The 270276-nt window shown below is 33.9% G+C and overlaps 34 protein-coding genes, 2 long non-coding RNA genes and 1 other non-coding gene across 59 annotated transcripts; 16 read left to right on the forward strand and 21 right to left on the reverse strand.

The window, feature by feature from the left end:
• Positions 1–672: 672 nt before the first annotated feature.
• LOC105171337 (Haloacid dehalogenase-like hydrolase (HAD) superfamily protein) lies at positions 673–2788 on the reverse strand. The gene is made up of 8 exons (XM_011092409.3): positions 2642–2788; positions 2452–2517; positions 2244–2341; positions 2121–2158; positions 1936–2023; positions 1638–1847; positions 1475–1540; positions 673–1019 (listed from the first exon to the last, which is right to left on the reverse strand). Exons 1-8 carry the CDS (start codon positions 2688–2690, stop codon positions 843–845), a joined length of 792 nt encoding a protein of 263 aa, XP_011090711.1. The 5' UTR covers positions 2691–2788; the 3' UTR covers positions 673–842.
• A 2881-nt stretch (positions 2789–5669) lies between these two features.
• LOC105171338 (thermospermine synthase ACL5) lies at positions 5670–8580 on the reverse strand. Its single transcript, XM_011092411.3, has 10 exons — positions 8373–8580; positions 8018–8084; positions 7660–7754; positions 7392–7494; positions 7178–7266; positions 6759–6915; positions 6589–6664; positions 6429–6487; positions 6117–6253; positions 5670–5956 (listed from the first exon to the last, which is right to left on the reverse strand). Exons 1-10 carry the CDS (start codon positions 8492–8494, stop codon positions 5872–5874), a joined length of 990 nt encoding a protein of 329 aa, XP_011090713.2. The 5' UTR covers positions 8495–8580; the 3' UTR covers positions 5670–5871.
• Positions 8581–12498: 3918 nt separating this feature from the next.
• LOC105171578 (primary amine oxidase 1) lies at positions 12499–14911 on the reverse strand. Its single transcript, XM_011092739.3, has 4 exons — positions 13757–14911; positions 13572–13685; positions 12943–13487; positions 12499–12736 (listed from the first exon to the last, which is right to left on the reverse strand). The coding sequence occupies exons 1-4, from the start codon at positions 14876–14878 to the stop codon at positions 12577–12579; spliced, it is 1941 nt and encodes a 646-aa protein (XP_011091041.1). The 5' UTR covers positions 14879–14911; the 3' UTR covers positions 12499–12576.
• A 638-nt stretch (positions 14912–15549) lies between these two features.
• On the reverse strand, positions 15550–18281 carry LOC105171579 (homospermidine oxidase). Its single transcript, XM_011092740.3, has 5 exons — positions 17391–18281; positions 16882–17266; positions 16699–16812; positions 15990–16528; positions 15550–15892 (listed from the first exon to the last, which is right to left on the reverse strand). The coding sequence occupies exons 1-5, from the start codon at positions 18206–18208 to the stop codon at positions 15682–15684; spliced, it is 2067 nt and encodes a 688-aa protein (XP_011091042.2). The 5' UTR covers positions 18209–18281; the 3' UTR covers positions 15550–15681.
• Positions 18282–20127: 1846 nt separating this feature from the next.
• Positions 20128–22580, reverse strand: LOC105171339 (Mitochondrial import inner membrane translocase subunit Tim17/Tim22/Tim23 family protein). The gene is made up of 5 exons (XM_011092412.3): positions 22434–22580; positions 21549–21719; positions 21275–21465; positions 21105–21177; positions 20128–20504 (listed from the first exon to the last, which is right to left on the reverse strand). Exons 2-5 carry the CDS (start codon positions 21709–21711, stop codon positions 20419–20421), a joined length of 513 nt encoding a protein of 170 aa, XP_011090714.1. The 5' UTR covers positions 21712–21719; positions 22434–22580; the 3' UTR covers positions 20128–20418.
• A 7004-nt stretch (positions 22581–29584) lies between these two features.
• Positions 29585–33133, reverse strand: LOC105171340 (homospermidine oxidase). Its single transcript, XM_011092414.3, has 5 exons — positions 32278–33133; positions 31738–32125; positions 30581–30688; positions 29948–30486; positions 29585–29860 (listed from the first exon to the last, which is right to left on the reverse strand). The coding sequence occupies exons 1-5, from the start codon at positions 33051–33053 to the stop codon at positions 29662–29664; spliced, it is 2010 nt and encodes a 669-aa protein (XP_011090716.1). The 5' UTR covers positions 33054–33133; the 3' UTR covers positions 29585–29661.
• Positions 33134–38220: 5087 nt separating this feature from the next.
• On the forward strand, positions 38221–41314 carry HSP70T-2 (heat-shock protein 70T-2). The gene is made up of 2 exons (XM_011092415.3): positions 38221–38446; positions 39349–41314. Exon 2 carries the CDS (start codon positions 39368–39370, stop codon positions 41087–41089), a length of 1722 nt encoding a protein of 573 aa, XP_011090717.1. The 5' UTR covers positions 38221–38446; positions 39349–39367; the 3' UTR covers positions 41090–41314.
• An 821-nt stretch (positions 41315–42135) lies between these two features.
• LOC105171343 (uncharacterized) lies at positions 42136–43334 on the reverse strand. The gene has a single exon (XM_020697260.2). The coding sequence runs from the start codon at positions 43055–43057 to the stop codon at positions 42167–42169; it is 891 nt and encodes a 296-aa protein (XP_020552919.2). The 5' UTR covers positions 43058–43334; the 3' UTR covers positions 42136–42166.
• A 5123-nt stretch (positions 43335–48457) lies between these two features.
• LOC105171344 (Sec14p-like phosphatidylinositol transfer family protein) lies at positions 48458–52118 on the reverse strand. Its single transcript, XM_011092418.3, has 7 exons — positions 51792–52118; positions 51368–51485; positions 50925–51013; positions 50759–50805; positions 50535–50623; positions 49760–49893; positions 48458–49641 (listed from the first exon to the last, which is right to left on the reverse strand). The coding sequence occupies exons 1-7, from the start codon at positions 51885–51887 to the stop codon at positions 48949–48951; spliced, it is 1266 nt and encodes a 421-aa protein (XP_011090720.1). The 5' UTR covers positions 51888–52118; the 3' UTR covers positions 48458–48948.
• A 9495-nt stretch (positions 52119–61613) lies between these two features.
• LOC105171346 (uncharacterized) lies at positions 61614–63356 on the forward strand. The gene is made up of 2 exons (XR_848572.3): positions 61614–62186; positions 62854–63356. It is a non-coding gene; the product is annotated as an uncharacterized LOC105171346 (long non-coding RNA).
• Positions 63357–63753: 397 nt separating this feature from the next.
• On the reverse strand, positions 63754–69625 carry LOC105171345 (Survival protein SurE-like phosphatase/nucleotidase). Its single transcript, XM_011092419.3, has 10 exons — positions 69386–69625; positions 68256–68350; positions 66936–67000; positions 66503–66546; positions 66041–66118; positions 65718–65871; positions 65229–65405; positions 64557–64616; positions 64346–64487; positions 63754–63975 (listed from the first exon to the last, which is right to left on the reverse strand). Exons 1-9 carry the CDS (start codon positions 69529–69531, stop codon positions 64377–64379), a joined length of 930 nt encoding a protein of 309 aa, XP_011090721.1. The 5' UTR covers positions 69532–69625; the 3' UTR covers positions 63754–63975; positions 64346–64376.
• A 9404-nt stretch (positions 69626–79029) lies between these two features.
• On the forward strand, positions 79030–82382 carry LOC105171347 (putative serine/threonine-protein kinase WNK9). The gene is made up of 7 exons (XM_088885563.1): positions 79030–79469; positions 79632–79669; positions 79772–79999; positions 80117–80337; positions 80448–80605; positions 80694–81135; positions 81226–82382. The coding sequence occupies exons 1-7, from the start codon at positions 79395–79397 to the stop codon at positions 82131–82133; spliced, it is 2070 nt and encodes a 689-aa protein (XP_088741689.1). The 5' UTR covers positions 79030–79394; the 3' UTR covers positions 82134–82382.
• A 4103-nt stretch (positions 82383–86485) lies between these two features.
• LOC105171348 (uncharacterized) lies at positions 86486–94731 on the forward strand. Of its 2 annotated transcripts, XR_848573.3 has the most exons (9): positions 86486–89202; positions 89799–89931; positions 90035–90114; positions 90427–90662; positions 91318–91404; positions 92206–92305; positions 92540–92732; positions 92877–94328; positions 94440–94731. XR_848573.3 is itself a non-coding variant. In XM_011092422.3 (8 exons), exons 1-8 carry the CDS (start codon positions 86971–86973, stop codon positions 94124–94126), a joined length of 4311 nt encoding a protein of 1436 aa, XP_011090724.1. In that variant the 5' UTR covers positions 86486–86970; the 3' UTR covers positions 94127–94731. The 2 variants fall into 2 exon arrangements, 1 of the variants encoding a protein (XP_011090724.1); XM_011092422.3 differs by having other exon boundaries at positions 92877–94731.
• Positions 94732–95516: 785 nt separating this feature from the next.
• On the forward strand, positions 95517–98893 carry LOC105171349 (uncharacterized). 4 transcript variants are annotated; one of them, XR_848574.3, is made up of 10 exons: positions 95518–95894; positions 95965–96089; positions 96718–96822; positions 97277–97369; positions 97582–97656; positions 97763–97825; positions 98165–98274; positions 98379–98437; positions 98524–98649; positions 98720–98893. XR_848574.3 is itself a non-coding variant. In XM_011092424.3 (9 exons), exons 1-8 carry the CDS (start codon positions 95669–95671, stop codon positions 98404–98406), a joined length of 825 nt encoding a protein of 274 aa, XP_011090726.1. In that variant the 5' UTR covers positions 95517–95668; the 3' UTR covers positions 98407–98437; positions 98720–98893. The 4 variants fall into 4 exon arrangements, 2 of the variants coding, with proteins under 2 accessions (XP_011090726.1, XP_011090725.1); XM_011092424.3 differs by lacking the exon at positions 98524–98649 and having other exon boundaries at positions 95517–95894; XR_016067740.1 differs by having other exon boundaries at positions 98379–98649.
• Positions 98894–99251: 358 nt separating this feature from the next.
• Positions 99252–101106, reverse strand: LPA19 (photosystem II 11 kDa protein-like protein). 2 transcript variants are annotated; one of them, XM_011092426.3, is made up of 4 exons: positions 100949–101106; positions 100647–100803; positions 99936–100351; positions 99252–99588 (listed from the first exon to the last, which is right to left on the reverse strand). In XM_011092426.3, the coding sequence occupies exons 2-4, from the start codon at positions 100711–100713 to the stop codon at positions 99451–99453; spliced, it is 621 nt and encodes a 206-aa protein (XP_011090728.1). In that variant the 5' UTR covers positions 100714–100803; positions 100949–101106; the 3' UTR covers positions 99252–99450. The 2 variants fall into 2 exon arrangements, with proteins under 2 accessions (XP_011090728.1, XP_088741750.1); XM_088885624.1 differs by lacking the exon at positions 99252–99588 and adding an exon at positions 99595–99731.
• A 1356-nt stretch (positions 101107–102462) lies between these two features.
• On the forward strand, positions 102463–111736 carry LOC105171350 (uncharacterized). The gene is made up of 3 exons (XM_020697505.2): positions 102463–103419; positions 108525–108832; positions 111106–111736. Exons 1-3 carry the CDS (start codon positions 102554–102556, stop codon positions 111462–111464), a joined length of 1533 nt encoding a protein of 510 aa, XP_020553164.1. The 5' UTR covers positions 102463–102553; the 3' UTR covers positions 111465–111736.
• A 1275-nt stretch (positions 111737–113011) lies between these two features.
• Positions 113012–116867, forward strand: LOC105171352 (cysteine synthase). 4 transcript variants are annotated; one of them, NM_001304408.1, is given in 11 exon segments: positions 113012–113104; positions 113611–113667; positions 113795–113904; positions 113985–114042; positions 114175–114438; positions 114522–114659; positions 114809–114860; positions 115513–115592; positions 115721–115780; positions 115928–116008; positions 116466–116831. In NM_001304408.1, coding segments are annotated over 10 exon segments (978 nt in total). In that variant the 5' UTR covers positions 113012–113104; positions 113611–113625; the 3' UTR covers positions 116559–116831.
• A 139-nt stretch (positions 116868–117006) lies between these two features.
• On the reverse strand, positions 117007–121476 carry LOC105171581 (putative disease resistance protein RGA3). 3 transcript variants are annotated; one of them, XM_088885750.1, is made up of 4 exons: positions 121035–121165; positions 117697–120909; positions 117515–117585; positions 117007–117359 (listed from the first exon to the last, which is right to left on the reverse strand). In XM_088885750.1, the coding sequence occupies exons 2-3, from the start codon at positions 120855–120857 to the stop codon at positions 117579–117581; spliced, it is 3168 nt and encodes a 1055-aa protein (XP_088741876.1). In that variant the 5' UTR covers positions 120858–120909; positions 121035–121165; the 3' UTR covers positions 117007–117359; positions 117515–117578. The 3 variants fall into 3 exon arrangements, with proteins under 3 accessions (XP_088741876.1, XP_088741877.1, XP_011091043.1); XM_088885751.1 differs by having other exon boundaries at positions 117697–120898; positions 121035–121147; XM_011092741.3 differs by having other exon boundaries at positions 117697–121476.
• Positions 121477–123803: 2327 nt separating this feature from the next.
• LOC105171354 (photosystem I reaction center subunit II, chloroplastic-like) lies at positions 123804–124653 on the reverse strand. The gene has a single exon (XM_011092430.3). The coding sequence runs from the start codon at positions 124562–124564 to the stop codon at positions 123926–123928; it is 639 nt and encodes a 212-aa protein (XP_011090732.2). The 5' UTR covers positions 124565–124653; the 3' UTR covers positions 123804–123925.
• A 1705-nt stretch (positions 124654–126358) lies between these two features.
• Positions 126359–130399, reverse strand: LOC105171355 (putative linoleate 9S-lipoxygenase 5). 2 transcript variants are annotated; one of them, XM_011092433.3, is made up of 10 exons: positions 130265–130399; positions 129902–130111; positions 129263–129555; positions 128932–129172; positions 128500–128838; positions 128330–128415; positions 128136–128243; positions 127733–128037; positions 127374–127637; positions 126359–127280 (listed from the first exon to the last, which is right to left on the reverse strand). In XM_011092433.3, the coding sequence occupies exons 2-10, from the start codon at positions 130107–130109 to the stop codon at positions 126512–126514; spliced, it is 2613 nt and encodes an 870-aa protein (XP_011090735.1). In that variant the 5' UTR covers positions 130110–130111; positions 130265–130399; the 3' UTR covers positions 126359–126511. The 2 variants fall into 2 exon arrangements, with proteins under 2 accessions (XP_011090735.1, XP_011090733.1); XM_011092431.3 differs by lacking the exon at positions 130265–130399 and having other exon boundaries at positions 129902–130209.
• Positions 130400–141650: 11251 nt separating this feature from the next.
• Positions 141651–146892, forward strand: LOC105171356 (vacuole membrane protein KMS1). The gene is made up of 8 exons (XM_011092434.3): positions 141651–142066; positions 143706–143917; positions 144209–144287; positions 144708–145007; positions 145393–145544; positions 145891–146007; positions 146149–146328; positions 146403–146892. The coding sequence occupies exons 1-8, from the start codon at positions 142003–142005 to the stop codon at positions 146592–146594; spliced, it is 1296 nt and encodes a 431-aa protein (XP_011090736.1). The 5' UTR covers positions 141651–142002; the 3' UTR covers positions 146595–146892.
• Positions 146893–150166: 3274 nt separating this feature from the next.
• TIC (time for coffee) lies at positions 150167–157483 on the reverse strand. 2 transcript variants are annotated; one of them, XM_088885754.1, is made up of 13 exons: positions 156998–157483; positions 156306–156872; positions 155981–156177; positions 155612–155888; positions 155099–155513; positions 154924–154984; positions 154740–154841; positions 154337–154640; positions 154145–154214; positions 153978–154044; positions 153487–153846; positions 151006–153376; positions 150167–150836 (listed from the first exon to the last, which is right to left on the reverse strand). In XM_088885754.1, exons 1-13 carry the CDS (start codon positions 157092–157094, stop codon positions 150832–150834), a joined length of 4893 nt encoding a protein of 1630 aa, XP_088741880.1. In that variant the 5' UTR covers positions 157095–157483; the 3' UTR covers positions 150167–150831. The 2 variants fall into 2 exon arrangements, with proteins under 2 accessions (XP_088741880.1, XP_011090737.2); XM_011092435.3 differs by having other exon boundaries at positions 150167–150862; positions 156998–157482.
• A 13740-nt stretch (positions 157484–171223) lies between these two features.
• MSS1 (Major facilitator superfamily protein) lies at positions 171224–175123 on the forward strand. The gene is made up of 5 exons (XM_011092436.3): positions 171224–171505; positions 171881–172203; positions 173319–173443; positions 173699–173990; positions 174093–175123. Exons 1-5 carry the CDS (start codon positions 171370–171372, stop codon positions 174807–174809), a joined length of 1593 nt encoding a protein of 530 aa, XP_011090738.1. The 5' UTR covers positions 171224–171369; the 3' UTR covers positions 174810–175123.
• Positions 175124–176039: 916 nt separating this feature from the next.
• On the forward strand, positions 176040–179854 carry LOC105171359 (mavicyanin). The gene is made up of 2 exons (XM_011092437.3): positions 176040–176559; positions 179219–179854. The coding sequence occupies exons 1-2, from the start codon at positions 176373–176375 to the stop codon at positions 179584–179586; spliced, it is 555 nt and encodes a 184-aa protein (XP_011090739.1). The 5' UTR covers positions 176040–176372; the 3' UTR covers positions 179587–179854.
• On the reverse strand, positions 176246–176809 carry LOC110012676 (uncharacterized). Its single transcript, XR_002287868.2, has 2 exons — positions 176668–176809; positions 176246–176601 (listed from the first exon to the last, which is right to left on the reverse strand). It is a non-coding gene; the product is annotated as an uncharacterized LOC110012676 (long non-coding RNA).
• A 2110-nt stretch (positions 179855–181964) lies between the features above and the next one.
• LOC105171361 (sugar transport protein 8) lies at positions 181965–184118 on the forward strand. The gene is made up of 4 exons (XM_011092439.3): positions 181965–182321; positions 182412–182731; positions 182825–183448; positions 183529–184118. The coding sequence occupies exons 1-4, from the start codon at positions 182207–182209 to the stop codon at positions 183961–183963; spliced, it is 1494 nt and encodes a 497-aa protein (XP_011090741.1). The 5' UTR covers positions 181965–182206; the 3' UTR covers positions 183964–184118.
• Positions 184119–188439: 4321 nt separating this feature from the next.
• Positions 188440–190579, forward strand: LOC148786767 (sugar transport protein 8-like). The gene is made up of 4 exons (XM_088885655.1): positions 188440–188776; positions 188868–189187; positions 189281–189904; positions 189987–190579. Exons 1-4 carry the CDS (start codon positions 188662–188664, stop codon positions 190419–190421), a joined length of 1494 nt encoding a protein of 497 aa, XP_088741781.1. The 5' UTR covers positions 188440–188661; the 3' UTR covers positions 190422–190579.
• Positions 190580–193389: 2810 nt separating this feature from the next.
• Positions 193390–195446, reverse strand: LOC105171362 (sugar transport protein 8). Its single transcript, XM_011092441.3, has 4 exons — positions 195121–195446; positions 194705–195024; positions 193980–194606; positions 193390–193891 (listed from the first exon to the last, which is right to left on the reverse strand). The coding sequence occupies exons 1-4, from the start codon at positions 195233–195235 to the stop codon at positions 193457–193459; spliced, it is 1497 nt and encodes a 498-aa protein (XP_011090743.2). The 5' UTR covers positions 195236–195446; the 3' UTR covers positions 193390–193456.
• A 3774-nt stretch (positions 195447–199220) lies between these two features.
• LOC105171363 (sugar transport protein 8) lies at positions 199221–201360 on the reverse strand. Its single transcript, XM_011092442.3, has 4 exons — positions 201024–201360; positions 200613–200932; positions 199896–200519; positions 199221–199813 (listed from the first exon to the last, which is right to left on the reverse strand). The coding sequence occupies exons 1-4, from the start codon at positions 201136–201138 to the stop codon at positions 199379–199381; spliced, it is 1494 nt and encodes a 497-aa protein (XP_011090744.2). The 5' UTR covers positions 201139–201360; the 3' UTR covers positions 199221–199378.
• Positions 201361–203004: 1644 nt separating this feature from the next.
• Positions 203005–211038, reverse strand: LOC105171364 (long chain acyl-CoA synthetase 6, peroxisomal). 4 transcript variants are annotated; one of them, XM_011092444.3, is made up of 24 exons: positions 210928–211038; positions 210670–210802; positions 209755–209818; positions 209599–209676; positions 209416–209487; positions 209261–209342; positions 208966–209071; positions 208805–208881; positions 208361–208405; positions 208165–208251; positions 207905–207994; positions 207727–207806; positions 207508–207601; positions 206231–206319; positions 206065–206153; positions 205687–205816; positions 205426–205544; positions 205217–205340; positions 205033–205119; positions 203984–204087; positions 203773–203858; positions 203573–203659; positions 203398–203484; positions 203005–203311 (listed from the first exon to the last, which is right to left on the reverse strand). In XM_011092444.3, exons 2-24 carry the CDS (start codon positions 210785–210787, stop codon positions 203213–203215), a joined length of 2094 nt encoding a protein of 697 aa, XP_011090746.1. In that variant the 5' UTR covers positions 210788–210802; positions 210928–211038; the 3' UTR covers positions 203005–203212. The 4 variants fall into 4 exon arrangements, with proteins under 4 accessions (XP_011090746.1, XP_011090747.1, XP_011090745.1 ...); XM_011092445.3 differs by lacking the exon at positions 210928–211038 and having other exon boundaries at positions 209755–209815; positions 210670–210921; XM_011092443.3 differs by lacking the exon at positions 210928–211038 and having other exon boundaries at positions 210670–210921.
• Positions 211039–212164: 1126 nt separating this feature from the next.
• Positions 212165–219820, reverse strand: LOC105171365 (cyclin-T1-3). Of its 5 annotated transcripts, none has more exons than XM_011092446.3 (7): positions 219543–219816; positions 218236–218863; positions 217986–218067; positions 217670–217804; positions 216812–216987; positions 212915–213060; positions 212165–212493 (listed from the first exon to the last, which is right to left on the reverse strand). In XM_011092446.3, the coding sequence occupies exons 2-7, from the start codon at positions 218853–218855 to the stop codon at positions 212462–212464; spliced, it is 1191 nt and encodes a 396-aa protein (XP_011090748.1). In that variant the 5' UTR covers positions 218856–218863; positions 219543–219816; the 3' UTR covers positions 212165–212461. The 5 variants fall into 5 exon arrangements, 3 of the variants coding, with proteins under 3 accessions (XP_011090748.1, XP_020552808.1, XP_011090749.1); XR_016067827.1 differs by lacking the exon at positions 212165–212493 and adding an exon at positions 213295–213571 and having other exon boundaries at positions 212921–213060; positions 219543–219820; XR_848576.3 differs by lacking the exons at positions 212165–212493; positions 212915–213060 and adding exons at positions 215233–216458; positions 216540–216654 and having other exon boundaries at positions 219543–219819.
• A 3097-nt stretch (positions 219821–222917) lies between these two features.
• Positions 222918–224263, forward strand: LOC105171366 (putative membrane-associated kinase regulator 1). The gene has a single exon (XM_011092449.3). The coding sequence runs from the start codon at positions 223011–223013 to the stop codon at positions 224061–224063; it is 1053 nt and encodes a 350-aa protein (XP_011090751.1). The 5' UTR covers positions 222918–223010; the 3' UTR covers positions 224064–224263.
• A 7902-nt stretch (positions 224264–232165) lies between these two features.
• LOC105171367 (uncharacterized) lies at positions 232166–233114 on the forward strand. Its single transcript, XM_011092450.3, has one exon. It carries the CDS (start codon positions 232294–232296, stop codon positions 233023–233025), a length of 732 nt encoding a protein of 243 aa, XP_011090752.1. The 5' UTR covers positions 232166–232293; the 3' UTR covers positions 233026–233114.
• A 1535-nt stretch (positions 233115–234649) lies between these two features.
• TRNAN-GUU (transfer RNA asparagine (anticodon GUU)) lies at positions 234650–234723 on the reverse strand. The gene has a single exon. It is a non-coding gene; the product is annotated as a tRNA-Asn (tRNA).
• An 870-nt stretch (positions 234724–235593) lies between these two features.
• On the forward strand, positions 235594–239507 carry LOC105171368 (RAN GTPase-activating protein 2). 4 transcript variants are annotated; one of them, XM_011092452.3, is made up of 2 exons: positions 235594–235741; positions 237427–239507. In XM_011092452.3, the coding sequence occupies exon 2, from the start codon at positions 237437–237439 to the stop codon at positions 239060–239062; it is 1626 nt and encodes a 541-aa protein (XP_011090754.1). In that variant the 5' UTR covers positions 235594–235741; positions 237427–237436; the 3' UTR covers positions 239063–239507. The 4 variants fall into 4 exon arrangements, with proteins under 4 accessions (XP_011090754.1, XP_011090757.1, XP_088742241.1 ...); XM_011092455.3 differs by lacking the exon at positions 235594–235741 and adding an exon at positions 235765–235875; XM_088886115.1 differs by lacking the exon at positions 235594–235741 and adding an exon at positions 235992–236099.
• Positions 239508–239964: 457 nt separating this feature from the next.
• Positions 239965–250219, reverse strand: LOC105171369 (putative ATP-dependent DNA helicase CHR12). Its single transcript, XM_011092456.3, has 12 exons — positions 249782–250219; positions 248408–248564; positions 246704–246768; positions 245982–246170; positions 245632–245781; positions 244743–245138; positions 243769–244028; positions 243468–243686; positions 242941–243148; positions 242697–242850; positions 241163–241765; positions 239965–240834 (listed from the first exon to the last, which is right to left on the reverse strand). Exons 1-12 carry the CDS (start codon positions 250064–250066, stop codon positions 240176–240178), a joined length of 3345 nt encoding a protein of 1114 aa, XP_011090758.1. The 5' UTR covers positions 250067–250219; the 3' UTR covers positions 239965–240175.
• A 10907-nt stretch (positions 250220–261126) lies between these two features.
• Positions 261127–262415, forward strand: FAF3 (FANTASTIC four-like protein (DUF3049)). The gene has a single exon (XM_011092457.3). The coding sequence runs from the start codon at positions 261361–261363 to the stop codon at positions 262288–262290; it is 930 nt and encodes a 309-aa protein (XP_011090759.1). The 5' UTR covers positions 261127–261360; the 3' UTR covers positions 262291–262415.
• The last annotated feature ends 7861 nt before the right edge of the window (positions 262416–270276 follow it).

Here is a 270276-nt window from a genome sequence, read left to right on the forward strand (position 1 = left end):
TAATTTATACATGTGTGTTGATATGTGACAGCCAAGATGATAATGTAATAATGTATTATTCTAAGCCAGATGTTAATATTAAATTGCCAGATTGATCGTTCCTATCTCAATCTGATCCCCACTCCCACAACATACTTGACATGACAATTCCGCACCCCACATGCTTTCGCCTAAACCCCTAATTCAAATCAAATCATTTCTTTACTAAAATTGTCCATTATCAAGAAATTACGCAAAATTATTAAAACTTTTATATTCCATTTTAGTATATATTAAAATAAATGAATCCATCCATAACTCAGCAGTCAAAATTCTTAAATTTTTTTATATATGTAACTTCGTTTTTCTAATTTGAACAGAATCTTATCGACAAAATTATATATTTATTTAAAAAATGAAAAAAAACCCGCAACAAATTATAGTGTGAAGTCCCTCGTCACATATAAAATCTTCTATCTGACGGAGGAAAGAAGAGCTCACAAGGACAAAATAGGTTTTCATAATCAAGAAGGATTAGAGGATAAAATTGTATTTTCACTTTGGGCATCATAAATACGCCTATATAGGATAAATACCCATATCATTCCATAAAAAAAAATAATAACAATTGCTATTATATGTTAGTCTCGTACTTCTGCACCATCAGTATCGACACAAAACTCTAAATGAAAATTAGAAGTAAATCAGCTTAATGCTTAGTTTTTATTTATGTGCAGAGTGTGGACATATCATGTCCGTCCGTCCACATTGAACAAGATTAGGATAATAATTTACATTGAGCTGAATGTACAAATGGTACAACGTAGTACCCATGATGTACAGTAGTAAGATGTACAAGAGTTTCATGCACCGACAGTTGTGGTTGCAAGAGCTGAATCCATTTGATCAGCTCTGTTCTGACTAATCCTTTCATCACCTTTCTCTTCACTGAATACCCATATTTCTGGAATCGCTTGCACCATGTTTGTCACCGTCTCCATCGCGTAATCCGCTTCTTTGCTCTTTATTGCACTCCCAACCTTTTCCACACACCAAGTTTAAGAATGTCCAAACAACATTTGTCAGATTAATCCATCAATTCTAACAATAAAAGGATATATATATATATATATTAAAAAAAATTCTCATCAAAATCATATTTTATCGAACCAAATTCATTTTTGTAGAATTATACACGTATCAAATGATAAGTATATTACATTTGGTATATAATTAATTCATATTCAACGATCAATTTGAATTAGAATTTTCCTTAAAAACAAATTATATATAGAATTTGTTGTGGGCTGATATTGAATTCAACTACAATAAATTGGTTGGTACGCGTGATAAATAAAGTTTTAATTAAAAAAGATAATTTAGGTAAAAATATATATATGTATATTCAGAACTAAATGATGTGTCCAAGTGGCAAAATAGAAACCAGAGGGTTCATCAACTACAGTGCACCGTCAGTGCACGCAAACTAACTCACCAGAACTGTCCGGAGCCCGACAGCCTTCCCAGCAGCTACATTCTTCACGTTGTCATCCAAAAACAACTGAAAATTCGAAAAAGGAATTATATATAAATAATAGGAAAATAAAATGTTCATGGTTAAGGAAAATAAAGTTTGATCGACTGCAGCAGCGGCGTACCGTACGGCGTGGATCAATCTCCGCAACATCAATGGCGATTCTCATTGCTTCCATTGAAGGCTTTAAGACCACAGGAAATTCATCGGGACGCGTGGACTTCGACAAATTCGGATTCATCGTCTCGAAACATATGATTTTCTCGAAACAATCTCTGATCCCGAGACGATCCAACGCTTTCATCGCGTGAATTCTGTCCGAATTTGTGAAAATCTGCAGAAAATTTTCGTCGTCTTTCAGTAAAATAAATAAATATTTTCAACGATGAATTTTAGTAATTTCTGTGACATAAACGTCTTACGATTTTTCTTTGTTTGATCGACTGCAAAATGTTACGCAACCGAGAGTCGGGTTTGATCAAATCGTACGGCAATCTTCCGTGCACGAAACTGCAGAGGAAAAATTCAAAAGTCAGATTAATTTGATTTCGGACAATTTCCGTTGTAAGTAATCAAAAATAGGAAAGAGGTTTGAGGTTTCTCTTACCCGTGATAATCATCGGGATTAATATCATACCCTAAAGCCTGCAAAAACCACAAATTATAATTAATTAAGCTGATTAGCGTCATTTTCTGATAAATTAGAGAGAATTAGTGCGTAATCAATTACCCGAAGGCCGGCCAAGGAGCTCCCGTAAGTTCTGAAAAGCTCTCTGTTCACATCCGGAGCTTCTGATTCCGAAAATCCGCATTTCTCAACGAGAAAATCTGTCCAAATTAAGACATAAATTCAAAACATAAAATAAAATAAAATCAGTACAAAAACTCCATTTTTCTAATTAATTCTTTAAAAAAATAATACTTATTGTGATCATAACCTTGAACGTTCTGTTTAAGAGCTTTCCCAATTCCAGTCTTGGAAGAGTACAAAGTGTCGTCCAAATCTGCTCCAACAACCAGAAACAATTTTGTTAATTTAATTTTTGGACATTTTCTCCACTAAAACTCTGCTCCGTGAGTAGAGATTCTCTGGAGAAAGAGAAAGTTAAAAAGACAATGTATGCGTACCAAACATTAGACAGTCGAAAGGGGAAGAAACAGTGCTGCAAGAATCCATGGAAAATGGAGTGGGAAATTTGAGAGGTTTTGTTCTAACTGCGAAGAATGTTTTTGTGATGGAGAAATCGTGAGGAGAGAGAGGCAGAGGGGTCTGAGTTGGAGGGGAAGAAGCGTATTTATAGGGAGAGGAGGAGAGATTGGACGAAGGAGGATAGCGGGTTTGATTTGACAGCTGAGTCAGCATGGGACCCACACGCTGGTGATTGTCCGAATATATTAGTCTTTGATAAACCGCGACACGTTTATGAAAAAACAACTCGCACCGACCGTTTTCTATGTCGTAGCGTGGTTCGGGAGGAATCAGAAGCGACGCGTGCACTGAGCTTTGCGCGATCCCCCATGAATGCATCCATCGTGATCGTTAGGATTCCGATTTCTCCTGATGACTGATTTGGTTCTAAATTTCGCCCAAAAATTATGTATCTTATAATTAAATTAATTTCAAAATTTTGCTCGTATTGATAATGTTGAGGTCAGACGGTGAATTTGAGTACTAATTTGGACGTTAAATATGTGATTATGAGGGCCAATAACGTATAATTTAGTTGGTTAAATTAAAATTAAAAGATTTTAAAGATTACATAATAAATATTATTATTGTTCTATTACATAATAAATATTATTATTTCAATTAATAATAATTTATTGTTTCAAATCAAATTGTGAGATGTGATTATTGTGTTCCTTATTTCTATTTTGATGTACGTTTTAATTTAAAATTTTATGATGTATTTAAGTAATATTTATATTTTGACATGGAAATCTTGTAAGAAACTAATCTCACATGAATGAAATTTGACAACATGAAAATGCTTACATAAAAGAGGGGGAAACCACATTTTTCGTCTTGTAATTTAGGACTTTTTCATGTTTGATTTCGTTGGTTATGGAATTTGATTCTATAACTTTTTAAAAGCAGCACTTTTGGTCATATGACACATTTTCGTTATATTTTCTAACGAAAAATGATACATGCTTAGCATGTGTCAGTTAAAATCTTATAAGTCTAAAAGATTTTCATTTTTTATCCTGTAGCTTTAAAAAAGTAGCATTTTTTATCTCAAACACCTAACGATCACGGGCATTTTTCGTTAAACATGTAACGGGAAGATGTCATGGGCAAAAACTGCTACTTTTTTAAAATTAGGGGACCAAAAGTGACAATCCCGTAATCAATGGGACCAAAAGTGAAAAAAAAAATTCTAAGTTACAGGAAAAAAAAATGTAATTTCCCTCATAAGAGAGTATGATTTGAGTCGAGGTTGTGTAGATTTTTTAAGGTAGTCAAACTCTAAACAGCTTTTGAAATATGAAAAATCGAAGGTTTATTGAAATATATCAAGCTAAGATTTTCCAAAACTTAAGTTAGTTCGAATGACAAATTGAGGTAAAATAAAAATACACTCTCTAAGAAATAGTATACCTTATTGTATAAATTCACGTTTCAAAATCTCCACCTTCAAACTATCAAAGCTTGTTTTAAAATTTTATATCCTAAATAAAAGGGGTATTTTTTCTTTTTAAATATCCTTCATAGTAATCCTCATCGGTGAACACGACAAAAGTAACAATTTATAGTATTTTCATAATACCAACACCATTCTCAACTTACAAATCAGAATGAAATAAATAAAATTTTACTCTAGTTGTTCTTTTTCATACACAGCAAAAGAGTTGCAAATCAAATATGCAATGCAAGATGGTTGAACATTTATTTGATGTAAACATTTTTCCTCCAAAGTTAAAGGGAGATTATTTTGTTAGGACAGTAGTTATGTACAACTGAAAATTTTGCCTCCTTGTTCGTGTTTTTATTTTCAGCGAAGAATATATATTTTAATATTTTTGTATGAAATAAGAATATATTTGAATTAATTAATAAAATTATATTTTATGTTACATATATTTCCAAAAAATATGTATAAACAAATAATGTGGTTCACTTTAATTACTATTTTAAAAATTAAAAACTTAAAACAAACAGGCATATATATCTGAAACTGATAAGAAGTTAAATTTGTGTCCCGCCTGATCACTTGTACGTTAATGTTCATTGTTACATGTTTTTAATAATGTTTCTAAAATTGTGGTAATTATGTTAAACATAATATTTAAACGTCTTACATAAGTCGTCGCAAAAACGCGATGTGACTCCACATATATATTGCTCCAACAAGTTGTCATTTTGTTTTTTATAAAAGCGTGCAAAACGTGTGCAAAATGAAATTTCTTTCATCTTACTTTGGTCTGTAAAGCTGTACAGGGAAAACAATTTTTATTACCCTCATCACCTAACAACATTTATGTATCATACCAATATTAATAGTTGTCTTTTTTTTTTTTGGGGGGGGGGGGGGGGGGGGCGAATGTCAATATTTATAATTAACCACTTTATATATTCCCACTGTGACTCAGAACAATTATCAAAATGATTTGTCGTTCATAAGGTTGAGTGGCCACCAGCATGTTCACATATTCTTCTAGGTGACCTTTACTTCATATGATTAATTAGGATATATCACTTATAGTCCTTATTAATTTGGTATTTACTTTTTTTTTTTTTTTGTCAGTCCCTGAGAATATGCCTCAACCCGAAATAAATACTGATTTTTGGGTGATCTGCATTTACTTCCCTTCATTAGACAAGGGGTAATTTGATCATTGCAATACCACATGAGATTGTTTACATTTTTTTTTCTCTGAATATTGTATAAATTGGCAGTTGAAGAATTGAGAGCCCAGTTCGTAATAATTATTAGCAGAGTTGAATCTATTATACATACATACACAGCTCCAGCCCAACACAATATGAAACTCAACTATATATTTATAAAAGCCCACTACTCTGTTTTCGTGCTTACTGATTTTAACACGTAACAATGAAGCTGATCAGAACATATAATTGGACACACAAGAAGTCCATTTGCATCATGAATAGTACTGTTCTTGGTAGAGTGGTTGGTAGCAGACAAAGACATTAATGAAAGAAAGATCCATTCCATTACATTACATTACATTACATAATCTCTTTAAGGTAACTACATAATTAAGCAACCAACACAAAAAGTAGACAAAGACAAGCAGTTTCTTAATCTTAAAATTTTCTCTTCTTTCTTTTTTTAGTTGTACTATTTTCACTTTTCTTGGATAAGAGCAACAATCCAGTACTCTTGTAATGCTCAATGCTGCTGCTTGTATGCGCTCCCATGCCCATAAATGAACCTTGCATTTCCTTCGGTATAGACGTGTGTCTCGTTGTCTAACCTGCGATAGATCAACAAACCGTGTTAAATATCACTGGCAATGAGGCCATGCAGAATTATATTCATGAGGAGACAACCCAACAGCTCGGGCTCAAGATTTCTACGAATTCAAATTTGAATGGTTGCGTGAGTTAACAAAGAATATATGGATATGGGCTCACGATTTTCGAACAGCTTTGCTCAAGGTAGAGGATGATGTAAATGTTTTGCCATCTAGGTATCTGTTCTCCCCTTTGATCCTCTGCTTGATTCTGAGGTCTAGTTCATCAGCACTCAGCGTGAACGGTGAATCTGATGCCTGTCATCATAGGATTCCTTGTTAGCATTCTCTTTTCTAATAAATAGATTATGTAAACCTTAAAAAATACAACGCAAAATGGAGTATGAATTTGTAATAAAAAGTAAATTTTCATGTTACATATGGTACAAATTAGAATCAAAAGTATAAGGAAAGTGCCCAAAAAAGATGATACCATGACCCATCCCCAAGTGTCAGCATAGGAAGGAATATGAGCTGAATATGGCACAACATCTGCACAAGTAATCCCCAAAAGAATAATCAATTATCCGGTGAATAATAAGAAACCCTTTTTCCTGTCTTTCTTAATTTATTCATGATGTAAGTAAACTTACATTTGAAGACCTGTCTGAGAGTGTTGTAGATGCAAGAAAACACCTCTGTATGGCTGAAAATCCCAGCTGGCCCTGCCTGAATTATTGAACAATTATTCATTAGCAGCTGGAGGATCATCCGAGTATATATAGTAAAAATTTAAATGAATAAATGACACACAGACAGAGACCTGTGTGACAAAAATGCCCCCATGCTTGAGCCTGGGCTTCACTACGAATTCATAGAAGGATTTGGTGTAGAGTTGGTAGCATGGCCCTCCTTCAATTGGATCTGCCAGGTCTCCTATGATCACATCATATACCTCTTCCCTCCTTTCCAGTTCAGCCCTGATCAATTTCAAGTACAAAAATATACTTGAAAATGTTAAAGGCCGGCAAAATAGAAAATTTAGTAGTTTTTATTTTTTGTCTTCAATATTTTTTTTCTAAATCACAACGGAAATGGGTTTAGTGTAAACCGATGATTTTTGAAGGGGTATAAGTGTTATTTCAAAAAAAATTGAAAGAAAGTATAATTTCACATTTTAAGAGAGGGTTTAAATGTAATTAATCCAAAAAAGTAATAATATTTCATGGAATTGGAAATAACCTGGCATCATTGATTATGAGCTCCAGTCTAGGATCGTAAAAGGCTTCCTTGTTAACCACTAAATGTGATTTGCAGAAATCAACCACTTCCTGCATTATTATATTTTAATCAAAATAATTAGTTAATTATTATATAAATTAATTAAGCAGAACATATATATATATATATATAGAGAGAGAGAGAGAGGAAATTAAAACAAATAAATAGGAAATACCTCATCAATATCACACATTATGACCTTTTCCACTGCCCAGTGTCTGAGTATTTCTCTTGCAGTAGAGCCTTCACCTCCCCCCATGATGAAAATGGTTTTTGGACTGAAAATTTTACATCCACATATCAATCAGTAATAAATTAAATTAGATGGGATTATTATAGAAACTAATAAATATAATAGTGAAATGAATATTATTATTATTATAATAATATATATATATATATATATCTTATAATGATAATCAATAAGGAATGACAGAAAATACCTTGGATGATTTAAAAGTGCAGGATGGACAAGGGACTCATGGTAGATGAACTCATCTATCTCTGCGCTCTGAAGCTTTCCATCAATTACAAGAGCCTGAAATATTATGATCAGAATAATTAATCATATAATATTAGTAATTTCTTGTTTGTTGTAATTCAATGTGAATGGCCTACATTTTACATCATAAATTTCAATTATCAACAATCAATTATTAATATCAAATGTGTGTGACTAACCAATATATAATAATACTATGGTACGTAATAGGAGCAATTAAGTTAGGGGTTGTTGGCTTATTTGATGTAATTAAATATTGTAAAAGTGTTGAGTTGTATTTGATGGTATGTTGTAGGTACCTTTCCAAAAGGCTTAGTGTCCAAGAGCTGAATGTCCTGGTACTGAGAGGCACCTGTGTGCAAAATGCTGAAAACAAAGACAAATAAATAAATTAATATTTTATATTTCTGCTGCTTTGTTGAACAACTTTCTCTTGCATATATGTCTCAACTTTTCATGGACAAGACTTGAAAAAAGTAGTACAGAAGCTTCCCTACTTGTCAACAACTATAAAGTAGTAAACCTATCATTCATAAACAAATAAAAACAGCAGGCTGCAGATGGAGATCAGCTTCAACTTTAGTATATATTCCGACAAACATACTAAAATCATATGTAGAGACTTAAGTGAAGGATCTGCTGTATGTAGTGTACCTCTTGAGAGCAAAGCACCACCTCAAGTTCTCTTCAATCTCTTCCTCATACCAACAGCTCTTTCTCTGAACTCCCACAGCAGCAGCATGATGATCACCATTCGAGATTGAAATATCACCCATATCTTTCACACCTCGAGATTCTAGAGAGAGAGAGAGAGAGAGAGAGAGAGATACAGAACTAAAGAAGATGGGAATGGATGTATGTATATATAGAGACAGAGGAGGGGTGGGGGGAGGGGGGGTGATGCAAGAAGAGCGAGAGGATGGATGTAGGCTGTAGGTAGGTCAGAATTGTGTAGAAGAAGTGGGTGATTTTGATTGCTGGAAAGGGGAATTAAAATAGGCACCAAAATCTTCATGGATTTTCGCAACTCGTATCCAATCCAATCTATATAAAAACATGGCACAGGCTGCGGGTTCTAAGGTTGATTTGCTCGCGTGGGCGTGCCTTCCTTCTCTTTCTCTTTAGGGATATTACGCTCTCCCCACTTACGCTGTGGTGTAATTGTATATAACATAGGTTTTTAAGGATTATTTTCATCTAATAAATAAATTTTTTTTGATTAAATTTATTAAATTTGTAAATATTAAAAAAAATTAAAAAAAAATCTTTATTTATTACCCAATTGATTTATTACTTTATAACAGGTAAAATAAATATTTTTATGATAAAATAACTTTTGTACGTTTTCACGCGTTAATATATATAAGGAGGTATATCTTCATCATTATAAAGGTAATTTAGTCCAAAAAAAATTATTTAACATGTAATAAGTCAGTTTTAATTCAATAAAGGGTAAATATCAATTTTCAACCAATTTTTTTGTTAATATAATTTAGTGAATTTAACCAATATAGGGACTTATTTGTTAGATGTAATTTTTCAAATTACAAAAAACCTACATGTAATTGCACCAAAATTCAGGAAATTTATTTATCCCTTCTTTTTATTACAACTATCCACATATATTTATGGTTTACCATTACATATCTCCTATAAAAATATAATGTTAATCATAATTAGAATTAAATCCGTACATAGTATGAGTTACACATCAATTTTATAGAAAATGAGTACTATATTTCTATATATGCATAACTTTTTTTTTTTCCGGGCTTGAATTTTCTATTATAAGTTTATATATCTTTTATTCTATTTTAACATATATATACACATTAAGTGCACAAATATTATTCTATTTTATTTTATTTAAAAAAAATATTATACACGTAATGAGTATATATTAAATAAAATAAAAAAATATACAATATAATTTGTAATAGAAAATTCAATCTAATTTCTTTGTGGACAAAGTTAATTATTTGTTCAACCCAAGAAATGTAAAATACAAGAAAAAGAAAATGATTAATTAATCTACAACATAGTAATGATTTTAATAAATTTAACAGTGATAATAACTATATATAAATATGATAAATTAATTAGTATTAATTATTACCATTTTGCTTGGGAGCTAGCTGTGTAATAATAATAGTGAGGACTGGATTGGATGATGAAGTGCATGGTGCTCCTCCAAGAAGCGGACGAACCGAATGTTGACACGTAAGGAATTTAAAAAGGGGAGCATGTGGAGAAAGGGAGCATGATGAAGGTGATACACTCACTATCTTCTTGTGTCACACAGAAATAACCATGATCATGCACACAGAAAAGCAGCAGATATTAGGGAGGGAGGGAGGGAGATGATGATGATGGGATCAAAACATGCACCTCAATTTAGGGTTCTTCTTTCTTTCTTCAGAAACTTGTGCAAAAATCTTGGTTGGGAAGAGAGAGAGAGAAGCGTGCAGTGGACTTCATCATTCATATTCTCTTGCTATCAAAAGATTATAAACGGCGTGCTAAGGCAGGCGCACTCAATCATCACCGTCACCATCACCATCCATCACTACCCCCAACTAATTATATTTATATAAATATTTATGTTTCCTTTTCAATTTTTAAAATACTAATTATAATGAAAATATATTTGTTTATATATATTCTCCTTAAAAATATATAAATTTAATATCATAATTCAATATAAAATACAATTTTATCAACTAATTCAAATATATTTTTATTTTTATACGAAAATTTATATATATTTGTAAATACATAATAAATTTTAATTATTAATAATTAGTATATATAAAATAATTATCAATATTAATATGTATAACTAACCAATAACTATTACTATAGTAGACCAAAATTACTATTAATTGAAGTAGACTACTATTTAAATTGACTTTCTAAATACAATTATTGATAATATCTTATTTAACTATTAATATTCTTTTCTAATGTAAATCTAAGTAAGAGGTTCCATTTATATGTTTGCACTTTTTATTTATTAATTTTTTTGAAAAGTTAAGTCCATTTATAAAATTTAATCAATTTTATTTCATGTAAATGTGGAATTATAATGCATGCGATATCTTAATGAAATGAAGTTATAGACACGAACATGCATCATTATGTGCATGGCATGGTTGACAATATATCTATGAATTATATATATATATATATGTGTGTGTTTATAATATGATGATGATGATGATATTTTATTTTGTTATGGTCTTTTTGGTTTGATTGGGCACATTTGAATTGATGATGTATCCGGTGTCACCACTTTTATGGGCTGAAGGGACCCTCTTTCTTAGGCATGGCTCTAAATTCTGATGTCAAATGTACATCAGCATGATGAGACAGATACATGACATGCATGATGATGCATGGACAAGGGCCATGAGTGGCACTAATAATACAAAGCATGATATCCACATATGATAGTGTGTGTGTGTGTGTGTGTTTTGATGAGTTATATATATATATAAAGATGTAGGAGTATGGTTGTGATGCTGAGGAATGATGACGGACTTACCTACCTAATATATGTTAAAAATGATGATGTTCCTATATGCATGGTCCCATAACTCAAATTTTTCTCCTGATTTTCAGATTTTTTTTTGTACAAAATTTTACGGTTTTATTGATATTTATCATAATTATATATATTTTTATTATTTAAAAAAATTTAAATATTCTTTTAAAATTAACAGTCGTCTAACAAATACCCTCATAATGAACTATTATAAAAAAAATTTGCTAGACGATTGTTAATTTCAAAAAGATACTTATAATTTTTTAAATAATAAAAAAATAATTATAATTACAACAAAATCAGGATAACCCATCGTAATTTATCCTATTTCTTCTAATAAAAAATACATCACATCCTATCAACATTGCATAAGTTGTATTAGTAATAGAAATTATTTAGTTGACGCAAGTTCAAGTCTTGTTCGGCCCATCTTCAACTTGAACTCCTAAAATTTGAAAAAAATTTGACCAAAAAAATCCCTTATAAAAAATAAAACACCAAATGATCTTTCGTGTTTTAAAAAATGAAGTAAATTAGCACTCTATCTAACCTATTGATAGAGGTAATTTGCTTCATTTTTTGAAATACGGAAGGGCAATTTGCTCATTCTTTTTCCACAAGAAAATATTTACTTATTTCACATAACACAAAGGAATAAAAATTGCATTTAACCCAAGGTAAATATGTGTGGTAAAGCTTATTTATTTTTAATTTGGTTAATATTTTTAACTTTTAACTTATAAGACTATGGGGTTTTATTATGGGGTGGGTCTGTTTGTGAAGTCAATTCTTTTGTCCAAGTCGAGTACATAATGTAATGGACTTAAAAGTCTAATTCCACAAGGCTCAGTTAACAAAAACACTCTTCACAAGTGTCCACATTAACATTAGTTGCTCAATAAGAACCCAACATTAAAATATAAGATAAATTACAACAAGTTACTACGAAATTTGTTATAATTATAGTTATAAATATATTTTTATTATTTGAAAAATTATAAATACTTTTAAAATTAACAACTATCTAACAAATATCCCTTACAATCAATGATCATGAAAGGATATTTATTTGTTAAACAGTTGTTTATACCAGGAGGATATTTGTAATTTTTCAAATAATAAGAAATAATAGCAAATTTTAGAAGAGCCCATTTTAATCTACCCTAAATTATATTTATGATTTGAACATAAGTAGTAAAATCAAGGGCTAGGATGCTGTGACAGATATGCCTTAAATTCTCCTAAAATCAAGATGAAAATTATCTCAAGTGAAAAGGGTACAATGTCTGCTGCATGTATTGAAAATTATGAGACTTAATGTTGCAGCAAGGGATTTTTCTCAAAAAAATTAGCTGGCCTCAGCTCAAAACCATCATACAGAGTAGGCATAACTGGAAAATCTTCTTGCTGAGGGCTGTGATGAAAACCAACCGTATACCACAGCACCAGGTCCTTGTTCTCAATTGCCCTATTCCTGCACCATGTCAACAATATTTACAATCATTTTCAGTTAAGTCCCTAAAATTTATGCACATTATGAAATAATCTATACTTTTGGGCCTAACCGCACCCCTACAGTCATGTTTTAGACTCCGTCCGAGAGAACCGGATGGTCAGGGATGATTTATGTAATTATTTCTTCTATCTAACATACAATAGAGGTTTCGTATTTAAACTTACCTATGGCCCCAAATAGCTAAACCATCATCTCCATGGCTCCTATCAGCATAAAAGCCTCCAGCCCACCTCTCTGTTTTGTTATAACAAGTCACCCACACTTGGTACTTGGTGTAAGCTGCCCTCATCTGTGGGTAGTCATCATCAGCTAGCAGAGAAATAGCCGGCTGCCCGGTGATCAACCGGTAACCTACATTGTTACCAATCTTTGTCTTCTTATTAGGATTAGTGATCAGTAGCTCCACAGGTTCCAATCCCATTTGAATCCTAGCTTCGCCTTCCGTTTTCACCGTTTCTTTAACAACTTTCCAGTAACTCTTCCTAGGCGAAACGTTGGTGGGCTGTGTCCTAGAAGTCTTCAGTTTGGCCTTAACTAGTGAGTTGTCAGTACCATCAACATCTAGGTCTAGGTAGTATGTTAGAAAGTGATCATGGTTCCCTGCAACGGAGTTTTCTGCCACAAGTGTTCCATAAATGTGATCACTAGTTGTTTGATCAGTACTCGTGTATTCTGTAGCCTTCATCTCTAGCACACCTGATAAACTTACCTGCCATAGCAAAGACATCATAGTCAACAGTTACTATTCCAATGTTTATGTTTGCTTCTATGTACTGTTTAAAGCAGTTCTTACTCCTATTTTGATTGAACCACTCTTCTTGAACTCCCAATCAAGTATGTAGTCATAGTTTCCAACAGTAGCCACCATTCTGACCACCAAATTAACCTCTGCCTCTCCACTTGTTATCTGCAAAGCCAAGTAATTCAATTTAGTGCAAAGTGTTCTGAAAGTCGTATGAGTTAACAATGTGTTTATACCACTTTTTCAGGTACACCGATTTCTGTGTGCCTCCAAGCAATGTTTCCAGCATATGACTCAAACATGCAGATCGCCTGTGGGACTTTTTGTGCTTGTCCATCAGCTCCTGCCATGTAACCATCCATATACACAGCATTACCTGGACAGTCTATAAGGGGAACAAGGGTATTCGCAGAACGTCCAAAACCAAACTCTCCCACGTCCATGAAAGTTCGATAGTACCATTCAGGAGTAGGGTCCATATAGGGAACAAATGTTTCTGATACATGCCCCCTATAGAGCACACGTCGAAACTTGTTTTTGATGTTATCAAAGATCGAAGCCGTGGATATGATCAGCCCTGCTCGTGCATCGAATGCAACGTGAAACTCCCAGTTAGCCCATCTAACTTCATGTTTTCTTATAGTTATCTTGGAGTTGTTTTCGTTACAGAAGACCGAATTAGGCCTCTGGCTTTGGAAATCTGTGCCTTCAGCTTTTGGCAACGGGGCATTCAACCGATCCACGTACTTGATCACTTGCATTGCCTCGACATCGATTAGCAAACTTATGCCCTCGATAGGCCTAGCCCAAATGTTAGATGTACCACCTCTGTAAAAACATGTAGCTCTTATAACTCTTCTTGTTACTGTTTCTCCAAACCAACCTGTTGTCAGTGGTAGGCAAGTGACTTCTGATAAGTTAAGCCCTCGTCTTGAAATTGAATCTTGAAACTGAGGATACTTCAAGGGGAACCTGCTGGCTCGAAGAAGCTCATTAAATGTGAATGGAGGATATCCGTGGCCTCTGTAAACTTTATCTGACACGATTAAACCAGTGATCAAGTCTACAACGAGTTCATGTGTCTCACCATTAACTCGAATTACTACCCGGGCTTGACGGCTAGGAAACAGGCCATTATGTTTGTCTGAAGACAGCCACTTGAGGACATGATGTTTGTCTGGCTCCTCAAGGTCAACAAAATGAAAGGTTAGATTAGAAAAGGAACCAAAGTGAGATTTCTGGATAGTGAGCTTAATTCTATTGATCTCTTCAGGAGTAAGAGGATCTAACGGGTGACATAGGACTCTCGAGTTTAATGAAAGAAAAAGTGCAGAAAGAACTAAAAGTGGAACTGTCATCGAAGCTGAGGTATCAAGAACTGTTAGCACATCAGAAATGACTCAAAATTTGTGCTTCAAGAATGAACCACTGTGGTCATATATATGATCAAGGATAAGTTGTTCTTTATTCTGTTACCTTTGTTGACTGATCATTATAGCCCATATGGGATTGAATCTTCCTCATCTCTATTGGCAGAAATCTTCATATCCCATGTTACTACATGTCAGCTTTTCTTTGGAAGAAGGCAATAAATAGTCTGGCACAATTAATGTTGATTAGTTGGCAAGTTTCTTGTTTTTTACTTGCTTTGAGGGCTAAGAATACTTGATTTGAGCTTTATGAAATACTTATCAAGAACTAGTTGTTCTTTACGCTTCATGTCTGCGGCTGCCGGTTTTAATAAATCAGAGCAGCCACTAAATGAAATCCCACCATTTCACGGGATCCCTTTGTTTTTAAGAGATCACTTTTTGATGTAGAAAAGTACTTTGTACTCAAGATACCTTTGGGAAAAAGAACTTGGAAATGTCCATTGGATTCTAAGGAAAGGCCCTCTAAACTATTGAAACAGAGTTATTTCTCAACCTTATCCAGGTGAAAAATCCAATATTTTCAGTATAGAGTTCATTTTCCCTGTTTGGGTTAACAGAAAAAGATCAAGAACCATTACCTCTGCTTGGCTTCGAAGTGTGACAGGCTTCCTATTCCAGATTAACATTCAAAGTTCAAACAAATAAGTCCTTGATACAGCCATGCGTTTCATATTATTACAGAACAAAACGGAAAGTCACTGGTCTAAGAAACAGCCAAAATGAAACCTTTATTGACTCGAAACGTTATATTTAGCAGGACTAATGATTTCTTTATGTTGTCTTTCTATGAGCATGGGATTATGCTCAAAAAAATTGGTGGGTCGGAGCTCAAATGATTCAGTCAGTGTCGGCATGACAGGAAAATCTTCCTGGCAGGGTACGTGGTGAAAGCCTACTGTGTACCATAACACAATGTCTTTGTTCTCGATATCCCTGTTCCTGCATGAGAAGAAAATACAAAATTAGCTATCCTCCTCAAAATCTGATCTTGGATACCATTTCAACAGTTATATCAATTTATTTAGTGCAAAACTACCTAAGACTCCAGGAAGCCAAATTATCATCCCCACGGCTTTGATCAGCATACAACCCTCCAGCCCATTTCTCAGTCTTGTTATACGGTGTAACCCACACATTATACTTGGTAAATGCTCCACGAATTTGGGCATATTCATCGTCTGACAACAGGGGACGGGCCGCTGATCCGGGGAACAAACGGTACCCCACGTGGTTTCCCACCTTAGTTTTCTTATTCGGGTTCACAACTAACAACTCAGTCGCTCCTGAACCAAGCTGAATTCTTGCATCAGACTCAGTTTTGGCTGTTTCACTACTAACTCTCCAGTAGCTTTTCCTTGGTGAAATGTCTCCATTCACACGGGACGTTTCCAGGTTAGACTTGACGAAGGAATTAGCATCTCCATCCACATCTAAATCGAGACTGAAAATTAGGAAGTGATCGTGGTGGGCGCCAATTGTGTTTTCTGCTAATATAGTGCCGTATACTTCCTCTTGTATCTGGTCCTTGTGTGTGTACATTGATCCCCTCACTTCAAGCAGACCGGTCATCCCAACCTGTCGTTGTAACGAAATTCAATTCAAAGGGAGCACAAGAAACTTGATCTACATTTTAATTGCGTGATTCTTTAAGTTACATGTACACATATGTTTTGAAACTAGAGACATTAGACTAAAAGTTACCTTGTACAAAATCAAGTTCACAATAACTTTAACAAGTTACTTACAGTAACTTTAATGGTACCAGTTTGCTTGAATTCCCAATCCACAATGTAGTCATAATTCCCCACAGTGGATACCATTCTCACAACGAGGGTCGTCTCTGGTCTGACTTCAGTTACCTACACAAAAATCAAACACAAGTCAAAGGAAAACTCAGAAAACTATCACTGCCACTTAGTAGTACTAACCATTTGGCCTGGGATTCCCAATTCAGTGTGGCGCCACATTACGTTTCCTGCTTGTCTTTCAAATATACAGAAGACGTTCGGTATATATCCAGGAGTTCCATCTTGTGAAGTGAAGTAGCCGTCCATGAAAACTGCGTTTTCAGGGCAGTCCTTCAATGGTACAAGTGGCACTGCACAAAGTCCAAATCCATTTTCACCAGCATCAAAGAAGGTCCTGTAGTACCACTCCTCAGTTAAATCCATGTAAGGAACAAAGAGTTCTGATATAAATCCTCTGTACAATACTCTACGGTATTCGTTCTTCTCGGGATCATAGATAGAGGCCAGTGATATGATCAGGCCAGCTCTCATGTCAAATGATAGATGGAGAACCCAATCTTCCCACCTGAGAACATATAGATGCAGTAATAACAAATGAACCATTTATAGTAATCAATGACTTAATATATTCAAGAATTTGTTCCTAATGATCCCATTAAACAAAAACACACACACTCTTCTTGCGATACCTCAGTACATGTCCTTCCAATTTAAAACTTGGTTCTAGACTAGCTGAGCCCTTCAGAGTTGAATCTGGTGGTGCACTCTGCATTGATCCTCTGTACTCTGTTCCATCAGATTTAGGCACCGGAACCATTATCCGATCCCGATACCCTATGATTTTCATCTCATCAAGATCAACAGTCACTGTGATACCCTCAATAGGCCTCATGTAAAAGTTGACGGTGCCGTCCAAGTAGTAGCACATAACTCTAACTATTCTTCTACTCGTTTCTTCCCCAAACCATCCAACAGTAAAACTCATACAAAGCACTTCCTCTAACTTAAGCCGTCTTCTCATAATCGATGCTATGAACGGAGCATACGAGTATGCTAGCTCACTAGCAGCTTTCTCCTCTTGAAAGTTCTGAATTGGGTAGCCATGTCCATCATACACTCTATCCAATACAATGGAGTTAGTCAATAAGTCAACAATGAGTTCATGGCTTTTCTGATCAAAACGGGCTATGACAAATGCACGACGAGGTGGGGTATGATCAAGATTCGATTGCCATAATAGGATTATGGATTTCTCTGGTTCATCTAAGCCTACATAGTGGAAACTTACACTGTGGTAAGGGCTGGAAAAGTGGTTCTTGACAATTGTCTGAACTTGAATAAGTTCAGATGGAGTAAGAGGGTTTAGTGGGTGGTAATCTTGGGTTGTAATAATTGGGGAAATCAAAAAAATAAGGAAGAATAAGAGATTTTTGAGAGTTGAAAGTAGCATGGTTTTGCTCTGAGGTGTGAGTTCCACTTCTAGGATACTCAAGATTTTGGCAGTCATCGGCCTTTATGAGCGAACCATTGGAGATCACGCAGGTCGTTTTTCAAGACAACGAGAAGAAAACAAGGTTAGATACCAACGTGAGATGGTTTCTAAAAAGCGCAACAATATGTCATTTCTACTGTATGATTAATTATATAGAGGATAAGAAATCAGGACTTGCAATTTTATGTGGGGCCTTGTTGTCTTTGCTTGATTGAGATGGATTAATAAACATAGCGGAATTTAAAGTCTACTTATATCTCAGAAGTTAGATTATGTTTGGTTTGATTAAATTTCTGGAGGAGAGGTTGAAATTTCTGATAGTTAGCCCCAAGAAAAGTTGATTTTGTATAGCAGGTTTTGTTTCGTGAAGAACGTATATAGATATATTAACAAAAATATTACTGCTGTGAGAATTTGTCCTCTGCTCAGCGCATCAATTTTTTCTCAAACTTTTAAATGTATGTTTGTTTGGCCAAATATTATAAGTTGTGATGAAAATGAAAAGAAAGCACTTTACAAAACCTTACAACTTCAGTATCCACATTCGTAAAGAGTTGCATAATCGGGCAAAAGATCACAGATAGCAGCCCAGAAGACATAAACCATGTTATACTCTATTCTTCGCCCAATCTATCTTAACAACACCCTTCTCAATATAAATTTTCATTATGGTGAAAACTAAGTATTATATGCTTTCTAGTAGAAAAATACTGGAAGGCAAAAGAATATTTCGAAAATCTATGCTCTTCCTAAATATACTGATTTAAAGCCCAATAATTTGTTACCTGCTCTTCCCAAATATCCTGATCCAAAGCCTAAGAATTTCTTACCTGTTCTTCCTATATATCCTGATTCAAAGCCCAAGAATTTCTTACCTGCTCTTCCTAAATACAGTAGGACCTCTACAAATTAATAAACTTTCTAAACTAATAAAATTTTTCGATCCCGACTTGAGCTTTTGTAATAAAATCATCAAATTCGATAATATAATAAGATAATAATTTTTCGAAAAATTCTTTTATAAATATTAGGTCCCATTAAAACTCTAAATTAAAATTCATGAATATTACAATTATAAATATTATGATAATTTGCTAAAATATAAGTCTGTAATGCTTTACGCATTTGACCATTTATGAATGATTTTGTAATGCCTTTTAGATGAGAAGACATAGTTGGGTGTTATAAATTATTTTATTTTCATATTGAGATTCATATAGTATATGTTTCATTCATCATGCATGAATATATTTAAATTGACTATAATAATTATTTAAGTGCAATGAATTAATATAAATATGTATATTTAAGTAATTCCAATGAAATGAACATCCGTCTATGAATATAATAGTTAATTGTATACAATGAATTGATATTATACATGAATATATTTAATTAGTTACAAAGAATTTATTGATGCATGAATATAATCAATGAAACATATATGAATTCATTTATTTTCAATACATATGTACTAAATTTGTTAAACTTAAAAAGTCTCTTTTAAGTAATAAAATATTAATTTATCGATAAATTAATATCTCTCTAAATTAATAAAATTTCATAGTCCTAATGTTATTAATTTATAGAGGTTTTATTGTATCCTGATTCAAAGCCCAAGAATTTCTTACTTGCTCTTCCTAAATATCCTGATTCAAAGCCCAAGAATTTGTTACCTGCTCTTCCTAAATATCCTGATTCAAAGCCCAAGAATTTCTTACGGCCAACATATAATATTCATCTCTAGCTGAGCATCTCAATTTCACTGGATCTGATGCCACTAGAGATTATGGAAGTGAGAATTGACTTTAGACATGTTTTCACCACTGTCCGTAATGATACTTAAAATCGGAATAGGAAATTTTGAAAATAACACGTAACACAGCAGAGCACATAGAGCGAGCAAGCTCTTCCCAGCAGTGCAACTTTCATACTTACAGAAGGGATCGATGTGGCTCGTTTATTAGGACTAAACAGTTCTAAAATGTCATGTTAAATACTCAGCTTCCCTTGGTTCAAAGGGCTGATTATGATCAGCCATTGAAACGTCTATTACAAATTGAATAGCTCCCATGATGTACATTTTACATCCCTAAATTGAGGTGACAAAATTGTTCAATATTTTATATCTGAACAAAATATTGGAATAAAATCTCTGGTTGTATTGCCATGTCCCAACTTCATAGTAAGTTTGTATGCTGATAATCAATTGAGCATTTGGTTCCTCAACTATGTCTTTCTAAGAATTTCTCTATCACAACTGAAAATGCAGCAAAACCAGCACACCCAGCGCATGCTGCTTTTGGGCCACCTGAAAAGACCACAAAAATGAACTCATTCAGCAAGATTCAGAACAGGATATCCATGATGATATGATCAGTACAAGAAAAATCTGATATAGCAGCAAACCCAGGTTCTTCACCAAAATCATCTGAAAATGACAAATATGTTGCCGAAATTACACTCTACCAAAAACCGATAATCTAACAATTCTTTGGAAACAAAATCTTGCTCTAACATGATAAATGCTGCACAAGGATTATATATTTAAGATCAAATACTCCTGCACCTCCTGAACCTGGAAAGCCCCTGCTTAACACATTGTACAGGAGCTTCTCTTTCTTGAACAAATCACAGTTGATGAAAGGAGAGCATTGACTGAGCTAACCACAGTAGTTAACAGGAAAGCGGAAAGGACCTCAACTGATCCAACTCAATTCCAAAAGCATATCCAGTAATTGTTGGAAAAGCTAATTGCTAAGAAAATGAGAGAGTGCATCATTCACCATATCCTCCAAGGGACAAAATATAGTGATTGTTCATGTTCTGGACGAGTACGACGACTTCAGGTTTATAACTTTGCTTACATGCTACAACACACTGATCGCTGAAAATAAATTTAAAACATTACCTCTAGCGGATATAGAACCTCCAGTTACACACCCAGCAACCACCGTATTTGTAATATCGTGCTTGGCCCGGGCCTTAAATAAGTTACCAACAGTTAAAACTTTTGATTCTACTAGATTTTTCAACAGAGTCAACGTATAATTAAATTTCTAGGTAAGGAAATACTGCAACCTTCTCAATGACGCATTCAGAAGCAGAGAAGATAAATCCCATAATGGCAAAGGCTTTGCAGGAACTCCAGCTCCTTCTACCCATCTGCTTTGCTTGGTAAACTAGCTGTTGTCTTCCAGTCATTTCATCTTGCATTATCGGATTATCCAGAGCCCCAAGGAACAATCCCATGAACAACCCCAATCCACCTCCTGCAAACTAGCAAAATTAAATTTACAGATGCAAACCAACAAAAACATTCCAATTTTCAATGGCCATGGGATTGTATAAATACCCATGACTCCACTGACAACGCTCCGTACAGCACAATTATTCCAAATGTCCTGGCCTCGGATTTCCTCTATTGTAGGCAAGTGGATAGGCTCAATTGGGGGCTTTGGTGCATCTTGTGTGCTTGCAGAAGCATTCTGCAACTCACCATCCGGATTTGAACTCATGAGGGTGTCTATGCAAAAGTGGTAGGTTAGCAGACAATATTGAATTAGAAAAGGAGCAGTTGTGTAGCATCAGCACAAGGAAGACACATCACATTGTAAAATTCTGATATATCAGGCTCTAATACTCTGATAGAAGGACGCATTTTGCAGTGCTCAGCATAAATAATTAACTGCATCAAACTTCTAATGCCATCAGCATTTTTCAGGCACTAGACCGCCCCAAAATACTTAGCCAGTACATTGAAAAGTGATAGTAGGATATGGAAAGCCTTATAAACCAATCACAAAATTCCCCCAATGCTGATGTCTTATTGGGTACTAGACATGAATTTACATCTAAGCGTTCTGCTTCCAAGTCTAAAATACAGCTTGACAAAAGATCAAACATCTTAAGCCGCATGAAACAGATCCCATTTCGACCGAATAAACAATCTAGAAATCACAAACCACGAAATGCTATTTTACTTCATATATCCTGTCGCATCAATAAAACAAGTCCATACTCATCAAATAAAATTATTCCAAATACCAATGTCATAACTTAAACCTACTGAATTTTGGTTTAAACTAGAACCTATAGGATGAACTTCAATCACCAAGTTCACCAAAAAAAAAAAAATACAAAGAAGAGGAAGAAGAAAGAAAGAAAGAAATCACCTAACCATATATGAATACGAAAAAAATTGAAATTTCAAAAAAAAAAAAAAAAAGAAAAGATGTACCTTGGAACTGGATGTAGATTCGACGCTAGGGTTTTAGAATGTGTGGGTGCTGAAACGAAAAACGAAAGAAATGAAACTGGGGGTTTTTGGAATAGAAAAAGGAAAAAAGAAAAAATAGGGTTTTAGAACGTGTGCAATGAAAAAAGAAAATTGATGAAGGAATTAAATTTACATTAACACCCGTCAAATTTTGTCTAATTACATATATACCTCTTACTATTTGAAATAAATTACAATTGCTTTCCCACTCGAAATAAAACGTTAAAACACTTAATAGAAAAAGTATTGAAATTATACTTCCCCCCTCTATTTGGTAATTTGAGTATATAGAATGAATGAGGTTATTTTCAAATAGTACAATGTAGGGGTGCTCATGCTGTGATTTTGATTTTTTTAAAATTATTTTTAAATTGAATTATCATTAACGGTTTTATAAAATAATTTTCTAAATTATCACTTTTAAAACCAAAATCATGGGTGCGATTTTATGCGGTTCGGGCGCTTTGGCGATTTTAATACTTACAATAAAAATATAACATTAAAACTAACAAAAATCAAGAAATGAAACAAGTGTTTGTATGTAGCAAGCAAGAAAATTCAACATTATGCACCATTAACCACCGATACTCTCCACAACTTTAAATAAATTAAAATACAATATCATATATATTAATCCAATAAGAAAAACTTAATCCAACAAAGTCCAAGGGCCAATTTTTTAGAGCGAATAGAGATTAAAAAACAAAATGACGTAATAAAAAATGTGGTAAGAAAGAAAAGAGAGAAGATGAAAAGGGCAAAAAAAAAAAAATAGGAGAGATAAAATGAATGTAAAATTGTAACGATCATCAAATATCCTTAAAATTTGAATAGGCTTAAGAAATTAAACATATTTTTTTTTTATAAAGCCCAAATATAAATTTTACAAAATGGGCTTTGCATGTGGATCTATGGTATGAATTTTGGGATTATATATTCGAACATGAAATTCTTTTAAAAAATGAATTATTTTATTAAATTATTATATATATAAATTAAAAAATTAACTAGTACAATTTTTTACGGTTTTTTTAAGTTCTAAAATTAAAATCAAACCACTAGTGTGGTTCAATTTTACTCCATGTTTAGAATTACGGTTAAAAAATAAATTATGAAAAATGATTTGATTCGATTTGATTCTGACGAGTTTAATTTTTTTGATCACCCCTAGTACAAGGTTATATAAATGTATATATATATATATTTCCTATCATTTTAATTATTTAATATGCCTTATTTTATTAAGTATAATAATCCACATTACTTAATAGGTTAATCCCCAAGCCTGGCTACTGACTTTTCTTTTGCTTATAATTTAGGATAAATTGTAATAAGTTCTCTTGAAATTGACATAATTATAAATATCATTTTTGTTGTGTTGAATACCGTTAATCCCCTATTGTTTGATGAAATTATGTAACTTTTGAATGAAAATTTGTAATTATCCATTTTGCCTTTGTTGATTTTTTTTTAAAAATTAAAATTTTATCGAGAAAGGTGGATAAAAAGTAAAATTGTAAAACATTATCCTCTTAGTCCATAAAAAAATATAATTTATAGTCCACAAAGGTATTTTGGTATGTTCACCATAAGAGATAGGATGAAAGCCTGAATGCGACTAAGCGGTTCCTTTATCCCCTTTTACTTTTCACAATAAATTGGATAAACTCAAAAAAAATAAAAAAAAATAGCATTGAAATCGATTTTTATTGATCAATCCGAATTGTCTCCCAGGGTCTATAATTGCCTCAAAAGGTCCAATATATATACATTATTGGATTTGAATATCAGTCAAGAAGATCTTATGAAAATTGAACATTTTCGCCTAGAAGATTTAAAACAGATATTGGGCATTCTAGAAAAACATTTCGCAATTGATTTACCAAAAAAGAAGCTTTAAATCTATTGAATTTTTTTTTATTTTTTCATAAGATTAGCTGGTTGACAAATAAAAACCTTTCTTTCTCTCTTGTTCTGACTTGACACTAAAAGAAATGAATGAAAGAGATCCTACGGCCTACACTATAGACAGTCTTATAATGCCAGTTATGATGCTTGCATAGGGGACCCTAAGGTAAATAAACACAAAGAGCAGCAGTAAATCGCCAGTTCTTTCAGTAATCGCGGTAAGCAAGATAAGTAGATTTTTAAATAGCTAGTATAAAAAAGTAAAGTAGTCACTTCCGGAGTGAATGAGTGCAACAAGGAAAGAAGCCTATAAGCTATTAGATGCAAGCGAAGGACGAAAGGCAACACAAATCTGAGGCTGAAGCCAGAAGCTGAATAGGACGGAAATGAACTAGTTGGACGACTGTTAAAATCAGGAAGATATACGTAATTTCCCAAACTATAAGATTTATAAATATTATATCAATGTAAATATTAATGAACAATAAATATAATATTTTATTAATTAATCAAAATTAATATTTAATAAAATAATATTTTAATAATTATTTATTATAAGTAATTAAAATTTAAATTACTGAGATATGTATTTATAATAAAAATATAAATACCTTTTTCACTTTTAAATTTTAAATATTTAAATTAATTTTTATTTTTATTTTTATTTTCATTTTAAAATTTTATTTTTTCTTAAATTAATTTTTTAAATTTATAAAAAAATAAAAAAAATTGGGCAACGGGCGAGACAACTGTTGCCGTCGCCCAAAGCCCACGGCATTAGCCCAAACCACCCAGGTTGGGGGGCGACATCGCCATGGCCCCGCTCTGCATTGGCCCCGCGCAAGAGAGTTGGGGTGGGCGGTGGGTTGAAGGGGGAGGGCTGAGGGGGCCTGGTAGCAAGGGATGGATGAATTTTATTACTTCTTATATTTTAATAATATATTATATTTTATAATTATTGATATAATACATATTAAAATCGATATATAATTTACATTTAACGATTGAAATTTATTGATTAAATCCTACAGCTGTTATGCAATAAAAAAAATCCAACGATAATGAAAATAAAAAATAATATATAATTGATAAGGGCATAATGGTTTTTTGATAATTTTGTTAACAACGTTAGCTTTATTTAACAGTGAGGGGTAAGTGTTTTATATTTAAGAAAACAAAGGGGTTTTTTTATATCTATTTTTAAAATACAAGAGAATTTTTGGCTGACTTTTGAAAACACATGAGGATAATATGCAATTTGGCCCTTCAGAGTTTGAGAGAAAAATGCTAACGTTAACAAAAATATTATATAAATATTTTATTTTACCCCTCATTTAATATTCCTATATAATAATTTTGTATTTACAAGAAAAAAATATAGTGATGTTAACATCACTCTATATTTGTATATATATATATAGTACATTTATTTTTTTATAAGTATAAAAATATACTTGGAAATATTAAATGAGAGGCAAAAATAAAAATATATATAGTTTTTTTTTTTTTTGCTAATTTCAATAATTTTTGTTCAAATCCTATAAAAATAGGTCAAGTATAATTGAAAATTTTTGGAGGAGGTATAAGTGTAATTAAAAAATTTGAAGTATAATTAATCCTAAATAATATAGAGGTAAATGCAATTTCAGTGTAGGGTGTTTTTCATAATTAATCTCATACTTTCCATAATAACCAATTTTAGTTTGGTAACTTAGTGGTGTGGAAAAAGTGTTCTAACTATTGAATTTTTTACGAAATGGCCACGTGCGCAGCTAGTTAAATGTGGGTCTAGTCGTTAAGTTTCAATTTTAGTATGACACAATATTAGTTCCATACTTTTCAACATTTAACTAATTGAACTAAACGGCCATGTGCCATTCTGTAAAAATTTTTAGAGATAATTACACTTTTATCTTCTCATTTGAAATTTAATTTAATTATACATAAATATTGAAAAATTAAATTTATCACTTTTGAGATTTGTTTTTATCTAACAAATAAGTCTCATTGTAAATCAAAATTTATTAACTTTGCTGATATTAACGAAAAAATTGAATAAAAATTGATATTTATCCTTGATTGATTTAAAACTGACTTATTGCAGGTCAAACAATTTTTTTAGGTCTAAACTACCCTTATGAGGTTAATTTGATTATTAAAAAAATTATTTGACCTGCTATGATGAGTCAGTAATAATTAATCAAGGATAAATATAGTTTTTTTTTCTATTTTTTTTTTTTTGTTAACATCAGCAAATTCAGTGAATTTTGACTAATTAACTAAGGGATTTATTTGTTAAAACGGAAGCAAACTTCAGGATGGCTAGATGTAATTTCTTAAATTACAAAAGATTTATATATAATTACACCAAATTTCAAGAAAAAAGAAGTGTAATTATTCCAAAATTTAACAGTAGGATGCTTTTTGTGCACCATCATTAAATTGCAGAGGATGCTGTGTTCATCGAATTATTCATGAGTGTTTCTCCTAATCTCAACGACAGGCGGCCGAGCATTAGTTTTACATACTTTAATGTTTCTCCAAGGTTGTTAAACATTTATCATCACAAACATGAAATCGAATAGGGTATTACTGGAACAATACATTTATTACATTCAGAAGATAAAATGCAATAAGTACGTATGTACGTACGTACCCGAAGCCAATACTGCATACATTTTGTTATTTAGTACATCATATATATGATGAGGGAAGTTCGGTGTTGGATTAAGAGGGTGTTTGGCTAAGCTTTTCTTTGCCAAGTGTACGACACATTATACTTACTAAATCCACCGCGAATCTGCTCATGATCATCTATTCATAGTAATGAGCCTAGGAGGGATCCAGGGATCAAACTGTGGCCAATGCCGTTCCCCACCTCGATTCTCTTCTAGCTAGCTTAGGATTCACAATTATGATCTCACTTGCCCCTGAACCAAGTCGAATCTTTGCAGCGGACTTGGTCTTAGCCACTTTGGTCATAAGCTTTGGCTTGCTCTTTCCTTGGTTAATCGCAGTTTGGTAACAGTTTGCAAGTGAGATTTCATCATTGAATTGGCATTGCGATCACTTGGTCCATCTAGCGCCACATTGTATCTCCAGTGCAGCGTTCAAATGTGCAAAGAAAGATTTTTGGCAGAGTTCTGTCCCGTGTAGCGTAGTTGCCATCCAAAAACACTGCATGTGGTGGACAATCAGTCGATGGTTGGAGCGGCACTGCACAAATACCAAGCCCAAAATCACCAGCATCAAGGAAAGTTCTAAAGTGTCACTCCCCACTTGGGTCTTTGGTATGGCACAACAGTTCTTGTGTACATTACATTTGGATATTTATCCATGTCTTGATCATAGATTGATGCCAATGAGACAGCTCCCATGTCAAAAGCCAGATGGAACTCCCAATTAGCTCATGTAACCAAGTCCATGTACAAGAAACTGTGTTGTTGATTACTTGGTGATGCTAGCCAGCACAAGCTTCACATATACTTACGGCATGTTTATCTCAACTTAGTGATCCATTTAGTTGCAATATTGTGGTCCCTTGACCCGAGTATCAAATGTGGATTTTGTCGGACGCCCTGTAGTACCCGCCAATCCATCAGCTTTCGGCTCCGGCGGGACCATCAGGCATCAACTTGTCATGATATTGCACAATGTTCATTTCATATCAAAAATGGAGCGTGCATGATGATACCCTCTATAGAAATAGCAGGTGATTACGACCATCCTTTTGGCGTTTTGATACTCTTTGAATGTGAAATGTGGTCCATTAAGTCTCATCAACTAGGGTCATGTGGCTATAAACAAAGACAGTACCGAGGGGCGAAGGATATTTCATTATTTTCTACTATTTTTATGTGAAAACTAATTAAATAAAATCTAAGAATTTATCATCCATTGCTTTAGTAAAATTATTATTTTTCATGAATAAAGTTATCTATATATATTATTTGAGACTGTAGATCATACTTAATTTGTGTTTGGCTACATTTATTTAAGAGGACTAACATCAAATCAAGAAAGGGAAATTCTAATGATCAAATTTTTAGTTCTTTTTATTTAAACAATAAATTAATTAATATAATAAGAAACAAACTATAATCTAAAAAAATTGGACCTACGACAAACCCTTCACGCACTACAGAAAAATTGATTATTTTCTATTTTATAAATCACTATTGTGACTTCAAAATCATAGTACAGTAAAACCTTTATAAATTAATAATTTTGGAACCATGAAATTTTATTAATTTATAGAGATATTAATTTCTTGATAAATTAATATTTTATTAATTAAAAGAGAGACTTTTTAAAATCAGCAAATTTAGTACATGTGTATTGAAAATAAATGAATTCATATATGTTTCATTGATATATTTATGTATCAACCAATTCTTTGTAACAAATTAAATATATTCATGTATAATATCAATTCATTGTATACAATTAACTATTATATTCATGCACGCATGTATCAATTCATTGAAATTACTTAAATATACATGTTTACATTAATTTGTTGCACTTAAATAACTATTATAGCTAATTAAATATATTCATGCATGATGAATGAAGCACATACTATATAAATCTCAATATGAAAATAAAATAATTCATAACACCTATCCACGAATGATCAAATGCGTAAAGCATTACATACTTCATATTTAATATTTATAATTGTTATATTTATGAATTATTAATTTAGAATTTTAATGGGGCCTAATATTTATAAAGAGATTTTTTGAAAGATTATTATATTATTATCTTATCGAATTTGATAATTTTCTACAAAGGCCCAAGTCGGAACTAGAAGATTTTATTATTTTAAAAAGTTTATTAATTTATAGAGGTTTTACTGTAAATCAATATTATCTACCAGACAAAATTGATTCGAAAACTTAACTTTTGACCAGGGTTAATCAACATTTGCTATGATTTTATTTATGGCCAAAATATTTGCCTTAATTTCTGTTTGTAATAAATGTTTTGGCATCGCTTGTAGAAGCAACGACTAATAACTGTCGTGCAACCATGATTAATTAGTATTCGACAAGAAATATTATATTTAACCATGATAATTAATCATAATAAAAAATTATATTTCTTCTAATAAAGGTAATTAAAGCACAGAGTCACATGTCCTTAATTATAATAAATTTTCGTCATAATTAAAAGGTTATAAATTTATTACTTATCATGACTTCTAAATGATAATACTGCAGGAAACCTTTTATTCAAGATGACAATGCATAATCGACGTACAGATCTTAGTTCATAATTATGCAGAACAATTAACCCATTTCACCGGTTTGGGTGTTTTAACTTTGAGCACTGGATTCCGATCAAAGAAATTGGCGGGCCTCAGCTCAAACCCACCACTCAGAGTAGGCATGATTGGATAGTCTTCTTGCTGGGGAGCATGATGGAACCCTAATGTGTACCACAACACAATATCCTTGTTCTCGATGTCCCTATTCCTGCAAATTCAAAGGCATGTCAATCCAATCCCTCTACTCTTATTACAATTACATATAGTTTATTACCATATATCATAGTCCTAGTACCTGAGGGTCCATTTAGCTAAGGTATCATCTCCAGGAGCCTGATCAATATAGACCCCTGCTGCCCATTTCTCAGATTTATTATACGGTGTAACCCACACATTGTAGTTACTGAATGCACCACGGATCTGCTCATGATCATCTTCCCATAATAGGGGGCCTGCCAAGGACCCTGGGATCAAACGGTAGCCGATGTTGTTCCCCACCTTGGTTTTCTTATTAGGGTTCACAACTATGATCTCAGTCGCCCCCGTGCCAAGTCGAATTTTGGCATCCGACTCGGTCTTAGCCACTTCCTCAACAACCTTCCAGTAGCTCTTCCTTGGTGAGCTTCCATTCGTCAGACGAACGGTTTGCAAGTGAGCTTTCACCAACGAATTGGCATCACCGTCGATGTCTAGATCAAGATGGAAACTGAGGAAGTGACTGTGACGCGTCCCGATTGTATTCTCAGCCACTATTGTACCGTATGGCTCCTCTTGTATTTGGTCCTTATGCGTGTAGGCTGATCCCTTAACTGCAAGCATTCCTGATAAACTAGTCTGTTGTGAAAGTAACAACACATGTAATTAGGACAGACTGAATTTAGTTACATGTATATATGTTTGTCCAGTACATTTAAAAATGAGTACTCACTGTAACTTTTATGCTGCCACTTTGCTTGAATTCCCAGTCAATTATGTAGTCATAGTTGGCCACGGTGGATACCATCCTTATAACAAGGGTCACATCTGGTCGAACTTCCTACAACATATTAAGAAGAGTTTATCAATCATAGTAATTTTATTGGGATGAATAGCAATTTATTTTTTTATGAAATTGCAAATAAATTAATTATCATACATAAAAATAATAATAATTTATTTTTTTATATTTTTTAGAATAAAATAATTTATCTTCCTGTTTAAGGAGGTAAATTGCTTTATTTTAAAAAATATAGGGAGAAAAATTATTGTATTTTACAAAAAAATAAAATAAAAGGATAAATTATTTATTTTTTCGTAAGGGTTAATTTGCTAATTTGTTATATCACAGAGAGTTGTTTGTATTTTTTTTCAATTTTATTAGGTAGCTATTTTAGTTACTAATAATAAATACATTTTTGTTTTTAATATAATAAAGGGGGTAAATTAAATCAACACCCCCTGAGGTTTGACATAATTGAAATACACCCCTGTTAGATCAAAAATTATATTTACTCTCTATGTTTGTTCCGTCTTACATTTAACTTCACCCGTAGAATTTCGGTGAATTTATCACATGTTATTTCCAAAATAACCCTGATAAAAAGTTTGACTATGATTCGACCAACTTTTCATTTGGACCAAATTGTAATGTTTTAAAATATTAAAGGGGTTAAATGTTATGATCTCACATACTTTATACTTAAATGGATTTTTTTTTTTATTTTTGCTAAATTAGCCATATTTGTCCATTAAATATTGCGGGATTATCTTATATATTTGGATAAATTACATCCACACCCCCTGAAATTTAATATAATTACAAATACATTGTTATTAGATAAAAAATTTTGAAATTTTTAATTCTGAATTTATAATCTGTATTTATCATATCATTTTCTTTTAACAAGTGGTATTTCTATGCAGAAATTTAGATATGAGGGTTTTGTTATTTTTTAAAAAAAAATGAAGAGTATAATAACTAATTACTTCATAATAAGCACTATTATGGTTCATGATTAATTATTAAGACCTGTCCACAGCTAAATTTGCAAATATTTTTCTGATAATTACTAAAAATGAAGTAAATTGGGACGTGATTCAGCTCACCACGGTGTCACCAGGAAGTATGGTCTCACTATGGCGCCACATTATATCTCCGGCATAGCGTTCGAATACGCAGAAGACGTTAGATGTTTTGGCAGGAGTTCCGTCCCGTGTAGTGTAATACCCATCCATAAAAACTGCATTTGGTGGACAATCTGTGGATGGTTGGAGTGGCACTGCACATATGCCAAACCCAAATTCACCGGCATCAAGGAAAGTTCTAAAGTACCACTCCTCACTTAGGTCTTGGTACGGCACAAACAGTTCTGATATATACCCTCTGTACATTACTTTTCGGTACTTATGCATGTCATGATCATAGATTGACGCTAACGAGATTATGGGGCCGACTCTCATGTCGAAAGCCAGATGGAATTTCCAATTAGCCCACCTACCCAAATACAAGACCAAACACTATTTTAGAATATACAAGATTCTAACTCAGATTGAAATTTGGTCAGATCTAAATTAATTTTATGATAGATGTGATACACTTATAATGTGATTAAAAAAAAAAAAGAAAGAAAGAAATCTCAACGTTACCTCACATTATTTCCATCTATGGTGAAACTTGGTCCATTTGGTTGCGATATTGTCATACTCTTGATACGAGTATCAAAGTGTGTATCTTGTTTAGACTCTCTGTAGTCAGTGTCATCAGCTTTGGGCACCGGAATCATCAAACGATCACGATATTGAATGATCTTCATCTTATCAAGATCAACAGTGGCCATGATACCATCTATAGGCCTCATGTAGAAATTGACAGTGCCATCAACGTAATAGCACATAACTGCGACCGCCCTCTTGGTGTTTTTCTCCCCATACCATCCAATGGTGAAGACCTCACACAACACTTCACTCAGATTAAGGCCTCTTTTCTTGATGGAGGCGATGAAGGGTGGATATTTAAGTGGCAACTCACCGGCAGCCGTCTGCTCCTCGTTGTTGAGCATGGGGTAGCCATCGCCGTCATACACTTTGTCCGATAAAATCAAATTGCTAGATAAATCGATCTTTATTTCATGAGTTTGAGAGTTGGTACGTACAATGGCAAATGCTATACGGTGATGAAAGAAGTTTGGAGGTTGATTTCGTGACAGCCATGACAGGACCTTGGGTTTGTCTGGCTCATCCAAGCCCACATAGTGGAAGGTCACATCTTGGTGTGATTTCGTGATTAGGGTTCGGACTTGATTGAGCTCAGATGGCGTGAGGGGGTCTAGCGGATGGACTCCATTAGCCGGAAGGAGGAGGAAGATATGAAGGATGAGAAAGAAAAGGATGAGACTAAAGTTTGGTCCCCTGAATGGACGCATCGTTTCTTGCTCTTTGGTAAAAGTATAGGAGCAATAGCGAGCATTATATAGGGCATGCAGCAACGTGGCCGGCCTTACTCAAATCATAAGGTCCAGCTTGAGCTTTACAATTTAATGGTTGTAAATTGGAGAAACGAACGTAAATATATAAGTCTATTTGTGATGTACCACTCTCTGATTTAGAATTATTTATGTAACTAGCTAGTTAATTAATTATGTTATGTTATTAATAAAGAAGTGTAGATAATCTAGCAATGGAAGCTAAAATAAATTTACTTCGAGGTCATGGATGCAAGTTTTATCGGAGGAATGACTGTTTGTTTCACTTTTTATAAAACTTTATTGTAATTTGTTGTTTCATAATCTTTAGTCATATTGATATATAGATTAAGTTGATGTATTGCTCAATTTATTCAAAATATTGATGTGATTATAATATAATTATTGTTTCTATCTAAAAGAAAATAAAGAATATTATTAAGTATAAAATTAATAGATTTGAATTATGTTACAGACTAACTTATTACAAAAGGTTTATGAATTTTTTGGATGAAAACATAACAATTATATATCAATAATATCAATATTATATATGTTTTATTATAAACTAATAATAGTAGGTCGTGGCTACATGCGTGTGTTTATTTTTGGAATTGTTGTGAGAGGAAATGATGTCAGATTGTGATTCATGTGTACGTATGTTTCATGTTAAATGGTAGTGTGTCCCCCCCCACCCCCCCCAACTCATATGATTGGTACTAAGGATGCCTCGGACAGCTGTCATTCTTTGACCCAAAACAGCCTCTTAATGCTGATTCTGAGGAACGGATTTAGATTATGGTACAATAATTCTGAGGAATGGATTTTGAAGCGATAAGATTACCTAAAGTAGTTCTTCTGCGACCAACATATTATTAATTAAATTGGTTTGTTTTTTGTATTAACTAAACTTAATTTATTGCATTTTGTATTGAAATTTTTATTTTCTGTAATTTATAAATTTATTAAAAGATTTTAAAAAAGTTATTATTTATCTCAATTTATAATTAAACTAATTGAAAAAAAAATCTGCACAACAAAAATTCGCTGCAAAATAAGTCACAAATTTTGCGACGAATTACAGTTGTCATAGAATAGTCATTTCAAATTCGTCCTATAATTCATTGGACTTTTTTGCAATGAACTTGAGACTAGTTTGAATTATTGTAAAATAATTGTCACAGAGTCATTCCAAAAATTCCCATAAATATTGTGACAAACTTACGAGGATGAGGTCCCATAATTAATTCCTGTCTATTTTAGATAATGGGTTTTGGTTTTGTCACACAAATATATTTTGTGGATTTCTGAGTTTTTTGCAAAATATTGGGACAGATGTACTCTTCCATCCCAAAAATTTTGCAACAAGATTTATTGGGATTTTCAGACGATTGTTACCAAAATCGTTATAATTATTTTTTTGGGACGATTTTTCTAGAAATTCATCCCAAAAATTCATCCCTAACATATTATTATTTTTGTATTGCCAGAATTTTACTCTAAAAAAGAATAAAGAAAATTACAAATAATTGATTTTTAAACATAAAAATTAGTAAATAATAAATAACTTAAATTTTAAAATTAAAGCAATTAATAAATATAAAAGTACAAAAGTATATTGAAAATAAAATTGCTTTAAGTTATTTTACTAACTACCTAGAAAAATGAGTAAATCTTTTAAAAACATAAATAAATAATTGTACACTTATATATATTTAAATTAAAAATTCTTTTTAAGTGGCAAAATAAAATTAAAAGGCTATCCAAATATCACAACCAAAGAAAACATGATTATGTATGTTCAAAAAATAAATAAATAAAATCATAAGTAACTCAAACTTTAGAATAAAATGAGTAATTCATAAATAATTCAAAACTTAAAAGTAAACCAAGGAATAAATATAAAAAAAAAATTGTGATTTTTTCGGTAAAGATAAATAATCATATACTTTGATTTTCTTAGTAGATAGATGTAACAACATGTCAATGAAATCGAATGCCGTTGTGTTGAGCAAGCAGGACATTAATCGATTGATACAGCACACCTTAAAAAATACTGTTGCTGGTGATAATCTATCACGTGTCTGTAACAAAAAATGAAGTTAGGTGTCTTGTCTGATCGAATTGAATGCAGCAACCTTATCCTTTTTATGATATAAGCTCGTCTTTGTGTACATATAATAAATATTTTTGTATTTTTAAAAATAATATAAATATTAATGAGATATATAAATTAATACATTATGTTTAGAAAAAAACATAAATTTTAAGAGGGTGGTTGGCTATATTTTAATTATAATAAGTTTATTAAGTATTTGGATAAAATAAAATTATTAAAATTTATAAAATATGAGTAATGAAAAATTTATAATTAATTGAAAGGTACTTGTTAAGACCTTAGAAAAAAGTTAGCAACTTCTTATTATTATTTTTTAAAAAAAAAATATACGCCTCTAATATCTTATTTTTAGAGTTTATAACCTATTTTTCTTAAAAAAATTATCAAATATTTTGTATTGTCTTATAAGATATTTTAGAAAGCTAATAAGCTCACCCAATAATTCTCTAAATAAATTAATATATATTTTTATTTATTGATCAAAAGAAAAATATATTCTTTTCGTTTGAGCCTAAAATTAATATATCTAGTTCGACAAAAAAGTATAAGGTTGAAATTAAATATCTACGGTGCAATATTTATGTTGTTATGTTATCATCACTTGCTATATATTTTATAATAATTTGAAGATATTTTTTTATTATTTTATTAGTAATATTAATTTTGTTTGGCCCATCACATCTCACAGCTGTTAATAATTGACTTCTCCTATAGATCGTTGTCGTTGTCTTTGCACGTGTTGATATTGTTTGGAAATATGGTCCATCATCATCAGTCACGCATCGTGTGGCTATAAACCCAACCTGGTAAAGTTTGCTGTCATTTTGTCCATGCACTTTCTTGGTGGCGTAATTGCAATTTCTCCGAATTTGACATCGCTATGATTAAATTTAAAGGACATCCAATTTTGGTAAGTGCTTGGATTTTGGAAAACGACCGATCCGTAGATTTATTAGGAGGTCCTCAATTAAATGTATTTCATTTTGGATGTTTAAATTAGTTTGAATGCCAAATGAGTGGAATGCTAAGAATTTTTTCCCCGAAAATGGCATATTTTTGCCGCAAACGGCTGTGGAATATTTATATATGTTATAAATTCTTTAAAAATATAATTAAAATTTAAAAAAAAAATATGAAAACAAGAAAATGTGTTGATAGACATTTTAGGACCACAGTGCAACTGCAGGCTAAGTGGTAACCAAAACATTGGTCCAAATATGAAGCATCTTCCAACGTCCCATGAAAAGCCATTGGGGTAAAAACATTAGAGACCCCAAGGAATTTCCTTTTCAGCATATAGTAGATATTCCAAATGACAAACAGATCAAGTGTTAATTACCTCTACATCCCTTCACACTGCTTTAATTATAATTATATTTATGTCGTTCGATTTATGCTTTATTTATACAAACAATTTATGTTTTTTGCGTTATTATAGAAATTAACCCTTATAATGATATTAACATTTTTAGAAATGTATGTTTAATTTTTCAAAGAATACGATGATTTGTGTAAAATAACGTTTGAAGAACAAAATTGGGAAGATGAAAAATGCCCAATATCCACATGTCTCATTTATTGTAATCAGACCTCAAATGAGACCATAACAAGAACCCCAAATTTGGGTATTATGCCGAGTCACCACACAATAGTCACGGATTGCTCCAACAACTGGTACATAGACTATTGCTTGGGACTAGTCTGGATATCCAACCCAATACATTGTACTAAATATCTTTTTTTTTTAAGTGAAAGTGATAAATTATTTTTTAATAATTTAATTATAATTTATTAATAATTAAAATTTATATCGAACAATTATAACAATCATATACTAATTGATATGATATAACTATCAAACATGGCCTAGATGTTGACAATGAAAAAAAAAACATCGCTATGATTTTCTCGATTTCCATTTTTCTGCAAATTCAGACATATATAATCAATTCCCAAGAACTCAGCCACTTTTGTTATGACATTAGAACATATACTATACTTTTTTATGATTAATTATCATGAGTAAAAAAATTATAGTAAATATTAGTTAATTATTATTGTGTAACAAATATTAGCCATTTTTACGGGCCAAGCTAAAATATTAGTTTCATCCTATTTGGTCCTAATTATGTCTGCTTTGTGTTTTTTCTTTTTCATTTTTGCTATTCTTTTTCTCCATTTTCTTTATTTCCTTCTCCATCTCCATTTTTTCCCCTCCAAATTTATTTATTTCTTTTTGTACCTTCTGTTATTTATTTTTTTAGAACCTGAACATATGGGCTAATAGACATTTGAGGGCTACTCCGTCTCTGTTGTATTAACTTCAAACCATGTGGGTCAACAGAGTATGGCCCAACATGAATCGGCCCAATTTCCAACAAAATGCCTAAATTCTTAAGGCCAAGGCCCATTATTGTTTATTTCAACTTTATTTTCAGCCCACACATTTTAGTCATTCTCCTTGGGAAAACCCATTACAAAAAAGTAACAAATGGAATTGGAATCTGCAACTCGAATTAGTTCTTGCATTTGAAATTGTTATAAATTCTTTTGATTTATCCATATTTAAAATTTTGTAGTTCGAATCCGATAAATATAAAAGAACAATTTATTGCCATACATTGGTTTAAGTTAGAACATGGAATAAAATTTATTTGGGATATTAACCGAAGCTTTAATATATTAATAGGGTAAATATCATAATGGTTCTCTTGAAATATATTATAGTTACAAATACTCTATAATTATTTGAAAAATTACGAATAGCTCATAATATCAATGCTCATTTAATAAAATTTTTTGGTAACAGTCCATTACAAGAAATATTTATTAAAGGACCATTATTTGTAGTTTTTCCAAGGAAGAAAACATATTGATATTGTAGCAAGTTTAGAAAATTCCTTTGTAATTTAGGCATATATGATACAATAAAGGCCCATCTTGAGAAAAGCTGAATTTTTAAGAAATTTTGATTTATGTCATATACTGATCTCTTTAGGATCTCTCCTCACACGTTTGTAGTTATAGAAGACTCCGTTAAATTCCGCGAAACAGAGAGAGAACGGGGAAAAGGCATGTAAACAACAAAATTAGCACTCTCTGTGTCTCTCTGGGAAGCTCTAGAATCTGCGAGTCAGCAGTCAGCACCTCTGTATATTGTTCTTTCCACTCCCTTCTCTTCACTTCGCTACAACTTCAAACACCTCTCCTTCCTCATTTGAGTATTCCCAAGAAGGTGACTTCTTTAATCTTCATGTCATCCTCCTTCCCTTGTATGCATGCCACTTTATCTGCTTTCTTGATTGTTATTTTTGCTCTTTTGGATTTTACAGTTATTTAACTGCCCATTTCATTTTAGCACTCTTTTTTTTTTTGTTTTCCATTTTGTGTAATCATTTTCTTTTGGAGGTTTGTTTATTTTATACTAGGTTGTGATGTTGATGTTTTGAGTATTTTTCTTCTGCATTTTCATGTTGCGTGCTAATGGGTTTCTTGTTTGTATGTGGATTGCTTTGTGTTCTTGTTATAATCTGTCCATCGTTCCTTGAGGAAATAAGAGCTGGGGATTAGTTAATTAACTGAATAAGTATCTTTTCTTGTTATTATTTTGGTTGGAGATCACTTCCCCTTTGAGCAATTAATATTTGACCTGTCATTGAATGTGTAAGAAGTGTTTGGTCTGAATCTTCTGTTGGTATCATGGGATTTTATTTTGTTGAGAGTTTTACGGGTAATTTGACAACTTCAAATGTGTTTGCTGTTTGAGTCGTTCCTAATAGATGAATGGTGTGTGTATGTGTTTGTCAAAAGACCTGTGTGGTCTCATATTGCCTGCATTTCGGAACCAACTCGTTGAAGGAGTTCGTCATATGCTCTAGGAATTATAACTCTGTTCCATTGTAGTCTTTTTCTTTTCAAGAGTACTTACAAAGTCCTATCTGGGAAATGTAAAAAGTTTTGGTAAATTATAATGTTTTATGTAAGGTCTGAAGAGCCAAAATCAAAGTGATCCTGAGAGAAAGAAGTAATTTGCTAATTTCTTATTGTTCTGAACTACTAGTCCTACACGACAGATTTTCGAGTGTTTCCTGGTTTGTTTCATAAGCTAAATCATTTTGCTGAAATGTCGTTTCCTAGGTCTCTTTGAGTTTTAGGAATGGCTGAACCAGCATACCTTGTGGCATCTGACAGCGAAACAACTGGAGAGGAAAAGTCTTCGTCTCCTTTTCCAGATATTGCTATCGGAATCGACATTGGCACTTCTCAATGCAGTGTTGCAGTTTGGAGTGGCTCTCAGGTGGAACTTGTGAGGAACACCCGAAACCAGAAGTTGATGCGGTCATATGTTACCTTCAAAGACGAGATTCCTGCAGGAGGTGTAAGCAATCAACTGGCTCACGAGTATGAGATGCTGTCCGGTGCTGCGATCTTTAATATGAAGCGTCTCATTGGTAGAGTTGATACAGACCCTGTTGTTCATGCAAGCAAAAGCCTCCCGTTTCTAGTCCAGACCTTAAACATTGGTGTCAGGCCATTTATTGCTGCACTGGTGAAGAACATGTGGAGGTCAACTACTCCCGAAGAAGTTCTTGCAATATTTCTGGTAGAACTAAGAGCAATGGCTGAAGTTCAGCTGAAGCGTCCTGTGCGTAATGTTGTCTTGACCATTCCAGTATCATTTAGTCGATTCCAAATAACTCGAATTGAAAGAGCGTGTGCCATGGCTGGTCTTCAAGTTCTGAGGTTGATGCCTGAACCAACTGCAGTTGCCCTGTTATACGCACAGCAACAGCAGCAGAGTGTACATGAGAATATGGGCAGTGGAAGCGAAAAAATTGCACTTATATTCAACATGGGAGCTGGATTTTGTGATGTTGCTGTAACTGCCACTGCCGGAGGAGTTTCACAGATAAAAGCCTTGGCAGGGACTGCTCTAGGGGGTGAAGACATACTTCTAAACATGATGCGCCACCTCTTACCTGATATGGATACCCACTTCTCGACCCGTGGAATTGATGAGATAAGGAGAATGGGGTTGCTTCGAGTTGCCACACAAGATGCTATCCACAAACTCTCCTCACAGTCCAGCGTTCAAATTGATGTTGACTTGGGAAATGGAAGAAAAATTTCCAAGGCTCTTGGTAGGGAAGAATTTGAGGATGTGAACTGGGAAATTTTTGAAAAATGTGAGAGTCTAATCAAACAGTGCTTGCATGATGCAAAGGTAGAAGTGGAGGATATAAGTGATGTAATTCTCGTTGGTGGTTGCTCAAATATTCCAAAGCTGAGAAACATCATTACCGGTGTTTGTAAAAGAGAGATCTACAATGGTATCAACCCATTGGAGGCTGCAGTGCGAGGGGCAGCACTAGAAGGAGCAGTGGCTTCTGGAGTTAACGATCCATTTGGGAGTTTAGACCTTCTAACCATTCAAGCAACCCCCCTGAGCATTGGGGTAAGAGCAGATGGAAACAGCTTTGTACCTATTATACATCAAAATACCACAATGCCTGTCAGAAGAGACGTGATCTTCACGACTGTGCATGATAACCAAGCTGAAGCTCTAATTATTGTCTACGAGGGTGACGAGAAAGCAATGGAAAAGAACCATCTCTTAGGCTATTTCAAGATCACTGGGATACCCCCAGCTCTAAAAGGTGTTCCAGAAATTAATGTGTGCATGGACATTGATGCATCAAATGTTCTAAGAGTTTTTGCAGGGGTCGTGATGCCCGGTGTCCAAAATCCTGCTGGTCCCGTCATGGAAGTTAGGATGCCAACCGTCGATGATGGGCATGGTTGGTGTGCTGAAGCTCTTAACAGAACTTACGGGTCTACTCTGGATTTGGTGACAGTGCAAAAGAAAGGAGCACATTGAGATACATAGGAAATGTGTCGTATCAATACTCGGATGTTGTTCTATCAGTCAATAATTTTAATCCCAGTTGAAAACAATATGCCGTCTTGTACATTCTCAAGTTTGTATACTCTTGTGACAGAACAATCTTGTGTCAGCCTTTCTAGAACATGTGGTTCTTTGGAGGTAATGGTTGTCCTACTTTCTCAGTAAAGTTCCTTCGACTGTGGTGTTCTGCTTTTCAAAGTCTGGCTTGTTTCTGTGAATCTTGTTTCAATTGTGTGTTTTACATTGAGATAGTAATCAGAGTTTATTCAAATTGCTTACATAAAGACTGTTGCTCAAATTGGAGATGGATTTGCATTTTCTTGCAAAGGTCAAGTATAAGAGTGTTAAGGTAATTTGTTTAGCTTAAAGTTAGACAAGTTAATCTGAGAGAGGTCAAGCGCTGCTGCTAAAGTTGCCATCAACTTATTTTGATTGAGACATTACAGTTTGCAGTAAACAACATGATCGAGTGGCTCTTGTCGCTGTCGTCCGCATGCAGGATAGCTTGCTCTTGCCCCACTTCTTTGTTGTAGACTTCAGAGAAGAGATGTTAGGCTTAATTCTTGAACGGCACACAACTCTAAATTATTCATTGGTAGGGCACAGAAGAAGTAAGATAGACTCAAGATGAATTTATCAAGAACATAGTCGAATTTAATTGACAATGTAGAACTCGTTATTTTATCTGAGTGCATTATGAATTTACAGTCGTCTAGAGAAATCAAAATTAAGAAGTATTTCTTTAATTTTTCTAGAAAAGAATGTTTTTTAAGCAGTTAGGTTCTTGAATTTAGATGGTCCAGGTGGATTTAATTCGATCCGACTTCTTAAATATTGAAAAAAAAATAAAAGGAAATCTAACTAATTGATTGATTTAAAGAATTAACTGAAAATCTCCCAACACTTCCCCTGATTCTATGGTGGAATACTTCAATTATACATTAGAAGAAGAAGAAACATCTCATCTAAATCAAAGCTTTTTCAAAAGAATATCAGAGTAATTTACCGAAAAAAGAATATCAGAGTAAAAAGATAGTGTTAGAGCTAATATTATTCATTCTTCCAAGCATACAAAATCAAAGAAAATCCAAGACCTGGCAATTCAGCCTCCCTGAAACTCCCTGGGCAGCTCCAAGAAGAGGCAGGTGAACTGTTCCAACACTTGTCTGCTGAAAAACTAGTCTGAAACATGAATACTGCACTCCCTAAGCTTGGACCAAACAACCAGTTATGCACATCCCAGAACACTTCCACCGGCAGCCCATCGACCAAGATTGTGTAATTCCCCCGGAACTTCCACTGGAGATGATTAATCCGCATAACGGTTTTTGCATCGACACGAACCATGAGGCATGGATCATCGTTGCTATTTGCATCGCATTCGATTCTCAGGTCATGAATCTGCCCATTATCGCAGAATTGTGCCTTAGTACCATATACCCTCTTTCCAGAAATGTGTTCCCTCTTGGAAATCAAGACTGCACTGCAAATTGAAGCAACTGCTCCAGTTTTCTTGAGTGCTTCTTTCCTCAGATCCCCAACTAGCAGAAACATCTCCCCTTTAAAGACAACTGCTACGTAATAGCCCCCCAAAGGCTCCGGCCCGGATCCGAATTTCGCCACAGAGAGATCCCAAAACACTTCAATTTTACTTGAATTCACCAGTAAAGGCCTGGACCCTTTTCTCTTTGAAAACAAAGAAGACTTCACATCCACTTTACAGATGCACTGATGAGATGCATCGTCTATTTCAACACTAAGGCATTGGCCCATCAAATTCTTGCTCCACACAATGCTGATCAAGCAAGATTTACCAAGCAATTTACATTTGTACAAGCAGGTAACAGAATTCTGGGAGGGTTTACTCACACCTAAGCTTGAACAAGAAGCATCAGCAACCTGAACTCCATTCTCACCAAAACAAGAAGGAAAATCCCTCATTTTTCACTACATTCAAGAAAACCACTGGATCTTTCTTCACTAGCACCCTTTCGTGGGCTCTATTTGCAGTAAAAATCGGATCTTTAAGCACCCTTTTCAACTGTAAGTAAACACAGTAAAAGAAACTGAAAAGAGCCTGCGAAAATCATACCACAAATTGAATTTCTTGAGGTGAATTCAAGAACCCTTTTCCACACCTGCTCAGACTATCACTTCAGCTCTATCCGGAACTTCATTTCTTGGTAACCTGTGAAGAGGTTGTCCAAGTGATTTAACATGTTTTGGAGCTGAGAGAGGAGAAGTTATTGAGTTTTTAAAGTACCAGGAATCAACTATTTTAAGGAAAGGACAAGTGAAGTTGTAGATTAGGGGGCAAATTTTGCGGGGTGTAGGAAAGCAGGGGGGGGGGGGGGTAGAAGAATCACTGTCAGTGATTTTTCTTGTTCTTTTTCTAACAGAAGACCATACCCAAAGGTTTGAATTTTCGCTATCAACTTTGCTTGTAGAACACAGGAAAATACTGGTCACATGCTAAAGTACTGTAATAACTGCCTACATTGGAATGCGAAGCCACAAAAAGAAAATCGAAAAATGACTGAAAAAATCACCAAATTCTTCACTCTCGAATCCCTTAATCTTTACTTCTCAAAACCTCTTAATTCCAACATTTCTTTATCATAAAGAGAAGAGGAAAATGCTGATTTTCACCATTTCTTGTGCTTGAAATCTCACCAAAGATGCAACAAATGCAGGGTGATTGATGGGATTCCCAAGAACTTATGATGGGCTGAAAGAGACAAAGTTTGGAGCATAATTTAAAGGGAAAATGTTATTTGTGTGTGTTGTGTGATGCGTGTGAGCAACACAAAGCAAATGCGTGCAGGAAACAGAATTATGTGCTAATATTTTTGCCCATGACAACTTTTGGTGAAAAGTAGCATCCAAGGAAAAAGGTTTTCATTTTGTGGAACTCATAAATACAAACAAACATCTACTGCTCTTGAGCACTTCCCATTAAAATGAAAAAAAGGAAGAGGAGAAGTAGGATTTTTTGCAGAAAATTTCATACTTGAAACTAAATTATGATTATAAGACAAAAATGCAACAACTTTTAATTATAAAATCAAATGTGATAAATTTGTAAACTATTAAACTAAAAATCCATCACATCCTATTGTATTTCCCGAAATTAAGTAGAATATCCTAAAAGCAATTACAAGTACCTTCCTATTTACTTTCACCTTTTGAATTTTTGGAAATTCAAAAGCAAAAACCTTCAATTTACAATACATCAAAATAACTTATTTTTGGTCAAGAATTAAAAAATTACATAATTTCATTATTTGTGAACACTCCTGGAAATTATCTGCTTATATAATCCAATAACCTTAGATGGACTGAATATGTACTGCATTTAATTAAAGAAAAAAACTAACATTTCACTATTTGTGATGATGGGACAGGTTAGGCAACATTTATAGCAAATTAAAGCAGAATATTTTCAAAGGTCAAAAAGTGTATTACATATGAGACAAAAGATGCAGAGAGGACGGATTTATCTCCTGGATTATTAAACCAACCCCACTCACATTATCATATAATATTTTTGGATAAAAAAAAGTATACATGAAATGAAAGCTGTAAGTAGCTTTACAGCCCTTTTTCCCCTGTGCTCTTTAATCCTTTCGCCCAACTGCATAAGTACTCCTCAATCTCATTGTCTTCTCTTTTCATGCCATCCCCACTACCAATTAAGAGAACATATGCATTGTCCCACTTTTCTTGTAAAGCAAAATTAGCCATTAGATGTTGATCCTTCTGTGTGCTTTTGTCAACAATCAATTACACGTATTTTCTTTATGTCCTTAAGAAATACATATTTATATATGCTTAATTAGTTATTATTATAACTTGCCCATGTTTCGTAAAATTTACACCTTACATTTAGTCTCCCATGTCTGAATTAGCACAACTCACGACTCGTGCCCTTACAAAACCAACATGCCCGTTTTCGGGCTAATGATGTTTCGGCGTTGTTTATGTGAATGAGATCATATGTCTTTTTCAAATTTCTCAATTGGGAGGCTAATGGTGCTGTCGTCATCCCACACCAATTGCAGATGAGTAGTTTTAGTAACTTATAAGACAGTAAATTATTTTTGATTTAACTTGGTGAGGAGTAAGTGTTACTGGGCCAGTAGGAAATTATCAGTCCAAATAGAGGATAAAATAGAAAATATAAATGATGTTCGGTTGGGCCCAAAGCAAGTCCAACTATTATATTATTTTGGGCCACAACCTTCTTTCTCTAAGTCGGGCTGCTCTTATCATATAATGGTTTGAAACCTTAGTGGGCCACAAGAAGTAAATCTTAATTGAATGGGATAAGATACCACTAATGGGGATATTCAAAATTAAGATCGCCCATTTACATACCCAAGATATATTTTTTTGGCATAGGCCCAATAAGCCCAATAATGTGAATACATTTACAGACAATATATGAGACAACTATTATTTCTCTTTTGAGAAAACTAAGAAAAAGAAGAATCGGATGACAAAAACTGAGGTGAGTATTATTGATGAAGTTGGGAAAAAACATGCATATTCCTAAAAATGGAAAAATAATAATTTTAGTTCTATATTTTACGGAATTTTTAAAATAATTTTGAATAAAAAAAACTCGATTTGTCAAAAAATAAAAGGACACGTGCAATGCCATATTTGTTAGCTTGGTTGCTCACATAATTGATGGACATACATATTGCACGTGCCTTTATCGTCTATTTCTTGACAAAAACATAGGCATAAAATGTATTGATTTTTTTTAAATTTAAAATTATTTTAAAAATTTTGTAAAATATAAAATTAAAAGTGTTGAATTTTTTATACTATATAACAAAAAATGTGAGTTTGGGACCTAAAACTACAAATAGGTAGTAGTTTGTGACAAGACAATTCCACCCACCAAATCAATTACAATATAAAAACACAAGGAAAAAATGGGTTCCACCAGACATGAATTGTCATGAATAACAGCCATACCTTGGATTTTCAAATTCCAGAGATCGCAGTAGCAATTATGTGAACAAGAGTTAAAGAAACCAAACAACCCCATGTGACAATGTTTTAACTGGCTATCACACTATATCTATCTATCTATATGAGAGTGAGAGTGAGAGTGAGAGTGAGAGTGAGAGAGAGAGAGAGAGACAGCCTAGTAAGTCTCATCTCCAAACTCATGTCAAAATTTTAAACTTGTTAGTGGGATTCCTCAATTAATCAAAGTTAAGATTAGAGAAAACAGACACACACACACACACACACTATATACATATATATAAGTGATGTCATTTCAACTTGTTTCTGCTTTTCAAAATCTTCAAGGAATACAACTTTTGGATTGTGTTATTAGTTATGTTGAACTAATATATGTATATATATTACAGCACATCCTGCATAATTATGCACACACAAAACAATTATTTTACTGTTACATGCACTATAAAAACTTAAGTTTTAATCACAATTAATTAACATCAGTTTATGTATGACTAAAATATTTGTCGTAGGTTTTTGCTATAGCTAGTGATGCTAGAAAAGAAAAAAAGAAGAAAGAAACTACTAGTGCCTATATTTTAATGGTTATTGACTAAAAATTGTGATAAATGAACATTATTAACTATGGTCGATTAAAATCAATACAAAAACTTACTTTATTTACCACAGCAAAACAAAAGTATTCTTAATTTGTGGCACTTAGCAATGGCAAAAACATTTGATCATGATAAATATTTTAACCACACCCTCGCAAAATTAGTACTAAATGCAATCATGGTCAATAACTATTTACTATAACTATTTCAAATGTCATATTTCTTTTAGTGGATTTTTTGGTATCATTGCCAGAAATAACGTGTTAATAACCATTGTGCAGTAGTGATAAATATGTATTGATCGTAATTTTTAACTTTTAACTATGATAATTAACTATAACAATCATATTGACCATACCTAAGAAAAGTTTGGCATATATATACTTGTATTTTCCGTTCTTAAGTTGGCATTTTCTTTATCTCTCAAAAGGTTATAATTTCAGAATATATCATTTAAAAACAACATTGCGTGTATAAATAATGGATGAATGACCAATTCTCGTAAGTTATATGCATAGGATTATTTTTTCCCATAATAATTAAAGAATTTGAGCAACATGGCATTAACGTAATCTTGTGCATGCATTCATGATCTGCTGTAGCTGCAGTTTTTCACGAGTGTCCGGAACACAAATCTGCAAATATACAGTAGAACAAGCATCTCCATTATTCTTAATTCCATGTCTCTCTCATCGATCAAGAATATATAATATACTGATAAGGCAGGAGGCAGGCTCTGCCATGGGAAAAACAACCTATAAAACTCCAAAGGTCAAACAGTTCTTCTGGGGTCCTTTTGCTGCTGTCCGTTTCCTACAACCAATCAAACTTAGAAACAATACAAAATTTCATCTACCATCACTTTGACATTTCTCCAGTGACCCTAAGCTACTTCCTCTGATCACCTCTAGAAGTAAGTGAAAGAGACTTTTTATTACATAGAATTTGAGTGAGAGAGAGACCAAACCCTAACCTCCAAACAAAGGAAAAAACACAAAGCTCTAGCTAGTACCAAAAAGGAGTTTTGTCCGTATCAAATTCCATCACAGACTAAAATACAAACCTAAATCTCACAGCAGTGAATCAAACAAGTGGGTCATTAACAAAACTTTGGAAAACACAGCTTTAACCAAAGAACCTTGATTGATTAACGACAACTTAATACACGACAAATTGTAGTTCGTTCCTGTTCTAATATAATTAACATGCCCTCTTTCTAAAATCGCTCAATAGCAACGAAAAAAATTAATATCTAGTTAATCAACAAGTAAATTTCGTTTTTAATCTACTAAATAAATTTATTTGTTAATAAATTATTCAAAATATATATATTAAATAACGTATAATAACAAAAAAAGTTCAACCTTGATTTCAATATTAAATTTTTTAGTAGCTACTGAGCAATTTTTTTTTTTTTTTTTTGCAGTGGCCTGTATTTGTGTGTGTATTCACATTCTTGTGTGTGAAAATTTCGATTCCCTATACGGTACTTTACACGGTTGTGCTATCGTATATTGACTTTTATCGCGTACAAACAGCAAAAAGACACGTATATTATTCCTCCCCATCTCTCTGCTATTTTGCAATTAAATAATTAAGCCACCATATCAGTACAAAAACAAGCTTACAAGAAGTAGAGTTTTCAAACTTCGGTCTAATTTTTCTCAATTTTCTAGTTTTTGACATTACAAAGTCCAAGTGAAGAGTACTTTTATAAAATAAATCAAATTAAGTTCAACACACGTAGGGAATGTTAAAAATATAATATTCTAATTTATTATTAACATCACAAAGTCCAACCAAAAGGGTACTGGTCAAATAAAAAATAAACATATAAAACTAAAAGTAGAAATATTAATTAGTGCTGAATTAGAAGAAATTAAGTAGCTAGCCAGCTCTTGCTCGGAGATTTCGTTGCCGCATTGAAGATTTCCGATGTTGTGTTCACCGTCTCGACCACGATGTCTTACTTCCATGCTGTTCTTTTTTTTTGCATAAACCAAAGTGTAGACCACTTAGCACTAAATGCGACATATATATATTGCACGATGTTTCACATCCCACTTAGCACGCAGTCTATTTCTTTACACAATCTTGGAGACAAAATTAGTGTACTATGCAATAAATTCCCCTTTGACGTTGAGATTAAGAAACAATTACGAATACATTATTAGTGATGTGAGCCTTTGGTTAATGGGAATAGTATGTACTCGATCGGCTTCCTTTCTTCATTGATCAAAATCGTTGGGAGATCGACATGTGTCTGCGCCTAAGCTGCGGCGAGACAATCGAGATAAGGCCGCCGAGAGGAGGCCTCATCTTTGACCTATAGATCATCTCATCATAGGGTCGTCGATAGAACTTCAAAAATGGGACGAACGCTTCACGGGACTTCTCGACTCGACTCACTTGACAGGCGTGATCCCTTCGGAAGAAGAGGGCTGGCGACCGGAGGAATGATGGCTTCGGAGTTCTAGGATGGTGGACCATAGATGCATCCAACTTTTGGGTCTTTTGTGGCATTGGCGTTGATGGAAAGAACCCCTTTCTGACGACATCAATGTTGCCGCGCGGCGCTCTGGCCACCGGTGATGCAAAGGAGTAGGACCTAGCATTGAGGGGGGATATGGCAGGGCCTGAAAAGGCTTGTGAAGGGTTTGTGGGGCCCACTTTCGATGCTGATGTGTCTGTGAACGACAGATACCAAGGTTTCAAAGAATCAAAATGATGCGAGACGGTGAATGAAAATCTTGACGAAGAGCACGACCCAAGTTTGGTTGATGATGGCACGGACAAGGACGATGAATCAAAACGTAGCGATGCAGCCCGCGGATATAAGGTTAAATCATTGAACTCGAGTGATTCCTCATAATCAAGCGACGATACCACCATAGTCAAGGGTGAAAGTTCCACAAACGGCTTCATTCCCTACATTATAACGATCATAACTTGTTACAACTGACTAAATAATATGGGATTATATATTTAATTTAATGAAAGTACAAGAAATAAGGATGATGAAACAAACATATATATCGTGAGGTACCTTCCAAAGATAAGAAAAGAGAGAGGGAGGATCGATGACAAAAGCCTTGTGAAGCCGACCCGGATAATAATCAGCTATGATCTTCAGTGTAGCCAGCAACATGTTCATAAAAGCTGACGCTGACCTGAAAAAGCCTGCACAATTCATCACATTAGTCAACAAGAATTTAACAAACCCCCCAAAAAAAAATCCGAAATATATTTCTCAAAAAATGAGCACACACTTTTAAAAAAGTCAAGAAAATTCAAATCACTGTTGGGACCTCTGACAAATACTATGAACATCACTTTTGCAATAACATAATTCAAGTAAGGGAATGACCATATATAGCCCTACACACCCTAAACTTGACCGTGACACCACAAGGGCACTCCGGGCAATTTCTGAAAAAGTTTCAGACACCCACCCACCCATCTGCCTGCTTTCCGACATCTTTGTTGCTGATTATGTATTCTATCTTCTTGATTTACTTAATTTAATTGCTCATTAACTGAGTATTTAGGCGTGATTTGGGAAATTAAACAAGTCTATAGATTTTAACAAAAGGTATGGTTTGAAGGTATATTTTCGGACTGATTTAAAGAGGCTGTGGAATCCCAAGACAAGAATGTACATTAATTGCTGCTTCCCAACTGAGATAAAAGCTGTTTCCAGATTTTGTTTGACAGAGTACAATTTTTTATTTTTTCATCATAACACCTAAATATTTAATTTTTATAAACCATATATATATGAAAAAATATTGAATATTTGAAAAAGAATTAGAAAAACTTACTGGCATCAAAGAGGAGAACAAATTGCTCCACATTTTTGGCCATGGTCTGAATAGCCACTTCTAGTGTGAACACCAGCAACCTAGTAAACCTACAAAAAAAAAATCACCAATTAAGGAAAAAATAAGAATAATTTTCACTTTAGGTATGAAAAATAAAATAATTAAAAATCGTACGCACGATTCCACAAATAGATAAAACTAAATAGGGAAAATTTTGTTCTTACAGTTTCTGAGAATGGAATTTCTGGTAATCTTGCTTGATTCGGAATATCTGCAATATTTCAGCACCATAAATACATTATATATTTACTTATAAAAAAAACATGAAATGTTTTATATATAGTCTTGAAGTTATTTTTTTCATAAAATTCAATTAAAAGAAGTTATTACCATGACAGGTCTTAGTTCGTCGTCGTGACCAGCAACATAAGCAACTCCTTCAGCAAGCTCAGCGGAGAATTCATCAGCTATCAAATTGTCTGGAAATTCAAATATATATATATATATATATATATATTAATTAAATCGACATAAAAATCAGTGAGAAAAATCAATCTTTTGTTCTTTTTGAGATGATGCGACTTTAGTGCATGCTAACAAATTTAGTTTAGCACTTTTAACGGGTAGATAATATTTCAAAATACCAAAAAGCAAGATTCCCAGCTTAAACAAGAAAACAAAAAGAAAATGCGGAAAAAGTAGACACGGACAAACAAGGAAGGTGGTGGAAAATGTGAAACTGAGCTTTTTCCATTTGAATCTTAGTCATACAAAAAATATATAAATAAAAATGAATAAAATCGTAAATACAGTAAAAAAAAAAAAAAAAATACCAGTTCCTATTGAGTCTCTCCAAGCAAGACAATTTCTCAGCTGTTTGGCTGCTTTCTTGGCGCTGTCTCCTTTGGCTTTCAGAAACCTCTCCACACAAGCACTGTTGCAATACTTCTCCTGCAACATGCACTTGATTAGACACAATTATTCAGCTAAATGTTTCCACTTTCACGCATACATACGTGTTGGTGTGTGTGTGTGTGTGTTTGTGTTTTGCCACCACCCCACATACTCAGTCTTACTACATGTATATAGTTCATCATGTATACATACATAGCAACCACATGAGAGGAGAGAATGAGAAAGTTGAGGTGATGAGAGTGGGATATTCATATATATATATATATATATATAACAAGATTTGAACTGTATGTAAATAGTTTAGAGAAGAGACAATGGAAGTGGGTGTGTAGAAATTAAAACCTGTTTAACAGTGAGGGGAGCTTGTTTCTTGAGAAGTTGAAGCACGGATTGAACTCTGTCTTTCTCTTTCTGGACTTGATGATCTTTCTTTCCCATTATGTGTGTTATAATCTCAAGAAGAACAGCAAAGAACACTGCTGTGTGTGTCTCAGATGAATCTCTCAAGAAAAAACAAAGATACCACTCTTCTTGTTCACGCAACCATTTCAAACTCCACACACTTTTGTGCCACCTACTGAGGTTTTCACTGTGTGTTCTGTGTGTGTGTGTGTGTGAGAGAGAGAGAGAGAGAGAGAGAGAAGGGTATATGATATGAGAGCGATATTGCGTGTCGATGTGTGTGTTGAAAAGAGCCCGTATTTATAGCCGTGACGGAAGACGTTAAGTGGAGAGAACAGTCCATTCGACGGCCCGAAAGCGAGGCCTAACGGAAAACGTCGGCCCAGTTCCATTATTGCTTTCCCCTTTTGCCCCTACTCAGGATAATTATTCTCATTCTGTTCCCGTTTCAATTTAAATTATGTTTGGTTATGGCAAAACTAAGATGTAAAAAGGTGGGGGATGCTTTTCATTTTACTTTCTCTTTGTTGAATTCAATTACTTCTGGTTTCCTCTATTCCAGTAATTTAATAAGAATTTAGCTCTTAATACAATAATAATTTTGGAAAAATAATAATATTTCAATCTGTAATATCATATTATTATTTGAAGTTAATGAATCTGAACTACTTTCAAATCCAACAATTTGGATCTTGAATACGTTGAGCTAATTCAGGGACCAATTACAAAAATACTCCAAACAAATAGTTGATAAAATATTACATGCACTATAAAAAAATGAATTATTCTCTATATTGTATATGATCGCAATTTCAAAAAATAATTTTAATTGTGATTATAACTTATTTTTATTTACAAAAATAACGATTGATAGTCGTTGCTCAGCAGTGTTCAAATTTGTGTACCAAATTAAATTGTGTCCATATATGCAGAGAACATGTGGAGTATACGTAATATTTGCAATTAAATGAGAAGGAATAATATTTGCAGTTGATATAACTATGATTTAATGCAATGAATGATGGTGGCATATAAATTATTGTCGTTTTTTGGCTAAGGGGCTGATCCTGAAAGTTAATCATGTGTCCGAACAACACTATCCAGTAGTGACATGGAATTTGTACATAATTTTGCTATAGTGTGATAAAATTGTCAATAGGAGGAGAGAATCATCACTCCTTTTGGGAGAAATTGCATTCTATCAATAACTTAGATTTTGTATTATATATTTTTAGTTTCGTTGCATACAAAAAATTCAATAATTTCTAAAGTTTCATTTTAAGTTTTCCAACCAACTTTTATTTGAAAATTGACGAAAAAATTTATATTTAAGTCACATGTCGTCACTAGAAACTATATGACTTTTTCTTATGATTAAAAATAAAGAGTCATGGTGAATACTAAATTAAGTATGATTGCGCAACGACTAATAGCCGTTGTCTTTTCAAATGAAATCAAAACATTAGCTACATATCACGGCAAATATTTTGATCATAGGTAAAATCATGATAAATATTAGGATAAATTACATCAACACCCCCTGAGGTTTAATTGATGTAGTTATAAATACATCCCTGTTATATCAAATATTACTTTTACCCTCCTTGAGGTTTGTTCCGTTTTACATTTAACTCCACCCTCAAGATTTCGGTGAATTTATCACACATTATTTCCAAAATGCCCCAAATAAAAAGTTTGAGTATGATTTGATTAATTTTTCAAAAAGAAAATGTCATTTGAACCAAATTATAATGTTTCAAAATATTGAGGGGTTTAATGTTATGATCTCACATACTTTGCACATAAATTTTGGCGGGGATTATCTTGCATATTAGGATGAATTACATCCAAACGTAGCCAAAAACTAGAATTTTCATTTACATGCAAGTCCAAGGCAAATCTAAATAAATTCACCTAAGATTAAGTTTGAATTTTGTTTCAGCTATAGAGAAGTGTGAATTTTAGGAAATATTTTATTTTTCATTTGGTAGATATTTTTCTTTTTTCTTTTTCTACCATTTATCCCCCCCCCCCCCGTATTTTATTAATTGTTTTGTTTTTTTATCTAATAACTCAAACTTATTTTATTGATCATGTCCAAAATATTTATTAAAAATTGGTTAAACTTATTTTGCAAATTTTAACTAATATTGAAATCTATTTGTTGGATGGAAGCAAACATTAATAATACTAAATATAATTTTTTAAAATACACAAAATGTATATGTAAATACACTCAAATTTTACTAAAAAAAGGTGTAATTATCCCAAATATAAACCTTACTATAAAAAGGGTGAAATGAAACAGTAGAAAAAGGTAAACTCCAGATGTCGGTACGAAGTATTGGAGTAGTACGGTGGAATTGTGATGATGGAGTTAAAGAAATTTAGACAGAAAATAAAACCCGTGAACGGATATTCAGGGATTTATATCTGTATTTATGCATATATTACCGAAAATTTTAATTGAAAATCGAATTTAATCAAATTTGAATTGATTATATATACAAGAATTATAATATATTTGTGGTGTAAATAGTATATAATTTAAAAATATTATCAATTACATAGTCAATATATCACACTTATTTTGTGATTTATTTAGTTCGATCAAAAATAAAAAAATTCGTATGTCACCCCACGAAATTTTTCATGTTTGTTTGTGAGGAGATGGGTGTACTTAGTACTCACTGCTGCTCTGCTCTGTTCTTCTCATGGATTTTGCTGCCTTTTACATCAACTTTCCAGTACGCCCTCTTTATTACATCTTTCTCTTTGTCATCATAAACCTGTTAAAAGCTTTCATATTTGCAATAATTCTTTTTTTATTTTTTTTTTTAATTTTCACAATGTTTTAGGTTGTAAAAGTGGGATTGGTTTGGGTATAAGAAGAGAATAATTAATACTGCGGCATTGTTCAATTATTACTAATGATAAATATTTAGTCTGTCATAATATATGAATTTTTAAAAATTTGACAAGGATAAAAATTGCATATGTAAGTTATAATCGGTATCAATAACTGAATTTTAAAAAATTAATAAAGTTAAGTTGTAATAATAATTATAATATTATTGTTGAGTTGTTAACTCGATACTATTTACAACGACAACTTTATTTGTAATTGTTATACCATTAACTAATAATAGTGATTTTTTTTACATGATTCTTATTGCTAATAAAACTTAAAAACATATTACAATAAATTACAACAAGCTCCTTTGAAGTCAGACATTATTATAAATATCCCTAGTATTTGATAAAATTATGTAATTTTTAGGTGGAAGTCTGAAATTGACAACTTTGCCACTGCTTTATTTTTCTTTTTTAAAGCAGAAAATTTGAAAAATTATAAAAAAGAATAGGATAAGTGGATGGAAAATTTAAAAGAAAATTTAAAAAATTATCCAATCAATTCATAAAAAAATAAAAACAGATAAAATTGTAATTCACAATCCATAATAATATTTTAATCAGTTCACCATAAAAAATAGATGAAAACTTAGCGAAGACTAGCGAATTGGACTAGTTGTTGGACGATTATTAAAATAAAGGGATATTTGTAATTTCGAAAACAACAAAGAAATATTTATAATTATTTCAAATTTCATAACAGCTCGTGTATATATATATATATATTTATGTCTCTGTGTGTAGTGGTTTAGATATCCATATAACGCATAAATATTAGTTTTATTTTTTATAGTAGTTGAAATATACTTGATTATATATTATTAGTATATATTAAATATAGTTGATAGCTGTGATTAACATTTGATTAAAGTTAAGATTAACGGCAACCTCAAAATTTGGTGGTTTTACGACATAATAGTGATCATTAATTAGTCAAAACTTTGGTACTTGCTATGCCTTAACACACACACACATATATATGTCCGACACCAACTCCGTTCTTGTTACGGCGACGAGACCACCACTTCACTTGCTGCACATGCACATGCATCTTAATTTACCTTTTATGTCTTCTTTTTTTTTTTATTTAATTTTTCTAATATTATTTTGTAGAAAATAAAAATTATACTATTGACATTAGTTCCTCAACGAGTACCACAATAGCATACATCAGACATTCCCCACGTGTCAGATAATTATTAAATATCCTTTTCTCATCACTATTCTTTTTTTTCAAAAAAATTTAAAATTAAAACACATAGTTTATATTTCTGGAAGTGAAAAATAAAAGTGGTCATCATATCGAGGTACATCGCCTCGTGCTAGCTTACAGTCCCTAAAGTCAACATAAGGTACAACTGATTATAGTATTAGTTTTATTTTTAAATGATTTAATATATTATTGAGTTTCTATAATTGATTATCGAGTTTTAATGTTTAATTTTTTTTTGAAATATTGCAAATGAGTTACCACTTATAAAAAAATAATAGGAATTCACTCTTCTTTATTCCCTGTCTAAGGATGTAAAATTGTTTCATATTGAAAAATATAAGGGGTAAATTATTGTATTTTTAAAAACACATAGAGATAAATTGTTATTTTTTCATAAGAAAGTAATTTGATCATGTACAACATCAGAATGAAATTATTTGCAATTTTTTCATTAATTATCAATTCATACCAAGTGAAAATAATATATTTGTACGTTATATATAAATTTTCATTTCATTCTCCCATCGAGACGTTTTTCAAAATAAAAATATTCAACTAAGATGGATAAATATACACCATATCATATATAATAACTTGACAATTCTAAAATCCAAAAACTTTGTTAAGTGCATGCAATTGGCCCGGAGTAAATTATAAATACGAGTTTTTAGCAAGATAAAAATAATTATTATAAAATTTATTCCCCAAAAATATAAAGTTATACAAAATAAATAAAAAAAAAGAAGTAATTACTGTGACTAAAAGTTAAGATAAAAATAAAAGTGGGGCATGGAACATTATTTTTTTTAAAAAAATAAAATAAATAAATAAATGATGGTTTGAAGCATAGGTTAGGCGATGAATATATATGAAGTGGAGTTTCCCGAAGAGTAGAAAAAAGGGAGGGATGAAACTTTATCGAGATGATTAAAGTAGGTGTGTTTAAGTGTTAAAGAGCAGTTGGTTTGGTAGTGAATATTTCTTTTATTTGTCCACATTCAAATGTGTGTTAGATTCTCTCCAAATCCCCCTTTTTTCAACTTTTCCTAATTAACTCTCTTCACTATTTGCCATACACTATTTTACTATTTAAGCCTACACTTTACATTCTTTATATTGTTTGGCTACTTCTCAAGGATTTTTTCTTTTTTTTTAATTGGAAGATTAAAGTTGGTTTTCAATTTTTCTCGGAGTTTAAATCTGTGGTCTATTTTTTACAGGGAATAAGATGGCAACCGTTGGGTCACTTGATCGTTGTTAGTCGACAAGAATTGACGTTAAGAATGGTTCAAAATAACAACTTTATTTTTCCACATATTTCATCTAATGTAAAAACTACACATGCGTAAAATTCTCATCTTTAGAAACTCGTTACTGAAAGGATTGAAAAGTATTAGAATAAAGTTCAACCAAAAAATAACAAATAAGTATATATATATAGTAATTACATGGGCTCTCTTTATTTTTTAATTGAAGATTGAATTTTCTTGACTTTGATTAAAGATTTGAAATAAATAAAAATGTATAGCACGTGGTCAAGTGTACAAAAGTTGGACAATTGGATTCATCCAAACACCTACCCCTGAAATTGCATAAAAATGGTTTCAAAATTTGAACAACATATCCATATCCTCCCACTACAACCCTTTTTCAACCCCACCATCTCTAAATATATCATCATATCATGGTTTAATCATTGCCCTTTTTTTAAAAAATAAAAAATATCCCAACCAAATAATAACTACTAATGAGTGGTTCAGTTTGTGGGCTTGTGGGGTACCATATGGCTTGTGCATATCTTAGTCTTGAGTCTAATGATGTCAAATCAAAGTGTAAAAGAACATAATTTATTTATTTTCCAAAGTAGTTAATTAAGGTTAATTAAATAGTGGAAATAAACTATAAATTAAAGTGGTGGGCCCCTCTTAATTTGCTTTTTGCAACTTGATTATGTGAGATCTTGATCATGTGAAACTAGGCAAATTAATCATGGTTGCTCTTGGAATCGATTCAACAAATTCAAAACCAAAGTGAAAAAGGAAAAATGCTTCGTATAATAACGACCCCTTCTATAGAAGTTCCTTTCTCCGTTTTGCTTTACATATTTTGAAAATGGGTTAATTTATTTTCTTTTTTTTTATTTATTTTGTGGGGTGGGGTGGGGAGGGGGGGGGGGGGTTGTTACTACTTACTAGTGTGGCATGCACGACAGCGAAGGAAAGGTGAAATGATTTGGTCTTTTTAACGTTGTATAAAGGGTTGAGGAATTAAGTCCCAAATGTCCAATGCTCTCCACTCGCCTTTTTCTTTTTCTTTTTTCCTTTTCTTTTTCCCCCCAATATAACCGTTGCCAAATTCTTTATATGGTTTATTGCAATAATTTGGTCAACCACAAACTTAATATTAACTCTTCAAGAAGTAATAACCATGTTTGTTGCGTAATTACAAATGTACCATGCACTGTAGTAAAAAATAATTAAAATAAAAAGAAATTATTATATATACACATACCTCTGACTTATGGTCTATTTACATAAATTATCCATTCATTTTGAATTGCAAAATTTTACCTATAAGTTCCAAACTTACCATGAATGTAAATTTCCCATTTGTAGGAATTATGTTGACTATAAATTTCAAGAATTAATGAGATACGTATGTGGTAAAATTAAAACGACCCATGTCCTTATAATTGTAGGACGGGACCCAATAAAAGAAAAATGGGTTGTCAGAGAGTAAACTAATCAAATTCATCATGCGTTTGATATCACCCAAAATTTCCAATCTTTCTTTTTTCTAAAAAAAAAAACCAGAAATATATAGAACATAAACAGAGAAGAAGTAAAAGATGGGAGGAATTGTGATATGATGTTCGTGGGCAACCCTATTCTATGTAAACTGATAATGATGTATGGGTGTAGGAAAGCAACGTTGTCCTGTTCAAATTCAAATCATAAGGCCTCCAATATGTCAAAGGGTGGGATGATTTATCTACAAATGGGCACTATAAAAGTTCAAGTTGTAGGCCAACAACCTTGGATACAACTAAGCTTATTTGCTATAAATTATTAAAAGAAAATAGTTATTTAGTTCCTATAGATTTAATTAGCACATTCAAATTTGGGTTTTTACTTTATTTTATTTTATATTTTAGAATTTTCATTTGATCACTTTAGGTATTTCTTGCATTTTAAACTGCTTGATATGTGTAATTTATAAGTAGATTTGTTTACGTCAGATCCATAGAAAAAAAACTCTAATGTTATATAGCTTAGTGTAAACCTTGATTCCTCCAAATACGTGTCTTGAAGGCAAGAACATGAAGAATCATATTAAGAATGCTACGGTTATATTCCTCTGATGTCTGAATAAATAAGATCAGTAGGAGAAATGCATAAGTAAAAAGAGCGTGAGTAACATAAATTATGCCCAGGGCATAAGGGGTTGGTGTTTATATATTGTTGTAGTTGTATAATTTCTTGTGAACCAAATATTTGTGATTGATCAGATGGTCCCCGTGAGTACACACATACTCAAGTTTGGATTGTCGGGGTCGGGTTGGAATGACCCAATAAAAAGGCATAGATTTTGACTTGTTTTGTAATTAATGGAAAAAGAAAATGTGGGCATTTGGTTTGTTTACGACCTCTGCTTTATTGTGAATGAATCAGTTACAATTATTTTATAAATTTATATAATGAACAGCTATAACAACCAACACATAAATAATTAATATAAAAAAATATATAATTGACCAATAATAACTATAAAAGTTTAAGTATTACTAAAGTAGAATAATACTAGAAAATTGGTGGAATATAAACTCATAACCGTATAATCATGTGGCCTCAATTTCGTCAATTAATTAGGTTATATTGCAAGTCGAATCTTCCGTTGCAAAGTCTATTTCATCTTCTGCTCCATTCAATATATACACACTATGTGTATAAAATCTTTCTCTAAATAAAATTTATGATGTCATCTTTATATACGTAGCGTGTATATGTTAAATGAAGTAAAAAATGAAATAAGATCTATAACAGAAAATCCAATCCGGTCACATTGTCTTCTCTTGTAGAACTAAATTCATAGTATGCAGACAAAACAGTAAGAAACAGAATTAAGGTGATAAAAACAGAAACCACAATAACAATTAACAACGGAAAGTGAATCAAATCAGAAACAGCAAATGCTTTTGAATGTTTAGTTGGGAACAAAGCAATAGAGTCCGAATAACATTAGAGTAGAGGAAAACTACAGACCTCAACATTTCTACCCAAAAAACAGAAATTTAAAGAGAGAATGTCCATCAAAAGACAGTGAAAGGCAGAGGCAAAAACTACTGTGGAAGTCAAATGTAAGTGCCAGAAATTGATAAGACAACACATTTGGAGCACTCTTAAACTGATTGAATAATCAGAAATTGGTTTGTTGTGTTGATTGAACTGAGTGTTGTTTAGTGCAAATTCAACAATGACACTGGTGCACCCGTGATGAGGGACTACTACGTACCCTGCTTTCTGCTATTCTATTGAATTTAATTTAGCCCCTCTGTCCCCCTCTGTTTGATTTAACAGAAATTCGTATGTATTTCTGGGAAGAATCAGAGACAGCAGTGTCAAGACTGCTGCTCATGTTTTGTTCTAAAGAGTTCTCAAATTGTACCATGAATTGGACAGGAAAAAAGAGTAAAAAGGGGCAGATACTTCTGAAGAATTCTTGTGCCTTAATAATTGTAGCTGTTTTGTAATTGGGTAACGTTGAATTTACGAGTTGGATATCTAATTGTCGAGACAACATTTATAATTGAAATTCTATTTTTCTGTCCAACATCATATTTAATTTTTTCTTTTCTCTACTTATACTCCCTAACCAAATACAATTTTTACCTTCTTATTAATTTTTCAGACATGTATGGTTCATCCCATGTTTAAACTCTTTAGAGTTTTTCTTTTTAATAAAATTCAATTCATTACTATATAATTCAGTATATTTAAACTCAAATATGAATTCAATACATCAATATTAATAAACCAACAAGTATATGCAAAGTAAATTAAAAAACAAGACATTATTATAAAAAGTAGATTATCTATCCACATTCGTCCCTCCGAACAAAAAGGACTTGATATGGGCTCATAGCATGTACTAAAAGCATTAATTAGTGGGCTAAAAATGGATATGGGCCTAAAATGATACCTACCTACGTACAATGTTTATGTTTCAAGTCTCGGATGGGCACTTTGGTTGGATCCAATTGGAGCAGACCCAACTCTATAACCAACACCCGACATTTTCTTCACATCCATCCTATCCCAGAAATGGTTAAATTGGAGTTTGGGGTTGGTCCGGATGGATGATTGTCACGTACTCCTAATTTTAAAGGCGGAGTTTGTATCACCTATTAGAACTACCAATTTCATGGCATCTAGAAGACCCGTGAATACCTTCAAATCTTTATTAGTGCTGCTGTAACCTCCAATCTTCCTTGGTTCTAAAGCTAAACCCGAAAGTAAAACAAAGATTTTGACGGATGACACTGCATCGGACAGCAAAAGTCCGTCTGAAAAATTGATAATGTATTAACTTAGCAAAGAACAGCATGACTCATCAAGAGCTCCAAATTCGACAGCAGGAGAAAAACAAGTCTTTTACTGGTAAAGGGGGGGGACCGACCGACGGGCTCACAATACTTTAGATATACTCCTAAACTATTAACAGAAATGCTTTCTTAAAATACACGAAGTACAAAGAAACCACGTAAGAACTCATAAACTGAGGATAAATTGCCATATGTGTACACACACTTAGCTTGAGAAAGAAGGTAGAAGAGGAAATAGATAAAAAGGGTCTTTCTGAAAGGTAGAGAAGAACAGTTTTCCTTATAGGTAGAGTGGCCTCTTCTACTACAAGGGAAAAAGGGTGTGAAAGAGACATTTTACCAAGCTGTGGTATGCATGATTGGTTTGCAAGGGATTGTAAAAAATAACGTTTTAAAAAGAAATAAACTTCACCCCTCTCTAAGCAAGAAAACAACACATAGTCTTCTCTCTCTAACCCTTGTTTTTTCTCACTCCTACTTCTTGGCCTCCCTTAAATATTTTTCACCTATCATGAGCAATACCCTCTTCTCCAAATGGGGTGGTTCCAATCCCTCTTCTCTCCCCTGAAGAAGTTGTGGGTTCGTCTCAACTCGACTCAGAAGAAGAGTATGTCCTGATCACTGCATTTTCAATCCAGTTTTTGCTACTTCTCTTCCCTGCATTACGTTCCATGTTTGCTGCAATGCTCATCTACTTCAGACTCTCAAACGGATCATCATGCACTTACGTTTCATCCAGCAGATTGACATGCATTCGCATTTGTTCCATATGTATCAACATCCTTGTTGCACTTATTCTGCAGTTTCTATATGTGGTAAATTCAATCACTCAACCAGCACAACTGAGCTCAACATGATTAATCTATATTCAACAGCAAAAGCAATAGCACCTGTATCATGTCTTCATTTTGATAATTCTGCAGCATGCCATAAAGGAAAAATTATGTAGCCACCTCTTGAGGATTGGACATATTATAAAAGAAACTCCTCAATTCTGATAAACAACATTATACCCTCTGTCATCATGTTTTGCATTACAAATTCTTCCCTCTCCATCTGGACTTTAGGGGAAATTTCTAATGATCAAAGATGACATGGAGAGCAGCAGTCTATGTAATCTTTTAAAACCTCAGGATGCTTCTGTAATATGCCTATTATCTTTATCATTCTACTTGCATAAAGTACAGTCACTTACACAATAAGCTGCAAATTTGTAACTAAACTATCTAGCTGATCACTACATTCTTTTCTTTTTCACTGTTACCAATTCTCAGGTAGGGGGATATATATCCTGTATGAGGATGTCAAGTCCTGCCCCTACGAGGACGTGCATGTGCTCTGGTCGATACTAGTGGAGTCGCATCCACCAGCTTTACCACCACCAAAATGACAGGTCTCCACAAACATATACAGCAGAAAACACAGCAGCGAACCAAAAATTTTTACATGCATATATGCTGTACATAAGATAGTATTTTTTTCCTTTTTAAACGATTCCGGTTTTGTTTTCCTCTCGGTTTTTCAATCCCTTTTGAGTGAGGTAACATGCAGCATGTGAACATAAATTATTGAAGTTATATACGGTTATTCTCAGACAATGGGTTTTGCATTTCTGGGAACTATAGTTAGATGGTAAGTAGTATTACAGTAAAAGAATTATGTACTTGTGTGAACTTCGTATCGAAGTGCTTAAGAAACTGATGCTCTTCTAGTGTAGAAGAGTGGTTTAGTTTAAAGTGTAGTTGATTAATAATTTAAAGTGGCTTCTTGTTGAGTAGTCCATTTCCAGCAGTTGAGACGGCAGTTGTGATAGGTTCTTCACAACTTCATGAAGTTAAAAGTTTGACTAATGACAGCTACTGATGGAAGGAAAACGAAAGCATTTCAACATCCTTCTTTATAATCTTTAAATTGAAATGATGAAACATTTTGGCGATTTCTTTAACATTATGTTGAATACTGCAGGGAAGAAACTGGTAGCCGGTAGTAAGAATAAAACTAGTTTCTCCCCACAATCAGGGTGAGAAACCATAGTAATTCAAAGTGATTGTACTTGAAAGCAGGAGGAAGATATTAGAGGCCCCTCGGATAGTTATTGCATAGAAAAAGTTCAGATTTATAATTCTGTAGGCAATCAAAGATCAGTGTAGGAACTCAAGGTACTTGCTAATCTATGATGGCAAAATAAAATATAGCTTTTATTCTTCAACTTTCAGAAATATTTTATTACAAATCTAAACGTGAGTGTTCACAACACCCAGCCATTGTTCAAATCAGGAGAATGAATTTATTATTAACCAGTCATCCCATGAGTAGGGAATGACGGTACCTGTAAACGGGCCTCCATCATCACTACGGTTGCCACTCTGATAGAAACGCTGTCAGGTCCGTATATCCTGCGACAGGATGTGAAATATCTCAGGGCAAAAGAAAATACAAAGTTAGGAATCAAAAGGAAAGTTCTTCCAGATTTTGTCAAAGCGTGGATCAGAAAATGGCTACAGAATAAATGTCTGATTAGAAAGAAACATGAAGTATTAATAGCTTTATGTTAGTCCTACTCATGCTTTTGATATTTGTTCTATTCATACTCGTTATATCAGTCACTCCCTCATTAACTATATACATCAAGCATGGACTAGCTAAGAGCTAAAAAAGTCTGAAACATGGATAACAGCCACCAGTAAATATCAAGAGGTAATGAAATAAGGGACAGAATGCAACGAAGTTGATAATTCTGAGCAAACACTCTGAATCCGGACTTACAGGTCTAATGGAAAGGGCAGAGCTTCTTTTTTTACAGGGCAGAAGAAGAGAAGCATTCAGTCACACTTGGAAGCCACTGTTTAAAGAATGCTTGGCTATCCATCTCAGCATGAGACAAAGCACCTAGAGGACTAACAGTTATCTGCAATAGAAATGAGAAGTTAATCACCATCCCATGTCACGCTCACTATGCATAACATATTGGACATACATATCCTTCTTGAAGGTAAGAATAGTCCGTGTCACCATCTGCTACATGTGATCCCATTACCTGAAAAAGGATACATAAGAAATTCTCCGAATAAAAATCATCATGATCCAACACTTCCGGGAACACATTGTCTACTTTTTTCTTGTGCAAGAAATGAAACGGAGTCTAGTGTACTAAAAATGGATTAGGGCATCAACAATAAAGCCAAAGCTGAAATAAAAGGAAAAAGAATCTCGTCCAGAGAGCAGTGATTGACATTAGCTCACAAGTATCAGTTATAAAAAACTTCAGCTAAACATTTCGTGCATCAACCAACAAGTTAAATATTTAAGCAAATCAATCAAATATATTGCAATAATTGAAGGAATTAACAGAATACCATAATCAAGGGAAATAGGGCAGACCTATAAGCAAAAGCTTCAATCATTTGACTTAAGAAGATTTCAATAAAGATGTTTAACCGTGCAATCATATTTTAGCAACTTCTCAGAATATCAAAATGCAAACAAGTAAATGCATAAGCTAGAATCAGCAATTAATATGATATAAAGAGAGTACCACAAATTAGTCTGAAAAATTTAGGCCAACAATTGAAAATTAACACAGCATGCTGTTTTATTCAAATACTTTTGAATGTGAAATGAAGCAACCAAAAGAAAACAAAAATCATACTTCTCTCTTGAACATAAGATGGCAATGTTTCGTACTCAAAGCCTCAGCTTCAGAATGTGACGAAGAATTTGTCTCCATCGTCATCGTTGATAACATTTTCCCTCCTTGAGCATCAGAAGTAACTTGCCTCCATCCCATTTTCACACGACTCTTACCCTGCTTGGTCAGTCGATAACCCTGCTCAAGGACCAAGAAAGCATCCAATCTCTTTCAGTCAACATAATTAAAAACAAGCACTTGCTATATACTTGGCAACTTTTTGTATCAATCTAGGAGGAAAAAAGTTAGAAGAAGTGAGAGAATCAACACCATCATTAATCAGAAAACAAAATGACAATGACAACAATATTTATCAAGAAAGACCAAATTTTCACAATTTTTAGGTTATGACAGTGAAAAGCAGCACAGAAACCTAAATGTGATGATGAACAATTTACCTTAATATTCAAATCAACAGTAATGATGTCGTCAGAGCAAATCCAAGATTACCTTATGATTTGTGACATTCGTGGGCACATCTATATTCAAAAAACAGTTTTGAGGATAAGTTTTCTTCTTGACTTCAGCCAATACAGCGGAAAATATGGGCAAGCAAGCCTCCGCTGCCAGTACAAAATCATCGACGTTACTCTTTCCTCCAACCCTGAACATTAGCAGTCAGTGCAAAGTAGCATATTTAACTTCTTTAGTGACCAATCATCAAATATGAGATGGATACTAAAAATTAGTGACGGCAACTCATTGTACATCAAAGGAGTTCATTTAAACAGAACCATTCTCAAAATAATAAACAGAAGTATAGCATTGCATACCAGTCATATGATAGAGAAACAGCAGGAACATCATTGAAAAAAGCTTCCCGAGCCCCTGCTACAGTCCCTGAATAAACACTGCACGGTATAATGGGAACCAGCTCAATATATGATAACTATATTGCTCACTGGCTGATTGATCCCTTTAAAGGAATGCAAATTGTAAAGGTTGATTTTCATGGTAAAAAATTTCTTTCGCATCAGTGCATCACTGAGCAGCACCTTGTAAGTTGAAAATCTTTCTGTGCTTGTGCATAGGCCTTAAGGTTGACTAACATAAATGTTCCAATTCCTGACTTGAATATAAAAACTCATACACACTCACACAGAATGTAAGTTCACATTAATGCGCTTCAAACACAGAACAAGTCCGCACACACGTGCAGAATTATGGGGTAATATCTGCACAAATAATACTTTACCAAAAAGTATCCAGAGGTCAGATTAGGTAAGGCTACTAACATGTGATAACCGCAGTTGCTACCCATATTAATGCCACTGATTACCTGCAAAAGAAAAATCAAAAGATAGATGCATGTAAGCAACTCTTCTAGTTGAAATCATGCATACACCAAGGTTCATAAAGAAGCTGTTCGATTCATATAAACAAAGTAGCACGCCATGAAGGATGACAGATTGAGAAGGTTAGCGAACCAAGACATAATAGTTGCTCAAGCTAAAGTGAATAAACTGAAATGCAGGTAAAATAGTGGGAAAATATAAATACTCAGGCGGGAATACTTGAGAGCCCCACAAGGGTGAAGACATAGTTTATCCATGCATACAGTCATGACAATAGCTCAAGCAAATACTTCAAATCTAAGGGAGAAAGGGGAAGAAAAGCGTAAAGTACATAGTCCGCATCATTTTTAACAGCTAAAGCAATATTCAGTACCAGATCAGGTTTTGAGGGAAAGAGAGCATTGGAAATTCCCAAAGCTGTACAATCAGCAGGAGTTCCTGCAAAATAAAGTCTAAGATAAATGAGAATGAATGTCAACAACAATAAAGTTACATCAACAAAATGCTAAGAAGTACCTCCTAAATCAGATTAGCACTTGTAAGAACATTTGCAGCTCTAACTAACATGTCTTCTCAAACTTAATTCCGCTTACTTGTGTATTGGAGACTGTGATATTCCCATTAACCTGATCTGATCTGTGCTCTTAAATTCCCTTTGCAGACATGATCAACCAAATTCGTTGCACTTAAATTTGATGCTTCATCCTCCATTTTAGGAGGATAGGAAACTCAATTTATCAAACAACTGTCTTTGAAAAAACATAATAAATTAATTAAGGATTGATCTCGAATGCTTGACAATATTCAACTCTAGAACATGAGGCCAACTACTCATGAATGCTAATTGTTATAGGAGAAATTATTAGTTCTATATAAAGAGAAGTTCCGTTGCAAATTCTTCAAGCCAAGATGTTTCCCTAGCACCTCAAATAAGAAACTATACCCAGCATGATCTTTAAAAGTTCTCTTCGACAATATTAGGATTTCCAGTACTATTAAGAAGACCCAACTTCTGACAACAACTAAATGGTATAGAAAACAAAACATCCGGGAAAGTAAAACCTTAATATTTTCAGCTAACGGAACTAAACTATGAGGGTGTTTGTGATTACGACATAGCCTTACATGTCATCTGCCTCACTATTATGGGTATGCTCAGTCCTATACTACTTGACATGACAATTTGCCTGAACTGGCTTCCACAATCATTCTTCTCCTTTGAATGCATGTTCTGTAAACGAAAGAAAACGAGAGTCTAAATTCAAGATCTTCAACCATAATGACTCATTTAGAAAGTGTTCCGCTCCGTTTCAAGCTTAAGCTGGAGTTGCCAGTATAATGCAAGAACACAGCATGTTCCTTCACACAGACATTATAGAAGAAAAGCAGTACCTAGTACAAGATTCTGTTAAATATTTGTGTCACAGTGATATTAAAATATACAATTTTAACTGAGGAATGTTATGCAACCAATAAATTTTGAAATAGAGTAAGAGTTTTTTCAGTCCCAAAAACATACTTGTGCAATGGAACTTTTATGCATCTATTGCCGACAAAGCATGTGGCATATAGATTTTATTTCTCCAGATTCTTTTCTCAGGTGCCTTGATCAATAAGTTTGAATGCTACACTATAATGGTTAATGAGAAATAGGGGCTATAAAGCAAGGGAAACGGAGAAAATCGCAACTGACCAGAAACTGCAAAAGCAATTGCCCCACTGATTTCGACAGGCTTGGCAAAAATAGCATTTCTCCATGTGATACAATGACTAACAGCGGACTTTTCACTGGAAAAGTAGCAAAAAGTGTAAGAAAGGACAAAAGCTCTTATGTGATAAGCATTTCCTGAACAAATTGGAAGCAAACTCATCAGCTACATTACGAAGAGCCGTAAAAGGAGCATTTGTTTGATTCAATGCCATAATCACAAAAATCAAAAAGAAATATGAAGAAGAGACGTACAAAGATTAAACTCTTTCACTACGATTCAACAATTTGTCAAATTATTCTGTTAATTACAAGCATAAAATCAAACTGAGATATGTTAAGGCAACTTTCAAAATATTAAGGGAAGAAAACACTGAAATTCAAAAAAAATTCAAAAAATTAGAGGATGCAGAGACAAGCAAAACTTCACCCAGTACAAAAGTTTTGGGTAAGCTGATGTTCACATAATTAAATAGAAAATTAACATGAAAAGACATGATCTTGTGCATGCAACTTTGTGCGCGCTGATGCTCACAAAGACATAATCTTTCTATATTGTTTGATGTGTTGCTTGAAGTCAAGCATGACATCTGATATGCACACAAAAACAAATACATACAATTAATCCACCAAGCTCAATTTCAGAAATATTTTTAGTATTATTCTTCATCAGAGAAAGCTCGAGCACCATTCTCCTAGATGCTTTCTTATTCCCTTACACTATGTTTCTTTGATTTCTTCCTGTTATCACCCTTTCTTCAAATTGAATCTACCCCTGAAACAAAAACATTCTAAGAACCTCAAACATTCAAATGTTGTCATCTAAACAAATTTCGACGCATTATGCACGCGTATCACACTATTTAATTACTAATCAAACCATCACCACTCAGAAAACAAAATAACTAAAACCAGTAACACTTCGATAGCATGGGAACAAAGTCCTACCAAAGTAGCACAACAGAGTTGGAAACTGAACATCATAAATCACAAAAGCTTCAGAATTTAGCTTTTAGCTGCATACACACACACACGAGAAGTGGCAATCAAACGCAACACACTAAAAATTACACACACTGACAAGTACGTCAAGTGTGCATTAATTGCGCACATACGAATCAGGGGCGCAAACGAGGACGTTGAATCGATTGGAGGAGACGAGAACACGAACAAGAGCTCGGAGGCCAGGGGCGTCGATTCCGTCGTCGTTGGTGACCATCACCGTCGGACGGTCGTTGCTCATTGCGGAATTATTCTCCATTTTCCTTCTTCTTTGCCTGTAACTTTTTGCCTGGCAACAACTGTAGAAGTAAATAAATAATGTTGTGGGGGTGATGACTGATGCGGCTGATGCCTATGAGCGGACATTATGTACGGCTCTATTACTTTATACTAGTCATTTTTTAATTTTATAATACGGATAATTACACTCTTTTCTGCTGTTATAATACCGATAATTACACTCTTGTCTACTGTTAGGTTTGAAATAATTATACATATTTTTTTTTAATTTAAAAATTATATTTAATATATTTTATATATGTTTCTTATTAAACAAATAAATTATTTCGTTAGTCACTCATTTGATTAATATTAATAAATAAATTAAATAAAAATTTATATTTACTCGCAATTTACTTATTACTAATTCGTAACAAGTCAAATAAATGATTATCCTTATATATCTTCACATGTTAATATATGTTATGATGTATATTTTCATCATTATAAGAGTAATTTAATCAAGATAAATTTGTTCAACCTGTAATAAGTTAGTAACAAATCAATCAAGCATAAATATCAATTTTATTCAATTTTTTTGTTAATATTAATAAATTTAGTAATTTTTAACTAATGGTCAAGCGATGCAAACCTCATGAGTACTAAATATATTTTTTCAAACCACATAAAATTTATGTGTAATTTGGTAAGGAATATAATTATCCTTTTATAATATAATTTAAAAAATGAGAAAATCATAAAGAAGAATGAGAGCAAAAGTGAATGTGAAAATTAAAAAGAGAGAAAATAAAAAGTTAAAAAGAGAAACAAAAATAATCAAATATTAAAAAAATAAAAAATGAACGAATCAATAAATTAAAGACTCCAACAAGATTCTTTTCAATTATGTGAAGGCATAAATCTGACAGTTCAGCTCCGCACCTTATTTCTGACGATTTCATTAAAAATTTGTACACGCGTTAAGAATCAATTATTATACTAAAAGCGTGAGACATATTATATTAGACATCCGGTTTTTTATTTTAATATTCTGATTTATTAAGTCTGCTTGAATTTGTGATCGACATTTCAATTTTTTATATTTAAAAAAATAAAATTTTAAACAAATTATCATTTGTCTAATTCTAATTTCACTTATTAATTGAACTCTTTTTATTTTATAGTCCTAAAGTACTTATACCTCGTCTTATTTTAATTTTACTTGTTTGTTATCAAATAAAATTAAAAATAAATTTAAATATTTTGATTAGATTTCCACACGTATCAATTCTTTTTATTTCAATTCAATTGATTTACCAAATTGTGAAGCCTGAGTCTAACGGGCTCCAAATCAGGCCCATATTGTGGATCAAAAGCCCACTTTCTTTCTCAACGACGGTTCGGTGCAATCCCTATTGGGCCAATCCCTTTGTAAGAAATCATAACACAGATGGTTAAGTCATATGGTTGTGATTTCATGCTTTGATGATGACATGTTATGGTCAATGATATAGAGATCCAAGTATTATTTCCTTTCAACCTCAAATGGTCAAATTCAAAATTTTGAATGAGTTGGATGGGTTTTTTTTAAATAAATAATCAGTAAGTTATAATAATTTTATATTTAACCAATACATCAATATAACTATAAATAAATTACAACAATTTATATAATATTCGCATAAAATCAGACAAATAGCAAACGCTTAATGAAACCCAAACAGGAATCAAGACATGATGGGTCTTTGAGGGGACTTTTAAATTTCAGATTCATATTGAATTATTCAACCACTTGGAATAGTATTTTGGAGTGTTGGGGTTAGGGACGGTGTGAATCAATAGGGAAGAAGTCCTGTGCTCTTCCCCGCTAGGAGTTGGAAAAGTCATTAATAAGAGAATAATAAGGATAAATACAATTATTATGTATCCAAAAAGCACCTTATATATTCAAATCATCGAGATCCTGAATAATTTCTAATAATGATGGATTTGAACTCGAGGATTTCAATATATTTTGATTGATGGGGTTGAATTTAGATGAAGATTTGAAAAAATGATTTCATACAATTATATATATTAAAAGCTTTGAAATCTATCGATACTCAATGAAATATAATTCGAAGAAATAAGAAGGGTAAATTACAGCAATCTCTCATGAGGTATTTTTAATTTTTCAAACAATGAAAAGTATTCGTAATTATGACAAACTCCATGAGAGGTCGTTGTAATTTACCCAAATAAAAATTATCCAACCTTCATTCGAATAACCTATAAATGGATTTAGATTTGAACAGCGAGATATTTAAAGAATTGATTTCATATTAAATGAATTCGAAATCCATTATAATCTTACCAAAAGTAATTCAAAATGAGAAATTAAAAGATTCAAATTATTTCAAATATAGAATTATCGAAACAAATATAGTGAATTTAATATTGTTATAAATTCAAATTTATTGAACTTTATATATTGTACATCAATCCAAACATACAAAAAAAATTACTATTATAACTGATAAAAATAATTAATCTGCAGTGGCGCCGATCACACTAACCAAAGCAAATGTCACGGATCACGCCTTTGTGTTAGCGTGATCACATCTTCAAATAAAGGTCAAAATTAAAAATAAAAACTAATATATATATACTATGTATATTTTAAAATTAGCAAAATAAATTAATGGATTAATTTAATAAAATCAAATAATCTTAGTCTAGGCTGAGAAGCATGGCCATATTTTATTTAAATCTTATTTTCTTTAATTCAAGGTATCCTAGGATTTTTGTTTTTTTTACTTGAATGCAATAAATTATTATTAATTGAAACAAAAATTATATTTTAAATAATAATATCAAATAAACCAAATCGAAAACAACACTTACTATACCGTAAAATAACATTCCACGTATATAATAAAATTCAAATTTATAAATCATGAAATATCGACTTCACCAACTGAATTAAACATTGTGGATATCCTAGAATTTTGTTATGATTTACCATGGACAATACCATATGTATAAGTCGACAAATCTCATGGCATATTAACATGCATGTTCCATTTTATGTCGGTAGTAGGTATATATATATTTCAACTTTTTATTTAATTCTTTTGTTTCCATTTATGTCATGTTAACGTTCATCTACTAGCTACACTTTATAAGATACTTTTAACTTAAGATTATATATAAAATCAAACAATTTTTTTTTGTCAAATTACCTTATAAGGGTGAAGATGTACCTCCGCACATGTATTAACATGTAAATGTATAAGAGTAATTTGGTCTGAAAATATTTGTTTTATCCACAATAAGTCTGTAAGTAAATTAGGGGTAAATATGAATATCAGCAAATTTTATGAATCTTACTAACAGATCCATTTCTTGAACGGTAACAAACATTAGAAATACTATACGTAACTTTTCATACTATAGAAAACTTACGCGTAATTATACAAAACCTCATAATATCCCAATAAAAACTGTATGTAACAGCTGGGAAAGATCTTTAAAAAGTACATATAATTTGAGTTTTTGTTAGATACTTAATTTTTTTTAATAGTAGCAATAATTATATAATTACATTTACTAATTAATTACAAGCCTTGAATAATTATTGAAAAATGATAAAAGTGTGTGGGTGTTATAGGTAATTATTAGTTAGTGCATGCAATAGAAGTCCATGAAAATTAAAATATATAAATGTATAGTGCATGGTTATCCATAATTAATCATTACTGCCATGATTGGAGTCGTCTTCATTTCTTTTTTCTTTTTTCTTTTTTTGTTTTTTTTGCCCACTTTTTTATCCTATGTGCTCCATCTTCCTGAATTATAAAATTTAATAAATAAAAGAAGTCCCATGGCCCATGCATATTCCTGGACACAGACGTAATAAAAATAGAGCACTATCCACATATTCATATTATATATATATGTATATATATCAATGATCACTACCCATATCTATGATATTTATTTGCACATCAATCATACAATTAACTTTTCACCTTTTTTTGTTAAATATTATTTTTTTTTTATTTGTAAGGTCCAAGCTGGATTATATCAAGATATTGAGTCCAATATTACATTGAGGCTCAGTGTCACGAATCCATAATTATAGTAAAAATCGATTTTGAGTAACTGTGAACATAAAATAATGATCGGAATTATATTATGTAATTATTTTTTTTTACCATATTTTCCGTACACATTCATGACCTGACTAGAATCAATTTGTAACACAAAGTAAAGAATTAGTAAGATTCTTTTTTTGTTTTAATTTATGTAATATTTGAAATTGAAGAGCTTGTAATTAATGATAGAATTTGTAAATTAATATGTGTGTATGAATTATAATATGTTTTGTCTGGTTGTTGTATGGTCAAATATTTACTCAATTGCCTGAAATTGGGTAATTGACAATCAAAGGTGATGTTACAGAAGGAGAAAGATTGGGAAGGATTGAATATTAGTTAAATGTCACCAAAACTTGGAAATGTCCATGTCTGCCTCCCTTTGGCCTTTCATGTGTGCCCATGTGAGCTTGCATGTGCATATTCCAATTGTGCGACGATCAATATATACATATATATACACATTCATATATAAATATATAAAATATGTATATATACATTGGTTGGTCCAAGTGCAAAGATTTAAGTATACGTGGTATAACTTGTAATTAGATTGATGTCATATTGTATAAGGTATTATTCGATCTAAGTTTATATGATTCTCATGATTTTGTCATGAAAAGAAGTTTTATTGGAGAGAAAACGTCTTGACGCTATTATATATTACTCAAACTTTTCGTTTGCAACTAATATAAAATGCTTGCCTATTTCATTAGCCCCCAAGATGAGGAATTTGGGACGAACACATCTCCTCATTCCTATAAATGGCCGCTAAACTCCATTTTAACTCCATGTATTTTTGTGAAATAGTTAAAATGTTCCTGTATTTTAAAAATAGACTAAAAACTCCCTATATTTTTATAAATTCCGCATAAAACCCCTCGTTTCGTTAATTTCTAATGAAAGATGGTACTAAATCAAAAAAAGAAAAAAACACGAAAGATGGTGCATTTTGGCCTAAATATTTTGCTGTGTTTGGACCCTTTTTTGGTAATATTTGACTGAAATTCTCCTTATTGCATGTATACAAGTTGGTCAAATTGACTTATTTTCAGCTTGTTTTGAGTTATTTTTTGGTCATTTGTCTTACTTTTTATTTTGTATTTATATATTTATCTAACTAAAAAAATATATATACAAATTGTAAGCTTTTATTATTTAAATTGAAAATTTAAATTAATAACACAATACAAAGATTAATATACTAAAATTTATTTTTCAAATTTAAATATTTACATGAACACAAATATTAATCAATTATCATAATTATAGTTTATTAATTAATTTAAATTATTATCTAGTTTAAATATATTTAAAATGAGATTTAATACTTGTTTATTATTTTAAAGTTTGAAAGAACTAAAATTATTTTTTTCTTTTAAAAACTTAAAAATTAAAAATAAAATTTGGGAGACGACGAACTGCCCTGTGTAAAATGATGGTCGCTTCGCCCGAGCAGACACGCCCAATAGTCTAGATCTGGGTGATGCAACTATGGGCATGGTCACCCAGGTTTCCTCTTGCCCTGGGCGGGGCGTGGGGAGGGGGTTACTTTTATTTTATTTATTTTGTAAAATAATAATTTTATTCTTTATATTATTCATATTACATAGATTTAAATTGATTAAATCTAAGCCCTCGATCTTCATAATCTTACGATTGAGATGAATAATATGACAGTTTTTAAGTATTTAAAAAAGATTCGAATTATCGTTAAATAACGATTAATACATAATAGGTAAGGCCATAACAATCGGTTAATATAAAAACCTAACACCATTAAGTGAATTTAATGGAGGAGGGCAAGTTAGCTATATCTAAGAAAACAAATGGGGGGTATTTTACCTATTTTTAAAATGCAAGGATATTTTTAGCTAAATTTTCAAAACACAGAGGGCGCAAGGGGGGTGTTTAGCTATTTGACTACTTAGGATGGAACATGATCTCGCTCCATAGACGAAGCCAAATGATGTGACTTTTGACTCGATCGATGCCCCATTGTTCGCATTGATTTCATATAAGCCCAAAGGTTTTGTCTTTAATGTGGCTCATCAAACGATAGTGTCTTATAATTTATAAGCCGCTCAAACACTTCACATGCAACCAACACTTGTTTACATCAATATGTTATGTTTATCTTTTGTATATTGGTTCAAGACCTTCTAAAAATGGAGGAAACATGCAAACAAATATAAACATATATATATAGGTGTAAAAGGAAAAGAAAACATGTGGTTATTTGTGTTGATAAGTTGCAAAACAAGAAAATTAAAAGCAGTTTGGTACACCTAAAATTAGGTCCTCCACGGCGTTGCTCAGCTAATTAAGTCTAAACAGAAAAGCCCCCCAAAAAACATTTATGTCTTGTACCATCCCAACCATCTTACACTTACATGTGATCCAAACTTGCCCTTGTCTACTCCAATTCTCACCATTTCCATTATTTTACAATTGCTATATTCCCAAGTCTTTTTCTTTGAATTTTTAGCATATCAAAGACATTTCAAAAGTGTGTATTCTACTTTAGAAGGAAATCCCTACGTTATAATTAGTCCAAACGCAACTCACTGGTCAATCAATTTTATTCTAATTATTATAATATGTACATTTTCATACGCAACTAATACAAAAATCGACGTATTTAGAATTTATATACGAGTTTAAAAGTATTTTACATTATATAATTATCGATTTAAATATTAAATTTCCGGACACACAAAAACCCACTAAATAATTAGTTAGATTTTCACTAATCGTTACTCTAACCAGCATTGATGAGGGAAATGAATTTCGAATAAAAGATAATTAAGCAATTAATTAAATCAATTACGGAAGAGTACCGACGTAGACGACATATCGTACGTAAAAGTACAAAACTCTATCATTTTCCCATGTCATCAAGAGGGACTAAAAGTCGCTTTTTTAAATAAATAAATGGAGTTTAAATTTTGAGGTGGAGAAACCCAAACCCCACCATGAAAATGGGTAAAATTCGTATTAGTCCCTCACTTGACATTCCTATATTACCCTTATGAAAAAAAAATCTTTTTATTTTTTATTTTTACATAAAATTATTTGTCATTCACTTTTTAGTTTTAATCACAATTAGGCCCTTTATATTTTTAAACTTAAAAAAATATAATCATTTTAATTGAAATAATTTATTGTTGGCCAATTAGTCAAGTAATAACTTGATTAATGATATATTAATATAATTGTTATGGATTTAATGAGCTTATCAAAATTTTCAAATAAAGTAATATTTGAATTAATAAATTGGAGGAAATGTTTGAATAAGAAAATAGAGCAAAAATATTTAAAAAAAAATCTAAAATTAGAACATAAATAAATAAATAATATGTCAATTAATATTAAAGAATGTGGTATATAAAATCCCTTATTATTCGGACGTTCTTTTATTTAAAAAATTCAATAAATTCATGACAATTATGATGATATGTCATTAATCAAATTATTATCTATATTTATATAATTGAAGATTACCATTTTGTTGTCTTCAATATATTTTTTGCTCTCCATTTTTTATTTTATTAATTTGTATTTTTCAATTTCTTCTCAACTTCTATTTCTCTTTTTCTTCTCTCCCTTCTCATAACTTTCATCTACTTTTTTAATAATTTTATTTATTCAATTAACATTTTACATTTTTTAGAAATAATAAGTAGTTTCTAAAATTTAAAACTAAAATATGCTTGAACATCTGAATAATTATGCAATAATAAATTCTTCCAATTAAAATAATAATTATCTTCTAAGCTAATGTATGAGGGACCAAATTGCTCTAAAAAATAAATAGTGAAGCACTAAAATGGTTCTCTATAATTTTTTTTATAGGGGTAATATCGAAAAATTACCCGCTGAAAGGACTATTTTAAATTGAATTAAAAATATATGAACTATTTTGAAGTTGACATTAAATGTCAGGACTAAAATGAAATTTACCCCCATGAAAATTGATTACTTGAAAGAATTTCTTTCGTGGGGTAGGTAGAGGCATTAAAATAAAATTAATTTATGATTTGGCATATCTCATAATTGATCCCATGAAGGTATATTACAGCTTGTTTATCAAAGTTCAATATTCCAAATTTTAGTTTTGATTACTTATTCCACCTACTAAACTATAATTATTTACATATAAATATTACTATTTTTTTGTGTATCAATACTATTACAAAAAAAAAAAATTTATCGTACTAATTTTTGAATACCCAAATTTACTCTTAAACTCATTTCTTTTTCTTTTTATCTGGTCAAAATAGTAATTTTAAATTTCTTTTTAATAATCTCATAGAAAAAAAAAAAATCTCTCACCCACTACGCCATGTTTCTCTTTACAACTCCATGTTTATTTTTCTTACAAGTTTCGATATTTTTAATATTTTTACATATATTATTCTTTTTGTCATCTCACCCCACGTTTTTTTCTTCTCATAGATTTTTTTTTTTATCCAAAATTTCTCAACATCTCACGTCACAATTCTTCTATATATGCTTGCGAGAACTGCGTACAAAAATTACTAGTAATATAATAAATAAGACAACAATAGTGTGAAAACGTAGATTTTTCCTAAGTCGCATGTGAGACTGGAAAGTAATATTGGTTTGACTTATTTTTACTTTAGTTAATGTTTATGTTTCTTTGTTGGTAATTTCTATGAGAATGTGACATTAATAGATTTTTTTTATATATATTTGTACTGGATTCGCTTTCTTTTACTTTTTTTTTTTTTAATAAAAATGACGATTACATAATTTATATCAATTAAACGCATCAATTGATAAAAATTGAATAAATCATATTATATAGTAGACCTCAATATACCCCAAGAAAACAACTTTTAGTAATTAAGATATTTATCTTATAAAAATCCAAAAATAGGGGTGGAGGGGGGACATTGATTTTTTAATATTATTATTTTTTTAAATTTCGTGAAAATAGAGGAAACTTTTATGTGTTAGACAATTTATTTAAAAAAATAAATAAATAGGGGGAACAGAGGGGGACAGTGCCCAGAGCCAGATCCACAATTATCCAATCACAGAGTCTTACTTGAAAAGAAAATAAAATAAAAATGAAAAGCACTCAATTCCATGAGATGCAAAATTGCTTCCTCAAAACCCGCTTTTCCCAAATCCCTCTAGTACCAAAAATTGTACTCATCTCTGACATACATAAAAAAGATAAATCATTATACTATACATGGTTGGTCCCTCTTCTTGCTAGCTGTTTCAGACCTCTCTGTCCTGTCTTGACAAATTTACATGCATTACATAAATAAATTAATTAGATTTCTGGGAAATAAAGGTGATAAATTAGATAGATACTGTAACTGAACCAGTGTGTGTTGTGTGTTTTCTCTTTTTACAGCTCGTGATGAGATAGAAAGCAGTAGTAGAATTAAAAAGAAAGGAAAGGGAGAGGTGTTTTGTCTGGATTTGGGGTTGTGGAGTGGAGGGGCAGAGTTGTCTATGAGTTGTTGGGAAGAAAAAATAAATTACCTTTGTCCTTATGAATGGAATTGGACTCCCCTAGGCCTCTTCTTCCACAAAAATCATGCTTCCAGTATTTTTCTCCTCTTTTTTCTTGAAAAATTTTTAATACCATTTTTCAGAGTGTTGTGGATTTCCAGTATTTATTTCTGAATTTAGTGGGCTCATCATTTCTTTCTTTCTTTCTCTCTCTCTCTCCCAAGAAACCAAGATAAGTAAGAGAGAGAAATTTAAGTTATAGATAACCAAGAAAATGAATGGTGTCATTGATCTTGATTCTGAGGATTCTGAGTTTGTGGAAGTTGATCCCACTGGGAGATATGGAAGGGTATGCTTTTTAGGTTTTTTATCTTGCCATTGATTGATTCTTGTTTTCAATTAATGCTTCATTTTTGTTCCCACACAATCTTTCAGTTGTTTGTGATATGAATTTCATGGGTTTGAGTTTCTTTCTGTTGATTTCTTGTTTTCTTCCCTTTTCTGATTGCAGTACAATGAGATTCTTGGAAAAGGGGCTTCAAAGACTGTGTATGTGATTCAGTATCCTACATTGGATTTATGGAAGTTTTGATCTGGGCTTAGGTTTTTGTCCTTTTTTCTTATTGTTGATTTCCTTGTCTGAATTTGCAGGTATAGAGCTTTTGATGAGTATGAAGGGATTGAGGTAGCTTGGAACCAGGTGAAGCTTTATGACTTTTTGCAGAGTCCTGAAGATCTTGAGAGGCTCTACTGTGAAATCCATCTCCTCAAGACTTTAAAACACAACAATATTATGAAGTTCTATACTTCTTGGGTTGATACTGCCAATAGGAACATCAATTTTGTGACAGAAATGTTCACTTCTGGCACTCTTAGACAGTAAGTGCTCATAAAATGTTGTCAGTCTTAGATTCTTGATTTTTTCTCTGTAGATGTAATAAACTGGTAATTGCTGTGTTGTAATCCAGCTTGATTTCAATTTATTGATCTGAAAAGGTATAGGCTGAAACATAAGAGGACCAACATCAGAGCAATCAAACACTGGTGCAGGCAGATTTTGCAAGGGCTTCTTTATCTCCACAGCCATGACCCTCCTGTTATTCATAGAGACCTCAAATGTGACAATATTTTCATCAATGGGAATCAGGGCGAAGTCAAGATCGGTGATCTTGGCCTGGCCGCGATCCTGAGGAAATCCCATGCTGCTCGATGTGTGGGTAAGATCAAGATTCATGTATACAAGTCATATATATGCCTCTCTCTGGATCGACAATCGAATTTCTAAATTCTGTGTTGTATTGCTCTTTATGTTTATTGACTTTATCAGGAACACCAGAGTTTATGGCTCCAGAGGTGTATGAGGAGGAATACAATGAATTAGTCGATATTTACTCATTTGGCATGTGCATTTTGGAAATGGTGACCTTTGAGTACCCGTATAGCGAATGCACCCATCCCGCTCAAATTTATAAGAAAGTCATCTCTGTAAGAAACTCGGCTCTAAATTTCTGTTGCCAATCTGAGTTTATAGCTCTGTAGCACGATGAACTTAGGCATTTTACTTCGTTTTTAGGGAAAGAAACCGGATGCACTTTACAAAGTTAAGGATCCGGAGGTTCGTAGATTTGTTGAGAAATGTTTAGCGACTGTCTCCGATAGGCTATCTGCTTGGGAGCTCCTCAACGACCCTTTCCTCCAGATCGATGATTATGGTTATGATTTGAGGCCATTGAACTATCAAAGAGATTACGACGAAATAGGCCCTGTTTTAAGACAGCCTCTTCTGAGTGCTCATCATAGCACTACCAGTTCATTAGTCAATGGTTACTCCAATTATATTTGTTATGAACAAGAACATGATTTTGATTCTCACTCGTTTGAATACGAAACAAATGAGATTGATTTGTTCACGAGTCACGAGGATGATCACTTGGAAGACGTAGACATTACTATCAAAGGGAGAAGGAGTGAGGACGGCAATATTTTTCTGAGACTCAGAATCGCAGATAAAGAAGGTTGAATTTTATGTTGATTTTGTTGTCAAAATATGATCTTTTTTCTTATTGAGTTGATGCTGAATATATGGTTCTGAATTGGTGTTTCAGGTCGTGTTCGAAATATTTACTTCCCTTTCGACATTGAAACTGACACAGCTCTGAGTGTGGCAACTGAAATGGTTGCCGAGCTGGATATCACAGACCAAGACGTGACCAGAATAGCTGAAATGATCGACGGTGAGATTGCTTCCTTGGTACCAGAATGGACAATGGGGGTCGGCATAGAAGAAAGTCCTAATTACAGAAACAGTAGTTGCTGTCAGAATTGTGCTTCAGATGGTTCCCCCGACAGGCCACGTAAGAGCCTGCAAGTTCGTCATTGCTCAAAACACGGACATGGATCCGTTCATGGCCGCTTTGAAGAGATCACTTACCAATTTGACGACGGGTCTGAGCAGCGTACTAATGATGATGCTCATGCGGGCTCAAGCCACTCTGGTGACAATCACATTGGCTACGAACAAGAAACTTTTGATCGATTGACAACAGATAACGATGAGGGAAACTCAAGAAATGAAGAGGAGAATCCATCTGACATTCAAGTTTCCCCTACTACAAATCCTTCAACACAAAAAAACGACTATGAGCATGAGATAACACAGGAGCTAAGGTGGCTCAAGGCTAAGTATAAAATGCAGTTGAGGGATCTCAGCGATCAACAACTTGCATTTCTTTCCAAATCTTCAGTTTCGGGTTCTGACAACAAAGAATGCACGAAAGATAACGTGCAGTTGATCTCAAAGATTGCAAAAGGAGATGACGATGAACTTGAGCTGAAGTCTTTAGCTGTTTCTGAAAAACACAACATCAATCCAAAGGTCTACAACTACGATTCATCGTATAGTTCTTGTAGTCCCATGCACCTGGTCACAGCCAAGAGTTTCTATTCTGGTGCATTGCTGCCGCAATCACTGCACAGGGCCACTTCTCTACCAGTTGATGCTACAGAGTTCTGAGACTTGTCAATGCTTATCCTTAATGCATTCTGGAATCAAGGACAAACTCCCAAGTTGACTTGCTTGTGGCTTTTTTCCAACAGTTGGGTATAAGTTCTTGAGAGTTACCTGTAATGAGCTGGTGCAGATTTTGCAGCTTGTAGATGCTCAAGTTCAAGTGAAAGTGACTTCCACTTGGATTTGCAATGAGTGGATGTATATTACTAACTGATTTTATTACAACAAATATAGCAAAACTTGGTCCTGAAATTGACCTTTCTATGTTCCCAGACATAAGGGGAACCTCTTTTTTCTTCCACTCAATGCACTTAGCCTCTTTTCCCTTTTGATGCCTAAAATTAAAACAATCAAATGAAATGCCCTACGCCTGTTAATGGGCGGGTATCGCTCTATTCAGTTTCGGACTCAACAAACATTTATAGTAATTTTTTCATATCCTACCCTGTAATATACCCATAGGTTTTTATCCAAATTATACATAAAAGAATTAGGTAGAGTTTGGGTTTTATCCATTTGAGACTCACTTAATTTTATCTCTTTTATAATATATTTAAATTTACATTCAAGCCAAACAATTATGTTACTAAATTAACTTATTAGTGAATTTTCAAGACCCGTCGGTCGATAAAATAAAATTAATTACTTAAATTTCAAAGAGGTGCAAATGATCATTGTTGAAATTTAAATGATGAACTTGATTTTGTCCAAATGATAGACCAATATTTATTTTAAATAAGAATCTTAAATTTGTTCAAATAATGGGCTGATAATATTAAATTATGAAATCGAGACGAGTTCAAAATAAGAATGAAGACATAAGAGTTGGTAAAAAACAAATAAAATCAAGTATAACATATCTAACTTTCATTTCAATCTCTCAAGTATCATTTGAATTTGCATTTGCATTCAACTTTGATTTGATGAGTTTTTGATAATCTGACTTAAATAAATTTTATTTATTCCGCATATTACTCAAATTTAATTAAATTATATTTCGTCCGTATTTTTTTTATTTATTACATGTCAAGTTCAATTTTGCTTAATTTGATCATAAAATTAATTTTGACTGATTATGAAATCAACATGAAACACTCTAATAAGTAATTAATACAAATAAAATCTGTAATGAAATAATTATATATTATTTAATTTTTTAAATATTAAATAAATTTAGTTGATTGATTTACTAAAAACTTATAAATTAAATTTTAAAGTAATGGATAAATGAACATTTTTTGGCATTAAACTATATCGATACCCATGGGTATTTTAGGGTATTAAGCATTATGGGTATGGGTATTTTACGGTATTAGATCCTATCCATACCCACTCATTTAATTTCATGAGCCTAGGGTAGGGTAGGGTCTCTTACCCATTGGGTAGGGTATGGGTATAAGTATGAATGTTATTTTTTTGGGTATGAATAGGATAATACCCTATTTATTGACAAGTCTAAAATGCCCTATGCAATGAACTATCAGGAAAAAGTTCTTTTTTTTTATCCTCAATGTCGTGATCTGGTGGTTAAATCTCAATTTTCTACTCGAACATCATGAATATTAACCTCATCGAAAATGTAAAGCTCGTCACTTTATGTGAGTGTATTATAAATTAACAACTGACACTAACCATGTTTCTTTACATTCTTTATAGGAAGACATGAAAATCCAAAAAAAAAGGAATAATTACACTCTCTTTCCCTGAGATTTAATGTAATTACACGTAGATCCCCAATGGTTTGAAAAATTACATTTAGCACTTTTGAGGTTTGCTTCGTAATTGTCCAACAAATGACTCCATCTTGACAGTTCATTATAGAAGTATACTTGTTAGACGATCATTAATTTCAATAAAAAATATTTATAATTTTTTAAATAATAAAAAAATATTTATAATTACGACAAATTTTAAGAAAAATGCGAAAATTTAGCCTAAGAAAATAAGAAAAGAAGATGGAGAGCCATGGTTCAACTCCCCCAAGCCCAAAACCCCCATTAATAATGTGATGAAGTTCAACTTTCACTTTCCACAACTAACACTTACATGTTTGCATGCACACCAATGTATGACTCATCAATCAATCAATTAAGTTGTCCAAAAGTGACATCTACATTTACATATATGTATGTATATATATAATCAACTCCAAAAGCAACCCTTATAAAGATAGTGTTTTACACACAAACTTCCCATGTTGAGCTCATAAACCAGCTGAAAAAGCAAAGGGTCAGACAACAGAAGAAAGAAAAGGTTGTACCGTACAATCAGACAGCAGCCACCAATCATGGTTGTTAATTTAATTAACCCTCCACTTAGGGACCTGATTAATCATCATAATCCTTTAATTAATTAGTTTATCCACTGGCGCAGTAGGGAACATGTACTTGAAAACTGTCAACAGTTGGATGATGCTTAATTGAGAATATTAGTTGGAACTCTTACCCTATATGTCTTGCATGTAACGCCATGCATTTGCTGGATTTTGATTTTGTAGTATTACATTTTTTTTTTTGGTTGAGTTTATTTTATTCAATTAATAATTCAATTATTGTACTCGTTTGTTTTTCGTAATAATGAATCATAACTTGTTTCAGCTGAGGATTATATAACGAATATTTGAAGAAAAAAAGAAGCCAAAATCTAAGTTGATGGCTAATTTTTAGGCGTTACAATCAAAAGGTTGCTTGTAAATTTCATCAAGATATGTCTATTTTATAGTAATTTCTTATTTATTCGTCTCGTTTTTTATGTGTTTCTTTTGACGAAATTATACTTTTAGTTCTATAGGGTAGGAGGTTCGACACATTTGGTCCTCTACATTATGTGATATTTGTAATGGTTCTAAATTTGAGAAAATTAGTCTCATTCAGTCCCACAAAATCCCATAAAATGGAGGACTAAACGAATCGAGTTTTCTCAATTTTGGAACCATTTCTAAAGTCGCATAAAGAAGAGAACTAAATATGTTGAATTTTTCTAATTTCGGGACCATTTTAAAAATCACATAGTTTTGAAAATTTCGTGATGAATAAAAATATCAAACGTCCTACCTATGGTACTAATAATGTAATTTTACCCGTTTTTTGATTTGGAATTACAGAAGCATTTGATCAGTATTTGAATTTAATCATACTGAATGCGGATGTGATCATAAGTGTATTAAATAAACAGAAACTGTAGAGGAGGCCTAGGGCCCATATAAGCCCAACAACATATGTAATGCAATACTGCAACTGCCAGAGGCCCAGAAGTGAAATAAATGAACCCTCCCCGTTAATGTGATGAGTGGTGCAGTTTAAGGTTTTCAAATCATCATTCATCAATACGCCACGCAAACTTCTTTCAATCAACTTTCGCCTTTCAGCTACTCTCCCTCGTCCCACCTATCACACTTTACCCCATCCAATTCATTATAATATTTTTAAAGTTTGTTTTTATTTAATAAATAATTTTTTTAATTAAAATTTACTGATATTAACAAAAAAAATTATAAATCTTAACGATGTAATTTTTCAAATTATAAAAATATTTTCACGTAATTACACTAAATTAAAAAAAAAAAAAGAGTGTAATTATCCTCTTTTTATATGTAAGATTGGTTAACAGGTCCAAATAACTTTGGTAATAGTTGCGTTTAGAAAAGTTGTCTACAGTGTTATAACACAAAGCACGTTTTATCTAATTTTGTTAATACAATCAAGTGTTCCACGTAACTTAGATTTTGACTCTTTTTTAAATATTTAACTTTTTTCTTTTAAAAAAATCAATTTTCAAAATTTAATAAAAAGAAAAAAAGAAATAAAAGCTTCTGAGAAAACCTGACTTGGTTCAATCATACTGCTGCAGCAGCCTGCCTATTCCAGAAAACTTTACTCCTTGGATACCAATTTACCCCACCCCAACATTTCTCAAAATTTACCCACGGTAATTATCTTTTCTGATACAATTTTTGTAGAAAGAAATCACTATTTTCCTACTTTTAACCATGAAAACTATAATTCAAAAATTACTGAGGTGATAGTGTACATTTACATGTTGGTCTTTATTTCAGATAAGTTATGATTCGATTTAAACAAGAATTCATTTATGGGTAGAGTTATAAATTAATTTAGACGAGTGATTTTGATCTGTTGTACGTTCAAGTGAGGCTGTATTGTTATAATTCAAATTAAATATTTTATAGTGACAGGAGGTCAAGAATTTCTGCCGATTATTTTTAACCATTAAAAAAGAACATTTTGAGGTAAATATTTATATAGTTCAAATTTTTTATGAAAAACTCAAAAGAGTTTTTACTTTTTACCGGTGATTCAAATTTGCAGCTTAAAGCATGCTGTAATCAAAGTGTCAAAGAGAAGCGAATTAAAATTTTTATTTTATTTTTTCTCATTTTGGTCCGTCTCCTTTTTCCGTATTCTTCTGCTGTGTAATAAAGAAGAATACAACGGAACTCTGTTCTATATATACTTACAGAAAGCCAATAGCAATTTCTATTGTGAGTTTCTCTCCTCTCTGTTTTCTATCCTTTTTCTTTTTCTTTGCTTGCTTTGCCGGGAATTTACGTCGCCGAATTGGGATTGATCGCGGATTAAAAGTGTACGCACGCGGATTTAATGAGGTAGAAAGATTCGATGATTTCTTCGTTGGTTTTTTTGTTCTCTTAAGAATTTGGGTGGGATTTTAGTTTTGCTTCAGATCTGGTAATGCTGGACGGCGGAATTGAGAACCCATGCCAAGGAATGTGTTTTTTTGGTAATGTAGAGGTGAGTTTGGGTTGAATTGCGTGTGAATTTTGATTGGAATTTGAAGGGTTTTCTTATGTAGTTGGTGCGTGAATATGGAAGGGAGTGTAAGATCAGGAGGAGGTGTGTTGAAGAAGAAGACCTCGTCAGGGTGTTTGATTATAAAAAATAAGGTTCAGAATAGGAATTCAGGGGGAGGGTCGGGAGGTTTGAGTATTAACAGTAATGAAAAAAAGAGGCCCAGGTTACTTGAGAGTGATTCTGGTTCGAGTGATGAAGATGAGTCCTTAGAGTTTATGAGAAGGAAAGTTAATGACAAGAGATTGCACAATGACTCTATGGGGTATAAAAGACATGAGCTTGACAATATGGAGTATGATAGGAACAATGTTGGGGTAGATACTCATGGTGAGAGAAAGAGAAGTAGGGTGGATTTATTTGAGTTTGACGAGTACGATGAATTTGATGGGAAAAGGATGAGGAATGAGTATGTGGAGGATACATTTAAGATGTTTGAGCGTAGTGGTGGTGGGAAGTCGAAGGAGTTCGGTGTTGGGTCATCACATTATTCACATAGGAAGTTGCTGGTGGATAAGCGTAACCATGATTCCTATTTTAACGATTCTAGCAGTGGGAGGAGCAAGGGCACTGGTTTGAGGGATAAAGGGCCTGAGTTGGAGGAGGATGAAGCGCACATGCCAATTTCATTGTTAAGGTTGAGGTATCAGGAGGCGGGTAATGAGCCAATCAGGCTGCAGGGGAAGAATGGAGTATTGAAGGTTATGGTGAATAAGAAGAAAAAGATTGATTTGCATCCTCATCTTAAGAAGTATGATCCTACAGGAGTTGAAGATAGAGTGGGTTCCAGGTCCGAAAATATCATGAAGAAGGACCTGTCTACAGCATTGCCAGTTTATCCAGCTTCAAAGCCACCTGAAAAACGAGGTTTGTTTGTTGACAAGGAGAAAACTATTGGGAAGGAGAAAATGGAGGTAAAGTTGGAAAAAATAAAACCAATTTTGAGTAAAGGCATCAAGGCTAGAGAATCGGAAACCAATGGTATGAATACAGACATCAAGGCACGAGAGTTGGGAGTTGATGGTACTGATACAGCACTTAAGCTGGCGCCACCAGGTCCGCAAGCTTGTTGCTCAAAGAAAGGGGTGAAAAAGGAGGAAGAAAGACCACCTCCACCAGAAAATATCACCCCTGTTAAAGTGAAAGAAGGAAAAGAAGGAAAAGCTAAGCGTGGTGGAAGTACAGAAAAGCAGATGTTGCGAGAAAAGATAAGAGGAATGTTAACTGATGCTGGGTGGACTATAGATTATAGACCAAGACGAAACAGAGACTACTTAGATGCTGTGTACATTAATCCTAGTGGTACAGCCTACTGGTCAATTATTAAGGCCTACGATGCCCTAAAAAAACAATTGGAGGAAGACAACACTAAAAGCAAATCCACTGTTGGTTCTCCCTCATTTGCCCCTCTATCTGAAGATCTGATACATAAACTCACCAGACAGACCAAAAAGAAGATTGAGGAAGAAATGAAAAGGAAGATAAAAGAAGATGGCATGACTAAGAATGCTAAAAGATCTGCAGTAAGAGATGATGGGGAGACCTCAGGCAGTGATCAGAACGAGGAGAGACTCAGTTCCTATATGAAACAGAACTCAAAGTCACGGGGTGGCGAATTGCAAGACATGGATCAAGAAAGTGATGATGATTTAAGTGATGATTCAGCCAACAAGAAGCTCAGGAAAATCAAATTTGGAAAACCTTCTATAGCTTCCCGTTCTAACGTGTTACAGGGAAGAACAAGTAAAGTTATTGGCAGATGCACTCTTCTTGTTCGTGGTTCTGACAGAGGGGAAAACTCAGAGTCTGATGGATATGTTCCATATAGTGGAAAAAGAACTGTACTGGCCTGGCTGATTGATTCTGGGACAGTGAAGTTAAGTGAAAAGGTGCAGTATATGAACCGCAGAAGGACTCGGGTCATGCTAGAAGGTTGGATCACCAGAGATGGGATCCACTGTGGTTGCTGCAGTAAAATTCTTACAGTTTCAAAGTTTGAGCTGCATGCTGGGAGCAAGCTACGTCAGCCTTTCCAAAACATATTTTTGGAGTCTGGAGTCTCTCTTTTGCAGTGCCAACTTGATGCCTGGAATAGGCAAGGGGAGTCTCTAATTCAGGATTTCCATACAGTTGATGTTGATGGTGATGATCCAGATGATGATACCTGCGGTATTTGTGGCGATGGAGGTGCTTTGATCTGTTGTGATAGTTGTCCATCAACTTTCCATCAGATTTGTTTAGGAATACAGGTATTAATTAGATGGCTTCTGGCACAACCAATGTGTACTTAGTTTATTAAATTATTAAGTTGAAAATCACATTTCTAATGGAGTATTACTATTTTCTCCTTTTTATTTTAATCATTTTATTTTTTCTCATTTTGTCTCTTCACTTGTATAATTGTGTATGTGGTTTGTCTTTATCTTTTGTGTAAGTCTATCTTGGCGCTATGTCTTCTGTGCCTTAGGTCAACTGCATGCACACTTCTATTACTTGACATGTCTTAATGCAAAGTCTCAGACCTCTGCCCCTCACATTTTCTTAGAAAATAGTGCAGCTTTCTTTAGGGGAAACAGAAGTGTGCTCCTAAGTTTTGTTCCCAAATAGTACGGCCAACTCTGCTAACTTAAGTTGATAATTATAAGAGAAATATGTTGGTATACTAGGAGAATGTTTGCCCGGAGGATATTAATATGAAGATAATATTTTTTTATCTTAGACTATAGAATGTCACAATTAGTGGTACAAGATTAGGTCATACACTGAATCAGTTTTTATTTTTTAACGCAAATTGTATCTTTCTCTAGATAGTTGAGCACTTTTCTTTCTTTTCCTTCCATTGCAGATGCTGCCTTTGGGTGATTGGCACTGTCCAAATTGTATGTGCAAATTTTGTGGGGATGCTGGTGAAAATGTTGCTGAAGGAAATGGTACTACTGCTGATGAAATTCTCAGATGCAGCTTCTGTGAGAAAACATGTAATTCTTTTTATGGGTTTGAAATTCTCTCTCTCTCTCTCTCACACTCACACACACGCACACAAACAAAATAAATATTCTTACTTTCTAAAATTTCTTGTAGATCACAAATCATGCAGTGAGGGGGTACATGCGCTGCCTTCGAGTTGTGGTGCACCTTTCTGCGGGCTGAAGTGCCAAGAGGTATTAGCTTCGGTTTTTTCTTGGGATCAATAACTAGAACTATGATAATGTGGTATGACGTTAGTATCTTGCATCGTCTTGATCGGTACAAGGCTTGTAATACCCTGCACCTTAGTACATTATCTTCATATTGTAAGTTGAAATTGCATAACACCCCCCTGTGTTTTGTTTGGGGAACTAGCACAAAATCCCTAATTGTTAACTTTATACGCAAGAAAACCCCTGTGTCATTTAGGATGCAAACATCTTATAGTTGTAATTTTGCTGTTCAATGATGCAGCTTTAGAAAATTTTCCCTTTTTCCTTCTGCAGCTGTATGATCATTTACAGAAGATTCTTGGAGTCAAACATGAATTGGAGGCAGGATTTTCATGGTCTCTTATTCAACGAACAGATGTGTCTGATACCTCACACCGTGGATTTCCTCAAAAGGTGGAAAGCAATTCCAAGCTAGCTGTTGCATTGTCGATTATGGATGAGTGCTTTTTGCCCATCATTGACAGGAGGAGTGGGATCAATATGATTCATAGTGTTGTCTACAACTGTGGGTAAGCTGTTATTCACCATGCTAAAGCAGATGTATGTGGCATGATGTTGTTCTTCTCCCACATTTACTCTTACTCTTTTCTGCATGTACATGCCGGAAACTATGCTTTGCATGACATGTGTTGGCGTTGTCCAAATTACAGAATAAAAAATAGATATGGAGTCATACACAAAGGATATGCCATGAGCTCATCTCTCTTCAATCTTCAATTTAATAGTAACTGGATTCTCTGAAATGCCAGGAACAAGGTTAAAATGGCTGTAGGGTACTATAATTGGTACCGCGTCTGCATTATATCCATGAATGTCTTCTGGCATAAGAAATCCTTGACTTTTTTGAGGTGTGTTTTGTCTCTGAGTTGTAAGTAATACTGTGTGGTTTTATATTCTTGAGATGTCCTATAGGGCATGCAGTGGTGGACTGGGAGAGGTGAGGATTGAGGAGTAGAAAGTTTGACATGGTGAGGTTTGGTTATAGCTCAGGGCTTGTTTTTTGTGGTAAATTCCTAAGTCTGCTATTCTTGAATGATGACAGAAATCTAAAAATGATTTGGTGAAGTCTAAAATACAGAAAATATGTGTTTGTACACATAGACATATCTCATGCATGCACGTCCCTATCTTTCAGTATATATGAATAATAATTGTGTCTTGTAGATCAAATTTCAACCGGCTGAATTATCGTGGATTCTATACGGCAATTTTGGAGCGGGGTGACGAAATAGTATCTGCAGCTTCTATAAGGTAATTAAACAATGTATGACGTTGGTGCTGTCTCCTGTGGTAGTAACATTCAACAGACGTCTAGATTTGATCTCCTTAACATTTATGTCAGTGTTGGGTGTTGAATTTCATGTTCTCTCCTAAGCATGTATTTTGAGTTAATTTAATTATTTGATTTTCTTTTTAATCTTTGTCTGCGTCTACAAGAAACAAGAAGTGTTCATGGGAGAGCAATAACTATATTTGCCTACTGGTGGTGCCTTGAATGTTCTTTACTGATGGCTGTTGCTACATTCACTAGTTTTATGTAAATTTTAGTTAAAGATAATTTTTTTATCCCATTTGCCTCTGGTGAATGAATGACCCAAGGCAAGCTGCAATTTCTGAGAATCTCAAAGTGATGCTCAAAAAAGGGAAAAAGGGGAAGCTTTATCCTGAGCTTTTATAGGTTATGTTTTCCCTATCCGTTATTCATGCTGAACTAATTGCCTGATCTAGGAAAATGAATGGAAACTAACTTTGAACAAACAAAAAGCTAGAAATTTAAGAAGAGTGGGCGTGCAACCTTGTTTTTCTAGTAAGGTAAATATCTCATGTAATCATTAGCCTTGGCCCCATTGAGTGGTACAGATTTCTGCATGTGTTTATAATCTCTCTATTGATTCCAGTTTTGTTACAAAGTGACATTTCCATATTTTTTTATCGTTTGAGCTTTATTTGGTTTGTTTCTTTGTATAAGTAGATTGTGTATAGGTAAGCTGGTTCTTCGAACTGTATAGTGATCAAAATGGAAAATTGATCTGATCATTGGATCTTTCATAGGATCCACGGAACCTGTCTTGCAGAGATGCCATTTATTGGGACTCGTGAAATCTACAGGCGGCAAGGGATGTGCCGGCGCCTTCTCTCCGCTATTGAGACTGTAAGAACATTGGACTTTATATTCTACACTTGTTAAGCATGCATCACTTCTGCTTTCTAGATTACTGTTATGCTCATGCATCAGCTTTACTGGTCAGTGTATTGAGGTCATAAAATTATGGAAATTTATTCATTATATTGACATGAAGTGCTGTACCCTAAATCTTTTCTGGCAATTAAATTTGCCTCCCTCCTTTTCTGTGTGTCATTTAGTAATCCACTTTTGTGATTCCAGGAACTCTGTTCTCTCAAAGTTGAGCATTTGATCATTCCCGCCATATCAGAGCATATGAACACGTGGACTAGAGTCTTTGGTTTCCATCAACTTGAGGATGTACTCAGGAGAGAAATAAAGTCCATGAATATGTTGGTATTTCCAGGGACAGATATGTTGCAGAAAATGTTAGTGAAGCAAGAAATTTCAGATGGTAAACATGCTTTTTAACGTGATGATATACTCCATTAGCTATCCCATCATGTTATGTTCAGCAGAAGGAAAATGAACCATTTATCCTTGCCTTAACTTGTCATCTAGATCTTCGCCTCTGAACTCATCCTTATTTTTACTGTAGGTGTGATGGTTTCTAAATCCATTAAGAAAGAACTACAGTCACCTGTTTTGGTAGAGAAGTCTGAGCTTGGTTCATCTATGGAGCACGACAAACGGATGAGTTGCGGTTCTGGAGTGTGCCACGACACCATGATTAATGAAAAAGTTAATGCTCTAGATTCTGGTTCTGCAGCACCAGCCGGTCCTTCAAATGATAGTTCAGCAGCTAGAGCTTCGGACTGTGTTTGTGAATCTGATATCATTCTTGGCAACCGGGAAGCTAGTATGGTCAACACTGATGTGGAAAACAAACAAAACGAACTCTCCACTAGCTTCAAACGTCTTCATACCCACGGCGAAAAGAATAACATTGCTGACATGGAAAAAGGTTTGCTAGATCCTCCTTTTATGGATAACGTTAACTCTTCCAAGGAATGTTTTATGGGCAACCAGGAAGGTGTCATAGGCAATGGATGCAAAACTGAAGCTCCTTTTCTGAAGTCCATTCATGATTCTTCTGATGAAACCCTAGCTGCAGCTGAGGCAAATGGAAACCAGAATCCTTTGGCTTTAGAGAGTGCAGAATTTGCAAAGTCTCATGCCAATGTAGGTTTCTTACTGAAGGGTTCTGTAGACGCTGAGCCCAAAATAATTGTTGGCTCTGCTGAATCTCAATCTGGTTCTGTTATTGAACCATCAGCAGAGGATACTAGAGGCAAGGTCAATGGTGAACATGTTGCATCTCTTCCTACCACAGTTGTCAATGAGAACTCGGTTCAATTCAAATCAGACCAGGATCAGCCACCTATTTTGGAAAGTGAAGTTAGTTTATCTGTGGAACCTTCCACTGATACTGCTGCCTCTGATACTAAAGTTGCTATTGATGATGTTGATGACAATGAGAGATGTGATGGCCAAGCCTTTTGCAGTAAGAAAAATGTTAAAAGCATTGGCCTGGAACTCGCTTCTGGTTTATCACTTGTAATCTCTGCAAAGGATTCTGTTGAAACAATCAATGAGAATCCGAATCCTGTCCCTGTTCCTACCTTCCTGGATAGTGGAGAAAGCATCCTGACAAGTAATGTTGAGATAGATCAAAATGCAGTATTGCAGGTGCAAAACGACCTTGTGGTCTCTGTTCCAGTTCCAAAGGAATCTGTCAATCCCACAGAAACAAGTACACCTGATGCAGAAATTAAAATCCGTCTTGCTGTCAAAGTTGCTTCTCCTATTTCCTCTTCCGAAGCTTTGGCTCAAAACAGCTACTGCTGAGGATCGCATGATATAGTGACTGCTGACAAGAAACAACCAGTATGTGTCACAACTGGATAAATTGTTTAGCATTTCGCTGCTGTTATTGAATCACAAGGGGTTGGAGCCCTGCAGCAGCAACCCAATAGGCTTTCTAGTTAGTTGCTGGGGATGAGTAATTGGCAATCAATATATGGCCAATACCTTTCTTAGTTCTGTTGAGGTATGTGATAATGTTAGGAAAAATCAGGTGCAGCACTGCTTTGATCCCCATTTTGAAGTCCCCCTCCAAACTGATGCACATAATTTTCTGTTTCCCCATTACTCCAAACAGGTTATCTGCCCACGAGTTGTTACCAAATATGGTCAGATAAAGACGGGGAGTTAATGAAAGAAACAACTTCGATTGTAGCCTTGTGGCAACTACTTTCTGCTATTGGCTGCATATACAGACATTTGTAGCTTTCTGAGTTGATAATGTGTGTATATACAAATACATCATATTCTTAAGCGGCATCTCTTTTGGAATGATAATCTAATCGGCGTTTGCTGCACGTAAAAGCAGGAGATTTGTATTATATCGAATCCTATTTAACCCTGTGAATCTTATTATGTTGGTGGCTGCAGATGTGTAGTAGTTTTGATTTCACTACCATTTTGTTGTTCCAATTCTGGTAGGCATCAACAGCTTTCAGCTTCTAATAATTGTTCCACGAGAAAGGGAGTAAAAGAAAGAAAGAGCAATACAATGTCTTCAACACTTAATAGAGGGATAAAGCAATCTTTGAAGCCGCAGGCTGTGAGTTTCTTTCTAAAAAGACCTTAACCATTACGGATGATTCAAATAGATGAACTAATAATATTCGACGCACTGTTCATTTCAGTTTTGCCTTTTGTTTAGGCAGTATACATATTTAGGGTACCCACCTCTTCTCAGATTTTAGTATAATTATAAAATATTTTTTCATTATTTAAAAATTTATAAATGCACATTTTAAATACAAAATAATTATGTCGTCCATAAGAATTACTATCTATATTATTGTTTGTTTCAAGAATAACATTTAAAAGAATACAAAGGTGGGTAAAATAAATAATTTATAAATCATATTCATTCATAAAAATACTTTATCAAATTTTAAAAGATATATAAATTTATAACTCATAGTTCAAAAGGGGAATTTCAGATTGTTTATCATAAAAATTGAACGAAAAATTCATCACAAAAAAGATAACGAAATGTTTTTGTCCTTAGACGGATGTTAAAATTATGAGGTATTTATAATATTTTAAAAAATAAAAAAATATTTATAATTATGTGAAATATAATGGGAGGGTTGACTCCTATTTTTGTATTTATCCCAAAAAGGAGAGAAATAAAAAGATGCCATAAGATTTTCACTGGTTATTGGAATTTGCCGTTCGTCCCGACTTTAGTACAATGCTAAATAGTTTGTTTCTACTTAAGTGCGACTATAGTTCAAAAGTATAACTTAATCCTATTGCCCTGAGCACCACTAGTCGCCGCCGCTCTCCGCCTGCCTCCTCCCAGTTCATCGGTTTATGGAGCTTTCTGTTTCTCACCGTTTCCTCAATTACTCCTTTTTGCCCCGATCGGCTCACTGTAAACAGCGATTCCAACTGCCGAACCACGTTCTGGTCCCGGTGAACCTTCAGCATCGCAAGGTACAACTCTTCCCCACTTACCTCGCTACTCCTCCGATGCACTCTACAGTTCCTCGTGCCTTTGATGACAACAACGGTTCTCCCTCGGTAGCAACAACTCAGGGTAAATTGTGAACTTAATTAGTGCGTTTGCGTTATTTTGACGAGTTTTTAGTAATTAATTATGATTGCAGGAGGAAGAATTGGAGAAGTCAAGAGGGTTACCAAGGAGACGAATGTGTACGTGAAGATTAATGTCGATGGTAATGCCGTGGCTGAGAATAATACGGGGATTCCGTTTCTCGATCACATGTTAGATGTAAGTTCTTTTATCTTTCTTGTTTCTCCTCTGATGATTAATGGTTGCGTTGTAATTCGGTACAAAATTGAATCTTTTCGAGTGGTTTTTGTTAAAACTACTATGGCAATGGTGTAGAATAAAAATGTTACATAAACGACTTGCAGGCTCCAATGCTGTTTTGGGTGGTGTTTGGGAGTGGGCTTGGTGATTGTATATATGTGATTATTGTTACTCTCAGTTGTAAAGTAGTACTGTCTAGAATCAGGACTATAATCTCACTTCATGTGTTTTTCTTGCTTTTGACTTACAGTAAATACTTTTACATGTTATGATAAAAGAATTATTGTTTGGTTTTTAAGGAATTGAGTATTTTCTCTCTCTTTTTTTTTCCCTTTCTGTATTTGGAGGGAAGTAATTTTTGGGGGATCTTGTTCATGCTCTAATCTTTCAGACAACCAATAGAAAAGATAAAGCCACAATTGGTGCTGTCTTAGTTGTATTTTTGCTACCTGAGATTCGATAACGTGGGTGATAGCATTCTGATTATGTCTATAGTAGCTATAGGCACTGTAACATAAATATGATCTTTTTGCTTAAATAATTGTTGAGTAGGCAATTGTAACCTAACTCCTTGATGTTTTTTCAGCAACTTGCTTCACATGGATTATTTGACGTGCATGTGAAGGCCACTGGGGATACTCATATTGATGATCACCATACAAATGAAGATGTTGCCCTGGCCATCGGAACAGTTAGTTTCCTAAAACCTATTTCTGTTTTAATTTTAATGTCCTGAATGATAATTAGACCACGTATCCATTTCATATTTATTTCTAACTTTGAGTCCCTTCTTATGGTTGCTACTCTGTGTTCTACTTAATTGGCTCTATACCTGGCAAATTGAATAGGAATTGGACTTGCTACTTGGGAATGGAGAATTGAAATAAAATGTTGAATGCCGTCTTATCTCAGAGTCCTATCTGTTCGCAACATGATAGAATCTCTACTCTCTTCAAATATAATTGATTTCATACCCATACTTGATTTAGTTGTTCTATATAAGCTCTGATATTCAAGTTGATGAAGTGCTTTGCTTCAGAAGCCTGAAAACATACCATCTTTCCTTGCAGTAGTGTTACATGAGTTTTAGCTGCAACTTTTTGTTTGTCTTGAATTAACTGCATTAACATTGGCCATCCATGCAGGCATTATTGCAAGCTCTTGGGGATAGAAAAGGAATCTACCGGTTTGGGGACTTCTCTGCCCCCCTCGATGAGGCGCTTGTACATGTTTCATTGGTATGATTGAATATGCACCAAGCACATCTTTCATTGGTCCAGCAAAGGCAGACCATCAGACCGTTACACTTGCATATAAACTATAAAGGCAAACCACTGAGAAACATATGGCATTAATTGGACGGGACCTCTCTGACAACATCAATGCTGCTTTATAAGTCATGAAAAATATCAATATTCTGCTCTATTTACTTTTTGAATATCTCTCTTAGGATTTATCTGGAAGGCCACATCTGAGTTATGATTTACAAATTCCAACAGAGAGAGTTGGAACATATGACACACAGGTACTTTATCCCATGTATATAATTTACACTTACAAGTTGTTTTCCAAGTTTTTCACTGTTAACTGAATGTAAGTCTCTTGAGTCTACTTGAACATGTTGCTTTCAGCTTGTGGAGCACTTCTTCCAGTCCTTGGTCAATACCTCAGGAATGACACTTCACATACGACAGGTACAATGTATCTGAAGTTTTTATATACTATGCTGAGAGTAGCCTGTGTGGAGACACCCTTTTGTTTCAGTGGTAGTAGACTAGCTTATTTTACATCACTTGCCCTTGTGCTCACTGGCCATTGATGCAGTGAAGGTAGTTGCTTATCTTTACTATACAGATTGCAAGGTAGAAACATAGGTGTCACTGTCTATTAAGAAAACAACTTTATATAAGTAATTTTCGACCTTCATGCTAATTCATCCTTATATCATTTCGTTTCATTTACTATGCCCCTTAGGCATACCCCTAGCATTTATAGATCCAAATTCCAAATTCGGTTCTTTGAATGGGTAACAGCTTGCTGGGAGAAATTCTCACCACATTATAGAGGCAACCTTTAAGGCTTTTGCTAGGGCTCTTCGACAAGCAACAGATTATGATCCTCGCCGCCGTGGAAGTGTGCCAAGGTTTGAATTTGGCTCCTTTGCTTCTAAAATTATACAGTTTCCATGTTAACTCCAATGCTCCTTTTATACTGTGATAAAGTTGACATGAACATTTCTCTATGCAGCTCAAAAGGCGTCCTTTCACGCACTTGATTCGTAAGTCAAGGCAGAAATTGAAGCACCTGTAAGTATCCATTAGTTTATTAATTTTCATTTCTTCAGAAAGGAAACTGCACTAGGGTTTGTCTTCCTCTACCTCATGTTTTGCAGCCTTCTCATGCATTGGATATCAGCCAGACTATGATCTGATGCACTGACATGATATATGCAAAAGATGATGACTTTAAACAACCATTTGATGAATGTACTTGTTTGTTTGGTGCTGAGAGATACAGAGTGAGAACCTTTCTTTATGCCTGTAAGCTGTAACAAAAAGTTTTTAAGTATGACCAGAACTGTTCTGCAGATTTTCGTTTGCAAATTATGAGGTATTTCAAATCTGATGGTGTTGAAGGGCTGCGAGGTTCACAAAATTCACAAAATTCTGGTTCTTTCCCGAAGTTTGGTCTTTTGTAAAGTCTGATTATGTAATGTTGTATTATGACTCAATGGCTCAATAATGTTCTTTTTGGAGAGTGTTGATCTTTTCCTCGATACTGTTTGAATCTGGGAAACATTGGAATAAAGCACTGTGCTCCTTTCCAGGAAAACTGAAACAATTGAGGGACATTTCCTCACATTCTTGAGCAACTCAGTCTCCTTGATTCTTGCTATTGCCCTTTGAATCACCCACATCTTGAAAATGTTTTTCCTTAATAATCAAACGGAAAAATTTTCATCTAAACTCCAACTAAAAATTCGAAGTTCAAACCACTGGTGAAGGCCCCAATAATTCCAGAAATGGGAAAATGTCAGACCAAAGGCTGAAGAAGCATGCTGCGATTCCAAATGTCCATCATGGTATATGTGTCAAAATATGAAACATATAAGTATAGCTATTTCAAAAAGTTGGGAGTTTTAAGCAGAACAGTAATCAGCTCTATGATAGTATTATTTGAAAGAGAACTTTATACAAACAACTAATAGAGGCTACTATATATATATATGTATGAAATGAGATAAGGCTACATAGAACAAGTAATCTAAATAGGTTCATCTTGTTCAAGAACCTTAAACACCTGAGAAAAGAATCTCATTTCACAAAAAATCTTCTGCAGTGGTCAGTTCACTTAATATTTCAGACTTGACCTCCTCCGGAAGAGGTGCAGAAGGGCCTGCCTTGGAGTAAAAGCTGGCAAGAGATCTGATGGCTTTTTCAAGCATAACATATGATTCCTGCACCAACATGCTCAAACACTATAAAGAACAGTAATCGTTCTCTCAGATGGGTAGTGCGTTTTGCAAGAAATTCATTCCTACTTGCATCAGATAATGGACTGCAATCTTATGGATGTAATTATGCATGAATACAACCAGAACTGCGATCAAGAAGAATTTTTTTAGAGACCTCAAATGACCAACTAAAAAAGCTAGCAAGTTAAGGAAGTTCATATGAACCTTCTGCATAGAGTCAATCTAAAAGTAACTCAACAAGCTTATTAACTGTTTCATCAACCATTGTCAACCAAATATTTACTTCTCCTTGTGATTTTCAGCCATATCAGTTGGTCAAAGGAAATTACCTCATTAACAACTGACTTTTGTCCCCTCCAACCGTTCAAATATTCTCGGATTGATTCCTTTGCTGCATCAGCTGTCCGTCTGAACTTAGCAATATCCTTTGTATCTTCCTTAAGTGATTCACGAAGTGTCTTCACAACTTCTCTAGCAGACTTCAAGTAAGCCTTTGGCAAAACTTTTCCTGATTTTGTTTTCTCATTAGGGTCAAACAATGACTGTAAGGCCCCAACTAAACCCTCTTCCTTACCCTCCGAGGCTTCTGATTTTCCCTCAGCCAATGCAGGTAATAACATTGACTCATAATTCAAGTTTACTAATAAAAGTACAGGAAACATGGCACCTCCTATAATAAACCGGCGACGAGGTGATGCTTCCTCCAAAGAAAGCCCTGCATGACACCTGCCCTGCAGTCGTCTACCTATCAAGTAGCCGAAAAACAAGCATTCAAGGAATATGAAAAGGGAAAAATTTAGGAACAAATGCAGTCATATGAATATGTATAAGACATCTCAAAGGCCACAGATTGATTAATATGCAAATAGAAGGTAATGACTTATTTAGCATACGAAGAACTCTCAAGAAAATAATTTAAAAGCTTCTACCTTCCCAACTCATCAACATAAAAGATCCGATCTTTACAGCACAAATCACAAACATAAACAACGTCAGAAATGGACTCGACGTTCTAGGGAGAGAATTAAAAGCAAACGCACCATTAATTCTTCCAGCGGAATTAGAAATGGCAAGTGGGCACATTCTTGTTGCAGGAAAAGCTGCCATAGTTTTGCTTTATGAATTCTAACAAGATCCTGTAGCAACTTCTTCTTGCTTCATACTAACAATCCAGAGCTCAGAATATGTATACCAACTCTGAGGAAACACCAAAAAAGTAGTACAACCAACCACATCACTTTATGTAAACTTCAGAGTAATTCAAACACATGAAAGTTGGAGAAGAGAGAGAGATTGGATTAGTGTTAAGATAGGACAAGAATTATTTGTTTTTGTGTATTACCTGGGAAGAGAGGAGGTCTGGTGCTGCTGCTGTTCTTTGTGGTTGCAAACAGAGAGTTGTCGTGTCTCCAATCACCGGTCTTCAAGAATTTCATCTTCATTCTATCCGTTGAGGATGCGAAAGGAGTTGAACTAAAGTTTCGGGGGTAAAATCGTCAATCAATAAATAAGAAGAAAATCTCCCCTCCTTTGCTGCTTCTAATTCCTTATCAGTTATCATCACCACCCCTTAGCCTTTCCTTCAACTATGCCCCTATCACACTTTAACAAACCCCAACCCCACTTTCTCACTTACAATTATTTTAAGAAAATATTTTTATTCATAAAAATATATTAAAAAAAAGTTTATATAAAATGACATTTGAAACAAATATTGGATTTATGAAAAAATTCTATATTTTCTTTAAAAGTATGAATCAGCTTAAAAGTTTCTTCTTTTTTAAATTAGATTAAATTAACTCTGCAATGTTATTTTACTAAGATAAAAATGTAAAATAATATACTTATTAATTACATTCACATTAATTTATTTATTCTTTTTAGTTACTTTTGATATTATCCATATTTATTTCTATTAATTACTTTTTCCGTTATACTTATTTACTCATATTAAACTTTTATAAAATTATAGTCGTAAAATATTATGCCTACAAGATAAAAGAATACCCTATAATATAACATGAAATGACTAAAATAATTCAAGAAAATTGAAAGGGTTTAATGCATTGAGAAATTTTCTAACATAGATATAAATGAGATTAGTCAGATCACTTGTCCTGTTAAAATAAGTCGAAAAGCAAATAAAAATTAATTAAATGAATTGTCATGTAAAATAAATATTTTAAAAATAAAAGAGGTTAAAAGATAAATAGCAATAAATTAAATCACTTTCTCTATAAAAATAAATGTCTAATTGTCTTGTCGTGTGTTGATTCGGCATCCTCAGGCATTAATATATCTAATAATGTCGTTCAATTTTTTAAACAAGTTTAAAAATAATTGGTGTAGATAGTTAGCAATCAAATAATTTTTACTTTAATGAGCAACTCTCAAACGAATGATTGGATTAATGTAATCCATCGAGCAATCCTCCAACACTTAAGTGATCAGGCTGGGAAGAGCTAAGGGAGCATGAGTACACGAGTTTCGTAATATTTTATGGGCTTGTCAAACCATGCTCAAAGTAACTATGAAGAAGTTGTGTTTCACTCTCTTTTAAGGAACGAAAGCCTTGGCACTAGTGAAAATAGTAGAGCTCGATTAGCGATGGAAACACTACAACTCAACCTTCAGTGGGCAAAATTTGGGAAGTATAATTGGTGTCAAAGTTCCGTTTTACTGGCATGCTAAAATTTCAAACACATCATTGTCCAAATTGTGGATGAAAATCAAAGGAAGGTAGGGGTAGTAATAGTATAATGAATTTAATAGGGGTGAAAAACGAATTAAACTAAAATATGTTATTTTGATGTCGTGCGATCTTCTTAGACTCCGATGCTTCCTTTATATATGAATGGAATTCAACGCTGCAAATTCAGTCACTTGAAATTAAAAACGAGCACAGCACACTCTTTCAATTTAGTCTGTTCTTGGTTTTCTCCATAACATGCCAGGCGGCAACCCTCCCAAAACCCCTCACTCCTTCCCTCCCCACTCCCACCACCGCAAATCCCGCTGGGAAAACTCCTCGTCCGCGTCCACCTCCGCCTCCGCTAAAGCCGAGCACAAACCTCCCCCCAACACCACCACTACCCCGAACAATAGAGATTCCAACAGCAAACTCCCAGCCACAAAGCCCAGACCGAGGCCGGAAAACCCATCTCCAAGACCTGAAAATCCCAACTTCATTTCTGCGCTAAGGCCCGCGTTCCCTTTCACCGATCCGCCGCCGCCCCCATCTTATGGATTCCATATGCTCGACCGCCGGAGTATAGTCCTTGCAGATGGCTCCGTGCGATCTTACTTCGCTCTGCCCCCGGATTATGAGAATTTTACACATATGCCTCGGCCTGGTTTCCGGCCCGAATTCCTTGGCCCGCGTGATTTTGGGCTTGATAGACCCCCCATCCCAATGAGCCCCGACTTTCTCGGCCGTGATGCTAGGACCCGGATTCCGGATCACTGGAATGCGGGCCCCGAGAATTCATTAAAACGAAAGTTTGGGGAGGATGAGAGGGGAGGGAGGGATGATGGGTTTGAGAGGCAAAGGCAACAGCTTTTGCAGTATGGAAATGCGAACGGGCCGGGGCCAAGTGCTGGGTATAATTTGGGGAGAGGAGAAATGAGAGCCCCTAAGAACATGAGGCTTCTTGAGGGGAGTGCGAGCAAGCTTAAGCATAATGAGGTTGACCAGAATGCTTCGAAGAAGGCATTTTTACATTTCGTGAAGTTGGTCTTTGAGACTGCAAATCAGAGAAAGAATTATTTGGCGGATGGGAAACAAGGACCTCTGCCATGCCTGGCATGCGGCAGGTGTGATGATATATGTTTAAGATTACAGACGTTTGTTTTAAGATTTCTGCTTTATTTCTCTGGTTATTTGTGAGGGTAAGTTATCTTAGTAGACTTGTGTTAGTTAAGTGGTCATTTGCAGAGTGCTTATAGATCACTTTGTAACCAACTAGTACTGAGTTGCAGGGCAGTAGGTGGGATTTTTTGGATAGTGCTATCTGAATACTTAGCAGAATTTATCAGGTGATTTGAATGCATGCACAGAGCTTGACGCCACCAGACAAACACATTATTGTCATGCACTTTCTTCAGTATCTGTGGTAGGCAACAGTGTTGGTTGCTGAAGTATTGCTAAATTGATGCTTGCTTCTTTGTTGCTTACTTGTATAAGTTCATTTGATATTGAAGATAGCAATTTGCAGGAGATGTCATCTCATGTACACTGTACATCTGTGTGCTTTTGGTGATTTTTAATTGTTCTAGGGGGTAATTGGTATAAATGTTATGATTGTTGACGTAGTGTGCATAGAATAGGAAAGTAAGGGAATAGCATTCGCCTTTAGATCGTTAGCTCTCTATTAACTGGAGGGCTCAGGGAATGTTAGCACATTAAATATTGTATTAAAGATATTAACATTTATTACATAGAGGTATTAGCATAGTTGTTAGGAGCATGACGTAAAGGTGCCCTGGAGCCATGACGCATGGCACGGCGTGAGCCCTTTTAAAGCACGGCGCATATTTGTAGAAATAAACTATATATTCATACGTCATTTCTTTTAATACCAACAATGCAGAAACATTTAAATATAAACACTAGAAATCATGTTAACCATTTAACCATAAAAGAAATATGAAAAACAACTAGTTTTAGGGAAAAGAAGAGTTCGAAAAATGCAAGAGCATTGAGCAAATCTTACTTAAAAGAGCTAGGCAACTTCACAAATCATAATTGAGCAAGGCAAAACATCTATTAGGCATAGATTAGGAAAGGGCATGAGGGGAGGATATATGGTATTTTATATTTAGTCTAGCTAGGAGAGTACTAGTGATAAATTTCGTGAGGGTATCATTCGCACGTGCGTAACACCCTCGATACATTTAGCAACAGGAACAACAAGCATCAGACCATCTATTTAGCTACAAAAACAATACCAGCTTCCCCCGGTAGCAGAAATCATTATGAAAAGGGGAAAAAAAAACATAAAATATCTATCACTCTAACTCAATTTCTTCTCCAGTCAAGGTTCTCTTCTTTTTTCTTTTTTAAATTTCTTTTAAGAAAAATTGAGTTAAAGGCTGGGCTTGCTGAAGCACACCCTTATTTAAACCTGGTCGAAACCTTCTTCAAAATAAATTGGGCTTCGCCCAACTTTTTTCAGCCCAGCCTAAAAAAGGCTGGACTTTCACCTGGTGCTACAGAAAAAGTAGCATGCTATTTCTGCAACACTTCCATTTAAATGCGCTGAGCCTGCGCCATTTGGCTGCAAGCCATGGCACGCCTTTTTTAACTATGAGTATAAGTAAACAAGGGGATTCTACGAGATAATGCTCTAGCCCTCTTAGCATTCTTATTATGGGTAGAAGTGGTTAAGATTGCAAGTTTGAAGAGGAAGTCCCAGATATAGAGGAGGTATATTTGCAGGACCCATCCTGTGTAGCAAGCCATTGTGGAGCCGTTTATAGTCTTTATGTAATTGAGGCTCGTAAGTTAAGGATGACATTCAGACTTATTATAGGTAGAATTGGGTAAGAGTGCAAGTTTGAAGAGGAAGTCCCAGATATAGAGGAGGTATATTTGCAGGACCCATCCTCGTAGCAAAGCATTGAGGAGCCGTTTATAGTCTTTATGTGATTGAGGCTCGTAAGTAAAGGATGACATTCAGACTGGTAATGTAAATAAGGAGTGTCATCCTTGTAGGGGTAATAAATAGTTCTCGTCAGTGATTTCTTTTCCTAACTGGATTATGACTCTCATTTCCCTGACGGGAAAGAAAGATCACCATAAAAGTGTATTTCTGTGGTCTATATTCCCTGGAATGTGTTTTATGTAAAACTGGTATTTTGTTATGTGATAAAGTTGAAGGTGTAAATCCTCAACTTGAAGATCGGTAGCTGTGGTGACTTGCCATATTCTTAATGTGATTAAGGTTAGGAAATCTTCATGAGCATTACTGGAATTGATTAATTACCATATGCTATTTACACGTTCACTTTGCTCTTTATTCCATTTCTAGTTGATGCGATTATGCACCAGTACTATGTGAAGCAGCATTGCCCTTAATAGGTTAACTAAAGGAATGTGGTTGATGATACATCACACCCTATCAAGTGTCCAAAAGCACTCTATGTTTTATGATGATGCTATCATGTAAGCATAGCATACTTTCAAGTTTGAAGTATCATTTCTGCATGCATATTTTTGGCACTTTTCACGTGTTGTTGCTTATTTATCATTCTTGGAGGGATGTGCTTCATGATTTTGTTCGTCAGCTTTGAACTTAGACTCTACATTATGTTTTGTTGATCGTAGTAGGGGTGTCGGGTATTAGTAATCCTTAAAACAGCTTAACACGGTGGGTTTGTAAGAAGTCTTTCAAGTTTATGCTGAAATGTAGAGTCAAATTCCATTCTCATGCCTGACCTTTGTTGTTGGCATCGGGCTAGAGTATCATGGAAGGTTCCTACATAGAGGCTTTTTCGTAACTCTTGAAGACAAGGACATAGACAACAATCCATCCACAGGGTCCTTCTTTTTCCTTAAAAGTAAAAAGTCATTTACTCTAACATCATGTGAGCCGAATGTGATTTCTTCATAGTCCTCTGGGATGAATGGACCAACGCTTTTGCACTTTAACTTTAAAATGGACAGTCGTACTAGCTCGACAGATTTTTTTCATTAGTATTCTAGAGTTCAAGTTTCATTTGGAGCATTTGTCATGGACTATTTATTCTTTGTGATATGTGCCATCTGCAAGTCTTAAATTTATTCTTATAAGAATATGAATATATGTGGAAGATCCTCTGTATGGATTTGTACTTTATGTATATGGAAATTATATCAACCCAATTTTGCAGTTGATGTCAGGGTTTTCATGCTGCCTCGGCAGATCACAATTATTATTTCAGGGTTTACCTTGCTGCCTCGGTAGATTGCAATTTATGATATAGTCCAGATAGAATGGTTTCTCAGTGTTTATGGTTACCCATGTTGGATTTTACTTTTCTTCACAAACTGTCCTTCTTATGGGGTATTCAAATAGGTTCTGTTTATTGGATTGCAGTTACTTTAATGTAAATTTGTTGGCTATAACTGAATCATAGTAACTGCCTTGTGAATACTTTATTTTGGTTGATTATTCATTTTCCGACCTTTGTGCTCTAGTGGAGCTCTATTAGCCCCTCCAGTGATTTCTTAATCCGTTTACTTAGAGAGAGTTGCTTGATTTTGTGTATATTTCGCTCATGCCTGTTGAGATGCTTGGTTCTCTGGATCTGATGTACTAGCAGTGGGTTGGAATCAAATAGTCATATTTAATTTTCATGTCTTTGCCCATATATATACTCCTAAAACTTTAATACAAAGAGGATTGTCTATGGTATTATACATTGCTACCTTGCATCTGATGGGCGATAATTCTGAAGGCTAGCATTATAATTTATAACTATTGATTTTTAGGTTTAGATAAGATAGATAGAGTTAATAATTGGAACCCTTTTGGCAGACTGCAATGTGGGTGCTTCAGCATATCACATTTTTGTCGCATATCTGATACTTGCTTGTTAGTGTATTACATTAATTTTCATTTCTGTTTCCAGATGCAAATAAATCTACGGATTCATTTTTTATGTTTCCCAATCTTGCTTCTACGTGATATTTTCCAGCTCTCGGTGTTATGGGAAGAGAGGGCTCCTCAGTATGTGCATAGCTTATAGGTTCATTGATGTTTTCATACAAAAGGTTGGGATGTTTTTTATCCTTACCATTTTCTCTTCAAAGAAAACCTGTGTTTTATATATATGAAGAATCTTTTACAACATTTTGAAACTAAACACATGTACCTAAAGTAGAGCGTATGAAAAAATGGAAATTGGAACTTAACTAAATCAATGTGAACTGTAAACACGAGAACTATGTAGTAGGTTCTTATTTGTGGAACTGCTTTGCAGAGTCGTGTTAGTACTTTATTCTTTGATTTGTCAACTATTGCCTTCACTTTGCTGTTGCACAGCTGCTGATGTCCTACCAATAATTGTGTTGTGACGTATAGCCAAATTATGCTTTTTATGGTGTTTTACTCACTATGGTGCTGTTTTACTGATTTAAATTTCTGGGTAGAAGAACCCTACTTGAATAAGTGCACAATTAAATCTAGCTAGATCTTTCTTTGGTTGTCATCTTTTGCCTCTGAGTGATCAGTTGTCAGATGCTATTTTTCTTTTCCGGGGTACTAAGCATTATCAGTCTGGAGAGGGTGTTCTGATATTCCTTGTACTGACTTCAATATTTCAGTTTTTTGCATGTCATTCTGTACAGCTATATCTCAATACTATCACTTGATATGATTAGGCTAAATTCTCAAGTAGTGGCAATAATACCACTAGTTTGGAGATTACTCCTTGAGTTTGGTGAAAAATATATTTCTTCCTCTATGTTCTCGTACTAGTTCTAAGTTCTTGTTTTAGGTTAGGTCCAGTTGACCTGGGACGAAGACATGGATTTTATGCTGAACTTGAATTTCACATTGAGGCTGATTTTCAGCTTATATTAGCAAACATCAAAGCCAGGCATTCTTCCTTGGGCAAAATTTATTTCAGTTTCGTTTATATAAATGATCTTATGATGAGAAAAGGAAAATGTACTTGAGTGAAAAAAATTTCAACGCTAATATCTGAATCTCTTTTTGGTGTAATCCTACTTAGAAGTAACTTTTGGGTTGTATTTACCCATCCACTGTGCCCTTTAAATTCGTTGACAATTCGGCTTGAAGCTGTAAGCTTGTACTGCCTGATTCAAATTCTCTGACCAAATGCAGATAGCCTAAATTTGATATCCTATTTCTTGTTGTGTGAAACTTGTGGGTTTGTGTCTGAGACTACTGCACGGTTTTGACATGAAAATACAGGTATTCAAAAGATTTTCCAGACACACACAGTCTTATCATGCATGCATACAACTCAGACAGTGCAGACTCAATTGTGGATCACCTGGCCTTTCATAAGGCTTTGTGCATTCTGATGGGTTGGAACTATTTGACGCCCCCTGATAACTCAAAAGCCTATCAGAATTTTTCTGCCGATGATGCAGAAGCCAACCAAGATGATCTGATTATGTGGCCACCTTCTGTTTTAATTCATAATACTATCACAGGAAAAGGTAGAGATGGTCGTATGGAAGGTATAGGAAACAGAGCAATGGATAGTATGCTTAGAGGTATCATGACCCCATCCTTTATTATTTTTTCTGCTTTCCATGAATGAGATGTTCTTTTAAATTGTCTGTCCATCTGTGTAGCTGCATTAGTGATTGATAATTGTGGTTATTGCATCCGCTGAAGGGTTCTGGTGTTCTTCCAGCTTATCCATGGTTATCCTGTTTACTTTGTTATCTTATATCTCTTTACTTGACCCAATCAACTTGTTTACTACCACTATCATCTGGTATGTGTATCTCTATGCATTGTTACCACACCTCCATCATGACTAGTTCCGTCCAGCGGTGGTTGCAGATTTCTGGAGGACTGCAGTAATTGTCATATAGCTTTCTTATTCTACTTGCCTCCATATCACCCAGTTGTTTCCATGATGTTGTTGAAAAGCACTTAAACTGACCCTTTGAGTTTGTGAGCCGAGTCAAGAATAGTGTTAGGTAATTGAAGGCAATGAAGGGAGTATTATTGGTTTAACTTTTATCATGTTATATATGCATAGTTTGATTATGTTATCTAATTTGGGGAGGAAGTTGTGTGAGACTACTGGTATCAAGTTCTTTGACTCTGTTATCTAATTTGGGTAGCATGCTGTGGGAACTAATGTTATTTAAGTTTCCTAGTCCTATGGTACCTTGGCTTCGTCAATGATAAGTACAAGCTACTGGGTTTAACCTGCTTATGGACATTTGGATTTAGGGTTGTCTTTTCTAGTGAATTGAGTAGCTTACCATATGCTGACATCAGGTCTGTTTTGTCGCATCACAGTCCAAGTCTATTTACATCAGTTTGACCGCACGCCATATTATTGATTAGGTCTTCAAGCTGATAAGTGGATGGGTTGTTTCGTCGCATTACAATGCTCTATATTTCGTTCTTTTGTATTTATATCTGCTATTATATTTTGCTAGCTTTGGTGGTTCATTTGCTGGATTACTGTGCAAGAGAAATGTAACTTCTGTGGTCCAATTTGCTGACATTTTTGGTTGCTGGAATTAAGTTTTAGGCTCATGGTTTTCTTTACTGCTCAACATGCATTTATGCATTGCAGGGGAATACTGGTCTTTTATTCCTCTAATTTCCTTTATTTCACTCAGAGCCTTATAGTTATTAAGACCTGCAAGCTTGCTTTTGCTATCTGAAAAGTTATATTATTCAAGTCTTTTGTTCTTTATGCCACCCGACAATTGAGAGGGAGAATGCAGGGAGCAGGTGAATTGAGATTGATTTTGACCCTTTTTTTTTATGGATTATTATTTTTTACCTTGTCCTGTTAGGCTTCATAGTTCTGGAAGTCTCCTATAGCTTATTCATGGATTAGGATACTGCTATTCCTTCTTAGTATCTGATTATCTGTTTCTCTCCCTCTCCATGTTTCTTCTCCTTTGGTAGGATTAACATCAGGGAGCAATGATGTTACTTTTCATATTGATCGCTAAGAGTGAATTGAAAAATTAGCTAGATGCCCTCTCCTTCTACAATGTTATATCATCCATAATGTATGTGCTGTCAGGACTCAGCTTAAACCTGCTTAGGCTTGTCGATCTTGTTTTAGTAATTTATGTTTTTGCAATAACGGAGGATTCATGAGCGTAGATGTGTCGTGTTAAGGAGGTGAGCAATAGCATTTTCCTCCTTTAGACTTGCAAGCTCATTGCTTCCACTCTTCCTGATTGGTTATACTTGCTTGATCTAGGAGTTGCATTTAAATTATGGCTTGCAACAGCCTATGTCATGCACTAACTGTTTTACACTTATACTTTGAATAAGTAGAATGAACTGGATCAAGTAGGTCATCAGGGTTTGTAACTCTTATGATGGCATAAATCAATTGCAAGTCAGGGTACAATTATATCCCTGCGTTGGTGGATTGCAAAAAATTCGTTTGCCCAACCGGTGAAGGAAAATTTGGGTTTTCCACACCTTGTGAGATAGTCAGTTTGCCTTGATTTGATACAAATGCTTAGAAACTTCTCCATGTTCTGAATAATTTAGGCCAATGATCCTAGACATAAATGGTTTTCTTACTTTCTCCAGAAGTTTATCAAGTATCCTTCTGACTGTTCCTCTCCATCTGTAGTATGTTTTGGTAGATAGATATCAGGCAGGATGATTCTTGTTGAGTGGTCTAAAATTATCGAAGCTGCCTTGTACAATTTGCTGTTTTATTGATGAAATCAATTTATGGCTCCTATTTCTCTGACATTTCACAATGCTTGAATGGGTTAATAATTGTGATTTAGCAATATTGGTATCCTTATCAATCTCGTCTTCATAGATCTTGGATTTACTAGTGGCAAGTCGATGTCCTTGTACTCAAGAGAAGGTCATCTGGGCATTCATACGGTAAAATTCTCAGGCGACGAGTCAGGGCTGAAGGAGGCCCTGAGGCTGGCTGATTATTTCGAGAGGGAGAAACGCGGGCGAGAGTCTTGGGCGCGCATGCAACCCGTAACACCTGGTAAGGATGATGAGAACAACCCAAACCTAGTGAGATTGGATGCCAAGTCGGGAGAGAAGAAGAGGGTATTCTACGGTCATCTAGCAACTGTTGCGGATCTAGATAAGGTAACTTTTGAGATCAAGAAGAAGGTATCAATTGTGAGCATAAGGGATTTGAAGCAGCAATCTAAATGACCTTTCAACAAACAAACACATGGACAGCTTATTATGAGTTGGTTTAATGATGGGGAAATTGAGAGGATACAAGAATTGCTTGCTTGTGATTCAGTGGGGCTCGCTTTTGTTATGAGTAAAATTAGTGGTAATAGAATGAAAGGGTTGTGAATGCAGCAGCAGAGAAATATGTGTAGTGTGTTCTGAGGGGTTGGGATATGTAATTATCTTTTTGCTGAACATGAATTTTTGTTTAAATGAAATAGTGATATAAAGATGATGAATTGAAGGCAGATTAGGTGTGAAATTGGGTGACGGAACAATTGCCTGTAAATCTCTCTCATTCACAAGACAACAAAAGAATGAATAGCTTCACAAGCAATCTCATTAGGAATATGAATATGAATATGCATATTCAACCTAGGACAGCACATCCACATCCACCCTTTCCTATCATTTATTTATTTATTCCAAAATCCCTTGTTAATTATTTCATAATTAATCCAAAAATGAATTAACATGCACCACTAAAATAAATAAAGATTGCCTGATCCAACTAAATCTGATTGGTTCTGATAATTTCAATACTACGTGTTAGATTTTTTATCTTAGTAAAGGCCACAGTACTATGTATCAATTGCATTGGACAAAAATGTAACAATTGCTACATCAAAATCTGACAGATACACATTGACCACTAATGACAAGTAAAACACACAAAAAATCAAGGGAGTGGGGTGGGGTGGTACGCCGTCCTTTGGGACCTCCAAAGAACAGGCACTTCTGATTATTTAACGCTTCTCCAATCTCCACTTTAGTAGCGTATGCTTATAGCCTCCAAACTCACTTACTTGTTTACCTTTTCCATCTTATCTTTATTTTCCCTCTCATAATATATATATATATATATATATTTATTGCCATTAATCCTTGTCCATCATTACTTTTTTCTCCCTAGAACATATCAATAATTCTAAACTAATTAATATATTATTACAATATTTATTATGTAATGCAATAATATTTTTAAATTAATCAACAATTTCAAAATAAATAAAATAACAACATACATATATTATTATTAAAAATAAATTAAATACTTATATTCGTAAAATACGAATTATGAGATTTTAATTAATCATTGTTTCAATTTTCAATTAGTTACGCGCTAATGACAGAGAATCTTCTTGTTCTACTCTCTATTAAAAATCCGAAAACAACGTATTCAATCATATTTGACCATCCTCTTTAATTATTGATATAGATAATTTTATTTATTATATCATGAACTGTTTTTTCTTTTAAATATATATATATATATACGTTGTTTATATTGTGCATCGGGCATATCAATCAATGTCTGTCCGTGGCTCAGTCTCAAACTATATTTTTGATTTTGTACCTGGGCCAAATTCAGGCAATATCCATTTTCATGGGATAATTCACAATTTATAAATACTCTCCACTATCTCAATTATTTATTTATTTAGGCGGTAATGTTTTGTCGATCATCGTAATTGACGCAGGCAGCAAAGTCCATAATTATTGGTATATGTAAGGTAATAAACACGCACAGAAAAGTCCACGCCTGAATAATTCCATTATAAATATAATCAAAATTACGAGGTCATTTCATCGTAGACACAGAAGCCCACTACAAGGTGATTGTGCTTTTTTATTCTTTTTCATTAATTAATTTGCACTGTTGATCCTACTTCTCTACTCACTGCAGTAAAGTAAAATACTCCAACTTTTTTTCTTTGGTTAAAAATTTGCAGAAATGAGAAAAAGAAAAGGAGAAGTAGATTAATTTTGGTTTTATCATGTTTCTGAGAAGATTTTGTTGTGTGGATGAAATGGGTTTTCTTTGATGAGTTTCAGGTGGTGAATTATTATTTTAGTTGGTAAAAAGAGATGAGTTTTTTTTGTTTGGTTTTGATGATGATAAGGGTATGGTTGAAAGATAGTGAAAGTATCTTTTGGGGCTTCAATGGGGGTGTACCAGTTTGTTAACTAAAGTGTTCTTCTTGGACTTTTGTTTCACTTTACTTGATTTTGATGTTTCTGTTGTGTGCGTTGAGTTTATCGTTCACATTTTTTACTCTTTGGAGAGGCTGAGAAACTGTCAAACTTTGTATTGGCTGAGATTCTTGGTGTTTGATTGCAGGAGTAATACACAAACATGGCCGAAGAAAATGTTGGAATTGCAAAGGATGTTACTGAGGTAATAAGTCTTTAGAAGTGTGATTGCCATTGATTCTTCTTTGGCCAACAAATAAGATTTCTTTGTGTCTTTATTCTTTCTTCTTAACTTTTGTGTTTGGGCTTAAAAGTTGTATTTTATGCTGTAGTTGATTGGTAAAACTCCATTGGTGTACTTGAACAATATTGTTGATGGTTGTGTTGGGCGTGTTGCGGCTAAGCTGGAGTCAATGGAGCCGTGCTCTAGCGTCAAGGATAGGTAATGCTATCATAGTTCAGTGTCAATGTTTTCATTTTATTCGTTTTTCACTTTCTTCAATTATGTGTTTCTTTGGGCAGGATTGGTTATAGTATGATTACAGATGCTGAAGCACAGGGCCTCATCACACCTGGACAGGTAGATCAACAAAATTTTCTACTTCTGCTTTAATTTATATCACTACTTTGGTTATAATCTGGAATTTGGTTTAGTATAGAAGTATGTTTTCTTAGTTTCTCACCGTTAAATTTTGCTATATTTTTGCTGAAGAGTGTCCTCATTGAACCAACGAGTGGCAACACGGGTATAGGCTTGGCATTCATGGCTGCTGCTAAAGGCTACAAGCTCATTATCACCATGCCTTCTTCTATGAGTCTTGAGCGCAGAATTATTCTCCGTGCTTTTGGTGCTGAGTTGGTGCTAACAGATCCTGCTAAGGGAATGAAAGGTGCTGTTCAGAAGGCTGAAGAGATAAGGGATAAGACACCTAATTCCTACATCCTGCAGCAATTCGAAAACCCTGCCAATCCTAAGGTAGTTAACTTTGCTACCATTATATCGAGCAGTTTTATTGCTGGTTGGGAAAATCTATTAGAAATAACGCATAATTCTTCTAGATACACTATGAAACCACCGGACCTGAGCTCTGGAAAGGAACGAATGGAAAAATTGATGCGTTTGTTTCCGGGATTGGTACTGGAGGCACAATCACTGGTGCAGGAAAGTTTCTTAAAGAACACAACCCTAACATAAAGGTTATATCATTGTTTTAGTTTGTCAGCTGTCTTGTGGTTGATTTTATTGTCACACATAGTCACATTTTGTGTAGTAAAACTGTCTGCTTTGTAATCTAATTTTCTGATGATTCTGATTCTCATTATTGTCTGTTTTATTTGTCATTTAGCTTTATGGGGTGGAACCAGTTGAAAGTCCTATTCTCTCTGGAGGAAAGCCTGGTGAGTTCTGTTGCTGTTGTATCTTATTCTTAATTCACTGAATGTAGTTGTCTTTATATCGATTATGGATCGAGCAAAAGAATTGACAAGAAACACGGACATTTACAAAAACACTATTGATTAGCTTAAGTCGGTTGATTTGATAATTTTTAAGTTGAGCATAAGCAAGTTCCAAGTGGAACAAACCTTGAGCTGAAAGTTGAGACTTGATTTATAATTGTAGCCCAGGTTGAGCGTACCTTCAACATGGTTTTGAGTTATGCTTGAACTTGAACCAAATATAAAAAATAATATGATAATGTGTGAAGTAGTACAGAAAATTAGGTACACACCAATAATATCAAAACCCCCATACTTGACCTACTTCAAGTGTAAGAAAGACTTTCTTTTTATTATTTTTATAACCATTCATTGCTAGCTGTATAAGTCTTTTTTCCAAGACTTATCATGCTATCACTTTATTTTTTTCTTTCTTATGAATTAAATTCACCAATGTTAATAAAGAACAAATTTTGATCTAGCTTTGAGTCCTCTTGAAGATTGTATTTATTTCACAAGCCCGAGTTTTTAAGTGAAAGTTCATAGTTTTGTGCTTTGCAATTCGTATTACTGTAACTCCAGTTTGATGAATGATCTTTGTATAATACTCAAGGTCCACACAAGATTCAAGGGATCGGGGCTGGTTTCATCCCTGGCGTTTTGGATGTTAATCTCATTGATGAAGTAATTCAAGTAAGATTCAGTTATCTTCTTTCTGTTCTAACTGGAGTATTCAACCAACTACATTCTTGACTTCTATCTATTGTTGGTAAATTAAATGTGAAACATTCATTATTGCATGTTTTCTTGTGTATTTCCAGGTTTCAAGCGACGAGGCCATAGAGACTGCGAAGCTTCTTGCATTGAAAGAGGGGTTGTTGGTAAGTGAATACTCTACTAATTCAGTCCCACCCACGAGCTGCCGAGAGTTTGATAATTCCTATCACTTCATTCTTTCCAACTCTATAACCTTATTCATTGGCATTTCTTGCATCAAAACATTCTAAAGCTGTAAGAATATGCTACAGGTGGGAATATCATCTGGCGCTGCTGCTGCTGCTGCTATTAGGATTGCAAAGCGGCCTGAAAATGCTGGAAAACTCATTGTTGTAAGTCTGTCTACTTTCTTTTACCCTTGTTGGTATGTAAACCTGACAAGCAATTTGGACAAAATTTTGAAGCTAAGTGAGAGGTGGTAGTGAAACGACATTGTTGACCGTAAATGAAGCCCTTCTCTTCACAGGAGAATAACTGATTAACAACTATTTACTTAGTAATGTAGATTAATCACCTTAATGTGCCTAATAAATGGGGAGAATCCATTGGTGATTCACTCTCATCCAGAAAAGAAAAGTGAAATACATATATTTCTTATCGACTTTTCTTATATGTCCTGTAGTAGTACACATATTATCACATTGGACGATAGAACTTTCCTTTTCCAAGAAGCTCTGCTTTCTACCGTACATTACATAGAGTGTATCCCCAAGGCCTCTAGATAATTTACTGAAATTCATTTTGCAATATAATTACCATCCATTAATCTCTTCATAAACTCCACTGCAGGTTATCTTCCCAAGCTTTGGTGAGCGGTACCTTTCCTCTGTACTCTTTGAATCTGTCAGACGAGAGGCTGAAAGCATGACTGTCGAGCCATGAACAGGTTTTCTGGCTTCACTCAAACAATGCTATCGATACTGCACAGTGCATTACTGTATGCAGCATAATATCGTTGGGGGCACAACTTTAGCTTTCTTTAAACATGGGGTTGGAATAACGCGAAGCTGATTTCTCTGTTCACATATGTGAAATTGGGCAGATTTATGTCAGTTTGAATGATTTTCATTCGACTTTATTGTATGTGGTCTTGCTTTTGTGAATTCTCCGCAGTTTGACATTTTTACTTATACTCTGCTGCCAAGGGCCTGTTTCATTTCGGTGAAGTTTGATGCAGTTTCTCTTATTTAACTTGGCCTGTGTTTCTTGGATCCTTGTACATAGCTGTACAGGCTTGTCATGGTGCCTAGGTTGGATGCTATAAATGGCAATGACAGCATTGACGGGAAATACTAGCATTTACCCTCGTGAACCTAATTATATGACAACATATGCCAAAAGAAATACAACAAGATGCAAATATTATGTTGTTGATCACAATTCACAAGAATTGAACAAGTTCGTTCCTTGCAATCCACTTCAAAAGAACGAACAGAGAACTGAACAACCGAACCAAGAATTAGAACTCTGTTGCTAATAATACAACATCTGATGACTTTGAAACAAATTCTTAACAAAGACCCCAGTCAGAATATTCATTACAACCATTATACATGATTTTTTAGTCATATTCTTATTCTTGTCCTTCAAATCCATCTACTCCTGCTGAATAATTGAAATTAAGTCGAATCTTGCTCTTTTCGTAGTCGCCCCCCACTCACCTCTGGTTTTGTGAGGCTTCTTCTGTCAAACACAAAGCAAAACTTAAAATGCAAGTCTTGACTAGTTACAAGGAAATCAACATACCAATTAAAAGATATTAGCTTAGGGAATCCTATTAACAAGCAACATGTTGGACTCCACGACATACAGTATTTATAGATTTTTGCAGCACTTACTCATATCTCCAAAATAACATAACATCAAACTCATTCATCTATGACCTTGCTCAGCGGGGCCAATTTAATTCCTGCAGTATATAGCAAAATAAGACGAGAAATGAAAAATTTACATATCATGAACATTGTGGGATGGATATATGGGAAATGAATGAATCGAGTATTGTTGATTATAATCATACCTTATGCATCGGAATCTAGGGAGATGCGAAATCTTGTGCCATTCGCTTTGATCTTGTTGGCATCTCTGGCTTAACACCGGGCATTCGGTAATGTATAAATCTGTTAATTTGGTGAGGCTAAGGATGACTTCCTTAGAGGGCAAATGTCTTAGCCTGTTGCATCTTTTAAGATCCAACTGTTGCAGAGATGACAAGTTTCCAAACCATTCAGGCAAAGCTTCCATTCCAAATTCACACAATTCAAGATAACGGAGAGTAGTGAGATGTTGAAGTTGATTTGGCAGAGACTCAAACTGCGGCCATCCGTATAATCTTAATGTTGTAAGTGAATGTAGTTGTTGGATGCCTTGAAAAATCTCACAAAAAGACGTGAAGCCCACTTCTATCGAGAAGGGACCAATGCACAACTCCCTTAAGCCGGAAAGACAATTGAGACTATCCTTTGGCAAACTCCTCAATTTCGGGCATCGAGAAATATCCAAGTAGGATAAACACGGTGACATTCTCCAAGACCTTGCTGGAAAAGAGACCAGATTATGGCACTCGCTTACTGCTAGATATTCAAGAGAGGTACAAGACTCTAGCATTTTACTCGAAACTTCAGTCAGCTCAGGGCAACCTAGAATCATCAAGCCTCGAAGAGAACTGAGACCGTCACTACCACTTCCTTCTCCATGTATCGAGTATCTGATTGACTCGAGTTTATTGCAATCATATATAGATACAGACTCAAGAGACCCGACACCATGGCCTTGCAATTCAAGATGTACTAGGCCAGGACAACTAATAATGCATAGTGCCGAAAGGCTTTGATTGTTATACAATAGCCTTTGAGGAATATGAGTGAGATCTGAAACACAACTGAGCATCAAACTCGTGAGAGAGCTTAAATTGTTGCCGCATATCTTATCCAATAATACTCCACCTTTTCCAGCCTCAACAATCTTTAGTTTTTTAAGACAAGGAAACTCATGGGTCGGAGCACCTCTCATATTGGGACAACCATGAATATCCAAAACTTTAAGGCGTGGAAAAGTACTAAGAACTCCAAATGCATTATGAGTGGAAGATTCAATCCATTCTTCCAGATTGGCCATCTGATGTAGGATGAAACGTTCCAGTAATGGAAATGGAGGTTTATCCCTTCTTTTGCTTGACTCATCCATGCCATAATTACGAGGATAGTAAAACGAAGGACCTATTGATTTTATATTTTTCAGTCCACTCAACACTAAGAATTTAAGTCGTGGTAAATGGCCTAGTGTCGGAATTTCTATGCATCTTTCGCAATCTATCAATTTGAGCTCAATCAATTTGTCTAGCTGAATTACCTCACCAACTGTCCTACTCATGATCCAAGATGGAAAATTATCCCCATGAAACCTCATAATGGTTAAACTTTTTATGTTTGAATGAGGCTTAAGGCCTTCCAACACTAGCTCATCATTAAGGTTATCACTTTCCCTCGAACCACTCCACACAAGCTCTAACTTGTGTATGTTGGGTTTTTCAATGAGACATGCTCCAGCAGCTTCTTCTTTGTCGTTTACATGTTCAAGATTGCGTATGGTAAGTTCACCTTTCAAGTTTTTCAAATATCCCAACTCTTCAATTCGACGACCATCCTCCTGGCCGACATTAAAGAATTTTAATGTTCGAAGACAAGTTAGCCTTCCAATTTTAAGTGGCATTTGGAACGTTGTAGAGACCATACTCTCAATGATGAAATGTCTCAAGTTAACTAAGTTTTGCAGTTGGCATGGAAGCTCTCGTAGGACGTTGCATGAAATTGCCCTCAAGGTCTGCAAATTGTAAAGCTTACAAATTGATTCTGGAAAAGCTCTGATGTTCGTGGAAGACATGTCAAGAAACCTCAAATGTATTAGCTTAGCAATTGAGGGTGTCAAGTCTTCAATATATGTCTCCTGTAGATCTAGAGTATGCAGATTTTTGCAATCATGGAACACACTGTCATTTATCTTATCACCCAAAAACAAAGCCCGCAAATAAATTGCATTCTCTTTTTCCATCTTGTGTGATTCCTGGTCACTAAGTGTTCTCATCGCCAGATATTTAACCCGACCAGGAATGCTCTTCGCATTGCAATTTCTCACATCAAAACTTTCTGCCTTTGAAATTGAACATGCTAGATTGTGCACCAAATCGTGCATTTTCGAGTGCTTGATATTGCCATACTTGTCTCTTACCGTCTCCTGGAAGAAAGAGTTTTGCAACAAAATATCATAAGCTCTACTGCCTAAACTCTCCATATCATTTTCATCATTTTCTATTAGGAATCCTTCAGCCATCCAAAGTTGGATGAGCCGTTCTTTCTCTATTTCTGCATCCTCTGGGAAAATGGCACAATATGCGAAGCACTTTTTAAGTAATGGAGATGGTAAACGGTCGAAGCTGAACTTCAGTACCTGGAGCACACCACTTGCGTCTTCATTGGAATATGAAAATCCATTTTGTAGAACTGCGATCCAATCATCTATTATCTTTCCTTGTAAAGTTCCAGCTATCATGTTTGCTGCTAGTGGAAGACCTCCACATCTACTAGCAATCTTCCTTCCAATATTTTCCAAATGTTCAGAAACTTCCGCTTGATTAGCAAAAGCTCTCATCTTAATTATGTCCCAACAATCATCACTAGACAATTCACGCAAAGAATGTTGATACGTTGGGTTCACAACTTCTCCCACATCTTTGCTACGGGTAGTCACAATGATGAAATTTCCTTTGTTCGAGTTGATTCCAAGAAGAGAGCTTTTAAAATCTTCCCAATACTTCCGTTCAACATTCCACAAATCATCAAGAACAAGTAAATATCGCTTACCATTCAATTCCTCTTTAAGATTCTTAAGGATAGCTTCGTCGCTTATTAACATGCCACCATTGTTGATTAAAGATTCAAGTATTCTCTTAAAAATACTTGTGATGGAACCAGAATATCCAGATACACAAGCCCAAGCCTTTGCATTGAAACGTTGCTGTATTTGCTGGTCATTGAAGATGGATCGAGCTAAAGTTGTCTTTCCTATACCTCCCATCCCCACAATGGGAACGACGGAGACAACATCATCGCTTGGATTAACTAGCATATTGATTATCATAGAAGCATCATCTTTTCTACCAAGGAAGATTGGGTCAACAGCCATGGAATTAGTTTCGACTACTGGAGGAAGAAATATAGGACAATCTGCAACTCTCCTATGAAGGTTATAGGTATTAGCATCTCTATTAACCACTTCCAACTTCATATTGACGTACTTGATCTGACGCTCCATTTTTAAACGAAACAACAAAGGAATGGTGAAGCAGAAGAAGCAGCATACCTTTCGGTTTCTCATCTCTACCTTTCGACGAATGATTTGATAATTGAACTCATCCAACAAGTTGTCAGCTTCGTAGGCAACATCTTCTAGTTTCTTGAGCCACACTGTGACAGATTCTTCCTCCACTTGGCGCATGGAGGCGTCGTGCAAGAACGCCTGAATCATGGTGAATGAATCCCTGAGGCGCGTCAGCTCATTCTTGAGTCCGAAGATGGTGCGAATGTCTGCAGTAGCAACAACGATCAGTTTCTCCACCAAAACTTGCACAGCAGCCCCAATGATTGCTTCACCCATTTCTGTTTTTCGTTTTTCTGTTCAAAAGTTCGGTCTCTGTGAGGTGTATACTGTGCTTGCAGAAGCTTTAAAGTCCAAAATTATATGGACCTTGTCTACATAGGTCCTCGGTCTCGGGACTAACATGTGGTTGCTCTGGAGTCTTCCTTTGTTGATTTGATTTAGTAGCCGTCGTGTCACATTGTTTTCAGAAACACATAATGAATAATGCACTGTTGTATTATATCTCATTTTATTTATAAAATTTACCTTTCTCTAGAAAACACATAATGAATAATTTTTTATACTTAATATTTAAAAAATATTTGACCCCCTTTTTTTTATAAAAAAAAATTAATAGTATAGTGAAATATAAATTACTTTTGGGCTTCAATATTTTCATATTTATAGCCTAAAATATTTAAATTGGGCTTATACTTTTTCAATGTGGAACAGTAAACTTAACTCACGTTTTTTCATATTTATGTTTTAAAGTAGGGTAAATTGCATAACACCCCCTCTATTTTGGTAAAATGGCGAGAAATCCGCCTATATTAACTTAATAGGCGAAAAACCTCTTGTATTTTATAAAATACAGCAAAAAAACCCCTTTTCGTTTGAAAAAGAGTGTCTAACACTGCCCTATTGTGCGATTGTGCCTCAATTTTTATCTTTTTTTGGGTTACTTTAAGTATATAAAGTCCATTTTATTCTTTTTTTTATATTTAAATATAACTTAAATTAATTTATTTAAATATATTTTATTAAGTTAAATTATTTATTGAGTCCAAATATATAATAATAAATTATATTTATTTAAATATAAAAAAATCTAAAAAGTATATAATTAGTTTAAAAAAATTAAATTTTGAATTTAAAAAACATAATAAACATTTAATATATTAAAATTCACTTTTGAAATTAAAAATTTATATGCAAAATAAATGTCACTTATAATAATTATACATTATTAACTCAATTAAATTATTATTAATTTAAATATATTTTATTTATTTATAAAAAATATATCAATTAAATATCAAAATACCTAAATATTATTTTAAGTTATATTATTTATTATAAATAACATTTAAATTACATAGCTAAATTATTAATATTTAAAATTGAAAAAAATAAATTATTTTACTTCATTTTTTTTAAAAATAAATTTTCTTTTTACATTCTTCTCCGTCGCCTGCATATAGTGGTCGGCTTCTTGGGTTGTCGCCCAGGTCTAAACTATGGGACCGACGTAGCCTAGAACAATCATATATATATATTATATATAGTGTATGTATAGTATATATATAAATAAAAAATATATTTTAAATTATTTAAGATCTAGACCGTTCATTTTCCATAATTAAATATCAATGGTTGTTATAAGAATGGTATAATGGCCAATTCAGTAAAAAAATTAATGCCGTTAGGACTTACCTAACAAAAGAAGAGAGTATGCAATATTTTAAAGATCATAGGGGTTTTTTTGCCTACTTTTTTAACATATGGGAGTTTTTTTGCTAAATTTTAAAAATACAAGGGGGTTTTATGCAATTTATCCTTTAAAATATTTAGATTTGGCTTATACATTTTCAATATGGCTTGATTTAAACTTTTTCATATTTATATAAAATACTTAAATTCGAGTTATTTTTTTCGATGTAGAATAATGAGCTATTTTTAATAACCAATAAGATTTTTCTTCCCTTCTTCTTCTTCATCATCTATTTGCCTCTCCTCTTCTCCAATCTTTTTTCAACTTTTTTTTAGAAAAAATTATGAAGGCAGACGCACAAGTTGTTGTCTCTGTCTGATCCAAAAAGAGAAGCAACAAATATTCAAGTTTCAAGAGTTTTTGAGATTTTAAATTTTAAATTTTTATTAGTTTGAATTTGATTTCATTTGCTTCCTCCAAAAACTTTGTTGCTTTCTTATTGGTAAATTATTATAAATTGTATTTATTTATAAATTATTATTATAAACTGTATTTATTTAACCAATTGATATATAATGTAGTGATATACTACAAATATATACATATATATAATATATTTTGGTTCAATCAATTTTTCAATTCGATTCGATCAATTGGACCAATAATCCAATAAATTATTCAGTTCAATCACGGATTCAATTTTCAAAATATTGTTTTCTATATGAATGTGTAAAAAGGATTTAACAAATTAATAAAGTTAGGAAAAAAAAGAAGAAACGGAACCCCAAAATTTAAAGCGTTTGCTCAAGAGATCCTTCGGTACAGCCATATAATAGTTAATATATTACTTGTTGTGGTACGCAATGTCTGTATACATATAAATATCTAATAAATAATTTAAAATATATAAAATAATATCACATTAGAAAAAATAATTATTTTATTAGTCAAATAGTATTTTTGAAATCACAAAATTTGTTGCAAGACATTTCAAATTCGACGGCCGTTGGCCGTTGGGCCCAAATAAACCGAAGGCAGACAAAAAAGTAAAGCGCAGGTGATAATAGTAAAAAGCACAGTATTTTTGTTGAAGAAAGAGTAAGAGAGAAGCAATCACAGATACATCAAACAAATACTGATTCATATACTCACACAAATTACATCAAACATCATCATCACCTCCTCACAAATCGTACACTTGCTTCCCCGTGAATTTCACCTCAATCGGGCTCACGTTTTTACCGATGGATCTCATGTTCTGCCCCACTCCCGTACGCCCCGCGTTCACCTTCTCTGGGTACACTCCGTCTTTCGGGTGCAAATACTGGACTTCCCCGTTCGGGAATACCCGGTAGAACTGGTACTTGATCTTGTATTTCGACCTCAGCCTTGTCCCCAGCGCCAAACACTGCTCCTTCCTTGCCAATTTCAGCAGGTTCGGCCCCTGCCTCATGATGGCCGCCCCGCCGGTCGGCATCTCGAACACTTGTTCCTTGGGGGACTCCCACGTGATCACGTAGAACTCCTCCACTTGGGCTTTCCGCAGAAGCCCGCCAGTGCTGCCGCCGAAGATCGGGGACGGGGTGTTGGGGTCGAGTTCCGGTGGGGTGAATCCCGCCGGAGCTTCGGGCTCTTTTGTTGCTGGTGGGGCCTCCTCAGCCATGGCGCGGATGGGGCGGTGCGCCACGGCGGAGGCGACCTTCATTGGCTTAGGAGTGGAGAATTGTGCGAGTGACTGTTTCCATGGGGCCACCACGCGGTCGGCGGATTTAGGGCCGGAGAGGGTGGGGGTGAAGAGGGAGGCTTGGGTCGCCATGGCCATGAATTTGGGATTGATGGTGAGAATTATGTGGGATTTTTTCTTTTTTTTTTGGCTGATTTGAATGAATATTTGATGAGAAATTGTGTGGAGTGTAGGGAGATATGGATATTGGATAAGGTGATGCGGGTGAGGCCAATTAGAATGTGTGATTTTGATACTCTGGCTTACCCATTGCTGTTTGGTGCCATGTGTCTCCTGGACTGTGTATCAGGAGATAGAATCTATCATTTTGATAAATAAATCATTTTTAGAATTAATATTATAGGGATATTATACTACCCCTCCGATGAAGTATGGTGTAATGGTTTGAAATTTTGGAACCCTTGATATTTGTTTTATTCAACAAATCGATTTTTAATTAGTCGTAATTCATTAAATATGTTGATCCAAAAAAAATTAAATCAAATTTGCTTCGATTTATTTATTATTGACTTATTTCTGATTAAATTAACCCTTTTTTTATAAGAACGATAAACTATTATTAATTGAAATTTATCGATTATAAATACAATCATTCTTGTCGATATCAATGTCTAACAAAAACTATTATAATAATCATACCATACTCAATAACGTCTGCTATTACAGTAGACAACAACTCATTATCAAATTAACTTTATTTATCTTTATACGGTTTAATGCATGTGAGGAGGTATATTCGGTCATAAAAGATATATTTGACATGCAATAAGTCTATGGGAAATTAATCCGAGGTAAATATGAATTTTGTTTTCAACTTTTTCAAATATTGGAGAATTTAATGAAACTTTACTAATGGATAAATTTGTTTCTCGGATGAAAACAAACATCAGAAATATTATATATATAAAAAATTCACGTGTAATTATACCAAATCTCGGTGGGAGGGTGGTATAATTTTAGATCAAACCTTTTTTTAAAAGAATTTTGTTTCTGAGAATAAAGTATTTATGTCACCTACTTAATTGCAACCAAGTAATATGTGAACATTACAACCTTGGAGATAAAATTCAAAAATCCCAAATTAAATAAATTTTCAGCCAAATCCATTCTTAATTTACGAATATTTTAAATTGGTATTTTTAATTTTCAATTCTTATTCTAAGAACAAAAATAATGTCCGTTACAATTATAGGACTAGAATTACAATTAAACCATTTTCAAAACAATAAGCATGGATGTATCAGATTTTGTATGCATTGTAGATTTTAGCTCATATGAGAGTTCATTTGAGACAACCGCCACGAACGTGCGGCATCAATCTTTCCTTGCAAATTCGATTTCATCTTTTCTTACTTAGTTTTATATATACGCACCGGGTGTATAAAAATAATATCATATATTTTAAGAATAATTACACTCTCATTTGATTTACAATAAGTCAGAATTCAGTCAATCAAAGGTAAATAAGAATTTTCATTCAATTTTGTCTTTGTTAATATCAGTAAATTTAGTAAACTTTGACTAACGGATGGACTTATTTGTTAAACAAAAGCAAACCTCATGGGTGTTAAATATAATTTTTCAAACCATATGGGATTTATGTGTAATTATATCAAATTTTAAGAGAAGGAAAGGCAATTATCCCAATATTTTATTAATGAAAATTTTTTATATATATGGCGTGACTTAGCAACAGAAAATACAGTCGGACGAACGCGCGCGCGTGTGTGTAAAGCAATACAAGTTTGTAATAGGAGATGGAAATTGCAGTCCGCTTCTAAGATCTAAGTAAACTTGCATCTTCGTTGATCAGACTTCATAAAAAGACTTTGGTGCAGAACTCAGATGCTCGTTTTGTTGAAACAAAGAACGTGAAAAGAACACTTTTCTTATTATATAATAAATGGTGAAGAATATCAAACTCAGCACATCATCTACTAGTTCAAGAACACAGAGATTCACTCCACAAATCTTTCTACTACCCTCCAAGAATTTTTTCCTAATGGCTTTGCACTCCAACAAGTTTCAAATCGATATGCTGTTTGGAATTCCCTTTCCAGTGAGTCCTCCCTCTTTACTGTTGTCCGATGTATTCGGATACAACAACATATACGGCATCTTAACCGGCCCCGACCGGTTCCTCAATCTCCCGTCTTTGTTTCTGTCTGTGATCCTTGATTCAATTTCCACCAATGCTGCACTGAATCGTTCAAACGCCTCTCGCGGGTGAGCATCTGCAGTCCAGTCGGGAGACTCTTGCTGCCCAAGATAAATTTCATCTGTAGAGTGCCTAGAGAGTATTTCTATTAGAGAAACACCAAGTAGAGTTTGGAATTGGGCTGTTATAGTTTTGAGGAAGGCGGAATCTGGATTCGACTCGAGCTCAGCATACTCGGGAGTTCCCGGTTTAGGCATGAAACGTCGGCTGACAGTGGGGCGGTTTGGGAGATATCCTGCATAAGGATACTGTCCGAAGTTTACGGCAGCATGAAGCGCAGACGCTATCCATATAATTATTGTGCATGCATGGATGAGTTCTGCTCGTGTCTGCATATTAGGCCACCACGGCTCATCCCTTAGGTCACCGTGTCCAACTTCACGCAGCTCCGTCCACCAAGACTGTAGTTCTGAGTCTCCTTGGATCTTTTCATCTGTGGGGTAATAGAAAGAGTAGTATTCTTTGACCCAGAGTTCAATTGCAGACCAAATTTCTAAGCCATCAACAGCGAAAGGATAGTCCTCAATGAGGAGCCGAAGCCCTTGGGGCTGGGTTGGGTCAGGAACTGCTATTCCTCTGTAGTTTAGTACAAGAGCTGAGAGTTAGCAGTGATATAGTCGAAAATCAACGTAGAAACTGAACTGTAAAAGTGGAAAGTTTGTAATGAACCTTTTGATCAGATCTTGAGGAAGTGCCTGCTCTGTGAAGTTCCAGTTTTTGTAAATGGCAGAAGACATTTCCATGGCATATCTTGCTGGGAAGACAGTTCTCTCGAGTACACCGCCGGCATTGATGAGGATCTGCCGGGCCAAGGCGTTTATGTGTACTGTATCACGGAAATGAGGTTTCAGAAGTTTGTATATCGGGTGCAGCACGCTCAGCTGTCTGTTCGATGCAATTACGAAAGGCTCAATCACAGCATGTGTGTTCAACCTGCATTTAGAAAATTCGAACATAGAGTTAGCTACAGTCATGTGAATCATTGTCATCATCACCGTGTATTTGTTCGAGCTCACTCATAAGCGTACCAGTGGCTTATGAGCTGATGATAGCCCGAATCGTTTACTGCAGCATAAGCTTTTGCAAGCTGCCAAATTGAACTTCCGACTCCTTCATCACACGGAGTAAATACTTCGCTCACAGCCCCTTGCTCATCACCATCTTCGTGTGGCAAGCTCAACTCTATTGCCAGTGGCTTCAAAGTTCCATCATCTTGGAGTAGAAGGACAGTTCGGCTGGCATAGGTTTTTGTCGTCGTGGTGTTAATCCTTCTGAGGTATGGCATAAGTGCATCATGATGATCTAATATGAACAACTTATTGTTCTCAATCGCCTGTGTTTGCATGAAGCAATAACATTGAATTAGTGCGCTTAACAACAAAGGTACTTTGGATTTTTGCTGCTAAAGATTAGGAAGAGAAGGAAAATTACTTCATCTACAGTAAGACCATTCATGTTTTTCTCGATGTGCTCCCTCGTGATGGTACTGTTCTGGTCGCCATAAGCTTGAGGGTCTAGCTTGCTAGTTGGTGGAAACTCCTGAGATGTAAAAATCAACAATATTGTCTTAACAGAAACGTATTTCCAGGTATAAACTAAAACTTTGAAACTAAAGTTCCTATTACCTGGAGTCGTCGGATGACAACAGGGTTCACTCCAGCTAGCATTTCTCGTCCAAACTCCTCATCTGTTCTCCAAGCCGTTCTGTCCTCTGCAAAAAAACCAAGAAAAGCTCATATTCACCATAATCATCTCATGCTATCTCAAATCTACTGTGATCTACGTCGTTCATTACCTTTGATCACATCAGGCATTGGGAACTTAAGAAAACGTTCACCATCTGAACGAATAAGTTCCTTGATCAACTCCCACGGAACACACTCCCTGATTTTGTGTAGTGTGTGGCCATCAGGCAGCTTAATTCCACCTTCATACAGGTTCAGCACATCTTCAAAGGTGTCAAACTCATTTATAGTCTTGTCAAACACAGCTTTGATCTCTGGGATCAATACTTGAACGAGAGATTTAAGAGAATAACCGATGAAATCTGAAAACTTGACTTGGTTGAACTTTTCGTCTCGAGGGACATAAGTGTTTAAACTAAGAAGGAACAGTCGGCTCTCAGTGTTGAGATCTGCAGTTCAACTCAAACAACTTAATAACTTCATAGCAGTATAACAAAGTAAATTTCATTTTCTTACAGACATAGGAAAATTCACAGTTCTACCTTTTTTGTTTGGTCGGCGGCCTGTTCTACCTCGACGAGGATATGGATAATCTTTCGATCCACCAAGCACCGGACGAGCATAATCTTTTCCTTTCTCAGGACTCCCCAAGTCGTTATAGTATGCATAGTCATACACTCTGTCCCACTCCTTTAGCATGCCAGAGCCGTTTCCTTGAAGATTTATCAGCTCTTGTTCTCTATAAACCCGGAGAGGCTCTGGTGTGTCAGACGGCAGGTACGCCTGATGGAACAAGAAAACGATCACCCTTAATTCTTATTAATCCACTTTCACAATATTTCTGGATGAAGTTCAATTGGAAGCCAGAAATACCTTGTTTGTGAAGAAGACACGATCATACTTGTAACAATGCGCAGGATAGACCCAAGAATTGCAGACAAAGTGGACTGGACCATGTCCCGGAACATCTTCCAGCGTTACCGTCTTAAGGTAAAACTGACTATGATGATGGTTTCGGACAATGAAAGCACCGGGAACTCCCAGAGATTCGTCCCATTTAAATGATACGTCGAATGTGGCCTCAGCTTCAGCAGTCAGTGAAGTGAACTTTGATACCCAACCCTCCAAGTAAGCTTCTTTTCCTAGTTTCCCTCTTTTCCCATTTGCTGTACATAATATCACAGCAACACATAGATTAAATATAAAAGAATGCTGAATTAACAAGCAAGATCACTACGGATTTCAAATAAACAACTCCAACAGACAAAGATCGCCTCAAGAATTCACTTCTCAAACAACACACAGCCAAACAAGATGCTAACTAGATTATCAGTAAGCACATTACCTGCCACTGAATTCCCACCACACAAACAAACAAAGAAACAATTCTTGTGTCCGAATTCATTCAACGCCAAGAAACAACCTTAGTCTTAATTCTCTTTCTTGATTATGTAATCACCAGACCAACTCTAACAAAACACAGAGGAAGAGAAAGGAGACAAGACTAATTACCAAGATCAGTCTTTTCAGCACTGATAAGCTGAAACGACACGCCTCTGCCGAAAATCTCGTGAAGCCGATCAAGAACGGAAGCGCCGACATCGGCAGCGTCCATTACATTCTTCTTCATCAACACGACTCTGCCTTGAATCTTCTTCTCCTGAATCTTGGGCTCATCCCGCGTCTTCCCACACACGCTTCCCAGAAATTTCTCCAACATCTCTGAAGAATGACAGGGAGGGAAAATCCCCATTGCAGGCAGAGCGAGCGAGCGCTTTTAGTACAAAAAAATTGCAATAACGGAATAGTGATAGCAGCACAGCTGGGGCGTGGGGGGGATTATATATATAAAGAGTCAGCAGAAGACTTTCTTACCTGAGTCAAATGGGCAAACAACTGTTGCAAGTGTAGCAGTAGCAGAGAGAGAGAGAGAGAGTATTTTCTTGGAAATAACTGAGTTGGTTGACAGTTTGAATATTTCTTGTTCTTGACAAAACAAAACTGATGTTGTTAATGTGTGTGTCTCTGAATCTATATAAATTATGGGTTGTGGGCACTGGGCAGCAATGAAGTTCCGATTAATGTGTGTCTTTAATAAAGGTAAAACAACAACAAATATTTAAATAAACAAAAGGGGAAAGGAACTGATTCCATTTTGACAGCTTGGCAGGCGAGGTGAGGCGTCTCAAACTCAACTCATCTGCCTGTTTTTGAAATGGGACTTTAAGATTGGTAGATATTGTATTAAATTCTGAGCCACTACAGTACACTGCCCTCTCCATCTTATGGATTGTTGCTGTTTGCCATGTTCTGTTTCTGCATGGCTTCTTCTTTTTTTTTTCTTTTCTTTTCTTTTCTTTTTTTCTTTAAATACAATAAAATAATTAATTATCTGATCTTATATATTTAAATATTAATTAATTATTTTATTGATTTTCAATTTAAACATATATTGCAATACCAAGAATCATAAATTATTATGATAGTAGAACATACTTCTTTTTCCTACCGGTGGTAAAAATATAAAAGAGTCTGGATTTTCGTTGGACTAATAAAAATTCAAAGCGAAACATTCAATGCTTAATTTTACTTTAAAATTTCAAATAACTGTAATTTTGAATTCAACAGTAGTTACGGGCAATCTACATATGTGCAGGATTGTCTTTTTGGGAAGAATCTAGCAGCGCGCTATTATAGTTGTTAGGGGTCACTGCTCATAATAAAATTCTATCGTTTCGACCACTATCGTCGTATTTTTATTTTACTTTTCAGCAAATTGTTCTTAATTTTCTTTATTTTTTTTGTAATTTTCATTTAAGCCCAATATTTTATTATATTATTGTTAGTATATTAGGATGTTTTTGGAACAACCTTTCTGAGTCAGTTGAGTTTAATCCACTTTAAAGGTATATTTGAGTTCTTTAAAAATAGAAACCAGCCTTTTCAATTATTTTATTAATAAAATCTTATAACTTTCGTTCCATCAACGAGTGAGAATGTTTGGTGTAATTAAACATAATAGTCACACTATTGGTGAAAATTTAGTACAGTTCTAAGTGGTTGGTTGCCTTAACACTAGTGTTTTGCAACCATCATTAATTATTTCATTATTAATCACATAATTGCACTACACCTTAATAATGGGTAAAATGCGATTTAACCCCTTATATTTTTAGAAATATTTAAAATACCTTCTGTAAAAAATAAAACAGCAGAAAAACCTCCTATAATTTCAGAAATATAGCAAGAATCCCCTCGGATCCAAAACTATATCACACACTCCCTTGATGCAACTTGGGCTTGATTTTTGACAATAAATTAATTTTACATCTTAATTTATGAATCGTTAGGTCTTGCTTGATATATTTCTAATAGTTGAGAATTGTGGAAAATAAATCAACGGTTATATTTTATTAAATTTGAATCAAAGTTCTAGATTTAATGCGCAATTCAATGGTCCATATTTTACCTAATCTAAATTTTATCATATTTTATTTGTTTAATATGAATAAAATAATTAAATATATTAAAAAATTAAAAATATTGTCTCCTTCCCTTCCCCTCACCCCCAACCCACCCACCCCCACCACCACACCAGCGCCTCTTCACCGCCGGACTTCCTCCGCGCACCTTGCCCTCCTCTCCTTGACAGCATCCTCTGTGGCTCGAATTCGTCTTCCCATCTACGGCACCGCCTCAACCTCCTCCTTGTTCGCCCGCTTCCCCTCTTCCTTCCCGTCCTCTTGCCCTCTTCCTCCTCCCTGTCGGCGAGAGCCACCCCTCATGTCCTGCCCTAGCGCCGGCGCCAATCTACTGTTTTCATTATGTATATACAGTAAAACCTCTATAAATTAATACTCTATAAATTAATAAACTCTCTAAAATAATAAAATCTTCCGGTCCCGACTTGGGCCTTTGTAAAAAATCATTAAATTCGATAAGATAATAAGATAATAATTTTTCAAAAAATTCCTTTATAAATATTAGGTCTCATTAAAACTCTAAATCAATAATTCATAAATATTATAATTATAAATATTATGGTAATTTGCTCAATTACGAAGTTTGTAATGCTTTACGCATTGGACCATTCATGGATGATTTTGCGATGCTTTTAGATGAGAAGATATGGTTGGGTGTTATGAATTATTTAATTTTCATATTGAGATTTATATAGTATATGTTTCATTCATCATAACCTGAATATATTTAATTGATTATAATAGTTATTTAAGTGCAACGAATTAATGTAAACATGTATGTTTGAGTAATTCCAATGAATTGATACATGCGTCTATAAATATAATAGTTAATTGTATAAAATGAATTGATATTATACATGAATATATTTAATTAATTACAGAAAATTAATTGATGCATGAATATAATTAATGAAATATATATGAATTCATTTATTTTCAGTACATATGTACTAAATTTGTTGAATTTAAAAAGTCTCTCTTTTAATTAATAAAATATTAATTTATCGATAAATTAATATCTCTCTAAATTAATAAAATTTCATGGTCCCAAGGTTATTAATTTATAGAGGTTTTACTGTATATATATATACACACACATTAAATAAAATTATATACATATACTTAAATATTTATATTTGAATATATATTATATAATTTTAATATATATATTTTATATATTTAAATAATATCACAAGATTTACACCATTCACTTATATAAGATAAAATCTAACAGAGTTAGAATAAGAATAAAAATATTATTTTATAATTATAAAATTTTAAAAAAGAATTGGAACATGTTAATACACTTGTGACCTAGAGGGGTGTTTTGCTACATTCTTGAAATTATAGGAAAATTTTTTACTATTTTATTTTTTGCAAGAGAATATTTTACACATTTTTTTTAAAACACACTGGTTGAATTACATTTTGCCCCCTTAATAATTGTGAATGAGTAAATGTCTACTCCTCGCATTGAAGACGGGAAATATCTTTGTACCATGCTGACATCGTTGTCCTGAACAACGTCATCATGCGACTCATGCTTTGCGAGTTCACTGTTTCCCCCACCGCATTTGGTTATGCTACAAGCCACGTCGGTTAACGATCTATTAATAATTGAAGCATATTCGATTTATATATATAACTTATTTTTTTTATTGATTTAATTAAATAATATAGAAGAAAGAAAATAAATTAATTTTAAATGTGTATGAAAGAAAGATTGTTGATTAAATTAAATATAAAAATATGATTATACTTGAGGCAAAAAATATAGCTAAAAGTATTTTAAATTCACGTTTTACTACTCATGATAGTTATTATAAAGGTCTCCCCTTTAATAAATAATATAGATTATACATCCACCTCGTTTAAAAATTATTGATTAATTAAAATACAATGATACTATTTTTTTTTTGTCTGATTTCTTATGAAATTATGACATCTTATTATCTTTAGTTCTTATGAATTTACTATCCGAAAAAATTATCATGTACTTTAAATTTTTTACAAATATTTAAATACTTTTTAAAATTTTATACACTTATCTAAGTAATGTTTACGTGGAAATTCCCATTAGCACACAACAAAAACTCCCAATTATGCATCATCAAAGTTTATATCACACTGGACAACGTAAAATAGTACGTTTTTATTATTATTATTATTATTGATAATTGATAATGGAGTGTGACGCTTTACACTGTTAGTTTACTCTACGCAAATAATGTCCAATATCAAACTATTATCAACGAGCCTTCGAATACTAAAATTGAAGTCTCACAATCCATCGACATATGTTTTATGAACGTAAATACATAATACATATTTTTACAATAATCATAATAATAATTGAGTAGGGAAATAACTTGAATTTTTGTATACTAAGGTTTTCGTATATTCCCATGCATGAATTAAGTAGATTGCTTGCTATTTCGGGGAAATGTAACTTGGATACATCCCACTATGCAGCATGAGAATGATTATGTAGAGGCAATTTCCGGTGGACAGGATAGGACAGGACAGTAAGTAAATTATTGAACCTTTGAATCATACATCTGGCAAGTTTAGGGGTGTGCATTTCGGCAAACTGAAACTGAAATTGGTTCAGTTTTTGGTTAAAAAAATTGAATAACCCTTTTTTTGGTATTTTTTTACTTTTATCCAAAAATATAGTATCAAAAATATCAAAATTTAAAAAATAAAATATATCATGAAAAGAATATTTATGAATACAATTTAAAATTTTAAATAAAAAAAAAGAACACAATAATAATCTATTCATTTAATTTAAATTCAAATTTGATGGTACAAGTCACAAGTGTACAACTACAATATTCAATATCTAAATATATAATGTATTTATTTTATATTATATTAATATTACTATATAAATATAATATAATATAAATAATGAAAAATTCAGTTTGGTTCGATTACCGAACGTTGACCAAAAAATCAAACTAAAAAACAAAATTTAAAAAAAAAAAACAAAATTTGAACCGAATTGAACTGGTTTAACTGAACTTTAAACACCCCTGGGCAAGTTTGATGCAGTGGCAACGTGAATAAACATGTCTTTACACTTTAAAGTTTAATTTAGTTCACAAAATTGAAGTTCTAAAACAAAGATATCATGAGTTTGAATCATATGAAAATATTAATTTTTGAATTGCAATGTTTGGTATACTATAATAATAATTATTAATTAATTATATATTAATTATTAATAATTAGCGTGTATTAGTTATTGATGGTTGAAACTTATAATATAATTATAATAAATTTATCAAAAAAAAAAAAACATATATATGTTTTTAACTATTGTTCATTGTTGCCCAAAATATATCTTAAAAGACACACGGAGAAAATGAAAAAAGAAATTATTTAGAGTTACGATTAAATTATTCTGAAATGTCTTGTGGTTATTGATGAGAGTTTTATATTTAATAATAGATAGATAATATTTAGAATTTACTCTATTTTTTTAATTGATGAATACATATTAATAAATAAAATTCGTTTATTATTATTTTTATTTGGAAAGTGATGTATAACGCACGCATATGGTTGTCCTCTTGTCGACATACGATTCCACACATAATTTACTATAATCCCATGAAGCAACCATTTTCCTTTCCTTGTCCAAATGCGACACTTCTATTTAGAAATCAATATTTTGTGATATTATCAAAAATTGATCAATATATACATAATTTTAATTAAATAAAATAAAATATCTCTTTTACATAATGTAAAACTATTAGGTACGCAATCTCTACACCAAAAAAAAAAAAAAGTTGGTTATATTAGCTCGTAAGTATATTTGGTTCGACAACCAATCTTATATAATACGATTATTAGTATATGTTTCGTATTATGCAAGAAATATTTATTTAAAAATTATGTATAAACAAAATGCTGGTTGGCCTACTAGCTAATAGTGATTGATGAAATAATTAAAATTTGGTTGTCAATTTTAATGTTGTAAATCATCAACTGCTCCGAACTTGGATGATAAAACTGCAAATACAAGTGACATCATTTAGTAATTAATTGGATATTCATATTTATGAAATAAAAAAAATACAGTATGGTGGATTAGTTGGCTGCTAAATTAGAATATATGAGCAGCCCAAATTTTAAATATAATGTCATACCAATATTATTTCCTTTCAATCTCTTTCAGGTCTTTATTTTTTTTATTGTTTGTTGGTAAAGTAAAAGGACATGGGCACACCAAAAGGTTTTGGGTTTGAGTTTAAAAAATATGGATATATGTCTGTTTTTATGATACTTTTTTTTTTATAAAAAAAAATTATCTTGTTTGAATGTGTTTGTTTATTTAAATGATGTAATAAATTGCGACTGTAAGAAAAAAATGGTATAAGTGCTTAAATTTGATTGGCCTGCAATACAATCGATGTCCCATTGCATAAGGTATTATTGAGTCGCTTGATGATTCTGTAAGAGTTATTATTAATTCGTAAGTCATAAGTGATTGTAGTATTACTGACCGTAATTTGCAAAATTGAGACAGTGTAACAACAAGATGGTAAGTAAATATTTTAGTGGGTGTTTGTGTACTTTACTCTTAGTTACCATTATTATAGTCATTGGTAATGTGATAATAAATGAGTAAGGAAAAAAGAAAGCAAAGAGTTACTTCCAAAAGGTAGGTGCAATAAGAATTATTGAAGTTGTATGGTAAAAATGTGGGGGTTAGGCGGTGATGGTCCGTATGCTAAAATTGTAGGTAGGTCATAGGTGTTCCACGTTCCCACAATAGGCGTACGGAAAATTGTAGAGGTATATATGGAAATTGATTGAGAATACCATGTGCCAAACAATCCACCAACTTATCACTGCTCTTCAAAGTTAATTATGCCCAAAACACCAACAATTCATTCACTCCCTGTTTCAGAGTACCTTAGATTTAGGGTTGGTGAATGCTTGGCAGACCTATCAAACCATCAGTAGAGATATTGAAAATCAGCAAATTTTAATTTCAAGTAAGTCTTGTTTGGCATGAATTATATAATAAATATAATATATTTATTATGTGATTGGTACATAATTTAATTAAAATATATCTTTTTCTGTTATTAATTTTATTCAATCGAAGTTGATTTAAGTAAAAAAAATTCTTAAAAATATTGAGACTTCAAACTTTATTTTCAATAAAAATTCTATTGAAATTTTTTGAAAATTTCAAAAAGTTACCAACAGCTGCAAAATGATATCTACAAACAAGTCAACTAAGGTATCATGCCTTGTCCCTGCCATTAGAATTATTTAAAATCGATCTTTCGTCTCAGAAAAAAATAAATAAAATCAACTTTTGTGGTCTATAAACTAATTATGATTATTGAATTAAACCTAGTTTTGGAGAGGGTAATTAGTATAATTATGACTAAAAAAACGTATTCTAGTGTCAAATAACAACAATAGTACAATTTATATTTATTTCAATATAAAGAACTATTGTTGGTCAATTTGGATCAGCAACTTTTAAAATTGTGCCCACTTGAAGTCGCGTTTACTACTTTTCTTAGGATAATAGAATTAGTCTTTATTTTTGAATTTTTTATTTATAATTACTTGAAATAAAGTTTTTAATAGCAAAAGGGGGTAAAAGTATAATATTTATAAAACAAGTGGGTCAATTTGAGAGTGGAAACAATAGCTTTTGGTCAAAGTCTGCCTATTTGTTTCCCTCGTATGCATTCATTCTGTGGATGGACTCCACATTCATCCAAAAACGACGCAAATATGTTTTTTTTTTTTTTTTTGTCATTTAATATTATTTTTCCTTTATTTGAAATAGATTCATTTTGCTTGAAGTGTTCAAGAAAACCCTATGAACAACGACTTTTAGAAGGCAAAGACTATGCACGTTTTGTTAGTTACGATTTTATGTCACTTAAAGACATGTTTAAGTATATTAATTAGTAAATTAATCGTATTTATGTTATGTGATCTTAGACGTGTTCAACATCTTGATACGATGATTAATTAATTTTAATAAATAATGTACATGAAAATTAATTAATTAGATTAACAGGCTTTCCTGAATACGTACCTAAGCATCTAAGGTCTGGATATATATATAGGCAAGTCCTATTATTGACTATGAATGAATTAACGGGAAATAACATTTTTTGTCGCGTAATTTAGGATTTTATCATTTTTGTTCTATAATTTTTAAAAAGTAGTATTTTTTTTATCACATAATATATTTTTGTTAGATATTTAATGAAAAATCCACATGGAACCAAAAGTGCTATTTTTTAAAATTATGGGACCAAAAATATAAAGGCTGACATTTTTCATAAAAATATCTAACAAAAATATGTCATAAGATAAAAAAATACTATTTTTTAAAAATTACGGGAATAAAATCCTGTAACTAATGAGACTAAACGTATATGGGCTGTAAATTACTGAACTAAAAACTCAAAGAATTAATATAGCAATTACATTTAAAATAATGTTTCACCATTTTCTATAAATAGAAACAACCAGATTTAATTCTCAAGATGGATATACAGCTAATAAAGCTCTATTTCTTTAGTTAGTTCCTTTTTTCTTGTACTCAAATTCTATTTCACTTGGGCATAAAATATTTTACGAATAGCAAACTTAAAAATAGCGGGTAGTGGTTAGGATATTTATAATTTTTCAAATAATGAAGAGATATTTGTAATTAAGTCAAAATTTAAAAGAATCCGATTATAATTTATCCAAAAATTAAATAGATTTGATGGAACTGGGGCATTTTTGTCATTGTACGATAAAAGTTATTGAGTGGAGTAACTTGGAACAATCCTTAGAGTGCCGACAACATTCACCATCCAATATTTGCTTCCCAGCGCCATCTACGTACAATAATGTTTTAGAAGTACATGAATTTGAGGAAAATTCTGCCAAGAAGATTTAGTTTGGTATCTGAGTTTGAAGTTATTGAATGATATAATAACAAACATATTATTATTTAAAAAGAGAAGAGTGAAAAATAAAATAAAATTGCAGGACAACTCTATAGGACTCATTAGTTAAATATTGAATTGTTTTGGTTGGGCAATTAATTATTTGGGATTGGATGGGGATATGGAGATGGGCAAATCAACATGGAGAACGTGCCCTTATCCTCTAAATTAATTTTTTATTTCCCACGTGAAACTTTGCAGTCCACAAATAATTGAACACAACATCCCTAAATTACCTAATTATCATTGCTCAAAAGTTTTCACATCTCCAACAAAAATGATGAGTTCTATACTTTTCTTGCAGGCAATGAAAAGAACATAATTAAAAAAATTAAAAAGTTGGATTAGAAAAAGGAATTAATTATGAGGACAATTAGGAAAAGGGTTATAAAAGAGAGCCCAATGGGGTGGAAAAAAGATGATGTTAGTGGACCAAAAAATAATATATAAATATAAAAATTAATCTTAAAAAAATAATTTTTTTTGTACTTTGTGTTATGTTATAGTGACGTAGCATCATTTACACTATTTGTTGTTTTTTAAGTCATATATTCCTTACTTGGAGAAGACTATTTACCAATTTATCATTTGATGGAGATGTATCAACATTTTGCGTTGAAAAGACTAAAATAACCTCTCTCCTTAAAGCATTTTACTTATATAGAAGGGAGATTCATGTCTTTTTTTTATATATACGGGTCGAGTAGTACTCGACCGAACGACCCAACTCTTGAGTTGGCTGTCAATCGTTTTACACTTCATAGCTGAAGATCACACCATATGGTCCAACATTTGGCCCTATGACCACTTCATTTATTACTTTCATATCAACATTAAATATTTCTTTTCAACCTCAAATTGACTTAAGTATCGAAAAGTTTTTGTTATGGGCCATCTAACTAACCTAACAATCTAATTCTTTTTAGGCTCCCAAATTAAATGTCTTTTTCAAAAATATTCAAGGCCAAAAAATAAATAAATAAATAAAATTGCATTCACACCTATAAAGTCCTCCATCATTTTAACTTGTATAAGCTCATGGGAATTAAAAACAATTCTACCGAAGTATTAATCATTGACATTTAATTGTTGAACAACCTTCAGTTTTCTATACACATTATGATGTATCGTTCCCGTCATTCCGATCAACAATCGACTACAAAAGATCGCAAAAACGTTTACTTTTTTTAAAAAAAAAAATAGCATGCGATGCACTGCATCATTTAATACATTTTAAATTTAAAATTGATTTAATATATTGGTAATTCAAATTAAATAAAAAATATATATGAAACTACTATGAAATTGTATATTTGGATATATTTATAGCACTCCAACTTACAATCTTTTAATTATTAGAACAAAAGCGTTTACCAGCAAACGTGTTTTTTTCAGATAATATAATTGAAAGCGTGACTCTCATCATCCAACCACCCAATTAAAGAAATAAGAAGGTGGATTTTCAATAATTCTCACAAAAATACAGAAAAGAAGTAGTTGTGGATTTTGGGTCAACCCAAAGTAAATATAGACTGCCCAATATTCGAACCAGAATTTCGTCCCCATTCATCACTGAAATCTGAAACCATTTAACAAAATGGTCCAAAGATAGTGACATTTGAATTTTAAAAAAGTTGAGCATCAATTATGTTGAATTTACATTCAAACTTGCATTCAGATTTGGATGAATACTATACTTGAAAATGAATTGCGAAAAAAATAAAATATTTAAAAGAAAATCATAAAATACAACAGGCTTCTGCGTATCGGAGGCCCCTACATAAAAGCCCAAATAATATGAGCCCGTCAAATTTAATATTTTCTACAAAAAAATTAGCCTAGAAAACCTAGTAGTACGTCGTAACCGTATCAACTGCTATAGATTTATGATGACTTGCAATTTAATAGGTGCAATCTTATTTATTCGAGTTTCATATGAGCCTTACAATATTATCCTGAAAATACGTTTTACTAAAAAAAAGATGGATTGAGAGTTATAAGCAATTAAACTTTTCGTTATATGGAATATTTTCGGATACCAAATTGAAAATAACTGTGATACAAATTTTATTAGCAGAAGTGACATGCACAGGCAGACACACACATATTGGTACATGGGATTGATGGATATTGGGCCATCAGCACTCGGACCAAGATCTCTTCCCTTTTAGTTTTGGGCTAAGGCTTTGTAGATCAAAAGTCCAAAAATCTTGCCTGCCTCCTCTAATTCTTTCTTTTTTTATTTTTTGCCCCAAAAAAAATCAGCACTGTGAAATATACCCAATCAAAACTATTTAAATGTTCCATGGCATTGAATTTGATTATTTGAGCCCAATTTACATATTTAGCCTCCTCCTCCTACTACTACTTTCTAATTTCATTATGTGTCTTCAATCAATCAATCAAATATACCTTTCTAAAAATATTAAAATTATTATTTATAAGTACCTAACAATTAGTGATTATACATCTTAAATTAGTTATAATTCTTTGATTTTACTATTTTTTTAGAAAAAATAATTTAGTGTCCAAAATTTGGGAATTTAAATAGTAGAAATAATGATGATTAAAAGATATGAAATAATAGTGTAATATAGCAGTTTTTAGGTTGAGGAAAGCTGAGTTTGGACTTTGGAGGACTCTCTTCGCCTTTTGCTAATTTTAATTTTTATTTATTATTTAATAAATGCATAACGAGATTTACAAATCAGATGGAGCGATCGCACGCGAGTAATATATTAATTTTGTTTTCTACACTTTTTGTCCTGATATAATAATATACAAATAAAATAAAATATAGAGAGGGCAGGGGATTCCGTGTTGTGTGTGGGAAACAGGAGAGAGGGAGAGAGAGAGAGAGAGAGAAAAGCTCAAGCAGTGGATCTTTCTCACGCACGAGCACGACAACAAAATTTGGTGGTTTTGCTTTTGCTTGCAAACATTCGTTCGCCTCTCTCTAAACAAATATCCTATCTTTTGTTGTTTTGATTTACTTGGAATCAAGATTGACACCCGCCCCCGCCCTTTTTGTTCTTTCTCTGTAATTCAACACTCTTGGATCCTACGCACGTGTATGTGAAAACAATTCAACCCCTAAAAAGTGAGTTTCCTTTTGGGGTGGCATATGAAAGAATATAGGTGAATGGGTTCCACGACAAAATCAAAACGGAAAATAATTTCCCGGGATAGAGCCATGTCGATCTCGGGCAAGTTGTTCTATTCTTTGTGGATCTTTTTGGTATTTAATTTTGTTTCCGAAGATGGTCTGTTTATGAATAGGGGAAAATAATAAAAGTTGGTCTTTTTTCGCTTTGGGTGTTGGGAATTTAATATGAATATGAAATTTAAGTTGCTTGTTGTTATTGTGATGATTTATGTGGTAGTTTTTGCTGTTTTGTTCTGGAATTGATTGTGAATTAGAGTTTTGTGGATGGAGAGCCTGGAAAAGTGTTCGCTTGTTGCGGTTTCTTCTTCTTCTTTTTCTTTTTCTTTCTTTCCTGCCTGTTTAGTTTGCATCTTGTGTTTTTTGATTGGCTATTCAAATTGCTAGTTTCTATTAGTTACTTTGATGGGGGTTTACCACACTCACCGTAATCTGCATGTACATGCACATATGTGTGTTGCGTTAATGCTACATGATATGGTGATCAGCAAGGCTTAATTGATGATTACTTAAGAAGATAATTGAGTGTTGCAAATATAATCTGCTAATTACTCGTCAATCGATTTCATTGATCCACGTGGGGTAATAATCGATTTTATCTTGCCACATGCAATTGGTGGCTAATGATGGTGCGCACGCATTGTGACGTGGGAAGTGAGGTTTTAGTGATTCGTGTCTTGATTTGGACATTTGAAGAACTGATAATGTTTTAGGTCGGTGCTATTTGGATGTTGAATGAGCTCATATGTGATACATGTATTAGAGTTTTTTCATGTACGTGGGAAGCTGTTGTGGAGACTCTGGTATTGTGAATCTTAAGTTGCTGGACCATTGGAATAATTCTGTTGAATTGTTGAAATGTTGAAACTGTGGGAGGGCTAACTACTGGAACTGGTTCACTTAATGTAGCAACACTTGCTGCTCAATCTTTCGTAATCAATGCTTGGCAGATGATTCTGTTGTGGCTGCTGCATTGCATAGCTTTTACAGAACAGAAACAAAAGTATGGCGCCTAGTTCAATACTTACACCACAGCAAAGGAAGCAAGAACAATTTGATTGATTTCAACTTGAATTCATAAAGTTTAAAAAGATTCATTAGGCGTCCTTATCTTCTCGTATTAGGTTAAGTGAAGAATGCATATATATATATATATATTTGGCTGTATTTTCTTGCCAGGAAACTCAAGGCTTCCAAGTTTGTTTATACTTTAGATTTGAAGTAAAAATTGAAAAGCACATTTGTTTGGTTTCACAAGTAAACCCTCCAGGATGAACTTGAGTTCTATTTATGTCTTCAAAGCGCAAAAGAGTAGTTTTGTATGTCCAAACTAGGACCAACAAATTGATTTAGCAGCATTAAAAATTTAAGATCACGGGTAAGTTGATCAATGAGAAATAGTGAGCAATTGCAACATCGTGGTGTATGCTGGAGTTTGAGCTTACTTGTATGAGCCGTAATTCCAAAGACAAAGAAATCCTGGAAGACCATGTGGTTTACAGACGTAAATTTTGCAGTAACTGTCCAGCAGCAGGCCCAACAGAATTTTGAATAAATTGATTAATTTTGTAACTGAAATTTTGCTGAGTGCACCCTTGCAACATGACTTGTTAAGATATTCCTAGTTTCCATTCAGGAATCCAAGTATGTTCTTTGGAACTGACTGCTGTCTGCTTTTGCAGGACTTCAAATAAGGCATCAACAAGAATTAGAAAAGTTGACTCTGACCTCACAGCCTCTCAAGACACTAAAGCTTTTCTGTCTGGCTGTTAGACTGTATCTCCGACAATCAGCAGCCTATCTTTTGTCACATGGCGGTTGGTTGATGTTGTTGAGTACTATTGTCGTGATCTGTGGCGTACTACTTGTGACTGTCGATGGTCCTCACGAGAAGGTAATCAAAAATAATTAATTTGGTTCCCCTAAATCTGCCCAAATTGTTGGACGGATGAACATGGGTTATAATGATTCTACAACTGTTTTTCTTGTGTTACTGTCTTGGTGATCAATTCAGGTTTCCACTGCTTTATTTTTGAACATACACAGAGAATGATTCTCTCATAAAAAAATTTGGTTGTTGTTGCCCTGTTTTCAACCCAAAAGCCCTTTTCTGCTTTTTATGGTTAATGATCGACACATTTTAGGTCATTTTGCTTATTCCATGCATCTTTAATTCGCAATGCAGCATGTTGAGGAAGTTCAACAATATATCCAATTTGCATTGTGGTGGGTGGCTCTTGGTGTTGCATCTTCCATTGGACTTGGTAAGCCAAGACTTTAAATGAGCATGTACATTCTAATTCCTAATGTTCTTGACGATAATGAATAGAATAATCTTGGGGGCGATCCTTTGTGGATGATTAGAAAATCTAAGCTTGTTATCAAGGTGAATGTGTTCCTTGGTGAGCTTAATCTTTACCGTGTAATTTTGCTTCTACAGGAGTATTAGTTCATGCTAACAGTCAAATGACTGAAGTGGCTCCTACATGACTTTAAAATCCTATTACTGTTAAAATATCTTCTGTTTCGGCTATTGAAATTAATGTGTCATTTTAAGTTCTTTGAACCTGCATCAGAATACATATTCATTAGCACTCTGAATTTCTGGAATGTATATGTTCTTCTCCAGACAGCATTTCCATTGTGACTTTCTGAACACGTTCTATTGTCATACTTTCATTTAGGATCTGGATTGCATACTTTTGTTCTCTATCTGGGACCCCATATTGCCTTGTTCACTATAAAAGCAATACAATGTGGTCGAGCAGACATCAAAACTGCTCCATATGATACAATACAATTGAAAAGAGGTCCGTCATGGCTTGGAAAGGATTGCGCTGACTTTGGACTGCCATTGTTTCAAACATCACATGGTGAACGGGTTCCCCTTAGTAGCATATTGCCCCAGGTCCAGTTAGAGGCAATTCTATGGGGCCTTGGAACTGCACTTGGTGAACTGCCCCCCTACTTCATTTCAAGGGCAGGTATGAGCTTCATATTTCTTTTTTTTTTGCTTTTCCGGTTCTTTATATTGGTGATTTTTTACTTAAGTTATAGAAATCCGAAAGACAACATTTTTAGAATAAAAAGAAACATTTCAATCTTATGGGACGAAAGTGTATTCCTCTCACTTCGTAAAAAGTAGCATTCATTTTCCATTAAATTGAAAATGTAGGTTTGCTTTCTATATCTTGGTTGTTTAGACTTTGGAGTCTCTATTCATTATCAGCCTCTGAACATCAAAGTTGATGTTATAATTTTTATTGATTGATGTATCCTAATTCTGGTTAGATCCATGTTATCAGTTAACATTCAGTCACATGGCCTGTTTTTAACATGTTGAGGACCTTGCATATATTCTTTATGCAGCTCGCCTGTCAGGCGGTACAGTGGATACCATGGAACTAGATGCTTCCTCAGACGATGATGGGTTTATATCAGCTCGTCTCAATCAAATCAAGCGGTGGTTTCTGTTGCATGCCCAACATTTGAATTTCTTCACGATTTTAGTTCTCGCTTCGGTTAGTTACTTGTCTTTTGCATGGTTTACAATTTTCACCTGTACAGAATGCAGGTAAAAAAGAATGGATAATTTGGGAATAAGGTGGAAGTTTTCATAGAATAACTATAACTGTAGCTTCCCAGATGTGCCCCCCCCCCCCCCCCCACCAAGAAAAGGAAAAAAAACTAACAAACAAAACAACCCTAACGAACCAAAAAGAAAAAGACTAACAAACAGACAAAACAAAACAGAAACCCTGTATAATAATTGATTAATTATTTCCTTGTCTTTTTCTTTACTCTGTACTTTTACTTCATGATAGCTGCTATTGCATCTTACTATCTCTGTGGGGATAATTTTTGTAGGTACCTAATCCTTTATTTGATCTTGCGGGAATAATGTGTGGACAATTTGGAATTCCTTTCTGGAATTTTTTTTTGGCAACGGCGATAGGCAAAGCAATCATCAAGACACACATACAGGTCTATGACAGAACTTGAATTCTTGGTCTTTTTACTTTTGTTTTAGATAAAATATGCTGTGTATTTATCTTCCCTCTTAACTTTTTAACATTCTTAACTTGCATCAGATGTAATTTTCTATAAAAAAAATATCATCTGCAGACTGTATTTATCATCTGTGTGTGCAACAACCAACTTCTTGATTGGATGGAAAATGAACTGCTTTTGGTGATGGGCTTTGCACCCGGTTTCAATTCTATCATACCCAACCTCGTTTCCAAGCTTCAGTCGATGAAAGACAAGTACTTGGCCACCAAACCTCATGTTCCTTCCAATATCGAGGTTGTTTGAACATCCTATTTCTTAATCTATTTGATTATTTTCTCTGTTACTTATAAAACGTGTGTTTTTATCAGGTGTCAAAATGGGATTTCTCCCTTGCTTCCATTTGGAATACCGTTATTTGGATCATGCTAATGAACTTTTCTGTTAAGATTGTCAACTCAACTGCACAACAGTATCTAAAGAAACAGCAAGATAGGGAAATTGCTGCATTGAAGAACAAGTCATCGCAGCATTCTGATGAGGCTGATAATTCATCTGGATGAACTTTTATATACAATTTTTTGTCCTATTTTTAATTAGTTCAGGTTATCCCCCCCCCCCCCCCCCTCTTGTTCTTTGCCTTTGTAATTAGAAAGAATAGGGGTTAGAATTTCTGGTTAAGGTTTATACGTTTATACAGTCACCACAGACCCCTGGAAAGCATATGCAGTTAAGTAGCCATCAGAAACTTGTACAGAAGGAAGAGAGAAATTGCAGGATTGTTTTAACCTCTGTAACTGTAACATCTGAGGAGAACATTACTTATTGTTTACTATTAAACATCAAATCTTTGGCTTAGAACTAATTTATCTTTTTTTTGTGCAATTCAACTAATTGTTTTCCCCAGAGATTGTTTGTGGGACTTTTTTCCTATTTTAAATTGAGTCTGATTTAATTAACCTGTGATAGAAAATTGTTGGGGGGTTGATATAAATCCAAAATATGCTCCTTCTCCTTTCAGGTAACAGTATTGTGAATACATGTTGGATAAATTATAAGAAATTGATTTAAACTTTTCCACTCTCCTTTGTCAAACTTGAGATGTGGACCTTTCTTCATATTCACATTATTAAATCATGAAATGATGTAACGTACCAGTCAAGATAAAAAAACTATTGTAAATGTGCAAATCTTTGTCTAAAGGAGCTGTTTCTTTTCAAGATTAATATATATCATCAACTTATGGGATTTTATTTTAACTTATTTATTTTCACCAGTACATTGGAAGATTTAATGCAAGATTGAAAATTAACCAAGTGGAAGAAGCACAAGATTGGAAATTCTTCGGATATGGGCATCCAACCCCACCCACCCCACCAACCCAAGAATTGATGTGAGTGAGGCCAAACCCCTTTTTAATGGATGTGGGTCCTACCACTTAATTTCTGTCAGCATGAAAATTCACACTAAAAGAGAAACTTATCAAGTCTCTTACCAAAATGTGGAATTGGACTCATTCTGACACCAAAACAGTCTGAAAGTTGATTTCCAGGAAGTTGTTATCTTGTCTGTGATTTTGCTGTCTGATCCTGTGAAAACACTATGGACCCACAAATTTTCTTTTCATTAGATTTTCTGGTTGTGTTAAAACTATTACATTTATATTCAAGGACCATTTCCCCATGAGGTCAACTGGTATTTAAAGTAGTAAAACTCGTACAGGCAACTTCATAACACTAGTATGTTTGAAGCTGCTTGCTTTTTAGACAAGAACAAAAGGGATATCTCCCCTTCAGCCAGACCTCAGGAGCATCATCTTCTCCAGAGCAACTGAGGATTTCCAAGTTCAGTAGGTTTGATTTGAATTTATCTATTGATCTATGGCTGCTGATGAAAGGCTTTGTAGAGAAGAAGATTTCAGAGAATTACTTGTGTTATATTTGCTTTATTTCTTTATCTCAAGAAGGGGAAAAATGATAAAATTTTGCAGCAAATTCATTTGCTGTGTTATTATTTTTCATTCTTCTCGTCTTCTCTTGCAAGTTGCGTTAGCAGTAATTGAAGTTTATTTTTTAAGGTAAATATAATCCACTTTGCAACTCCTGAGGATTCAGCTTTTGTTTTGGGAATTTCCTTTTCTTGGAGTTGTATCCTTCTTTTAATAGATTATCACGTACGGATTGCAAAACCTTGGATGTACAGAACAAAACGTTAATTACAATAAAATCCGCCAAAATACTAACACAATTTGATGCAACCAATGGAAGTCAGATTTTTTGTAATCTTTGAGTCATTGATTAGATTTTTGTGACTGATGGAATGAAAAGTATACTAATTTTAAAATACAACATAAAAAATGTCATTCCCTAGATCTCAGTTGATAAACTAGATAGTCTAATTAAATTTATTGCAACGTAATTTAACATTTTCGAAAAAGGGTTTTAGCAGTCCTTTTTTTTTTTTTTTGATAACGATGTTTTAGCAGTCCATGGTAAAAGCAAGATTAGGTTTAAAGTGTGCTAATATTGAGACTAGAGCTTTAAGTTCAGGTTAGGGTTTAAATACTATACTTAAATGCATTTAGTGCAAGAATTAGGTTGCATTGCGACATCAATAGTAAATTTGTCATTAAATTATGATTATGTCATTTCCTAACAGCTAATGTTTGTGTATGATCAAATTATTTGTCTTAAATCGAGTTTGTTCAAATTAAATTAAATACAGAATAAATATAATATATTTGTATCATTTTTTTAGAAGTGTATATCGATCACACAACAAGTGTATTATACTTGTTATATAATTAATTTTATTTCAATCAAATCTAATTTGGATCAGAATATACTTATGTATCACATGTCAAGAGTTGAATGATTCAACTCGCAAACTTGGATGTCGTTGATGAATTCGTTACAATTTCATTGCAATCTGAATCAGCTTTACAAATCCAAACAGGGCCTCCATGTTTTCAACGAAAGCTAACACTACGAAAGCATTAAAAACGTAATGAAAAAGTGTCACTGCCGACGTAAAGTGAAGTGATGACGAACAGCATAAACTAGAGCAATCAATCAATAATTACATATATATATATATATATATGCATTTGTAAAACAATACAACGCGAGAAACAAAAGTCCAAGGAAAGAAAACACGTGTAAGTATGTAAGAAAGAAGCAAAAGACAATTGAGGCAGGTGAGCTTCTGGAAGGCCAAGCCCAGATCAAGAAGCTTATCTTTGAATGTCTTGGGGCCCGTGGGCGAGCTGAAGTAGGTATCTCTGAAAATGATTTCGATCAACTCAAAATATAACTAAATAAAAGGGGGGGAATGTACTTGAAATTGCAAATATGAAATACCCAAAACCCAGAAGTAGTAACAATTTTCTTGCTTCGGTTATCCGTAGCACATTATTTATACAGAGACGATAAAGAAAGGTTGTCTTGCGATATATCTATGTATGAAGTAGACAAGGGCCACGTGTAATATGCAGACAATGAAAAGAGGAGGCTCCCTTTTCAACAACCTGCTTTTGTCAAAAGCAAACCCCCCAACCCCCCAAAAGAACTCATAATTCAAGCAGCAAAACCCGCACAGATATATTTATTATTGTGTTGAGAGACAAATCAAGAAATGGTCCACTTACCTTTTTCTCACACCAAAAAAAAATCATAGATCCAAGGCTCCACCCTCATCTTCTTGTATTATATCATTAATAGACTTGAAGTGTCAATCTTCCTCGACGGTCCAAGAACTGCCGTAGCTAATTTAAAGCAATTGATGATTCTAGGAACACATGTATGAATTTAAGTTTCTAAACTGAGATTTCTGTAGTAAATAGACAATAATAGCTCAAATTCCATGTTCAATCGAATATATGAATACAAATGAAAGAAGAAAAAGGCCGAGTTTTTCCTCCTTTTTGTGTTGCTGATGCGCATCCTTGATCCTGAGAAAATGCAGGGAGAACTCTTCCAAGCACATGAGTACAAACCAAAACCAGGGCAGGGGCAGGCACTTGGGCCAATGAATAAAACACCAGCGGTTTACCCCTCTGCCTTGGGGGCCGGGGGGGGGGGGGGTCCAGCACTCGAACAAACAAAAAATTAAAAGCAGCATCATTGCATCACCATCATCACAACATCCAACCAACTGTAGGCCAGATATGATTATGATAGAAAGAAAAAAGGAAATTGAGGGCTCATCTTACATGTGGCAGACATAAATGTACATCTCCATTACATATATGTCCAAAAGATAATTTCCCAGGAAGGAGAACAGAAGATACAAATGATAAAATAGAACCTCCACTACCTAACTAAAACAGATGGGAATATCTTTCATCTTCTCCTCCTCACCTGTCTTCTAAGTTCTAACTTCATCTTTTTTTCTTTTTTGGTAATTAAAGATTTCATTTTACTTCGAACAAGAGGATGAGCGAAACCAAGAATTCACAGTACAAAGCAGTAATTGTTTAGTCTATGTTTAGTTCTAACTTCATCTTGTCCATACAAAAATTGATCTACGTTCCCTTTCGACGCCGATATCTTGACCATCAAAACACATCAGTTTCATTAGCACCTTTACCTATCAAGAACTGTGTCAAACTATGGACAAGAGTGTACACATATCATTCCCAATTCATGGCATTTTGTGTTGCAAGAACTGCAAGCCGCACCATTCTTCTTTCACCCCTCCTTGTGCTTCTTCCAAAATTGTGGGTTGCTCATTCAACACAATAGATGTGTGTCATCAGAGTTTTCCCTCATCAATGGTCAGATTCTGATCTTTCATTTCTTCTCAGGCTGCCATGGATGCAAATTGTCATTTCCTGGTCAAGAAATCATAAGTTGATTCATAAATTCACACTCCCCATTTATTCTAAACATGTTTGTAGCTCCCACACTTTCAACCTATAATGGGTCCGCAAGATAAAAAGTTACCATTAATGGAACAAGCAGCACAAATACTAACCTGCAGGTTGTTTCTGCTCAGCAGGTTTCACCTGAACAGTAGCTGGAATAGGATGGACATAAGAGAAGCCAGCAGGTAACAGCGTTCCAGTGGGCTGTGCAGCAAATTGAGAGGGCAATCCGCCACCTTTCACATTACAAGTGGCTGCAGCAATCGCCTTAGCTGGATCATTTGTGTTCGTGCCAGACAACGTGACAGGAGGGCACAATGATAATACCCCAGTTGAAGATGTTACAAGAGAACCTGGTGCTTGTTGGTGTTGGTCTGGCCGTCTTCGCTGCATATAATAGCCAGTTGGGCCAGAAGTTGTTGAACTTGCACTGGTAGAATGAGGAGACTGTGATTGAGTATAAGGATTTGAGAAGAATAGTTGTGCCTGCTGCATAGTTTTTGGCAGCTGCTGCTGAGACTGTTGTTGCATTTGAGTTTTTGCTCCACTGCTGGAAGAGGAAGAAGCTACATGAGGGTTCCCAAGAATTGATGGAGACTTCTGCCCAGGAAGGGATGGTGAGTTTTTGGACTGCTGTGCTGACAAGGAAGAAGCTTGACCCATTTTGTTGTTTGTAGAAGCAGATGTAGTAGTTCTTGGGCTCCCACTGGCTCCTTTGGAGATGGATGAGGTTGTTGGAGAGCCAACCATCATTGGGGAAGATGGAGCCTGGTTGCTGCTTGGAGGTGCTTGCCCTTGAGACGTGGATGGTTTCTGATTTCCTCCAAAGGAGATTTGAGTGTGCATTTGGGACTGAGGTCGAGAATGTTGCTGGGGAAGATTCTTGAGCGTTGTTGTAGTGGATGAAACCAGAGGAGACGAGGACTGGGAGGTGGGTGTTCTTGCAGAACTCTTCCACTGGGGCGATTGAGTGGGGCTGCTACTGTTGCTCTGGATAAGATTTTGTGGGAACCCAGAGAGGGCATTTGGAAACTTGGCAGCCATGGCAGGAGATGAATTCAAGTGCTCCGAATATATACTACCATTACTACTCACAGGCACCTTACTCCGATTAACTGCAGTTGCAGCCAGCTGTTGCTGCTGCTGGTGCTGCTGTTTAAGCTGCAGCATCTGCTGCTGATGCAGTTGAGCTTGCATATGCGCATTTGGGACATTGATAGCCCCTGTAGCATTGGTTGCCACGGATCTAGAGCTGCGGGCAGTACCAGATGATACATTTAGAGATCGAGCAGAGCTCTCAATAACACTGTTGGCCTGAATGGAAGTAACAGGTGCATCAGCCACGTCTGATCTCGTAAATGCAATGGATTGTCCTACACCACCTGGAGTCTTCCCAGCCAAGCTTTTTCTTTCATCATCTGCAGCAGAAGAATCAGCACATCCAGACTTACCATCCTCAGATATCCGGAAGTTCTTCTGTGCAGCCTTAGCAGCAGCTGATGCGGCTGCCAGCAACTGGAAGTTCATTCGTGCACCTTCACTACTTTGCCACACAGCATTTTGAGCCATGGATGATATATCAATGCTTGAACTAGCCGTAGTTCCATTGATGGGACCAAAAGACATTGCAAAGCTATGTGGAGGCAAGGAATCTACTCCAGTCTTCAATCCCTGCTGCTGTGGTTGATGGGCCTTCTTCTCACTTTGATTACTGCTTCCACTTGCAGTAGCTGCAGCTGCAGCAGCGCTAGCCAAAGCAGCTGGTGGAGTCACCAAGGCAAAATTTTGGATGGGCATTGCAAAGTTCGGACCATAGATATTGATGGAGGCTCGAGACCCTCGACTGTCAGTTGTCGATGGGCTATCTTCACCACCTGGTTCACCCTCAAGGTGTCTTGGTCGTGCCGATTGCACATACTGATTATGCGACTGCTGTAACTGCTGAGGCGGCTGAGTTTTCTGCGTCGGGAAGTTCTGCAAGTTTGCACTTCCAGAACCACTGGTGACACCGCTGCTTTGTGGCCTCTGCTGCTGGCTCTGCAAATGCTTCTGGGATGAAGAGGAACCACTAGAAGCACTTCCATGTTGATGGGCTTGCAGCAATTGCTGTGGCTGATTGGATGGTGGTTGCGACTGCTGAAGTTGTGATGGATGAATCATCGGAGAAGAATAGAAGGAACCGTTGAACAAAGGCATTGGCTGAGCAGGGGCTCCCCTGTAATTCGGTGGTGCTCCAACAGCTGGTATAGTGAAAGGGTGGTATGCATTGTTCTGTAAGATTGCCAAGTATTGTGTTTCATTAGCAGTCATATTAGGATAGTTGAAGCTCAAGGTAGTTGCTGCTCCTGCACCCGCTGAGACACTTGCGCCAGCAGAACTGGAGCTGTTGGATGAAGCCACAGCCGCTGGGGATTTTGCAGCACCCGTCCTAGCAGCCACGGCTGCCTGTTGCTGGCCCAAGGGGAATATAAAAGCAGGCCCCTTTTGGACACGAGAAAAAAAAAAACCAATAAACATTCAGGAATCACAAGCACCACCTCCAGAGGCTCAACATGAAATAGAAAGAAAAATTAGGGACCGACAAAACATACCAGTAAATTACTAGGTGGTACTGGGGGCAATGCTTGCTGGATTAGAATCTGTTGCTTTCTCTGAGCAGAATCTGAAGTTGGCGCAGGTTGAGCACCTTTCTCCTTCCCACCATTATTGGGAATGCCAACAGGGCTCTGCCCCTTATCCTGCACATTATTAACACCTCTGACGGAGATGTTTCCGTGTAGATCCGCAGGCATGACATTCAGATTGCAAGGTTTCGACCCAAATAAAGATGCAGAACCAGCAGGTGCCGGCCAGAAGGGGTTCATCTTCATGAATTGCTGGAGGCAGTGTATATTCCGAGCAATGTGGCAATGTGTAGCGCAACGTTTCGGTCGGGATTGCGAGAACAGGGGCTGCATAAATTCACCCAAAGCATCAAGAGAAAAGGTAAAAGAAAGATCCAACAAAGATCAAAAGAAGAGGAAGAAAGGAGAACAAAAAAAAAAAGAGAAACTTGAACAGAGAAGGAACAAGAATAGTGTACCTGTATAGGCGCTGGTGTAACAGTTGTTCCATCCATAGAGACAACTCCTTGCAATGGTGCCACATATCTGGTGACCATAACCAAGTTATTTTGCCAAAATACAACAGATCTAACACTTTAAAATCCAATAAATGGGCATCGAAACACAATAATCAACCCGACCGTACCCCATGGGTGGAAGCCCACCAGGCCAACTAGCCATAGACATAGGCAAAGGCAAGGAGCTTGCTGAATGACCTAAAAAACAAGAAAATGAAGAATAACTCAAACTTCTCAAAGATTCGCAAATGTGAAGCATCAAAAATCAAAATACATATCATGCTTCGCCGTCAAGAATACGACAGGCAAAAAAACCTTACAAGATTTCTCAGGGTGCGTCTCTTCTTTGGTTGCCTTAATTGGCATTTGCTGCTGCTGCTGCTGCTGCTTTTGAGCCACTTTGTTTCCGCTTGCATTAACTGCACCACTCTCATCTTTTTCAGTCTTTTCCAAATCAAGCTGTAGATCGATATTCCTCCCCTTATTCTCAATTGCCTTGTGTGATTCATCCTCTTGTTCTGTCCCTTTACCTTTATTTCCTTCAGCTTCCACATTCGCTGAATGATCTTTCCCACTCTCACCCTTCTCATCTTCTTTATCTTTGGACACTGCTGGTTTCAAATCCTGCATGACTCCGCCAAACAAGAAAAAATCAACATACTGCCAATCCACAACACAGAACATCCGCAAACAAAGATTGTGAGAATTCGTTGATCTACATACTGCCTCGAGAATTGAAGGAACCGGCTTCTGATCCACAGCCGCAGCCGTGAAATCAATCTTGGTTTCTCTCTCCGGAGACAATTTTACTTGTGGAGGCGGCGCCTGAAATGGGATTCAAACAATCAGACTAAAGACTAACATTTCAGCAAAAAATAGAATGGTCTTGAGATGTCACTGTACTCACCATCAGATCTATTTCAAACTTTTCTTCCTTCTCAGTTTCCATCTCGGAAACCATCGAGCTCCTGATTCCAGAAAAGCATAACAACAGAATTCAAGATTAGGCCAATTCCAACCCCATATGAGAATTACGAGAAAAAGAACTCTTCACTCACTGAAAGTCAAATTTGTATACTCACGCTTTAATCATTGTAGCACCCAAAGAAGCTGTCGCTATCGATGTTGAATCCTTGTTGCTATCCTCTGCTCTCACAGCAGGAGATTCTTTATCCTTTGGTGAGCTCACCTCTTCCTTGGCAACCAAATCTCTGCTTTCCCTTAATTCTTCAGCCACGGGCTTGATCTCTGAATCCAACTTAGTTGATTCTGGCGCTGTCATCTCCGGTGGTTCCATCGGCTGCCCTTGTGAACCAACAGAATTGCCTCCCATTTCATATCCGTTTTCAGCTGCGGATCCTGAGATTTTCTCCAAATTAGGAGATGAAATCTCACTCTTTGGTGTCTGATCTATATCAGGCTTCGCAGAAATGGGGCTGCTCCGGGCACCGTAGCCCGAATTCTCGGGCACTTGCCTTGGCCTTTTTCTCTTCGGCGCTGCCAAAATATTAAAAAGGGAGTGGAAGCTCCAGAATTTAGCCAGGAATGTAGACGGAAGATGGGCAGAAATCACATTAAGAACCCACAGTACTTACCGACGGCTGAAAGAGGGCTAGAACTAGGTCCTAAAACGGGATTATTAGTTGAAGTGGAGTTGGATATTGGCGATGAATTGCGCGATTTGGCATCGCTGTTCGATCTATTAACTTCTATTGATTCCTCTTTCTTGGATGAAGGGCCTTGTGATTGAGTCCTCAATCCATACAACACCTCAGCAATTTCAATCTCCAACTCCTCAGGATTCGAAGAAGCAGGCTTCGATGAGACTTTCGGTGGCTTGTGTTTCGGCCCACTATTGTTAACACTAGGCTTCTGCAGAGTACAAAACCAGCGTCAGGCAAAAATCAAGAAAACAAAAAAAGTCTGAAATCCTTCAAGAAGACGGATGGTTATTGAACACTAACAAGCTTCTTTCTAAGGGAAGCATTGGAAGAAGAAGGAGACATTGGAGCCGCTGGCGAAGGCGTTGATGTTGAAACGACGCCCTGTCTCACAGGAGAAGTCGAGGCTTGCCTGAGAATTTGGTCTCCGGCGGAAACTCCACCACCGCTATTGTTATTACTGTTGCTTGATATCCAATCGTGCGACCTCTTTGTACAAGCTTCGAAACCAAAACCCAAAAAAAAATTTGAGAAAATCGTTAAAATGAAATCTTTGACCAGAAAATCATGAAGATACAAGCAATCAAGAAAAGGGACACGATTCTTTTGAGGTGACTGCAATTCTTACCAGAGCGAGCTTTTCTGGGAACAGAAACACTGATCATTTCATCACCGGACTTCCAAACAGGAGGCTGTCTGAAAACTTTGGTAGAAGAAGAACTAGGAGGGAAGCTTTTCCTATGTTGAAGATGGTGATTACTAGTAAGAATATTACTAGTACTATTACTATTATGTTGTTGATGACTAAAACCACCGCTGTGGTTCTGGTGGTGGCTGCTAAGGTGGCCGTGGTGGTGGTGGTGGTGGTTGGAAATGGAACCCACCGACGGCGTCAACAACCTGACGCCGGTGACGGCAGTGGTGTTTTCTTCATCTTCTTCATCCTCATCATCGTTCACACTCTCTTCTGAAGTTTCATCTACACCAATATCTTCTCTATTGCTCGTCAATCTCTCAGCTCTTCTCCTCTTACTCCGACTAGACCTTTCTCTTAAATCTCTTTCTCTTTCCCTTTCTCTATCTCTGTCTCTCTCCCGTTCTCGTTCTCTATCTCTCTCCCTCTCTCGATCCCGATCTTTCTTTACTCTATCCCTTAACCTTACAGATTCTTGCAACTCCAGTGCCCCATCTTCATCTGCAAAATAGAAAACACGAAAACAAAAAAGCCCAAATCTTTAGCAGAAACTCATCATAACTGTAAAGGATTGAATCTCGGTTTAAAACAACAATCAGATCTGTTAAAATAAAATCTTTATCTACCTGGAGAGTCTCTGAGACTGTTGGTTCTGTGTCTTCTTCTGTTGAAGCCATTAGAGCCCACGATACTAGCTCTTCTGGCTTCTCTATTTCTATCCATTACTGTCTTTTCCACGCTTTGTAATCAGAATTTGAGCTTGACCCAGATGAAGAAATCCAATCAGATATCTCACACCACAGGTCAGTTACAGCATAATTCGGCGGAAATAAAATGAAAAGAAATTACACTCGCCGGAAAATCAAGATTCAGTACAAATCCGGGGGATAAAACAACAATCTTGTAAAAGATCTTTTCTGAAAATGGGTTCCTCCTCATTCACAAATTTCCTCTCTTGCTTCCTTTCTCTCCCACTATTTCTTTCTCTTTCAGCTTCTCTAGTTCTCTCTTTGTTTCTCTCTCTCCCCCTCTACACCTCTCTCTCTGTGCCCCTATAAATGAACCCTTTTTTATTTTTTTTTCCTGCTATCTCAATCTCATCATCTGTTCATCTGTTGGGGGGCTATTTTATTTACATCTACAAAAGCCCTCGTGGAAACCTCAGATGCACTTTGCTTTGTCACGCAAATCAATCTCAGCCCTCAATTCCCCACCTCATCCAATGGCTAATAATCCCCCGTTGCCAACATGGCGGCACCCTCCACCCTCGGATAAATACCGAGACCACCCTAAAATCAGATGTCACCGGAACGTGTCGGTTTCCCCCTCCCTCTGATCTTCCTTGTTTGTCATTTTCAAATAAGAAAGTCATTCTCCTCACGCCTCTTAATAATATTTCAGTCTTATATAGTATGTTCTTTAAATCATTAGCATGCAATCTTATTACATACATAATTTAGGAGAATGAGCTGTTTATAAAATTATTCTTAATTATAAATAAAATTTCCTTATTAATTATTTCATAATCTTATTTATCATATACTTTTATTTGTTTACTATATCAGTATCTCATCTACATCAAATAAATGGAAATTTTTTGTTGTAATTGGATAATAAATTAATTTTACCAATATAGATAATAAGTTGTAATTTTGAAATAAAATTTTTTGTCAATATGTAGATACTAATCTATTTTAATAATAATAATTGGTCAGTCCTCTATTTTATGATACCTTTGAAATTAGGTAATCTCGTCACATTTAATCTTTTATTTTAGAAAATTTTCAAAAATTGAACATGTTTGGTCCTCTGCTTTACTATATTTATGGAATTCAATGTGTAGATTTTTTTTTAGTTTTATGGAATATATAACCAAATGCCTTGAATTTTTCTAAGTTTTGTAAATGAGAATAGTAAAAGTATTGGGAGTGAAAATGTAATTTGGGGCAAGTTTATCTATGGTAGAGGAGCCCAGAAACGAAGGAGGGAGGGCTGAAGAGTAGCTGGAGGGTGAGTGGGGAGTGACCGGAGGTAGGCGGTTGCAACGGTGACCTTGGTAAAAGCAACATGACGATCACAAGGAATCTAGGTGACCGCAGAAAATATCGCTCCAGCCCCGGTCAAATTTCATTATTTTTCGGTTTTATTTTTTATTTTAATGTATTTTTTTTTGGTTTCTCCCACCCTAAGAACAGTACAGAACAGAACAATTGGATATTATTATTATTACTATTATTATTTAAGTCAATAAAAAAATAATTTAAAGGCGCAATAATTACGGGCCTTAGTGATTAGTGGTAGGGACTAAGGAGTATATTGTAGCAGCTCTCCTAGTTACTTTTCTCCATAATAGAATACGTAGGACCCACCTGGACGGCTCCGATTTGCTTGGCGGGTGCCTGTGGAAACTCTTCATCCGTCGATACATCGGTGACGTTGCTGGTCTGGAATACTAATAAAAAAAGTCCTAGCTGGCAGCCGGGGGCAGACAGGTTTGGTGGGGACGTGGAGAAATGGGACGTATCCGGACCGTTCATTCTCGAGACATCCGATGGTGATTATGCGAGGAGGAGAGGGAAAATAAGCTGGAGTCACGGTCACGGAACTTCCGAGAAGTCTATGGGGCCCGCGACCTGTAATTGCCCCATTTTTTCCCTTTTTTTTGTTTAATTTTAATTATCTTGTTTTATTTACCCACCCCCCCCACCCCCAAACCTTTTAAGCCTAATTGTCACGTTGCGATGGCGTGTAAGTGGGTCCCATGGAGCTACGTTCTTACATGCTCCGCCGCTTGCTTGCACCTGGTCAATTGCCCCCCCCCCCCCCTCTTCCAATACCAATCTCCTACTATTTTTCTTTATTTTAAAAAAAAAAAAAAACCAATTATCGCCTAAAAATGCGCCTTTACCACAAATAGTACAAGAATCGCGATTACTTTTATGAAATATTATTTTCAAAGTGATGTATTTAGCTATTATCTATAATTTTTTAACTCTCTAAACACTTGCACTTGTCTTGGTGTTCAAGTTAGTGGAAAATCCACATTGCAAAAACTATGATGAATTACAATAACACCCCTCTTATATTACGTTTAATTACGCTAATATCAGATATTTCTTTTAAACTATAATTATATATTTTATTTAATGGCAAATTTTTATATGGCATTTGTATTTTTAAATATTATATCTAATACTAAATTTGAATAAATAAAAAACCCACACTGATCTCTCTTGTCGGATACAAATTGATCATTAATTAAACAATTTTAGAGATAGGTTCGTGTTTTAATTTAATAAACTCGATCAAATTTGAAACGTGTCTCAAATGATAACTAGTTAGAGCAGTCGAACCAGATCATGAGTTTAATAAGATTCATCTTTTTTTCGATAATGGTAAATTTCATTAAGTAAAGGGAAAATACAAAGTGAACAAATCAAATGGCAATTTAAGTAGGCCATGGTATCCGCCATACTCTATACAAGGCGATAGTACTAATGCTACGAAGTAATTCAGCACTAAGTATATGGAGTTTAAGCTCATCAAGAATTATTCGAGCAAGGGACACTGCATCACGAACCAGCTGTTGATGCCTCTGTCGATTCCATTCTTGCCAAATGTGATACACAGGGGATGCCAAAAGATTACAATAGGCATCATTGATAACATGTTTCTCCTTCCATCTTCATGCAGCAATCAATACATCAATGGTTCATCCTTTAGTGGTTCAAGAGAAGCAGACCTTACGTCGCAACAGTTGAATACACTGTCTAGCATAAGAGCAACAAAAAAACAGGTGCTGGTGAGTCTCACTGGTGCCATTGGAACATAATACACACTCACCATGGAGATGCGTTAAATGCGCACTCGACAATTACAAATATTTTATATATCAAATAAATATATCTGATTACATTCATAATATAATATTAAATTTTAATTATGGGGCGATTTAAAAATAGTAAAAAATATGTGTATCTTACATCATTCGGAAAAAAGATTAGAATATTAAGAATGGATGAAAGAAGCGTAGTTGTGATGATATTAAACTTAATTAATAAGTAGATGTTCTTAAATGATGATGACTTGTGCTCACCTCCCATAAAAATATTGTCGGTTTCTAATAAAGAATTTCCAAAGTATTTGGTTGCTTCTCTTGGCACCAAAAGAAGAACATTTCTTTGATTTTAAACTAAGTTTTGTGTTTAACTCGTTTATTATTATTTTTTATTTAAAAATTTATGTGTACAGTTGAGAAACATGTAAGACTTACAAGTTCTGATGTGGCTCTCAAAAGGGTAATTATGAGTTTTGATAGTAGGCATTGAAATCTAATCCAATGTAAATTATTACAATTAAAAAACGAACCACAACAACTCGATTCATTAAAAAATAAATCCCATATATTAAAACTTAGGTTAAACCCACCCTCCTCACTCCAATAACACCTCCATCACAAAGTCTTTTTTTTTGTTTAACAAAAAAAGGTAAAAAGCATTTTTTTTTTAAAAAAAAAAAGAAAAACTTTTGTTTCCCTATGTTTTTATTCCTTTACTTGGTCCCATAATGTTGCTGGTTTCACACTTATTGCACCAAAAACACAAGTTGGCCTTTGCTGCCACCGCTTACCCCACACAAAAAACAAAAAAAATAAAGAAATCAGTTAAAAATAAAAGGGGGTGGTCCGACGTGGCATGGTCACTTTCCTTCCCGTAGGTGTCCACTTCACAGTTCGAAGCGCGTCTGCAAGATCTTATATTATTAATTTTTCTTTGTTTTCTCGTTTGGCTGTGATTGGCTACTGCCCATCCACCACTTTCCCTCTTCCTCTCAATCACCACCACTCATCAATCATCATCTCCTCCTCCCACCCAAATATCTTCTTCTTCGTCTTCTCACCTACGCCAACCCTCACCCTCATCGGAATGCTCACGTGGCATTATTTCTTTATGAATCGTGTAACAACACCCTCTGCTCCCTGTAATACCAATCCTATCCTCCTTCACCTGGACCACTCTCTCTCTCTCTCTCTCCCATATTATTATTAATTATATTTATATTTATATTTAATTACTGCTCTAACACCAATCTCAAATTTGAAGTTTCATCACTTATTTATTACTTAATCATCATGTCCAAAAACAATACTTTTTCTAGTAGCGGGTTTTGGATCCTATTTCAGCAATCAATTTTATATAGATATTTTTTTAATGTATAATATTAAATTTACATCAAATTAGATTCATCTCCGGTGGTAAGAATAATTATTTTATTTTTATTTTTTTTAATTTAAGCGATTTCAAAAAGCCCAATTGATACGAATATTTTTTTGTTTACTATCATATATTAAAGATTTAACTCAACATTGAATTATGAAATATAATATTAAGCTATTAAGAATAGAAACCATTTCATTTAAAATTCAAACTCTCAACGTGAGTCATCAAACATATACTTATATAAATGAGTAGTGATGAGATTCGAGTTAAAAAAATTTTATTCGATCTAATTCAAATATCATATTACACGATCACTACATCTAAAAGTTTAAATTATTAGAGAGAATAATCATTCAATATTTAAAATCTTAATATTATTCTAGTCTAGAATGATCCAAATTAATTTAATTACACGTAAAATATTATTAATTGATTTTGTCAACATAACCCAAACAACAAAATATCGAAATATTTACGTATGGGTGTATATATAATAGATGGAGTAGTATATAATAATAAAATTAGGTCAAAATATTTATTTATGTAAAAAGTCTTAAGAAAAAAAGAAAAGAATTGATTGGGGCAAATCATTAAAACCGACGGAGGGACCTACGACCATATCTATATTGATTATTATATCACTACAGAAATAAAAATAAAATAAGTTAGGTAATTTAATGTGGACATCTCCAGCTCTGAGAACTGGAGAGGGAGGCGAGGGGGTATTCAATCACAGCACTGTCACTCTAACCAAACCCCTTAAGATATACCATTATTTATTAGACTGTTGCGGCCACGTCGGACCTGTAGGACCCCCAACCGGAATGGTTGACCCACCACTGCTTTTGCTTTTGTCGCTTGTGGGTTTTCCTCTTTTTTTTATCCTTCAGAAATCCTCCAGGGCCCGCCACGTGTCCATCAGCACGTGACGTCATTCAGCCTACGTGGCGGCGTCCCTAGCCGTGTGACTCCATTAAAATCAAAATTAACTTTTTCCTTAAGCCAAAAGGAAATTGAAAATATATTTAAGAAAAATAAAATAATATTTATTTTAATTTAATATGACATGGTGCAGTTGATTTGAATATGGAAGAATATGCCATCTTGGAATATTAAACCCTCATGTGCAGTACTTTGCTTATCTTTTGCTTTAGGTGATTAAAAAATTAATCTCAAAAGCGATGTGCTATTAATTAATTAATTAAGTGATTAGGGTGATATTATAGTCGTAGTAATAATAATAATAATAATAATAATACTGGTCGTAATTAATATTATTTTATTTTTAAATGGAAAAAAACAATCTAGAGGAACAAGAGATGATGCTCTCTTTGTGCATGTAGCAGTGGACATGGCTGGCAAGCAAGTTTGCAAGACTTTAATTAACTATATTTTAATTTTTAATTAATCACTTTCATTATCTACATTAATTTATTTGAATGGTTTGGATGTTTAGATAGTTAGCAAAATGTCATTTTCCAATATTATTTTAAAATTTTAATTTTTAAATATGGAGTTAGACTATTCTTTACCATGTTGGTCTATTGTGAATGGCAATAATAGTTTCAAAATTTGGGAAAAGATGCCAATTATCATCCATTTTATATGTTTTGTTGATTAGAATATGTATAAAGCTAAAAAGGGGTTTTTGTATTAGATAATATATATGGTTTTGTTGCTTTTAATTAATTTTTGAAAAGTATTGTTGAACTCGTATTTATTAATGTTAATCGATCTTATTTATGAAATCAATCGTATTTGTATGTATATATATAAAAAAAGTAATAGTTATAAAAAGAAATGCAAACAGTTCCACTCTGATATTACAAATGAGCAACTTACCTCCTATGAAAAAAATAGCAAAATACTTTTATATGTTCTTTGAAATAAAATAATTTATCTCCTTGGATCTAGAGGTAAATTGTTATATTTTGAAAAATACAAAGAGTTAAATTGATACATTGAGTAGTCCAAAACTAACTTACTACTGGCTTTGTCTGTAATTTTAGTTACTCTATATGCGCATGTGGTTTGCGACTCGATCGGTCACAAAATAGACAATACCTAACACAGTTGAGCACCTATTGAAACGCAAGCTACATCATTTGGCACTGTCTGTGGGAACGAGACCATGCGCCTTTCCCGAACCTCTCGTCTAAGGGGATTGATGATATATGTGAGCGTTCCAGATTTATCAAGAAGAGCTTGAGTGACTAATAAACACATTTTTCGAATAAACCCGTGAGACTTTTATGAAGTTGGAGTGGACAATACCTAGCGCAATAGGACACCAGTCGAATCGCAAGCCACATTTGATAATATTGAGCAGCATTATTACCAGAAATATTATCTTCCTCATTAAAATAAATAACTAATTAAAGACATTAATAAACGAATTAAAAAAAGAAACATATATAAATATAGTTGGTAATGAAATGAAAAAAGTTTTTAAGGGGCAAAGTGAAAAGAATAACAAATCTTTAGCTCTCCTTTTTGTTATATCGAGATCAAACAACTTAATTATTCACTTTATTACATTTTCATCTTTTTCTTTTCCACACACTCATACACACACATATATATATATATAGTATAGTATAGTATCATATGTAATAAAAAGTCCATGAAGTGCGACAAGCGTGTAATATGGCACAGTGACTTTTTACACCAAACTTTAGATTTGATGCATGTTAGTTGCATTAATTTAATTAATTCCCCAAATTTTACTATTATTATGATCTTATCTATGTAGAAAAAATAAAAATAAACATAATAGGCACTAGTGTAGAGTAGACTAGGCCCCATGCCCACTTTCATCTGGGGAATGCATAAATTCATACTTTATTCTATTAAAAATTAAATTAAAAAAATACTCTTTCTCCAATTCAATACTATTGTACTATGTGCTTTTTATTTTATAGAATCTGTTGAAATCTGCATCAATTTGACCTTACCTAATTAAAAAATTAGGATTAAAATATAGGGAAAATAAATTGGTAGTGGAACAAGACAATCTGGCTTGCCCTGGTGTGTGATTATTATTATTATTATTATTATTTAAATAATAATATTTGTGTGGGGGATAGGAACACAATTATTTTGTTATTTAAGTCATCAGATCCCAAGCTTATGTTGCCGTGGACGATATACCAATTTTAAATTTTATGGGTATTTGGGGATTTTATGCAGGTGGATGGGTATTTTGGTGATGAGATGATAGGGTTCTTGTGATGATGGGCTTATTGTCATGATTGCTTAGTTCTATTGTCATCAGCCCATCCCTTTCTCTATGGGGAATTTATTGTTCATTTCTTCTCTTTTATTGCTTTTTAACTTTAATTTCTTGCCAAAATTTAGGCCATTTTTTTTGGCGGCTATAAAAAAAATTATTTTCTACATTATAAATAATTATAATTTTAAAATCGTGAAAAGTTAATATTATTTGCCGGACAGGCAAAATTAATGTAGAAATTTAAATTTTAATCATAATTAATTGTTATTCACTCTAATTTTAGCTATGCTTAGTACTATTTTTAGTAGTAACTAATATTTTGGTGTCGTGCCTGTAGAAATAACAGCTAGTGGATATTGCATGACTATGATAATTTGATTTTTTAAATTTTAAATATGATAATTAATCATAAATAAATATTATATATTTTTTTATATATAGGTGTTGTGATGATGTTGATTTATCGGTTGCAGAATATACGTATAAATTTTATTTAATGAGTTTTATAAAATAAATTTATTTTTATCAATATATAATAATTTTGATGAGTTTGACTGTAGGAGTTTATTTTAATATAAATTGACACGATTTTGAGTTAATGGCAATAATATTCTATTAAGTTGTTATTATTAACAATACATAATAACAATTTAGAGACAATAAAACTTTACTATGATGATTGCTAACAATTTTTCTTTATTATTATGTTGTAACTAATCATTTGTATTGAAATGTTTTACTATGAAAGGTGTAACATTTTTAATTCTGTTATAATGAAAATTATTGTAAATTAATATGTAATATTACCGACATTATTAATATTATAATTTAATTTATTTTACTAATATTGTATTTTTTATCTAGCAGTGATACAGTTGAAATACGAGTCTACGACTTAAAAATTTACATGTTTTGGTTGATCGAATCCCACATGAAGTCTTATAAATAAGGTTTGTGGGCTCGAGTCTTATTAATTATGCGGGTATTTATTTTTATACGTAATTTGATTTTTAATTAAAAAATTTAAAGAAACGAGAAACATTAACGCATTGATGTTGCAATCATGTAATTATCGGTTGTGTATAACAGAAAAGAAACTATTAGGAAAAGTTGAAAAGGGTTCTTGAATTTCAAGATTCTTTAAATTATAAATATAATAATTAATATTTATATGGAGAGAGTGGGAAGCTGCACAGCAAAGCCAACCCCAAATGGGAGAAAGGGCCCATTCCAAATAAAATAAATAAATATAAAAAGTGAAAAATCATTAATAAATGTTATTCAACAACATGGTGACTCAACTTCTTGATTTGCTCTTTAATTTAAGCTACCCTTTATTTTGATTAATATAATCATTAATCAACGTACGAGGGGCCCACACTTCATCAAAATATTTGGATTAATTACCCTCAAGAAAAGCATACTTTTTTTATTGGGACAGTAACACTCTTTTCCCCTGATATTTAGTGTAATTACACGTAGACCTCTTATGATTTAAATAATTATATTTAACACTTGTGAGATTTATTTCTATTTAAAAAATAAGTCATTTCATTAGCCCTTAATTGACTTATTACTGATTTACTGCAGATCAAATAAATTTTTTCGGACTACACTACCCTTATAACGGAAAAGACGTATGAGGGTAATTTGATCATATAAAGATTTTTTTTTTACCTGCAATAAGTTAGTTTAAGCCAATCAGGGGGTAAATATAAATTTTTTTTTCATTTTTTTTTGGTTAATATAAGCAGATTTGGCGAATTTTGACGAATAAATAGATTTATTTGTTAGACGAAAGTAAATATCAAAAATGTTAGATATAATTTTTTAAATTATAGAAAATTTATGTATAATTACACCAAATTTCATATGGGTGAAATATAATTATCTTCTTTTTTTTTTTAAAGAAAAAAGAATTGGTTACTTGATTGAAATTGAATATGGTAGAATCATAGGCTATATTTCCAAAGCATAATTATATACGGAAATTATTCATATTCTGAACCTATAGTTTTTCCATAATTGATCTTTTACTTTACGAAAATTATTCTTATTCTGACTTTGGTTTCAAATTTCAAATGTTTCTAAATTACCTATTTTTATACTTACATAAATTCTTAAATCTTAGTTTGGATATTTAAATCCCCACTTGGTGTATATGTCTTAAATATTATTACAAGAGGCCCAGTTCCCTCTCAGACCCATTGATGAGTTCAAGCCCAACATATAGTGACTGAAGTGAAACTCTTGACTGAAAATCAATGTTATCCCATGGATTTTTGAGAACGTCTCTATTAGCTTTTATACTACAAAAACATAATCATAATTCCTGGTACATGGTGATGGATTTTAAATATATTTAATTGGATAAATTACAACCACATCCCTTAAAATTCGATATAATTATAAATATCAATTTTTTGTTTGAAAATTTATAAATACTCTCACGATACTTGATGAAATTATATAACTCTTTAATAGAAGTCTGGAATTGTCATCTTTGTCCTTACTTTAATTTCTTTTTTTAAAAAAAAAAATTCGAACAAGGTGGATGGAAAATTGAAAAGTGGCAAAAATGTTATCCACTTAATCCATAAAAAAAATAAAATTATAATTGTAGTGGACAAGGGTATTTTGTTCAATTCACCAGAATGCAAAAAACTTAATGGAGACTAACAGATTGGACAAGTTGTTAATCGGGGTTAAAATCAGGAGGGTATTAGTATAAATAATTATACAAAAATCTCATGAGAGCTCGTTGTAATTTATTCATATTTAATATGAACTCATTTGAAATAATTCCTTTAAATCTTTGCGAAAAAAATGAATCAATTATGATTACATAATTAATTCTAATTATGAATACTTAATAATATTAATTATATAAAATTTGTATAAATAATTAATAACCACCATCACAAATTCGAAACCCATTACTCATAAAAGAAAATAACTATTTTATTTATTATATAATTATTTTACATAGTTACTTTGAGAATTACAACTAAGCATTTATTACCATAATTAAGGTCGGCTAATAATTTAAAAAGAGAATAAAATTTATCCGTATCTTTTATTAAATTTTTTGCCCAAAAATAATTAAAAAGGATAAGAAGAAATCCCATTAAATAGCAATATCGAGTCCCCACAAAACTTATCCAAACCCAAAAATCTTTCTCGTGGGAAATCAAAACCTTTCTCTAAAATCAATCTTACGCATGAATTTTATGGTCATATCTTGACTTTTACTAATCTTATCCAACTCCACAAATTCAATCAGCTTTCCGTTATATATAGCTTTAGACTTACAAAATCTTAGTCAATAAATTGGTGCCTCTACCAAAATATATGGCTCTACTAATTTAAATTTATTTCATACTTTAAGTTTTTAAGCGAGGTGGTCGCTTAACGTATACAATATCAGAGCGTGAAGAAACGGGAGTTTCTTGGAGTCGGATCTTGTTGGCACTCATTTATGAAAAAAAATTTCGAGATCAAGATTTGCACGTGCGGGTAATGTGTTAAAAGATTAATATTGAAAATAAAAATGACAAGATAAAAAATACAGGATTAAATCAATAATATTTTCATGCAGACACAACTTTATATTATAAATAATTTTTGATTGAAAAATTATTGGCATGTTTAACGTGGGTATTTGTATTTGTATTTTTTATTTTGGAAGATTCAATTTCTTATTATAAGGAAAAAGAATAAATTAAGCCTAGTTGAAGTTAGTTATTGTGTAATTTAGCTAAAAAGACCATTTCATTGTTAAAGTAGATATTATTTAATTTAAAGAAAGGGCAATGGGCATGGAAGTGTTCATTTTCCATTCTTCCTTAATTATTATACCAACCGGAATTCGTGGCGCAGTTTTTGACTATACGATATTCCGTCTGGGTACCATATTTTAATAGGGAAGATTGGATCATGACTCAATAATTATTTATCTAATTAGTAAATTAATCAAGACAGCATTCATTTTTTGATATCTGGCAACTACGTGTATGGGAAAAATATTGAGAATTTGAGATATTCAATTCTCCTAGTCAAATTAATTATAATATTTCCAGTTATTATATGGCCTTATTTATTTATTTTTTGGAGCAATTATTGGAGGTGGATATTTGGGGGAGAGAAGTCTCATTTCGTTTCTCGATGAGGATTTATTGGAAAGATAAGTCAGTATCTATTCAGAGTGATTGTTCATTGTTCAAAACATTTTGTTTTACTGTTCGTATAATTCATGCATTTAGATGTTGTCAATTTAATTTTTTCCATTAATATAAGGACTTTGTTGATAAATAATTTATGTTTTTTTTTTATCTTAAAATATGTCCTGACTTGTGGTGATAATCGGAACTATAGTTGCCCAATTTTTTGTAATAAGAAAAAAAAAATAGTTGTTATATGGAACATATATAGGATTTAACTTGATATAGTTTTTACTGCCCCGCCCCCTTCTTTTTTATTAAATTCAATTGTAAACTACCCTTGTGAAATATAACATCATTTTTTTCCCATAAATCATGGTCAAATATTAGTTTTATTCCCACCTTTCAGAAACGGGATCGACCAACAACTTCAAATTAAATTGAATTAAATTTCAATAAAAAATTATACGGTCTATAATATATACATATATATCCTGAAATGTATATACTTATTTTCGTAGAAAGCATTATGACGCTACAACAAGAATAGATAATGTAATAAAATCAGAGAAATGGAGAGAAAAAAAAAAAAGGAAAAAAAAGAAGGAAATAGTTAGGTATGTGTCTAATACAACTGACATTATCTAGCAATGATTCTTGTTTTGTTTGTTAGGGGGAACAAGCAGCATTGGTGGCGGGCCATTTCCTATGTTACACTTAAATATACCAATGTGGTGTCGAATGCTAGTTGATGATTCAAGAAATTCCATCATTTCAAACTGAGGTAACTGAATATAACTGTCATCATATAAACACACATATTAATACCTAGTTTTATGACATTATGAAAACCTTAAAACAAGAAGAGTTACACATTTATAACGACTTGTTTTGCAAGCTATTGCTATCATCCAACTCTTCTACGACTTCAAGTGGTCCCATCTGAATTGTTCCTTCAGATTATCACTCATGTCGACCTGAATCACTTATAATATGTCTAAAAATGACTTTGGACATCTTGTTAATTTTATTTTCAAGGATATTAATAATTTCTGAATGTTTTTATTTCAACTTTAACTTTGATGTATTATTAATTACAAAAGAATTATAAATCATGGGAGAATGGATAAACCAAGAATGATACTAGAATTAAAGTTGCTAAAAATGCTTTCCATTTTTATAAGGATTTTTCAAATGTTAAAAATGCAAATATGGAATAGGGCTGACCCATTTATTGTTTTAGGATGTGATTCTTTCATTATATAGTAGGAAAAATAAATAAATACGCATCTCATGAATATACATCGAATCACATATATTTATTTATTCCTCCGAATATTTTGTTCCATCACATGTTCACACATGTAGGCTGCACGTAGAGGATTCTAACAAACCCTGTCACAAGAAGTACCTTTGAGTACGCAACAAAAAATCAACATTCAAATTCTTTTCTTTTTTTCTTTTCTAAAAAAAAGTAAAACTTTGATCCATCAGTTATTAATATTTGACCAGCCAATGAATTATTATTAATCTTTTCAAATTGTATCACAAGATTATACTGTTAGAATTCATATAATTATACTTACTGAGAAATTAAATTTTTCTTTCTCATGTGACATGAGAATAGGTGGCAAACAAATCAACTCAAACATCAGTTCATCCTGATTCGTATTATCTAATCTTGATTAAAAAAGTAGTGTTCATATACAACATCCATATGATACGTATTACTATTATGTGACTAGTAATTCTATTTCAAATTATAGTACACTAATTACATAATAAATACTAGTTCATCCAAAAATGAATCTAGTCAAACCTCTTCTAAAAAATCCAAGTGAATTTGGCAGATAGAGAGTCCACATTAGGTGAGGAGAGGATAAGGTAAAAAGTTGATTGTTTCTGAATTTCCTTCCAAATCAGTCACAAAAAAGAGGAATGAAAAACATGGAAAGAACCTATAAATTTGCTAACAAAATTATGGATTCAGACTAAAAAGTCGTAATCCAGATTCTGTGTAATATATAATTCCCATAAAAGAAAATAATTCGTTGTCATCTTGGTAAGATATAGAGACGTGGGTTGACTATATATGTATGTATACATGTTGGCGTCAACTAAGAAGAAACACAGCCCCATACACCTATTTGCACGTGTAAAGGTGCTATGGTCATGTGGGCCCATACCACGCCCATTTGTTCATTTTCATTTGTCTATATATATAGCACTTTCATTTCTAACATCTATGCATTCTTTCCTCACTCTTAGGTGACTCTCTTGTTCTTTCTTCTACTCACAATCTAATATCTATTCTCTTAATTTGAGGATTTTTGTGCTTATATATAGTGTTAGATATAGATATAGATATACATACATAGCTACGGACCATGGCCGGAGGCGGATTTGCCACTTCTTCGGGTGGGGGGACTGAGTTTGAGGCCAAGATCACCCCGATAGTTATCATTTCTTGCATCATGGCTGCCACGGGAGGTCTAATGTTTGGTTACGATGTTGGTGTTTCAGGTTAGTTTATTTTTATGAACAAAATTCGATTTCGTATACGGATTTTCTTTTTTCCTATTTGGATGGAAATTCATGTGTTGACATTTTTTTTTTGTACAACTTAGTAAGTTAGGTATGAGACTTAATTAATGTGGTAGGGTTGGTAATTGGACTGATTAGAAACTGTATCAAATTATAATCTTTTGGCCCTGGATCAGTATATATAGGTATGGTAGCATTATTTGTTCAAGATTATTTTTTTCATAATATTTGACTCAATGAATGACTTTTTAATTAATTTAGTTAGGACATCAGTTGATCTGATATTTAGATATTTGTTATGTAGTTGGTTTACTGTCATCCTAATTAATTTAATAATATTACTTGTGATTATAGGTGGTGTGACTGCAATGCCCGACTTCTTGAAAAAATTCTTTCCGGTAGTGTACCGGAGGACACAGGACAAAGGATTGGACAGTAATTACTGCAAATATGACAATCAAGGTCTACAGTTGTTCACGTCATCGCTGTATCTCGCCGGGCTGACAGCAACCTTCTTTGCTTCATACACAACAAGAAGGCTTGGGAGGAGGTTAACTATGTTAATTGCCGGTTTCTTCTTCGTCGTTGGAGTTATTCTTAATGCTGCAGCCCAAGACCTTGCCATGCTCATCATCGGTAGGATTTTGCTTGGATGTGGAGTCGGCTTCGCTAATCAGGTAAGATGATTTCTGACGTCTGTTTGACTCGAAACCATGACCTATTTTCCACGAAACACTTTTTTGTTAAATTATGTAAATTTAAGTTTTGCGGTGATTTCTTATTATATATAAATAGGTATAAATCTCATGTATACATTTCACAAAAATAAAATAATGTACTTTTACGGAACTTATAATTTTGGGCTCAACAATAATGTATTAAATGTTAAAAATGTAATTATGTATTTATATAACTTCAAAATGCAACTTCCCATGTTGATTAGATGCTAAGATTAATGGATTATTGCTTTACGAGTGAATGACTATTCAAATTCTTGAAATAGTAACTAAAATAATTGAATCTAAACGTCACTAGGTGTAATAATAGGACAAGCCTTTGAAAATGTGGTCATCTTTTCGTAGTATTATATGATGAGTTGTTCAAAAATCCAATAATTAATATATGAAAATGGTCCTTATCTTGACAAGAAAATGACTATGTTTTCCACTGCAAAGTTCAGACTTTCTTTCTGATACTTTAACAAAATTCAGCAATGACTAAGTTGTATATATAAATAAATACTGTTTGAAAGGCAGTGATATGAACTAAAAAGTAGGACACTTTTTAGCCTGGCGGTGTCTAAATTCCTCCAGTCCATTTTCCTTGCACCTTCCTCGTTTCCAAATTTATTCTTGGAAGTGGTCTTTCCTACAAATCATTGCGTTTGCGATGCTCTCGACTTTTGCTTTTTGCTCCTTTAATTTTTAATTGATATGTTTTGAATTTCTTCTTAAAATAAAGTATTTACATGTATTTTTACTCTTTTTTTATTTTTGGCTTCCTTTACCTTTTTATCTTATCCACACTCAAAAAATGAAAAGGAAATAAAAAAAAGTTTTAAATTTTCTAATAAATTAACATACTTTTTGTTTTTTTAACTTCTCAATTAGAAGGATTATTATACTTCACACAGGTGTGATTAATCACTTTTTTATAAATTATACACCACTTATATCGGTAAACTATCCAATTTTGACAAATTCTTATTTGGTTTAAAATATTTTCTATTTTCGTGTCAAGACATGATATGGCATTACAAACTCGTGGCGTTGAAAGCCTATGAAAATTGCAGGCTGTTCCACTGTTCCTGTCAGAAATTGCACCCACAAGAATACGTGGAGGACTCAACATTCTATTCCAACTTAATGTTACCATTGGAATTCTTTTTGCAAACCTTGTCAATTACGGCACTGCTAAGTAAGTTTTTTGCTATTCAATTTCTAACTTAGACAATTTGTTTATGCTGCAGTTGTTTGCTTCAGCTTCAAGTCCAAGGATATGATAACTTTGTTTATTCTTGATTAAATAATCATATTCATCTTTGTTTCAACGTTCCAAAACTACTCCAGCCTTGGCAAAAAGTGAAAATCTTGAATACGGACAATCAATATTTGCTATCCCATGTTTCAAATGTCAAATTCAGCTCTGAATTTGTTGGTCTTTTCATGACAGGATCAAAGGAGGATGGGGCTGGAGGTTGTCATTGGGGCTGGCGGGAATCCCTGCCGGGCTCCTGACATTAGGCGCCCTGTTCGTAGTCGACACGCCCAACAGCCTAATCGAGCGTGGTTATTTAGATGAAGGAAAAGCCGTGCTCAAGAGAATCCGAGGCACTGACAATATCGAGCCCGAGTTCTTGGAACTCGTTGAAGCGAGCCGTGTCGCCAAGCAAGTGAAACACCCTTTTAGAAACCTGCTCATGCGGAGGAACAGGCCGCAGCTGGTCATTGCTGTGGCTTTACAGGTTGGTTACATTCTGATCTCAAAGTCTACATTTTATGGTGTGTTGAAGGAATGAGAAGTTTGTATTTTTCATTGAAAAGTTTTATTTGAATGCTTGCTGCAGATCTTCCAGCAGTTCACTGGAATCAACGCGATCATGTTCTATGCGCCTGTTTTGTTCGACACTGTAGGATTTGGGAGTGATGCAGCCCTGTATTCGGCTGTGATCACCGGTGCAGTCAATGTGCTGTCGACCGTTGTATCGATCTACTCAGTTGACAAGGTGGGAAGGCGGGTGCTTTTGTTAGAAGCTGGCATCCAGATGTTCTTGTCCCAAGCGATCATAGCTGTGTTACTAGGGCTCAAGGTGAAGGATAACACCGACAACCTTAGCCACGGCTATGCGATTTTCGTTGTGATCTTGATCTGCACCTTTGTGTCTGCGTTTGCGTGGTCATGGGGCCCGCTCGGCTGGCTCATCCCCAGTGAGACTTTTCCATTGGAGACACGTTCGGCAGGGCAAAGTGTGACAGTGTGTGTCAATCTGCTGTTCACATTTGTGATCGCACAGGCGTTTCTGTCAATGCTTTGCCATTTCAAGTATGGGATATTCTTGTTCTTCTCGGGTTGGGTTTTGGTGATGTCGTTCTTCGTGCTGTTCTTGGTGCCCGAGACGAAGAACGTGCCGATTGAGGAGATGACGGAAAGGGTGTGGAAGAGGCATTGGCTGTGGAGGAGGTTTATGGAGGATGGCTATGCAGATGAGGAAACTGGGAAGGGTGATGGCACCGGCAAGAACAATGGACATGCTCAAGGATTTAATCCTGATTCTCAGTTGTGAAGAATGTATCAAGATTTTGACTTATGATTGGAGGGTTTTAATAAAATAAGAATAGACAGACTATTTATGCACAAGAAGCAAGAGGTTTCATCTGTTTTACTGTAACCTCTTGTGAAAATACAATAGGGCCAAATTAATGTTGATTGAAATGGGTAGTTAAGGTTGAAATTCAACGGCGAATGCAGCTGCTAATGGGACTTCGATACTGTGAAGGCATCATGTATTCGGCTCGTCAGTGTGATGAGTGTGTTATATCGAGAAAAATGTAATGATTATTGATCAAAGATGTCGCCTAAGACTGAGTTTCAGTTTAATGCTCATTTAATTTGGGTAAGGAGAAACTATTTAATTTATTTCGTCTGTAATTAATGGCCAATATGACTAGACAAAGATTGCTTAGCTGATCAATCTTAAGTTGTCCTCAACATGCGCTGCTCCGAGCATGTTTGGCAATATGATAACCGATAGATTAACTACAGATAGATGAGAATGAGACGGAGGGAACAGATACTACTCAAGAATGACGTTTGCTGAAATTTTGACCAGAAAGTAGGAGAGCTTAAAGTTGAATTCAAACTCTTATTTGGTCAGATTTGCAATTCAAATCAGAGATTTCTAGCCAAAAAACAAGTTAAACGAAAAATCTAAGTATATAACATTGCTGCTATATTAGTTATAGCAGTAAAGCAAGAGGTGGAAAGAAAAACCAGCTAGAAAGCAATGTGTTCAAACTGAATGTCATTACGGCACTCTTCTTCAGAAGTTGATTTGTTTTTGTTCTGCTGCAGTTGCACCATCCAACCACCTTAACATATTGTCAATCATTCTTTGCTTTTAAGTCTTTCAACCCTTCTTCTCAAGTTAATTTAGTTACACTGCGGCTAACAACTAAGATGTCAGGTCTCTACCTCACTATGATATTAATTTCTCTCGTTTTTCCGAGTATTTTTGTCAATTTTGATCGAGGAATACTAAAAACTTTGGTTTGATATGTAGAAACGAAAGAGAAATTGTTCTGAATATTTAGTGTGAATACCCACTTAATAATTCTTGTACATGAAGTAAAAGATGTGATTTTGATGTTTCAACTCAAAATGTTGTACTAATTGTGACATTATAATTCATTTGTAGAAAACCTTAAAAGAATAGAAACTCTAAGCTATGTGCACATGAGAAATGGAATGGAGTGTACTAAAAGCTAATTAACATGGACAGCTAACCATATGCCACTTTGGAACTTGACTACTTAAATCTTGAAAAAGCAGACAAAATATTTGTCCAATTTTCCGTTTCTCCCAACACAGAAAAGAAGGACAAGAATTAAATAAGGGAAAAGGGTTGTATTAATTTCCTTGAGGCCCACTTGCACCAAACTCCTTAAAGACAGCAGTAACTATCAGAAGGGTCCATTCTGAAAGCATCCAAATCAACATCCAAAACCCCAAAAGTCCCAAGTTTTTATAATCCTGACACAAAACTCAAACAAGCAGACAACAACAAGAGTCTCTTGAGTTCTCAAAAGCTGATCAGCCCTCATCAAGACAAACAGAAAGAGAGAGCGTGATGGGATCAATTCTTGGAAAGAGAGCTGTGGCAGTAGTGCTTGCTTGTCTGATGTTTGCTTCATCAATTCAGCTCTCAGCTGGAGCAGTCTATAAGGTGGGAGATTCTGCTGGCTGGACCACCATTGGAAATGTTGATTACAACCTCTGGGCTGCTACAAAAACCTTTCATGTTAACGACACAATCGGTGTGTATATTGTCTTCTCCTCTTCTCATTCTATGCAAGTGTCTGGAATTTATGACTGTTTAATTAGTACTCGTACTCATAAGATGAAACGTAGGCTAAAAAATTCACCTGATTTGAGGATGGGCTACTCTTTTTTTGATGTTTGAATAGACTATCTTGCCTGAAAATGTTTTGTTTTGCCTGTTTAAGCTCTGAGGAAAGCCGTAAGTTATGGTCCCCCGATTTGTAGTGGTTTGCCTGATTTAAGTCATATTCCTAGTACTATTACATGGACCATGTTAACATTAGTGGTGATCCCGAGGCAGGACATTGTGGACTGACTGACTCTAACAATGATGGTGTTGTATGTGTCATATGCAATTATAACCCCGCGTGCGCACTGGACCACTTGAAATTCAAAGGGAAAGTCACGAGCGTCTATTACCACTCGTGCAAAGACTCTTGGTTGGGAGCAAGTTAATAGAAATTTCGTTTGTAATGGATTTCTTTTATATTTGAGGAAAGGATATCGAATGATTATATTTGAAATAAAATATAATTAAAAAACTAAAATTGAAGGATGGATTACATACCGTCAGTGTTAAAGTGGGCTCATACAAATAACTTAAACTAATTAGTTTGTGATGATGGATTATTAATCTTGGTGACTCCAAAGTCTAAATTTCAATAGACCTAGGATGTAAATGTTGTCTGAAATTGAGTATTCCAAAATTCAGTGCGAATTTCCTTAGTGACTATGTAGTTGGATTCCAACTGCCAAGTGGAAGGTAGGAGTGGCCTTTACGCTCAAGATTGGTGGGCTGCACCCATAGGAATGAGGTTGAAAACTTAAACTCACATCTACAACCATCCAACTTCCAAGACTGCACGCCCCTAACCCTAATGATGATGGGCAGCACCACTTGTGCATTGCAAACAACCCCATTTCATCCACCACTACAATTGGCTTTCCAAAAGTTAGACACATAGTCCATTGAAATTACACTTAGTGGGAGAATTAAGGGAATATAGTATTTCTAGAAGCATATATGTTAATGTACTTTGTGAAAATTGGAATACACACACATATATATTCTTGGTTTCTTGCTCGTTTAAGAATTAACAGGTGTTTGGTAGCCGACTTTCATCTTTTAAGGTATGATATATATATTATCAAGTTAAATGTAATTACTCATATCAGGTGTGAAATGAGTAAAAAATTTCTTATAAGAAAATAATTAGCAAATTATCCTCTTGAGTTTTAGAAAATGATGCAAATTATCCCCTGATAATGGTTTAGATAGAGAGGTAATTTGCTTCATTTTTCAAAATATAGAAAGTAATTTGCTATTTTTTTTGGAAAAAAGAAAATTTTCGTCCGATAACTTTGGTTTGAATTTATTGTGGTCCTTTATCTTTGACAATATTAGATTTAGTCCTTTATCTATCAATTTTACGTAGTTTTGGTCCTTTAGCGTAATTTACGACTCTTTTGTCATTTTTTATGATAAAAGCTAATAGTTCATCCTAATGGTCTAAGTATAATATAAACAAATATTTTTTAATAAATCTATACTCTTATACCATTCTAGGCGAGTATTTGTTATGAGATGCAAAATGAATGGATACATATGGACTAAAATTGCTCTTGAAAAACTGTATAGGGGTAAAATTATCAGAAATTGGGTTAAAGAACTAAAATTGAATAATTTTGAAAAAGGAAAAAATGCAATTTTGGTCCTATAATTTATGGGGGGCGGCAATTTTCATACTGCACAAATTGATTTTCAAAATTTAGTCCTGTAACTTTAAAAATTTGGCAATGTTCATTCTTTTCTGGCTAATTTGGTTGGAAAATTGCATGTGACTTGCACATGAGCCAATTAAATTGTAATTTTAGTCTTGTAACTTAGGAAGCGTTGGCATTTTAATCCTATAACTTGGAAGAGTTGGCATTTTTGGTCCTTCATGAATTTATTTACAGGACTAAAATTACAAATAAATACAAATTTCGGTCAAATTGACCGGAAAAGAATTAAAATTGTCAAAATTATAAAGTTACAGAACTAAAATTGTAATTTTTCTATTTTGAAAATTACTGGACTAAAACTAAAACGAGTAAATTTAAAGGACTAAAATTAACAACAAACAAATTTAAAGGATTAAACAAATAATTCCCCCCTCCCTTTTTTTTTTTTTTTTTCCACAGGGACTAAATTGCATTTTTCCTATATATTATCATCCACCTGGTTGCTAGAACAGAAGTTTCCAACAAGATACATAAATAACATAACAGGTGTAATGAATATGGGAAGTTTAAGGAGAGTGAATTGTCAGTATTTATACCAATTTTCCCGGAAGATGGATTTGTTATATTTAAGTGCAATGAAAATGGGAAGTTTAAGGAGAAGTGACATTGTCCTTAACCATACCAATTTTCAGGAAAGGTAGATGTGTTGTATTTAACCAAATGTAGATTTTGTAATTTTTTGTGTAGCTGAGGTACCTACCTGCTCAGTAGAAAATGGTTAGGAAAGAGCAAAAAACACAATTAGATTTTCTGTATAAACAGAACGCAAGAAAGTGATTTCAGACAGAATAAACCATCATATTTTCATTGTATTGTGCCACTGATTCATGTCAGGTAATTAACTTGTCTTACTTATGTACTGCATTTCAGTTTTTGAGTACAACCCTCAGTTTCACAATGTGATGCAAGTCACGCACGCTGAATTCAGGGCATGCAATGCCTCGTCCCCCATCTCGACTCACACGACGGGCAACGACTCCATCACCATCAATACTCACGGCCACCATTTCTTCCTATGTGGTGTTCCCGGGCACTGTCAAGCAGGACAGAAAGTTGATATCAACGTTCTTCGTGCTCCTTCAGTAGCACCCAGCCCCTCAGGATTAACTCCCTCTCCAGTTCCTCCAGTTACAGTTCCAGCACTTTCTCCAAACGATGCTCCTCATGTGAATTTGCAGTTTGGCTGGCTGCTTCTGGTTTTTCAGCTGTTGTTCGTGTTTTATTTCAGTGGTAATTAGAACTGTCGCGCGCCGTTTCAATATAAGAGTTCTGCTGGATGGATGCTTCTTGGTGAGTAGTTGCCGCAGAAAATTCGGGATCTTCTACTTGTACAAGTAGTGATGCAGTGAAATTATGATCAGGGCGAGAATAATTTTTTTTTTTTCCTTTCTTGATTGACAAATGCTGTATGAGACCGTCCTGTCATAAGACCAATTTTCATGTAAGAAAAACTGAGAAGTCCGTACATTTTGATTGAAGAAGTATTGCTACAATATTCTCCTGAAACTCTTCCATTTTAAGGAAATTTTAGTCTAAACTCAACTCGGTTGAATCTAACCAATCATATGATAAGTGCAATAAACTTATTGAGTAATCATATGATAAGTGCAATAAACTTGTTGAGTGATTGGTGTACAGTTCAGGAAAAATAATCAATCATATAGCAAGTGTGATATACTTGCCTGTGATTGGTTTGATTCAGCAAACTTGATTAGAAAAGGATACAAGACTGTGCCTCAAAACCTGTCCAGACATCTGAAATTTTGCCTATTTCCCCCTTATCTTTCTAAACTTCTTCTTATGAAAATGAAAAATCCAGAGCCAAAATGGAAAGAAAGAAATTGAAAGGGTGAGAGGAAATAAACTTCAGCACTTCATCCCTGTGGGCCAATTCAGTTCATTTCAGGGCCTTTAACTTCTTAGTCTTCGGGGGGGGGGGGGGGTGTAAATTTAGTCCAATAATTTATGGGGCATTTTTTATCCTGCACTAATTGATTCCAGCAATTTAATCGTGTAATTTGAAAATTTTGACAATTTTCTTCATTACATATAACTTGCATATAACTCTAACCTGTAATGGAGATGTGAAAAGCTGATGCAATTGCTTGTCATATTTGGAGTACATAGTTTGGGTTAAAAGCAATTTACCTTCCCATACATTTCGGGCTGATAGAGGTCAGGCGGAGTCCTCATAATCTTGATAAATGGGGGAGATTTTACATATTTTCCAAATCTCAGAGAGAGCGCTTGGAATTTACCTGTAGTTGTTTTCCTTGACACGGAAAGAATCAGCCATGGATGTACCGCAACCTACAACCGTAAAATAATGTTATGTCAACTACTCAGATGAAAACTGACTTTATATGTATCTTATACAATTGAAAACAATAAAGTACTATACAGATACCTAAATTCCAATGTTGTAGTTAATCAAGTCTCCTAAGGCAGCAATAATCCAGCATAGCACAACATAGGCAGTCCTTTCTCGCTTTCTAAGGTTGTCCGAGGGAAAGCTCCATATATATTTGTCATGTTTTTGTCTGCTAGATGTCACTGTTGTAATAACACAAGAATGAATAGAAAGTCCCCTCGGTGCCTGTTTTTTCATGAATTTTGCTTCTTGGATTTGAAATGGTTTGTATATACATACATATGAGTCCCCCAGTGCCTGTCTCAAATCCATAGCTTAAAAAACTTTCTTCGATTCTATCTTTAGTTGGGAAAATCAATTTTGATTAACAACTTGTTCTTGTACAGACATGAACAACATTACTTTTTGGCTCAGTTGAATTATAAACTTTATGAATTGATGGGATATTTAAATTTTTTTTTCAATTTTCTGAAAAAGATCAAGAGTGACGTAATATTAGTACGAAGGTATAGAGGTTAATAATAGAAAAACTCTAACTGCAGCATAAAATTAAGACGTTAAAAAAAAAATTATATGAATACGAAAGTTTGTGGATGTAAGATTTAAATAAATATAAAAATTAAGAGAAATTTAAAAAAAAATCCTATATATAAGTTTAGAAACTTTTGTAATATTTAAAAATATTTTTGAAAGAGTTTTTTAGAACTTTTTACTACACCATTTAGATTAATTTTCACCCTTCATCTGAAAAGACAAATGTATAAATATTGAATTGAAGCGCGTTTCTAGTAATAAATTTCGGTATTAACATTTTCATCAAAAAATTTTCATTGAAATCTTTTATTTATTTACACATTATTTTAGGATGACAAAAGAAAAAAAATAATATTGAAAAATTAAAAATCATGCATTACATGCAACGTGCATGTATTTTACTAAATCACATAAATGGTAAAAAAAATAGAACGGGATTTGCTTAATATAAAGATAACGGGATGGTTGACTTTTTAGTGAAACAAACGGAATAAAGTTGGTGAAAATACAAGGTTCATATTTTTTTGCGGGTTCAGGTCCTCTAATACCTCTCTTTATGGAGAAAGAGCCACTCAGTTTATCTTTAATGGTACAATATTCAACATCTAAAGAAACTAAACAGTTTTTCAACCACAAATTATCCATACTTTTATCCGAGTTTGGAGTAGCTAAATTCAGTAAGAGGTTGGACTATAAAAAGGACTCCCAGTGAACAATTCTAATACAGAATAAGAATCCACATCCTCGGCAGAAGAAAATAAAGCTGGAGACTGTGGGATAAAGATGATCTATGAGATTTATCTATAGCTCTTTGTCTCACTCATCTCCCAGCCTGTGCATATGTAGTTAGGCTCGAAAACAGAAAAACTGTATATATTGTCCTGTCTTGTTAGGGATATTCTGAGTTTCAAATATTTTCTCAAGTTTCTGGAAATCTTGTAGAAAAAGGAAAAATGTCTACCGCCGACAAGAGTCAATACAACTCGAGGATAACACCCTATGTGTTTTCCTGCTGGATTCTTGCTGCCTTTGGAGGGCTGATGTTCGGTTACGACATTGGCATTTCAGGTACATCAACTATAAAAATAGATGTGTTTTATTTATTCGAATATGATTAATGATGCAGTAAGGTTGTAACAATGAATTCTTGTGGATCAGGCGGAGTAACTGGAATGGATGAATTCCTGATGACGTTTTTCCCCAAAGTCCACGAGAGAAAGTTGCACGCACATGAAAACAACTACTGTAAATATGATGATGAAATGCTACAACTCTTCACATCTTCTCTATACATAGCAGCACTTATAGCCAGTTTCTTTGCCTCTAAGGCCTGCTCCCTTTGGGGACGCCGGCCCACTATTCTTATGGCATCACTGTTATTTATTGCTGCTTCCATCATCTGTGGCGCTGCTAATACAAAGTGGATGTTGATTTTTGGTAGAGTTCTTTTTGGAATTGGAGTAGGCTTTGGAAATGAAGTACGTATTTTCTACTATCTCGCAACAGGCATAGAAACATATATACATTGGAAATACATATATTGACACTGGGATTGCTGACAAACTTTGCAGGCTGTTCCCTTGTTTTTATCAGAAATTGCACCCATACACCATAGGGGAGCGGTGAATATCCTCTTCCAACTCTTGGTTACAGTTGGGATCCTCATTGCCAACCTTATCAACTATGGAACATCAATGATGAAGCATGGTTGGAGGGTGTCATTGGGGCTTGCAGCAGTTCCAGGATTTATCCTCTTCATAGGGTCTTTGGTCATCACTGAAACTCCTCCCAGCCTTGTTGAAATGGGCAAAGAAATGGAAGCAAGAGCAGCCCTCCAGAAAATCAGAGGTGTGGACAATGTTGATGCTGAGTTTCAGCAGATTGTTACAGGCTGTGAACAAGCCAAACAAGTTAAACGACCTTTCAAGAAATTGTTCAAGAAATCCGGATTCCCTGCTTTGTTCATCTCCACTATCATTCAGGTTTTCCAGCAGTTTACTGGGATCAACGCCATCATGTTTTACGCTCCGGTTTTGTTCCAGACATTGGGATTCAAGTCTGATGCCTCATTGTTGTCGGCTGTCATTACCGGTTTGGTTAACGTGGGGGCCACTTTCGTGTCCATCTATGCTGTTGACAAGCTAGGAAGGAGGAAGTTGCTTCTCCAAGCTTCCATCCAGATGTTTATTTCCCAGGTACTGTTGTTCTTTCCCTGTTGAATTTCTAAAAATTTGTGTTGTGTTTGTTAATGAGATGAAGTTGAACGTTGGTGTAGGTTGCAATTGGAGCAATCTTGGTAACCCACCTGAAGGCGACAGGGTCATTGGACAAGGTATTGGCAGCTGTGGTGGTGGTTCTAGTTTGCACATTCGTGATGTCATTTGCATGGTCGTGGGGGCCAATGGGATGGCTGATTCCCAGTGAAATCTTCCCAATAGAGACAAGAACAGCTGGTTTTGCATTTGCAGTGAGTACAAATATGATCTGCACTTTCATAATTGCTCAGGCATTCCTCTCCATGCTGTGCCATATGAGGGCCTACATTTTCTTCTTCTTTTCTGCTTGGATTCTGGTAATGGGACTCTTTGTGGTGTTCTTATTGCCGGAGACCAAAGGAGTACCCATCGAGTTGGTTGAGGAAAGGGTCTGGAAGCAACATCCAGTGTGGAAGAAGTTCTTCAAGGATGATGCAAAGGAGACAACCGATTGATCAACCAATAAAATATATGAATAATGTGGATTCCCACAAGTTGGTTTCTAATTAGTTTTGTTTCCTCTTTCTATTTGCATTTTTTACTATGTGAAAAAGTATGAGACGCGATGTACATGTACTTGGAGGTAAATGCAATATTTTAATTAGATAAAGTCCTCTATTTTAGATTTTCTGAAAGCAAATTCAATTTATCTTTTTCATTTGGATTGCAATTTTTTTATTTCATATATAGTTTTAGTTTGACTTTTTAATTCTATTTATCTTTTATTCAATATTTACAACTTAATTTGTCATGTTTTATTTGCTATCATTATCACTACAAAAAAAAAAAAAAAGTGAGATTTGGCATGGATAGTCCGACTGTTTCAAAGTCAGCACCATTTAGGAACGAGTATTAACACTCAAGAGGAACGGTATTTGTACTAGCATTACAACACGCGTTCCTAAGTATGATTTCAACTAAAAAAAAATTGTTGTGTTACAAAGGTTGTGACTAAATTAATTTCAAGTTGAAAGGGTTTTGCGTAATTTTAATAATGTATATCGACGTATAGAAAATTGTTCCAATATGAGGTCCTAAGACCGTTCCAAATACAGTACAGATTGTAAATAAACGGCTATTTTTGTGTTCCAGAAACCATTCAAATATTTTTTATATATATTCATCTCTTTCAATTTAATCTCACTATTTTCTTCAATTCTTCTTATATTCTCTTTATTTCCTCAATCACTCTTGATCTTTTTTGAATTCTCACTATTCCACTAATATTTTTATATTCTTGTTCGTAATCTGTCTTGAATTTTCGTTGATATTTGAAGTTATTTTGGTCAGGTAACAACTTTAACCCTTTATTTGTCAGTTGATTATATTTGTTATATTTTTGTGTAATAATATATATCTATATATTTGTGTATGACTCATCATGTTAACATAGTTGAGGAGATGAATGTATGAAAAGAACCTGCGAGGAGGGCGGGCTCCAGAGTTTGAGGATGGTGTTACTGCATTTATAGAATGTGCCAAATACAAATATTATATTTTTCAAAATAAATAATAGTTTAACTTCAAAAGTATAAAAAGAGGTTCATATTTATCTCAAATACAAATACTATAATTTAAAAATAATTTATTATTTATAAAAAAATAGTTTTTCCTAATTTTTATTTAAAAAAAATAAATTTTAGTTATTATAATTTTTAATCAAAGTTTTTTAGTATATTCATAGAGCAAATAATAATTCAAATAATTACAAAAGAGGTTAAAATTATGTCAATTCAAAGAATCATAATTTAAAAACTAATTTATTATTTATATATAATAAAATTTCTCTAATTTTTTATTTTTAAAATTAAACTAAGTTTAATATAATTTCTGGTTAATTTTTATTAAAATATTTTAAAATCAAATAATAGTTTAATTTTAAAAGATAATAACATTTTGCTTAAATAAAATTAATTATAATTTAAAAATAAGTTCAATATTTATATAAATATAACTTCTCTTTGATTATTTATATTTTAAAAAATAAAATTTTATTTATTATAATTTATGGTCATAATTTTTTGAAATATTTTTAGATCAATTAATGATTGAAGTTACAAAAAATAATAAAAAGAGGTTACAATTGATTTCAAACACAAATTAATAATTAAAATTTGAAAATAATTTATTATTACATAAAAATAATATTTCACTATTTTTTATTTATAAAGATTAAGGTTTATATATATATATATATATTATAATCTGTCTTCAATTTAAATATATTAAAAACAAATAACAATTCAGATTTAAAATAATGAAGAGGTTAAAATTATTTATATTGTAATTGGGAGTTGGGACTGAATAAATATTTTATTCGTAAATTGCTAGTCAAATTTTAGTGAAGTGTTTTAAATATATTTTAAGCTCATAATTCTTTAATTTTCCACTTTGAAATATTATTGCATATAGAAGTTAGGATAAATGTTTTAAATCATCTCTTAAATTGTATTTACAATCACTTTAATCCCTCATTTTTAATTTTTAATTTTATCATTGCTAAAGTTCACCATTGTAAATATTATAGTATGTCATATATATACATGTATAATTTTTTCAATTGGTTTCCGAAGAAGCAATGTAACTCGATCATTATCAAACGGACTGCAATCTTTTTCTGTCCGTGAAGATCCCACCAGAGCGCCTTCTACTTCTAATAGGCCATGAACTAGATCCGAATCATTCTCAACGAGTCCATAAGAAGTGATCCCATTTTTTTCATCGGGTCCGGGTAGAGACCAAAGATCTTGAGCGACCGATCCGGCAGAACAACTCAAAAGATTTCATGTACACATGTCATATCACTATGGTATATTAATATTAGGGTAAAACACAATTTTCGTCTCACAGCTATAGGCCATTTTCGTTTTAGTCCCGTAAGTATTTAGGGTTTCAATTTGGTCCCGTAAAACTGAAAAATTCGCAATTTCAGTCCAAATTTCGCCGGAAAATTTTGTGGGTCGCCGGAAAAAGTCACATGCGATGCATGTGACTTTTAAAATTGGGGGCTCGATCCTGATTGGCTGGAGAAGCTGATGTGGCGCATACGTGGAAATTAAAAAAAAAAACGACGAAAATCGAGCTCGCGACCGTCGGCAAAGGCGGAGGATGGCTTTCGTCAAATCTTTGCGCAGAGGTGACCAAAATTGATGGGACTGGTCTCAAAAGATTCGCCAGAACGAGAGGCATTCAACGATGGTCTTCCGAGCAGGTGGTTCGTTCAGACGAAGGAGAATACGCCGGCGGAAGGTGCAGTCGCGGCGGACGACGACCGCGATCTTCAAAACGATGGATCTTTGCACCTAGTTGATGAAAATGGATGAGACTAGTCCCATTAAAACCGTAGTGAGGAGACGAATCCAATGCTACCAATCCGCGATCGTGGGTCGTCCTGTCGCTGGCGAATCGACGGGAATTGTCCGCGGCGGTCAATTTTAAAGCCCAGTCGCTGTCGTGGTGGGATCTCAAAATTGGTTGAAGTGTTTTGTTCTCCTTGGTATGGGGAATCGAATGGTATATGTGGTGGCCAGCAATTTCAAGTAACGGCGGTGAAATTGAAGAGAGAAGGTGGCGGCGACTGGCGGGCGATTTTTAATCCACGTGAGTCGTTTTCTTTTTTTTTTTTTTAATTTCTACATATGCGCCACATCAGCTTCTCCAGCCAATCAGGATCGAGCCCCCAATTTTAAAAGTCACATGCATCGCATGTGACTTTTTCCGACGACCCACAAAATTTTCCGGCGAAATTTGGACTGAAATTGCGAATTTTTCAATTTTACGGGACCAAATTGAAACCCTAGATACTTACGGGACTAAAACGAAAATGGCCTATAGCTGTGGGACGAAAATTGTCTTTTGCCCTTAATATTACATGCACACAAGAGTTTATATTAATTAGAGGTGGATCTTGACTTTCACCATATATACAAAATTATGAATAAATTATATTTTGTCATTCAAATTATATCCATTTTTATATTTTGATCGAAACAGTTTTTTGTATTTACCATTTTAATTTTAAAAAATTTACACTTTGCAATATATGATTGTATTTTTTGTTGATTTTTTAACTAGAAAATATCACATGCTCTTAATATGTAAAAAGTATCACATTACATAATTCTTAAATATCACATGTGCACTGCATATGATATTTTTTTGACAAAAAACTTGGTTGAAAACTAATTATAAATAAAGTGTAAAAAAAAAAAGTTTAGATGAAAAAATATAAAAAATGATCATAATTCAGATGAAAAAATATAATTAACCCCAAAATTATTAACCAAATTTTACATTAATTTTGTCCTACTAGTCTGTGGCAACTTTTAGTCATTCGCTTTATTTTTTTACAATAAATTATATATAAAATTATACTACGCACTTAGTTTACATTATTTGAATTAACAATTTTAGTATTAAGATTATTCTGAATTAAGAGAAACACAGTAAAATTAAGATAATTCTGAATCCACATTAAGACTGTTTCACTTATCAATTATCATTTCATTGGAAAAAGGAAGAAAAAAAGAAAACACACTAATCATATATCTCATGAGTAGCTAGTCCTTCTAATTGTGTGATGTTGGTCCTCAGGATTTTCATTCATAGAAATGATCCAAAAAGATTAGGATTTGCAGAGTTAAAGGGATGGTTGACATCTTAGCGAAACAAACTCCTTAATTTTAGTGGAAATATGAGGTTCATATTTTTTGGCTACTCAGATTTGGCTTCAGCTCCACTAATACCTCTCTTTGTAGAGAAAGATCCTCCGGATTTATTTTTTATGGTACATTATTCAGCATTTATGAAAATTAAAGGTTTCTCAACCACAAACTATCCATCCTTTTATCCAAGTTTGGAGTAGCTAAATTAAGTAAGAGGTTGGACTATAAAAAGGGCTCTCAGTAAACAATTCTAACACAAAATAAAAGTTCACATCCTCTAAAGAATAAAATAGAGCTGGAGAGTGTGGGATAAAGAAAATCTATCAGATTTATCTATAGCTCTTTATCTCACTAACTCTAGCCTGTGCATATGTAGTTAGCTGCGGAAAATAGAAAAACTGTAAATATTGTCTTGTCTTGTCTTGTTAGGGATATTCTGAGTTTCAAATATTTTCTCAAGTTTCTGGAAATCTTGCAGAAAAAGGAAAAATGTCTACCGCCGACAAGAGTCAATACAACTCGAGGATAACACCCTATGTGTTTTCCTGCTGGATTCTTGCTGCCTTTGGAGGGCTGATGTTCGGTTACGACATCGGCATTTCAGGTACATCAACTATAAAAATATATGTGTTTTATTTATTCGGAATATGATTAATGATGCAGTAAGGTTGTAACAACGAATTCTTGTCGATCAGGCGGAGTAACTGGAATGGATGAATTCCTGATGACGTTTTTCCCCAAAGTCCACGAGAGAAAGTTGCACGCACATGAAAACAACTACTGTAAATATGATGATGAAATGCTACAACTCTTCACATCTTCTCTATACATAGCAGCACTTATAGCCAGTTTCTTTGCCTCTAAGGCCTGCTCCCTTTGGGGACGCCGGCCCACTATTCTTATGGCATCACTGTTATTTATTGCTGCTTCCATCATCTGTGGCGCTGCTAATACAAAGTGGATGTTAATTTTTGGTAGAGTTCTTTTTGGAATTGGAGTAGGCTTTGGAAATGAAGTACGTATTTTCTACTATCTCGCAACAGGCATAGAAACATATATACATTGGAAATACATATATTGACACTGGGATTGCTGACAAACTTTGCAGGCTGTTCCCTTGTTTTTATCAGAAATTGCACCCATACACCATAGGGGAGCGGTGAATATCCTCTTCCAACTCTTGGTTACAGTTGGGATCCTCATTGCCAACCTTATCAACTATGGAACATCAATGATGAAGCATGGTTGGAGGGTGTCATTGGGGCTTGCAGCAGTTCCAGGATTTATCCTCTTCATAGGGTCTTTGGTCATCACTGAAACTCCTCCCAGCCTTGTTGAAATGGGCAAAGAAATGGAAGCAAGAGCAGCCCTCCAGAAAATCAGAGGTGTGGACAATGTTGATGCTGAGTTTCAGCAGATTGTTACAGGCTGTGAACAAGCCAAACAAGTTAAACGACCTTTCAAGAAATTGTTCAAGAAATCCGGATTCCCTGCTTTGTTCATCTCCACTATCATTCAGGTTTTCCAGCAGTTTACTGGGATCAACGCCATCATGTTTTACGCTCCGGTTTTGTTCCAGACATTGGGATTCAAGTCTGATGCCTCATTGTTGTCGGCTGTCATTACCGGTTTGGTTAACGTGGGGGCCACTTTCGTGTCCATCTATGCTGTTGACAAGCTAGGAAGGAGGAAGTTGCTTCTCCAAGCTTCCATCCAGATGTTTATTTCCCAGGTACTGTTGTTCTTTCCCTGTTGAATTTCTCAAAATGTATGTGTTGTGTTTGTTAATGAGATGAATTTGAACGTTGGTGTAGGTTGCAATAGGAGCAATCTTGGTAACCCACCTGAAGGCGACAGGGTCATTGGACAAGGTGTTGGCAGCTGTGGTGGTGGTTCTAGTTTGCACATTCGTGATGTCATTTGCATGGTCGTGGGGGCCAATGGGATGGCTGATTCCCAGTGAAATCTTCCCAATAGAGACAAGAACAGCAGGTTTTGCATTTGCAGTGAGTACAAATATGATCTGCACTTTCATAATTGCTCAGGCATTCCTCTCCATGCTGTGCCATATGAGAGCCTACATTTTCTTCTTCTTTTCTGCTTGGATTCTGGTAATGGGACTCTTTGTGGTGTTCTTCTTGCCGGAGACCAAAGGAGTACCCATCGAATTGGTTGAGGAAAGGGTCTGGAAGCAGCATCCAGTCTGGAAGAAGTTCTTCAAGGATGATGCAAAGGAGACCACCGACTGATCTACCAATACAACATATTATTATTGTGGATTTCCAATTAGTTTTGTTTTTACTCTTTCTATCATGTATTTAAACATTATTATCAATTTATCATAAATTCTTTTTCCAATTTCTTTTCTTTGGCACTTCTTGTTATTTCTTTAGTCATCATGGGAGTTGTCGTACAGATATTAGTACAGGTGACACATTTATATTTGTGTGTATAATTAATTTAAAATTTTTAAAAAATAATTATTGTTTAAAATATATTAATTACATAAATAAAATATTAAAATTATAAAAAAAAAATGAGAGAAGAAAAAGGATGGTGGAAGTTGAGGAGATAGAACAGAAATAAAAAAATATTCGATTAAAAAAAAAAATTGATAGACCATAAAAATTAAAGACACCAAAAATGATGCATTCCAATTATTAAAAAGTATAGATATAAATGTATAGAAGAGTTGTTTTTATTTTTCTTTAAATTGCTGATAAAAAATAAAAAAGAATTTTATTGGTGTAGTAAAGATGTGTGCAATATATGAACTAAATTACACTTACTATCGCTTATGTTGGGAGAGGTGACAATTTAAGGACTCTAGCTATATGGTTGACAAATTATAATTCATTTATACTAATATAAAAAGAAAAGTCTCTCTACATTTACAAACGGCGGCAGCTTAATGACATTGCCACACCAATTATTTACGAAGTAAAAAATGCCCTTCATGCATGATAAATTTTGTTAAAGTTTTTTAGATCTTGTGTCATCTATTACTATTAGTTTCTTTATTGGCCAAAATGCTTCTAATAATCTGAACTTGTAATACTTTTGATCTTATTTTTAAATTAGGCAAAATTGTAAAATTAGTTCTGTAAATATAGGGAGCGGCAAAATTAGTCTTGTAACTACTGAATTGAAATTTTAATCTTATATGTTTTAATCTAGTGACAATTTTGGTCCTTCCGACAAAAATTACCCAAAAATTATCCACGTAAGATGTCACGTGTTTAAGTTGATACCAGTTGGCAATCGAAACCCTAAGCTCTAATTTGTCCGACTAATTTTTGGGTAATTTTTGCCAAAATGACCAAAATTGCCACTAAATTAAAACATATATGACTAAAATTGCCACTAAAATAAAACATATAGGAGAAGTCAACCGATGATGAGGCCAAGACGCGGATGTACCATTGACGAAAACTGATCGGAGGGATGAGTGCGCCATGGGGAGCTAACACAAGGGTGTTGGTCCGTTGGTGAGATGATAGCTGGTGATGAAGATATAACGAAAAAATCAATAGTGGGCGAGACGAAAAAGTGTGAAAATAAAAACGAAGAGAACCAACTGGATAGTTGACAAAGATAGATGGGCCTGGGTGCAATCAACTCCCTAGAGGATTGGGAAGTTGATTGGTGGTGGTCTCGAATAGTGGGAAGGTCGGACGGGGCGAATCGAGAAGAGAATTCGAGGTATAGGTACTACAAGAAAATAGGATATCAGAGACGGAAATTTTCATCTCTAAAACCATGATTTCCGTCTCTAAAATGGCAATGACAAAAAAATCCGTCTCTGCACTCTGTGGCTGAAAGCTCAGTGGCTAAATATTAGTGACGGAAATATTCCGTCTCTAATTCTGAGACCGAACATTTCCACAGTTAATTCTGTCGACAAACGAGAATAAAGTTTTAGAGTAATCCGTCTTTAATTTTTGTAGGCAGTCCGTCTCTGATTCTGGTCGATAAAAACAGTAATTTCTGTCTCTAACCCATCTCTGAAGGTAAAAGTTTTTGTTTTTTTAATTTTGTCTCTGAAATGTACAAAATGTTTTGTCTCTATTTTGTCTGTAGATCCTTACAAATTTTCGTCTCTAATCCGTTTGTAAATCCTTATAAATTTTCGTCTCTAATCCGTTTGTAAATCCTTGCAAATTACCATCTCTGATTCAGTCTCTAAACTTGCCAAATTTTTGTCTCTAATTTTTTTTTGTTTTTCTGGTAGATTTTTTAATTTCTGTACCAAAATTAATATCTTGGTCATTAGAGAAAAAATAATTTTTAAACTATAATTATTTGTATTTGAGATTAACTTTAACATCTTTCATTATTTTATGAATTTTGAATTATTATTAAGTGACATAAGTAATAATGCATAAAACAATGAAAGGAAAGAATATTGATAGCACAATAGGAGTCCATTAAGTAAGTTTATATGTCTAACTTAAGTTTTCATTAAACTTTTATGAAGTATCTGAAAGAGCTTTACTGTATATTATTTCTTGTGCATGATCAACAGGGGAAGAAGAAAAAACAAACAAGAACGAGATAAAGTCAGTCATAACTATTCACCTGTTTCAAGTGAGTTTCATTTTTGAAATAATATAAATTTAAAAATATTAAAAAGAATATTCAAAACTGCAATTATAGTTCAAACTATAAGTTTAATTTATTTTGAATTACACTGAAGTCATCTTTAGAAAAGCAAACAAGAAAGAGATAAAGTCAATCATATTATTCACTTATTTAAGTGAATTTCATTTGAATTAAAATATATAATTTAATAACTCTTCCTTACAAAATTTAAAATGATATTCATTTAAAAATATTTATAATTCGATTAAGTTTAATTTATTTTGAATTACATTGAAGTCATCTTCAGCTAATATTTACATATGTTTATCTTCGCAGGAGGTAGGGAACATAAAATATTTCAAGTGTGTATACATAATATATATGTATATAAAATTACTTCAGCAAATTCAGTATAGATTGTATATATGAATTAGGTACATATATTTATCAAAATATATATGCTTAATTATAAATATGTGCACCAAAGAGATATATCTAGAAAATGAATGAGCTCATAAAATTTTATACACAAAAAAGAAGACTATATAAGTACGACATATCAAATAATACAAATTATTATCCTAAAATATTACTAAACTAAAAATTTTAGATAGTAAGAATATATTTACGTACATATATACCATTAAGAATATATGATTACAAAAATATAGTCCCCCTAATCTATTCATTTTGTTTGATTAATTTAGTCGGCTGTCTCCTTTGCATCATCCTTGAAGAACTTCTTCCACACTGGATGTTGCTTCCAGACCCTTTCCTCGACCAACTCGATGGGTATTCCTTTTGTCTCCGGCAAGAGGAACAGCACAAAGAGTCCCATTACCAGAATCCAAGCAGAAAAGAAGAAGAAAATGTAGGCCCTCATATGGCACAGCATGGAGAGGAATGCCTGAGCAATTATGAAAGTGCAGATCATATTTGTACTCACTGCAAATGCAAAACCTGCTGTTCTTGTCTCTATTGGGAAGATTTCACTGGGAATCAGCCATCCCATTGGCCCCCACGACCATGCAAACGACATCACGAATGTGCAAACTAGAACCACCACCACAGCCGCCAAGACCTTGTCCAATGACCCTGTCGCCTTCAGGTGGGTTACCAAGATCGCTCCAATTGCGACCTACACCAACATTCAAATTCTTCAATTGATCTCATTAACAAACATAACACTTAATTTTTAGAAATTAAAAGGAAAAGAACAACAGTACCTGGGAAATAAACATCTGGACAGAAGCTTGGAGAAGCAACTTCCTCCTTCCTACCTTGTCAACTGCATAGATGGACACGAAAGTGGCACCTACATTAACCAAACCAGTAATGACAGCCGACAACAATGAGGCATCAGACTTGAATCCCAATGTTTGGAACAAGACCGGAGCGTAAAACATGATAGCGTTGATCCCGGTAAACTGTTGGAAAACCTGAATGATAGTGGAGATGAACAAAGCAGGGAATCCGGATTTTTTGAACAATTTCTTGAAAGGTTGTTTAACTTGTTTGGCTTGCTCACAACCTGTAACAATCTGTTGAAATTCAGCATCAACATTGTCAACACCTCTGATTTTCTGGAGGGCTGCTCTTCCTTCCATTTCTTTGCCCCTTTCAACAAGGCTGGGAGGAGTTTCTGTGATGATCAACGACCCTATGAAAAGGATGACTCCTGGAACCGCTGCAAGCCCCAATGACACCCTCCAACCATTTTCCTTCATCATTGATGTTCCATAGTTTATAAGGTTGGCAACGAGAATCCCAATTGTCACCAAGAGCTGGAAGAGGATGTTGACCGCTCCCCTGTGATTTATGGGTGCAATTTCTGATAAAAATAAGGGAACAGCCTGCAAAGTTTTTCAACAATCTCAGTGTCAACATATGTATTGCCTATGTATATCTCTTTCTATATATGTCCTGTTGCAAGATAGAAGAAAATACGTACTTCATTCCCAAAGCCTACTCCAATTCCGAAAAGAATTCTACCAAAAATTAGCATCCACTTGGCATTAGCAACACCGCAGAAAATGGCACCAGCGATAAAAAATGTGGATGCCATAAGAATAGTGGGCCGACGTCCTAAAAGGGAGCACGCCTTGGACGCAAAGAAGCTGGCTACAAGTGCTGCAATGTACAGAGAAGATGTGAAGAGTTGAAGCATCTCATCATCATATTTACAGTAGTTGTTTTCTGCTACGTGCATCTTTCTTTCGTGGACCTTGGGGAAAAACTTTATCAGGAAGTCATCCATTCCAGTTACTCCACCTGATCAGCAAGAATTCATTGTTAACAACCTCAATGCATCATTAACCATATTCCTATCAAATAAAACACATTTATATATTTATGTAGTTGATGTACCTGAAATGCCGATGTCATAACCAAACATCAACCCTCCAAAGGCCGCAAGAATCCAACAGGCAAACACATAGGGTGTCACCCTCGAGTTGTAATTATTCTTGTCAATGGTAGACATTTTTACTGTCTTCTTTCTTCCCTCCCCAAGAATTTGAGAGGATATTCAGACCGTGTTAAAACTCAGAGTATCTCTCACAGGAATATCTAATATATACAGTTTTCTGATTTTTCTAGGGCTATCTACATATACATAGGGCGGGAGAGGACGAGATAAATTAAGAGCTATAGAAGAGTATGCCAGAATCTTTATCCCAAACCCTCCAGCTTTATTTTTCTCAGTGTATGATATGAATAAGTTATTTGTGTAAGAACTGTTCATTGAGAACCCTTTTTATAGTCCAACCTCTTACTAAGTTTAGCTCATTCAGAATCGGAAAAAACTACGGATATTTGATCAACGCGAAACTTAGTTTTGCCTTGTTTGGTTTCATATTTTAGTTTATGAAATTATGTTAAAAGTATAAATATGTCATGTTTATATGTATTATAAGGGAAAATTGTAATATTGATCTTCTAAAATTTTGTTATATTGGTCCCACACTTTTCGAAGTTTTGTTTGTGGTCAATGTTTCGTTGAAATTTCCATAGTTAGTACCAAATATATAGTAAAGTAGTCATTTTCTCACTCCAACAGCACAACCCATGTGATCTTCATGTAGCCGTTAGCCGGTGATTTTTAAGAGGGATAATCACCGCAACCTTTACATGCATGTTGTATAAAGCCAAACTAACCTCCGCAACAGTAAAAAAAATTCTTAAGCCTGAATCATTTGCTTATTCTCTCAAAATTCTATCCAAATTTTTGTCTTTCAAGTGTTTCATGCACAAAAAATTGAGTAGATTTGGAGAGATTATTTTTAAAAAAACAATTAGTATATGATTTAGGGGTTACGATTTCTTTTTGTTGACGTCATTAATATTGATTTTACTGTTTACTGCATGCACATGAAGGTCATCTATTGATTTAAAAAAAATTACCAGGCCAAGTGAATATCACATGGGGTACTTGTGTTGTTAGTCTCTAATAATGGAGGAAAAAAGTACTAAATTTATTATACCTTTGGACTTATTATAACTGTGCAAATTTTAACAAGGTCAAAAATAAAATTCCATAAAAATGCAGGATCAAAGTTGAAATGATCCCAATCTTATGGGATTAATATCGCAATTTTGCCCATATAATTGAAAATATTTTACTATCACTCCTATTTCATTCATTACTTATATATATATACATATGTTTACATACATATAAAATATCTTCAATCATTAATTTATAAACTAATAATATACTAAGTGTATAATTTGATTTGAAGCCACTGATAATATAATATTCAATCCGTCAACTAACCCAGAAGTATTATATATCGTTTCTACACAAAAAACTTGTACAACATTACAACAGACATTTTTCAATAAAAATTAAAAATGAAAACAACAGCGAACAAGGCAGATCACTTTGCACCTTTTAAGATGAATCCAGGGTTAATATTTTCTCCATATGTAGAATTGATTTAATGGAATCGGAGTTGAATTCGACAAGGCAGAAAACAGGAGCCATGCATTACCCCTACAATTAAGGGTTTGGTTCCGTTTGTCATCCTTTATGGTGTTCTTGTGTGTTTTTTAATGTACTAGAAAGTATCGTGTTGGATGCGTGTACAAAAATATATATTTAGAGGTAAATTTATGTTATTTATTAAAGATAAAAAAATATTAAGTTCATAAGCTTATTTATGTTTCGATCACTGAATCATTAGTATACATTAATTATATTTTCAAAAAATATTAATCATAATTGTTTCCATTAGGAGGGAATCATGGTTAATTTTTATAATTTATTGTTGGGATAATTATACATCATTCTCTTGAGGTTTGATGTAATTACATGTAGATATCTTGTGGTTTGGACTACACCTAGCACTGTTGAGATTCACTTCTATTTAACAAATAAGTCCCTACATTGCTCAAAATTTATGAATTTGTTGATATTAACAAAAACTACTAAATAAAAATTGATCCCCTTAACTATGTAAGCGATGACTAAAGTGCATTTTATGCCCTATATGTTGGTGTTGGTATTTTAAGGACTGCAGTTACAGAAGACTGATGATTGATTTTTCCATGTCATCAGCTTTTGTATATTAGTACATTATTTTCACTTGGTAAATGGCTTGTAAATATAATGCCAATTTGACTGATTTATAATAGTATAAGTTAATAATACTGTATAAAAAATAGAAAATAAGTATCGGAATAGATGAATATATGGTAATAAGGTAACAATGTTTGAAATAAATATGATATACAGAATAATGGAAAGTTGTTCACTGACTATACAGAAAAGAGACTATGATATTGTTCACAAACTGGCAATTTGAACTGCAAAAGAAATAAAAAAAATTGCAGATTGCAAAAGTTATTGTGAGTAGCAAGACAACATAGGATTGGTGTCTTTTTTTATTTGGGTAGTTCAAAATTATGCCAGTTTTTGTGAACTTGTTGTCCAATTTGTAAACAATATTTTGTCTCCTTTTTGTAAATTCAAATTGTGAAGAACTTTACATTATTATATATATATCATCTTTGGTCCAAATACTTTTCTCAGATTGGCATATTAACATATGAGGAAAATTGCAATTTTAGTCCTATAATTTAAGAGGGGTGGCATTTCTTAGTCCTGTACAAATTGATTTTTGCAATTTAATTCTGTAACTTTATAATTTTGGCAAGTTGGCCGAAAATTTTAATTTATTTGTAATTTTAGTCCTACAGATAAATTCATGTAGGACCAAAAATACCAACTCCCATAAGTTATGGGACAAAAAATGCTAATGCTCTCTAAGTTACAGGACTAAAAATACAATTTAACTGGGATATGTGCAAATCACATGTAATTTTTCAGCTAAATTGGCTGAAAAATGATGAAAATTGTCAAATTTTAAAATTATATGACTAAATTATAAAAATCAATTCGTGCTTAATCAAAATGTCAACTCTATATGACTAAAATTGCATTTTTCCCTTAATATATCTTAACACTTATTTCTTAGTTTTCATATAGTGTTGTTAGCTTATACAGTTACAAATCAATCCAACCCTTTGTAACTATAATCCTTAAAATGCCACCTCCTCTAACATACAAGACAATGTAATTTAGCTATCGCTTAGGTGGCTAGAAAATTGATTGGATGCTTCATTAGAAAAAATCTCAAATTTAAAAATCCTAATTTCGTCCATGTTGACAATTTTACGAACTATAAAACTTTGGTGACCAGAGTCTTATAATTGCTAAAAATATTAAATTATTAACCGTTGTGACATGTCTTTCCTACGTACATATAATAAATAATCTTTCATGTTTTAAAATATAGTATAAATAAAAGTAAAATCTATAAATTAGTACATTACATTAACAAAAAGAAAAAATAATAATAATTTATCAATTAATATAAATTTTTGAAAAGTTGAATAAGTTAGTTATTTTATCATGCATGAAGGGCATTTTTTACTTCGTAAATAATTGGTGTGGCAATGTCATTAAGCTGCCACCGTTTGTAAATGTAGAGAGACTTTTCTTTTTATATTAGTATAAATGAATTATAATTTGTCAACCATATAGCTAGAGTCCTTAAATTGTCACCCTCCCAACATAACCGATAGTAAGTGTAATTTAGTTCATATATAGCACACATCTTTACTACACCAATAAAATTCTTTTTTATTTTTTATCAGCAATTTAAAGAAAAATAAAAACAACTCTTCTATACATTTATATCTATACTTTTTAATAATTGGAATGCATCATTTTTGGTGTCTTTAATTTTTATGGTCTATCAATTTTTTTTTTTAATCGAATATTTTTTTATTTCTGTTCTATCTCCTCAACTTCCACCATCCTTTTTCTTCTCTCATTTTTTTTTATAATTTTAATATTTTATTTATGTAATTAATATATTTTAAACAATAATTATTTTTTAAAAATTTTAAATTAATTATACACACAAATATAAATGTGTCACCTGTACTAATATCTGTACGACAACTCCCATGATGACTAAAGAAATAACAAGAAGTGCCAAAGAAAAGAAATTGGAAAAAGAATTTATGATAAATTGATAATAATGTTTAAATACATGATAGAAAGAGTAAAAACAAAACTAATTGGAAATCCACAATAATAATATGTTGTATTGGTAGATCAGTCGGTGGTCTCCTTTGCATCATCCTTGAAGAACTTCTTCCAGACTGGATGCTGCTTCCAGACCCTTTCCTCAACCAATTCGATGGGTACTCCTTTGGTCTCCGGCAAGAAGAACACCACAAAGAGTCCCATTACCAGAATCCAAGCAGAAAAGAAGAAGAAAATGTAGGCTCTCATATGGCACAGCATGGAGAGGAATGCCTGAGCAATTATGAAAGTGCAGATCATATTTGTACTCACTGCAAATGCAAAACCTGCTGTTCTTGTCTCTATTGGGAAGATTTCACTGGGAATCAGCCATCCCATTGGCCCCCACGACCATGCAAATGACATCACGAATGTGCAAACTAGAACCACCACCACAGCTGCCAACACCTTGTCCAATGACCCTGTCGCCTTCAGGTGGGTTACCAAGATTGCTCCTATTGCAACCTACACCAACGTTCAAATTCATCTCATTAACAAACACAACACATACATTTTGAGAAATTCAACAGGGAAAGAACAACAGTACCTGGGAAATAAACATCTGGATGGAAGCTTGGAGAAGCAACTTCCTCCTTCCTAGCTTGTCAACAGCATAGATGGACACGAAAGTGGCCCCCACGTTAACCAAACCGGTAATGACAGCCGACAACAATGAGGCATCAGACTTGAATCCCAATGTCTGGAACAAAACCGGAGCGTAAAACATGATGGCGTTGATCCCAGTAAACTGCTGGAAAACCTGAATGATAGTGGAGATGAACAAAGCAGGGAATCCGGATTTCTTGAACAATTTCTTGAAAGGTCGTTTAACTTGTTTGGCTTGTTCACAGCCTGTAACAATCTGCTGAAACTCAGCATCAACATTGTCCACACCTCTGATTTTCTGGAGGGCTGCTCTTGCTTCCATTTCTTTGCCCATTTCAACAAGGCTGGGAGGAGTTTCAGTGATGACCAAAGACCCTATGAAGAGGATAAATCCTGGAACTGCTGCAAGCCCCAATGACACCCTCCAACCATGCTTCATCATTGATGTTCCATAGTTGATAAGGTTGGCAATGAGGATCCCAACTGTCACCAAGAGTTGGAAGAGGATATTCACCGCTCCCCTATGGTGTATGGGTGCAATTTCTGATAAAAACAAGGGAACAGCCTGCAAAGTTTGTCAGCAATCCCAGTGTCAATATATGTATTTCCAATGTATATATGTTTCTATGCCTGTTGCGAGATAGTAGAAAATACGTACTTCATTTCCAAAGCCTACTCCAATTCCAAAAAGAACTCTACCAAAAATTAACATCCACTTTGTATTAGCAGCGCCACAGATGATGGAAGCAGCAATAAATAACAGTGATGCCATAAGAATAGTGGGCCGGCGTCCCCAAAGGGAGCAGGCCTTAGAGGCAAAGAAACTGGCTATAAGTGCTGCTATGTATAGAGAAGATGTGAAGAGTTGTAGCATTTCATCATCATATTTACAGTAGTTGTTTTCATGTGCGTGCAACTTTCTCTCGTGGACTTTGGGGAAAAACGTCATCAGGAATTCATCCATTCCAGTTACTCCGCCTGATCGACAAGAATTCGTTGTTACAACCTTACTGCATCATTAATCATATTCCGAATAAATAAAACACATCTATTTTTATAGTTGATGTACCTGAAATGCCGATGTCGTAACCGAACATCAGCCCTCCAAAGGCAGCAAGAATCCAGCAGGAAAACACATAGGGTGTTATCCTCGAGTTGTATTGACTCTTGTCGGCGGTAGACATTTTTCCTTTTTCTGCAAGATTTCCAGAAACTTGAGAAAATATTTGAAACTCAGAATATCCCTAACAAGACAAGACAAGACAATATTTACAGTTTTTCTATTTTCCGCAGCTAACTACATATGCACAGGCTAGAGTTAGTGAGATAAAGAGCTATAGATAAATCTGATAGATTTTCTTTATCCCACACTCTCCAGCTCTATTTTATTCTTTAGAGGATGTGAACTTTTATTTTGTGTTAGAATTGTTTACTGAGAGCCCTTTTTATAGTCCAACCTCTTACTCAATTTAGCTACTCCAAACTCGGATAAAAGTACGGACAGTTTGTGGTTGAGAAATCTTTAATTTTCGTAAATGCTGAACATTGTAGCATTCTATAAATCTAGCGGTTCTTTCTCTATAAAGAGAAGTATTAGTGGACCTGAAGCCGAATCTGACTAGGCAAAAGAATACAGACCTCGTATTCTTACTAAAATTAAGGAGTTCTGTTCCATTTGTTTCACTAAAATGTCATAATCATCTCTGTCTTTGCTGTGCAAATCGCAACTTTTTTGGACCATTTTTGTGAATGAGAATGTTTTGATGGAAGACCGACATCACAACAAGAAGAGCTAATCATCAGATAAAATAAGTGATTTTTTCTTTTTTCTTTTTCCAGTGAAGTGATAATTGATAAGTAAAACAGTCTAAATGTAAATTCAAAATAATCTCAGCTTTGGCGTATCGTCCAGACTATAACACTGTGAATGATGAGCGTTGAATCTATACTGATGAAATGCCTGTTAGGCTTAAATGTCTACCTATCATGAGGGATTGTAATGAAAAAAAAAGAATAGGTGGTTTATTAATATTTTTATCGGTTCATAACTTGATTAATATAAATCAAGAGTTCATATATTATTCGATTTAAATCAAATGAATAATCCAAAGTTGACATTAAAAAATATACAAATATTTTAATATAAAAATAATTTTCACATACAAATATAAACTTATCTTTATGTACGTCTCATCTTGTTCTATATATGATTGTTAGTACTAGAATAAATGTGATTTTTTAATATAATTAATTATAATAGTTAAAAGTAAAATATATATTAATTTACCACAATTAGGCAATGACTATTAGCAGTTGATTTTGCACGTAATGTCGAAATATTAGCAATTGAAAATATGGCAAACATTTGGGTGATTACAGGTACTAAAACTATAACAAATATGGATTAACTGCGGTAAAAAGTTACGTATCAGTTTTGTTCGATTATAGTAGATAATATTAAGTTTCTTTAGTAATTTATTGTATAAAACTATTTCAACTTTTTGTAGTATAGTATGTATATAAACATAAATGCAAATATATATGCTAAAATTACCGCAAGAAAACAGAGTTTCAATATTTTGCCTCTAAAAATCAAAATTTCGTCTCTAAATAAATAGCAACGGAACAAACCCACCATTCACATGTAGCTTAAGGTCCCTATGGTAAATTTTAGTGACAAACTGTCTCTCATTTGGGCAAAGCTAATGTCTCTAATTTTGTTGAAAATAACAACTAAGTTCAAAAATAATTAATCTATAATTTTCATAGACTTCCCGTCTTTAATTCCATTAGTAGTGTTTTAGTGTTTTCCGTCTCTAAAAATATACATTTAATCATCTAAACCACTCATATTTAACTTTCAAATTCTAGTATTTATCTTCGTCATAGTATCAAATTTGCAAGTGTAAAACTGATATTACTCCATTCCATCAAATTGCATTACAGTCTCATAAGATTTTTTTAAAGAAAAGATCATCCTCCATGACATGAATCTGTGTTAAGTCAGGATTTGGATCAAATTTTAACTGTTAAATAAAAGAGACAGTAAGTTACTTTAAAGTTCTCGAATAAACTAGTGTAAGATACCAAGAACAGAAAATCCATTGAGATGGTACGCAGTCCTGATTATTATTCCAATAATTGTTCAACTATAGATAGGCTGCTGTTTCCTCTTCACAATCATATGGACAAATTCTTGCCAGAGTATGTTGTCATAAGATGTACTGGTCTCATCACTTTATGCATCTTTTCCACAATTCAAACCAATTTCTGGGCAGAGGCATGAGATGCTGAGAGCTGGTTGTACATGTCGGATATAGCGTTAGCAAAGTAGGCTTTTGCTTGTGGCCTTTTAATCTGAGAACAAAGAGCAAACCATTTCTGTAACAATCAGTACCTTTTAGGCTCAATTTTCTTCTCAACTAACAGAAATACACACTTGCCTTGAATGTTGGAGTCAGCAATCCATTCTCCACGGTAAATGGTTCGACTACAAGAGTAACTGCCTTTGCGAATTCAAAACCTCTGAGCTGGAAAAAATAAAACCAGAGCTTGCCGTTAGAAAAATGCAGTAATAAAGAAATGCATGTGTCGGACTAATTAGTTTATGCTTATTACTTGAGCTTCCCTGGCAACAGCATCCATGTCAGCTAGAACAGCTCCCCTCGCCCGTGGATCAGCACACAATTGCTTCAAATCTTGATACTGCACTCAGATCGAAGAAACCGTGTAGGGCGTTGATGGTAGAAAATGGAAAACAGACATTCTCATGACTTAGTGATGCGGATAGATTGTGAAGAAACTGTGTCATATGTTACCTTGATGCCTTCAGCGGCAGCCCATGCTTTTAACATATCGTGGTCCACAGCAACAACGGCTACTAGAAAAGAGTTGAGGCTGTCACCTATCAGCAAACCGATATATAGAACCGATCAGTCTCTTAATGCAGCAACAAGCATTAATCTGACATTGCTCACAAACACACAAGCACATGCAAAGAAGAGCGATATCAGGATATCATATTCTTACCATGTATAAAACACTGTGCTACAAACTTGCATTTAGCATAAACATTTTCTATTTTCTCAGGAGCTATGTACTCTCCCTGTGCTAACTTGAAGATGTTCTTTTTCCTGCCAATGGAGAAAAAAGGATCAAACTTTTGCAACGTACCAACTACACTATATCTTTGGTTTACTGCTTCACCCAAAATCCATCAGGATTCAAGAACAGACAGCAAGAGTGGCTCGAAAGTTTGCACTTATAAGATACGACGAAAACATAATACCCTGTTCAGGCTAAGCAAAGTAGTTACAATCAACAAAGTCTTATCTGGTCATATAGACATACAGTCAGATAGAAACACCGCGAGAGCTAGACATAGAACGAGATTTTATGCTGCATGGACACGAATATGCTACAATATGGATACAAAAATATGGCACATATCTAAAATATGGCACATATATGTAAGCACTAAATATTTCCACGGATAATAGATAAAAATAAAATTTTATGTTAATATATATTATTGCTATGCTTGTAATTTATCTGATAAATTTATCCTGTAAAAGAATTAAAGATATAGCTAAGTCAAGTTGTATTCACATAATTAATTTAAGAATTCTGAATCCATAATACTAAATAATAATTAATTATCAACACTTATGATTACATAGTCACTGAACTAATCTTTTTCTTCTATTTTATCTACTCATGTCTAGAATTGAAATTCTTGATTGTTAATACTTTTACTTGTTCTATTCTAGATAACAAGTAGATAATATAAACATGATTATCATATTCAATTATTCAAAATATAAAGACTTTATATGCAACTAATTCCTTATGGCTTTAACAATATAAAGAGAGTTCTTCTCTTAAATTGCAAATGAAAATTTTAAACATTTATCAGCACTTTTTCAAGTGACTGCAAAGATATAATTTATCCATTAAAATACCTAGAATATAGTCAAGTTAAATAAAAGAAAAAGAAATTTTAAGAGACGTTCACATTTTTTTATATAGTATAGATTGATAGACAAGTATATAATATTTGCTGAAATTTCTGTTCTTACCTATCAATTATCTTCAATCGACCTCCAGGCAACCACAAACCTATATCTCCGGTGTGAAGCCATCCATCATCGTCGATTACTTCTCTCCTGAATAAATTACAAAACTATCATATGTTTTACTTCAAAAGTCCATTCAATTTCTACAAGTCAAAAGATTAAAAAATAACTAATGATAAGTATATACGTTTGCACTTCATCTTTATAGTAGCCTTGGAACACTATTGGGCCCCTTACGCAGATCTCACCGCGTGGATGGGGTTGATCCTCTGATGTATAGTTCATTTCTGGAACATCGACAAGCTTTATTTCTGACAGAAAACGAGCAGTTAAATAAAACTGTCACATTATGTAAAGGGAACACACATCTTGTGTGCTTGAATCTTGACTACTGACCACAAGCAGCATTAGGGGCACCCACATGACCAGATAGAACATCGGTTTCGTCCATATTGCTTATAACACAAGAAGACTCTGTCATTCCATATCCTTCTACAACTATGCAACCGAAGCATCTGAGGATGTGAATTCATCACTTGGGCAAAGTTAATGAGTATGTGAAGTAGAATCATTCATTATGAGAAGAATTACATGACCTTGAATACCAAGTCATTATGAGAAGAATTAGATGACATTGAATACGAAACACCAACTTACACTCGTAAAAAGTCCATGACTTCAGGAGACAAAGGTGAGGCACCAGAGACCATGTACCGGACTCTACCGCCCAGCTTTTCCTTTATCTTGTTGAAAACCAATTTATCCCACATTGGCGATGATTTCTTTCCTGAAACAAACATAAATTTCTCTTTATCCACCAACAATTATGAGAATAGTTTTATTAATATGAACAAATTAATTCATCAATTCGAGAAGCACTGCCCCTCCAGTGATCTTGGAGTTCAGTTAAATCTCAAAAGTTACTTATTGCTATTATCAGATACGGCATTCTTCTGTTCAGTGAAGAAGCTACCCTATTTCTTTATGTCTTTCCATATGCTAGATGCAAGAAAAAGTACAATTCATCAAAGTTACCGCTAAATATTGATTGCTTCTTAGCTTTATAAGCAGCGTTGAACAGCCTCTCCCTAAGAACACCAGATGTCTTTACAGCATTCATTACTCTGCATGAAGAAAAGTTGTAAATGAGTTTTTGGAAAGCAGTAATTATACATCTTGGAGCAAAGAGTCCCACTTTTACCCTGCATATATCCGATTGTACAGCCGTGGAACACTGCAAAATACAGTGGGCTTCAGAACGGCCATATCCTCCAGTAATTTCATATTATCCTACAAAGGAAAATAACTATCAGCATTTATACTCAAAGGTAAAAATCTCTCTATGTTTCCGACGACAGTACTGAAAGTTATGGTAAATTTGATGGAGCCTACATTTCCTGTAAAGGCTGATCAGTGACAATAAATTGATGTTAATTTTTTTTGGTAAGACCAAAAAAGCCAAAGGGATATATATAACTTTATTCAGCAAGTCAGTGCTCTGAAGAAGACAACCAAATTCATATAAATTAAGATTAATTATAATTAGACTCCCTCTAAAAATGCGAAATTTCGCTTACCCCCTAAGAAGTTTGGAAATACACTTATACCCCTCCAGAAATTCTTCAGACCCTTTTTTGTTAGAATTTGAATTAAAAATGACAACGTTAGCAAAAAAAACCTAAATAAATTTTAAATTTTGTCCACCATTTAATATTGTCATATATATTTATGTACTTATAAGGGGACAAATTTAATATATATATATATATATGGAGTAAGATTAACATCATGCAATTCTCCCCTTATAAGTACAAAATTATTATATGAAAATGTTAAATGAGGGGTAAAACTAAAAATTTGTATAATCTTTTTGCTAATATTAGCATTATTCTTCCAGACTCTAACAAAAAAAAGTCAAGTGTAAACAGTGAATTTTCGAAGGAATGTAATTTTACATTTTTTCAGGGGTCTAAGTATAATTAACCTATAATTTATGCAATATGCTGCCAATTAAATTTATATATCATCGTTTCATTTTGGAAAATAAGGCTATAGTTTCCACGTGAATATAAGCATAAAAGGATAACATTTTGGGTGTATGCATAACAAGAACAAGTCTAAGAGCTAAGTTCCTAAATAGTTTATGCAGGATCACCATATAAAATAGGACTCAGACTCTCCGTACTAATCCCTGTCTGCTGCTACTGCACTCAAAAACGTCTAACTTGAGCCAATTTGAGCAGTTCATGTGTATGCTTTGTTTCCTGCACTACATGTATTTTACTTACATCCGTTACTTTCCACATTGATATTATCATGCATGCTAAAACTCTGATGCTCTACATTTTCTATTTACAAGACACTCTATTCATAACAGACTCTTATGCGGAAATAGTGACAAACGAGAAATCAATAATCCTCCCAGAGAATTCCAAAAAGTAGCACGAAGAGGATATATAAGAAAATTCAGTGTCATACTCCTTGATAAAATCCAGATGCTCCTCCAAAATACACCACCAAAATCTGATTAGCTCGCTCATATATGTGTGCCAGCGGAAGATATGATATATAACTGGCCAGTGGGGGAAAAGAAAAAAGAGGAAGAAGAAGAAGGAGATTACGAAACTCGAATATCAAGTCCTGGAAAAGATGAAGCAAATCACAGAAAAAACCGAGATATAATCTTTTTAAACTCACAGGTCCGACGGATATAATTTGACTCCCAAGCTTGCACCAGCAACATTGGCAATCAAATTTCCATGGGTCAGTACAACTCCCTAACCATAACAACACAGAGAAGAACAAACTAGGTTGAATTATATTTGGAGGTACAACATATTATAGCCTCTGTGGGAATTGAGAACTCAAACGATACCTTTGGAGTTCCAGTTGTACCACTTGTATAGCATATTGTGGCAACATCATCAGCTGTTGGTGAGCAAAACGGTTGAAGGCTGCCGAGGCCCTAAAGGGATATCGTTTATTCTTAAAACGAAATTGATTGTGGAAAACTGGATTGTAGCCAAGTGAACTTAAACTGTTGATACAAACTAAAGAGTCACGGTACCTCAAAGAACTAGGTGAATCCAATGTAAATAAAATTCTTAAGAAATACAAAAACATGGAGAGACTCACTTCAGTATGTAGTTTCGAATACGAAATAAACTCAACCCCTGTTGTTGATGGAAGTGATGGGAGTTGCTCTTCAACTCCTCCAACAACCTACAAAATGCTAAAGCCAATGAAGCAGTTGAGGTTGAGAAAAAACTGAAAAGGTTTCCTTTACAGTGCCAAAATCATGAATTAAGTTTGGTACAGATAATATTCATACCACAATCAGATGTACTGATGGAATCTCAGATAAAAACCTCAGCAGCTGCATTCCAAGTATAAGAAATTAGGCACATTATTTGGAAAATAAATAGAAACAGAAGAAACAAAATAAGACTGGATTTTCAATGATGATTTGGTTGTACTTTAAAAATGGTATAAACTACCTTCAGAATTCATTTCATTTCTTGAAGTGAATCTGAATCCATACGAAATTCTAGCTTTCATGATAATCAATCTTTACTAGATTTCGAGTCACATTATTTCCACTTAGACCAAACACCACCAGACAATCTCCATAAAAAGGTTCATCACCTAACTATTAACCAACCTTAAATCATATCTATCATAAAAGATTGCATTGTAAGTTCGAAACATAACGAAGCTGCAACTCATGCCTGACTTAATCTTCCTAAATAATTAAGAGCGCTTAATTGAATCTCACAATTTTCAACGTCTCAGGGGCACAAAATATTGCTTGAACAGCTGCATGATTCACAATGTATTTAACCGCATCCGGACCTGAAGTGTGAAAAGTTGAACACTTTGCATTTAATAGCTCCCCATCTTGGGAAGATAATAAAATAATATTCTCTGATCACTGACCTAGGGTATCATATAAAGGTACTGAAATGAAGGAATACGCCGAGCAGGCATGATCAACAACAAGCCACTCGGGCCTGTTAACGAAATACAGCCCAATGCAGGATCCCTGTAGTATATAAATGAAAACAGAAATATAATCAGATAAAAGGAGTTTCAACAAGGAAAAACCAAAGGTTGTTTAGGGAAATAAGAGATGTGGCTGAAAGCAAAACATGAAGTTTGAAGAGGAACAATGTGCTACATTCCAATACATAAGAAGATCATAACAGTAGAGAAAATTTCAACTCAAGCTTGCCTTCTGTATCCCGTATCTGATTAGCCCTGAACCGATAGCTGCTCGTGAGGCACCGGCTTCTCCATAGGTAATCCACTTGTACCTGTAGCATTATTAAATTACATAAATAAGAGATCTTCTCAATAACTGAAGCATGAATCCAGCAGGAAAATTACTCTCCCACTGTTCCATCTTCACGAACTCGTGTTCCCAAGTATTTGTAGTCTCGGAATGTCTTCTCTGCATGCCTATGCTCACGAAGTTAGAAAAAATAAATGGATGAGTTGTCCTTCACAGAAATAGAATAAAGGCAAGGAAGTGAGCAATATGATTTACAAGTTATATCTAAAGTTGCTTACATAAAATTATCATGCAAAGTAGCAATCTCAGGATGATCAACAAATCTACTCACAAGTTTCAAAGGAGAGCGTCGATTTCTGAAAGAAAATAACAGTATGTTACTTTACTACTCTAAGAAAGCATTTAGAAAGAATTGTAATATAGACAACTCTAACCTGTATACATTCCATTTCCCAGTCTGCAATTTTTCAGGAAGCACTATACTGTACCCTTGCTCTACTAAAAAACAACATTAATGTCAAAAAATTAGGGAAGGAAGAAAGCCCTATTCAAAACCAAAATTACCACACTTTAAAACAAAAATAACAACCCAAAAAAGATGGACTTTTCTTTGTCTCAAAATGAGAAAATTACGACAAACAGGATGCTCAACCGACAAAACATATACTGGGATAGATCACAGTTTTAGCACTCAAGACATTCTAGTAATATTTGTTCCTGAAATGATGGACGGGTAGCAATCTTGCAATGTCCTCAAGGGAACTACTTTGCTACAGGCTTGGGCTACTTGTCTCTGTTGTCTTTCTCCGTGAGAGTAGTCCAAAATCAAGTTTTGACTTTTTTATCCTTTTCTCTTTTTTTCTTTTTTATTTCCAGCCGGTAACAATCATGGAATTCAAATGAATCACCAGTAGAGGAGTTCATAACAAAAGCACCTTCCCGAACCAAACCATAACAATAAATGGACAACTGCAGAACCAACAAGCCTCAGAAAATAATACACAAACGAACAAAAATCCAAGAGGAGAACAAAACAAGAATACTTAAACATCACAACTTTTAAATACTATGGATAGAGTCATTTCTTGCTGATCCTTTGGAAATGAATAATGCTCATCTTATACAACAATCCGATTCTCAGTTCTCACTAGAAAAGCCAAGAACACTTGAAGAAGAAAAAGAAAATATTTTCTGCCAAATCGTTCTGCAAAGATGAAACACAAACATTCAGCCCCAAAGTTTCCACCTCTCTCCCCCGCCGCCCACCGACCAAGCCCAACAAAGAAGAAAGGATAAAGATAAAGAAAATCCAACTCAGCTCAAAGACATTACAAGTAAATGAAAGCTACCAGAAAAGAAATCTCCGACGGTGGGTTGTGGCCTGAGAACCGGCGATTGCTCCCAGGTGGTAGAACCAACTAGATGGTTCCTAACTGCTTGGAGGCGCCGCTCAGCTCTTGAATCCATGGTTTTGTCCAGACACTGTGGTAGTGCAATGTTGTTTAGTTTCCAAGCAACTCAAGAAACACAGAACAAACAGAAAAGAGGAAGAGGCCGGCACGGAGTCCCATAAATCATAATGGTGCATGAATAGATTAGATACATACGTATATTCAAATGGATGTTGTGGCTTCTTATTCTTGTCACCATCCTACTACCATAGATAAGAACGTTTTTATACTATGCACTGGCTTTAGCGTTAATCTGTGTGGAACTGATACATATTTGGTGATTTTTAGCGTGAGGTATGTCTTACTAATTTGAGATCGTGATATCAAAAATTTTGAAATATCAATTATGTTATGAAAGTTTTATAATAATATATAATTATTTATTCTTTTAAATGATACATGTCATCTTTTTACCGTTGATCTATTATTTATTTTCATTCATATTTGTCACATATTCTATTTTCTAATTATATATACATTCTTATCAATTGATTAATTATATACATATAAATATAACGTAATATAATAACTCATAAGTATGTGGAGAACATAATTTGGCCCCGCTTTATGGACTCATTTAAAGTCCACCACGGGTGGACATTTATGGATCATTTCGTGTACTAAATATGTAAGAAAATTGAAGAATACCAGGTCTTTTATGATTTTGGGGTATGATCGTGCTTATATATTATTTTGATTAATGAATGTACTTTTATACAGTTTTTATCTTTTATCTCAAAATTACAATGACCATAATCACAAAATTCGCATCATTACATTAGTAATTTCTATGAAAGTTTCAGTGAGAAAATGAAGGTCTTATGTAGTTTGATTAATACGGTTACAAATGCACCCATTTTAAGCTAAAAAGATTGGTACTAATGGTGCAAATCCAGTGGATTAAATTTTGATGATTGAAATCTAAAAATAACTATGATGTGGTACCATTTGGTGAAAATATTGTGATATAAATGTTTGTATTAACATTATCTCATTATTAAGTTAGTAATTGTTGAACTACTTCATCAGCGGTTTTAAGAGTAGTTTAATAATATATGAATTTTAAAAAGTAATTGTGGTCCCACGAAAGTAAGACTATTTTATTTGGAAACCACAAGATATTAGAGGAACTAAGTGTCATAGAAGCACATGAACCATACACATCCAACCATACTCTAGATATATAATAAAGTTGAGGTGGGTGTAATGTTGCAATCAAGCATACAATGCGTTTAACGTCGGCTACCAACAAATTGAGAGCAAACAGGTATACGAACGCTGAGCTGACTTCTTTAAAGTTTTGATCCCCAAAGATGGTTTCATCTTTAGGTGGTAGTACTATTTAAATTTTACGGTGGACCATATTGTAAGAATTAGTACAGAGAAATAACCATTGCAGGCAAAGTCAGCACAGAAAATGACCATTACTGGCAAGCACTCTTACAAGGAAAGAAAACCTTAGCATACTATTGTCAAGATACCGTATTTCACCCAACACAACGTGAGTCGTGTATGATTTACACCTAAATTAGTGTCCGTACTTCTTGCTCTACAATCTACACAACGCTTTTTAACTTCGGTCATCAAAAATGGTTATTTGGTACTATAAACGTACAATGAACTAAAATAGATGCAGAACCAACAGGTAAATGTTAACTAGATCGACCGCTTGGAGTTCATCTGAGATCTTCTAAAAGAGTTCCATCAGCTGATGGGCAACATCTGCATCAAAAATGATCATTACAAAGATTAATGTCACACTTAAAAACAGTCGGTGTAAGAAGCAGCAATAAGCATGACTTTAGGGTATGTGTGTCCTCATTAGTACCATGCCTTACAAAGGACAATAACAAAACCTTAACTATGGAGTACCTCATTAGTACCATGCCTTACCAAGGACAGCGACCAAAAGCATGGTGGCATACCATGTGCTATGATAAGACTATTGAGGACCGTTAACAAGTCATTGGTTATTTAGGGTTCAAATGTTCTAAGCAATGACTTACCTAAACAAGCAATTCCAATCAATATCTGATGACTAAATAAACTTAAACTCCAACGGAAACATTATTTGACGTCCCATAGTACCAATTACATCGTAGACACAATCTAAAATTAATATAGTTGTGTAGCATTTGTATACCTTTAAGTACGGATGGTGGTGTATGGAACTCATGCCAAACATTATGGCAAGAAGCAAGATTCATATTTAAGAACTTGGCAGCAAGGTATGCAGCACCAGCAGCTATCTGGTGAGGTTTGAACTGAAGCCACAGAGAGCTTCTAAGCCTGCAAAGAAAACTCAACGTCAACATAAGCACCATTATAGATACATCTAGACAGAAATGGATAACTAAAGCAAACCAATCGCAGCAACACCAACGACTGAACTGACATCGTCTAATGCTGAGTCAATGCATTCTCCACAATCACAAAACAGTTATGCACAGAAGATAATATAGATTTAAATTGAAATACGAACAAGAGAAAGCCGATAAGTGAACCAAAGCAATTTTCCCTTACCAACTAGAAAAGCAGCAACCAAGTTGGAAAAATCCAAGATTCTTCTGCAGAATGTTCGACTGATACCCCAATATAAACCATGTCACAGCATCTACAGAAATATCTACTTCATGCCCAAACTCTGCTGCCACAGTATCCCCACGACATGTTGATTTAAATGGACATACAAGAGAAGTAACACATGTTGCAGGCAAGCTAAATCTCCCGAAGCATGGTCCAAATCTCCTCAAATTTGTAATGTGAAGGCTAGCAACACGCATGCCTACATGCCCTTAGGCTAATTCAAACAGATTTAATTCTAAAGAATGCCAGCATATTTTTCAGGCAGTTGCACAAAGTATACAACTTCGAATTAGTTTCAGTGGTGAACAACATCTTACGATGAATTACAGTAACATATTCTCTGCTCTTGTTGAATCCACCACAAACTCATACCTTTATTCCAAGGCTAAGGTGTTGAAGTGACATAATATTCAGCATAATTGTGTATATAACACCCTCGTACAGTGAAAAGAAAGAGACGAAATCATTGGAGGTCAAAGACACCCCATAAAAAATGAATGATTCCTTAAGTAGAAAAGAAAATGAAATAATACCAAAATAGTATTCTACATCCTGTATTAGAAAAACAAAAATATTTAGTTAACTTTTTTTTCCCCCAAATAGTTCTTCCTTTCTTAGAAAACAACTAATAACATGGACAATTTATTGCCCGTGAACAAAAGAACTTGAGGACTTGACTTGAGCTAAAAGAACCAAGTCCCAGAGTGCCATCTGAAATCTAAAACCAAGTAGAAAACATGCACAAACAAAACTCTGCTATGAATATGATAGGTCATAGTTCCTCTTTTCCCAAAATTCGCAAATTCATCTGCTCAACGATTGATGTATGCATCTGACGCAATAAATGTATAAAGCTCGATTCAGGTTCCCAGAACCAGAAGCATATAAGTAAAAATAGTCTCCAACTAATTACACTTGCAAGCACAAACTTCTATACATCAGAACGACCATGAATCAATATCAAGTAGCTTTTTAACATTAATTATCATGACAAAATGCATATTTAATAGCTCATTTCTTCTAAATATTATGTAATGAGGTAAATAACTGCTAACTAGGGGAAAAATGCAAAAATCGTGTTGCAATTCTCTTGAATCCACCTTAGGCTATAGGCTAACATTCCACATTGGCACATTCTAGATATAAAAGCAAGTATGGTTTATTACAAGATGGCTCCTCCAGTATACGAAAAAACATAGCTAACCAAATAAAATATTATTTATCCAAAAAAAATGGGTCAATGGATAAAAATGGTTCGCAAGAAACCATTTTAAAGAAATAACGCTAATTCAATAACAACATCTTGAATACCAATAAATCCAATAAGCGTAAGAATCAACAGGCCATGATCTACTAAATGTGTTTAGTAATGCTCAAAAGATTTTTTTTTGACAAAATAAAAAAAAATAACAATTGTTAAATAAGGAGATTTCTGAATACCCCACATACATCTTTATAAATCATATATCATAATACCAAATAATACTCAACTATTAAGCATTAAAATTAGTTTTCTTTATAGAAAGAAAAACACTTCTATTACCCCTACTTCCACATGAAAAAAGTAGCCATAGCTTGGAGGAGATTTGACCAACACCCAATAAACGTGATGATAAAGTCTAAACGTATTACATATTATAAGTAACAAATTTCAAGCATACAGGCAACCCATTGATAGACAAACATTACTTGTTAAATAACTTTATGAGTTCTGCCATCAACAACTTCTGTGCAGCAACCAACTCTAAGCACTTCATGGAACTATTTTTAATCAAACTATTTCCACCTAGAATGTGACTACAGTACAGTAAGTAGAAGATAATCTAACAGAAGATTATTGTACCATAGGAGTGAATTGGTAAACAATAAAGCACATTCTTCCTATAAAACTAACTGAACTCAAGATGAACTAATAAAACAGACACTAAGAACTTGTCAGCATGCTATGACAAGATTAAATATAAAATTGAAGAATTGAAAAGTACTAGACCCAAAAAGAAGGCTAGAAATGTTGAAACATGGCTTGTTCTCTTTTTTACTCTGTTTTCATTCTTCCTCCTCCTCTTATTTTTTATTTCTTCTATTGAGAAGAGAGGACTCTAGAACTATTTCTATCAGCTAAGATTTGTTACTTTATATACACCAGGCTCTGCAAGTGATTTACCATACAAACCACATATGGGAAGACAATGCCTATATAGGATGGCATATTAGTATCAGCAGATGCTTGTTTCCAGCACTACAGAAGACATGAGTATCATTCCTCCTTGGCCCCTCATTGATTTTAACACGATGAAAAAGAAAGAAAGCTTGGACCTTATCATGATCCTCCTGGATGACTACTCTGAAAAGGTCAATAACCTTGGCTCAAGTATAAGAACATAATAAGGCGCCGGGTTCACTTTCAAAATAAAGTGGGGATCTTCCTCCTCCCAATCTCCCTTTCTGTTAGTGTAGTAACTATTGCCACTTCTTAGGAGTGTCCTCAGTACATGACATGGGCACTGTGATATACCATACAAATATATAGGACTTGTATTCTGCCAAAGTCGGTTTAGAATTATCTAAACCAGAAGTCAATTCAAAATAAAGTTTTTGACGCTAGAATAAGTAGCCAAAGAAAGAAATGGAAGGCAACAGATGATTAGGATTACCAGGTTGTCCTTTGGTGGGTGATGGCAATAGGAGGGTGAAAACTGAGGTACTAAACCAGTAGCAGTTAAAAGGCAATTGGTTTGTGGAAGTAATTGGTGAAATCCTGTCTGGCCATCATGTACAGCTGAAGGACAGTCAGTACCAGAGCTGACAACAGAAATAACTCGACAAATCTTTTGAAGTTATTCCGCCTAATAATAGGCTTCTTATCCGTAAACAGAGCGACAGGTTTGAACATAGGTCAAATGTTCAAACGGAATAATAAGTTAAATCATCCATGAACTATCTTCTATAGCCATTGAGCAAGTCATTAAGGTGTCAGCATGGAAAGGCATCCACAAGATATCTCTAGTTCAACCTCAGATGAAAAACATAACATTCGACGAACAGCACATCACCGCCAGCTATTAATATCATAAGGTGAGCATGCTAATCCTCTATAGACCCTGCAGTTATATGGCATTCCAAAGCATCAATGTCATATGCCAGAATGAAAGCAGAGCAAACAAGAGAGTGTGGGCACTAACAGGATAAGATGAAATCAAGGAACAATAGTTGAAGTAAAATCTCATTCATTTCATCCTCCTCTCCAATGATTGCAGGCGTTGACTATTGTCGCTTGGACATACAAAAGCTCAGAATCTGAAGCTCAAGTACATTCCGGCCAATCATTACACATTTGAATCCAATTATATTGAGTGTTAGACGCTGCATGCTTTCTAACACTTACGGATTGTTTAGAGCAGATTTTCGTACAAATTAGCAACTGACAAGCAAATACTCGAAGTGGTAGACTTACCCTTCACTGACCAAGTTCAGTGCCAGATTCACCAAGAGGGATTGTGAAAAGCCTAACTTTTGAAGAGTGGATGTCAGGGATTCATAGGGATGCTGCACATTTAGCTCAAAATTTAAGGTTGTTAAGATCAATTGCTCAGCATCAGTTATTCGTTCACGATATCGCTCAAGCCAATCCTGTTCAAAGAAAATGATTCATAAGCAAATCAACATTAGTCAAAGTTTTATAACGAAAATGACAATTTTCACAAACTGAATGAAAATAATAGAATCCCAAAACCCCAAGGAAGATAAGTATTCTTTCGAATTCTATAAAGTAAGGCCAACAAAAACAAAACAGCACTAACAAATTGAGCTTGTAAATTCTCCTAAATATTTTTCATCCTTTACCATGTTAAGAAATTGGCTCGTAATCAAACATAATGGTTCATGCCTTCCTAAATCTGTTAAGCATTTCCGAGAATCACAATGACAATTATGAATTATTCTATCCCAGTTGGCTATAAGCATATTTCTGAATTGCCTGAAGACAGCTTCATTTTCTTCCCAGTGTTATGGTGGAACTAGAACACCAAAGAAATATAGAGAACTGCAAGTCAGAAATATAAGGTATACACATGAACGAGCAAATCACACATGATAGAAGACATTGGGTGAGATCAATAATCACCATACAAAAAGATGGTTAAGGAAAATAATAATATATTCCTTAAAACTTGATTACGGCAGAATTTATGTTGCAAAGTTAAACTGTGAGCTTGTATTCAACTCCAGCAGTGGTGATTCTTATGCATTACCAAAATCCCATAGAGAAGTAGACAGACAACAAGGAGGGGCAAATTGATGAGACGATACTAACAATGGGCAACATATATGACAGAAGTGTGAAGTCCTGCTTGTGGAGAATTTCACATGATGCTCTTAGCACATCGTTAAGTGCTCGTGGTGTCTCCTCAGACTTTGAGGCGAGGAAAAGCACTGCAGTAGCGATCAACTGCAGCAATAAACAAATTAGCTAATCAGCTTCCCTGTGCAACGTAATCTAAACAAATGTTGGAAAATTAAGGATTCTTCAAATCACGAAAGGACTTTCTACAAATTAGCAGGATCCTTAGCAAGCATTTCACAGTCCAAATTAGAATTAAAAATGCAAGCTTCATGGGATGGGGACTCACAAATCTATCATGAGAGGCATGAGACCGTCGAACGAAGAAACGATGGCACAGAACCATGGCAGTTCCAATAGTGGTTTGTGGTCTGCACATGCGTCAGAAAAATAGCATCTTAGTAAAAGAATAACGAGATAAACATAACACAGTAATACTGCATACTCACACAGTATAGTGGCAAAACAAACAGCAGAATTCTACATTAGTGCATATATAGTGTAACAGAATTTAAATGTTCCGCAAGATAAAATCTTACAGATTAAGCCTAATGCCAAGATTCTGAAGGAAGACACAATATGAGTATCGCAGATGTGCCTCCTGCAGCGGATCAATGCCATCTTTCCTTGAAGGGGAGCATCTTTCTATCTCATCTCTTGACATAAGAACAACTTCGTCATCCTCAAATGACGCCCGGTCACGCTTAGAGTTAGTCAAATCATAAGCACTGACATCTTCGCACCTAGCAACAGTGGAACTGTTGGGGACTAGATAGGCAATGGAGTAACCATTGTAGCAATTGGAAGGTTTAGACTGGTCAGCGTGATTTACAACATCATTTTGGTATGTGTTTTGGTGTTGATAAGGTCTCTCATTTCCTTCAAAAGACAAAGCTGAAATCTTTCTCCTTTTCGAGGAAGGTACTATGTCAGGAAGAGGGTCATAATTGGGTCCGTCCAGCCTACAATTTTGAGAGAAGTCATTGTATGAGTCATGATTAACTTTATCAAGCTTCGTATTGTGGGCGTAGTTATCATAGTTGCAGTTGTAGTCAGCAGCAGTTGCTCTCGTGCTCGTATTTTTGTTTCTACCATAGAATGGTCTACCGTGCCTGTGAAACTGGCCACCTCGTGGCTGGTAAGATCGTACAAGAGACATAATTTTTCCTGTTCAATTCACCAAAGTAAGAAAACTTAAGAATGTGATACAGAAAATCAGCTGGATTCAATGAGAACGCTTAATTCAAAGCACTACATAGGTGTCCAAATAAAATGAAACCATTATCTTGTCGACATTCTTCATGTGCTTAGGGAGTCTAAAAGCCAATGCAATTACCGCAAAAGGAGTTATTCAAGTCCCAAAATCACGACAAAGACTAATCGCTTCAGTAGATTCTTTATCTCTACATTATATCTCAAATTCAGTCCCTAAATTCTTAACATACCGATAAAATACAATACTCCATTATTTAGATACTCCAAAAGCACGTGAAAAATACAGGTCGAACCCCAAGCGATCAAAAAGATCAGACACTTCACAATCCAGTTGCTACTCCGCTGAAACAAATACACTCCTGAAATAAATCTTAAATAACGCCTAAGAATTCGTAAAACAGGAGATTTTGAAATAATCCATAAACGATAATCAAATAAACTGAATATCAAGCAAGATAATAACGCACAAATCATAATCCAACCAATCCGCTACGCAATCTTCCAGAATCACATCAAAATTAACTCTTCAAAACCGCAACAAACAGGAAACAAAACCTTTCGCGAAGCTAATATATTTTTCACATTGAAAACCAATAACCCACAAAAAAAAAAAAAAAAAAAATCAATCAACCTGAACAGCAGAGAGTATGATCCAAGATCTGGAAACGATCGCCTCACGAATTTCGAACCAGAAATATACGAATCGTTCCCCGATTAGGGTTTGTTAAATAGGAAAAAATAAAAGAAAATTAGAGGGGAATCAAGAGAGAAATTCTTTTCACGAAGAAAGAAAGGAAAAATAAGCTTGAAATTTGATTCATATAGATATATAATAATATATATACATATATATATATATATATATATAAGAAATAAGTATGAGGTTTGGGAAGGGAAGGAGTGAGCAATAGCATCGTTATCCACGTTTTCTTTTTTGAGTCGCGGAAAAGAAAAGTCTTCAGCTACTATTTTGGACCCTAGTCCCACTTTTTTCTTTATTTTATTTTCTCAAAATTTGAACATGACAAGTTAATAAACATTACAACCCAAAATATCAATAAATATTCTAAATTTTCAAAATAATTTTATTTCAACGAGCACTTAAAAACAAAGAAATATCTCATACGATACTTCTTACATTCCAAATTATAATATTCAGTTAGGAAATATAAAATTTTATACGATAATTGAAAAAAGTGATAATTTTTATGTAATTTATATCTTTAGAAATAGTTATTTTAAATGAATTGTACTGATCAATTCTTTTTGTGGTCAACTCCAATAATAACATATTTATTTAGCCACCGATTCTTATTCCTCCACACAATAATCCAATTATTTTCCAACTCAAGAACACGATCAGAGTGGTGGGAGGCATCACCATTGTAATGATCAAGTTAGTCATCAGGTCACTCAATAGAATTTGTAGCAAGATAATAAATACACATACCTATTGAATAGTGTTGGTGGATATTTACCTATGGTCACGACTCCGGGTTCGGGTTACGGACGGGCCAGGCGGGGAACCCGACCTGCGCTTCTACATGGGTCTTTTTGGTAATCTTCTTCTTCTCATCTCTATATTGGGCCTTCTTCCTAGCATGTATTTCCTTGTAGCGTATCTGGTGCTAGTCTTACAAATCAGCCCACATCACATGCATTCCCCTCTAATGGGTCTGGGCTGAACATTACATATTAGCCAATATCATGTACCAAAGAAATACGAGGTAAAAAGTGTTCCAAGCTTATTGAATAAGAGAATATGGGGTTGGGTTGGCCAACTTGGGCTACACCCACATGCAATCAAACAGGCCCATTGCCCAAACAATGTCCCACATGGGAGTCACTCTCCCAGTTGGTGCGTAGCTGTTGTGGTCCCTCAGCAGATGAGGTTGAGTGCTTTAATTACAGAGACTTAACATTACATTATAGTACTGTACGAAGAGGGGTTTTGTTGTGGTCCTGAAACGCATGAAGCTTCGCACCAGAAGCGTTTCTTTCTTATGATATTACGCGTTTCCAAGGGCCAAGGTTTCTCCGTACTATGAGATAGCCAAGGCCCGTACTTCCTTGCACTTGATTAGGTTTACGTTGAAGTTGATTAATTTTTAACATTTCTTACATGTAACATGCTGTATATATTTATGTGTTGCAAGTATTATCCAAGATTTGTAATTATGATCTGATTTTCGTGAGGTGTCGGTGCGTTTAACTTTCTTTTTTTTTTTTTTTTTTTGTGGGACATTAAACAGATGTGCGTTTATTACTTTGAATTTTGGCTATTCAACTCAACATTATCTATTATAGCATTAAAAGGTACTATGAACCACCTCAGCAAGCATAGCTTATGTTTCAAATCAATTTGTAATATTGATGTTGAGGACCTTGAGTGGATCCTATTTCCAGCTCAAATTGCTAGTAGACTCGGTACACTATCCACGATTGACCAAAATCATACATAAAGAACAATAACACTTTACTAATTTTACGCACACATAACAAAATGTGCATCAAAATGTTTTGACCATGAGGAACTTTATTAAATACACAAAGGGTTACAAATAATACGTAGATCGGTATAATTAATATTTAGAAATAATATATTAACCTAAATGACAAATAAGTAACTAGAATAATTAATAATGACCCCCACTTCATTCCCCCAAGTAGATCTAATTAATCTTTTGATTAATTATCCTGAAAAATTAGCTGGTTTACTTGATGATCGCGCAATGCAATGCGAATAAAAGCAAAAGCGTGTTTGGGGACATGAGATTACCTCCATCTTATGCTTGCATTCCACGTGAAACTAGTAGCAACTTTTTCCCCATGAATCAAGATCAAGGAGGTTGTACTAACTGAGATTTTAGGACATGGTCGTAATTAATGTCCCTTCATTTACGCTATTAATTTACTTAATCCCATGTGTTGTCAATGCATTTGTCGCCATCTGAAAATGAAATCGAGGCGCCCAGTGATCATCAAGATTGTGAAAATTGAAATATAAATTAATAAATAAAATAAGGTATATAAGAGTCTCATCATCAATCGCCCTCGGATACCATAATTATATCATAAACAATAGCATTCTACTATGCAAAAAATTACAATAATTTGTACATAGAACAGTCCAGATGCTTGTATATATATTATTTTATAAAAATTATAAAATCAAAAATGAGATTTCTGTAAGCAATAAGATCAAAATTAAAAAAGTTTTAAATTACGAGATGAAAAATATTATTTTTTCTTGAGAAAAACACATACATAATGCCTTGGTCGAATTGAGTTTGAAGTGAGATTTAAATTTAATTAAATTAGTGCACGAGTCAATTATTTTTATTTTAAATTGAACTAGGTTTATTAAACAATATTGTTATTATATAAGAATATTACATTCTTGATAAATTATAAAGAAGCAAATTCTTATACCCCTTTTAGGAAGCAAACAATTTGATTAATAATTTTAATTTATTAAAGATGGTCAAAAAAAATAAAAAAAAAGAAGAGGAATTAATGATAATTAAGCATGGTACAGCTCCACAGTTTGCGATTGGGACACGTGACAGGGAAACGGAGCACGTGATAATACGACGAGGGGCAGAAAACGTAGCAGAGGGAAAAACATGAAAGCAGGACGTTTCCGCAGCGCCATGCATGTGACCTTCCAAATTTCACATCTTATTAATTCTTTCCGATTTTTATTTTTTATTTACTATAATATTATTTATACATGCATAAAAGATATTTATGTTTTTTTTTTCTCTTTTCTCGAATGCATCTATCCTATTTTCTTTTCTTTTAAATAAATTTTATTTATGTAATTAGTTATAAGTTAAAATATGATAGTATGTGATGGAAAAAAGTTGGGATTGGAAAAAATAAATTATCCCTAATCTATAGGGTTAGTTAACAATTTAATATTTCATTAAAATTTCAACGGTATGCCCATTAATTCATGCAGCCTACCTACATTGCTCTCGTATATATATTATATAAGAAGATACCTTTTGATTTCATTTCCCCCATGTTCTCTTACTCTATGTAGCCATTGCCACCACCAGTCAATAATGTAGCCAGCCACCACTCTACCACCACCATGGGGCGGCGCACACGCAAAGACCACCACTACCCCACCACCAAGTCTCACACCCTTCCCTCCTCCCCCACCCACTCCTTCTCCTCCTCTTCCTCCTCCGACTTCGAATTCACCATTTCCATCTCCCCCAGGAAATCCTCCGCCGCCCTCTGCCCAGCTGACGAGTTATTCTATAAGGGCCAGCTCCTTCCCCTCCACCTCTCCTCCCGTCTCTCCATGGTCAGAACCCTTCTCTCCTCCTCCTCCACCTCCTCCTCCTCCGACACCACCACCACCGCATCCCGCGACTCCACCGCCTCTCACTCCTCCTCAGACTCCTCCTCCTCCTCAGCCGCCGACCTTCTCCACCACCTAGATTGCGACTCCTCCCGCCCTAGCTCCGTCACCGACGACGAATTCAAACGCCTCACGAACGCCAGCGACAACGACATCCTTTCGCTCAACTACCACCACCCGAGAAAATCAGCAAAGTACTTCTCACTCGCGAAATTATCCTCCGTCTTCCGTAAGGAAAACAAAAACGCGACGCCCCCTTCAGCCTACTCCGCCGGCGGCGCAGCAGTGAAGCGCGTGAGCTCAAGCGCGAAGGAAGTCATACGGAAGTACTTGAAAAAGGTGAAGCCTTTGTACGAAAAGCTCTCCCAGAAACAGCAGCAGCAACAGAAAATGTCTTGTCCACCGCAGTCGTCATCAAGAATCTCAAGATCGGCGAACACTACTCTGTGCCTGACGAAAGATAAAGATGAAGAATTCACGACAGGCGTAAATTATCCAAAGGAGAATACCAACACAAGCATTTCACATTCCTTTTCAGGGAATTTGAGGTACCCCAGAAGAAGAAGCTGCATCTCGAGCTGCCCATCGTCGATGATGTCATCCCCCAGCCATGGCAAAAGCGGGTTCGGGTTCGCACAAATGGGTCGGGCCGGAGCAGGAGTGTACAATTCAGATGCTTCGTCAATGGAGGAATTGCAGAGTGCAATCCAGGGTGCAATTGCTCATTGCAAGAACTCCATGCTCAAGAACAAGAATATGGTCAGTAATGAAATTTGAGAGATGAGCCCAAAATAAATAAAAAAAAAAAAAATCTTGACGTACGTTTGATGGTTGTAAAATAATTAACTGAGAGTATTTTATTAACATCTCTTGTTGATTGATTAACGTAATTGATGAGTTGCTAATTTGGGTTAATTTGTATTTGACCATCGATGTTATTAAGAACTTATATTTATTTCAAGTTTCCTGTTTTAGAATCCTGAATCCCAATTTCATTCTTCCTCACTTTTATATCATAAATTTTAAATTTTTCGATCCATGAAAAATAACATACATAATAATTAATATAACTAAGAATTTGGAGGAAGTCATCAACATTTAACATATAAAATTTACTGCAATTAATTTGAAGTTTTTGGTTTTCTGATAATATGGAGATCACCAACATACATATATATATAAAAGTAGAGTGGTTGAATTATTTTTGTAGGTGATACAAGAATCTAGCATGTGCCCTGGATATAGCATTAATTGTAGTTCCAGCGTATAAGAGTGTCGCATTTATTGCATGAAGCAACTTTGAAGTTTCTTGATTTGGAGTGTCCAATACTTCCCTTATTACACTTCTTAATTTGTTAATATTATACTAATTGGTGGAAGAAAGTCGCATTTGAAATTCGATTAATATACTAATGATTCAGAGGTAAATTACCCCAGTCTAATAAGGTAAAATATTTAATTTAAAAAATACAGGAGGTAAATTACTACATTTTAAAAAATATAAGGGGATAAATTACTAATTTTTTTTCTTTTATACAGAGGTAATTTGCACATTTTGCAATATCACATGAGACTAAATTGCATTTTTCCCTAATTCAATATATCAATCGAATGATTAACTTATATGTACCTTCATTGGTAACTAATTAACGCTTACAAAGAATAAAAAATGAGTTATTTATATGAACAACTCATAATTATAAACAATAAAGAAAATTACATTCATTTAAACACACTCATATAAGTGAAAAAAAAATATACATACACATATCCTTACAATTATATACAATTTAACTTTGACTATTTAAATCCTATTGAAACAACATTTAGCTGGTCGGGAAATCCTATCATGGACCTGATTCGATCAATTTGAATCAATCATATGATAAATGCTATTTGTTATTTGATTGGTGTACAATTAAGGAAAAGTGATCAATCATATAGGAAGTGTATCACACTTACTCTATAATTGATTTGATTTCGATTAGAATTTTTCTTTACTTACCACTTAAATATAATTTTAAATTTCTTACAAGTACTCCCAAATCAGAAAAATTCATAACCATGAAAATTAAAGTACGTTTACGTATTGAAAATTTGATTTTGCCTTTAATTGATGTCAAACCAAATAGGAAAAATGCATTTTTTGTTCTGTACTATGGATTGCAGCAATTTTTATTTTTTTTTATATTTCAATTTGTAATTGAAGATTATAATTTAAAAAAAAAAAAACAATACGTTCGATCCAATTTATTTCAAAAAAACAAAGTACATGTAAATATGAATCAATGCATAATGCATACAATATTATAGAAAAAATATATTTTATATCTTATAAATTCTGAATCAATTACATGGCCACATAATAAAGACATATCATATCATTACGTAAAAAAAATGTAGAATATTATATTAATTATATTACATATTTGCATGTTTTATAGTATATATACATATATAAGTTCGATGTAATATTTTAAATTTGTACTGATAATGTATTTTAAAACAATCAGTATATATAATAATACAAGCAAATTTTATGTAAATTTTTTACTATTTATGTAAAAAAATATAAGAATTATAAATTTATGAAGTTTAGTCAGATTCTATAATCAATATAAAAATCATAAATTTTAGGTAGTGTTTATTTTAAATAAAAAATTTTCAATAATTCAGGTTATATTTAGGGTGTAAATAGCAAGGATATTTTCGTTATAAAAAATTAATATATATCATGAACGACTATTTTGTTATATTTTATAATCTAGAGGTAAATATAATTTATGTATATTTTAGAGGAGCAAAGTACATCTAACCCTATACTTTTTGTGGGTCAATATGCAAATAATTAAATAAGGAGGGTGGTGGGGTGCCCTACACAACGAATCCAGGGTTAGCCACTACACAAAAATCCATAAGATTTTCCCAAATGGGCCTTAAATTCTGTGGTAGATACGTAATCATGATTTGTACTTGCAACGCAAACGCCTTTCAAATGTGGGTGTCGGTCCACACGGACCAGACCCAGCTTATAGAAGCCCCACACATGATGACTATGCTTATCGAATTTCTGTTTCTACTTTCTGGGGAGTGTTTGGGGCCAAGATTTTTCTGTTTGGGACTATTGGCATTTATTATATTTATAGTAACCATATCTTTTTTTTTTAATTATTTTTCAAATTGTACATCATAGATTCATTATTTATTTTTTTATTAAGTAAATTATAACCAACTATTATAAAATTTGCCGTAACCGAAACTCGCAAACTTTTAGTCACAAATCCCAATTTTCCCACTTAACTAGAATCTCTATAAATCTATTTAAATATATTCAAAAGCAATATATTCATAGCAATGATGTCTAAGTTTAATGGATAAAACTGAAATCTAATCATGAAATTTGATGTCATAAGTTCGAATACTACCATATGTGTGGGTATTTGTCTAACTTTATATAAATTTATTTCATTATTTACAGTTGTATTGGTTGAATATTGAGATAGTAGTATAATTATATACTTACCACTTAAAGAAAAATTAATTTTTTTAATTTTCTTCTAAAAATAATAACGTAGTATAATTTTATTTTATTTTTGATTTAATCTAGGCCCACAATAATTTAAGCATGTAGGAAAAAACTTTCTTTTTTAGATATGGTTCATTATTTATGTGATAAAAGTGATTGTGGGCACTTGTCTATGAAAAGTAGTTAGCTCCACATGTGTGGGGGAAAGGAGGCAAAGTCACATGCACCGATTGATGAAAAGTTGCATGATCTACTTCAACAATCACTTAACAAAGATTCATTCAATTTAAATCCAATTGCAAAATTTTCTTGATTTTTTATTTTTGGTGATATAAGGAAAAAAGATGGTGGGCTTTTTGTTTTAGACGAGTTTAAAATAATAAATAATATGACATTTTATGAATGATCGATGAATTATTATTTTTAATTGTGATAAATTAAAAAGATACCCTATGAAAATTATTAATTTGAAAAAAAAAATTTGTAGATGATAAGCAACCGGCATGAATTGGAAAAGCCTAACGCATAATTGCGATTAGTTGAAAAGTGCAATGCCAACTACCAACCTAACTTCAGGCATAGGACCACCTCTAAGCCTTTCACTCTTTCTTCCTTCTTCCTTAAAGATAAGGGAAAATAAAATTTTAAAAAATTGAAAAATGGAAAGAAAAAAAAATTCGATTTCCCAAAAGTTATCTTGATAAAAAAATAAAAAAATCCCCATGACGAGCATAGATAGGTAAGGAGTGACGCATGCACAATTAAAGGGGTTTATTACGCAAGCTATAGTCTTTCAGTACCATCAAAGGATTTTATTTTATAATTAATATATGTTATATGGGCCATAAGGTATGGCCCGAACCCGAACGAGACTTGGTACGACCCGATTGGACTATAAAGGTTTGAATTTCGGCCCATTGAATTGTCTCTATCCTACCTGGATTAGAAATCAGCATTTTAAAATGAAATAAGAGTCCGGTCCAATCAAGATTTACTCAAGGCCCGGAGCCCATACATAAGGACAGTGCAGCTGAATGAAGACAATGTTAAGAAATTTTGCACCATCGAAAGTGCACTTTCTTTGTTTAGGATTCAATTACTTGTAATTGTTGCTGTCATGTATTTCAAATCCTTTCACCATAAGAATTTGTCGTTTTAAGAGAAAATTTGTATTGTTAATAAAATTAGAACTGACAACACCTCATACAACGAACACGAATTATATTTCGTACAACCAAAATAATAAATTATAATCCATCCATAATTACTGCTAAAACAAATTAGAACCTATATACGGTAATAGAATTCATAATCATACAATAACTTCAATTTACACCAAACCAACATTGCACATGAACCAAACCAACCTGTAAAAGAAGAGAAAAAGCCATGACGTCTTATGTTGCAATGAAAAGATGAAAAAGGACAAGTCAAACTCGATTGCACTGCAATACAGACTAAGCTCTCATTTCTCAAAATGCATTTAATTTACAGGTTGAATGCATCAAGTACGTATGACACTTGTCATTACAAGTCAGTCTGGCGTTCTACTGAAACCCAGCCTGCCAACTATACGTTGCGTCCAGGGATTTCAATTTTGAATTTGTCATTAATTTATTATAATGGGGCCTACACAAATTTGAAATTATTTGATGGGTCTCAACTATCAAGAATCAATAATCACGGATTCATACTGAATATTTTATGTGTTTATTATATAAATAAAATAAGTAGAGTAGTAAAGCAAATTTTGTGATAGTCTTGATGTCGAGGTTTTAATTTGATTTCAAACTCATCATGAGACATACTATATCGTATATTTAACGTCAATCTTGTGTGATTTTTTAAAACATAACTCGAAATATACTCAAAATCAGCCAAATACCATCTATTTATTATAATACCTATTTTAAATTGTATTTTACATAAATCCACATGCAAATAATCCAACCTCAACCAAATTAAACACCAAAAGAACACACACACACACACACACTTACTTTCCATGTATAAAACTCGTGATATTTGGGACATCTTTCAAAGTATAAAAAAGTGACATAAATAGGTATAGATTCATGAATTATTTAACATGGAATTCAATGCACTAGCCTATCGAAAAAATAAATAAATAAAAGAATGCAATAGGACTAATATTTCCGGACATGCAAAAAAGCAGCTATTAATACAACTGAGGACCCCATCAAAGTTTAATAATAGTTATTTATTTTTTAAAGTTATGAGTGATGAATTATTATTATCAATTACAACAATCAATCTAATTAATATTTACTATTCGATAGAAACAACACAACATCCTACGCATAAGGCGGGATTCGAATCCATAATCTCTAAAATTATGGGCCTCAACTTCGCCAATTGAGATGTACCACATGGACAGTAATTAACATATTAACTTGATATGAATACTTAATATATATTAATTGCTGACGATTAAAATTCACCTTATAATTGTAATCATTTCACAATAATAAATTGGCTCATCCACCTGTCCAAACAATAAAAATCTCTCCACTACCCTTATTAATTTTTTAAGACGAACAATAATTTAATTTACCCGCACAAAGGGGTCCCTCAATTCAAACCACATTGCTTGCTTTCGGGGCCTTTTCCCGGGTTTGCAGCTTCTCATCATAAATTCTGTCTTTAATGCCTCTTCCCGACTCTTTTGTTTTTTTTTTTGAATTTATTTCAAAATACTTTATATTGTGTCTTTTTTTCTTAAAAAAATAAATAATAATATTAATTTTTTCATTAAAACGTCACGAGTAAAATTCAATCTCGTAACATTCGAATGTATCCTTTCATTTGAGATTATTATTAAATCACAATCACCATTTAAGAACTAGCAGTAATATAGGTAAATCCATACAAAAATTTTACTTTTTTTTAATTTTTATTTAAAATCATATCTGGCAGAAATAGATACTATAAATTGGGATCAACGAGTAATATTATAAATAAATTATCGATACTATCTATATAAAATTATTTTTTTTTAAAAGTAAAAAATTGAATACATTGCAGGCTTCTAGAAGTCCAACCTAAGTTGCGCTAGAGTAATTTCGATACAATAATTCTGATTAGCTGTATGAAGTAATTGAAAACTAATTTTTACAACATATTTATACTTAAAAAAAAATGAATAAAATATATTTTGTTCTCCTGAACTATTCGTCATGTAACAATTATTCTCCTAAACAAAATAATAGATTTAATGCGTTAAATACTAAAATATATTAAAAATAATATAATTGTTCAATATATGAGGGGTATTTTTATTCAACCATGGGAGTAAGTACTGTTATATTTGTTAGCTTAAGGGAATAAATATTACATGACGAATAGTTTAAGGAGCAAAGTGTATTTTCCCCAAAACATAAAAATACAAAAAAAGGTTTACCCAATGTTTGATTAGCTGTCTAGAGGAGATATAATTAGAGTGTTCAAATCATAATTAAGACTTGAACAAACATATCTTCAACTTGAGAACACGACAAAAGACAAAAATACCCTCCCGCGCGATGGGAAAGTAGGGTAAGAAAACGAAGTGCTCGAAGGGGTAGAGATGTAAAAGAACATATAATTTTTTTCTTGATTTAGTGGGGAAATACACAGTTTCACATGGGATGTAATTAGAATCATGTGATGACACATGCCTAGGACTACTCCTCCCATGTTAGTATGATCTATGTGTGTTACATGAAAGGTCAGAATACTACACCCTTTTCTCTCTTTGACTAATCCATGTCTAATCATTCATCTCCCATCAACTAAAATATTAATTATCCCCTTTTTTGTCTTTTCTTAAATAATCTTGAGACCAAAATTCAAGAAAGCCCACCTAGAAAAATAAAAAAAATTATATTCTATAAAATATAGTTCATCTAATGGCTTCATAACTGAATAATCCAATTTTTAGATGTTGGATGAAAATATAGACTAGATACCAATTAATTTATTTTCATTTCATTTTTAATTATGTCGAGTTTGTTTAATTCATTGTTGTATAACTTATAATTCCGACTTTTCAAATTATCTTAATAAGCACGTTCTAAAATACTAATATAGTCTTGCTATCTAGTATCATCAAATAGAATGTGGGATTTGAATTAACTTATTACACAATAAAATTTGATATTAATTTATGTAGAGTTTGCATTTCATATGAGCTGAGCTAAAATTCAAATTCAAATTCAAACTAGAAAACTGAGGGTGGAGGTAGTGAATTTGAATTGAAGAGATGCATGCATGGATGTGAGTCTCCTATATTCATCATGAGGTAGTGTTCGAGTGGAGAGACACAGAGAGTCTTGCAAGCTTCTCAATTGTCTATTTATTACTCATAGGCTTGCAAGTTTTGGGCAACGTACGACAACTCCATAATGTATACATGGTTGGAAGCTTTTTGTGCTTGATGACCTCCCACCTCCCACCCACGGTGTGTGTCCGATCCATGTGCTGTCCCCAAACTCCATATACAACGTTGTTTCAGCTTCACCGGACCACTTTCTTACTCTTAATATTCTCACCACCGCCCAAATTATAAGAACAAGAATCAATGTTACGACATTCAATCAAATAGAATAAATCGTACGTACCTCCTTTGTACACTAGGATTTTTCATGCACTATATATATATATATATATTATAATTATATTATTGAAATTTGATTTTTGATTCATTAATGTATATATATCCTACTTTACTGGTAGGATATGAGCGCAATCTCTTAAAGGCCGTACAAAAATTAGATACATCTAGTTCTATCTTTAATTATGAAACATACCAAGATTTGCATATTTTTATTCGGGTCATTCCAACTGGCTCGATCAAAACTTGAATATATATAGGTTCATGGTGACTCTTGATCATTTTTAGATATGGTTTACGTGACATCTATGACTAAAAAAATTTATAAATAAGTATCATTTCTTCGTGCCCCAAGTGCAACTTTCGCTACCTAGACATTGAGAGCTATATAACTCGAATCTTCCTAATGTGGTTCTTATGATTTTCTACCTTATAGGTTTTATATATATACCAGAAGAAATATAAGCGTACATACCTACATTATATGAGAACGTATTCAACTGATCTGATTTAATTAAATTGTACACATCACGAGTAAAGTATAAATTAATTTACAAATACTTGGACAAGTAATCTAATAATGGTGGTCATTTACTATATTTACAAAATTATACACATATGGTCTACCTGGTAAAATATATAGATTTAAGTGATAGTAGACATAAGAGTATTTTTCAAACCATCCTTAGATAAAAAAGTAGAAAAGAAACTAAGGCAGGCATGATGGAATATGGATGAGTAAAAACGCGCTTACTACCTCCCGCTCTTTATAAACTCATGCACGCATCTTCTACTTTCTACCACATAAACTGCTCGCCACCCAATTAACCTACTACTCCCACAAACTTCTTCTCTCCTTTCCATCACAAATGGTCTCTCTCCAATCCTTTCAACCCACACCCGACACCGTCGAGCCGAGCTCCAGCCCCGGCCGGATATCCTTCTCCTCCGAGTTTCTCGACGAAAGCAACTTCATTTCCATATGTCCGAACCCCCAAGTAGAGCAAGTGCGAGACGATGAGGAGGAAAGACCTAAACCTGGACGAAACGCGGAGTTCGAGTTTCTCTTAGGAAATTTAACAAACACCATGATTACAGCTGATGAAGTGTTCTCTGAGGGCAAGTTGCTTCCCTTCTGGCAAACGCAGGCGGAGAAACTTGACAAGATCAGCTTGAAAACGGAGAATGCTGAAGATGGGCCTGAGGAAATCAAGGAGGAGAGCAGAATAAGCTGGTTTCTCGACGATGATCCCTCCCCCAGGCCTCCCAAATGCACAGTTTTATGGAAGGAGTTGCTGAGGTTGAGAAAACAGCGTGCTTCGTCGACTTTATCTCCGTCTGCGTCGTCGTCTTCTTCTTCGTCCTCCTCTTCTAGGAGTTCACTGGCTGAAATCCCGCCACCGGAGGAGACCAAAGAAGGGGTGAGGAGTAAAGCTGAGAAAGCTGTGAAGAGGATCAAGAAGGGAGAGGAGAGAACAAGAACAGGCAGTATAAGGATAAGGCCTATGGTTAATGTGCCTATTTGCACGCAGGCCAAGAACAGCGCATTGCCTCCGCTATTTTCGTCTAGGAAGGATAGCAAGATGAGAGAGGTGAGATGATGAAGGCAGGAATCTATGTCGATATTTACTGATGTAGAAATGTTGTTTTTTGATTTGTTTATGGTTGTATTGATGATTAATTTCATGCATGTTTTTGGTGTATTACTATTTTCTGTAGATTAATTGATGTGATATCAGCCGATTCTGCTGCATGCACTGACATTTTAGATGCTGACTGACTTCTTTTCTTGAATGTTATCATCAGAAACTAATTATTAAACTATATAATATCCTATTTTAAAAAAAATCATCTTCATTATGTGGTTTAATTAGTTTCCAGGAAGAGAATAGCTAGTGGGAAACATGATCCAGAGAATGTGGAAACCCTATGAATTTTTTTGAGTTAAGTAAGATTAACATACACATAAAAATAGAACATGGGAATCTGTTGAGATTACTATGTAAATTAACGAGTGTCGGAGCATATAATTCTTGGTTTGAATATTGTTTTACATTTATTGCTATTACCAATGTGGTACAGCATTAAAGCACTAACTACAAAGCTCCTTTACATATATTAATATCTGCATTAGGGATATTGTATATATATAATTCTTGTAAAACTTTAGGAAGGGTCTCCTAATTTTCTATGAAAGGTAAAAGAGCCATTTCATCAAAATCGCCATATTTTCTGGCAAGCAATTGCAAGAAAAGTAGATACAATAATTTATATCTGATCAATTTTATGTAATTATACCAAATTTTCTTAAAATATAAATATGCCTAGATGTGGGCTTGTAACATTAAACTAAAGGTCTCTGTCTTTGGACCCCTCCCAGAAGTGTTGTTCAACAGGATTTAAGGAAACATGCCTCTAGCTAGCACATCAATGAGCCCCCACTGGACATGGATGAACATGAAGCCAACACACACACACACACACACACACTTAAATATTGCATGATTCGAGCTATATATATATATATATAAGGTGTATAATTTACATGTAATTAGACTTAATGGATATAAAAACGTACGCTAATTATAGCTCCTTGAAGTTTGAATAATATGTTAAAAATGAAAATATTACATTGCAATTATTTTGATCATGTTGTACGCTCATTATTACATATTTCTTTAAAGTTAAGATCATGAGTATATAGAAAACATTAACTTCGTTCCAAATCCAGGAAGGTTGGGTGGAGCAGGTACCTTAATTTGGGGTGTCTGCAGGAAGCTGATCAACACATGAAGAGAATGTCATGCGCGCAGCTGATTCAGTCGTCATTTCACAAGTGCAACAGAAATCCCATATCTTGATACCCAACGAAGAAATAGAGACAATAGGAAGTACTGTAGAGCAAATAATGACAAGTCAGCCATTTCCTTTGGAAACTAAGTCACATTTAAAGAAGCATATCTAGTCATGCATGGATCCTCAGGTTTCTGTGGACACGACGAAAAATGTGCAACAGATGCAGTTGATCAAGTGGTGAGAGAGATATGCAGCACAAATAGTTATAGAGGAAGCAACAGATAATTTAAGGCTTCCAGCAATGCTCCCTCGTATGATCGATAACCTTACCCATATAGAGAAGAGAGCTATGCTTTATTTACTTTTAACTAGATTTCCGACTAAATTCAAAAAGTAGGAGAAACTAGCCAGAAGGGGGGCAGCTGGGGCCGCTAGAGGAAGGGCTTGAACCTTCGACCTTGTGGTTAACAGCCACACGCTCTAACCAACTGAGCTACTCCAGCACTATGCTGTTGTTGGCATGTTTTTTTATTTCTAAAATGAAACAGAAAAAAAGAAAATAAATAATATAGTATTGCTCTTTATTTTTTATTATTAAACTGTATAAGTAGTTATATACATCAAAATAAGGTGTTTATTTTATATTATGGAAGCCCATTTCTAATTTAAAAGTTTGTTATTAATTATTATTTATATTAAATAATTCAACCCACTAATATAATTAATATAAGGTATTTTTTAATTCTATCACAAAATAAACTAGACGTAACTATAAAAGAGAAAGTATTTGTAAGGGTACTAAAAGAAGAAATAGACACATTCACAATATATATATATATATATTCATATAAGAAAGACATGAAAGTAGGACATCAAAAGATTTAGGATAAATTACCATAATTTTTTAGATTTGACATAATTACAAATATCTCATCATTATTTGAAAAATTATCAATACCCTCTTAATTTTAATAGTCGTTTATTAATTCAATTCGTTAGGTTTCATTCTATTTTTATGTTAAACTTACCAAAAAGCTATTGTGGATTAAATACTATAATTTATATATTTTTAATTTTGTTTATTTTTTATGGACTAAGTAGATAAATTTTTTATAATATTTAAAAAATTTTCATCCATCCCATTCATTTTTCTATAAGTTTTTAATTTTTTTTAAAAAATAAAAAATATAATAAAAGTAAAATTGACAATTTCGTACATCCATCAAATGATTACATAATTTTATTAAATATAAGAGGGACATTTATAAATTTTTAAAAATAATAAAGAGTTTTCGTAATTATAACAAACCTAGTGGGAGCTCATTGTAATTTACCCAAAAATTTACCATAAAGTTTGTTTATTTTCAGTTCCCCCCAAAACATTTTTCATTTTGGTTTTGAGTTCCTTTTATTTCTACCCCTCATCTATCCATACAATACATACATAGTAACACAGAGGCGAACACATTCAAGAAGCCGCACCCGCTACTGTCAGAAAATCCACAAACCTCGACGACACAGGTATTGCCATTTATTCCTGTTTTTTCTTTTTCTTTTTATCTATCAATTTCTTTTTCTTTTTCGGTAAAAGTTTTCCTCCGATGTTCTTTTCCATTTTAGGGTTTTTAGGGTTTCTGTTTCTTGCTTCACTTTCTGTAAGTAAAACTCACCTAAACAAGCAAATGCATTCGTGGGTTTGCTTTTATTTTTAGTTTTTTGAGCAGTCGAGGTGTTGTTTTCAGTATTTTATCATATTTGAAAGGTTTGATTTTTGTCGTGGATCTGTCGTAATTGGGGGTAATGGTTCGTTTGGATGTAGCATTCAGCCAAGGGAAGTGGCAAGGGAAAGTCAAATTAATGAAAAATGGATTTCTTTACGGTATCCTATCGGAGGAACTAAGTAATTTTTAGATTCTTTTTTTGTTGGAAATGTAGTTAAGTACTGTGACGAAATAAATGAATAAGTATTAGGTCATTAAGTGCTAGTCGTCTTCTCTTTATTTCTACAAGCATTTGCCTTCGTCCCTTTACTTCCGTAACAACTAAGGAAAACGTTTTCCTTTATGTTTTGTTGGCCTAATCCAAGTTTGCTTTGCGTGTTGATGGTGATGGGTTATTTCTCTCTGCAATGTTTCTATTTGTTATTTGTGCTTACTTTCAGATCTTGAGCTTTATCTCAGAGAAAACAAGTTCGAGCATGGGCATATGTTTGTGTACTGTATTTGTTCATATGAATATTATTTTAAATGTTTATTCTGTTCTTTCAGGTTCCTACGTAAAATGTTGGGGGGAGGAACAGATACTTATATTATGATGTTGCAGTTTGTGTGTGTGAACACTAGTATCTTGAAAAGGGAACTCATATATGGAAGCGACCTTAAGAATTTAGAAGAAATAAGGCAACAATGTTCAAATCTGAAAATAACATAATATAAATAGGTAGAGAGCTGCAGGATACACTTACACGGGGAAGAGGTGAAATTTTAAAACAGTTCAAGAAATCAATGTTAAATGGTAAATGGCTTTGTGAAGTAAAAATAAATGAAAAACATTGTAGAGTAATCATTAACGTGGATGCATCATTTATATTCATAAATAGTTTACCATTTCCCTCCATTTGTAACTCCATTTAGCCTGAATGACCTAATCTACCTTATGCCTGGTGGATGGTGATTCATTACTGAAATAAGGATCTTTTGGACCTCCTAGTTATGAGGATCCAAAGAGTTCACCTTCTGTATGCTTTCATAACATGATTAATTATATTAGTAGTGTATCACACTCCATCTCCTGGGCCACCAAATGCTTAGAACTGTTCACAAGTTTGCATAAACTAGTGTTAGACTTCGATCAATGGTTGAGCACAAGTTTTCTGCATTTGTGATGTTTGTGAATGATGTATCTCTTATTGATCCCAAATGTAAGTATGGCTCAGGATTTTGAAACATTGCAGTTGTGTGTTGGAAAATTATCTTAGTGTTTAGTTGGCATGGCTGATATTCTTGGCTATTCCCCATTTCAGATAAATGTTTTCTTAGATGATCCACATTGATTTGGTATCTGAACTTGATTATTGTTGGACCTTTTTGGTGTTATCTTGCTGCTGGTGCTGCTACTCTACTGTTCAATTTGTTAATTTCTCCCATTCGTCGCCTAATAATTAACATGCTATATTGACAAATATTTTGCAACATTTTGGAATTTAGGTTTTGTCCGATGGATGCCAAAACAACAAATGGAGAACGCCGGCACATTACCATTAAACTCTGGCCCCCTAGCCAGAACACACGCCAGATGCTGGTTGAACGAATGACTAATAATCTCTCTACTCCAACAATTTTCACCCGCAAGTATGGCAGTCTCGGCAATGTTGAGGCTTCAAAACATGCCAAACAAATTGAGGAATTAGCTTTTGCTAGTGCAAATCAACATTACGAACAAGAACCTGATGGAGATGGCAGTTCTGCTGTGCAGTTGTATGCCAGGGAATGCAGTAAGCTAATATTAGACGTTCTCAAGGGAGGCTCCAGGATAGAGGAAAAGGAGGCACTGCAATCTGAGGTTGATTCTGCTTCCTGTGAGATGTTTTTCGATATTTCCAAAGGTCAGCGGGCATTTATTGAAGAAGATGAGGCTCAAACACTTTTGAGTCCCTTAAAGGCCCCTGGAAATTCTTGCACTAAAATATGTTTTAGCAATCGAAGTTTTGGTCTAGGTGCAGCTCATGTTGCTGGACCCATCTTAGCATCCATTAAGAACCAACTCAAGGAAGTGGATCTGTCAGATTTTGTTGCAGGAAGACCGGAGGCGGAAGCTCTTGATGTCATGAATATTTTCTCTGAAGCCCTGGAAGGTTCTCATTTGAAGAGTCTGAATATATCTGACAATGCCTTAGGTGAGAAAGGAGTTAGAGCATTTGGGAAGCTTTTGCAGTCTCAGACTAGCTTGGAGGAACTATATCTTATGAATGATGGGATTTCAAAGGAAGCTGCAGAAGCTGTTTGTGAGTTGGTTCCTTCCACAGAGAAGCTTAGAGTTCTCCAGTTTCATAACAATATGACAGGAGATGAAGGGGCTCTTGCGATTTCTGAGATTCTGAAGCGTTGTCCGTTATTGGAGGATTTTCGATGCTCATCTACCCGAGTTGGCTCTGAAGGGGGGATTGCATTGACTGAGGCACTTACACAGTGTAGGAATCTGAAGAAACTTGATCTTCGGGACAACATGTTTGGTGTAGAGGCTGGCGTCAAGCTTAGTGATGCTCTCCGTAAACATGAGTGTCTCAGAGAGATTTATTTGAGCTATCTAAATCTGGAAGATGATGGAGCAATTGCAATAGCCAATGCTCTCAAGGAGTCAGCACCAGCACTTGCAGTATTGGAGATGGCTGGAAATGATATCACTGCTGAAGCAGCTCCCAGCTTAGCTGCTTGCATTGCTACAAAGAAGTCTCTTGTCAAGTTGAACTTGTCAGAGAATGATCTTAAGGATGATGGTGCAATTACGATAAGCCAAGCACTGGGAGAAGGCCATGACCAGTTGAAGGAAGTGGATATGAGCCAGAACTCTCTAAGAAGGGTTGCCGCTAGATCTTTGGCTCAGGCTTTGTTGCATTTGCCTGGGTTCAAGTTCCTTAATGTTAATGGAAACTTCATTTCTGAGGAAGGTATTGATGAGTTGAAGGATATCTTTAAAGAGTGTCCTGATAAACTTGCCCCCCTGGATGAGAATGACCCTGACGGAGAGGATTTTGATGACAAGGAATCTGGGGATGAAGATGACGCTAGTCAGCACGAGTTGGAATCGAAACTGAAAAGTCTTGATGTCAATCAAAAAGAATAAATATTGTTTTGGCATCCTCAGTGGGAGTAGCAATCATTACTTTTAGTTGATAGCTTTTGTGGGTCTGGTTGATTCGAGCAGGGGATGGTGCTGTAACTCTAGCTGAAGCTAACTGCTTGTCATCAAAGGTTTCTGTTCTATGGGAATTTTTGCCCTTAATCTGCTTTGTCTGTTAGCATCTTGTATCAGCTGATCGGAAAGTACTTTTGGCGGATGCTATGCATGTAGACTTGTAATTTTTGGTTCCCCATGTTTGGGACCAAAGTAGGATTCTTTTCTGCTTTTTCACAAATGTCTACTTGCCCTCCCAAACTAATGCTGTTCACCTGCAGCTATGCAAAATTGAGTTATTTCTGTCTTGGTGTTTGATCTGGGACGCTGCACCAGTACTAGCTGGAAAATGCTCTGATCGTTGTGTTATAATGTTAGCCTTTTGTTCTTTTTCTTTGTATTCTCCACCCTTTACCTACAAAATGAAATTCTCATACTTTACCTACTTACTCTTAATTCTCGTACCAAAATTTGATTCAATTATACTTCAAAAAATTATAAAGGTTCTTTGCTTATTGCTTTCATTTTTAAAAAGACATTATATGAAAAATCTTATATTTTTGGCGAGGTGGGTAAGGAGATGTTCGGGAAACGTGAAAAAAGAATATGAGGCACAACAGCATGACCTCCGACAAATCTGACAAATAGAAAAGCTTAACAATCTTATTTTCCCCACTTTGGTTGGAGTTACAAGTGTTCCTAAATCGCATTCAAGTAAACAACTCCAGTCACAATAAGGTCCATGCAGAAACAAATATTATTTTAGTTTGAATTTTGTTCTTTTGGTTAAAGGGATTAGGAAACCACAAATCGATTTGAGAAGAAGTCTAGACAATTGACATGAGAATGAATAAAGAGGTAACTAATCTGAGTTGCAATTGCAAATAAATATGTTGCAGAGAGCTGCTAAAGAGAGTAAAAAATACAACTTCAGGTCCAAAACAAATCTGCTACAACGCATCAATGGGTTATCATATAACTACTGCTTACCAATGTAAGTAACCTAGTTTTACTTCATTTCTAAATCCTCAGGCTTCAGAAAATAGTCTGTATATAATTAAATCACATCAAGCTTGACCTCTTCTTCTTATGTGCTCTCCATGTTAAGCCATTCAGCCCACCTTCCAGGCCATCTAAGCTGCTTCTTTGTGAACTTTCAGCTTCAGACTTGGGCCTTTGGGAGGTCCAGCCGAAGGTGTCTTCACTCTTCGTTTCACTCACCATTGAAAGCGTTTCACTCTTCAAGTCCGTGATTTTCTTCTCCCCTAAAATGTTGTTGGTAACATTACTCTTAGGCAATTCATTATTTACGATGGATGGATTCTCTCTTCTTCTTTTGGCGGGATGCTTGGAGTTGGATACATCGTCTCCATTCTCCACGGCCTTCATCCACTGTGAATCACTAATTGTATCCTCACGAACTACCTCTTTTCTGCGTCTCTTCCCAGTGACAGGGACATCATCGAATATCGATCCTTTACCCTTGCCCGCCTTTATTTCAGGTACAGTATAAACCCAATCTGGCACCTCATGCTCTTCCATAAGCCGGGATCTGTAGTTTTCTCTCTGCCTTCTTTCTTCATCCATTTTCTCAAACAACCAAAACTCCTCATCTGACCGGGCTGCCAAACGATTGATTTCTCTTTCACTTGGCACATCTGTTCCAAGTGAGCTTGTACCTTTACGCATGATTTCCTCCAACATCTCCCTCCTGTCTTGAGCTGTAATAAAATGAACAATTATTTCTTCGTCCAACCAACCAAAAAACTGAAAGAAGGATTGTTGACTAAGATATGAGCTCAAGCAAGTTTTTCATGCAATACGTGATAGTCAAGTAGGCACGTCCACGAGAATCGCTTTTAATTGTTGTTTTGATGTAGATGCAAAAGATTAAGAGAAAACGTCTCTCCAGTGGAGTGTTAGTTACCTAAGAAAGTCATATACTTGATTTGCAGGCGAACCAGAAAAACAGTTTCAAACCTTATTTATGTTCTCGCCTAAAATTTTGCATTGCCTAAAACAGTGCAAGATTTTTATTTATTGACAGACCTGTTGAAGTTGTGTTGAATAATCCTGCCTGGATGACCTTTGCATCAATGCCCATTTTCTGTTTAGCTCTTTCCAAAATAACCTCTTCAATTGATCCAACACTGACAAGTACAAAAACCCTGACCTCCTTCTTCTGCCCAATGCGATGCGCCCGATCTTCTGCCTGCTGGTCCATTTGAGGGTTCCAATCACTGTCAAATATAATCACGGTATCTGCAGTCTGTAAATTCAGACCAAGTCCACCAGCACGCGTGCTTAGAAGAAATATGAAGTAAGGAGAGTCGGGGGCATTAAACTGTCTGAGTAATTTGCCTCTGTCGTCAGTGCTAGTATTGCCATCAAGTCTAAGAAACTGATAACCTTTTAACAGCAAATAATCTCCAAGAATGGTCATGAGCTTAGTCATTTGGGAGAAAAGGAGGACTCTGTGTCCAGCCCTATGAAGTTTGGGAAGTAAGCGATCAAGAAGCTCGAATTTTCCTGATGCCCTGATCATCTCCTCACTTCGCTGCATAAAATAGTCGCCTAGAAACAGGTACGGGTGGTTACAACATTTCCGGAGCTGCATTGTCAGGTTCTGCAGACTTTTGGGTTTGCCACTACCTGCAAACATCATATAGTCATATTGTAAGATAAGCCTGCAAATACATACCATAAGAAAGAGAGACTATTCCCTGTCGGCATCTCCAAGACAGATTAACAGGAAGATCTAATGGCGCCATGACAGGAAGTTGCTATAGACCCATCCCTGTTATGGTGCCATTGATTTGGTGGCAGAATACCCCACATCTAAGAACTCTTTTGTGTTTCTGTTTGCTGAGGGACAATGTTTGTGGGGTATGAAAAGACACACCAGAATGAAGCAAAGTCGGACTCAGAATATAAAAGTCTCAATAAGTTGCTCACATGGTAAAATGTTGAAACATCAGTGGATGTTGACAGAAGATAAATGTCAACCAAGAATGAACATTTTAGTTGTTTGATTCTTGCAGAAACTGAAACAAAGATAGACAGCTAAGCATATTCTTGGTCCTATGGTCGTGTTGGTTAAAACACTCATTTTCATTATGGAACTATTGAAGCGTAGACTATCAGAACTAACATATTATATCCAGGACTACGAGACAGGTTGCCTCTCTTACTTTGGCATTTGAGCTTCCATGCCATACAGATATGATATGGCATGATTCACAATAAGGGACACACCTCTCTGACCCCTCATGCAAGTTGCAGGCACTGGCAGACAACTGCACTATATTAATCAAGATGCAGAAGATGTTGCCAAAAAGGAAATTCTTCTCACTTCAGCTGTTGGAATCATATTTCAGGTTCTAATATGTTTGTTTCTTTAAAAAAAATTAACAAAGTTAAACAGATGACAAACCTTTTAGCCCGTCATAAAATTAACTTAGAACAGAGAACACAGGGGATTTCATGGGAAACAAGACGTCAGAAATGCTAAAATTAACTGAGAGTAGCCACATCCTTGGAAAAGAGAAAGAGAGGTGAGATGCTAATATAAGAAAATACTCACCGTGACCCAGTCCAACCCTCCCTATTTCTGTCACTTGCTGGTAATATACTTTCTGCCATGCAGACATGTCACATTTTAGTATGACCTGAGTTTTACCAGGCAGGAATTTCTCGACCTCATCTTTCTTCCTCCTCAATATAAATGGCCTTATTACCTGAGAACATATTGCAAACACAAAATGAAAAGAACTCAGAAGGTGGATTGCTAACTCATAACGGAAGGTACATAAAGAACAAAGACATACATGGTGCAACCGGCGAATGATTAACAACTGTTCTTCATCTGTTAAGCTGACATCACATTTGTCGGCAAAGGGAGCATTAAACCACTCCTCGAAGTTTTCAACCGAATTAAAGATGTTAGGAAGGAGAAAGTTAAGCAGGGACCATAGCTCCTGCAAGCTATTCTGTATAGGGGTACCAGTCAAAAGGAGTCTCCGCCGAATTCGGTAACTGTCAAGTTTGGTAATCAATTAGTGAATCATTTCATCTGAAAATAATCTTGATACAGAAGCTGTTATGCAATAAATGCTAATAATAGATGGACCGGGCCAAACCCATGATAAGAAATGACTTCATAGTCATACAGCATAATAAAAGAATTTGCAAAATTTTCAGATATCAAATGGCTATTAAGAATGAGAAGCAGAAGTGGAGTTGAACACACAAGCAGAAATAAGAATTGAAGCATCCGCTTAAAAATTTGTTAGTGTTAGTTCCAAACTAAAAGCCAAAAAAAAAAAAAAAAACCAGAAGTTATTAGAGGAAATACCCTGAGACCAGAGTCCGTGCAAGAACACAATCATAATTTTTAAGTCGATGTCCTTCATCAACAATCAAGTAGTGCCAGTGAATTTTCTTCAGAAATGCTTTGTCTCTAATAATAAGATCATAATGGGTAATCAACACATTGAATTTCCCTTCGCCTGAATACTCTTCTCTCATGGCCTTTCTTTCATCTAGACGACCATCATAAAGAACAGCTGAAATACTGAAACATAGAGAGCATCCATAAGTGCTGAAGCATTTATTTATTCACAAACTACTTGCAAAGAAGAGATAGCAAGGCATACCCAGGAGCCCAAGTTGTAAATTCATTAATCCAATTTGGCAGGACAGCTTTTGGGGCCACAATCAAGTGGGGCCCACTCACGCCTTTGTTTTCCATGAGATACGCAATCAAAGAGATGGTCTGAATTGTTTTTCCCAACCCCATTTCATCAGCTAAAATCCCATTTAAATTGTTATTGAATAGAGAGAGCATCCATTGAAGCCCCTCTAATTGGTATGGTCTTAACTCTCCACCCTGAAGCATAGTTGGTTGCTCAGTCACCTACAAGAGTTCTTTCATGTTAGATCAACATTTCCAAATAATTGAGGAGCTAGTTACTACAAAATTAATATTCAAGGGTCTGAAATTTTCAGACTATAGCATGCAAACACAAAAAAGGGAAAACATCTAGTCCGCAATCCATCTACTGTAGAAGGAAAACTCTCATCACTCCTCAAGAGTTTATTACGAAGGAATGAAATATGTATTTACCCAGAATTGTAAGTGAAGGAAAGGCTATAATAATTTCTTTAATGTGTGTGAATGTACACAAATTGACATAAAGAAAAAGAGTGACAATAAGAGAAAAACCTTTCCTGAAATTTCACTCAATTTGGTGAAAGACTTGCACGATAACCTGGGACTAATTTTGTCCCAAGGAAGTATCCCTACTTCAACGCCGGCAAGAGCAAGGACAAAATTAGAGATAACAATAACTACTTTTTTTTTTTTTTTCGTTTTCTCTTCCATCCAACAATGTCTTGTCACTTTTCAGACCCCATTCCCCCAAGTGCTATAAAGCAGAATAGCTAAGGTGAAGAGATATATGAGATACCTAGAAATTAAACAAACTTTTTAGAAGGATTTCAGTTGTTAGATATCAATGAAAACCCCAAATTCCTGGAGGAAAATATCTGAAACCTTCCAAATGAATTTGATCCAAAAGATAATTTGAAGGTATAAGTTACAAGGGAAGGTCAGAGAGTCGTATTATACCTTCTCCTGGATTGAGTGTACAACAGAGTTATACTTTCGCTGCCCTTCTAGTAAATCACCTGTCTTGACTTTATCATCAGATTCATCATCAACCTCTTCATCTTCTTCTGGAACTGATTGTGCTGGTGTATCAGTCCTTGAGGCAGATAACTCAGGCAAGTCAGTGTCTGAACCTTGCAGGGGCTCTATGCTGTCATGTGCAGCATCTTTTTCACGTTGAACTGCAGCTCCCAGACGAACTAAGAGATCATTAGTTTTTCCAAGGAGCATAGTCAATCTTTCATTCTTGCTCTCCTCAACCATTTTCATGTAAGCTTCTTGATCATCCGCTTTCAAAGCTTGGAACCTCAATTTTTCAGCTCGTGTCGCTCGTTGTCGCAGCCTACCATGCCAAGCCTGCCCAAATGGAAATACTTCAGTGAATACAATACAGCTTCTATTATCAATAAGATATCCAAAGGGGATAGTATGCCAAAAGAATAAAGAATTGTGTCTTATTGGATATGGGGATTAAGCATCTGGTAGATCCCATGCATACAACTCACAGAGTAGCATAATCATAATGGGGACTTTCAAAAATCACACGTACATTGCCATTTCTTCTAGTAATTGTTCTCAACAGTGTCAATTTGAAGAAAAAGATATTTGTTTGCTATCATAATACTTGTTTTCCAAAAATCATGAGATATCAATTAGCTTGCCTTCTAAAATTTGAAACCAGAGAAAAAAATCCCATAATTCAACCAGAAAAAGGGCCTGACATCATGTATTAAGTTCAATGTTTTCCTCCTTTTTGACATATCTGCTTGCATATAAAAGGAGCTTGTTCCCATGCCATACTGCTAATGCAAAGAAAGATTGGAAGGAAATTGTAGAAAGAAGGTCGTACCTGAACACCATCATTTCTTTGCTTCCTCCGTTTCTGGGCAGCCTGTACTTGCAATTGGAGTTCACGTGCACCATTAAGTAAGTCAGCGAAAAATTTCCTTTTCCTAGTCTCTATGCGGTTTCTTTCTTCTTCCTCAAATCTTGACAACCTCTGCAGCAAAGACGGTCAGTTTATTTCTCTTATTCAATCAAAATCCTTCCAACAGACAAATAAGATACATACATATATATATAATATGCTCTGCAAGAATTGACAATAAGATGAAACTTTGAGGTGGCATTTTACATGAACCGTTAGGAACCACTCATGAAACATAAAATATTTTAAAAGTCAACAATAATAGCCCTTACCTCAGCCTCTCGTTTCTTCTTAAGAGGATCATCAGTTTCCAAAGCAAAAGCATCCCCAATTCCATATAAAGGACGACGTAGTCGCATCATGCCCCAATCAAAAAGCTGCTTGTCAGGATTTGCACAATGTAGACGAAGCCAATATTCCGAACTCACTTCAGACCGCACTTTACTCTGGAGCTCGGCTAACTGATAGGAACATGAAATTCATTAACAAACAAGACATAAATCATTATAATCTCAAATTTAGGCACAGAACACACACAAGATGCTTGCAGCCATGCATCGTAAAAAGAAAATTTCGATACGCTTCTCGGAACAAAAGTATAACTGGATAAATTGACAGAGCATATAACTAGTTTATCCCTGCACCAATCGCATTCTCACTCATTTAAGGTGTATTCCCCATGATATGCAAGACAAATACCAGGAGTATCAATGAACTATTCGCCCTGGTTTCCCATTCAAATCACATCAAGAGTTTCACATAAACAATTTGTTCAAGGAAAAAAAAGGTCGAAATCCACTCTACAAGCAGAAGATGCTTATGCAGGGGAATTTGTTACGAACAGCAGAAGAATTAATAAACACAGCTCCACTCCACGTCATCTTAAGATGGCAATTAATCCAGAAAACCAACCACCTTAAACCTCCACTTAAAATGCCATGATTTTAAACCTAATTTCAATAGATATCTTGGACAATTCCTTAATCAACTGTACCTTAAGTCCATAGAGTTCGAGCAAGCATCTTGACTGTAGGTCCTCGCCTCTACTTGTGGGCAATTCTGTTTAACAAAGAAAAAAGAGCATAGAACATCATTGGCAAGCATGTACTGTATTTTTGTGAACGACAAAGTAAAAGTGATTCATTAAGGAAAAGCAGTTTTTTTAGCAAAATCCTATATACATGGATGTCCGTATACATACATATATGTATACATTAACAGGGTTGTTGGCCGCTGAGGATCTAGTTAGAGTTGGTTTTGCAAATCCCATGTTGTGTTGGTTGCAATTAATAAGTTATAAGATAAGGTAGGTCTTTGGAGGGTTCTGACACAATTATAGACAAGCTACTCAAATCCTTTAAAAAAATGCTTGTCCTCACTGGATTTGCAATTAAAAAGATTTTGAATTTAATAGAACACCAGTTTCCATATTTTAACCCTATACAGCTCCTTATATCACAATGCTCTTCAAACCTAAAGTCTCAGTATTACATGTGCTGATGGTTGAAACTTGAGGGGCCTAACTTCTTCCAACATATAGTCAGGGAGCACAAATCAGAAGACTTCCCATGCTTCCTCTGGTGCTCTCTCTTTCTCTTTTTTTAGTTTACAAACATCAGGTAGCAGTTAGGGGTGTTATCCAGGAAATGTCTTAACACTCTTGAAGAGAACAAATTGTGGTACCAACTACAGTGGGTTCCAAAATTTTTATTTTAAAAGATATCCCATCTTTCTCCTACGATAAGGTTTTTGTACACTATGTGGAAATATTAGATACATCCCGTGTATTTATTGTCATGAATCACAATTAGAGTTCAATTAGATACAATCTTGGGCTGGAGTTGATATTTGACCCAAACGAACTTTAATGAGCTTGTGCATTGTTGTAAGGCTGTATAGCAGATATTTTCTTAGCACTATCTGACCAATATTTGAGGATCTCATGTTCTATTGGACATAGTAATTAAGATTTTGCTTGATTTCCTTCAGGAGATCGCGTACATAAAAATGTTTCACTATGTGGGAACTTAGATAATCCCCTCAGTTAGCTAATAGAATGATCTCTATTTACAGCATAACTTATGAGCACGGATATGTAAATATAAATTTCATATCTTTCACATCATTTTCCCAATTAGTGGAATAGATTTAGGATCTTTTAAAGTCTTGATATCCAAATCCCAACTGTCTTGCCATTCCAAACACCATGCTACATCAGACAAACTATTTGCATATAAACTAGGAGCAGGAAATAATAATAGGTACAAAATCCAATTAGAATTTTGGATATAAAAGACGACAGTAATATGTTTTACATGCAAGGAAATAAACAGAAAGGATGAGCTTGGAAGGGCCACATGAGATATAGAAACCAGAGTAAGGTACCATAAAAACAAAATAAACTTTAACAAAGGAAACAAAATAAGCTAAAGAGAGTTAACTAGGGCAACACCAATTAAAAGCCAAAAAAAAAAGCCAAACACCACCCAAGAAAGATCAAAGCAAAACCAAATACAAGGTAAATCATGGTTAATGCTTTATCCGGAAATCTTTTACAATTTCAGTAGCAGATAGAGAAGAAGAGAGGATTAGGACTACAACATCCACATGTTGAACAGAAGCCACATCAGATCAGCCATAAATAATTCTGCAAAATGATTGACATGTGAACGAAATAATTTTACTTGGAGATACTTACCCTCAAGTTCAGCTAACCGATGCTTGATACGGCTCTGAGACCTGTTTTCCTTTAAGTCTGACAATCTAGAGCCAGGCAGACATAGTGATCTCTGCTTCAAAACAGCGTCCTCAAAGTCCAACATTAACTCATCATAACTTGAAACACCATGACCATCCTGCATCATTAAAGTAGATCAACATTAATGTCTTACAAGAAGCGAAGCAAAGCAAACATCTAAGGAGGTTATAACAGAAAAGAATGCTGCACAGAGTTGCAGAACTAGTGCACAACCAAATTATTTCTCATCAATATCAAATCCCATTTACTGATACAGTAGCAATGTAAGCCAAAGGCAGTGGTCAATTTAAAAGAACAGTCCCACCGTCTCAAAAATTAATGGGGCTAGTTTTTGACCTATAACAGAGTTTTAGATGAGGATCGAAAATGTAAGTCTCATGCACCTACGCACCATTGTGCAAAAAGGTAATGGTTGAGCGGTAGCCGAATCATATTTCAACTATTTAGAGACTAGTCTTGAAAAGAGATTTTTGTTTCCAGAAATTAGTATTCAAATAATCACCAAATTCTCAAAATTAAGGGAAAAAAGCAACAATGCAACAACTGCAAACCGAAAGCTGCAGTCTTTCTCTCTGGGGGGAAAAAAACAAGAATAAATGAAAATCCCAAAGAATTTCACAATTAGCAAGCTCAAACCTGCGCATGCTCGGATATTAAACAAACTGCCAGTATCAAATACCCTAATTTCCAACCAATCAACAAATTCTTGAAAAAATAAACGAGAAATAAAATGAAAACTAAACCATAATATTTTCTCATCAAAATAATGACAGCTAGAATTCTAAAAAATAAAACAAATTAACACCAATCTGAGTAGCCTCAACCATTAGCAACCCCACTATCAATACCAAATTCAATAAAAATTTAAACCACAGAAAACGAGAACTTCTTCTCGTTCAAACAAAAAATGTGATCTTTCACTTGAAACAATTACACTAAAATAAAAAAGGCCCAGACAACATAAATTGCAATTTTTCTCCTAATAACCACTATCAAACAAACATTCAGAGAAGTGTAACAACTAATGCAAGTTAAACTTAATAATGTAAGCAAAAGTGAACTAATTCTTCAAAACTAATAAACAAAAAACACAACAGGAACTATACAAAACCTAAAAATCGTGATCTTTCTCTTACAACAATTATACTAATACAAGGACTCCAACAAAAAAAAATCAAGAAAAGAAAAGACGAAAACCCAAAAGCTCAAATCCCACTCAATCATCCAAATTAATCCGCCACGGAAAAAGCACCACCTCTAAATTCCAGAAAGAAAAAAAAAAGATAAAATTAAAGAAACAACAAAAGCACCAACCGTCCGCAACGGCGGAGTTTCCCCGTCTCTGACGTCACCCTCCACCTCCTCATCAGCATCAGATGGGGCTTCATGACCGGTATCAGAAGAGGGGTCCTGGTAAATGGAGGAAACGGCGTCGTAAACATGTTGGGGCAAGGGCAAATTGCGGGAGATGAAATTGAGGGCGCAAATTAAGGTCTTGGCACTGGCTAGCGGGTTTTCGGACTGGGGGTCGTGTTCCACCGGAGGGATGCCCAACTGCTGGGAAGCAGAGGGCTGTGGCTCCGCCACCTGTGCAACCATGGCGGGAAGGGAGAGCAAAATACGGCGTCGTGCGAGAGTATTTTGAAAATGATACTGCACCTCCTCCAAAATCCGTAAATCGGAAAGGGGAAAAAAGAAAAAGAAAAAGAAAAAATTGGAAAAGAAAAGGATTTAATTTTAGTTTTATTTTTCTCTTTTTGGGTTCGGGGGAGTTAGGTTTTTCACTTATCGGAAGGGTTCTTATAGCCCAATTACGATAATGTCCTCTGCTCAGCGATACTGTTGTTGTTGTACAATTACCAACATACCCCTAACTTTAATGTGAGTTGGACCTGTTCTCAAATGGTATTTCACTTTGACCACTCAGTTCACATTTAAGTCATTAATACAAAATGTGAGGACCAAAACTGAAATAATTAATAACAATGTTGGACCCAATTCATAGCCCATATCAAGTAACTTGGTCCGACCCGGACTGCTAAGACCCATACCATTTTCCTTCTATTCACCACTCTAACCAAATAGTCCAATGATCCATTTACCCACTTTATATACTCTTAGGCCATCTTTATTTTATTTGTATAGGAAGTGACTTGGGCTTACTAATTTTCTCAACACCCGGAGATGGAATAAGCTAGATGTCCAACCCAATAAAATAAAATGTACGAAACTTTTACTTAAAATTTGCAATACTTATTCCTGTATCACTATGAACTTCATAGACTTAATACCCAAATTAAAATTATCACACGAGAATGTTCATATAATAAATAGAGTCAATTTGAGATCTTTTGTTTTCACGTTCAAAAGATATACACTACATATATGATTATCGCATTATCAATAATTAAGGATTATTATGATTTAACAGCTTACAAAAAGACAATATTCCAAGTCTTCCAACTTTTGATGACGGATGATTATTGGGATGTTTCGAAATTTGAGTTGGTTCATAATACTATTTTTCGTGTCTCTATTAGTCCTGGTCAAAGCCAAACAACACGAATTCAAAATGAGATGAATTGACAACAAAAAATGCGTGAAAGACAACAATACCAACAAAGCGAAGATCCTTCAAGATAACCTAATGTCACTACAAAAAATGCAACATTTAACCATAGGTAATAGCCGTGATTAATAACAAAATAACCGTAGCAAATAGTCATTGACCACAGCCATGCAACGATTTTTGACAGTGGTATCTGCGATGATGGCTAAATTTTTTTTACCATGACTCTTAGCCATGACAAATAATTTTTTCTTGGTGAAACATCTATGTTTTTGCATCGATTTTTTTAATGTTGGTCAATAAAAAGTATTTACCACGATTTTAGTACATAGCTATTAAAAGTATAGCCAATAGTCATTCTTTTCCTAATGTGTGCCAGTGCATGATCGCACGCAATAAATAATATTTGTAATAGTTCACTATAACTTTTTTAAAATAATAAATTTTCAAATTTATTATTGATTATAATTATAATATATATAATTTGAAAATAAAAAAAAAAAAGTCATGCATGGATGACATCCACAACTTGCTTTAAAATTATTAATAGAATTAAAATTATTTTATTTTTGTAATTTTCTTTTATTTATTAACATAAGTAAGCCATCATTTGTGTGCTGAACAGGGTAGGAAATAGATACATCAAATATATAGTGCATTAGCCGCAAAATTGCTACCAAACATGTACTGTAATTGGATGCACATATGAAATCTGCACCTCAAAGTCCGGGACACTGTCTTCAGTGTTTTCTGGTGAAAGATGGAACAAAATATAAATAATCCTAACCATACAAATTCATTGGTATTTGCAATCTGCAAACACAATCTGAAATTTAACGAACTACAGAAAATATATTTGGATATGAACAAACAATATTGCCCTCTATATATATCATCTGTATGGTCGATCCCCAAATCATTGTTCCTATTTCTTTGTTTAATGTATGGGAGAAACTGTTGGACATGTTCCAATTCAGATTTGTCCGACTTCATCCCCGTTGCATTGCATTAGGAAAAATAAAAAATCAACTGAATTTGGATTCGATGGGAAGATTTTAGAAATGTTGGTAATAGTTTTTGCTTTCGTGTCAGAAATAAGTTGTAAGTTAGTGGTACGAGTTGAGGGTTTGAAAATAAAAATTAAAGTGAAAAGAAAAAAGTTGAAGTTAAAACGTGTAGAAAAAAATAATTTAATATTTACAATTTTACTAATGAACTGCAGAAATTGATAGAGTTACGTATAACTTTTGTTTAATCAATTTAGTTTAAACAGTTCAAAATCAAAATTTATAAAATAATAATATTTTTTATCAACGCATATTTCATTAAAATAAAATTTTCAAAAGATTGCATATCGATCCATCTAACATGTTGGCATATTACACAATGATGGAAAATGTGTACTAATATATTCCCTAGCTAGACTGCAAGTGATTCTCCCAATTCCACTCTTTTTCGTGCAATGATTTGAAATTAATTAACATTTTCCCCCCGAAAAGATGAAATTTTCATGTACATTTTTGGTGTTAAGTGTTGTTAACCACAAAGGGTATGCAGACAAGGTGGGGTGAAAGCACCCAATTAAGGAATTATTAGACCTCATACATTACTAGTGGGACTTAACCTGCAGAGTTCCAAGTTTCAAGATTTTGTCACTTTCCAATCACAATAAATTTTATCCCAAATAAAATATAATGGGATTTTACTCTTTTTTATTTTTTATTTTATTTTTTTTGAATGTTTCGATTCATACTCATATAAATTAGTCTCTATTTTTTTCAACGATTTGAGTTTTGTGGATATTTGAGTGAGATGTGACTCGAATATCAATATATTTTATCCTTGCGCGTTGCTGTAAAGGGATACGAATCTCTGTTTTGACTACAATAGAGTGGCGTCTGACTGCAAATGGACGTATAATTTAAAGTTCTTTCGAATTAAATAACATAGGAGAATAAGTTTTTATTTAGAATAGTTTTGATTTGGAAACTTGAGAAGAAAAAGTAAACTCCGGATTTGCTATACTAGGAAAAATGTTGAAGTGTATTTGTGTGTTGAGATTCTGTTTGTCTGTACACTTTCGGTAAAATTTATGATAAATTTATGTTGTGAAGAAGGTACTGAAAGAGAAAGGAAGAAAGTATTAATTAGGGTATTAATTAGTGGGATGAAAATGACAGAGTTATGTTATGTCCGATGGATGGATTTGTAATGATGATTGAGAATCTTTCCCTGTGTTGAGATGCGATGCAAAGTAGCTGTACAATGTGTACATGATGCATTGTGTGTCTTTCTGGAAAGCTATAACCTAGTACTTGGACATCAACTTGTTCTAATTAATGCTTTCATGGGCTCGAGAAATATTATTAATTACTATTAATTAACTCAATCTTTTTGCATTTATCGAGAACAACTTGTTAATCACCTAATATTCCCAAGAGTTAGTTCGTATTAAATAAATAATAATAAGAAGAAAAACTTTGCAATTCTTTTCTGTTTATTTATATATCATAATATTAACTGATTTGACAAAAGAAAAAACACTGTTGGAACAGACAAATTAAATTAAAAATAATAATAAATTTTTTTTCTGAATCATAATTTAAAAAGTACATAGATTGACGAGCGATATTACTGCAAGGTCGTAAATAGATCAAGATCCGCACTCTTTTTATTTAGGTTATTCTGCTCGTCTGAACATGATGCAATCGAGTATGTATAGATTCATGATAACCATCTGATATTAGATATGTGATTAATATGAAATCACACAACTATATAAATATATAAATACTAGCCCTCAATACCTAGAAATTATGTCCACCTCAATTAAGAATAATTTTTTTGGTTAGAAGCAATAACTATAATTGGTGAAGATAACAATCACCATATATTCTTCAATTATATTAAAATCACAACTAATAATAAAACAATACACTCATTTGCTGCATTGGGATCTGCAGCTTCATATTTGTTAATGGAATCTCAACCTCCAGCAAAAAAAAAAGAAAAACCTTAAAAAGTATTCTTTTTAGGGATAATTACACTCTCATTTATTGAAGTTTGGTGTAATTATACACTTTTTTTTGTGGGCTGGCTACAGGTCACTTAGCTCGAATAGATCTGATTTGAATGAATCAGGTTTACTCCACTGCAGGATTCACTTTACCAATTTAGAACACACAGTTTCCCGTTCGGCCCCAATCTCTTTATACTATTTCTCTTATTGATTGTCTTTGCTTTGGTTAGCTGCTAAAAGATGATCCAGAATCTACGACTACCCGGAATTCCATCATTTGTCAGTCCTGTGGTTTGAGAAATTATATTTAACACCCCAAATGTTTGTTTCAATCTAACAAATAAATCCCTCAATTAGTCAAAATTCACTGAATTTGTTGATATTAACAAAAAATTGAATCAGAATTGATATTTACACTTGATTGACTGATTACCGACTTTTTGCAGGTCCAAATAATTTTTTTCGAACTAAACTACCCTTATAACTGTGAATATATATGATTTTTGTAATTTGATTATAAAAAGATTTATTCGACCTACAATAAATCAATAATAAGTCAATTATGAGTTAATACAGACTTTTTATGATTTTTGTATTAATATCAATAAATTTGATAAATTTTGACTAACAAAGAAACTTATTTGTTCAAAAAAAAAAAATCTCAAGGGGCTAGATGTAATTTTTCAAATTAAAATTTTTTTACATATAGTTACATCAAATTTTAGGAAAAACAAAATTTAGTTATCCATTCTTTTCATTAAAGCTTGCCGACACATAATCCAAATTGATCACCCTAACCCCACGAATGCACTACACATTAAGCCCAAACTATATTGATCAAACGTTGTAACTTGTAAGTTAAGAGGCACCACAAGTTCATAGAAAACCCATATAAAGCATGAATTGAATTTTTTATTTTAAATTTTATTACAAAATTAATTTTATGTATCATATACAAGTTGCACGTATAATTAAATTTACATTTTAAATTAAATAAATAATACAAATTTTATACATGGATGTATATAAATTAATTAGAATAAAAAATACAAATGACGTTGAAATTTAAATGGAGAATTAGTTACTAAACAACAAAATTATGGAAAAAATAATAAAAAGTGCATCATAATACTAAGAATAGGAATTGCAAATAAATATTTATCGGGTAGGGTTCCGTAGACTTTCCGAAATTCGAATAAAATAATGTGAATAAGTTACTAATAATAGAAAGCAAAAGGCGGCAGTGGTAGTAACATGGTGGTCAAAAAGGCTAAGCCCATGCCCATGCCCATGCCCATGCATATGCATCAACTGGATTCTGTTAATCACCCTAATAAAATATAATTAAGGGCACAAAAAATCTCAATTCTCTCAAACATGACGTACTCTAATTAAATATTCTTACATGCTCCATCTGCCTTTAACTAATTAAATAATTACAAATTAATTAAAGGAATAGAGAGAGATGGATTCATGTCCATCCACACCCTCTTAATTCTTATATATGTACACCCCATAATTACCTAATCTCATATTGTTAATTAGGTTGTTAATTGTTCTAAATCTTTCCAAGTGAAGGGGTTTGATTTAATTTGGGTGCTATAATTAGGGTTGATTTTGTATGTCTGAAGTACTGTGTCGATCACCTTTTCCTCCTCAATAATTATGGTTCAAATTAAATATATTGAAATAGGTTAAGATACATTTTTTTTTATTCAAGTTGTTTTGGTTCACGTAAAATTGTACAAGTAGAAAAAGTCTATAAATACGAGCCCTTCATGTTTCAAGTCAATTTTTGGTACCATAATATTTCTTTCAACCTTAAGCATTTTCCCATTACAACATGTCTAACTTAAGCATCAGGGGATTATAACTAGACCCTTCCCCCGCCCGTGTGGTTCTTATAGTATTCTGCTGTGTAGATTTTCCGTTGAGAGTAATCTAAACGTATTCATACCATTTGAGAATCATATTCCATAAAGTAATGTAAAAACAATTTGAGATTAAATTACGCACATCAATATTAGTTCTCATTAATTATTTTTTTTTCTTACTCAAAATATATCTCGAATCTCATTCAAATCAAGAAACAAATGAATTTAGAAAAAAAAAATAGAAATAAAAAAACAAGAATTGCATGATGTAAGCATCTTTAATTAAGTGGTCTAATTATAATTATAACAAACATATATATATATATATATAATTGAAGCAAAAGACAGATGGTATTTGATGCTAAACAATTGTCCTCTAGCTCTAAAATTAGTGGGCTGACCTAATTGATGCTTAGGCTTGCTAATGAAGTAGCTTTCCTTGTACTTTGCATAATAAATGAACTAAAAGGCAAGCTCGTTTAGAGTCACCAAAGGTTAATTCTCGATTGTTTAATTTTAATTAAGTCTTAATGGGATGTTGTTAGGACCACAATATTGCTATTCTAATACGAGGCTGCAATGAAAGCTTAAATTTGTGAGTGTTGGTCCTTCTCATCTTTTGTACTGTACTCTATACTTTTTCAAAGCTTTTTGGGTATGCAACTTTCACTCTCCCATCCACCTTTTCATTACATCCCCAAGCTACTACATAATTTAATATTAAGTCATAATTTCAAAGTAATCAATAAAAATAAATATTAAGTGACGATAATTTTGATCTTGTCGCTATATTATTATTAGTGATAATAATTATGCATAAAGTGTTATTATAGATAATTAGTGATATGTCTACAGTGATAATTATTGTCACTAATTATTTTCAATAACAACTTTATGAAAAAAATTATTGTTAATTCTCGCTAATAACATTTTTATGGAAATAATAATTACTAATAAAAATACGAAAGTAATTATTGTGACAAAATAAAATTCTTGTTACTAGTTAGTGAAAATATTAAAATTGTCACTTGCTATTTTTCGATCGTTGACTTTTTCTCCTTTTTTTTTTTTTTTGTTTTGTAGAGCTATTATGCCATAATTGAAAATAAAATTATTTTTGTAACTGATTCGATCAAACTTAATAAGCCGATATTTTACTTGTAATTATCTAATTATTTATTTCAAGATTACACGAATAAATAGAGTCTAATGTCTTGGGTATAACTAAGCTTAACGTGCGAGAAAGAGAATTTCCTGCGAACAATTGACAGGATTTTTGTTTTAAATAGAGTCTAATGTCTTGGGTATAACTAAGATATTTGAAAGGGAGTAAGAAAATATGCATGGAAATACTTAAAAATTATACATTTCATAAAATTTTTTTACCTAAAACAATAATTTATTTTAAAATAAAATCTAATATTCTATGAATCAACAAATCATAATAATAATTATAAAAAAAAAAAAATAGCAGCAGCAGCAGTCTTATAATCCATAAGCTGAAAGCTGTATGAGAGAGAGATGAGATGATTTAGGTGACAGTGAGTTGCCTTATCTCTAAGGGCCGCCCCTCCCTTCCCCTCAACTTGCTCATAGTACCACCAAACTTATGCTTTTATCAAAGCACTTAATATTACTTATTCTGCAACGGATAATTTTGCATGTTGTTCACCTCCATAATTCCTTGTTTTTTTTTTTAAAAAAAAAAATCTGCACAATTGGATAATTCACGTCACTCTTTCCACCACTATATATAAATTTTAATTATTTTTCTTATTTCAATTTTAAATTTCAATATTTTCATATATACAAAGCGTTTTTTAGATGAGGTGGTCGTTTAACATGTTAATAAAATAAGGCTAAACAAGAGATCTTGCAGTCATGTCTTATTACCACTCATTTTGTAAAAGAAATGTTTCGCGTGCAGGATTTGCAGGTGTGTTTCCAAACGAAGTGGTCGTTAAATTTAAGTATAATATAACATAAAATGAAAATTGAGGAATATGATTTTTTCTTGTGATCATCAGAAAAGAACATATGATCATACATATTTATGGAGCCGTATGCAGCTGGACAGCTAATTCATGTGACCTGGTACCTATATAAACCATGAATTTTTGGATTGATTTTATCACCATTTCAAATGATTGGTTAAACTGATGTGGACTCTTAGTACAAGATTCATTCATGATGTAACAAATTTGGAGCGGACCTAAATCTCAAGTTAACTGAATTAGTACAGTATCAGTAACGTATTCAGTGATCCAATTAATCATTTTGATAAATCACTTATAAATAGTCCCAAAAAAAAAGACAAAAATAAAATTGAAAATATGATGGGTATGGAATGTCCACAGCACGACTCTTCAAATGAGAGAATCTTTCAGTTCGTATATTTGATGATACCCCTTTAGAACAAATCTTGCCAGCCACAAAGACATATATACTCTGTGATTTAAATATAAACCAGTACTAAATTAGACAACACTTGAAAACATATAAAAATGATGAAAGACAGAGAGACATAGATAGTAGTAAGGTAAGAAGGAGTAGATGATGGAGTCAGCATTTCCATGATTTGCAGTAGAATTGAAATTAGAGGGGGGTAGGTGGTTGAATTGGGGGGTGGAGTCTCACATGGATTCTAAGAGAAAGTAGTGGGTGGTGCATCGCACCATCAATATCTGTAAGTGGGAAAAAGGGCAGTAAGTGTTGTACGTAGGCAATATATAGAGACTTCATACACCAACACCGACACCGACCCGACAAACCCAAAGGGGGGTGGGTACCTAGTGGAACATGATTTCATTAATTAAATTAGACGTCGTATAGCACTCTATTCCTATGGCAAAAATTCCTTTTTTTTTTTTTTTTCTTTTTTGTTTCAAATCTTTAGTTGGTGTCCGTACGAGAACTATTGACGTACTGGAATCTTTCATTAATTAGTTGGAAATATCAATAATAAGAATTATAATCATAATAATAAAATACTCAATGTGTGAATTTGGTCGAAGTCTTCTACAGCTTAAAACTGACTTGGGCGATTATCTGGCAACGATATGGTCCTCAGCTAGTCTAACAAGTAGTGTGAGCAGACCGACCATCACTAGTCTAGTTTGAAATTCTCGTTAAACCCATATCCCAGATTGTTGCGGTCAGTTCATCTCAAATCAACACTAATTAATAGTGGATCTCTACCTGAATTAACGTATATGCAGAACAAATATAAGAATGTGATAATTTTATAAATATAATTTTTAACTATACAATTTATTTCTAAAATTCAATAAAGATATGTGATGGTTACTGTGAATTCAGAATATGCATTTATTTTCAATTGAAATTTCAGATGATTTTTTTTTTCTTTTTTAAAAAATACTTAAAAGGAGAGAAGGGTATTTTAGAAAATATGTTGTCACAAATCAAATTCAAAATGTAAGAACCCCCCCCCCCCCCCCCTAATTTTGTATCATGAGAATTGAGATCATGAATCCAAATACATAGAATGACATAAATGCCCTCATCCCTACATAAAGTGACATCAAAACGCATCTCATCTCACGCGTGTTGTTCCTTCCCGAGTGGATATGGTTAGTTTAGTCGATTTGCGGGGTGGGGGGAGGGCATGGACAATGTCCTCTTTGGTAATTTGACAAGCGGGAAATTTCAAACCTTGTGGGCTATGATGTCTCCTTCCTTACATTTTGACTCAAATCAAGTCATACATGAAATGAACACACATCATTTGAAATTCTTTCGGTTGTTAATATGCAGTCCAAAATTAAGGAAACTCGAACTCACTTTCCTATACCCTATAATTGATTCTTACATTTATATTTTTCTTGAATTTTTATTATATTTTATATTATATATAATAAAATAATATTTTAATTGATATTGACTATAACCATATTTTTTTAAGTTATTACAATCCCATACTATTTGAATAAAAAACAATATTTAAAAATTTTAATAGGATACTAATATTTTATTCTTTTTAGAAATACTAATAACGTAATTATTCTGTATTTAATTCCAAGAGAAGGTTACGTAATTATAAGATATCTTCTAATACAAAAATTTATAAAATTATAATTCTACCACTTTTTAATATGAAAGGTAACAGATGAAACATGGAGGTTGTACCAACGGTGTAGTCTAAAATTGAGGTTTCATAAATAAGTTCAAAATTATGGGTTTAAGTCCCACTAAACTTGTGGGTTCTTATCTAACATGAGTTACTGCAATTTACTTTTGTTTACGGCCTAATAATTTATTATTTATTATTTTTAACATATCGATATATTGATTGAATCAATATAATACTAACAAAATGTGAAGGATGTTTTTTTTCTTTTATTTTTTTAATTTAAAATTCTATGTGTCCCCCTTTATAGTACATGCATGTACACATATGGTATGTGAAGACATCCTCATGATGGTCAGTTTCGCTATCAACATGAGGTAATGAGAGAGACCTGGCTGTCTGTAATCGAGTTGCGATGTTTTTCCTCCGTCCAAAAACCTAATTTCACCTCACAACTTTTCAAAAATAATTATTTTTAAATACTTTTGTATTTTATATGAAAAAAAGGGTAGAGATATGGAGTTAATGATATTAGTTGTCACGTCACTATTTTCAAATAAAGAGTATTTAAAACAGATAGAAACATCTAAAATTTCCATTTTTTAAACATTGAATTATTATTTTTTATTAGAAGTAATAGAATGAAATGTATACATCTAAAGGAAATAAAATTAATAAAAAAAAATAAACATTAATTCAATAGAAAATCTTGAAGATTCTGCATCATTATTGAAGACGAGATCTTATTAACTGGCGATAAAAATATAGTTATAAATAAGAAAATACTATGTACTGAACCAAAAAAATAAAATAAAATAAAAAAATCACAAGAAACATTAAGAAGGACTAAACGAGAACATAAATGAATAAATAAAATAGAGTAGAATATTGGAATATTATTTCCTCCATTCCAAAATGGTGAATTTCGCTTATTCCCTTTTCCCCAAATGTTTCGTGTGGCAGATTTAGTACATATATATATATATGGATTTAGAACATATATATATATATATTTATATAATAATTCAAGTGGTGCGGAAAGCAAAACCTCACACACACACACACCCACGCAAGATCTCCACACCACTTTTCCACACTACAAATTCACCCCCATCCCCTCACTTATCCCTCGTTCAATCCACTCCATCTCCTCCACTTCTCACCTCTCTCTCTTCCCTTGCCTTCTCTCTCTCTCTCACTAAAATTCAAGAAAACAAAAGAAAGAACTTGTTCATCATCCTCAAACTAGATATAAATACTCTCATCATCATAATCATATTTTATTTTTCTATATTTTTAATTTTTGATATTTATTTTTAATTTCTTAGCTACTGTTTTTCCACCATGTCAACTATAGTTTGCCAAAATCTTGTGTCTTGTTTTGAGATGGAAACAACCACCACCCTAAAGCTGAAAGTGGCGGCTCTGCCGCCGCCTGGTTCGGACTTGTGCGGAAGTGACGATGATCATGCTCCAGCCGAGGTGAAAAGTAAAACAATTCCTGAATTTGGCAACTGGGGTTTTCTCCAAACAGTCCCTAAGGAATCAGGGGATAAAGAGAGCTGTATCTACACACCCCCTTTGGCAAGAAAGTCTTCATTTTCAAGACTCAGTGCTAAGTCCCTGGAATTATGCACTGAAAATTTAGGAAGCGAAACGGGCAGTGACATCCTAACCGATAGCAGCAGCATTTTCTCCTCGCCGCCACTCAGTCCCTCCTCGAATTCGACGTCGTCCTATAAAAGTTTTGACTTCGATGATTGGAAACAAACGACCAACTCATCATCCAAAAACCCTCTTCACAGGGAGGCGAGTTCTTGCCGGAAAACCAAGAATTTCCCTCCGCCGCTGACGACAATGAGTGGCTCGAGTTCTTTGCAAGTGCGCCGCCACAGAGAAGATGGGAGGCTGATCATTGAAGCGGTGGAGGCCCCGTTTAGGAATTCTTATCTGCAGGCGGAGAGGAGTGACGGCAGACTCAGGCTTTGCTTCTTGACGGGCTCCGACAGGGCGGAGATAACCACCTCTGCCGCCGGAGAAGAACATGAAGAAGAAGAAGAAGAAGAAAATGGAGATGAATGTGGCGGCGAATCGACGGAGGAGGAAGAAATTGAGGAGGCCAGCAGCGACGTGGAAGAATTTGATGGAGAAATTAATTTGGAAATGGAAATGGAGAAATTTCAAAGGCTGAGTAGGTGTTGCAAGGAAGAAGGGCATGGCAATAAAGGATTGTGCAGTAATTGGAAGCCTGCTCTTTGGGTGGCAATTTCCTGAAATAACTACTTTTTTTTTTTTTTTTTCTTGGATTTTTAACCTCCAATTCCTCCTCCTTTTTCCTTTCACTTTCTTAATTTTTTGATCGACAATTTTAAGTTTCTCAATTTTCTTTTCTGGGACCATTTGGGGTATTTCGATTTTTCCTTGGGTGGATTGAATTCATGGGGTGTGGTTTGGTAGTTATAATTGGCGCAGAACATCGAAATTTGGACATGAAGTTGCATGTTTTTACCACCCCAGAACTCGGGATCTTCCAATGATGTAACATTATGTAAGACTTTTTATATGAAATTCTTATTTAAATTTCAAAAAAAAAAAGAAAAAGAGATGCAATAGCATATACAATTAAGAGAGGATCAAATATTAAAACCGTGTTTGGGACATTTGTTTAACGTAAAATGTGAAGGAAGACGGTGTTCAGCATTAAAAAATAATTAAAAGTCTATATGTATGTAAACTAATACTACATCAACATGACATATGACATAAGATGTCACTTTCATTGTAAAAGGTGTTTGTGGTTGACCACAACCTCATATCCTTATTCTATTACATAATTACACTACATCAACTGTGTCTTTACTCTTATATTTCAAACACATAAATGAATTGATTCTCTTCATCAAGCATCAGATCCCACACACATGAATCAAACTAATTAATGTTGTCACACATGTTAAATTCATTTACTTCCAGGAAATGTATTTTTCATTCAATAATTTCAGCTAAGTGTATTTTCAATCTAATTACTTATAAAATTTTCGAAAACAGTTTTATAACCTGTAATAAATTTTATTTTCATTTCTCCTGTCAATTTCGTTTAATGAAAAAACATATACAAATCACATTGCCGCTATATTTTCAGAATGAAGAGAAACGACCACGTGATTTGCACGTGGTTTGGAGTTATCAATTTTCTAACGAAAATTAATAAGATTATTGAAAGTGAGAATTTTTTTAATGTTATGTGACTGTTTTAAGTATATATAACTAAATTATGTAACAAAAAATTTCCCCCATTTAATTCCTAAAAATAATGTTTTCATACTAAGAATTTACAATCATTTAAAATGTGTATAATTTGAAAGAATTACAATTATCCATAGTGGGATTGGTGGATGTTGTGCTGCTGGTTTAAAGTCAAACTTGGTCTCCGTTGTCTCTTTTTTCGCTCTTGGGATTGGTATAATTAGCACTTTGATCCTTCAAACTGTTTTGCCATTTTTCTTTTGCTCTAATTTATTACCATATGGCTTAATCATACGTTGATTTCTCAGAGACTATAATTGTATCGTGCTTTCTAATTATGTGCTCCAAATTAATTTTAAATCAAAATTTGAATAGAATAATTGATTCAAAATCTTACAATTTTATGATTTTAAAGAGACATATCCGACCTATGAAGCTTTGCTTGAGTGGTGGGGTGGAGGCTTCACAGACAATTACGAGGTTGTGAGTCTATTTTTACGAATGTGGATATATTATTTATTTTTCATAGTAGTGTTTTGTCTATTCGTTTATTTTAAATATATTTATCGGTTTTGAAATATCAATATTTATATTTGAATTTAAATATATGAAATGAATGAGACAAATCTTAATATTGGGTTTACAAATACAAATAAGGGTTTTCGTTGTGGGTCCTAAAGAGGCTTCGAATTGAAACAAGGGAGTAAGAGAAAAACAGGAGGACGATATTTTACTAATATAATGCATATAAGCCGGTTAAGGAAATAGACGTGTCTTGATCTCAAGGGTCATACATAAAAGAGATGAATAGTTAGGAGGTGGGACTACGGTTTTGATTCAATCTACCCCAAATAACAAGACAAAAATCTTAAATTAGTAATTGAGGTTAATTAGTGATCTTTCAAGACTTTTGATACATATATACCACATAATTATCAAGTAATAAGTATATATGTAGATAAATAAATCTCCCTAAACCAAAGCCAGATCTATTATTTTTTATCATTTTTGGTTGTCAGATACGTCCTATTCAAGTCATGTACAATATAAGAACATGAATTCGAATCCCATCAATGTGTGGTTTATTATTCTACTTTAATAGTAGTTGTTGATTAAATATAGATATATTGATTGTTATAATTGCGAAATTCTGACGTAATTGTAATTAATTCATTAAAATACTATTCCATTATTTATTTTAATTTTTGTCGAGAGAAGTAAGATACTATTCAAGTCATGTGCAAATATATGTTAAAAAAAAGATCGATATATATGTAACATGACTGATTCTTGAATAGTTGAATGAGACACACACAGCTTCACAATACAAATACATTCAATCAAGACTAAAATGGTGAGTGAAATATGGGCATAAAATTATATATGTCCCAGCTACCCTCCTTAGACTTTGGAACTTTATTTTGTTTTTGTCGGGCAAAATTTCAATGGATTTATTACAAAATGTACCATAAAGTCCACCTTCTTTCTAGAGAACATTAATTTGGCCTGAATTCAGCTAATTAACTGTACATCACAACTTTTTTGTCGAATGATCTAATTATTTCCGAAACTGCGGGACCTTAATTTACTCAATTAGCATATGATCCATATAATTATGCATGCATGCATGCATGAATGAACGCGAAATTTATTATCAAAGTCTGGTGATATTGATCTCATGCATGCAGGAATATTAATTAGTTGTAGGCCCATCTAAAGGGAAAATCTTTGACTCACTGATTTTGTCTAATTGTGTTTGGAAATTCAAATGAAACTTTTGATTGTTTTCAGACAGTGACGACCAAAATCATCCTTAGCCTGAGAAATATTCCTGTTTTGTCCTCTAAAGAGGTAGAAAGCCGCCCCTTAAAATGGAAAAACACACAACCACCCACGCTTTTATCATTCTTGTACATGGAATTTGACTCGACCTTTTTATGATCAATCGCAATCGTTTATGTGAAAATTATCTGACTAATGTACGACTTAAATCAGGACTATATATTGAGAAAAAAACATGACAAGTATAATGTTTATTTTATATCATTTTACATTGCAACGACGCAATATAAGAATCTCCTTCTTGGTCGGCTAATGTAATCACAAATGTAATGAATAATATTATATAAGCCGCTCACCATTTTAAGTACGTACTATTTAAAATAACTGGGCACCCATGTCATAAAAATAACGACATGTAACCATATGTCGTTAACTCTTTTGGTCCTGTAACTTATTTCATTTACACATTTAGTCATTTATTTTAATATTTAGCCCTGACACTCACACCTGGTCATTTTCTACCAAAACTATCTATCTGATGTACTTTTGAAACGAGCTTTATTCAAGTAGTACGACTGGTGTCACGAAATAGAATTTTTAAGCATGCATTCGATAATGTCATGAAGTAAAATTGTTATAAGACATGTACTGTATCTAGCAGCGGAGGTTTGTGTCGTCGATTCGTACACAAATTGGGACCAATTTAAATCATGAACTGTGTCTATATATATATGTATGCATGTATTCACGTGTGTGTGTGTTTTTGTGTTCACAAAACATTAATTTCTTGGAACCCTAAAAAGCGTAGGTAGTAGTGAAGCAAAGATGGAGTAGGTGTACAATTTGAAACCGTATACTTTGACACAACAAAATCCACGAAAAGATATATTTGCAGCTGCGAATGCGATATGTGTGTACAGACCCAAAAGTTGCAACTTGAGCCGTACGGAAATAAGATAAGATGTCGCAATTAATAATGTTGGAGACGCGTTTCAAGATCAAAGCATTCTTGATAGAGTACGGATTTTAATTTCTTACATTTATTACCCAATATATATATATATATATATATATATATATATCTTCTTTTTTTTCTAATGAATATATATTGTAATCCTAAATTGGTCTTCCAATATTTCATAGTGTTTTGGTATCATTAAACCTAAAAATAATCATTTTTGGTTCCATAAAGTCATGTACACCGCAAAATAAGTAATACAACACATTCCAAAATAAAAGATAGAATCCATGAACAGGAAGCAAAAAAAAATATTGGTTATAAATACACGATTTTCAGAATATTTGGAAATTTGAGTAAATTTATAAAGTTCCTTGAATTATGCTATACGGTAGTGCCCTTCTCTGCAGAACCGTACTCTTTCTGAAATTATATGATAATTTTAAATAAATCTATAACGATTTATTATTTTCTGTATTAACTAATATGAATCTTGAGTAACATATAAAATTTATAAGATTTTTCTATGGATGGCTGAATTTTAAAAGTCCATCCAAGTAAACTGTGAGTCTGTATTGTAGTTATTCTTCAACTCGATTTTGCAAATTCTTACACCTATTTGTTCAACTAAATTTTATCTGATATATTTTTATATGTGTTAATCAATACCTTTATCACTTTATTTTAAATTTTCAAAGCCATATACTAAATATATAATTTGAAGTCTTTTGGCAGGTTTCAATTAGTGAAATATTGTGCATTGCAATGCATGTATTTTGTCAAGTGGGTTTTGTCAAATTTTTGTCAAACCAGGTTTCAATTAGCTCAAATCGTGTATTTATAACCAATATATTTTGCTTCATGTTTATGGATTCTACCTTTTATTTTGAAATATGTTGTATTACTTATTCTGTGCCGGACATAATTTTATGGGATAAAAAAAAGCTTATTTTTAGGTTTAATGGTACCAAAACATTATGAAATGTTAGAAGACCAATTTTTTCCTCATTTTTCTCAAACACACGTGACTTTTCCCGCCAAAATTGTGGGGTCGATGGCCGTTAAGGCATGCTGTTAAGTTGGTACCAAAAATGCTTATTTTTTTATTTAATGGTACTAAAATCCAAACTTACAAAATTTGTGGTACCAAAAACAAAACTGATATTTTTTAATGGTACCAAAACATGATTTTGCCCAATTTTAATTAATATCCCTTTCAAAATTTTATCTTATAGATATATGTATCTTGGGAAAATAAATTAAAAAATCCAAGAATATATTTTGGGTCTTTATCATTATCTTGAGTATTAAGTTATAAGAATCTAATGCCCATACCGAAAATTTGAGCATATGCAAAATAGTTGGCATATGTGTATACAAGAGGAAGGTAGGAGATGATCGTGGACTTAGAACGTCCATTCACTTGGATATATAACCTTACCCCCATCTCCCTATCTCTTCTTTCTATTTTTCCATTTCCTTACAAACCCTACTTTCTGCACCAGATATTTTCCCCCATCATTTTATTAATCTTGTCACTTTCTTCCTAGGCGTAAGCAGGTAGTTTGAGTGACCTCTTCACAATTATCCACTACAATTATTAATATCATATATATATATATATAATTAATCAATGACTATAATAATATAATAATATTATCCCCATTCTCTCTCTCTGTGTATATATATGTGTGAAATATTTATCTCCTTATAAGTACAAAAATATACACTAGAAATGCAAAATAAGAGATAAAATTGTAAATTTATGTAAAGTTTTTTATTAATGTCAGTATTTTTCATTCAAATCCTAATAAAATGGGCTCAGTGTAGACAGAGAATTTTCGAGGGAGTGTAATTATAATTATAATTTTTTTTAAAAAATGTATAATTTCACATATTTAGAAGACTTCTAAGTAAAATTAACCCTTTATTATATATTAACAAACTAAATAGGAGATTTTCTGAAAAAAAAGGGTTAATTGATGGATTAAGTTTATTTGCAGAAATAAGACAACCTTAATTGATAGTAGAGGTGGCTTAAATGATTTTATCCACAATCCACATGAATTAGTGCACGTGGAAAACATGTCCATCATGGGCCGGCTACCAATCCATAGCCCAAATTTCATTAAAATTCATAAACTTTGAATATTGTGTATATTAATTAATTATTTAGAAAAATCTTGAATACCAAAAGCCACTTTTTTGACATTCAAATATCTTTTCCCTAAATACTCTAAATAATTTGCCCATGCCCATATCCTTTTCATACCTTCTTCAATCCCCACCCCACCCTCCTGATTTTAGGTAATAATCTTAATATCGAGTAATAAATTTGAAACAATTAAAAAATAATATTACCAACAAAAAAATTAAATAATAATATTGAACTTGTTACAACATGATATTGTGCATCATTAAGTGAGAATAAATTTTATTTTATCAAGAATAACATTTTATAATATTTAATAGTACCAAGAATTTTATTTAAATTGACACTATCGATAATTAGTAATGCATATATGATAACAATTATGTCTATTAGCGTCCAATTATTTGTATATACTTACATAATATTTATCACTAATAATGTCATAAAAATCATTAATATTATGATAAGACAAAAAAATTATATATTACTGCTTAAAACATATAATTATTGATAATCTCATCACCTGAGTTTTATTACTAATATGATATTTTCTAGTGAATCATTTTCCTTACTTTTTTTTTCCTTATTTATGTAATTAATAAAAAAAGTACATCATTTTTTAATAATTACATTAATTAATATAACCTGACCTAAAAAAAGGTAGAAAGCTAATCCATTTGACAAAATAAGACAGCTGCTGATGGATTCAACTTATCCATACCAAAAGGGCTCATTCATTTGAAACAGTGATACATATATATGTATATAGACTTGCTTGCTAAGGAATTAAGATTATTGGTTTCACTTTCTCACAAAAAAAAATAATAATAATAATAATAATAAAAGAAAAAAGTATGAAAAAAATATTTAAAAAAAAGCCCATTTCTTGAAAAAGCAGAAATTTTGGTGTGATTTATATAATAAAATGGTATCACTTTTTCATTGAATTTGAGCAGAAAAAGAAATATATTTTGTAGATAAAAGGATGAGTATAGTGGTGGTGTGGAATACACGTTGTCTTTTCCACAATAAATTCTTCAGCATTAAGGTTTTGATTCTTCAACACAAATTCTCATACTTAGGAAAAGCAGAACATCAGTAGTCAAATTATATGTTTTTCATGACATAATTACTTTGCATAGCTACCAAACATGTCACATCTAAGCAGCAGCCTCATGTCTTTAAGGAAAGCAACATTAGTGTAATTATATAAGACAACAATTTTATTTTAATTTTAATAATTAATTAAATATGGCCACCACAAACAATGAATGCGGCTTAATTAATATAAGGTATAATTTGAATATATATATATATATATATATATATGAAACGACGTGAATCACATCAAATCATAAATTTGAGTATATTGACATGAATTGATTTTCGTTGTTTGATGTTTTCGTACTTGATGCATATGACAAGTTTGTCAAAATTCGTATTTTATGTGTAAAAATTTGTATTTTTTAAATAAACCAAAAATGAAATAGAAGGAAATTGAAATTAAATTATCAATAATTTTGATTTGGCCAAAAGGAAAGGCTTAATTTGTGGATGATGGCATCATCAACAAAAGGTGTTAGCAATTTTTCATGGAAAGTGACCAATTTTCTTACACTCCACTAAAAGACACAAATACATTTGCTAGAAAGGAACATGTAATAAATGATAGTTTTAGAGTTGTAATTTAGGAAATGTCATTTTTAGTTCTATATGAATTTATTTTTGTAATTTAGTTCTATAATTTTAATAATTTTACTCGTTTTTTGATTAACTAGAAAATTGCATATGACCTACACATAATCAAATTAAATTGCAACTTTAGTCCTGTATATCAATTTGTGCATGGTAAAAAATGTCAACTCTTCTAAGTTATAGAACTAAAAATGCCAACGCCCCGTAAGTTATAGGATTAAAATTATAATTTAGTTGGATCATGTGCAAGTCATATGCAATCCTTTTTTCTGGCTAATTTGGCTGATAAAAGATGAATACTGTCAAAATTTTAATATTACCAGACTAAATTATTAAAAATCAATTTGTATAGCAAGAGGGGATGATACATGGCGTGGTATACCTGATCGTTTAGTCAACAAGACATACGTAAATCGTCATAGCTCCA

Source organism: Sesamum indicum, linkage group LG10 (genome assembly GCF_026168435.1).
Source record: "Sesamum indicum cultivar Baizhima isolate 11 linkage group LG10, ASM2616843v1, whole genome shotgun sequence".
Taxonomy (NCBI): domain Eukaryota; kingdom Viridiplantae; phylum Streptophyta; class Magnoliopsida; order Lamiales; family Pedaliaceae; genus Sesamum; species Sesamum indicum.

Excerpts from the sequence above, each read along its gene's own strand:
- LOC105171337 (XM_011092409.3), bottom strand. The coding sequence starts at position 2,690 with ATGGATTCTTGCAGCACTGTTTCTTCCCCTTTCGACTGTCTAATGTTT. Across the intron at positions 2,518-2,641 it reads TTTCGACTGTCTAATGTTTG|ATTTGGACGACACTTTGTAC; the intron begins GTACGCATACAT and ends TTGTTGGAGCAG. Across the intron at positions 2,024-2,120 it reads AATCCCGATGATTATCACGG|TTTCGTGCACGGAAGATTGC; the intron begins GTAAGAGAAACC and ends TTTCCTCTGCAG.
- LOC105171338 (XM_011092411.3), bottom strand. The coding sequence starts at position 8,494 with ATGGGTGATATTTCAATCTCGAATGGTGATCATCATGCTGCTGCTGTG. Across the intron at positions 7,495-7,659 it reads GCACTTTTAAATCATCCAAG|TCCAAAAACCATTTTCATCA; the intron begins GTATTTTCTGTC and ends TAAAATTTTCAG. Across the intron at positions 6,665-6,758 it reads GGGGCATTTTTGTCACACAG|GCAGGGCCAGCTGGGATTTT; the intron begins GTCTCTGTCTGT and ends TCAATAATTCAG.
- LOC105171578 (XM_011092739.3), bottom strand. The coding sequence starts at position 14,878 with ATGACAGTTCCACTTTTAGTTCTTTCTGCACTTTTTCTTTCATTAAAC. Across the intron at positions 13,488-13,571 it reads GTGGTTCAATCAAAATAGGA|GTAAGTTTATCAGGTGTGCT; the intron begins GTAAGAACTGCT and ends TTGCTATGGCAG. Across the intron at positions 12,737-12,942 it reads TTAGCTATTTGGGGCCATAG|GAATAGGGCAATTGAGAACA; the intron begins GTAAGTTTAAAT and ends GACATGGTGCAG.
- LOC105171579 (XM_011092740.3), bottom strand. The coding sequence starts at position 18,208 with ATGACTGCCAAAATCTTGAGTATCCTAGAAGTGGAACTCACACCTCAG. Across the intron at positions 16,813-16,881 it reads TGGGAATCCCAGGCCAAATG|GTAACTGAAGTCAGACCAGA; the intron begins GTTAGTACTACT and ends ATTTTTGTGTAG. Across the intron at positions 16,529-16,698 it reads CTGGTACCATTAAAGTTACT|GTTGGGATGACCGGTCTGCT; the intron begins GTAAGTAACTTG and ends TTACAACGACAG.
- LOC105171339 (XM_011092412.3), bottom strand. The coding sequence starts at position 21,711 with ATGAGTTCAAATCCGGATGGTGAGTTGCAGAATGCTTCTGCAAGCACA. Across the intron at positions 21,466-21,548 it reads CGTTGTCAGTGGAGTCATGG|GAGGTGGATTGGGGTTGTTC; the intron begins GTATTTATACAA and ends GCTAGTTTGCAG. Across the intron at positions 21,178-21,274 it reads CTGAATGCGTCATTGAGAAG|GCCCGGGCCAAGCACGATAT; the intron begins GTTGCAGTATTT and ends AACTTATTTAAG.
- LOC105171340 (XM_011092414.3), bottom strand. The coding sequence starts at position 33,053 with ATGCGTCCATTCAGGGGACCAAACTTTAGTCTCATCCTTTTCTTTCTC. Across the intron at positions 30,689-31,737 it reads TACTTCCTGGTGACACCGTG|GAAGTTCGACCAGATGTGAC; the intron begins GTGAGCTGAATC and ends AATATGTTGTAG. Across the intron at positions 30,487-30,580 it reads GTGGCAGCATAAAAGTTACA|ACTAGTTTATCAGGAATGCT; the intron begins GTGAGTACTCAT and ends CTTTCACAACAG.
- HSP70T-2 (XM_011092415.3), top strand. The coding sequence starts at position 39,368 with ATGGCTGAACCAGCATACCTTGTGGCATCTGACAGCGAAACAACTGGA.
- LOC105171343 (XM_020697260.2), bottom strand. The coding sequence starts at position 43,057 with ATGAGGGATTTTCCTTCTTGTTTTGGTGAGAATGGAGTTCAGGTTGCT.
- LOC105171344 (XM_011092418.3), bottom strand. The coding sequence starts at position 51,887 with ATGGGAAAGAAAGATCATCAAGTCCAGAAAGAGAAAGACAGAGTTCAA. Across the intron at positions 50,806-50,924 it reads ACGAACTAAGACCTGTCATG|ATATTCCGAATCAAGCAAGA; the intron begins GTAATAACTTCT and ends GAAATATTGCAG. Across the intron at positions 49,894-50,534 it reads TGTTCTCCTCTTTGATGCCA|GCTTTTTCAGGTCAGCGTCA; the intron begins GTAAGTTTTTCT and ends TGAATTGTGCAG.
- LOC105171345 (XM_011092419.3), bottom strand. The coding sequence starts at position 69,531 with ATGGAGAATAATTCCGCAATGAGCAACGACCGTCCGACGGTGATGGTC. Across the intron at positions 65,872-66,040 it reads GTTTCTCTATCATATGACTG|GGTTGGAGGAAAGAGTAACG; the intron begins GTATGCAATGCT and ends GCTAATGTTCAG. Across the intron at positions 64,488-64,556 it reads CTTACCTTCAAGAAGGATAT|ATAACTGTTAGTCCTCTAGG; the intron begins GTATGTCCAATA and ends TTTCTATTGCAG.
- LOC105171347 (XM_088885563.1), top strand. The coding sequence starts at position 79,395 with ATGAATGGTGTCATTGATCTTGATTCTGAGGATTCTGAGTTTGTGGAA. Across the intron at positions 79,470-79,631 it reads CCACTGGGAGATATGGAAGG|TACAATGAGATTCTTGGAAA; the intron begins GTATGCTTTTTA and ends TTCTGATTGCAG. Across the intron at positions 80,606-80,693 it reads TTTATAAGAAAGTCATCTCT|GGAAAGAAACCGGATGCACT; the intron begins GTAAGAAACTCG and ends CTTCGTTTTTAG.
- LOC105171348 (XM_011092422.3), top strand. The coding sequence starts at position 86,971 with ATGGAAGGGAGTGTAAGATCAGGAGGAGGTGTGTTGAAGAAGAAGACC. Across the intron at positions 89,932-90,034 it reads CAGCTTCTGTGAGAAAACAT|ATCACAAATCATGCAGTGAG; the intron begins GTAATTCTTTTT and ends AATTTCTTGTAG. Across the intron at positions 91,405-92,205 it reads GTATCTGCAGCTTCTATAAG|GATCCACGGAACCTGTCTTG; the intron begins GTAATTAAACAA and ends GATCTTTCATAG.
- LOC105171349 (XM_011092424.3), top strand. The coding sequence starts at position 95,669 with ATGGAGCTTTCTGTTTCTCACCGTTTCCTCAATTACTCCTTTTTGCCC. Across the intron at positions 97,826-98,164 it reads TGACACTTCACATACGACAG|CTTGCTGGGAGAAATTCTCA; the intron begins GTACAATGTATC and ends AATGGGTAACAG. Across the intron at positions 98,275-98,378 it reads CGCCGTGGAAGTGTGCCAAG|CTCAAAAGGCGTCCTTTCAC; the intron begins GTTTGAATTTGG and ends TTCTCTATGCAG.
- LPA19 (XM_011092426.3), bottom strand. The coding sequence starts at position 100,713 with ATGGCAGCTTTTCCTGCAACAAGAATGTGCCCACTTGCCATTTCTAAT. Across the intron at positions 100,352-100,646 it reads TTCCGCTGGAAGAATTAATG|GTAGACGACTGCAGGGCAGG; the intron begins GTGCGTTTGCTT and ends GCTACTTGATAG. Across the intron at positions 99,589-99,935 it reads AAAAGTCAGTTGTTAATGAG|GAATCATATGTTATGCTTGA; the intron begins GTAATTTCCTTT and ends ATGTTGGTGCAG.
- LOC105171350 (XM_020697505.2), top strand. The coding sequence starts at position 102,554 with ATGCCAGGCGGCAACCCTCCCAAAACCCCTCACTCCTTCCCTCCCCAC. Across the intron at positions 103,420-108,524 it reads CCATGCCTGGCATGCGGCAG|GTATTCAAAAGATTTTCCAG; the intron begins GTGTGATGATAT and ends ATGAAAATACAG. Across the intron at positions 108,833-111,105 it reads AATGGATAGTATGCTTAGAG|ATCTTGGATTTACTAGTGGC; the intron begins GTATCATGACCC and ends TCGTCTTCATAG.
- LOC105171352 (XM_011092429.3), top strand. The coding sequence starts at position 113,626 with ATGGCCGAAGAAAATGTTGGAATTGCAAAGGATGTTACTGAG. Across the intron at positions 113,668-113,794 it reads TTGCAAAGGATGTTACTGAG|TTGATTGGTAAAACTCCATT; the intron begins GTAATAAGTCTT and ends TTTATGCTGTAG. Across the intron at positions 115,781-115,927 it reads CATTGAAAGAGGGGTTGTTG|GTGGGAATATCATCTGGCGC; the intron begins GTAAGTGAATAC and ends AATATGCTACAG.
- LOC105171581 (XM_011092741.3), bottom strand. The coding sequence starts at position 121,328 with ATGGGTGAAGCAATCATTGGGGCTGCTGTGCAAGTTTTGGTGGAGAAA.
- LOC105171354 (XM_011092430.3), bottom strand. The coding sequence starts at position 124,564 with ATGGCCATGGCGACCCAAGCCTCCCTCTTCACCCCCACCCTCTCCGGC.
- LOC105171355 (XM_011092431.3), bottom strand. The coding sequence starts at position 130,142 with ATGGGGATTTTCCCTCCCTGTCATTCTTCAGAGATGTTGGAGAAATTT. Across the intron at positions 128,839-128,931 it reads CCGCCGACCAAACAAAAAAG|ATCTCAACACTGAGAGCCGA; the intron begins GTAGAACTGTGA and ends GTTGAACTGCAG. Across the intron at positions 128,416-128,499 it reads AATGCCTGATGTGATCAAAG|AGGACAGAACGGCTTGGAGA; the intron begins GTAATGAACGAC and ends GTTTTTTTGCAG.
- LOC105171356 (XM_011092434.3), top strand. The coding sequence starts at position 142,003 with ATGGGTTCCACGACAAAATCAAAACGGAAAATAATTTCCCGGGATAGA. Across the intron at positions 145,008-145,392 it reads CTACTTCATTTCAAGGGCAG|CTCGCCTGTCAGGCGGTACA; the intron begins GTATGAGCTTCA and ends TTCTTTATGCAG. Across the intron at positions 146,008-146,148 it reads TCATCAAGACACACATACAG|ACTGTATTTATCATCTGTGT; the intron begins GTCTATGACAGA and ends TATCATCTGCAG.
- TIC (XM_011092435.3), bottom strand. The coding sequence starts at position 157,094 with ATGGATAGAAATAGAGAAGCCAGAAGAGCTAGTATCGTGGGCTCTAAT. Across the intron at positions 154,215-154,336 it reads GACGCACCCTGAGAAATCTT|GTCATTCAGCAAGCTCCTTG; the intron begins GTAAGGTTTTTT and ends CTTGTTTTTTAG. Across the intron at positions 154,045-154,144 it reads GGTGGGCTTCCACCCATGGG|ATATGTGGCACCATTGCAAG; the intron begins GTACGGTCGGGT and ends TATGGTCACCAG.
- MSS1 (XM_011092436.3), top strand. The coding sequence starts at position 171,370 with ATGGCCGGAGGCGGATTTGCCACTTCTTCGGGTGGGGGGACTGAGTTT. Across the intron at positions 172,204-173,318 it reads GAGTCGGCTTCGCTAATCAG|GCTGTTCCACTGTTCCTGTC; the intron begins GTAAGATGATTT and ends TGAAAATTGCAG. Across the intron at positions 173,991-174,092 it reads TCATTGCTGTGGCTTTACAG|ATCTTCCAGCAGTTCACTGG; the intron begins GTTGGTTACATT and ends TGCTTGCTGCAG.
- LOC105171359 (XM_011092437.3), top strand. The coding sequence starts at position 176,373 with ATGGGATCAATTCTTGGAAAGAGAGCTGTGGCAGTAGTGCTTGCTTGT. Across the intron at positions 176,560-179,218 it reads TCATGTTAACGACACAATCG|TTTTTGAGTACAACCCTCAG; the intron begins GTGTGTATATTG and ends ACTGCATTTCAG.
- LOC105171361 (XM_011092439.3), top strand. The coding sequence starts at position 182,207 with ATGTCTACCGCCGACAAGAGTCAATACAACTCGAGGATAACACCCTAT. Across the intron at positions 182,732-182,824 it reads GAGTAGGCTTTGGAAATGAA|GCTGTTCCCTTGTTTTTATC; the intron begins GTACGTATTTTC and ends CAAACTTTGCAG. Across the intron at positions 183,449-183,528 it reads TCCAGATGTTTATTTCCCAG|GTTGCAATTGGAGCAATCTT; the intron begins GTACTGTTGTTC and ends ACGTTGGTGTAG.
- LOC148786767 (XM_088885655.1), top strand. The coding sequence starts at position 188,662 with ATGTCTACCGCCGACAAGAGTCAATACAACTCGAGGATAACACCCTAT. Across the intron at positions 188,777-188,867 it reads TTACGACATCGGCATTTCAG|GCGGAGTAACTGGAATGGAT; the intron begins GTACATCAACTA and ends CTTGTCGATCAG. Across the intron at positions 189,188-189,280 it reads GAGTAGGCTTTGGAAATGAA|GCTGTTCCCTTGTTTTTATC; the intron begins GTACGTATTTTC and ends CAAACTTTGCAG.
- LOC105171362 (XM_011092441.3), bottom strand. The coding sequence starts at position 195,235 with ATGTCTACCATTGACAAGAATAATTACAACTCGAGGGTGACACCCTAT. Across the intron at positions 195,025-195,120 it reads TTATGACATCGGCATTTCAG|GTGGAGTAACTGGAATGGAT; the intron begins GTACATCAACTA and ends CTTGCTGATCAG. Across the intron at positions 193,892-193,979 it reads TCCAGATGTTTATTTCCCAG|GTCGCAATTGGAGCGATCTT; the intron begins GTACTGTTGTTC and ends ATGTTGGTGTAG.
- LOC105171363 (XM_011092442.3), bottom strand. The coding sequence starts at position 201,138 with ATGTCTACCGCCGACAAGAGTCAATACAACTCGAGGATAACACCCTAT. Across the intron at positions 200,933-201,023 it reads TTACGACATCGGCATTTCAG|GCGGAGTAACTGGAATGGAT; the intron begins GTACATCAACTA and ends CTTGTCGATCAG. Across the intron at positions 199,814-199,895 it reads TCCAGATGTTTATTTCCCAG|GTTGCAATAGGAGCAATCTT; the intron begins GTACTGTTGTTC and ends ACGTTGGTGTAG.
- LOC105171364 (XM_011092444.3), bottom strand. The coding sequence starts at position 210,787 with ATGGATTCAAGAGCTGAGCGGCGCCTCCAAGCAGTTAGGAACCATCTA. Across the intron at positions 209,819-210,669 it reads CGTCGGAGATTTCTTTTCTG|TAGAGCAAGGGTACAGTATA; the intron begins GTAGCTTTCATT and ends GTTGTTTTTTAG. Across the intron at positions 209,488-209,598 it reads ACTTTGCATGATAATTTTAT|GCATGCAGAGAAGACATTCC; the intron begins GTAAGCAACTTT and ends TCGTGAGCATAG.
- LOC105171365 (XM_011092446.3), bottom strand. The coding sequence starts at position 218,855 with ATGTCTCTTGTACGATCTTACCAGCCACGAGGTGGCCAGTTTCACAGG. Across the intron at positions 216,988-217,669 it reads TGTCATATATGTTGCCCATT|GATTGGCTTGAGCGATATCG; the intron begins GTTAGTATCGTC and ends TTCTTTGAACAG. Across the intron at positions 212,494-212,914 it reads ACCACCATCCGTACTTAAAG|ATGTTGCCCATCAGCTGATG; the intron begins GTATACAAATGC and ends TTTTTGATGCAG.
- LOC105171366 (XM_011092449.3), top strand. The coding sequence starts at position 223,011 with ATGGGGCGGCGCACACGCAAAGACCACCACTACCCCACCACCAAGTCT.
- LOC105171367 (XM_011092450.3), top strand. The coding sequence starts at position 232,294 with ATGGTCTCTCTCCAATCCTTTCAACCCACACCCGACACCGTCGAGCCG.
- LOC105171368 (XM_011092452.3), top strand. The coding sequence starts at position 237,437 with ATGGATGCCAAAACAACAAATGGAGAACGCCGGCACATTACCATTAAA.
- LOC105171369 (XM_011092456.3), bottom strand. The coding sequence starts at position 250,066 with ATGGTTGCACAGGTGGCGGAGCCACAGCCCTCTGCTTCCCAGCAGTTG. Across the intron at positions 243,687-243,768 it reads TTTACAACTTGGGCTCCTGG|TATTTCAGCTGTTCTTTATG; the intron begins GTATGCCTTGCT and ends TCTATGTTTCAG. Across the intron at positions 242,851-242,940 it reads TCATTCGCCGGTTGCACCAT|GTAATAAGGCCATTTATATT; the intron begins GTATGTCTTTGT and ends ATATGTTCTCAG.
- FAF3 (XM_011092457.3), top strand. The coding sequence starts at position 261,361 with ATGTCAACTATAGTTTGCCAAAATCTTGTGTCTTGTTTTGAGATGGAA.